The sequence below is a fragment of the Lagenorhynchus albirostris genome, chromosome 3 (genome assembly GCF_949774975.1).
Source record: "Lagenorhynchus albirostris chromosome 3, mLagAlb1.1, whole genome shotgun sequence".
NCBI classification, from domain to species: Eukaryota; Metazoa; Chordata; class Mammalia; order Artiodactyla; family Delphinidae; genus Lagenorhynchus; species Lagenorhynchus albirostris.
The window spans coordinates 109814299-110023607 of NC_083097.1; the positions used below are offsets into that span (position 1 = coordinate 109814299).

Consider the following 209309-nt stretch of genomic DNA (forward strand, 5'->3'; position numbering starts at 1 on the left):
CTAGCTAATGCAACAAGACAAGAAAAGGAAATAAAAAGAATACAGATTAGGAAGAAAGAAAGAAAACCTTGTTGATGACATGAGAGCCTAAGTATAAAATCCAAAAGGATCAACAGAAACTCCTGAAACTTATAAGTGATTATAGCAGGGTTGCAGGATATAAGTTTCATACACAAAAGTCAATCACTTTCCTATATACCAGCAATGAACAAGTGGAATTTGAAATACTGTTTACAGTAGTACCCCCAAAATGAAATACTTAGGTATAAATCTAACAAAATACATATGAGATCTATATGAGGAAAACTACAAAATTCTGATGAGAGAAATCAAAGAACTAAGTAAACAGAGAGATAATCCATGTTCATGGATAGGAAGAATCAATACTGTCAACATGTCAGTTCTTCCCAACTTGGTCTATGGATTCAAGCAATCCCAATCAATATTCCAACAAGTTATTTTGAAGATATTAACAAGATTATAAAATTTATATGGAGAGGCAAAAGATCCAGAATATTGAGGAAGAACAAAGTTGGTGGACTGACACTACCCAACATCAGGACTTATTATAAGGCTACAATAATCAGAACAGTGTGGTATTAGTAAAAGAATAGACAAATAGATCAATGGAATAGAACAGAGAGCCCATAAATAGACCCATATAAATATAGTCAACTGATCTTTGGCAGAGAAGTAAAGGGAATACAATGGAACAAAGATAATCTTTTCAACAAAAAACGCAGGAACTGGACACCCGCTGGCAAAAAATAAATAAATAGGGCTTCCCTGGTGGCATAGGGGTTAAGAATCTGCCTGCCAACGCAGGGGACATGGGTTCAATCCCTGGTCTGGGAAGATCCCACATGCCATGGCGGAGCAACTAAGCCTGTGCACCACAACTACTGAGCCTGTGCTCTAGAGCCCATGAGCCACAACTACTGAGCCCACGTGCCACAACTACTGAAGCCCAGGCGCCTAGGGCCCATGCGCCTAGGGCCTGTGCTCCACAACAAGAGTAGCCCCCGCTCTCCGCAACTAGAGAAAGCCCGCACGCAGCAACGAAGACCCAACACAACCAAAAATAAATAAAATTTTTAAAAATAAAATTTTATATATATATATATATATATATATATGAATCACAGACCTGAATGTAAAACACAAACCTATAAAACTTCTAGAAGATAGCATAGGAGAAAATGTAGATGACTTTGGGTTTGGTGATGACTTTTTACATGCAACACCAGAGGCATGCAGAGGCATGATCCATGAAAGAAATAATTGATAAACTGGATTTCATTAAAATAAAAAATTTCTTCTTTGCAAAAAATACTCTCAAGAGAATGAAGACAAGCCAGAGACTGGGAGAAAATATCTGTAAAAGACATCAGATAAAGGACTGTTATCCGATATATACTTAAAACTCAACAATAAGCAAATGAACAGCCCAATTTTTTTTTTTTTTTTTTTTGCGGTACGCGGGCCTCTCACTGTTGTGGCCTCTCCCATTGCGGAGCACAGGCTCCGGATGCGCAGACTCAGCAGCCATGGCTCACGGGCCCAGCCGCTCCGCGGCATGTGGCATCTTCCCGGACCGGGGCACGAACCCGTGTCCCCTGCATCGGCAGGCGGACTCTCAACCACTGCGCCACCAGGGAAGCCCGAACAGCCCAATTTTAAAAAGAGGTCAATGACCTTAACAGACACCTCACCCAAGAAAATACACAGGGCTTCCCTGGCGGCGCAGTGGTTGAGAGTCCGCCTGCCGATGCAGGGGACACGGGTTCGTGCCCCGGTCCGGGAAGATGCCACATGCCGCGGAGCGGCTGGGCCCGTGAGCCATGGCTGCTGAGTCTGCGCATCCGGAGCCTGTGCTCCGCAATGGGAGAGGCCACAACAGTGAGAGGCCCGCGTACCGCAAAAAAAAAAAAAAAAAAGAAAATACACAGACGGCAAGTAAGCGTATGAAAAGCTACTCCACACCATTTATCATCAGGAAAATGTAAATTAAAACAACAGTGAGATACCATTACATACCCATTTTGTCAAAATCCAAAATACTGACAACACCAAATTCTCACGAAGATGTGAAGCAACAGGAACTCTCATTCACTGCTGGTGGGAATGCAAAATGGTACAGTCACTTTGGAAGACACCTTGACAGTTTCCTACAAAATTAAACATACTCTTACCATATGATCCAGTGTTTGCATCCTTTGGTACTTATGCAAATTGAAAACTTACGTCCACACAAAAATTTGCACATGGATGTCTATAGCAGTTTTACTCATAACTGCCAAAACTTGATGCAACCAAGATATCCTTCTGTAGATAAGTGGATAAATAAACTTGGTACACCCAGACAACAGATTATTCCATGCTAAAAAGAAATGAGCTGTCAAGCCATGAAAAGACATGGAAGAAACATAAATGCATATTATTAAGTGGAAAAAAAGCCAATCTAAAAAGGTTACATAATGTATGATTCCAACTATATGATTCTGGAAAAGGCACAACTATGGAAAAAGTAGAAAGATCAGTGGTAGCCACAGGTTAGGAGTGAAGATAGGGTGAATAATAGGTGGAGCACAGAGGATTTTTTAGTGCAATGACACTACTCTCTCCCTCCCTCCCTCTCTCTCCCTCTCTCTCTCTCTCTCTCTCTCTCTCTCTATATATATATATATACACACACACACACACACACACATATATATATATATGGCAATGGATATATGACATTACACATTTGTTGAAACCCATAGAATGTACAACACAAAGAATGAACCCTAAGGTAAACTATGGACTCTGGGTGATACTGATGTGTTCCTGTAGGCTCATCAATTGCACCACTCTGTTGGGGGATGTTGATTATGTATATGTGGGGTTAGGGAGTATATGGAAACTCTCTGTACTTTCTACTCAATTTTGCTATGAATCTAAAAAAAAATCTATTTTTTTAAAAACGGAATGGCTTTACAATAATTTTTTAAATAAAATAATAACAGAGGTTTAAAATTTTTTTTTTAATCAGAATGGCCATCATCAAAAAGTCTACAAATAATAAATGCTGGGGAGGGTGTGGAGAAAAGGGAACCCTCCTGCACTGCTGGTGGGAATGTAAATTGATACAGCCGCTATGGAAAACTAAAAATAGAGTTAACATATGATCCAGCAATCCCAATCCTGGGCATATATCCAGAAAAGACGAAAGCTAATTTGAAAAGATACATGCACCCCAATGTTCATAGCAGCACTACTTACAATAGCTACGACATGGAAGCAACTGAACTGTCCATGGACAGATGAATGGATAAAGAAGATGTGGTGTATATATACAATGGAATACTACTCAGCCATAAAAAAGGATGAAATAATGCCATTTGCAGAACATGGATGGACCTAGAGATTATCATACTAAGTGAAGTAAGTCAGAGAAAGACAAATATTATGACATCACTTAAATGTGGAATCTAAAAAACAGTACAAATTAACTTATTTACAAAACAGGAACAGACTCACAGACATAGAAAAACAACTTATGGTTACCAAAGGGAAAGGAGGGAGAGGGATAAATTAGGAGTATGGAATTAACAGATACACACTACCATATATAAACTAGATAAACAACAAGGATTTACTGTAGAGCACAGGGAACTATATTCAATATCTTTAAATAACTTATAAGGAAAAGAATTTCTTTTTAAGATTACATATACTGGGCTTCCCTGGTGGCGCAGTGGTTGAGAGTCCGCCTGCCGATGCAGGGGACATGGGTTCGTGCCCAGGTCCGGGAAGATCCCACATGCCGCGGAGCAGCTGGGCCTGTGAGCCATGGCTGCTGAGCCTGCGCGTCCGGAGCCTGTGCTCCGCGGCAGGAGAGGCCACAGCAGTGAGAGGCCCGCATAACGCAAAAAAAAAAAAAAAAAAAAGATTACATATACAACCAAATCACTTTGCTGTACATCTGAAACTAACACAATATGGTAAATCAGCTATATTTCAATAAAAAAGTTTTTTAAAGAAAGGAAATTTCCCAGAACTTAGTGACATGTTTGTTTGAAAGAGCCCACTGTGTCTGGCATCATAGATGAAAACAAAGCTACACCAAGAAACATCACTAAAATTTGGGGCATGGGAACCAAGAAATTTTCCTACAGATTTCCAGAGAGTTAGAAAAGATCTGGATACAAAATGCCTTTGGACTTCTGAAGATAGGAGATACTGGAAGATAGGCAATAGCACAGGTATTCAAAATTCTGAAGGAAAATTATTTCCTGCCTGAAATTCTGTGTTTATTTGGATGTGTTCCCCACAAGAAAGAGGAAGACCTGGGATGCAAGGAATAGGAGAGCCACATAGGAAAGAGGAGAAAGGAATTCCCATGGCAGGATGACAGGAGTCCTCAGCACGACAGCTGTGCAGAAGTTGTCAGATGGCAGCTGTCCATGTCCGAGCAGGTCAACAGGCTCCAGGGGAGATTTTCTTGGGAAGATGAAATTGTGAAAATAACTGATTTACCCAAATCTGTTAAAAGGACATTTATGTAAGTGGCTGAGAATTTAGGATTAAATCACAGAGGAACATAGAAAAATTAAGCAAATGGAAAAAATAAGACAATTATTAGGAAAAAAATTTTGAGGGAAAATTAATCTTAGTTAACTATATGTTTCAGCTGAGAATATATTAGCGTAATTATGTAAACAGTAAACAAAGCTTTTGGCCAACGCAAATTATGATCTACGCATATTGGTAGAATGAGAAAAAAGGAAAGATGCAGTGGAAGAAGGACAGCAAGGAGGAGAAGAATTAAATATTCATCGTAAACCACAGATACTGCCTACATTTGAAAATCGAGAAATCCAGAAACATGGAGGAGGTAAATACCAAAAGAAGCAGTTAAGGTCGTGGTTCCTCTGGAGAAGAGGCCAAGGGGGTAGAGGTGGGGAGCTGCCTGTCAACAACTGAAGGCTCTGAGATTTTATCCCACTTGCATGCTAACCAGTCAGCTTGCCACAGTTTCACGGAGGCTGGCAGAAGACACAAGACTCCTGCATCAGAGACAAAGAACAGATTGTTAGACACAGCACTAGTAGTATTATCTTTTATTTGGTTCCCTGAACCCCAGTTCTCACAGAGTGGTGCCAAGAGAGCCAGATGGTACCTGTACACACAGTGTAAGTACAGGAGAAGAAGCCTGAGCTGAGACAGCCTGAATTGCTAATAATGGACAGTAAGTCTGCCTGCCTTTTTTCTTCAGAGGAAGATGCTGTCTCTTCCAAGGTTGCTTGCTATGCAAACATGTCGAAAAAGACTGTAGGGAACAAAGTAGGGAAGTCAGTGCCTCACTCACAAGACGTGAAGACCAATGGAGGAATTCTCAAAAGTGATGTTTTTCTTAATAAACCTCCTCGAATTATTTGATTTTTTAAAAATTACATGCACGTATAACTTCCATAAAAATGAAAATTTACTTAGGAATTTTACATTATTAAAACAACTTGCCTGACACTCCTACTGATTGGGTATCTCTTCTTTGCAACGGAGAGCCAAAGTCGGAAAAATATTGGAAAAGGAAGTTTTCCAAAACTTCGCGCAGGGCGGGCTGGCCCCAATGAAGGGCGGTCCCAACCCCAGCTGTCCAATCTGTGCTGAGACCCAGGCGGTGAGGCCCGCGAGCCCGCCCTTCCCTGGCCTCGCATCGGGGAAGGCTCCTATACGCCCCGAGCGCCCGGTTCTGCACCTGCAAGACCCGGATGGGGCGGCCCAACGCCTTGGCTGGTGGAGAGATGCAAGCCACGTGTGTCAAGTGCCCGGAGCAGCACTTTTGTACTTGTGTTGATTGCAATGATCCGGGATGTGAACCAAGCCTCGATGAAAAAAAAAAAAAAAAAAAGGCATCATGGTCCAGCTGACTAGCCAGCGGGGGCTCGTTCGGGGCTGAGGGCCAGAGCGGGTGTCCAGAGCACAGCGCAGGAAGAGGGGTGGGCAGCTCTGCCGTGTCGCCGCAGGATCCCCGGCCCCGGGGGACGAACGCGACATCCCCTCGCTTGTGCGCACACGCGCCCTGGCCCTGCCGGGCGCTCGGACCGCTCGCTCCCGCCCTTGCAGCTCCCTCGCCCGGCCTCTGACCCACACAGACCCAGGCCCGGGGACGGGCGTGGGCGCTTCTCCGAGAAGCGGGTCTGCACTCCTACCCCTCCCTCCCTCCCTCCCCGGCCGAAGCCTTCGGCCACAGAGTGAGCCTGGCCCGCGCGGATCCCGTTTATCAGCCCCATCTCCCATTACATAAGGCGGCGCCTATCTCCAGGGCATCGCCACAACCTCGGGCCTTCTCCCACGCGCGGGGGCGCACCTGCCCACCGCTCCCCGCTTGGTTTTGCTGGTCCTAGAGGTGGAGGGGGGCGTTCCACTCATCTTGACGCAGCCCACGGTGGTTCCCCACTCCTTCCACCAACACAGGGACCCCCACGGGAGATGCTACTGACCCTATTCTGCAGATAAGGAAACTGAGGTCACAGAAGCAGGCGGCGGCGCTCCGGGCACTGGGGAGCCACGAGGGGCAGGGCCCGGCTTCCAAGCGTTAGGGCCTGCAATTGTGCTGGGAAACTTGGGGCTGGGAGAGAAGACAGGGTGGGAATCACGTTACCAGTGAGAGGAGAGGGTGGGCAAGAACGGCAGGCTTCTAAGCAGGGGCGACAGCCCCAGCGTCCCTTGGAGGACCCTTGTGAGGAGGCTGAGCCCCATTGTCATTGGACAGAGAGGTAGCCTGAGCAGACAGAGAGGGCCGAGAGGGGGAGGCACTGGCTTAGGGGAGGAAGTGGGTGAGGGAGACTTGACATCAGCACTCAAGAGGCAAATGCTGTGGCCCCAGTTGCACGGGTTTCTGGAGGACTTCTGGAAAAGCGGGGAAATGGCTACATGCCAGTGTCCCTGCAGGGGGCGGGCTGCCCACAGGGGACCCTGGAGTGGGGGCAGGCCCAGGAGTCACACTCCACAGCCTTCAATCTGCAAGGGAAACTTGAGGCCTCGGAGGGCAGAGGTGGTCGCCCCAGGTCTCAAGTGGCAGTGGGAACAGTTAGTCTCCAGGGCTAAGGCTGGGTCCACCTCTTGCCGGCCCCACCCACTGAGGGTCTCCCAGCAGGATGGACCCACACTGAAGGCTGGGTGGGGCACCCAGTGTCCAGGCTGCGCATGCTGAGAGTTATCAGCAAAACAACTTCTCAAAGGAAAGATCCCAGGAGGATCCCTGAGTCTGATTGGATCTTTCAATAGAGACCTGGGAATCTGCGGGGCCAACAGGGAATCAGGTGGGCCAAAAGAAGTGAACTTCACTCTTCTCCTTTTATCCTGTTTGAATTTTGTACCCAGAGCAAGTATTGTTTTGGTAATGTAACACACCAGTTCACTGAAAAAAATAAAACCCCCAGATTCCCACATCTGATAGACTGTGGTCACAGCACTGTCTGCCCAGCATTTCTGGTGACCTAAAGGGATCTGAGGACAGGAGCTGGGTGGGCACCTAGGGTGGACCATGGGCAAAAGTGCTGGGTTTCCAGCTGGCACGGTTGACACCAGGCTGCCCTCAGGGCCCGCTCACCTACCCCACCAGGAAGCTCCTCCAGATCTTGGAAACGGCCCCAGAACCCTCTCAGTAATAAGTCTATAAGAAATCAAATTCTTTCCTTTATGTGACGCTGGATTTTCCACAAAGTAAAATCAAGATGAGTAAAGATGTGGTTTGTAGATAGTGTCCGACAAAGCGGAGACCAGGGTGTGAGGCATCACCACTTGGGCCTATAAAAGCTGCCACAAGAGGCCAAGGCCACAAGATACTCAGCTTAGGCCAGCCTATGCGTCTGCTTCTCACTCTTCCTGTGGCTCTAGGCTCCATGGCGCTCTGGTTGACTGTGGTCATTGCTCTCACCTGCTTTGGTGGCCTCGCCTCCCTGGGCCCTGTGCCTCCCTCTACAGCCCTCAAGGAGCTCATTGAAGAGCTGGTCAATATCACCCAGAACCAGAAGGTGAGTGCCTGCTGGCCAGGCCCTGGCTACGGCAAGCTTTGCACAAGGCTTGTCCCTTACTGGCTGTGTTACTCAGTTTTTCTCTCTCAGCTCCAAGACCCTGTACAACGGGTCTCCCCTGCTGTGCAGAGCAGGAACTGAAGCTCAGGAACACTGAAGGTCCCAGGCCTGCCCCTGCTATATGGGGATGCCTGTGGGGCCTGATCCCTGTAGAGACTTGGCCTGGGCTGGCTGGGCAGGTCTGGGACCCTGCCAGCACTCAGCTCACTGTCCTCTGCTCCCTCAGGCACCTCTGTGCAATGGCAGCATGGTGTGGAGTGTCAACCTGACAGCCAACATGGTGAGGACCCCTGGGCACTGGGGGGAGGTGGCTGAGGCTGCAGCCCTCTGCTTGTCTTTTCTGAGCCTTGCTCACACGGCTGGCGGTTCCAGGCAGGCTTCAAGAGCCAATCTCTACCCCTCATCATCTGGGCTCCCCACCACCCAGACCCACCTCCACCAGGCCTCCCAGCCCCCTCCCTCCTGCAGACTCACTGAATGTGCTGCCTGACCCCCCGGCGTTTTCGTCCCCACAGTACTGTTCAGCCCTGGAAGCCCTGATCAACGTCTCCAACTGCAGTGTCATCCAAAGGACCCAGAGGATGCTGAGCGCACTCTGTCTTCACAAGCCCTCAGCTGGGGTAAGGCCCCCCTGCCCACCCCGACCCTGCACCCACTTCTGCCAGGCCTGGGCTCACCCTGGGAGCTTCAGGGGAAGCTGGCTGAGCATCTGAGGCATGTGTCCACAAAGGGGTGGGGCCACTGTGGAAGCAGGGACGTGCCTTTGGGATTTCCAAGTCGTGGCCTGAGGGTTCCTGACTCCTACCTGAGTTTCAGTTCCACATCTGTAAAATGTGGGTAATAACAGTACTCACCTCATGGGGGGTTTTGTGGGGATTGAACCAGCCGGTCCCTGGAAAGCCCCTGGTAGATGCTGATCGTCCTGGTTCTGGCGTTCCACTAACATGCTGGCCTCTTTGCCCTGCAGCAGGTTTCCAGAGAGCACATCCGAGACACCAAAATTGAAGTGGCCCACTTCTTAAAAGACCTGCTCAAACATTCAAGGATCATTTTTCACTATGGAAAATTCAGCTGAAGCATGAAGAGCTAGCATTATTATTTGCAGAGGCAGACCCTGACCATCTAAGTTGCAGATTTATTTTTCTTTCAAATGTCAGAAATTTCTTGGGGAGACTGGAGGAGGGTTAGGGAGGGGGGTAAGGTTTCCTTAGCTTAGACCTGAGCCTGTGCTGCCTGCCTTGAGCCCAGCCAGTCCCACCTGCCCTGTGCCTTGGTGCCCGGGGCTCAGGCTGGTGGGCCTCCTCCATCTGGGGCTCCGAGCTGGGTGGACAAGGATGGACATTGCCCCACTTGACCTCCCCCTCCTCAGAACAAACTAGCGTTACAACGGGTGCCACCCTCGTCAGACAGCCAGTGGAAGAGCCACCTGCTTTACACCGGGGCAACTGAGGCAGACAGCAGCCCAGGCACATTTCTTCTTGGCCTTATTTATTATTGTGTGTTATTTAAACAAGTGTTTTTGTCTGTACTGGGGATAGGGAGGGACTGTTACTGCCAGAACTTGGAGCCAAGGGCCTGGAAGCTTGGGGCTCCAGCACTAAAGCAGCGAGCATTAGGAATCCCTGGCAATAAGTATTGTGTGCAAACTTCTGCTACCTCACTGGGGTCCTGGGGCCGAGGCAGGGGACAGGTCAGAGGGCCAGAGTAGCCACTCTTGTCTGACGGCCAGCAGTCAGCCCTCAGCCGAGTAATTTATTGTTTTTCCTTGTATTTAAAGTTAAGTATTAAAATATGTTATCAAAGAGTTAATAATATATAGGAGAGCAGCCTACAACACTGCATATGGTATGGATTGTGGGGAGGGGTCATTGGATAAGTTGTTTCATTGACTTTGTCAAGCTGGAAGCCAGAAATAAAGATGGTAACAAGAGACCTGATGGTGTTTGCCTTTTATGTTGGCCTTTGGGGACGCGGGCCTGTGTTCTGAAGACTCTGAGGAGTGTTTGGGAGGCAGGGCAGTCGGAGGGGGGCCTAGGATGGAGTGGAGGGGGAGTGAAGTACAAGACCTGGGCTGAAAAAAAGCAAGTCAGTGCCTGGGGAGAGGGGACCTGGCCAGGAGGAGTTCCCCACCGCCACCTGCAGGGAGGTGGAAGAAGCATGGGCCAGGGTGTCGGGGATCAAGGGAGGTGTCTGGAGCAGGTAGAGACCTCAGAAGTGGTCTCATGAACACAGCCCTGGAGGAGTGGCCAGCCTGTGTCTGGCACCACCCACACACCTGCTGGTGTCACCCATACGAAGCTCAGGAAAGAGAAGGTGGCTTGCCCAAGGTCCCACAGCTGGTATGGAGCAAAGCCAGGATTTGAACCCCAAACTCACTCCAACTCCAAAGCTCACACACTTAACCACCTTGCCTCCCTCTGTCCAAATGCCATCTGGCCTGAATGCACGACCTTTGTAATACTGTCACCAGCCTGTGTGGGCACCTCCCCTGACAGGGAGCTCACTACTCGCTCTCTAGGTACAGCCCATTCAATGTCTGGACACCTCTCATCACAAGAGAGTGCACACTCGCCACCTCTGTGAACAAAGACGCACCAATGACTTGCGGCCCCTGGACCGTGGAGTGACTGGGGTGGAGAGCCAAGGTCACAGGGCCCTGATCAGACTGTTCCTTTCCAAGCAGGTGTTTTTGCTTCTCCTTCAGTCAAGGCCAGCACGTGGAGGGCAGAAAGCAGCAAGTCTCAGCAAGCCACAGCTAACGGGCACACCCATCAGCCACGGTTTACACTGTGAATATTCGGGTGGCGGGTCAGCAGAGACCAGCCTCAAATGCTGAGTGGGAGGCAGGCACCCTCCCTGGGGGAGCCCAGAGCCCTGTGGGAACACCTATAGCAATGCTCACAAGTCAGTGGAGGCAGCCACTCAGGAGCAGTGAGAGCTCATGCCGTGTGTGATTCAGGCAGCAGAGGTCATGGCAGGACCTGTCCAGGGTGCAGATGACTGCAGCAGACTGCTCCAGGGACCACTCTCAAATGGAGTGAACCCCTCATTTCCAGCCAGGCAGATGTGAGGGAAGAAGCCACAGTCAACTGTGCAGGGATCTGGGGATGCTCAGCCCAGGGAGGGAAGACCTGGGAGGAGGCACAGGAGCTGAGTGTCCCATGCGCTGTCCAGCGTGGGAAGTGATGGTCTCAGAACCTGTTAAGTCCCACTACATTTGCTGAGGACTGCCTGAGGCCTGCCCTGCACCAGCTGCCTGGGCTAGTGGTGACCAAGACACCACATACACTCAAAGTTTAGCAGCAGAAAGAAGTCTTTAAACAGTGGGGGTCTGGAAAAGGGTGCTCTACCCTGGGAGGGTGGGTAGCTCAAATGTCAGGGGTGAGGGTAGGAGTGAGATCTCCGCTATCCTCCTCCATCCAGAGATTCGACGATTTTAAGGTCAGAAGAATATTTATGGAAGATTGATTTTTCTTCTTCTTTAACACAAAACTTAGCTTTCCATTCTCTGGTAACATCACCTTTGACCCATGTTCTCTCTGCCCAAGCAGGGCATTGGCCTGTCTGTCCAAAAGGAAGATGGAAAGGCTTCCGGTGAAATTCCCTGTGAATTTCTCAAGAACAAAGACTGGAATTGAGGTTGGCCTGGGCGAGGACCCCTTAGGATTGCCCAAGCCATAGTCAGGAGGGCCCTGCTGCTGGGGGCACAGTGCCGACAGTGCCACCTGGACCCCACCACTAGGGGTCTGCAGCGCACCACATCCTCAGCCACCCGCAGCTCCTTGCCTGCGCCTCCGCCTCACCCGAGACTGTCCCCAGAGAGGAGCCTGTGGTCACGAGGGCGTGTGCAGTGAGCCAGGGGGGCTGGGGGCCTTCCAGGGATGGCAGACCTCACAGAGCCACAGAACCAAGCCGCTGTTGCTGGCAGTGGGAAAGGGGGCCAGTCAGGAATGAGAGATAAGGAAGAGAGAGGAAAAAAAAGGTATGTGTCAGCTCTTGTGGCTGGGAACATCACCACCTGGGGACTGACCCTCCGAGTATATGCTGGAAGTCTTCTCTAGCCATGTGGTCTCACTTCTTTCATGCACAAGGCAAACCCCAAACAGGGCCCAGGGAGAAGGGGCGTCAGGAAGAGACAGAAGGCTTGGTGAGTGGGAGGGAGATGCTGGTCATGGGGCCCAGGGTGGGGAGCCCCTTGGCACACCGGGAACCCCAGGCCTAGGAGGTTTCACCGGAAGAGGGGCTGGGGCTCAAGTGAGAAGTGAGACACACACTCAGGTTTCCAGTGAACTTGGCGCCAAACACCTCTGTTTGCCACTCAGATGAGGTGTCAGAAAACACTCCGAGTCACCTCAGGGGTTTCTCTGAGGCTGGTCGTCTGAACTGCTCAGGACCCAGGAGGACAAGGGCCTGCATCTTGCTTCCTTGTGACCGAGCAGCTTGAAGGCTGGGGTTTATCGAATGCATCAGCTTATCACTTTTTCATTACGATCAACGGGGCAGTGCCTTCTGCTTATGATCTTAATTTACCTGGTCAGTTTGAACAAACTCAAATCCTGCTCCTCCCTTGAGCTGACTCCCCTCTAAGGGAGTCTTAAAAGACCCAGACGAGTCTAGGCTGACCATGTCCAGATGGGGCAGCCTGGCCTGGGACACACAGGCCAGGCACCCAGCCTTTCCAGAGGTCCAAGCCGGTGTCAGAACTGGTGGCTGTATCACCCCTCCCACACACGTTGCCCACTCCTACCCTGAAAAATAAAAGTCACAAAGCCTCATTATCTTCACTCATTTCTCAGCTCCACCCAAAAGCAACAGAGCACAGGGTTTGCAACAAACTTTCCCAGATCAACTGATTTCTCAGCAGCAAGGGAGGGCCCCATGACGAAGCCATTTGAAATCCCAGAAGCGGTTTTCTACTTACGACCTCACTTTCTGTTGCGCTCTCTCCCTTCCCCTCCTGCGTGCCTTCTCTTGTGGAAAGTGATTCTCTCAAAGCGTCGTTCAGAAACACCCCCAGCCCACGTGCTGCCTGGGCAGATGCCGCTGTGTGGTCGCCAGTGACGCAGACGCCACAAGTAAATATAGCAACTCTCATCAGCTCCGCTCTCTGCATCACTTGGACAAGCGTGGGGCCCAAAGGCTCTTCCTGAAACCCACGAAGGTGGGAAGGGCCGAGCTGGCTGTGGCAACCCCTATAGACCCAAGCTGATGGCCTCTGGCGGACCAGAGGGGCCTAGGCCAGAAGGAGTCACCTCACTAGAAAAGCAGTTTCTCATTCATTGTCTTCTTTTTCTTCTAATCCCTGTCTTCCCACATTTTCTATGAATAATGAGCATACATTCATTTCCCACTGGGGGACAAAGACAAATTTAATTAAAAAAAATAAAGCAACAGAACATGGAATTGACGCCTGGTCCGTGAGGTAGGAGGGAGCTGATCAAGACTGGGGTTGGGAAGGGCCAGCAGCGCACCTGGGAGGCACGAGCCCAGGACCCCTCATCTCAGGTCTAACTGCTCCCTGGGATCAGCTGTCTCAGGAGAGGAGGTGGGCCTTTGTAGGGGCCTGGGACACAGGAGGTCCTGTACTATTCCTCTCATGGGTTGGACCTCCTTGGGCCAATCAGATCCTGTGTTTCTGAAGAGAGAAGAAGACGTTCCATTCTTGGGGGTCTTTACCTTGCCTGACCTGCCTGGAGGTGGGGATAGGGGGATCAGAGGGGGAGGAGATGGGAGAGGGTGGGCCGCCAGCCCAGCTCTGAAGCTGAAGAGACATGGATGGCCTGTGGGTAGATGGACAGCTCCTGCAGACTCCTCAGCCAGCTTCCCTCTCTTCCAGGAGAAGAAGCTACTTTACCATCTGCTTGGCAAAGCCCGAGTCCACAGTCGTGCCTGTCTCAGCTCCCTCCTTCCCTTGTCCCCTCGTCTCCGTGTCGGCGGTCCTCCCTGCATCTATGCCCAGAATCCTATTCTCCCTGCCTTCTACAGGGGCTCGGGGCAAGGACTTCAGGGTCCAAACCACCCTGGCTTCAAGTCCCAGCTGTCCCCTTGACTTCCCCTGTTGTGACTCAGGCAGAGTCTCAGCTGCCCCTCTGTGAAATGGAGCTCCATGCATTCATGCAACAAGGATCTCCTGAGGCCTTCATTAGGTGCCAGACACTGTTCTGGGTGTTGGGGACACATGGTGAAAAAAACAAGATTACTTCTAGTGGGGGGACAGGATGCACAAACAAGAGAATGCAGGGTGTGCAGGGGGCGGTGAGCGCTGCAGAGGGCAACGGAGCAGTCAGGGGCAGGTAGAGGCTGCTGCCATGTTGTGATAGGAGGTCAGAGAAGTCCGCCTGGTGAGATAGGATAGAACCAAGACCTGGATGAAATGGGAGGAGCAGGGAGAAAGCTGTTCACACAACAGAGGGAAACGTCCAGGAAGAGGGGACAGCGAGTGTCAAAGTCTTAGCAATAGCAAGCACTCGCGTGGCTGAGCAGAGGACGGGCAGGACTGGGCTTTGCTCCAGCTCTAGGTGTGATGGAGCGACACTGGCTGCTGTGTGAAGAGCAGACTGTGCAGACAAGGGTGGGGCGGAATGACTAGTCAGGAGGGTCCTGTGGAAACCCAGGTGGGAAATGACAGTGGACGTGGCAGTGGAGGGTGGGATGTGGTCAAATTCAGGAGATATCTGGGTCATCTACATAATATACACTTATTTGTATACATTATTTACATCAACATTATATATGATATATAATCATTGTAAATATATGTATATTATATAATACATACATATAAATACTAAACATATATTTAATTTTTCTACCCATATAAGTCTTAGTAACTCCCAGGTATCCACTGCCCAACTTCAACAGTTAGCAACTCATCTCTGCCCCATCTGCCCTGCTTCCGAGCAGGGCTGCAGTCTGAAGGCAGAGGCTTTGGCGGCACATTGGGTGTGGGGCACGGGAGGTTTGCACCATGGTGTGAGCACCCTGAAGGATGGAGTTGCCATTTACAGAGCTGAGGAAGCCTGTGCTCAAGAATGTCCCATTTAAAAAATAACTATTGATCGTGTGTGGTCCCCCACCGCTCGCAACTAGCACCCCAACATAGCTGGCCTTCCGAAATGCATCTACACCACTGTTTCCATTTCGTGAGCCTACTGCGCTCCGGAAGCCACCTCAGTGACGTCGCCGATTTTCTCCCATCGCTAAATCCAGCAGAAGCCCTTCTGCCCCTATCTCGCCTGACCCTGAGGAACATGTGACGCTGCTGACCACTTACTTGTCCTCGGAGGCTCATGCCTGGGCTCCCTCTCAGGCTCTTGGCTGCCTGCCTCCTCTCCTTCCTTCTGTGTTTCCAGTGCCGCAGTCATTTCCTGTTCCCTCTCTTCCCTCGCCCTCCCATCCAGGACCACACTGTTCCCTTGGCTTCCCCTCGTCTTCTGTCTACAACACAGACCCTCCTCAGCTCAGAGCTGCAGGCGCCTCAGTTCATGCTCCACCCCCACCAACCTCCTTCCCTCCTCAAAGGCCATCTCTGTGAATGGCAGTTCCCCAAGCCACAAACCTGGGGTCCTCTTCCTCACCCCCATATTCAGCCAATTCTAAGTGCTATTAATAATAATGATGATGATGATGATGATGATAACAATGATAATGGTGAAAATGATAGTTGGCATTTATGGGCTTCCTACATGGCAGGCACACCAAACACTTTATATGTATTACCTCCAATCATCTTCCCACACCCCTATTATTAGCCTAATTTGACACAGAAGCCTGGACACGGTCACCCTTTTCCCAGTCACCAAGAAAGTAAGTGGCAGAGCTGGGATTCAGAACCGCCAGGTCCCACTGACTCCAGGTCCCTCTACTGCTGCTAAGTAACACTAGACCCACAGCACTGACCGCCTTACCTTCCACACCAGCTCCCTCCTTCACAGGACGGCCGCAGTGTTCTAACTGGTTCCCTTCCCAGGCCCACTGGCTTTCTTTGGTTCCTCGGGGAGCTCCCCCCTTTAGGCCTCCCACTGCTGCCCCCCTGCCCTAGCACTGACCCCCCCGCCAGTCCCCGACCTATTCCAATCTCTGCTAAGTATCACTCCCTTGGAGGAGTATTACTTTTTTCATGAAGAAGCCCACGAGGAGTCAGAAAGGGCTCTGCTGGGTGTTGTCTGGCTCAGCTGACAGAAGAGAAGCAGGGCTCAGGGAGTCTCTGACTGACCCAGCCAGGGCCCAGCAGTCTTCAACTTCCCTCTGCGCTTTAGTGCCGCCCCACCTGGCCCGTGACTCCCGCAGGCTGGGAGAGGCTCCTTCACCTCTGTCCTCATGTGGCTGGGTGCTGGCTGCCGTCCCTGACACGCAGGCCCCCACCTTCCTGGCCTCTGAACACCCAGCCACCTGCACAGCTGCCATGGTGTCGCCCTGCAGGAAGGGTGGGGACCTTCTGGTCACTCCTGACAGTCTGGAGAGTTTATCCTTTTTTCCCTGGCCTCATCCAACCATTGAAACAAAGCAAAAAAGAAGCTGTATTCTGCTTCTGAGCTATGGATCCCAAATTATATTCCTTTTCTGACTCACATCTTTGCCCCAGAACCCCAAGCCCAGGCTTTGGTCCTCAGCAAAGGCTCAAAAAACAACTGTTCAACACGTAGATAGCTTTTCTACTGCCTCCCACGCACGCTGGGATTCTGCTGACCTCTCCTCCTCTCCAGCTCCACCTCAAACCTCAAGGCTTTGAGAGGTGTGCTCTGCACCGCAGACTCTTGTCCCATGTGCCTGCGCTTGCAAGGCTACTCCCGTTTTAACTTGAACATTTCCTTAAAAAAGGACTATGCACCATTTTACTCCAAGTAATAGTTAATAGGGATTTGAAGTCTCTAGTTATCCTGGAAGGAAGGCTGCCCTTTCTTATTAATTCCCCCCCATTTGCGTAGCGAAGAAAAAACTTACCCTAGCAAAAAACACAAATAATCCAATTTTAAAATGGGCAAAGAACTTGTACAGACATTTTTCCAAAGACGATATACAAATGGCCAACAAATTCATGAAAAAGAACTCAACATCACTAATCATCAGGGAAATGGAAATCAAAACCACAATGAGATATCACCTCACACCTGTTAGAATAACTATCATCAAAAAGACAAGAATGTTGGCAAGGATGTGGAGAAAAGGGAACCCTCATGCACTGTTGGTGGGAATGTAAATTGGTGCAGCCACTGTGGAAAACAGTTATGGAGCTTCCTCAAAAAATTAAAAGATAGAACTACCATACAAACCAGCAATTTCACTTCCGGGAATATACCCAAAGGAAACAAAATCACTAACTCAAAGAGATATCTGCACTCCCATGTTCATAGCAGCATTATTTACAACAGCCAAGATATGGAAACATCCTAAGTGTCCATCATGGATAAATGGATAAAAAACTTGTGGTATATGTGCAATGGAATATTATTCAGCCATAAAAAAGGAAGTCCTGCCATTTGTGACAACGTAGAACCTGAAGTGAAAACTCAGACAGACAAATACTGTATAATCTCACATATGAATCTAAAACAACAAAACTCATAGAAAAAGGGATCAGATTTGCAGTTACCAAAGGTGGGAGGTGGAAGGAGGGGGAACTGGATGAAGGCAGTCAAAAGGTACAAACTTCCAGTTGTAAATAAGAACTGGGGATGTAACATACAGCATGGTGACTGTAGCTAACACTGCATTGTGGTGTATTTAAAAGTTGTTGAGAGAGTAAATCCTAAGAGTTCTCATCACAAGGAAGAACATTGTTTTCTTTTCTTTTTTTTGTATCTATATGAGATGATGGATGTTAACTGAACTTATGGTAATCATTTCACGATATATAAGATAAATCATTATGCTGTACACCTTAAACATACAGTGCTGTATGTCAGTTATATCTCAATAAAACTGGGGGATAAAAGAAATAGCTATTAAAAAAAAAACAATTAACTTACCCAGAGAGGTCTGATCTTTGTCCTGGCTCTTGGGAGGTAACCTCCAAACCCCTTGAACAAAGAATTTGACAGGTCTTTGTCACCAGTTCCTGAGAGGTAGCACCTAAATCCTTGGGATTTTCCAAGTTATAGAAGTATCTTTGCTATTTGTGGCAGGGCCTAATAGTTTATGCTAATGAGGCCACTCAAGGTGGACTGGTCACACCATTAAGCTGTTGTGATATCAGCCCGGCCTCCACGGAGGGGGCTGGAGGATAAGGTCAATCAAGTGGCCAAGGATTCAGTCAGTTATGCCTACTGAATGACACCCCAGTAAAACTGGACACCAAAGCTCCGATGAGCTGTCCTGGTTGGCATGCTCTGTGTGTAGTCACACATCAAGGTGCTGCGGAAGCGCTATGCTGTGACTCCAGGGAGAGAAGACAGAGGAGGCTTCATGCCTGGGACCCTCCCAGACCTCACCCTCTGTGTCTCTTCTTTTGGCTGGGTCTGATTTGTATCCTTTTGCTGTAATAACACTATAACCTTAGGTACAGTGTTTCCCTGAGTTCCGCGAGTCATTCTAGCACATTATTGAACCTGAGAGGATAGTGGGAACTCAAACTGGTAGCCAGTTGGCCAGAAGTGAAGGTGGACTGGGGACTCCCAAATTTTCAGCCAGTGTATGAAATGAGGGCAGTCTTGTGGAGGCTGTGCCCTTAACCTGGGAGGTTTGGCCCAACTCCACCCAGTTGGTATCAGAAGTCACTGCACTGAGTCCGGCAAATCCCCTGCACAGTCCCAATGGAAGGATCCTAAATATGGTCCAAGGACCTTTTTTTTTTTTTTTTTTTGGCGGTACGCGGGCCTCTCACTGTTGTGGCCTCTCCCGTTGCAGAGCACAGGCTCCAGACGCGCAGGCTCAGCAGCCACGGCTCACGGGCCCAGCCGCTCCGCGGCATGCGGGATCTTCCCGGACCGGGGCACGAACCCACGTCCCCTGCATCGGCAGGTGGATTCTCAACCACTGCGCCACCAGGGAAGCCCACAAGGACCTATTTGATACAACTATCCAGATCCTTTCTTTCACGGAGTACAAATCACTGCAACAAGAGCCAAAACGCAGGAATGACCTTAGCAGTCATCTTTTCTGTGTGACCTTCCAGAGGAAATCAGTAGGGAGAGGAAGGTCAGAAACCAAGAGAAGGGAAGTGGAGAGGAACGAGAAGGAGAGGCTCAGGGAGGAATAAGCAGTCGCGTTCTGGGGCGCAGGCATCTGAGTGAACAATGGGGGCGTGCAGCGCGTCACCAGGTCCATAGAGATTAGACTGAAGCACCAGGGCAAGTGGTGGCACCTTGATCAGGACAACTGATTGGTAAATCTGTGAAATTATGGCTCTTTTTCCCTAATTAGCTAAGGTTGTATTTAAATTCCATTTTCAAAGTGGTCATTCCTTTTTTTTTTAATTACTTTTATCTTTTATTTATTTATTTTGCCACACGGCACGTGGGATCATAGTTCCCTGACCAGGGATCGAACCCTCGCCCCCTGCGGTGGAAGTGCTGAGTCTTAACCACTGAAAACTCAGGATAGGCATACTTTGCCTAGAGCCTCCTTATTGTTAAAGACCTATGGACCTGATGTGACCCTAACTAAGCCCCACCTCATATTACAAGTCCTTGGCCAAAATCCTAAATTTGGAAGAACGGCATGCCTGAGTGCTAGGACAGGAGAGAATCTGTGCCTATTACTTTCCTTCTACCCAGAGAAAGAACCCCAGATCAGCTTTTCCACAAAAGGAGAGTTTCCCAGATGCCACCCATACTTGGAAGAAGCCAGGTTGAAATACTAATCAAGTCAAACTTTCTTGATATTACTCTATCTTTCCCCAGGAGGGCTGCACTGAAACAAATTCGGACACCTGTGGCCTCCTCCTTCTATGCAAAGCAAAAAGCCAGCAGCAACCCCAAGCTGATAAGACTAACCTAAAGAGCAAATTATGGTGTAATTTCCTATGCTGATACTTTGTAGTTAATTTAAAAAAAAAAGGTTTCATTTTCCTACTGGTCTGATTTCACAGGAACATTTTACCTGTTTTTGTGAGGCATTTTTTCTCCTGGAAGAGAGGCGCTGATTGGTCCCACATGACTGACAACCTGGTGTAATGAAAATTTCCAATGTAAACTTATTTTCCCTCAGTTTCAGCAATTTTAAATCTATATATAGAGATATCTTTGTCAGAATTGCATTGTTAGCTTCTCCTGGTAAACTGATTGTCTCACATTGTCAGTGCAAATAGAGATCTATTAATGGGTCTCACCTCCCAACTGATCCCAATGCTAGTCTGCTTACTGGCATGTACCAGCAACTTCGTCCATGGACACAAGTGCGATGTTACCTTACAAGAGATCATCAAAACGCTGAACATCCTCACAGCAAGAAAGGTAAGCTATCTGGTACCATCTCTCCAGATGTTCTGGTGATGCTGTGCATATTTCTTAGACTGTGAAAAGAACATAACAGCTTCTAGAGAGTTGGTAGTTGGTGGTTGGTGATAGGATGGGGAGCAGTGTGGAGACTTTTCTCCTGGCACTTTTTTCACCCAAGGGACCACAGGAAGTTTCCTCAGTTTGAGGGAGTCAGAGCTGCTCAGCAAGGCTTACCCTGTGCAGTTGGAGGTAACTGTGTCTCTTGCTCTCTCGTTCCTGCCTGGGCCAAGAACTTGTGCATGGAGCTGCCTGTAGAAGACGTCTTCGCCACCACAAAGGTAAGAGCTGTCCCGGGTCTGCTTTGGCAGATAGGTGACTTGGTGAGGAGAGCCATCCACAAGTGTTCGAACAAGAAATTTTTTTTTAACATAAAGGGAACAGGCCCAAATTAACTATAATGGGTGAAACGTTTTCAAAGATTGAGAATTCTGATCTTTACTCGCAAATACATTTTGGTGTTTCTGGTTTCACTTGATTTAGAAGATGTATAATAGAAAGCTTGGGTTTTGTAGTCATAATTCAGATCCCAGTCCAGGAAAAGCTCTTTAGGATTTTACCCAACCCAGGTCGAGTACCTGGAATATAGGAGGCACTCAATAAATGCTGTTGAAGGAGAGAATTTTTCTGGCCCATATATTTCTGAAAAACCAAATACTCTCACAAAAACAGATATTGAGATTACACGTTGAGAGAGCTTTCATTTTGTCTAAGAGACTTCCTATGGCAACAGGAAAGGTATCGCCAGAGCCCCTCCTCTTCCGCAGCCTGGTCACCTAACAGCCCACCGGCTCCGGGCATGGCTGTCCAGAGACCCTCATCTTGCTCTGTCCTGCCAACTCCCCTCTGGCCTGTCCAGAACCGTCCTGCTGGACAGGGGCCGACATATCCCTGCCTCCGGCTGCTCCTACCAGAGCATCTCACCTTTCCTCCTCCTGCTGCATCTCACCCCCACCCCCCGATCTGCAGTGGGAGGAGATAGATTTGACAGCTGATAGTGCATTTTTCTCTGACAAACACATGACTACAGCCATATCAATAGCTTTCTGCACATCAGTTCCTGTTTTCATGGAAACACACGACTGAGAATGAAAAACCCAAAGCTTCAATTTACCAGTGGTCTCCTAACCACCTGCTTTCCACATGTACTAGACTTGGCCAGGAGTGAAGCCCTATGGGTTGGGCAGGGCCACACCCCAGCACCCAGGCCACAGGGCAGGCCTGTCCTGCTCGTGAGCAAAGCTGGTCTTCGGGCCTTTATCTGGACTATCTCACTTCATTAAAGATTATTCCAGGAGTCTGATATACAATGATATATAATACTGTAATTATATAATAGTATATAATATAAACGTATAATACATAATATTATATAATACATATTATATAATTTTATCCTTCAGAATCTCATCCCATATCAGACTGTATCTGTCCATCAGCAGGTTGGAAGGACTTGGAGATTTTATATATATATATAAATTTATATATATTATATATATATAATGTATTGATACTTTATATATCTCATATATTAATATTGTATATATATAGAAATAAAATAGCCAGGAGTCCACTGAGCTGTGCTCTGGGCTCTCCAGAGGCTGGCTGCACTGCTGGGAGGGTGCTGCCAAAGCCAAGGGCAGGGCCCCAGCAGAAGTGCCGAGGGTTTGGAAGTGAGACAGTCTGTGGCTTTAGCCCCAGTTCTGCCATTAACTAACTATGTGGCCTTTGGTAAGTCTCCGCACCTCTTTGTGCCTCAGTTTCTACATGTGAAGATTTGAAAGCAATTTTGAAAGTTGGCTGGAATCCAACTCTTGAGTTAGTGGAAAATGGTATTGTATGATATAACTCCTGATTAAAGGCAAAAACTGATTGTAGAGAAGCAATCATTCTAAGAAAGAGGCCAGCTTTAGGAAATGATCAAACCCTCCATGACTGCGAGCCCAGTGCGACCCCACTCTGGGCTGCTCTAGAAGACCCAGCCAGCCCTCACCCCCGCCAAGGTGCAGGCCAGTCCCCGCTGCCTTCCTTCACTCTTACCTATCTCATGCCTTCTCCCGAACTGCTTCTATTCCTCCTGGATTAACAAGCTTGTTTTTCCATTCTTCTCTTTTCCTCAAAGACTCAGCACTGCTTACTTATCTATTAAGATACTTCAGAACAAAGAAAGGTTGTTATTTTCAAAACCCACAAAGATGCTATGTGGGAGGAAAAGTTACTTCTTTGTGTTCTCAAGAAGAACATCTTTCCAAAGTCCAGCATATTCATTTTAGTGCTTTTGGGGATCAAGAGTTCCATTATGCCCAAATTGGGTGGCATCCTGCTCTTGGCAAATGCTGGAAGAATGTGCTGATCTAAATCCTGGGTTCCACATGCAATGCCTCCCGAGTGTCTCTGAAGTTAGGTGGTCTGAGGAAGAGAAAGGTGGAAAGCAAGCAAGCTGGCTGGCCTAGGAAGGACTTCTTGGGTGGACCATTAGTTGGAGGTATTTCCTACTACCAAAGGGAGCAAAAGTCCATAATTTTTCAGAGAGCTCTATGCCAACCCTCAAATCTTTTTTTAAAAGTGAAAGTAGAGGATTCTTTTCATACATCACATTCGCTGACTAAATTTGGGCATAAGTGGAGATAATGAATACAATACATATAGGATGGATCTGTATGTCCTTAAATGAAGCTAGTCAAGACCCATTAGAACTCTAGCAGAATCCCTGCACCGAAGTCTCCCAAATGGTGTGCCACCACTTCTGTATTTCTATGAGGGGTGGGCTTCTTTCTGGCAGGAGACCAGGCCTCCCTTTTGAGCCTCTTACCTGAGCAGTTCTGAACTGCAGAGTCCGCATGGCTCCTCAAGGTATGCCCTAAGCAAGACACACTCAGGCAGCGAAAGCTGGACAAGCAGTCGAAAAAGTGGGCGGTCAGAGTGTCATCCTGTTGCCGCAATGCCAATGGAACTAAAACATTAAGGACTTTAACTAAAACTAGTTAAAGACCCTTAGAATTCCTTCTTTTAAAAGTTTTCCATTTGATTCAAACTCTTTTCTATACTTATCCTAATCACCTTTAGAAAGTCTTTTGAAAAATATCTTTATTTAGTTATTTTTAAAGATTTTTTCATGTGGACCATTTTTAAAGTCTTTATTGAATTTGTTACAATATGGCTTCTGTTTTATGTTTTGGTTCTTTGGCTGCAAGGCATGTGGGATCTTAGCTCCCCGACCACGGATCGAACCCGCACACCTTGCACTGGAAGGCGAAGTCTTAACCGCTGGACCACCAGGGAAGTCCCTGAAAAATATCTTTAGAGGGTGTTTTCCTACCTTAAATGGCTACATACTCAAAACTGAGACAGTATAATTTCTAAGCTCCTAGCCAACGTTTTAGAAAAGGCTCATCAGATTTTGATGGACAAATAAGCAAAGGATCTCTTCTCTTTTTGGCATTCTTGAACCTCATTGTTCTCTCTCCAGCAACATAGGCGTCTGCCTCCATCTGCATACTCAGCTAGTGTCTGCCTTCTCCTTGGCCTCGCCACCTCTGCTCACCCACAAAGCCCCCCAGAGGTATGGTGATTTATGGGAGGTTTCTTGACTCCCAGAGCCCAGAGATACTGGTGCTGCTCTTAAATTTCCAGCCAGAGTATACGCCCTTTGGAAGGACATGTACTTCATTAAGTACATACATGTCCTTCCAAAGGCCCTGCCCATGGGCCGTCAAGCTCCACAGCGGAAAGGGGAAGCTTTCGTAGTCTAGGATTCTGGCGCTTCGGTCTGGGTCAAGATCTTCCTGGAAAAACCCTAAAATATGAACTGCACTCCTAGAATTTAGCCTAAAGAAATAAGAGATGAACACAAAGATTTATACAGATGGCTTGCTGCCACTTTATTTACAGAAGCAAAAAACTGCAGTGATAGGGGATTGACCAACTATGGCACAAATATGCCCTAGGTTCCTACACAGCTCTCAATCACATGTTCTTAAATATTACTGAATGATGTAAGAAATTGCTAGTACTATATGTTAAGTGTAAAAAGGTTATAAAAGAGTATCAATAGTTGGTCCCTATTGCAAAAAAAAAAGTATTAAAAAATCTGGAGAGATAGTTAGCAAAATCTTAACAGTAGTTCTCTCTGGCTAATGGGATAATGAGTGAATTCACTTTTGTTGAATGTATATTACTCTTTTTTTTTTTTTTTTTTTGCGGTACACGGGCCTCTCACTGTTGTGGCCTCTCCCGTTGCGGAGCACAGGCTCGAACAGGCTCGAACCCGTGTCCCCCTGCATCGGCAAGCGGACTCTCAACCACTGAGCCACCAGGGAAGCCCCCTGTATATTACTTTTATAGTAAAAAGTTTGGTAATCAGAAAAAATACGGAAGAACCTAGAAAGCTGCTTGGACAGTGCTTTTCACATAAATCCCCTGGAGATCCTGTTAACGCACATTGTGACTCAGTGGGTCCAGAGGGAGGTCTGAGATTCTGCATTTCTAACAAGTTCCCAGGTGACGCCCACGCTGCTGCTTCATGGGCCACATTTTGAGTGGCAAGGAACAAGAGCAGGTCCTGGCAGAGGCTGGAGACAGGTTTATCTGAGCTGGATTGGGCTCAAGCTAAGACACCCTCCAGGCTCCGGGCCTTTGTTCTTCAGTGGAGAGAGAGAGGATACACCAGGCCTGACCAGGCCGAGACACATTCCCTCTCCCAGGTTCTCAAAAAGAGCTGGTTCCGCACTTGTACAAGCCCTCTTCTGAGGCTCAAAGGTCCCCAGGAAGAGCCATGTGGCCAGACTCACACCAGGGCTGCCAGCATTCCAAGGAGGTTCTGACCCTGCACATTCGAGGCCAGAAGCCCCTAACAGAAACTCTGTCCAAGGCCCAGCACCCTTTCTCAGAAGCTTCCCCTCATCTCCCCAGGCCACACTCCTGGGGCACCTAGCTCTGATCCTGGCACTCACGTCTAGCTGTGTGGGGACATGTATCTCCTCACACTGCTACTTCCCATGGGGAGGGTTAAATGGAGAGTGCTGGCCAAAGTGGCACTGTCCAGGTCAAAGGATGGGCATTCATTTATTCAACAAACATGTGGGATTTCCAGGGAACCTGGATTCAAAAACTATAAATTACAGGAATAAGACAGAGCAGACTCTGATTACGAGCTGATGTACATACAACTGCATCCACAGAAAGAAGAGCTTGCATGGGATAAAGAAACAGACATGGGTTGTAGACAGATGGCCCCGCATGCAAATCCCCACTCTCCCATTTACTTAGTTGAGTGACTTGATTCAGGTACCCCTTCAGCAAAACCCTTCAAGGGAAAAGAAATTGGGAGGTTTCAGGAAAAGGCTGCTGCATTTGCAAGTAACTGGAAGAGGTTGTTTGCTGTGACGAGCAGCGTCCATTCACATGGCAGGAATACTTGAATACCTGATCCACAGTTGAGCAAATTCACCTTCTCCACTTGTCCTTCTGGAAAGAAGAAATCAGAAGGAAACATCTCTCTCCAATGTTCAAAATCAAGCTAGCAGTGGCTATCTGTGGAATTTCTCTTTCTAGAACACAACTGAGAAGGAAACTTTCTGCAGGGCCGGGACTGTGCTTCGGCATATCTACAGATACCACAAGTGCTTCAACAAACCCCTGAGTGGACTTCACAGGAACCTCAGCAGCATGGCAAACATGGTAAGCTGCATTATGCCAACAGCTTGCCTTCCAATGGATGGCAGCCTTACTTCTAAGATATTTCTCCTTATGAATAGTAGTACCCTTGGTTAATCAACCCATTCATTCATTCGACAAATATTTGTTGAGGCTCTGTGAGTGTTGCTTACAGGTACTGTTCTAGGCACTGGGGATACAGTTCTTGCTCTTACAGAATGTTGTAATGGGTGAGTGAGAAAAGCAAACAAACATATGATTCCAGTAGTGATAAGTGCCATGAAGAAAAATACAGGAATAAAGAACATACAGGGGTCCTGAGGGAGAGGGCTGATTTAGTAGTTGGTGACATCATCTGAGCAGATATTTGAACTAAGTGACAGAGCCGGCCATGTTACTGATTTGGAAGGAACATTCCAGGCAGAGGGAACAGCTGTGCAAAGGCCCTAAGGTAGAAATGAGCTTCATGTGTTCAAAGATTAATAGGAGGGCCTGGATCAGAGTGAGGGAGGAAGATTTTAATAGGAGATCACACAGGGCCTATGGATTCTGCCCCAAGCATGGTGGGAAACTCCCACAGGGTTTTAAGCAAGGCAGAGACCACGATCTGATTTATGTAATTTTTAAAATGATCATTCTGGCTACTGTGCAGTAAATAGACTGAGTAGGGGTAAGCATAGAAGCAAGATGGCCTGTTGAGAGGCTACCACAGTATTCCAGCCTGCAGACGATGGTGGGTGTGACAGGGTGGAAGCAGCAGACATTGTTAGATTTGGGATATTAACCAAAAATAGAGCCAGAAGGGCTTGCTGACACATCTGTTGTGGGGGTGAGGGAGAGAGTAAAACGTGGCCTCCTGATTCCTAGCCTGGGCCCCTTGGGGAATGGTTGGTGCTGTTATCAGATATGGAAGACTGGGGGTGATCAGGGCTGGTGGCTGAGCTTAAGGTCAGGAGTTGAATTTTATACATAGTAAGTCTGAGGTACCTACTTAATAGTCAAGTGAAGATGTTGATAAGATTGTTGAAAAAGTCTGAAGCTTAAGGGAGATGTCAGAACTTGTGACACTAAGTGAAGAGTTCTTAGAAAGATGTTGTTTAAAGCCACAGGCCTGGACTTCTCTGGTGGCGCAGTGGTTGGGAATCCGCCTGCCAATGCAAGGGACATGGGTTTGAGCCCTCTGGTCTGGGAAGATCCCACATGCCACAGAGCAACTAAGCCTGTGTGCCACAACTACTGAGCCTGCGCTCTAGAGCCTGCGAGCCACAACTACTAAAACCCACACGCCTAGAGCCCGCGAGCCACAACTACTAAAACCCACACGCCTAGAGCCCGCGAGCCACAACTACTAAAACCCACACGTCTAGAGCCCGTGCTCCGCAATGAGAGAAGACACGGCAATGAGAAGCCCGCGCACCGCGAGGAAGAGTAGCCCCTGCTCACCGCAACTAGAGAAAGCCCACGTGTAGCAATGAAGAGCCAACGCAGCCAAAAAAAAAAAAAAAAAAAAAAAAAAGCAGGGCCGCTTTAAAAAAAAAAAGTCACATAAAGAAAGAACAAAATCCAAGGACTGAGCCCAGAGGCATTCTAACATATAGAGGTCAGGAAGAGGTGGGTCCAGCAAAAGAGACTGAGAAGTAGCCAGTGAAGTAGGAGAAGTCAAAGAATGTGTGGCACCCCAGAAGGCAAGTGAAGAAACTCTTTTAAGAAGAAGGGAGTGATCAACTGTGTCAAATGTACTAACAGATCAAGAACGATGAACACTGAGAATGGCCACTGGATTTGTCATGAGGGAGGTTACCGGTGATGCTGATATAAATGGAGATTCGGGAATGAAAGCCTGACTAGAGTGGATTCCATAGAGAATGGGGCTGGGGAGGAGTGAAAAGAAAGGGGCACTGAGTATAAAAGCTCCTTCGAGGTGCTTTTCTATAACGTCGCAGAGAAATAGAACAATAGCTGAAGGGCAGGTATGGCGTGAAGGAAGTTCTTTTAAGGTGAGGTCTATATGGAGCATGTCAGTATACCAGTGGGAATGATCCAGTAAGAGGGGAGAACTGATGGTAGGAAAGAGGCAGAGCCAAGAGTGGATGTTATCTAATGCCAAGTAGAGGAATTGGGGACATTCATCCCCTCCCTGCTGCCTTATTTACAAGGTAATAAAACAGGGAGATGACACTACACTCGTCTTTTTTTTTTTTTTTTTTTTTTTTTTTGCGGTACGCGGGCCTCTCACTGCTGTGGCCTCTCCTGTTGTGGAGCACAGGCTCCGGACGCGCAGGCTCAGCGGCCATGGCTCACGGGCCCAGCCGCTCCGCGGCATGTGGGATCTTCCCGGACCGGGGCACGAACCCGTGTCCCCTGCATCGGCAGGCGGACTCTCAACCACTGCGCCACCAGGGAAGCCCTCATTGTCTCTTTTGAGCCTCTTAATTATCTTAGGAAGTAGGCGCTATTGTTCCCCTTTTACAAAGGAGGAAACTGAAGCTTTTATAAACGGAGTAGTTTGTCCTAAGCAATGCAATTAATAATTTGGTAGAGCTGAGATTCAAATTGAAGCAGTGGCCCGGTGGTAGGTACCAGGAATCCTTTCCACCTGAAGGGCTGCCAAGCTATGATGTTTCTGGTTAATGGGCAGGGGGACTGAATCTCTCTCTCAGCAGTCCAGATGGCACAGGCTCAAGATGGCAGCAGGCAGGTCTGAGCCTCCACCTTCATGTTATGCGTCCCTGAGCAGAACCTAGCTGTGACACACCTCTCCAGGGATGGCCACACCCTGAAGGCAGACAGTGATGGTACAGTGGCCATTTCTAGGAGTGTAGGTAGCATGCACCAAAAACAGGCAAACCCTGTTGGCCTAGTGGCAGAGTCAAGCCAGACTGGAGGCCCTGGTTTGATCACTGCTCAGGCGGCAAGTGGCAGCATAGGCTTGACCCAGGTAGACAGGCATGAGCAAGACTCAAATACTTAGCGATGAAAACTAATGAAATGTTTCTTTTGTAGACCTGTTCTGTGAATGAAGCCAAGAAGAGTACGTTGAAAGACTTCTTGGAAAGGCTAAAGATGATTATGAAGGAGAAATACTCAAAGTGTTGAAGCTGAATATTTTAATTTATGAGTTTTTAATAGCCTTATTTTAAAAATATTTATATATTTATAACTCATCATAAAATAAAGTATATGCAGAATCTGACAGCATGATGTCATTTTAATGGCATAGACTATATTTACTTGCCAACTTTTGGGGAAACCAATTTAATTTACTGAGAGACTAAAATTGGTGTGGGAATTAAAAAGGAAAGACCACTTCCCTCTCAAGGAGTTCCCTCTCTCATTGGGGACATAATGCATGAAATGATTAAAGAATACAAGGCCACACAAGATGTAAATGATAATTAAAAGAGCTTGCAGAGTGGGTCCATAAGTCTCACTGACTATCAAATAATTCTGAATTTAAAAAGTGTCAACTGGATGCTTAGAACATTCTTTTCCCATTGGCACAAGGGTTGCTATATTGAGTCCACGGTGGGGAAATAATTCTAGCACACTACCTGGCACCGCAGTGAACAATATTTAATGTCCTAATAATGTAAATTCTTTTGATTCTCAAGCTTCGAACCAACCAATAGACAAAGCATGGAAGACTTAATTATGGTTACAGAACAGACTAAATGCTATCAAACTGACAACAGAAAAGGAATAGCTCAAAATGATTGAGAGGTAAAAGCAAAAGGAAAGATAGAGAGGTGGGGCACCAACACTGTCTAAGGTTGATGGAACAAGAGACTTAAGTATTTATTCAAACTTGGAAACGTAACAGAAGATCTAAAAATAACTTACTATAAAAAATTTGGAAGGGGCAGTATAAATAAGGTAAACTCTCACTTTTCAATGAGGAAATCAATACAAAATATCTACAGTTGATTAAAAAAATAGTTGGCAAGGTGGTCATGAATTGATGAATGTTGTAGCTGGGGATGGGTACATGACGGTTGATTACACTACTCTGCTTTTACACGTGTTTGAAAGTTTTTATAATAAGAAGTGAAAAAAACAATAAAGTAAAACCAATAGTAAGTAAATCAAGAAATCTTTGGAATTATAATGGTAACCACCAGAATAACTAAAAACAAAAAAGGGAGGGTGGACTGTTGGGAATGGGACTTGGAATAAGAAACAGTGAAAGCAGGGCAGGAGATTTTTGGCTTTCTATTTACAGTCTGTGAGTGTGACCATGTGCATAAGTGATAAAAAGTTTTTAAAAGTTAAAGTACTAAAATTAAAAAGACAGACAATAACAAACGTTGGTGAAGATGTGGAAAAACTAGAACTGTTATACATTGCTGGTATGATTGGAAAATGGTAGCCATTTTGGAAAACAGTGGGGTAGTTCCTCAAAAGATTAAACATAGTTCCTATATGATCCAGTAATTCTAATCCTAGGTATCTAAACCAAGAGAACTGAAAACATATGTCCACACAAAAACCTCTACACAAATGTTCATAGCAGCATTATTCATTTATAGCAAAAAAGTAGAGACAACCCAGATGTCAATCAACTGATGAATGGATAAACAAAACGTGCTATAGCCATACAATGAAATATTATTTGGCAATAATAAGAAAAGTACTGACACATGCTACAGTATGGATGAACCTTGGGAACACTATGCTAAATCAAGGAAGCCAGACACAAAGGTCACATACGGTATGACTCTATTTATATGAAATGCCCAGAAGAGGCAAATCCATAGAGGCAAAACGTAGAATATTGGTTGCTAGGGGCTGCGGCGATGAAGGAAGAGGGAGTGACTGCTAATAGACATAGGGTTTCTTTGGGGAGCAAGGAAAATGTTTTGATATGAGATAGTCAATAATGGTTGTAAAACTCTGTGAAAATACTAAAATCCACTGAATTATATACTTAAAAGGATGAATTTTATAGTATGGACGTATCTCAGTAAAGCTGTTATTTTAAAAAATTAAAGGAGAAAAACAAGTGTCAAGTCATTGAAATTTGCCTTTTAAAGACATGTTCTCTGCAAGAATATGGATCTAGTAACAGTGAATGAGCATTCTCTTTTCATTCTTGCTCACACACATATGACAAAAATTAATACTAGTACTAAAATTATACCAAAACATGCAACATCTTTTTAACCCTTTCAAAATAAGGGAACAAATCAAAAGCTTAAAGTCTCACCCTGACCACAGCCAGTTTCACCCTGCCCACATAAAATACCAGCATGCCAAGGGCAACAAGTAACTAAGAGAGTCATGGAGCCTTCTAAGGCCACAATGAAAATTTTAATTTCCTTTCTTCTTTGATTGAGACTCATTTGCATTCAATGGCTAATGTGAGCTGTAGTCTGCCACAGGATATGACTTGTGGGTTATAGTCTGTGTATGAGGCCAGAAGGGTAAAAGGAAAGGCAATCGGAAGAAAGATTTAGAACAGGCCACAGAAGGGACATATGCAGGCTCCAGGCAGGTCTGCCACGGACAGAAATACCCAACAGTAAGCCCTGGAGTTTACCAAGGGAGTAAGAGAACATGAATCAAGGAGGACATACATAAGAAGAATGAGCGAAGAAACTTCAGGATTAAGTGAAAGTTGAGATGCTTGTCGCTTAAGCACATTCACTTAGGAAACTTAGTTACAGCCCATACTTACTTCATAGGATGTGCCTTTTATCTGTGCATGGAATGTGTGACACTGAGAGCAAAGGCTGATCCCCTCCCTCCCTGCTATCAGCTACTTCCACCTTTTACCTATGAATATATTCTATCTCTAACTGGTATTTGTAGGTAATAAATACTTATTGAATAAACAAATGAAAGAAAAAAACATTTTGCTCAAATCTATGGCTGAATGTCTTTCATTGAAACATTCCTGGGCAAGTTAGAAATGCCGGTCTCTGATAAAAATGCCCCAGGGGCTCTCTTGTTGCTATTAGCCAGTGCCCTGTCCAGGTTTCCCACCCTCCTCTGCATGTCATCTTGATCGGCTTCTCCCAAATCATCTGAGAACGGGGAATTTCAGGGCAGAGTGCAAGGTACAGCTTTCTCATGGGCTGGCCTCCCAGCATACAAGGTGAGCCTCGCAGTTCCTACCACTTTCCAATGAGGGCAAGGCAAGCACTTTCTCTAGTCTCGGAGCCGATTTCCTGTTTCAAGTCATCAGTTCAATTGGAGCTCCATTCCCAGGTGGAGTACTAAAACCTCCTAGTTAGCTGTCTTTGCCCCAAGCACTCAGACGATCTCTCCTCAGCTCTCTAGTGTTTCTCTTCTAATCCATCCTTCGTGTCAACTTCTTCCTAGTTCAACGTTCGGTCTCTAACACCGTGTCAGCTGCTAGGGAGGAATGCTGTGCCTGGTAGCTCACCATGCACTCTCCTTCACTACAGCCCTCAACATGCTGCACTGTCATTCTCCACTTACATGGTCATGAGCTTTGCAAGGACCTTCTACTCAGCACAGCATGGGTCCACAGTAAATACAGAAGATACCTGGTGACTGAGTGGCATAACTCATGATGGAGTAGAAATCAAGGCAAACATAATATTTCTGTAATGACTCTGGTAGGTTGGGTTAGGCAATATCCTCTTGTGAAGATTGGTATCAACTCTGAGAAATATTTTATTCAGTTGTAAAGTCCCAGTTAAATTCCTTTGTAAAACTGGAGAAATAAAGTCTTTGATTAAAAACTAAAATTTCCCCAGTCCTCTCAAAAGGGGTAGGGGAGGGGAGCAGGTGTAGAAGAATGTCTGATCTGTCATATTCTTTAGTCAGAGCCATAAACGTGTTTGGGTAAGACAAAGTGATGTTCTGATAACGTTGATAAAAGTAACTTGAAGACTGGGTCACAGGAAGCCCAAGATAAATGCTGAGAGGAAACAGGTTCTTTTTGAAGTAGCCTCTTCATAATCATTTTCCCACACATTTGTTCAACTTCCGAAGGAGGACTGAATACTTGATTTGCTTTGCAAATGAAAAAGCTTAAGAATGAGACATTCAGATAATGTTATAACATGTGCTTAGAAGGCTCCTCCAAGCTTGCTTTAAGTTTAGGCTGCAGCTTCAGAATCATGTGAACAGTTCCTGCAGTCACATACTAACTGTGTTACCTTAGGCTGGTACTTGGGGTTTTTGTGTTTTTCTGTACTTGGTTTTAAAAAGAGATTCTTGAGGGTCTTCATAAGAAGGTGGGATGGACAACGACCTCAGCAGCATCCTGACAACACAGGCAGTAATAGGTTCCCTGAGGGTGCACCTTAGTGGTGTCGCTTGGTGATAGTATCACAGCTCCAGAACTCAACTGGGGAGGAGGGGCCGCGGGTGGGAAGGTGCACTATTGCTTATCTTGCTTACACTATGGCAGGCCTCTAATTTTATTTCCATATTCTACAAACATGTGTAGAAGTTTTACACTAGCTAGCACTTGGGAAGAGGAAGAGAGCAAGACCTGAAATGGCCAGAGGAGTCTCCTCTCTACACAAAAAGCACACTGAAATCCTTTGAAACTTGCTAACAAATCAAAACTTCTCAATGTCCTCTGTGAACTTCTTGAGGCTGCCTAGCACAGTGCCTGGTAATCAATAAATGTTTGTCCAAAGAACACACGATTAACAATAATCCAAGCAATGTTATTGTTTTGGAGATATTTTAAGCTCATTAAAAGTTTTTGAAAGATATCATGATATCATTACCAATAAGAAACGTCTCCTTTTACCTTTATTTTCCATACAGACTTCTTTAAGTTTCTGTTCTCAAACACCTAATGACAAGGATAACAAAACTTGGATTAAAATATTTTTGGTGAAAATAAATTTTATCAATGAGAAGGGGCATTTTAAAAAACATCTCTCCCAGGTTTCTGTATCATGATGATTTCTGTTTAAAGACCCACAACATTAAGAGTTTCTGGTGTGAAATTACACAGGTCTCTCTTAACCTCATGAAACTGAGAGCCAAGCACAAAGAACCTGCCTATTAAGATCAGGATGGACATAAACACAAAAATAGCTCAGTAAAGAAGCAGACCACTATTACAGGCATTAGGTAAAGGTTTTTATTTCTTATTTAACCATGCTGTATGTATACATACAATATCAATATATACAACTTGAACAAATACAATATATACATAAAATACAATGAAAGTTGGCTTTTGAAATTAATACGACAAACTTATCATATGATTTGTAATTCTGGCCAGTATACAGTATTGTAGTAATGCTATTTAAGTTATTAATGATTTAAATTAGACTACAGTATAAGTTCAAAGGCACTAGGAAGATCTATGTTTTCTTCTAGCATTTTAGATCAAAGAATAACTAAAAAGGAAAACAAATGCATACATTAAGAAACTGGGCAGACACTGGCATACTTAAATGTAAACTCTACCCGTTCTTTAATTCACAGCCCTGTAGGAAAGGGAGGGACTTTCCTTAAGATAAGAGTTAAGGGAAAAAATATTTTTAAAAGACTAGAAAGAAACAAAACAACCGAAACCTATAATCGTAATTTTAAAAACATGTTACAGTTGAAGTAGCACCACCCTCTCCCCCAAAGTAACCTTAAATTTCTTGCAGCAAAAAAAAGTCCCCTTTTCCCAGAAAGTAGATGCCACAGCATGGCAAATGGATTCCACTTGTGGGACGAACACATAGATGTAGACCCGCCACCTTGACTACTCTTATACTTCACAAGAATCTAGACAAAAATGGGGAATACTATTATATTTTAATATCCTTATTACTACATGTAATTGCAAGGTTTACTAAAGAACATACCACAAACAACATTCTACCAAGGCTCCTTTTAATAAATATTACTTTTTTAAATTAAAGAGAAAAATAGCCATTCAATAACCTACTTATATGTGACACTCATTTTAAATCTGCTTCCTATATCAAATAATGAGCAAGTTTGTTCATCTATAGCCGTTCATGAAATTAACACCAAAGTTGCAAAATATTTCATTTATGGACAATGACACAAAGTAACTGTGAAGAAACCATAGAACTACTATGATTAGAGCTAAGTGAAGAGCTCTAAAGTCAGGTTCCCATGTTTTCACATGGATACTCAGGCCTGGCTCCAATATCTAATCTTGGTATTATATAAGATGACTATTTAATGCCCATCTGGTATAATCAGTTCTAATATAAATGCTTTAAAAAAAAACTGCTAAAGTAGCCTGTTTTTAAAATTTCTCAACGTTTTGAGTTTTTATAGATTTCGTTTTGTTACTGCTATGGCGTGGAAAAGAAAAAAAACCTAACGTACTGGCTTAAATTTTCTATAATGTTTTAAAGCTTAATTCTAAAGTTATTCCTTTTCTATTAACTGGATGGTTAAAGGGTAGACACGTGCATTCTTTAAAAAGAAGAAGTAGTCATATTTTTTTCCTACTGGTAAAATTAAGATTTCTCTAGAGTTATTATTAACAGAGTTAAACATGCATCTACAATTGCCAAGATATTCTGCTTACACAAAGCTTTTACAAGACATAAATTCACCTCAAGTCTTCACGGTACCTAAACAATGCCCCACAAAGTTATAAATGTCTAACTATCTTACACGTTACAAAGAAAATGCTGCCAGTTAACTGCAATTCTTATTACCTAGAAAATATTCACCATACACAGGATATTTAGTACATCACCTTTGGAATGTACTTTAAATTTATGGACACATTTTTACCACCACCTCACAAATAACGCTACATTCGCTCACTCCCATTCTATACACATCTTTGTAATTATAAACCAATATTTAACCAAACTTACTAAAATAATGTTAACTTAATAAATACTCATTTATGAAGTCTTAAAACTTGTAGCCAATGCGTTTCAGGGCTGATTGCATAATTTTAAAACTCATAAAAGAGATATATATATATATATATATATAGTGGTTTTGGAGTAGCATAACTTTAAAAAAATAAAAATTTTGTAAGCAGTCAACAAAAGAACAAACAATTCTATGACTTTTTTTTTTTACTATAAAATAAAAATGATTTTTATTTTAGAGGTATGGTCTAACTGGATTTGTCAATGGAAGAAATTCAGGGAAGAATATTTTCTTTATAAAATAAGAAGAAAGACAAAACAAAGTGTTTTAAAGGCAAAGAATTAAAAGATATTTTTCTTGCTTTGTCTGTATTTTCTAGAAAACGGAGATCTTTCTCAGTTGGGAGAAACAGAGCAATTTTCATCAAAATTTAGAACTCAGACACAGGAAAGCATCAGTTAATCACGTTTCAAAGTGAATTTAAAAAAATAATAGCCATAGAGGCAAATGTTAGTGACCAGTATTTAGCTTCTTAATTTTCTGCAGCTGTGACTCCTTTGTATTCAGGTACAGATTCAATGTTTCAAGAAACATGAAACCAAAACAAACAAACAAAAAATTTGACTTGAAGTCAAAGTGGCAAAAAGAAATCATGAGAGGTCCAGATGAAACATATCTTCAACTTTTGTTTTTTAAACATGTATACTTCTAAAGATTGACTATAGAATTATAAAATTTTCTATAGATCAATAAGATCACCCATCTCATATTTTAAATGCAATGAATGTTAGTATAAAAATTAGAACATATTATAAAAGGCCAGGTGGGTGTTAGGATAGAATCATTTCTTAGATTTGCAGCCCATACATTCATATATAACAGGAAAACATAGGACAATTAGACCTGCAACTTTCTATGTGCAAAACAGGACTTATATTTTTTTTTCTATTTTGAATATCCGGTTATCTAAATATACAGTAGTTGAGTAAATCACTAGCAGATTTATGTATACATTTAAACTGCAACTCTCTATAGTATAAGCTGCTCTCTCAACTTCCCTGCACAGTATAAGTTGAAAACTAATATGACAATTTGAACAATTACCAATTGTACAATTTTAATGTTATATTAACTTAATATATATAGACTAAAAGTTATTAGGCAAATTATTAGTTCCAGTCTTACTGCATGATCTACAGCTTCCATTATTTGAAATAACACAAAAGTCTTCAGTGTTTTAATTAAAGGTTTTGTCCAGGCATGAGGATATCACTAATTTTTATTCCGACTTTAAGTCTGTAACATTTACTGAAGTAAAGAGTCAATTACAGTTTCAGGCTTTGCAGAACGCTTTCTGTTTGGAGAAGAGAAAAAGAAAACATGAATGCTTTCCTAAAAGATTGAAATGCAAACACTTTACATAATTGTAGTAGATAATACCAGGCAGCCATAGACTCTAGAAACAGGCCAAGGTTTGACATGCTTGACCATGAGATCAATTAATGTCTGCCTTCTCAGGCTAGGGAAAGGTCACCCAGAGTGAGCACAATAGCAAGGCCCTCCACTTCACCACCCACAGTGATGAAGGAGTGAGTGAACAATAAACTGGACTAGACAATGTGGACAGGCCAAGCGGTCTGCATGCTTGCCAGATTTGAACCCCCTTATTATCTCTTCTGGGGTATGCTAAAGATGCCAGCTTATTCAGTGAAAATCAGAGTCACAAATCATCTGAAGCAACAACTCACAAATGACTGTGTAGGAAATGATGGAAATGTTCCATTAATCTATCATGTTTATTGCAGTTTTGCTTATTAGCACACTGAAACATGTACTTCTAATGAGGAATATCACATTGAACATTGTCAAGCAATGTAATGTAGTATCAATAAACCACTTATCATGTATATTTGTCTATAATTATGGCCATTTACTGTTTTCATAATATAGCAGGCTAATTCTGGCACACAGAGATGCTGGATTTGGCTCGTCGAATGTTAGCTCACATTTGTTTTTTTTTTTTTTTAGATTAAACTGAAAAAGTATATATTTTAAAATAAGCATTCTGAAAACTGTATCCAAATACCTTATGAAATTATTTGCTTGTTTGTTTTAGGTCCACATAGCTTTTTTTTTTAATTTTTTTTTATTTTTTTACATCTTTATTGGGGTATAATTGCTTTACAATGGTGTGTTGGTCCACATAGCTTTTAAAAAGTGACTAAAGATGGAGATCTCACGTAAATAATCCTGATTTCTGGCTTCTCCTTTGAAACAAGAAGATCCAGAAACCATGGGCCCTCTTTCCCCAAACTAACTAGAAGCAGGGTAATAGGCCACTCACTCCAGACAGAACACGCTCCATTTTGCCCCAGCCCACACCACTGCCTATTTTTCTCCACTGAGGGCAACTGTCTTACCATTTATCATCATACTTGAACTGTCACTTTTCTTACTAACTGCAGAGTTAAGAGGAAAATACCTCCATTAAAAGTGGAAAAGTCAAAGACATAGAGGAATTGGTGTTTCTTTGAATTGATTTGCTTCATTCATTAATATTACATGCATGGCTTCTGTTGGCATATGAAATGCTTTTAATGTCTGACATCTAAATGTTGAAGAATATAAAAATTTGTACACTTTTAATATGCTACTGATTCCTCCTCCCCAAATTTATAAAACTTAGGTTATGTCTATGAGATTACGTTGCACAAAAATATTAAAACTTAGACTTCACCCTACACGTAACTCAAAAGTCTAGGTACTCAAAGTAGGGAAAAATGTAAGCTTATTATTTCCTGTCATTTCAGGAGCCCCAAAGTCTGTTAGTCAGTTTAAATAAGCTGAATAGTACTTAATGTAGGGAAGGGAGAGAAGAAATAAGCTCCAGCCCAGGACTTTCACATCTTCATTTCTCTGGGCTATGTTACAATACATATAAACTACTCAATAGTCAAAGGACAGGGAAAGACAGAGAAGTTTTATTTAACTGGTGACTGAGGAAATCAAGGTTCTTGGGGCAGTATTCATGACAGAAAAATGAATCAGCTGAATACAATACCTTGGGAGTCTAACGAGGCAAATTAATTAGCATCTCACTAGAATAATTAGTGTAAGGATTAAGGAATTAAAATAGTAATGACTTATTATACATTTGGAAAGAACAAAGTAAATTAACAATAAATTCTACTACTCAGGAGGGCTAAAGAAGTTGGAAGACCTTAATTCTTTAGCCAGATTTTATTTACTCAAATTGTAACTACATAGGACTTCAATATTTAGTTAAATATATCAGACAAAATACTTATCATGTTAACTAAATTTCCTTTAAATGTACTTAATTTGAAAATCTCACTGCCTTTGGCTCATGGGACTCAAAGACAGTTCTTACCTTCTCCCTGTTTTTGGCCTTGCTTTCCCCTTTGAAGTCCGTGGCCTCTCTAATTTCATCAAGGACTGCCGTAGGCTCTCCTCAGTATAGGCAAGATACACATGGGAAAGGTCCACCTCAAAGGGCTATATGTAAAGGAAATAAACACAAGACATTCTTACAGAAGAATTTAAACCAGATTTGGGGGAAGATTTAAAATACTAAATAAACTCTTAGGAAGAAAAGCCAAAAACAAAACCAAATAAATATCTAAAGATATCTTTTTCTAATGCCATTTATCTCAAATGTATTCACTAAGTGTTGGTGAAGAAGCCCTGACACACTATAAATTCCTTAGTAGTAAAGAAAAACTGCTGCTGTTTTCCCTAAAGCTGCTACTTCCTCTTGTTGACCTAAGACTAGGACCAGCTTTGAAAAGGACAGACTTATTCTAGTCTCTAACCAAATCCCCAAGGCCCAGAGAGATGGTGAAAAGAGTCTCCAAAGAGAACTACATGCCACTCTTGTCACAGAAATGCCTGCCATCACGACTGAAGGTGAACTGTCCTAATAATCACCCCATCCTAGAGCCTCTATTCTCAAAATAGTAGCCTATTTTTCAGCTGAGCTGATTAACAGATATCATGATGATAATACAATTTAGTGACCCATATTCCTACAAAGAACCAACTGTAGTTTTTTTTGTTTTGTTTTTTTAAAAAAGCACTCTTACGTCTTTCTCCTTTTTATCAGGAACTGGAGTCTGCTTTCTCATGTTATTTCCTGTGTAGGCAACACATTTCTCAAAAAAGGAAAAAAGAAGGGGAGGAGAATTATCTTAATTAGCAATTAATACTATGAATGAGGCAAATTACTATGAGATATACTGATGGCACACTCATAAAACATGATTTGAATGCTGGAATAGAAAGGGACCCCAGAGGTCATTCAGTCCTATACACCAACCTACACCATCTCTACTATGTATAACACACAGAATATTCTGTGTGTTATAACATAATTATTAAAACATCTTATCCACTTCAGTGGCTTCTCACTTGATTCATCCTCTGGACCACCTTTCTCCGCATTGTAGCCAGTACAACTCCAGTCTACAGGAAGTATTCCATAGTATTTCATGAAAGAATGAAGGTTAATACTCACTAGTTGCCATTCCCCTATGTCTTCATTCCAATGGACATAATTTTCAATCATTTCCTTTTAAAAGAGTCAGAGATGATCTATTTTTAATAGTTAATAACATTTAAAATACTGAAAAATATTCATGGAACTAAAATCTTAATATAGTAAGTGAAAAAAGTCTCAAAACATTATATACTGCATGATGCCCCTTTTATATATTTTAAAATATATACTTTCAAGGAATATATGTAGATTCAATTAAACTGTATAAAAATAAAAAGCAAGGAAATAAAAAACATGGCATTCAGGATGGTGGTAAATTGAGCTTGAAGAGGTCAAGGGATAGAAGAGGCAAGAGGGAAACCACTTGGTTAGAAACAGGTCACTACCATGGTCCTAGCTTTTGTTTTGGGTGACAAGTTCACTACAAAATAACTAACTAAACAAAAGTAGGCCATCCAAGGACCATCAAGGACAGTATATTGTGAGCCAAATAGTAATTCTGTGCAGCTGAGGTCCAAAGGAAAAAAAAATACTAAGGCTTATATTCAAACAAATTTCTTAAAGCTGTATATAGATTCAAAATAAATTTTTAAAAATCAATGTTAGAAATTAAAGATGATACAAATAGATGGAGAGATATACCATGTTCTCGCACTGGAAGAATCAACATTGGGAAAATGACTATACTACCCAAAGCAATCTACAGATTCAATGCAATCCCTATCAAACTACCACTGGCATTTTTCACAGAACTAGAACAAAAAATTTCACAATTTGTGTGGAAACACAAAAGACCCCGAATAGCCAAAGCAATCTTGAGAAAGAAAAATGGAGCTGGAGGAATCAGGCTCCCTGACTTCAGACTATACTACAAAGCTACAGTAATCAAGACAGTATGCTACTGGCACAAAAACAGAAATATAGATCAATGGAACAGGATAGAAAGCCCAGAGAGAAACCCACGCACATATGGTCACCTTATCTTTGATAAAGGAGGCAAGAATAAACAGTGGAAAAAAGACAGCCTCTTCAATAAGTGGTGCTGGGAAAACTGGACAGCTACATGTAAAAGAATGAAATTAGAACACTCCCTAACACTGTACACACAAAAAAAACTCAAAATGGATTAAAGATCTAAATGTACGGCCAGACACCATCAAACTCTTAAGAGGAAAACATAGGCAGAACACTCTATGACATAAATCACAGCAAGATCCTTTTTGTGACCCACCTCCTAGAGAAATGGAAATAAAAACAAAAATAAACAAACGGGACCTAATGAAACTTAGAAGCTTTTGCACAGCAAAGGAAACCATAAACAAGATGACAAGACAACCCTCAGAATGGGGGAAAATATTTGTAAATGAAGCAACTGACAAAGGATTAATCTCCAAAATTTACAAGCAGCTCATGCAGCTCAATATCAAAAAAACAACCCAATCCAAAAATGGGCAGAAGACCTAAATAGACATTTCTCCAAAGAAGATATACAGATTGCCAACAAACACATGAAAGGATGCTCAACATCATTAATCATTAGAGAAATGCAAATCAAAACTACAATGAAATAGCATCTCACACTGGTCAGAATGCCCATCATCAAAAAAATCTACAAACAATAAATGCTGGAGAGGGTGTGGAGAAAAGGGAAACCTGTTGCACTGTTGGTGGGAATGTAAATTGATACAGCCACTATGGAGAACAGTATGGAGGTTCCTTAAAAAACTACAAATAGAACTACCATACAACCCAGCAATCCCACTACTGGGCATATACCCTGAGAAAACCATAATTCAAAAAGAGTCATGTAACAAAATGTTCACTGCAGCTCTATTTACAATAGCCAGGACATGGAAGCAACCTAAGTGTCCATCAACAGATGAATAAAGAAGATGTGGCACATATATACAATGGAATATTACTCAGCCATAAAAAGAAATGAAATTGAGTTATTTGTAGTGAGGTGGGTGGACCTAGAGTCTGTCATACAGAGTGAAGTAAGTCAGAAAGAGAAAAACAAATACCATATACTAACACATATATATGGAATCTAAAAAAAAAAAAAGGCCAGAAAAACCTAGAGGCAAGATGGGAATACAGATGCAGACCTACTACAGAATAGACTTGAGGATATGGGGAGGGGGAAGGGTAAGCTGTGACAAAGTGAGAGAGTGGCATGGACATATATACACTACCAAACGTAAAATAGATAGCTAGTGGGAAGCAGCCACATAGCAGTGGAAGATCAGCTTGGTGCTTTGTGACCACCTAGAGGGGTGGGATAGGGAGGATGGGAGGGAGGAGATGCAAGAGGGAAGAAATATGGGGACATATGTATATGTATAACTGATTCACTTTGTTATAAAGCAGAAACTAACACACCATTGTAAAGCAGTTATACTCTAATAAAGATGTTAAAATTCACTAAAATATACTGGAAAGACAGAAATGTGGGGAAAAGAATAATAGAGGCTAAGATTTTTAAATTATACTAGTATTTAGAGTTAGCATACATCTAGAGATGGATGGTAGTGATCACTGCACAACACTGTGAATGTACTTAATGTCAATGAACTGTACTCTTAAAAATAGTTCACTGCAGCACTATTTACAATAGCCAGGACATGGAAGCAACTTAAATGTCCATCAAGAGATGAATGGTTAAAGAAGATGTGGCACATATATACAGTGCAATATTACTCAGCCATAAAAAGGAACGAAATTGAGTTATTTGTAGTGAGGTCGATGGACCTAGACTCTGTCATACAGAGTGAAGTAAGTCAGAAAGAGAAAAACAAATACCATATGCTAACACACATACATGGAATCTAAAAACATGGTACTGATGAACCTAGAGGCAGGACAGGAATAAAGATGCAGACGTAAAGAACGGACTTGAGGACACAGTGGGGGAAGGGGAAGCTGGGAAGAAGTAAGAGAGTGGCATGGACATATATACACTACCAAATGTAAAATAGATAGCTAGTGGGAAGCTGCTGCGTAGCACAGGGAGATCAGCTCAATACTCTGTGACCACCTAGAGGGATGGGATAGGGAGGGTAGGAGGGAGATGCAAGAGGGAGGTGATACGGGGATATATGTGTACTTATAGCTGATACACTTTGTTGTACAGCAGAAACTAACACACCATTGTAAAGCAATTATACTCCAGTAAAGATGTAAAAAAAAAAATAGTTAAAATGGTAAATTTTATGTATGTTTTACCATTCCCCTGCCCACACACACACACACAGAATTAGCATCCATAAACAAGGAGAAAAGGTTCGCACAGGAGTTTTGTTTATTCTAATTATAGGATAAAGAATGTTTAAAGAATAAACAGGACCTATGCCTTTACATGAATTACATGAATTTGGCCTTCCTCCCAGGACTAAGAAATTCTTATTCAGATACTTAGTTACTCAAACAGAGAATTATGTATTAAGAACAGTTAACAGCTGAAGTGAAATGTGATGGCCATTAGTTCAAGAAAATTTTATCATCAGCAACTGAAATGTAAATATTTACCATTAATTAAATTAGAAATTATATTTCTTTAGTCCTTAACCCCAGCCAAGTGACCTAATACCTAAGACAGAGAAATTCCCACTTACCTGATAATCCTGAGGTATAAAATTATCAATAATAAGCATCTGAAGTCGAAGCTCCCGGCTAAGTTGTCGAATGTTCTCCAAAAGGCCTTCAATTTCCCTCTGATGTTCCTGTTGGAGATCGGCCATCTAACGGAAAATCAATGAAAATACTAAGGACAAACAAGATTTTAAATACAAAACAATTCCATCTGACATAGGGCAGTGGTCTAGGAAACCTTGTAAGAGCTTACCCAGTTCTTTCACAAAAACAATGGACAGAGTAACACTATCTATCATTGTCTATTCCATGTTATTAGTTAAGGTTGGAAATAAACAATTTAGCTTAACAGCTGAAATTAAAAATTGCAAGTAAAGGCAAAAATTTTACTTCTTTAAAATTGTAAGCACATATTATGATTCCTTTAGGATTCTTAATCATACTTAATCAAAGAAATTCTTTTCTAAAAAATTCAAACTACAATAATAGGTAACTTCTAAAAGACCAACCTCTGACTTCGCAGCCATCAGCATAGTCCAAACTTTCTTTAATTTCTTGGTCTTTCCTTGAGCTTCTTCTTGCAAACTGGTATACTTTTCTTCAATATCCAAGCGTTCTTGCTATGACATAAAGTGATAAACTTCAGAATAATTTTATTCATTAAATCACAAGTTTAATTATTTAACAAATGACATAAATGTTTAGCAACTATTTCTTTCAAAGCAATCCACAGATATGCTTTAAAATTTTATTAAGGGATTTCCCTGGTGGCACAGTGGTTAAGAATCCACCTGCCAATGCAGGGGACATGGGTTTGATCCCTGGTCTGGGAAGATCCCACATGCTGAGGAGGAACTAAGCCCATGCACCACAACTACTGAGCCTGCGTTCTAGAGCCCACAAGCCACAACTACTGAGTCCACGTGCCACAACTACTGAAGCCCACACGCCTAGAACCCATGCTCCACAACAAGAGAAGCCACCGCAATGTGAAGCCTGTGCACCTGGGACTTCCCTGGTGGCGCAGTGGTTAAGAATCCACCTGCAAATGCAGGGGACATGGGTTTGAGCCCTGATCCGGGAAGATCCCACCTGCCACAGAGCAACTAAGCCCGCATGCCACAACTACTGAGCCTGTGTGCCTAGAGCCTGTGCTCCGCAACAAGAGAAGCCACTGCAATGAGAAGCCTGTGCACTGCAACAAAGAGTATCCCCTGCTCTCCACAACTAGAGAAAGCCCACCCGCAGCAACAAAGACCCAACACAGCTAAAAATAAATAAATAAATTTATTTTTTTAAATTTTATTAAGATTATAGATATTCAGCTTTTCACTAGAAAAGTTAAATACCTTAGGTGAAGCATCAATCAGAAACAAAAATTTAAATTACCTCCTTTTCCTCAAGTTCTCTGCGAAGTTGCTCTGCTCTTTTCCTCCTTTCTTCCAATTCCATGTTGGATTCTTCAAGAAGTTTCTCTTGTTCCTCAGCTTTTGCCAACAAATCAACACCACCAACAATTACCTTCTTCTCCAGTGCAGATAATTTCTCTAGCAAAGACTGATGCTCTTGTCTGTTAATTAAAATGAGAACACTCTGTATCCATCAATTATCTACTATTCTACTCAATTTCCCCAAATTTAACAAGGATTTGGATGTAAAATTTCAAAATAGGAATATAATTATATAACATCTCTATCAAATACACAATTGTGTAGTATTGCTTTTAATTACTATTCAATTTTCTTGCTTATACATCCTATGAGAAAAACCAGGAAATTTAAATCACAAATCCAACTCAATTCAGTAATACTCACTGGGCCTTAAGAAGATCTTTTTCCCGTTTCTCTAGCTCAGCTCTAGCCTTGTTTCTTTCTTCTTCTTCCATGTCAAGCTTTGTTTCAAGTGCTTTTCTCTCCTCATCAATTTTTGCTTGCATTTCAACCATTTTATCTGGGGAAACTTTCTTTTTACCTATTTGAGTCATTTAATTCCAACAGTCACTTCAGAGTGAATGCTTCAGACACATAAATTATCTTCAATATAAAAGATACATTCCTCATGAAAAGAAAATCAAATGTCAACATTTTAAGGAAATCAACTGAATAATATATTTTATTTCTATTTATTATGTCCCTAGAAGATCTTTTTAACTAACTGCTAAATTCAAACTGTTGTCCAACTGTGCAGTGAAAACTAAGAACAGAAGTAAGTGAAAAAGAAGCATAAGAGATTAGCAGGGAAAAAAAAGAGAAAGATAAACAGGAAAACTAAATAAATAAAAAAAGCAAAGATATTTGTATGTCCCCAAATAACACATATCGTCAAAAAAGCAATATGATTATTTAGTTACTTTTTTCTGATAACCAGGTACAAAATCAAGTGGCTTCTCAAAACACCTCCCCACAAAATTTATTAAAATAAATGAATAAATAAAAGCCACAAAGGGACTTCCCTGGTGGCACAGTGGTTAAGAATCCACCTGCCAATGCAGGGGACACGCATTCGAGCTCTGGTCTGGGAAGATCCCACATGCCGTGGAGCAACTAAGCTTGTGTGCCACAACTACTGAGCCTGCGCTCTAGAACCCGCGAGCCACAACTACTGAGTCCGCATGCCACGATTACTGAAGCCCGCGCATCTAGAGCCGGTGCTCTGCAACAAGAGAAGCCACCACAATGAGAAGCCCTCGCACCGCAATGAAGAGTAGCCCCTGCTCTCCGCAACTAGAGAAAGCCCACGTGCAGCAACGAAGACCCAACACAACCAAAAATAGACAGAATTGATTCTTAAAAAAAAAAAAAGCCCGCACACCACAAAGAATAGCCCCCGCTCGCCACAACTAGAGAAAGCCCGCGCACAGCAACGAAGACACAATGCAGCCAAAAATAAATAAATAAATAAATTTATTTTTTTTAAAAAGCCCCATATAGGTATAAAAGGTACAGATAAAAATATCAGGCAGAATTTTTAAGTAGTTTTTAACATATATTTTCAGAGGTTTTCTAAAATTGTGTTTGATAAAATTACTTGAAAGTATTTTACTTCATAGTATACTTTTAAAGGAAGTAACTCTATACTAATTATGTAACAGCTACATATGAATTAAACAGGCATTTTACAGTTGCTGTCACAATATATCATCATACCTTAAATGAACTAAAATAGCTTGTTATGATGTCAAACTCAGGATCCTAAATCGCCCTAAGTCAGATTAAACATTCCTAGTGTCAAATATAAGTAGAAATACTACAAAATAATGCAGCTAAGAAATACAGCTTCAAAATGATTATTTTGATTATAATGTCTAGTAGAGTGTTTTATGTACATATAATAGACGTTCAATAAATTTTATTGAATTTCAAAATCATGAAATTAAAATGAAAAACTAAGATAGAGAAAAGAAAAACTAGCTTATTAAACTGGTTATGAAACTGAATCAAAGATATCATTTCTGGTAATACAATTTCTTTGAAACATACTTTCATTCAGAAAAACAATCAAATTTTTCGTAGAATTGGTCTGAGGCTCTCCTGAAAGCTTTCTGTCACTCTTAACTTCCTTCCCAGAGGACCACAGAAGAGTGTAAAGAAGAAGAGTTTTTTATAAACCGTTAATGTCTCCACCAAAAGCTAACCCCTCATGCTAACAAGGAAAGACAACTGAAAAATAAAGATGATGGAGATATATATCTGAATAAACTCTTTCAGGAACCATGAGACGATGAATCATTCACAGGCTTTAATTCTTTGGGTTAAAATCATATAAAACCCCCAAAGGTTTAAAATACGTTACCCTTCACTTCTACAGAAATACAAGAAAGTCCAAAGCAAACTAAAGCCACAAAACAAATAAGTTAAATAGAAGAGTAAACAAAAGCACTGATCCAAATTCACGCTTCGGTGTGGTGTGATTCACTGCAATCCCAAAGTCAGGCCATAGACCTGACTCTGTTGGATTCTTTGGCACAATCACCTATACTGAACATTCTGAATTACACTCTTAAGAAATAATTTTAAAAAGTAATCTAACTCCTATTCCCAATGAATTCCTAGAAAGGATTTCCCATCAGTAATACTATTTCTTAGAAATTTGAGGGGGGAAAGTATAAGTTCAGGTATAAAGTAAGTGTATGCACTAAAAAATTATAACTTCCTTTCCACTCCAAAATTGTAAATATTTAAAGAAAAAATGGCAAATATGTTAAGATTAAAAAATGTATGTGTGAAAACCATAGGAGTATAGAGTAAATGGTCTGATTGACACATGTACATTAATTTTTTAGGTTCCTAGGGTTGCAACTGTTTTGTTAGTTAAAAACATACAGTTTCCTATTGCCAACAAACACATGAAAGAATGCTCAACATCATCAAAGAAATGCAAATCAAAACTACAATGAGATATCATCTCACACTGGTCAGAATGCCCATCATCAAAAAATCTAGAAACAATAAATGCTGGAGAGGGCGTGGAGAAAAGGGAACACTCCTGCACTGCTGGTGGGAATGTGAATTGGTACAGCCACTATGGAGAACAGTATGGAGGTTCCTTAAAAAAATAAAAATAGAACTACCACATGACCCAGCAATCCCACTACTGGGCATATACCCTGAGAAAACCATAATTCAAAAAGAGTCATGTACTAAAATGTTCATTGCAGCTCTACTTACAATAGCCAGGAGATGGAAACAACCTAAGTGTCCATCATTGGATGAATGGATAAAGAAGATGTGGCACATATATGCAATGGAATATTACTCAGCCATAAAAAGAAGTGAACTTGAGTTATTTGTAGTAAGGTGGATGGACCTAGAGTCTGTCATACAGAGTGAAGTCAGAAAGAGAAAGACAAATACCGTATGCTAACACATATATGTGGAATATAAGAAAAAAAAAAACGTCATGAAGAACCTAGGGGTAAGACAGGAATAAAAACACAGACCTACTAGAGAATGGACTTGAGGATATGGGGAGGGGGAAGGGTAAGCTGTGACAGATTGAGAGAGTGGCATGGACATATATACACTACCAAACGTAAAACAAATAGCTAGTGGGAAGCAGCCGCATAGCACAGGGAGATTAGCTCGATGCTTTGTGATGACCTGGATGGGTGGGACAGGGAGGGTGGGAGGGAGGGAGACGCAAGAGGGAGGAGATACGGGAACGTATGTATATGTATAATTGATTCACCTTGTTATAAAGCAGAAACTAACACACCATTGTAAAGCAATTATACTCCAATAAAGATGTAAAAAACAACAACAAAATAAAAACATACAGTTTCCAGACTCATTAAGAAGCAGTAAAATTAAAAAAAATTTTATAGGTAGAAATACAAAAGCACATGCATATTGATGAATTACTACTGTGCCTGAATTGCATTAGTTATTCAAAACCATTCAGGTAATATTTTCAAACTGATGTTTTAGCAGCAAAAAACTTATTGTGCTCTCATACCATTTTCATAAAGATGACCATGCATATATATAGCTAGGTTCAGTTTCAAAACTCTGATATTCAAGTAACATATTATTTTAGCCAGAATCAGTCCGATAAATCATATTTCTCCCCAAATAATATTTTAAGCTAAATGTGAATAGGTACCAACTCTCCTCACCAGGCACTTAAAAACATGGTATCACGAAAAGTTACTTTTACACTGGTTTTTTTTAAGATTTTTAAAAAATATTAATGAACCAAACCAACCAACCAACCAAAAAAAAACCTTTCTTTTTCTAAAAGTGTAAATTTTCAGCACAAAATTTCAGGTAAAAAAATCTAAAAAGAATTTTAATGTCATAGAGTATTTAATTGAGCCAAACCAGAGTGGTAATATTTTAACTTCTCCTCTACCATGTGCTCTAACCAAAACTGTGAAGGTGAACTTTGGCAAGGTAAAGTTAAAGAGAAGAATTTCAGGAAGTGTTAACTGAATTAATTTCATTTTCATTATACGAGCGCCCATGAGCATACATAACCAGACGTTTGATTCCTCACTTTAAAAAAAAAGTAAAAGGTTAAGTGAAAGGTTAATGGTGAAATTATGGTCATTATTTTCTGGTAAGAAGGCAGGGATGAGTATGATACCATGTTGATGGATTTCCATCAAAACTTAGCATTAGGTATGGTAGACTTAAAGGGACCTGTAACAGAATATCTTTTTTAAAGTAATGAGCTATGAGTTTGCAGAGGGTAAGTCAGATAATAAGGGCCTTGGAGTGCTATTTCTCAAGCAGTAGAACTGTGTAATAAAAATTAAAGATGAAGAAGAGCATGCCAGCACTTCTGAGCCCAGGAGATTTGAGTGGAAGCAGGAAGACCAGAATGGACTCTTGTACAGGGGTTGAGGTATTATCCTTGAGAACTGGCTGGGCTCATGAAGAAGAAGCAACATTCCTGGGAGGCACCTTGTATGAAAAATTGATAGTAAATGGGAAGAGACTGGCAAGAAAAGGGAAGATTCAGAGCAAATGTTGTGAGCTCTGGTGAAGGAAAGGGCAGTGATGCCATGAATGCTGATTGGAGAGTTGGAAAGGGAGCTGCTCTGAGTTAGGGCAGGAGGGACTGCTTTGACACAGTGATGTCAGGTGTGTCATGTCACTCACCTCTATATTCATACAGATTTTACTTTCTATGTATGAATGAAGGGATACTCATTCCCACTCAGAACACTCTTTTTTTAAAAAAAAATTTTTTTTTTAAAAAGGAGAAAAATCTTGAATATGAAATCACTTATATTTGTATTTCTAAAATTTGGCTTAATGGGTCTTTAAGAATTTAGAAAAATGATTACACCATGCGGTTTTGTTGTCTATTTTGTTAATTAGTTCTAGAATATCCAATGTGTTTGTCACTATCAATCTAATTATTTCTGAACTGTTCCCTTAAGAAGATTATTTGGAAACAAAAATGTTCCTAGAGGGCAGACAGCAGAAGCAAGAAGAACTACAATCCTGCAGCCTGTGGAAAAAACCCCACATTCACAGAAAGATAGACAAGATGAAAAAGCAGAAGGCTATGTACCAGATGAAGGAACAAGATAAAGCCCCAGAAAAACAACTAAATGAAGTGGAGATAGGCAACCTTACTGAAAAAGAACTCAAAATAATGATAGTGAAGATGATCCAGGACTTTGGAAAAAGAATGGAGGCAAAGATCAAGAAGATGCAAGAAATGTTTAACAAAGACCTAGAAGAATTAAAGAACAAACAAACAGAGATGAACAATACAATAACTGAAATGAAAAATATACTAGAAGGAATAAATAGCAGAATAACTGAGGCAGAAGAATGGATAAGTGACCTGGAAGACAGAATGGTGGAATTCACTGCTGCAGAACAGAATAAAGAAAAAAGAATGAAAAGAAATGAAGACAGCCTAAGAGACCTCTGGGACTACATTAAACACAGCAACATTCGCATTATAGGGGTCCTAGAAGGACAAGAGAGAAAGAAAGGACCAGAGAAAATATTTGAAGAGATTATAGTCGAAAACTTCCCTAACATGGGAAAGGAAATAGCCACCCAAGTCCCGGAAGCACAGAGAGTCCCATACAGGCGAAACACGCCGAGACACATAGTAATCAAATTGACAAAAATTAAAGACAAAGAAAAATTATTGAAAGCAGCAAGGGAAAAATGACAAATAACAAACAAGGGAACTCCCATAAGATTAACAGCTGATTTCTCAGCAGAAACTCTACAAGCCAGAAGGGAGTGGCATGATATACTTAAAGTGATGAAAGGGAAGAACCTACAACCAAGATTACTCTACCCAGCAAGAATCTCATTCAGATTCAACAGAGAAATCAAAAGCTTTACAGACAAGCAAAAGCTAAGAGAATTCAGCACCACCAAACCAGCTCCACAACAATGCTAAAGGAACTTCTCTAAGTGGGAAACACAACAGAACAAAAGGACCTACAAAAACAAACCCACAACAATTAAGAAAATGGTCATAGGAACATACATATCGATAATTACCTTAAACGTGAATGGATTAAATGCTCCAACCAAAAGACACAGGCTCGCTGAATGGATACAAAAACAAGACCCATATATATGCTGTCTACAAGAGACCCACTTCAGACCTAGGGACACATACAGACCGAAAGTGAGGGGATGGAAAAAGATATTCCATGCAAATGGAAATCAAAAGAAAGCTGGAGTAGCAACACTCATATCAGATAAAATAGACTTTAAAATAAAGAATGTTACAAGAGACAAGGAAGGACACTACATAGTGATCAAGGGATCAATCCAAGAAGATATAACAATTATAAACATATATACTCCCAACATAGGAGCACCTCAATACATAAGACAAGTGCTAACAGCTATAAAAGAGGAAATCGACAGTAACACAATAATAGTGGGGTACTTTAGCACCTCACTTACACCAATGGACAGATCAGCCAAACAGAAAATTACTAAGGAAACACAAGGTTTAAATGACACAACAGACCAGATAGATTTAATTGATATTTATAGGACTTTCCATCCAAAAACAGATTACACTTTCTTCTCAAGTGCACATGGAACATTTCCAGGACAGATCACATCTTGGGTCACAAATCAAGCCTCTGTAAATTTAAGAAAATTGAAATCATATCAAGCATCTTTTCAGACCACAACGCTATGACATTAGAAATCAATTACAGGGAAAAAAACCATAAAAAGCACAAACACATGGAGGCTAAAACAATACGCTACTATATAACCAAGAGATCACTGAAGAAATCAAAAAGGAAACCAAAAAATACCGAGACAAATGACAACGAAAACACAACGATGCAAAACCTATGGGATGCAGCAAAAGCAGTTCTAAGAGGGAAGTTTATAGCAACACAAGCCTACCTCAAGAGACAAGAAAAATCTCAAACAATCTAACCTTACACCTAAAGGAACTAGAGAAAGAAGAACAAACAAAACCCAAAGTTAGTAGAAGGAAAGAAATCATAAAGATCAATAAAACTAAAAGCTAGTTCTTTGAGAAGATAAACAAAATTGATAAACCATTAGCCAGACTCATCAAGAAAAAAAGAGAGAGGATTCAAATCAATAAAACTAGAAATGAAAATGGAGAAGTTACAATGGACACCGCAGAATTACAAAGCATCCTAAGAGACTACTACAAGCAACTCTATGCCAATAAAATGGACAACCTGGAAGAAACGGACAAATTCTTAGAAAGGTATAACCTTCCAAGGCTGAACCAGGAATAAATAGAAAATATGAACAGACCAATCACAAGTAATGAAATTGAAACTGTGATTAAAAATCTTCCAACAAACAAAAGTCCAGGACCAGAAGTCTTCACAGGTGAATTCTATCAAACATTTAGAGAACAGCTAACACCCATCCTTCTCAAACTCTTCCAAACAATTGCAGAGGAAGGAACACTCCCAAATGCATTCTAGGCCACCATCACCCTGATAACCAAAACCAAAGATACTACAAAAAAAGAAAGTTATAGACCAATATCACTCTTGAATATAGGTGCAAAAATCCTCAACAAAATACTAGCAAACAGAATCCTACAACACATTAAAAGGATCATACACCATGGTCAAGTGGGATTTATACCAGGGATGCAAGGATTCTTCAATATATGCAAATCAATCAATGTGATACAACATATTAACAAACTGAAGAATAAAAACCATATGATCATCTCAATAGATGCAGAAAAAGAAAATTCAACACCCATTTATGATAAAAACTCTCCAGAAAGTGGGCATAGAGGGAACCTACCTAAACATAATAAAGGCCATATACGACAAACCCACAGCAAATATCATTCTCAATGGTGAAAACCTGAAAGCTTTTCCTCTAACATCAGGAACAAGACAAGGATGTCCACTCTCACCACTATTATTCAACATAGTTTTGGAAGTCCTAGTCACGGCAATCAGAGAAGAAAAAGAAATAAAAGGAATACAAATTGGAAAAGAAGAAGTAAAACTGTCACTGTTTGCAGATGATATGATACTATACATAGAGAATCCTAAAGATGCCACCAGAAAACTACTAGAGCTAATCAACGAATTTGGTAAAGTTGCAGGATACAAAATTAATGCACAGAGATCTCTTGCATTCCTATATACTAATGATGAAAAATCTGAAAGAGAAATTAAGGAAACACTCCCATTTACCATTGCAACAAAAAGAATAAAATACCTAGGAATAAACCTACCTAGGGAGACAAAAGACCTGTAGGCAGAAAACTATAAGACACTGATGAAAGAAATTAAAGATGATACCAACAGATGGAGAGATATACCATGTTCTTGGATTGGAAGAATCAATATTGTGAAAATGACTATACTACCCAAAGCAATCTACAGATTCAATGCAATCCCTATCAAATTACCAATGGCATTTTTTACTGAACTAGAACAAAACATCTTAAAATTTGTATAGAGACACAAAAGACCCCGAATAGCCAAAGCAGTCTTGAGGGAAAAAAATGAACCTGCAGGAATCATACTCCCTGACTTCATACTATACTACAAAGCTACAGTAATCAAGACAATATGGTACTGGCAGAAAAACAGAGATACAGATCAATGGAACAGGATATAAAGCCCAGAGATAAACCCACACACCTATGGTCAACTAATCTATGACAAAGCAGGTAAGGATATACAATGGAAAAAAGACAGTCTCTTCCAATAAGTGGTGCTGGGAAAACTGGACAGCTACATGTAAAAGGATGAAATTAGAACACTCCCTAACACCATACATAAAAATAAACCCAAAATGGATTAGAAACCTAAATGTAAGACTAGACACTATAAAACTCTTAGAGGAAAACATAGTTAGAACACTCTTTGACATAAATCACAGCAATATCTTTTTTGATCCACCTCTTAGAGTAATGGAAATAAAAACAAAAATAAACAAATGGGACCTACTGAAACTTAAAAGCTTTTGCACAGCAAAGGAAACTACAAACAAGACTAAAAGACAACCCTCAGAATGGGAGAAAATATTTGCAAATGAATCAACAGACAAAGGATTAATCTCCAAAATATATAAACAGCTCATGCAGTTCAATATTAAAAAAACAAACAACCCAATCCAAAAATGGGCAGAAGACCTAAATAGACATTTCTTCAAAGAAGACATACAGATGGCTAAGAAGCACATGAAAAGCTGCTCAACATCACTAATTATTAGAAAAATGCAAGTTAAAGCTACAATGAGGTATCATCTCACACCAGTTAGAATGGGCATCATCAGAAAATCTACAAACAACAAATGCTTGAGAGGGCGTGGAGAAAAGGGAGCCCTCTTGCACTGTTGGTGGGAATGTAAATTGATACAGCCACTATGGAGAACAATATGGAGGTTCATTAAAAAACTAAAAATAGAATTACCATATGACGCAGCAATCCCATTACTGGGCATATACCCAGAGAAAACCATAATTCAAAGAGACACGTGCACCCCAATGTTCACTGCAGCACTGTTTACAATAGCCAGGTCATGGAAGCAACCTAAATGCCCATCGACTGAAGAATGGATAAAGAAGTTGTGGTACATATATACAATGGAATATTACTCAGCCATAAAACGGAACGAAATTGGGTCATTTGTTGAGATGTGGATGAATCTAGAGACTGTCATACAGAGTGAAGTAAGTCATAAAAAGAAAAACAAATATTGTATATTAACACATATATGTGGAACCTAGAAAAATGGTATAGATGAACTGGTTTGCAGGGCAGAAATTGAGACACAGATGTAGAGAACAAACATATGGACACCAAGCGGGGAAAGTGGCGGGGGGTCGGGGGGTGGGGGTAGGGGATGGGATGAATTGGGAGATTGGGATTGACATGTATACACTAATATGTATAAAATGGATAACTAATAAGAACCTGCTGTATAAAAAAATAAATAAAATAAAATTGAAAAAAAAATGTTCCTAATACCTTCCTCAATAAAAACTGAAATAAATTTTAAAAAAAAGAATTTAGTAAAAAAGGAAGTTTTTTTTTTTTTAGGAAGTTTTTTTTAAAAAATGCTAAAGTTGAAATATATTTTAAAATACAAAGACAGATACTTACCTTGTAAAAAAAATCATTAAATAAAAAAAATGTAATGTGGTTAAACAACAAAGTTCTTTATAGTTTAAATAATTGTACCACATGGAGTGCAAATCAATCACACCAACCTGCTTGATCTTTCAATAAGAAGTAGTAAGCAAACCGTAGACAGGAAGCATATGCACAGAGATGAGGAGGAAAAAAAGAAAAAACATTATTTCTTTTGTAGAACAAAGAAAAATGTATAACAGCATTTATTTATAGTATAAGTATAGGAATAAATCATTATAAAAACTGAAATAGAGCAGTTGTATGCAAAAAGAAAAGTATATTCAACATAATCAGAGATAATAATTTAAGCAAGATAATAAGATTTAGTGTAAGATTACAATTCAAATCAATCTTAAGAGCTCACACTGACTCCCAAACTCCTGCAAACATAACAGTTCAGCAACAAATGGTGGACATGGAATTGGGAACCTGCTAAGACCTGGGAAGTAATCTAAAAGGGCAAACAGAAAATTAAGCCAATTTTAAATATTAATAAGTTAAAAGTAGCAAAAGTCACATTGTTCATTTTCGAAATTTCCCAATTCAATGACCTTCTAATAGAAGGATACATTACAGGTGTGCCCCCCTTTAAGAAAATCCAACACAAAAACTTCAACCAACTAGAGTTTAGAGTAAACTGTAGTGATTATGTGATAAACAAAAGCATTTAATAAAGAATTTTTAAAGACAGCAAGTTCTCCCAATACAATTGATTTCCCAACTTGATTTATAAGCAATTTTTTCAGAAAAAAACATTTATTGCATAAAGTGAAGTACACCTGTATAATAACAAACTTGCATTCAACCTATTAGTAGACTGTTAAGGGTAATTATAATAATGATTCTATAGAAGTAAATGATCAACTGATAGTTCAAACAAAGAACACCTTAAAAAAAAAAAAGGCCATTCATATTTTTAAAAGGGAAGGTACACACAGCAACCACATGCTGGGACAACCATCTCTCCACTTCACCAACACACCCACAGTGTAACAAAAGAATTCAATGTTATATGCCAGGTATATAAAGAGTAACTAAAACTGCTTGAACTGAACAAGGTACAACTCATTTCATAATATACTTTGATGTAACTACTTTCTAAGGATTAAAGTAAAATTTTAAAACAGAAAATTAAATTGTAATGCCTCCCACTCAGATATTTTCTATATTTTGCAGTTTGTAATACAAAATGAGACTTCTACATGGTTTCTAAAGCAATTTCATGTATTTTATAGGTTAGCCTATGAAATTAATTGTCTTCGTAAAATGTAAGAATTGCAATAGAGAAAATAATTCCTAATATTCTTGGAAGTCTTCCTCTAGCAAGCTAAAAGCATAAGAATAACCGAATGTTTCTGTTATTAGTTTGGGAAAGGTAGGTATACAGATAATGTTTTAAAAAGCAGTAAGCTGCAAACTAGTACCAGGAAGCATCAATTCTCTTTCCTTCTGAAAACTAAAATATAAATAAAATTAATAATACTTTTCAACTTAATTTATTAAATTACAGTGTAAGAAAAGGTCTTTAGGTTTGAAATAAGTCTAGATAGATAGATCCTGCATAACAATTTCGTGTGGATCTGAATTCTCTAATCATACCTTAGAAAGTTTCTTAAAATCAATCAGGTAATTCAGAAATAAGGATAAATGGCCATTTGAAATAAAATACCATTCAATTTATCTTTACTTGCTTCAAACTTTACATTTTTCTTTATTAGGGAGTTTTCAATCTTAAGCTACCCCTAAGAACAGGACACCAAGGAGTAAAATCTTTTTAACTATAAGACATGTTATAAACGGCACTGGTGTACTTCCAAATATAAGGTGTACCTTAAGAAATTCAGGATTTTGTTATTACAGGTCCCTTACCTGACTAGGATGTATCATGAAACATAAAAAGGAACCAAGAGTTATTCTCTTATACAGCTTACTAGCTCTCTTTACATTATCTCAACTGCAAAAGCATGACTCTCTTCCATTGTCTCAAACATAAGCGTAAGCATATGTTTTAACAATTATGGTTAACTAGAAGCAATGAAGAGGGGAGCTAAAGTCATCACATGCTTTGTTTTACTGAGAAGTCCAACATGTATTCTTTGAGTAATGACAGGGAGCGGTGCAGCATTTCTCAAATGAAGCCCATGGGTTATGGAAAAGCCAAAGCTCTGTTAGAGAATTTAAGAGCTACCACTCACTAGGCAAGAACTTATCCAGAGGTTTCTCTATGACAGAACATGTGGAGTCTGAACTACTGCTGCTGCTACTGCCTGGAAGACAAAGAAATGAGCCCAACGGGAACCAAAGAAAGAGGAAACAAGAAAATGAACACATACACAGAGAAAAATTCAATTCCAAAGAAAGAATTTTAAAGGACAATCAAGCTTTGTATTAAAGAACCAAAACCTACTTTCCCTTAAAACCAGTCTTGGTACTCTATGCAGTATTCTCTAATTACAAAGCCATACAGGGGAATTAGAAACTCTATTCCTTTAAGTATCCACTGTGGGCAAACCCCACTATTCACTTAAAATATAGTAATTCAGAGGGTTGGAATGAAGAGAATAAAAATAAACAAATCATTTGGTGACATTTAAGTCTATTTAAACCATTTAGGTTGATAAGCTAAAGGAACTGAGTTTTAAATTTTAAAGTCACGAACAATTAAAATTACAGGAATGATAAATTACCCTTTAATACAGACAGTTTGGTTTGTCTTCAATTGCACTCTTTCACCTCCAAAACATCAAACTATCAGATGTGATTATATATGTTTAAGGTTTCACAGCAAAACTTTGAAAGGCTTACTGAAATTTTTAAAATTTCTAAGCCTGGAAGGAAGATATGTTACTATTAAATATTTTAACATATTAAACAGTGGCATTTTTTTCTATTTAAAACTTTATCTTTAACAAATCTATCATCTGCTTTAGCTTTGAATACTTTACTCTGAAAAAATAGGTGTGAACACAAAACCACTTCTCTAAATCAGGGGTCTGCAAACATTTTCTGTAAAGGGACAGATGATAAGTGCTTTAGGCTTTGTAGGCCAGACAGACGCATGTGAAGGCAGCTGTAGACCATATGTAAACAAATGAACATGGCTGTTTCATAAACTTTTATTTACAAAAACAGGTGGTGGGCTGAATTTGGCCAGCAGACTACTTGCCAACTCTTGCTCTAAATTATATTTTTCCTGTCTTTTGAAGGACTCTTTATGGCTTTTAAATTAGGGACACCTGATCAAACAGCGATGGGTTTATTTTCAGCAAGAACATTTTAATAAGACAAGCAAAATATGCACCAGCTTGAAAACAATGATCCACATTAATGGAAGAGAGTTCTGAAATAAATATTCAGGGTTAAAGGATTTGAAATGTAGGCCATTATAATATGTCTCTCTCTTTTGCATGTCATCTATATCTTTATCACAATGAACACAGTCTCAATTCATACTTGGCAACAAGTGCCCAGTGTAACAGGTGAGAATGAGGGTACATTTTATAAAGAGAATACATTTTACATTCTATTAAAAATACAATCCTTCTACAAATTTATTACTTAAAAATTCAATGATTAAAGCATAATCATGTTTGAAAAAACAATTCCACATTATCCTAATTTCCTAAAAATTTAGATTCCTAACATAAATAAAAGTCCTCACATTAAATTAAAATCCCATGTGAAATTTTAAAATGGTATATCCACTATCACAGATTTTTATAATTCTAAATTGTAAAAAAAAACAAAACCAGAACATATTATATGCTGATTCATCTAGAAATAGGAGATCAGTATAGGAGGAAAAAATAATGCAAAGTTAACCAGGTATATGGCATACTTCCTCTGTTCTAATTGCTACCACAATTAAAAATGGCAAAATAAAAGTCATGCACTCGACAGCCTTAGGAATGTTAAACCATCATTAGGCAGCAATCTCATTTAATTTCCAGAACACTAAAATGAACTTACCCCTTCTTTTTTTCCTTTTCTCTCCATCTTCTCCAACCTCACCCTCTTCATCATCCTCCTCCTCTGACCCACTGATATCAGAGCCTGATATTTCTTCCCCTTAAATAGAAATTTAATACAATGATGTTTATTCTGTGCCAGGTCACTGGCTATTTAGGAAATGCCTATATAAACTTGCTTCATTAAGTATTTGTGCCCTAAACAAACCTTATTTTAATATTCCTAGACAGTATATCAGATATGCTAACCTCAGAAACAGATACAATGTACACAGAGGCTTTCTTTTTAAAGTTCCTAAAGAGAAGTTAGATTCTGATCCGTTTAAAATTTCAAATTATTAGTTTAAGTACAGTTCTAAATGTTACATGTTAGAGTTATTATTTCAGTCTTTAAAAAATATGATCACTTTTGGGGAGCATTTTCTTAGTTTTCTGTTTAAGATTTTAAATTCATTCAACCTGTTTATTTTTTTAAGGGCCATAAAACTGTCATCGAACACAATGATCCCACTTTTAGGACTATATCACATGAAGTAATTCAAAAGAAGAAGGGCTTATTTGTACACAAATATGTTAACTTAAAAAATCAAAAAAAGGGATTAAGCTAATATTAATGCAAATCAGTGCTATAATACCTTCAAAGTAGTTATTTAAAATTACTACTGTCCATATATGAAATATCTAAGAAAATAAAAGTAACTGGGGGAGGAGTAAAATATACACTAATCATAATATAATATTTGAACCTACAAATAAAAGATGGAAAGAAATCACAGCGTCTCGGGAGAAGAAATTCATTAAACATATTTTGTTCTTTAGGCCTAGAAACAATGACACCCTGGTAGCAATGAGCACACCTAATGCCTAAATCTTGGTTTCTAAATACCATTCTCCAATGAAAGGAGCCAGGGAGAAATAAATGATTTTAAGGCCAGGGTAGGGAAAATAAAAAAATGAGCTCTAAGCATCTGTGGTGCCAGAAAGTGAGGAAGTGCTCAAAAAACAAGTAAACAAACTGATGGGAGCATGTTGACAGGATATATGAACTACCCTGAAGGAACTCCTAATGGCCAAAGCTGGAACAATCTGAACAATAAAATAAATAATATTATTGTATTATAAACCCACAGACTAAAATAATTATCCATGAGTCCATATTGACATAAAAAATACTCAAATAAATAAACAAGTGGGGGAGAAGAGACTGCTTTTCCTTACAGTAGAATTCCAGACACGCCAAACACTAAACATTAGAAGGAACAATGGGAAGAGAATGTCACCATTGAGCAAATGCACAAACTACTGTTGGATGCTAACATTAGTGGAAGAAAGTATGATGAAAAACAGGACCTTTGTATAGTCTCAAAGTATTTGGTTGGCCAAAAGGTTCATTTGGCGGGTTTGCAAAGCAGAAACAGAGACACAGATGTAGAGAACAAACGTATGGACACCAAGCGGGGGGTGGGTGGCAGTGGGATGAACTGGGAGACTGGGATAGACATATATACACTAATATGTATAAAATAGATAACTAATAAACTGCTGTATAAAAAATAAAATTTAAAAAGTAAAAATATAAAACATAATTTAACAAAAGGTTCATTCGGTTTTTTCCATAAGATGGCTCTAGTAGCACTTAGTTGTCTTTAACTTCATTCGAAACAATTTTGTTAGATTGTATGTGACAGCTGTCACATCAACGTGTATTTAAAAAAAAGACTTATCAAAGCTGGTGAATTTTTGTGTACCCATTTTAATATTGAAGATGGAAGAAAAAAAGGAACATTTTTGGCATGTTATGCTTTATCATTTCAAGAAAGGTAAAAACGCAACCGAAATGCAAAAAAAGATTTGTGCAGTGTATGGAGAAGGTGCTGTGACTGATCAAATGTGTCAAAAGTGATTTGTGAAGGGTCGTGCTGGAGATTTCTAACTGGATGATGCTCCACAGTCTGGTAAACCAGTTGAAGTTGACAGCAATCAAATCGAGACAGTAACTGAGAACAATCAACGTTATACCACGCAGGAGATAGCCGACATACTCAAAACATGCAAATCAAGCGCTGAAAATCATTTGCCCCAGCTTGGTTATGTTAATCGCTTTGATGTTTGGGTTCCACATAAGTTAAGCAGAAAAAAAAAACACAACTTCTTGACAGTATATCCTAATGCGATTCTCTACACAAATGTAATGAAAACATTCCATTTTTAAAACAAATCGTGATGGGCAATGAAAAGCGGATACTGTACAATAATGTGGAATGGAAGAGATCGTGGGGCAAGCTAAATGAACCACCACCAACCACACCAAAGGCCGGTCTTCATCCAAAGAAGGTGATGTTGTGCATATGGTGGGACTGGAAGGGAGTCCTCTATTATGAGCTCCTTCCGGAAAATCAAACGATTAATTCCAACATGTACTGCTCCCAGTTACCAACCGAAAGCAGCACTCAATGAAAAGCATCCAGAATTAGTCAACAGAAAATGCATAATCTTCCATCAGGATAACGCAAGACGGCATGTTTCTTTGATGACCAGGCAAAAACTGTTACACCTTGTCTGGGAAGTTCTGATTCATCTGCCATATTCACCTGACATTACACCTTCAGATTTCCATTTATTTTGGTCTTTACAAACAAAATTCTCTTAATGGAAGAAATTTCAATTCCCTGGAAGACTATGAAAGGCACCTGGAACAGTTCTTTGCTCAAAAAGATAAAAAGTTTTGGTAAGATGGAATTATGAAGTTGCCTGAAAATGGCAGAAGGTACTGGAACAAAAGGATGAATATGTTGTTCAATAAAGTTCTTGGTGAAGACGAAAAATGTGTCTTTTATTTTTACTTAAAAACCGAAGGCACTTTTTGGCCAACCCAATATCTCTCCACAAGGTACATATTAATTACAAAGGAAATAATAAAATAGTAGATTTATAGTGGAGAAAATTTGCAGAGTAATTATGAGAAAACTATAAGTAAATACAAATTGAGGAACATTCTACAAATACATGACCAGTACTCTTCAAAAGCATCAAGATCGTGTACAACAAATAAAGACTGAGGAATTGGAGACTGGTGGAAACTAAACAGACATAACTAAATGCAATGTGTGATCCACAACTGGATCTTGGACTAGAGGAAAAGGGCATTAGAGAGAAAACTGTCAAAAGTCTAGTAAGGTCTGTGGATTAGTTAATAAGTTTGTACCACTGTGAATTTCCTGGTGTCAATAATTGTACCATGGTTATGTAAGATGCTAACATTAGGGGAAGCTGGCTAATAGGTATATAAGAACTCTCCTTGCTATTGTGAGTTTTCTATAAGCCTAAAATTATTTCAAAATAAAAAGTTAAAAAATTATGCTTTTAATGTTTCTGCCTATTTTTAACTGTTTTTCTGATTAACTCTATTAACTGGATTATAAAAACAATATGTCCTAAGAGCATAAATAAAATGAAATTTATTAAAAATAAAGTCAGCATTACCATATTATCCAGCAATTCTACCTCTGGGTATATACCCAAAAGAACAAAAGAATTGAAAGCAAGGACTCAAACAGGAATTTGTACACCACATTCATAGTAGCATTATTCACAACAGTCAAAAGATAGAAGCAACCCAAGTGTCCATCAACAGATGAAGGTATAAACAAAACATGGTATATACACACAATGGAATATTATTCAGTCTTAAAAAGGAAGGAAATTCTGACACATGCAACAATATGGATGAACACTGAGGACATTATGTTAAGTAAAATAAGCCAGACACAAAAGGAGACATATTATATGATTCTACTGACATGGGGTACCTAGAATAGTCAAATTCATAGAAATAGAAAGAACAGTGGGTTACCAGGAACTGAGGGAGAGAGAGGGATGGGGAGCTAGTGTTTAATGGGTACAGAGGTTCATTTTGGGATGATTAAAAAGTCCTGGAGATGGATGGTGGTGATGGTTGCAGAATAATGTGAATGTACTTAATGCCACAGAACTGTACACAAAAATAGTTAAAATGGTAATTTTTATGTTATGTATATTTTACCACAATAAAAAAATGTAAAAAAAAGGGTCAGCAAAATAAAGATATGAACTCAATATTAAGAAATCTAAGAAATTTTACATCTTTAAAACATACTGACTATAAATACCACCTAGTGGTCACATTTAAAATACCAAATTCCATTATCTAAGAGGCAGCTCAATTACTGCTTTTCCTCAATAATCTTACTCAAATTTACTGAATCAGCACCTTCTCCAAATATTTGTGATGTTGGCATCTCTGGATTTCATATCTGATCTAACCAGTTTCCCCACAGACTGAAAAGAGGCAATTTCAAAGTCCTTATTCACCTGGTATGCAAAGGAGCCCTATGCCAGTTAGTTCTTAGCACGAAGATTCAGGGAGTCACTGACTGCCTAATGATGGTTGGTAAATTTCTCGCCCTAATGAATAAGGTCTTCAAATTTTCTAACCTTCTGACATTATATCTTGTTAGAAAAGAATTTCCAAAATAGAATCTCATGTTCAAATTTAAACATGAAAGCATATTTTCAAGGCCATGCAATGAATTTTTACTTAAGAGTAAACTAGGTTTACCCATGACTCTCTGATTGCTTTGTTTACTTCAAATAATAGTGACTGAGACCTATCACAAAGAACTCTGGTCATTTTCGCTAAATACATGTATGGTAGAACTTGCTCTTATATAGAGACAAATAAAAATTCATTATTTAATAAGTGGACATATGAAATCTTTACAAAAGATCATGGGGACTGAGATGGAGGTTTAAATTAAATGAATTTTTTTAAAAAAATCAATACACAAATATTATATAATTCTACTTGAGCTTAATATGGAAATGTTAAAGTATGTAAGTATCAATTTACCTTGCAGAAATATTCCCTTAAATATCAATGTTAGAGGTTCAGAGAATTTTTAATAGGTGGCTTTTTATTAGAACACTTACTGGCTAAACAACACGTTTTTAGCCAACATTAAGATTAATATTTTGAGAAAATGTTACCTTCTTCAAGCTTTTTTTTCAGTTCTTCTATTTCTTTCTGAAACTGACGAAGCAAAGCATCCTTTGGATCTTCATTAATTCTAGCTTTATTTTTAATATTCTTAGCACGATTAGCATACCGCAATGTACTGATGGTTTCATCATAATTGTAATCTGCTGGTCCAATATTTGCACACTGTTGAATTAGGAATACAAAACGTTTTACACTTGACACAAATTAATACTACCATTATGAACATATCAAAAAGAATTTTGGAATATATTTCCATTCCAGTCTTCCTGAAAAAGAGGGCACCACCACATAGGTTTCCAAACAATACAATTATAGACTCGCACACATGGTGTGCTAGAAAAAATAACCCCAAATTTTAAAAAGTAAAATAATCAATAGTTTTTTAAATGTTATGAATATTAACTACTGGCATAAGCAGGAATCTTAAATTTTCCTGATGATAACTATACGACCAATTAAGTCTTACCATCATGGTTTTTGAATTTCCTCCTAAGGAATCCTGAAGAAGACGAGTCAATTTAGAGTTACGATAAGGCACATGAGTGCTTTTTCCATCAACCAAGGCAGAAATAACATTACCAAGGGTAGAAAGTGAAAGATTGATTTTTGTAGCTTCTTTCAGGCGCTGCCCAGTAGCTCCAGTTTTTGCTTGTCTTTCTGAACCCTTACAATAAACAGAGACAGAAGTAAAGCTAAAATAAAAAATACAGAATATTCTTCCCAAAGTTAAAAAAAGTATTTTAACGGTAAAAAATCTAATATATCTGGAATTCACTTCAAAATAATACTGGAAGGGAAGAAGTGGCTGAGGGTAGAGATGAAATAGGACTGGCCATGAACTGATAATTGCTGAAGTTGGGTGATGGGTACATGGGAAATCATTATACTATTCTATCTATGTTGTACAGGTTTGAAATAGTCCATAATTAGTAGTAAGTTAAGGGGACTTCCCTAGTGGTCCAGTGGCTAAGACTCCGCACTCCCAATGCAGGGAGCCTGGGTTCAATCCCTGGTCAGGGAACTAGATCCCACATGCCGCAACTAAGAGTTCATGTGCCGCAACTAAAGATTCCGCATGCCACAACAAAGATCGAAGATCCCACATGCCACAATTAAGACCCGGCGCAGACAAATAAATAAATAAATATTAAAAAAATAATAATAAGTTAAACACATACACAAGTAAAACTTAAAAATTATATAATCACTCCTTTTCACTTGAATTATTATTTATTTATAAAATAAAAAGAAATCACAAGAGTTATTCTTAAGTAGCATCCTGTTACTTACAGCAAGATCTACAAGATGGAGCTTCCCCATCCTGACATGCATGTTACCATCAACGCCTTTTTCACTGCATTCTATAGTAATTGTAAAGATGGCATGGGAACGGGAACTATGTTCATTCATATTAGTTGCACCAACAGAACCTTGAATAAAGGGAGGAAATTATTTAAAACTGTAACAACAGGGAATGCCTTTAAAAATAATTAAATATCCAGAATACTGAATTTCATCAGAGCCAAAAGCCAGAGAACATGGCTAAAACATAAAAACTTAGGTATATTTAGCCATTATTAGAAATTTCTGACAATTCATGTTGATAACAAAAAACTGTATTTTTTTCACATGAAAGAGGGAATTTGAGAACAAAATACTTAATTTCAAGTATTGCTGGCTTAAAAAATTAACTAATTTACATAAAAAATACATGTTAAATAATTCAAAAAATTAACTGCTGTTTCAGCTGTCTCTAAAAAGTATTATTGATATGTTCTGGAATCAACCACAGGAATACTTGCATATATACATTAGATGATACAAAGATATTCAGGGAAGAACTGTTTACAACAGCGAGAGATCAGAAACAACCAATATGACAGTGGTTAATCAATTATAGAATAGTCACACTATGAATTACTAAGCAGTCTTTTTTTAAAAAAATAAGGTAGATCTGAATGACATGGAAAGATACCCATAACATATGAAAAAAAGAAAGGAATATAGAGCATAATCCCATTTCTGTAAAACAAAAGCATCCATTCAAAATATGCTAAGAATTTGAGTGTGTATAAATATTTTACATGAATATATTGTGCAAACAAAGAAAAAGATCTGTTTTGTTTTTCACAATAGGCATGTATTGGGTGTTTTTTTCTTAAATTCCAAAGTATTTTAAAAGCAATATGTTAATTTCACCCAATGCCAAAATTATTTTCCTACTATATTCATGTAGAGCTTCTCCATGTAAGCTGTGATTTTACAATTTAAACATTAAAAGGGTACTCTTTATTAGCAAATGGCTATAAGTCAGATAACTAGAAAGTAAATTGCACTGGTAAAGAAAAGTAAAGCCCAATGAAAGAAGGTAAATGGAAAATCAGTGAGGGAAAATGCAAGGATCTGTGATTCCATACTATACTTTTCTGTTTTCTTTTAAATCAAGTTATGAATTTTTAAAATCAATTTTTCTCCAAAAATATAAAAAACTAATAAATCTGACACCACTTCAAATCATCTAATCAGATGTAACACACTATACATATTTCCACAGAGTAGTAGGTCTTATTTTACCTTGTTTTTTTTCCCACTTAACATTATCTCCTACATATCTCCTACATATATTTCCATGTAAAAACCAACTTGAAATTTTTACTAAAATTGAGTTATTATCTTACTGGGAGATATTTGGGGTTGTTGCCTATTTCAGTTCTTCATAAGGGACACTAATATGAGCATCTTTGAGTAGATACCTTTCTTTCTCTTTAGAATTATATCCATGGGAAATATTTTCCGAACTGGAACTACCTTATGAAAGGATAGGAATAGTTTTATAGCTATGTGATTATCAAAACAAGCTATAGCAGTGTTTTTCAGTTTGGAGTGGGAGAGAAAGTGTAATTTGAAAAAGTCATATTAAATATTTTAATACCCATTGTTTTTGCAATATAAGTAAAGCATGCTATTTATGATTGTGATTTTTCTATATTTCCGGTTATGAAAACAAAGCAATGCAACAGATGTTACGTCAAAAGTGACCTACACTGAACTTTACAATCCCTAGGAGAGAACAGCTTGCAGCAATCAAGTAGACTAAATGATCCAACCTAACACACTGCATAATGGAAATAAAACATTTCCATAGCTGTAATTTTTGTCAAAATATTTATTTTGGAATAAAAAATTAAATTTTTATGTTTTTCAGGGAGGTACAGAAAAACTTATCCCAATCCTTCTCTTCCCCACCCCCCTCGTCCTTGGCAACCACAAGTCTGTTCTCTGTACCTATGAATCTGTTTCCATTTCATAAATGTGTCCATTTGTGTTGTATTTTAGATTCCACATATAAGTGATATTATATGGTATTTGTCTTTTTCTTTCCGACTTAATATGATAATCTCTAGGTCCATCCTTGTTGCCACAAATGGTATTATTTCATTCTTTTTTATGTCTGAGTAATATTCCATTGTGTAATATTCCTTCTTTATCCATTCATCTGTCGATGGACATTTAGGTTGTTTCTATGTCTTGGCTATTGTGAATAGTGCTACTATGAACATAGGGGTGCATGTATCTTTTCAAATTATAGTTTTGTCTGGATATATGTCCAGGAGTGGGATTGCTGGATCATCTGGCAACTCTTATTTTTAGGTTTCTGAGGAACCTCCATACTGTGCTCCATAGTGGCTGCACCAATTTACATTCCCACCAGCAGTGCAGGAGGGCCCCCCCTGCAGCTAAACCTTTAATTCTTGAACTCAGTCTATTTATTAATGAAGACTATTTTCCTCTCTGCTATCTTAGGTGTTCAAATCTCTTTACCTTCCTTTCATTTTATTTCTCTCATTAGAATTTTTTCATTTTTCCTTAGACAAATCTCACATACCAAGTTAAATTAATTCTTAGGTAGTTAATGGAAGGTTTTGGTCACTATTGTGAATGGAATCTTATGTTAAAAATTTCTTAAGTTAAATAAGCAATACATGAACATATTCCTGATATAAAAAATTCAAAAATACAAACATACAAAAAACATAAAGTGAAAGCTCCCTATATCCCTTTCCCCCAATCTTATTTCCCCTTCACTAAAGGTAACCACTATTAAATGTCCTTTCATTTTGTATTTCACATACATACATGTGAACACACACACAAAATACCCAAATATGTATTTTGATAATTTGGCTTTTTTTACACATGAGATGATGCATTACATAGTGTGCTAGTTAGCTTTCTTTTTCCCTTAATATATATCTGGAAAGTCTTTTGGGTCTCTACATGTAGATTTAACTCACTGTTTTATTTTTTTTTTTTTACAGCTCCATTATAGTCCATAATATTTTTGCACCATAATTTATATAACCAATTTTTTATTGACAGTTATTTAGGTTGTGTCAAACTTTTTGCTATTACAAGTAATGCTGTAATAAGGTATTTTTTTGTTTACACCAAAAAATATTTTTCTAGAATATATATCTACAAATAGAAACAGTGGATCAAAGGAATGCATCCTTAAAAATTTCAACAGATACAGTTATCCTGCCCTTCAAAAAGGCTGATATTCCCATCACCATTGCTCATTTCCTTAGAGCCTCACCAACCTGGATATCCTTTCAGCCAAACTGATGGGTAAAACATCTCCCATTGTTGTTTTAATATGCATTTTCCTGATTACTTGTGAAGTCAAACATCCTTTCATATACTTACTGCCGTGTATAGTTCTTCTATGAATAACATAGTCATAAACATCTTTTGCTCATTTTCCTGTTAAAATTTTGGTATTTTTCTATTATTTGGTTTATAAGAATACAATTGAATTAAAAAACTTTTTGCTTTGTTTCCTTGAGTTTGCTAGATTTTTAGTCTAGTCACAAAAATCTAAAAAACAAAAAAAGGTTATTTCCTATGTTCTCTTCTTTTACCTCTAATCTCTAATTGCTGTTAGTAACATCATTAGTACTAGGCCTGGGGCATCAGCAATATTGCTGAAACTTTTTATTCTTTAGAAAAAACTTGAAACAATTACTAAAAAGAATGCCACTTTATTTAATTTTGTTTGCTTTTCTTGTCAACAAAAGGGAGGCATTATACTGCCTGGTTAATGCTGACTAATGGTGTAGATTCAAATGCTCACTCTGCTACTTAAGTAGTATATGACCTGGACAATTTACTTTAAGTCTCAGTTTCCTCATTCATAACATAGGAATTTAATACCTTCATAGCCCATTTTGAGGATTAAAAGAGATCATTCTTATAAAGCATTTGAACAAGCACTTGCCACACAGTAAGTACTCAATAAATGTTACCAATATTATTATTACTAACAAGAGAGAGCGATATGAGTCTCAAAGATATAGCACTATTGCTAAGTAACAAAATTTTGGTCAGCATGGAAAGCAGTCTGTGATATCTTTCATTCATATATGCTTTCCACATAGTAAATAGTCAAAGAGGAAGGGTTTTCAAGAAACCTAAAAATCCAATCTTTACGGCGCAAAATGCCATACCAGGTTTGCTTCTAAAAGAGCCTACTCCACACATAAATGTTTAATCACAATTAAGCACTATACTTACGATTTTTGTGGCCCAGTGTCATAATTCTATCCATATCATCAGCATTATTTACCACATAAGCTGATAAATCCTTGATATAAACTCCCACATCAGGTCTTTCTTTAACCTAAAAAAAAAATCATACAGACTTTACACATATATCCATAATTCTTCCACAGTTATTTATTGAATATCTACTACATGTTGGACACTGTGCTAGAGAGTGAGGATACAGTGATGAACAAGGTAGACAGTTTCTACACTAGTGGGGGTAACAATCTACAGGGAGAACATACAAATGAATAATTACACACACAAATTATTTTATTTTATTTTATTTTATTTCAATTGTGATAATGCCATGAAGAAAAAAAAATACAGGAAAGTATAAGAATACAATATAGGGACTTCCCTGGTGGCGAAGTGGTTAAGAATCCACCTGCCAATGCAGGGGACACTGGTTCGTGCCCTGGTTCAGGAAGATCCCACATGCCACAGAGCAACTAAGCCTGTGTGCTACAACTACTGAGCCTGCACTCTAGAGCCCGCGAGCCACAACTACTGAGCCTGTGTGCCACAACTACTGGAGCACCTAGAGCTCATGCTCCACAACGAGAAGCCACTGCAATGAGAAGCCCGCGCACCGCAACAAAGAGTAGCCCCCCCTCGCCGCAACTAGAGAAAGCCTGTGAGCAGCAGTGAAGGCCCGATGCAGTCAAAAATAAATATTTATGAATAAAAAAAAAGAATGCATTATAGACAGACTTAAGCTAGTGATGCAGGGACAGGATAAGTTCCCCAAGATGATGTTTAAGCTAAGACTTGAAGAAATAGGAGGTAGACAATCTGTGTTAGAACAACAGGAAAACACTATGTGCAAGAATCCTGAAATGAGATAAAAACTAGGTTTTTTTGTTTTGTTTAGTTTTGTTTTGCGGTACATGGGCCTTCACTGCTGTGGCCTCTCCCGCCGTGGAGCACAGGCTCCGGACGCACAAGCTCAGCAGCCGTGGCTCACGGGCCCAGCCGCTCCGTGGCATGTGGGATCTTCCCGGACCGGGGCACGAACCCGTGTCCCCTGCATCGGCAGGCGGACTCTCAACCACTGCGCCACCAGGGAAGCCCGGTTTTGATTTTTTTTTAGTATTCAGTAAGAGTTTATTGTGCACAAAAGAACAGTTTGTGAACTGGGAATCTTCAAACTCAAAACCAATGTGAAGCTCAGAGGTATGACATAACAGGATGACTTAGGAAGTGAAAACCAGGAAGTTGTCTAAACGAAGACAGAGGTTGCCTCCTCTTAATCAGTCACTTGGAAGTAAGGCCAGCCTGGCTTGGGAGCTCTATGAACATGACCCGGGGAGGCAAGTAGTGCAGGGGCTGCGTTCCAGGAGATGTGAGCTCTGGTCCCAACAACAGCTCTCAACCTAAAAACTAGGTATTTTTAAAAATAAAAACCAACGAAACAAACAAAAGCCAGGGAAAGAGTAGGTGGCAGGGGGGGAAATAGGTGGGATATCTGGCTACAGAGGTAGCCAGATAAGATTAAGAGGCAGAGATAAGATTAAGAATAGTAATTGGTCTTTTTTTTTTTATTATTGAACTGCAGTTGATATACAATATGTTGGTTTCTGGTGCACAGCAAGGTGACTCAGTTATATATATATGTATATGTATATACATATATATACACACACACATATACATATTCTTTTCCATTATGGTTTATTACAGGATATTGAATATAGTCCCCTGTGCTATACAGTAGGACCTTGTTGTTTATCCATTCTATATATAATAGTTTGCATCTGCTAATCCCAGACCCCCAATCCATCCCTCCCCTATCCCCCTCTGCCTTGGCAACCACAAGTCTGTTCTCTATGTCTGTGAGTCTGTTTCATAAATAAGTTCATTTGAGTCATATTTTAGATTCCACATATAAGTGACATTGTGTGATATTTGTCTTTCTGACTTACTTCATTTAGAATGATAATCTCTAGGTTGATCCACATTGCTGCAAATGGCATTATTTCATTCCTTTTTATGGCTGAATAGTATTCCATTGTGTGTGTGTGTGTGTGTGTGTGTGTGTGTGTGTGTGTATATATACACCACATCTTCTTTATCCATTCATCTGTTGATGGACATTTAGGTTGCTTCTGTGTCTTGGCTATTGTAAGTAGTGCTGCTATGAACACTGGGGTGCATGTATCTTTTCAAATTGTAGTTTTGTTTGGATATATACCCAGAAATGGGATTGCTAGATCATATAGTAACTCTATTTTAAGTTTTCTGAGGAATCTCCATACTGTTTTCCACAGTGGCTGCACCAATTTACAGTTCCACCAACAGTATAAGAGGGTTCCCTTTTCTCCACAGCCTCTCCAGAATTTGTTATTTGTAGACCTTTTGATGATGGCCATTCTGACCAGTGTGAGGTGGTACCTCATTGTAATTTTGATTTGCACTCCTCTAATTATTGGTCTTTATCTTAACAGCAATTTGAAGCCACTGGAGTATTTCACACAGCTGAATGAAATAATCAGATCTATGGTATCCATGTAAAAATATTACCTTTCCATGAGTAACTTTATGAGAACTTTTACCCAACTTGAAGGCTGTATTTGGGATATATTTATTTAAAATACAGACAGTATTTTAATACTATCTGTAAAATACAAATAGAAATACAAAATTCACTTTTCAAGGCCCTAGAAGTCACATCCAACAAATCAACAGAATAAAGTGAAACTGAGGCAGAGGCCTGTGGCTGCCAGTGGCGCGAGCCATTCCAAAGGTCGTAAGACTGCACAAAGATGATAAACAAAAGTTTATATCAGAAACAAAAGTCACAAAGGCAAATACTCTAAATTCTAGCTGTTGATCTTAAATCTAGTTAGAGGTTTTAGGTTTCTTTAGTCTCTTTTTTTTTTTTTTTTTTTTTGCAGTACGCCGGCCCCTCACTGTTGTGGCCTCTCCCACTGCAGAACACAGGCTCCAGACACGCAGGCTCAGCGGCCATGGCTCATGGGCCCAGCCGCTCCACGGCATGTGGGATCTTCCTAGACCAGGGCACAAACCTGTGTCCCCTGCATCAGCAGGCAGACTCTCAACCACTGCGCCACCAGGGAAGCCCTCTTTAGTCTCTTTTATGATATATTTATACATTAGGAAAAATTACCTTTTTTCTGTCATGAGATATACATTAAGCCCTAATTTTACTAGTAGTAAAGAAATCTGTTGGTCTCTATAAACCAGTGGGTTTCAAACTGTGCTCTGACAAGCACTAGAGGGTCCATGGTGGCAATGAGGGGGCCATTGTGTGAGTTTGGGGGCTCTCAGACCTAGACACAAGTTCTAAAGAGAGCTTTACTTTCATGTATTTTATAGATTGGGCTTCCACATAAGGTTTGGTTTGATTCAACTGTTTAATGGCTTTAAATCTTTAAAATGTCTGAATATTACTGGTTTATATCAACGCTTCTCAGAAAAATCTATGGTAAAGAATTATACATATATTTCTAATGTGGAAAGTGATATCTCTGAAAAATACAAAAATCATACACTTGGATACCATGACAATGTCAAATTACTATAAAAGTTTTTAAGCATGTACTTTCATTTACTATTCCCATCTCATTGCAGACTGAAAACAAACATTCTTCAAACCGGCATCAGTCTGCAAAGTCTACGGTCATTCCAATCACAAGATATTAATTCCATATTCAATTATTAATTATAGATAAACTAATTAGACATGAAGAAACTGAATATGATTCTGAAATAAAGCAGGACCCTGAGACAAGATGGCAGATAGAAGGACATGAGCTCACCCTGTATCAAGAAAACACCAAAATCACAACTAACTGGTAAGCAACCATCGGAAAAAAAAACACTACAACCTACCAAAAAAGATATCCTACATCCAAAGACAAAGGAGAAGCCACAAGAAGACATTAGAAGGGGCTCAATCGCAATAAAATCAAATCCCGTATCTGCTGGGTAGGTGACCCACAAACTGGAAAATAATTATATCGCAGATGTTCTCCCACAGGGGTGAAAGTTCTGAGCCTCACTTCAGGCTTCCTATCCTGGGGGTCTGGCATCGAGAGGAGAAGCTCCCAGAGCATCTGGCTTTGAAGGCCAGTGGGGTTTGATTGCAGGAATTCCACAGGACTGGGGGAAAGAGGAACTCTACTCTTGGAGGGCACACACAAGGTCTCATGTGCACCAGTGCCAAGGGAAAAAAGCAGTGACCTCATAGGAGCCTGGGCCAGACCTACCTGCTGGTCTTGGAGAGTCTCCTGGGGAGGCAGGAGTTGGCTATGAATCACTGTGGGGACAAAGACACTGGTGGCAGTAGTTCTAGGGAGTACTCACTGGCATGAGTCCTCCTGGAGGCTGCCATTTTTTCACCAAGACCTGGCGTCACCCAACAGCCTGTAGGCTCCAGTGGTGGGATTCCTCAGGCCAAACAACCAACAGGGCGGTAACACAGCCCCACCCATCAGAAGACAGCCTGCCTAAAGTTTTCCTGAGCCCACAGCTGCCTGCTAAACAGCCCCCTTGACACCGCCCTGCCCACCTGAGGGACAATACCCAGCTCAACTCACCAGTGGGCAGGAACCAGTTCCCCCCACCAGGAAGCCTGCACAAGCCTCTTAGACCAGTCTCATCCACCAGGGGGCAGACAGCAGAAGCAACAAGAACTACAGCCTTGCAGCTGGTGGAATGGAAACCACGATCACAGAAAGGTAGACAAAATGAGATGGCTGATGACTACGTCCCAGACGAAGGAAGAAGATAAAACCCCAGAAGAACAACTAAGTGAAATGGAGATAGGCAATCTACACGAAAAAGAATTCAGAGTAATGATAGTAAAGATGATCCAAGATCTCAGAAAAAGAATGGAGGCACAGACTGAGAAGATACAGGAAATGTTTAACAAAGAGCTAGAAGATCTAAAGAACAAACAAACAGAGATGAACAACACAATAACTGAAATGAAAAATACGCAAGATGGAATCAATAGCAGAGTAAATGAGGCAGAAAAATGGATACGTAAGCTGGAAGACAGAATGCTGGAAATCACTGCTGTGGAACAGAATTTTTAAAAAAGAATGAAAAATGAGAACAGTCTCAGACACCTCTGGGACGACGTTAAACACACTGACATTCACATTATAGAGATCTCAGAAGTAGAAGCATGAGAGAAAGGACCTAAGAAAATATTTGAAGAGATAATAGCTGAAAACTTCCCCAACATGGTAAAGGAAACAGTCACCCAAGTCCAGGAAGTGCAGAGGGTCCCAGGCCAGGTAAACCCAAGGAGGAACATACCAAAACATGTAGTAATCAAATTGACAAAAATTAAAGACAAAGAGAAAAATATTAAAAGCAACAAAGGAAAAGCAACAAATAACTTAAAAGGGAATCCACATAAGGTTATCAGCTGATTTTTCAGCAGAGACTCTGCAGGCCAGAAGGGAGTGGCATGATATATTTAAAGTGAAATCAGTGCTTTGTGACCACCTAGAGGGGTGGGATAGAGAGGGTGGAAGGGAGACGCAAGAGGGAGGGGATATGGGGATATATGTATATGCATAGCTGATTCAAAGCAGAAACTAACACACCACTGTAAAGCAATTATACTCCAATAAAGATGTTAAAACAAACAAACAAACAAACAAAAATAAAGTGATGAAAGGGAAGAACCTACAACCAAGAATACTCTATCCAGCAAGGCTCTCATTTAGATTTGATGGAGAAATCTAAAGCTTGCCAGACAAGCAAAACCTAAGAGAATTCAGCACCACCAAACCAGCTTTGCAACAAATGCTAAAGGAACTTCTCTAGGCAGGAAAAAAAAGGACGTAAATACACACAATAAAATTATGAATAGAAAAGCTCACCAGTAAAGGCAAATATATGTTAAAGGTAGGAAATCATCCACACACAAATACAATATCAAAACCAGCAATCAAGAGGAGAGTACAAATGCAGGATTCTGGAAATGCATTTGAAATTAAAAGACCAGCAACTTAAATCAATCTTGTTTACATATAGAATACTATATCAAAACTTCATGGTAACGGCAAATCAAAAATCTGCAATAGATACACACACAAAAAAGCAAAAAGAATTCAAACACAACTCTAAAGTTAGTCATCAAATCACAAAGGAAGAGAACAAAAGAGGAAGGGGAGAAATAAGACCTACAAAAACAAATCCAAAACAATTAACAAAATGGCAATAAGAACATACTTATCAATAATTACCTTAAATGTAAATGGATTAAATGCTCCAACCAAAAGACACAGACTGCTGAATGGATACAAAAACAAGACCTGTATAGATGCTGTCTACAAGGGACCCGCTTGAGATCTAGGGACACATACAGACTGAAAGTGAGGGGATGGAAAAACGTCTTCCATGCAAATGAAAATCAAAAGAAAGCTGGAGTAGCAATACTCGTTTCAGACAAAACAGATTTTAAAATAAAGACTGTTACAAGAGACAAAGAAGGACACTACATAATGATCAAGGAATCAATCCAAGAAAAAGATAACAATTCTAAATATATGCACCCAACACAGGAGCACTTCAATATATAAGGCAAATGTTAAGACCCACAAAAGGAGAAACTGACAGTAACAGTAATTGTGAGGGACGTGAACACTCCACTTTCAACAATGGACAGATCATCCAGACAGAAAATCAATAAGGAAAAACAGGCCTTAAATGACACATTAGAACAGATGGACTTAATTTATATTTATAGAGCATTCCATTCAAAAGCAGCAGAATACCCATTCTTCTCAAGTGCACATGGAACATCCTCCAGGATTGACCACCTGCTGGGCCACCAAGACTTGGTAAGTTTAAGAAAATTAAAATCATATGAGGACTTCCCTGGTGGTGTGGTGGTTAAGAATCTGCCTGCCAATGCAGGGGACACAGGTTTGAGCCCTGGTCCACAAAGATCCCACATGCCGCGGAGCAACTAAGTCCATGCGCCACAACTGATCCTGAGCTCTAGACCGCAAGAGCCACAACTACTGTGCCCACGTGCCGCAACTACTGAAGCCCATGTGCCTAGAACCTGTGCTCCGCAACAAGAGAAGCCACCGCGGTGAGAAGCCCGCTGACCACAACGAAGAGTAGTCCCCGCTCGCCACAACTAGAGAAAGGCCGCACACAGCAACAAAGACCAACACAGCCAAAAATAAATAAATAAATTTATTTTAAAAAGTCATATCAAGCATCTTTTCCAACCACAATGCTCTGAGATTAGAAATCAATTATAAGGAAAAAAAACTATAAAGAACACAAACACGTAGAGGCTAAACAATATGCTACTAAACAACCAATGGATAACTGAAGAAATCAAAGAGAAAATTTAAAAATACCTAGAGACAAATGAAAATGAAAGCACAACTATCCAAAACCTATGGGATGCAGCAAAAGCAGTTCTCAGAGGGAAGTTTATAGCAATATAATCTTACCTCAGGAAACAAGAAAAATCTCAAATAAACCTAACCTTACACCTAAAGCAATTAGAGAAAGAACAAACAAAACCAAATAGAAGGAAAGAAATCATAAAGATCAGAGCAGAAATAAATGAAATAGAGATAAAACAATAGAAAAGATCAATCAAATTAAAAGCTGGTTCTTTGAAAAGATAAACAAAATTGATAAACCTTTAGCCAGACTCATCAAGAAAAAAAAGGAGAGGTCTCAAATCAATAAAATTGAAATGAAAAAGGAGAAGTTACAATGGACACCAAAGAAATACAAAGAAATACAGAGGACCATAAAAGACTACTACAAGCAACTATACGCCAATAAATTGGACAACCTGGAAGAAATGCACAAATTCTTAGAAAGGTACAACCTTCCAAAACTGAACCAGGAAGAAAAAGAAAATACAAAGAGACCAAACCCATGCACCTATGGTCACCTAATCTATGACAAAGGAAGCAAGAATATACAATGGAGAAAAGACAGTCTCTTCAATAAGTGGTGCTGGGAAAACTGGACAGCTACATGTAAATGAATGAAATTAGAACACTCCCTAACACCATACACAAAAATAAACTCAAGTGGATTAAAAGCCTAAATGTAAGGCCGAATACAATAAAACTCTTAGAGGAAAACATAAGCAGAACACTCTGACATAAATTGCAGAAAGATCTTTTTCAATCTACCTTCTAGAGTAATGAAAAGAAAAATAAACAAATGGGACCAAATTAAAACTTAAAAGCTTTTGCACAGCAAAGGAAACCATAAACAAAATGAAAAGACAACTTACAAAACGGGAGAAAATATTTGCAAACAAAGCGACCGGCAAGGGATCACTCTCCAAAATATACAAACAGCTCATGCAGGTCTATATCAAAAAACAAACAACCCAATCAAAAAATGGGTAGAAGATCTAAATAGACATTTCTCCAAAGAAGACATACAGGATGGCTAAAAAGCACCAAGTATTAGATAAACAAAACACTAATTATTAGAGAAATGCAAATCAAAACTACACAGTATCACCTCACACCAGTCAGAATGGCCATCATCAAAAATTCTACAACCAATTAATGCTGGAGAGGGTGTGGAGAAAAGGGAACTCTCCTACACTGTTGGTGGGAATGTAAATTGGTACAGCCACTATGGAGAACAGTATGAAGCTTCCTTAAAAAACTAAAACATAACTACCATATGATCCACCAATCCCACTCCTGGGTATATATCCAGAGAAAACCATAATTTGAAAAGATATACGCACCCCAATGTTCATTGGAGCACTATTTACAATAGCCAGGACATGGAAGCAACCTAAATGTCCATCGACAGAAGAATGGATAAAGAAGATGTGGTTGGGGCTTCCCTGGTGGCGCAGTGGTTGAGAATCTGCCTGCCAATGCAGGGGACACGGGTTTGAGCCCTGGTCTGGGAAGATCCCACATGCCGCAGAGCAACTAGGCCCGTGAGCCACAACTACTGAGCCTGTGTATCTGGAGCCTGTGCTCCGCAACAAGAGAGGCCATGATAGTAAGAGGCCCGCGCACCGCGATGAAGAGTGGCCCCCGCTTGCCGCAACTAGAGAAAGCCCTCGCACAGAAACGAAGACCCAACACAGCCAAAAATAAATAAATTAATAAAAAAAAGAGGTGGTACATTTATACAATGGAATATTATTCAGCCATTAAAAAGAATGAAATAATGCCATTAGCAGCAACACGGATGAACCTAGAGATTATCATACTAAGTGAAGTCAGTCAGAGAAAGACAAATATCATATATCACTTCTAGGCAGAATCCGTAAAATATGATACAAATGAACTTATTTACAAAATAGAAACAGTCTCACAGACTTAGAAATCAAATTTATGGCTACCAAAGGGTAAAGGTTGGGGGGAAGAATAAATTGGGAGTTTGGGATTGACATATATACATTAATATATTTAAAATAGATAACCAACCAGGACCTACTGTATAGCACAGGGAACTCTACTCAATACTCTGTAATAAGCTAAATGGGAAAAGGATTTGAAAAAGATTAGAATTATATGCATATGTATAATTTAATCACTTTGCTGTACACCTGAAACTAACACAACATTGTAAATCGACTATACTCCAATAAAAATAAAATAAAAAAAGGCAGGACCTTGCGGGACCCTCCCAAGTAAAAAAAAGCCCCTCCATATCCCCCATTTCTTGTTTGTAGAAAAAGGATTTAGTCTCCCAGGCTTTTCCTGAATTCCAAAGAGCAGAGTCAAGCAGTTACAAAGGAAGTGAAGGAATGCAGAAACAAAAGAAAACCAGTCAAAAAACTGCTTTTTATAGCTGAAACAATAGTTCAGGTATAAAACAGAGTCCTAGTTCCTCCTCAAGGAATATATAAAACAATCTCATGTGTATCTTGGAGTTGTTCTGTAGAAACCAAGACCCCCATCCAGGTTGAGGATGATGACTACAGGCAGACCACAAGCACTAGACCTCAGACTGGACTAAACCAGGAGGTTGATGATTAAGATTCCCAAAATATCACCGTTACCTCACCACCAACCAATCAGAAGTCATGCACCCTGCAACACTCACCGCAAACGTTGCCTTTAAAAACCCATCCCTGAAAAAAAGCCATTAGGGAGTTTGAGCCTTCTGAACATGAGCTTGCTTGGTGCCCTGCAATAAAACAGTGTACTTTCCTTCAACACAACCCAGTGTCAGTAAATTTGCCTTGCTGTGTGGCATGCAAGCAGACCCAAGTTTGGTTCAGTAACAATTTTGGTGACCATGAAGGGACAGTCATCCTGAGTGGCATCTCACCCATGGTACATCAGCCCTGGGCTGACACTGGCACTCAGATTTTGTCCAGCAGGTGCCTGAGTACTTTTGTCTCAGGGACAGCCCCAAGTGCTTGCCACTAACTAGGCAGCACTGGCCCATGGTGTTTTCGATTCACTGGTAAAGGAAACAAGGCTCTGGTCCTTGTGTAAGACGTCTCTGGTAAGTGGTGTAACCTCGTGTGTGACAACACCAGGGCATTCTTCCCTACTGGGTTGCCTTGATTGGAATTTTACTTTTTTGTGGGGGAAGGTGTATGACATGGTCATCTTGTTTTGAGCAGAGTACCACTTTAATTGGACTTTCCCTTCTGGATCAAGGAGTCCCTTGGCCATCCAGCACCGCCTGAGCAGTAATTGAGAAACTCCCTGTTAGACCAAGGCTCATCTGCACCCTTGTCTGGAATGGTAGGTAGGAAACTTTCCATTCTCATTCTAGGAAACTGTGACCCTGAGAAGACTCTGGATACTGATCTGCCAGTCTATCTGTTTCTGGTAATAGCAGCCGTGTGAAAGAATAATGGGTAATGAGAGCTCTGTTCTATCTTGTAGTCCCCTAGGGTGGATTTTGCAAAACTGGAAGAACTGCAGCTATGCTCCCATGAAAAGAAAGAGAATGATATTTTACTGTAACACCACATGGCCCCAATATTCCTTAGGCTCTGATGAACAATGGCCCCTCAGTGGTCTTTAGACTATAATACCTACATTCAACTAGAACTGTTTTTTTTTGTTGTTGTTGTTGTTTTTTTTTTAGAACTGTTTTTTAAAAGGGAAAGAAAATGGGATAAAATTCCTTATGCATAGGCTTTTATGATATTGTATCAAAGTGAGCCTTCTGGAATTAGTTTGACTTTTATCTCGGGTGTCTTAGTACACGAGTTTGAATCCTGTTTTCTCTCTGGTTTTGACCCTCATTAGGGGATCCTGGCCCTGGTTTGGGAGGAGATCCCACCAGGAGGAAAAAAAGGAAATTAAAGGATTAATCGTTCTCAGAGATACCCCTGATATTGACTCTCATTAGAGGGCCTTGGTCTTTACCTTTGTTAGAGAGTCCTGGTAACTTAAATGTGGTCTAGACACTCCTAAAAACTAATAGCTTAAATTCAGTCATGAGTCTGGGTCAGCGCCAGCAAGTTCACCTAGAAATGAGGCACATGAATGTGAGTGAGTGGTATGTATTACTGTCTATTATTGTTATTTGTTTATGAAAGTTAAAAAAAATTGGATGGTAATGCTAGCAAAGAATTTTTATCAAAAACACAGAAATTTAATTTGTATAACAAACAGTTTATAACGCCAAAACAATGAATCTCAATGGCAGCAGTTACTCCCCTGCCCAGAAGGTTTTAGAAGTTTGTGGGGGACATTTCTGGTTCACTTGAGGACGCTATTAGTATTCATAGGCAGGGGCCTGGGATACTAAACACCTTGAAATGAAATGGGTCACAGTCAATGAACTGTCCCATGCAACTCTGAAAGTCCTACCAGATATTAACATGGGTGAAAAAATAATTTATAATTACCTGAATCTAAACCCTAACTCTATTGTACATATGAAGACTAAGTGCTTTCCCATGGTAATAATAATAATATAGGAATGCAGGAAAACTGAGGAAAGAACTACTTTATTTTCCTCAGAACTCTACCAAGAGCTAGTTACTATTTTAAAAGACCATGTCATTGACAGTAACACCAATCAAGATGTTTAGATCACCAATACAACATACTTATAATAGTCTGCATTTGTAGCTGCTACAATCATAACGATTATATATGCTTCTGACTACTTCATTATGTCATTGAGTATGATCACATCTAAGCATTTATATATTGAAATACATGTACTTTATTTTTTAATTAATTTTATTCTTTTATATTATAATAGGGCAGTATATTGATAATTTTTAAATTATGTGTGTAGATAGATTTCATCATCTATGAAATTTATTTCAGATAGTCAAAGGGGCATTACAAGATATATGTTATAAAAAAGGGGCATTGGGTCTAATGTGGTTGAGAACCATTGACAAGACTGTTCCTGAGAATAGATCTGACTATAATTACTGTTACAAAAATGGAAAATCTGTCCAAATGATTTTTATTCTAATAATCTATGCAATAAAATAATAAACTTTTAAAAGGTAAAAAGCACAGAATTAAAGTATCCATCAAAACCAAAGATGACAACTAGCAAAAATGAAACTTATCTCTATATTTGCTGTCTACACATTATCATTATAGATTAAGTCTTCATTAAGGTCCAACAAACACAAATAATACCTAAGCCTGTAATATACTGCTCCAAAAGCTCAGCTTATATAGTAAACTTAAAAAGAAAAAAAGCTAAAATGTATTGAATACTTTATTACATGTCAATCAATGATTTTAAAACTTTGTATTAATTTGTTAATGTTGGCAATAATCCTATAAAGTAGATACTTTTATGATTTCCATTTTAATGTGGCAAAGCTAAGGCTCATAGAGGGTAAGTAACTTGCTTAAGAACTCAGAGCCAGAATTCAAGCTAAGATGGTAAATCCTCAGAAATCACCCTTTAATCCTTAATCCACCTACCTGCGACATGAGCAAGTCAGGAAACCCCTCTAGGTTTCATTTTTTTACAATAACAAAACTGAACTGCTAAAAGATTAAATGAAATAAAGTATGTGCTACTACCACAATTTACTGTACTGAATGCCTACTGCCACATTATAAAAGCTTAGTAATAGTAGCTGCTGTTGTTCTAAGTGTATTCTACACCATTCTACAATGGTGACTACTCTTACCATTATTCTCTAATTATTTTACTGACAATGCAATTTCTATCAAAATTCCAATGTTAATATTTTAAAGGCTAACCATTTGTCTCATACACTAAACCTAGTGTCTCATACACTATATTAATATATTTGGCAATAGTTACTAATCATTTACCACATGACTCAGCAACCCTGCTTCAGGAATTTATCCTCAGATATACTTGCACATGTATGACATGCTGTATGTACAAGGCTATTTAGCACAGAATTGTGTGTAACAGCAAAAGATCTTAAACAACCCAAGTGTTCATCAACAGAGGGCTGGCTAAATAAATTAAAATTATGTGCATACAAAGGATATTATGAACCTTTAAAAAAAAAAAGGAATGAGGAAGCTTTCTCTGTACTGATGTGGAAAAATTGCCACAATCCATTGTTCAATGAAAAAAGCAAAGTGCAATGAGGGGAAAATAGTCTTTTCAATAAATGGTGCTGAGACAACTGGATATTCCATAGGCAAAAGTGAAGTTGGTCCTCTACCTCACATGGTACATAAAAAATTAACTCAAAATGAATCAAAGACATAAATATAAGAGCTAAAACTATAAAACTCTTAGAAGAAAACACAGGCATACATCTTCATGACCTTGGATGAAGCAATGATTTCCTAGATACTACACCAAAAAGCACAAGCAACAAAACTTAATATAGATAAACCAGACATGATGAAAATTTTAAATTTTTATGCTCCAAAGGACACCATCAAGATAGTGAAAAGACAATCCCACAGATGGGAGAATATTTTTGTAAATCCATATATCTGTTAACAAACTTGTATCTAGAATATATAAAGAATTATTACAACTCAATAACAAAAAGACAAAGACCCAATTAAAAATGAGCAATGGATCCAAACTGAAATTTATCCAAAGAAGATACACAAATGACGTGAAAAGATATTCATCATCATTAGCCATCAGGGAAATGAAAATCAAGCCCACAAATGAGATACCACTTTATACCCTCTAAAATGGCTATAAAAAAGACAGATAATAATAAGTGTTGATGAGGATGTAGAGAAACTGGACTCCTCTTACATTGCTGATAGGAATGTAAAATGGTACAGCCACTGTGGGAAACAGTCTGGCAGTTCCTAAAAATACAGTTACCACATTATCTAACAATTACATTCACTGATATATAACCAAGAGAACTGAAAAAATATACAGTTCAAAGATATTGCAGGTTCAGTTCCAGACCACCATAATAAACTTAGTACCATGAATTTTTTGGTTACTCATTGCATATAAAAGTTACGTTTACACTATACTGTAGTCTATTAAGTGTGCAACAGCATTATGTTTAAAAAAATGTATGTACCTTAATTTCAAAATACTTCATTGCTAAAAAATGCTAACATCACCTGAGTCTTCAGTGAGTCATAATTTTTTTGCTGGTGGAGAGTTTAAAATATTGCAAGAATTACCAAAATGTGGCACAGAGACATGAAGTAAGTAAATGCTGCTGGAAAAATGAAGCTGAACAGATCTGTTTGATGCAGGTTGCCACAAACCTTCATTTTGTAAAAAACACAGTATCTGCAAAGCATAATAAAGTGAAGCACCATAAAACGAGGTATGCGTGTATTCATATAAAAACATGTACAGCTGTTAAAACAAAACAAAAACATGAAATACTGATTCATGCTACAACATGGGTGAATCTTGAAAACATTATACTAAGTGAAAGAAGCCAGACATAAAAGACCACAATTGTATGATTCCATTTAAATGAAATGGCCAGAATAGGCAAGTCCATAGAGACAAAAAGTAAATTATGGGTTACCAGGAGGGAGAGGGGGAATGGTGAGTGGCTCCTAATGGCCATGGAGTTTCTTTCTGGAGTAATGAAAATGTTCTAGAATTAGATAGTGGTGATGGTTGCATAACTTTCTGAATATACTAAGAATCACTAAATTGTACACTTTAAAAGGATGAATATTATGCTATGTAAATTATATCTCAATTAAAAAATAATGAATGTGAATCAGCTATACTTGTCAGTTAAAACCATAATGTACCAATTCACAAATTTTGTGATTATCTGACATTTATGCATATAATCTCACAGTTCCCTTTTCTAAGATGCTGGATGAAAGTAGTCTTTAGTGCTAATCTATTACCCAGAAGTATACAAACTAGAGTTTCTCAATCAGAAAGTGTGGTTTTTCCTTCAGGTAAAAGAAAGACTGAAAACACAAGTATTCATGACTACATTCATGATTAGTCTTAATACCTATATTTTTGACACTTTAAAAACTTCTGACTTAAAATAAATTCTGGAGTACTCTCGGGCATTCATACCAGAGAATGAAAATTTACATTTGCAAAAAAATCTGTGTTAATATTCATAGTGGCCTTACTCATAATAGCCCAAAACTGTATACAGCCCAAATGTCCTTCAACAGGTGAATGGTTAAATACGCCATGCAATATTACTCAGTAATAAAAATGAATGAACAATCGATACATGCAACAACTTGGATGAATCTCTAGGGAGTTATGCCAAGTGAAAAAAGACAATTCCAAAAGGTTACATATTGTATGTTTATATTTACATAACATTTTGAAATGACAAAACTGTAGAAATGGAAAGTAGATCAGGGGTTGTCAGGGGTTAGGGATGGGGACAGAGGGGAGTGGTCACAGGAGAGGTGGATGTGGTTATAAAAGGGCAACATAAGGCATATCTGAGATGTTTAGTACCTTGCTGTGGTAGTGGATATACCAATCTCCACATGATAAAACAGTATACAACACAAATGACTACAAGAAAAACTGGGGGCATTTGAATGAGATCTGTGGATTGCATCAAGGTCAATATCATGGTTGTGATATTGCATTATAGCTTTGTAAAATGTTACCACTGGGGAAAACTGTGTGAAGGGTAATCTCTCTGTATTATTTCTTACAACTGCATATGAATTTACACTTATCTCAATAAAAAATTTAATTAAAAAAATGATGCGGGGCTTCCCTGGTGGCGCAGTGGTTGAGAGTCCGCCTGCCGATGCAGGGGACGTGGGTTTGTGCCCCGGCCCGGGAAGATCCCACATGCTGCGGAGCAGCTGGGCCCATGAACCATGGCCGCTGAGCCTGTGCGTCCGGAGCCTGTGCTCCGCAACGGGAGAGGCCTGCGTACCAAAAAAAAAAAAAAAAAATGGTGCATATCAATGTATACAGTGTCCTACTTTTGGAGTAAAAATAAAATTGTATTTGTTTGTATTTACATAAAGAACACTGAAAGGATACTGAAAGTGGTTATCTTAGGGTGGGGAGAAATGAGGTAGGAACAAGACTTTCCAATGCATAAATGTTTAAAATACTTTTATTTTTGTACTATGTTATATTACACGGTCAAAAAATAAGTAAAATATTTAAAGTAACTTTGTTCAAAAAAGAGCTTAATTTACTACACATTCTAATGCTTTGGAAAATGCTCCAATTTCAATTATCCATACCTCTAACCTCTGTGTCTGATCCTTGCCCAAAAGGTCACGCACTTCTTCATTATATATTTCCAAATAAGACACTCGAACCAAAAATCTGTAATAAAACATCATTTAAAAAAAAAACAGTGAAATATTAGAACAGTTTTTTAAATGTGTTTATAAAATTTATACGTCTTTCTTATGCTTGTACTTCTCAATATTAGAAAATATTAAGAATTCTCTTTTACCTTGTATCACCCTCTGCTTTTGCAATATGACCAAATATGTGAGCAAATGAATTTGGAATGATTCCTCTAAGTTCAGGAACAGCTCGAACACCTTCCATGGTAAAAGTTTTACCTGTTCCAGTTTGTCCATATGCAAAAATAGTCCCTGAAAATGATGAAGAGAATCAATCACTTCACAGAGTCATGCTACAGACCAATAGCTCTTAAAATTAATTCCTTTGACACCGTGATGCAATTTCTAGCCTGGATTTAAAGTTTATTCTTGTACAAATTTCACCTTTATTATCAGCAATTACAAGATGTACTGTATGCCACATGAGCATAGCACTGTTAAAGAACTAGAGTCAATGAAATAAATACAAAATCTGATACTTTAGCTAATCATAAGAAATTTCTTAAAATGTGTATATTAATTACTTAATGTGGACGTTAAATTGGAGAAGGTAGTATAATTACAGCAAGAGAACACAGGTTCTAGAATAGAAAGACCTCAACGTGAATCCACACATCTGCCATTTTTCAGAGACTTGACCTTAGAAAGTATATACCCAGAGATTATCTCCTCAATGGCAAAATGGGGATAAGAATGAATACTCTAGGGAGGGAGGGAGGGAGACGCAAGAGGGAAGAGATACGGGAACATATGTATATGTATAACTGATTCATTTTGTTATAAAGCAGAAACTAACACACCATTGTAAAGCAATTATACCCCAATAAAGATGTTTTAAAAAAAAAAAGAATGAATACTCTACATTGATAGTAAGAACCAAATGAAACAATTTACTTCAAGTGACCAACATGACGCCTGGCAAATGGTAGTTTTTTTCTTCTTATTCCTAAAATAAGTACATTATTTCGAAATAAAATGTTTTAAGTAACAGTTGTAAGGAATAGGGGGAATTAACAAAAAAAGGTGACAATACAATTATTATAAGTGATTACAGATACAACTTAAAATTTTCTACATAGCCAAATTCATTCACTCAACAAATACTACACACCTGTGTCTGGCATTGTGCTAGGCACCGGGGACACAATGACAAACAAGACAAACACAATCTTTAATCTTATGATATGTCATCTTGGGGAGGACATACTAGCCAAATAATTATAAGCAGGATGAGTGCTGGGAAATGAGAAACACAGAGTTCTAGATGAGAGTAAGGGACATAATCTGGGCAGGAGAACTGATGAAGGAGGAAAGGGGAAGAGGTCAGGGAAGGCTTTCCAGAAGAGGTAAGGTTTAAGATACGATCTGATATATAAGCAAGAGTTAGATAGGAACAGAGTGGACAGCCAGAGGCAAAAAAGAGAATGGAGATTTTGAAGAAATGTAATGAGACCAGAATGGAAGAAACAGAGATGGAAAAGGACAGTGGATGCAGATACAGCTAAAGAAATTAACAGGGGCCTAATCACGCAGGACGATGAAGAACATCTTAAGGCTTTTAGAGCTTATGCTAAAAACAAAGTGAAGCCATAGAATGATTTTTCAGAGGAGTGACATCATAGTCACTTTGGCTACACTGTATACGAAGAATTGGAAGAAAGCAAGAGGAGACGTGAAGAAATAAGTTAGAGGGCTGAAGTAGTTAGCCAGATGAGAGATGGTGCTGACAATAAATAGAAAGGGATGAGAAAGGTAGAAGGATTTCAGAGATATTTAACAGTAGGATGTCAGAGCTATTTAACAGTTAGAATCAAGAGGACCTGGAAAATAGTCATAAGGGGACCAGGGAAAAGGAAGAATTGACGGTGACTTTCAATTTCTGGCTTGACCAAAGGGATGTATGGCTACGCCATGTACTGAGATGGTTAACAACACTAGAAGAAATAACAGTTTGAAAGGGAAGATCGTGAATTTAGTTTGGGGGTACTGAGCTTTAAGTCTACGATACACCCAAATGGATGTGTCAAGCAAGCAGGAGGATGGATGAGATTCATTTGCCACTGAAGCCATGGAGGTGGATGAGATTTCCTCAGGAGACAGTATAGTATGAGAAGATAGCCTAGAAAGTGACAGCATAAATGAAAAACGTTTCTCAACTACTACCACTCTATTCAGTTAACAACAACTTGTCGTCATTTTTGGACTTTCTATGAAAATAAATTAATCACAACAGAAACCATTTTTATACATGGGAATAATTAAAAAGTCTTAATTTTTTTCTAACTCACTAAATATTTCAAACTCTTGTGTTAAGAATATAACTTACTGCATTCCAAGGAGCTGAAAATATCATGAACTCATATACTGCATTTTAGAAAAGACACCACAGCTACCACTTACTGATCATTTGCTAGGTGCTATGTCATGTACTTTACATGCATTCCTATTTAATTTTCACCCCAATCCTAAGAGCTAGGCAATGTTTATATTCCCACAGTTTAGTTGAGGAAACAAAGGTTGAGTTACTTGCTCAATGACATAATACGTGGTAGAAGCAAGATCTGAACACACTCCAGTTGGCTCCATAGACCATGTTTTTTACCAGTATGTAATGACCAAAAAGAAATTTGAGCTCAAAATTAATACCTAATGCAATTTCTATGAATGCATTAAACATATGAATATTACTAATTTAAAAAGGATATTAAGTAACTAGAGAAAGAAGAACAAACAAAACCCAAAGTTAGTAGAAGGAAAAAATCATAAAGATCAAAGCATAAATAAATGAAACAGAGAGAAACAAAATAGAAAAGATCAATCAAACTAAAAGCTGGTTCCTCTGAAAAGATAAACAAAATTGATAAACCTGTAGCCAGACTCAACAAGAAAAAAAGGGAGAGGGCTCAAATCAATAAAATTAGAAATGAAAAAAGAGAAGTTACAATGGACACCACAGAAATACAAAGGATTATAAGAGACTACTATAAGCAACTATATGTCAATAAATGGTCAATCTAGAAGAAATGGATAAACATATAACCTTCCAAGACTGAACCAGGAAGAAACAGAAAATATGAACAGACCAATCACAAGTACTGAAATCAAAACTGATTTTAAAACTGCCAACAAACAAAAGTCCAGGACCCGATGGCTTCACAGGTGAATTCTACCATACATTTAGAGAAAAGTTAACACCTATCCTTCTGAAACTCTTCCCAAAAATCGCAGAGGAAGGAACACTCCCAAACTCATTCTATGAGGCCACCATCACCCTGACACCAAAACCAAACAAAGATACCACAAAAAAAAGAAATAGGCCAATATCACTGATGAACATAGATGCAAAAATCCTCGACAAAATACTAGTAAACTGAATCCAACGATACATTAAAAGGATCATAAGCCACGATCAAGTGGGATTTATCCCCGGGATGCAAGGATTCTTCAACATCCACAAATCAATCCACAAATCAAAATTAATGTGTGTGATACACACATTAATAAACTGAAGAATAAAAACCATATGATCAGCCGCCGATTCCGGAGCTGAGGTCGCCACTGCAGCCACCGATTCTGCCGCCGCCGCCGCCACCACTGCAGCCACCGCTGGAGTAATGGGCTTGGGAAGGAAGCGGTCACCACGCCCGGAGCTCCGCTAGTGTCTTTGTCCCCTGCAGTCCTCCCACAGGAATGACCACGGATAAAAGTGAGCTGGTACAGAAAGGCAAACTCGCCGAGCAGGCAGAGCGCTACGATGACATGGCTGCGGCCGTGAAGGCAGTCATGGAGCAGGGGCACGAGCTCTCAAATGAGGAGAGGAAACTGCTGTCTGTTGTTTACAAGAACATGGTCGGTGCCCACCGTTCTTCCTGGCGTGTCATCTCCAGCATCAAACAGAAAACAGAGAGGAACGAGAAGAAGCAGCAGATGTGCAAAGAATACCGTGAGAAGATCAAGGCAGAGCTGCAGGACATCTGCAACAATGTTCTGGAGCTGTTGGACAAGTACCTTATTCCCAATGCTACACAACCAGAAAGTAAGGTGTTCTACTTGAAAAGGAAAGGCAATTATTTTAGATATCTTTCTGAGGTGGCATCTAGAGACAATAAACAAACCACTGTGTCAAACTCCCAGCAGGCTTACCAGGAAGCATTTGAAATTAGTAAGAAAGAAATGCAGCCTACACACCCAATTCAACTGGGCCTGGCACTTAAGTTCTCCATCTTTTACTACGAGATTCTACACTCTCCTGAAAAGGCTTGCAGCCTGGCAAAAACAGCATTTGATTAAGCGATTGCTGAATTGGACACACTGAATGAAGAGTCTTACAAAGACAGCATCCTGATCATGCAGTTGCTTAGGGACAATCTCACTCTGTGGACGTCGGAAAACCAGGGAGACGAAGGAGATGCTGGGGAGGGAGAGAACTAATGTCTGTCATGCCCTGTGATCTCTTCAGTGTCATTCTGTACCCTCCACGTATATCCTTTTGTGCAATTAAAAAACAAAAAGAATCATACGTCAACTTTCAGTTTTTCACAGCCTCAGTCTAGCAAAAATGGTCCATGGGATAAGCAGCTGGTATTTGTATCTAAAACTCAGATTGGTCACATAAATGCCACGGCATTCTGAAGTTTTGATTTGGATTAACATTGACAGGAATACTGTGTGTTTAATTTTTTAAAAAAACAATACTGTGATTATGGGGTTTTGTAATTTAGCAGCACTCTTACTGGTAGAAAACAAAATAGACATGAATTATGTGTAACTTTTTGGAAAGTTTAATTCAATTCAAAACAGTCACTGAAATACAGTTCCATTGTAAAGTTGTACAGAAAGTTATAGAGATTATATTGTGACACTGGGACTTGGAGTGAGAAACCTCTAGTTTGGCATTCGAGTTTCATGGTAATTCACAGTGATTCTGCCTGTTCTGTTCAGGGCTTGTAGACACTTGACCCATTGGGGCTGCTGCCACTCAAAAGTTCATGACTGTGGATGGCCACAGTGTCTTCCTCTGAGGAAAGTTGAAGCCAGAAATTAACATTCTTGGTGGCAGATAACTGGGTTATGACACCATGCAAAGGTCCAGTGCTCATAGACCACACGCGACTCCAACCCCTTTCCTACAGCAGCATGTTACTGACTGGCAGCTTGCGCTTCCGTAGTGGAATCTGTTTTCCCTGTAACCACGAGCTCAAGAAGGAAAAAAAAAGCCATGTATCTTACTACTGGCCTTATCTGTTTCCTGGGTAACACCTCTAAGAATAATGTTCTGCAGAGACTGCCTTTCACTTGAGGAGTAAGTACTCAGTCTTTGGGTTCTTCCTAGCTCGGGGCTTTAAAATTTTGAAATCTAAACATTCTTTCCCACTGTCCTTTTTGACTATTGATTTTGGTTTTCTCTTCTCTCTCTAAATTTGTCCTTCTTCTTCCTTACATTTTCTTCTTTGTGCATTCTCTTTGCCTTTTGTTCACGGTTTAGTACTAGATGAGCGGGACAGGGGGCCTGGAGGGGGTGAGGGATGTTGGTGAGTACTTCAGTGAGCCAGCCTTGCTACAGAGAGTTGAAAAGAGCTTCCTGCATCTCAGCTCTGTCTTCTTCCAGTTCTCAGAACGGTGGTTGCTCTTCAGTCACACCAAGATCTGACTCAAAAACGTATTTTTAAATATCCATGGTTTCTCCTTATATTGCAGCCAGACCTGATAATGCTTGTTAGCACCTGTCACCAGCTCTCCCAAGTGTATCCATCCCATCAAGCTCACAGACACGTTTCAACAAGACCCTATAATGCAGGGAAGTTGCATGAACACTGTGATGGGGAGAGTTGGGAATAGCCAGGCCTAGCAGTCTCACAGTATCCCCCTCCCTCCCCTGAACATTTCCCATAGCCATAGTGTCCATCTGTTTGTCCATCTGCTGAAATGAGAAACATTCATGCACTGATTTCAAACAAACCAAAAGGGAAAAAAAGAAAAAATCCCTCTTCTTTCTAGCTGAACAAAAATGTGCAGTTAATACTTGGCACTTGAAAACACAGTAGTGAATGTAGAACGAGCCTGTCTGTATATCTGGTAACTCTCTCTCGCTTTTTCCTCACCAGTATTCTGCCTCATGTTTGCTTCTGTGATGGTTATATTGCCTAGCAAGCACACCTGTAGGTGTGAAAATAGTATAGCAAAAAAGAAAAAACCCTGGTTATTGATGTACTCGATCTGTGTATGTCTTTTAAACAGTTCTAGTTTCCACCTTACACGAATAAACAGGAAAACTGTAAAAACTCAAAAGTGAAAAAAAAAATTTTATCAGTTAAAAAAAAACATATGATCATCTCAACAGATGCAGAGAAAGCTTTTGACAAAATTCAAAACCCATTTATGATAAAAACTCTCCAGAAGTCGGCACAGAGATAACTTACCTCAACATAATAAAGGCCATGTATAACAAACCCACAGCTAACATCATTCTCGACAGTGAAAAGCTAAAAGAACTTCCTCTAAAATCAGGAACAAGACAAGGATGCCCACTCTGACCACTTTTTTCAACACAGTTTTGGAAGTCTTAGCCACGGCAATCACAGAAGAAAAATAAATAAAAGGAATCCAAATTGGAAAAGAAGTAAAACTGTCACTGTTTGCAGATGACATGATACTATACATAAAAAATCCTAAAGATGCTACCAGAAAACTACTAGAGCTCATCAATGAATTCAGTAAAGTTGCAGGATACAAAATTAATATGCGGAAATCTTGCATTTCTACACACTAACAATGAAAGATCAGAAAGAGAAATTAAGGAAACAATCCCATTTACCATCACATCAAAAAGAATAAAATACCTAGGAATAAACCTACCTAAGGAGCCAACAGACCTGTACTCAGAAAACTATAGATACTGATGAAAGAAATCAAAGATGACACAAACAGATGGAGAGATATACCATGTTCTTGAATTGGAAGAATCAATATTGTCAAAATGACTATACTACCCAAAGCAATCAACAGATTCATTGCAATCCCTATCAAATTACCAATGGCATTTTTCACAGAACTAGAACAAAGTATTTTTTTAATTTGTATAGAAACACAAAAGACCCCGAATAGACAAAGCAATCCTGAGAAAAATAAATGAGCTGGAGGAATTGGGCTCCTTGACTTCAGACTATACTACAAAGCTACAGTCATCAAAACAGTATGGTACTGGCACAGAAACAGAAATACAGATCAATGGAACAGGATAGAAAGCCCAGAGATAAACCCATGCACCTATGATCAATTAATCTATGACAAAGGAGGCAAGACTATACAATGGAGAAAAGACAGTCTCTTCAAAAAGTGGTGCTGGGAAAACTGGACAACTACATGTAAAAGAATGAAATTAGAACATTCTTCAACACCATACACAAAAATAAACTCAAAATGGATTAAAGACCTAAATGTAAAGCTGAGTACTATAAAACTCTTAGAGGAAAACATAGGCAGAACACTCTGAAATAAATTGCAGCAAGATTTTTTTGGATCCACCTCCCAATGAAAATAAAAACAAAACTAAACAAATGGGACCTAATGAAACTTAAAAACTTTTGCGCAGCAAAGGAAACCATAAACAAAATGAAAAGACAACTTACAGAATGGGAGAAAATATTTGCAAATGAAGCGACCAACAAGGGATTACTCTCCAAAATATACAAACAGCTCATGCAGTTCTGTATCAAAAAAATAAACAACCCAACCAAAAAATGGGCAGAAGACCTAAATAGACAGTTCTCCAAAGACATACAGATGGCCAAATAGCACATGAAAAGGTGCTCAATATTGCTAGTTTTTAGAGAACTGCATATCAAAACTACAATGAAGTATCACCCCACACCGGTCAGAATGGCTATCATCAGAAAGTCTACAAACAGTAGATGCTGGAGAGGGTGTGCAGAAAAGGGAACCCTCCTACACTGTTGGTGGTAATGTAAATTGGTACAGGCACTATGGAAAACAGTATGGAGATTCCTTAAAAAACTAAACATAGGAACTTCCCTGGCAGTCCAGTGGCTAGGACTTCACCTTCCAATGCAGGGGGTGCAGGTTCAATCCCTGGTCAGGAAGCTGGGATCCCACATGCCTCATGGCCAAAAAACCAAAACATAAAACAGAAGCAATATTGTAACAAATTCAATAAAGACGTTAAAAAGGGTCCACATCAAAAAAAAAAAAAAAAAACCTAAAAATAGAACTACCATACAATCCAGTGATCCCATTCCTGGGCATATATCCAGAGAAAACCATCATTCGAAAAGATATATGCACCCCAATGTTAACTGCAGCACCATTTACAATAGTCAAGACATGGAAGCAATCTAAATCTCCATCAACAGAGGAATGGATAAAAAAGATGGGGTACATATATACAATGGAATATTACTCAGCCATAAAAAAGAATGAAACAATGCCATTTGCAGCAACATAGATGGACCTAGAGATTATCATACTAAGTGAAGTCAGAGAAAGACAAATATCATATGATATCACTTCTATGTGGAATCTAAAAAAAAATTATACAAATGAACTTATTTACAAAACAGGAACAGACTCACAGACTTCAGAAACAAACTTATGGTTACCAAAGGGGAAACATGGTGAGGAGGGATAAATTAGGAGTTTGGGATTAACATATACATATACTATATATATAAAATAGATAATCAACAAGGACATACTGTATAGCACAGGGAGCTCTACGCAATATTCTGTAATAATCTATATGGGAAAAGAATTTGAAACAGAATGGATATATGTATATGTATAAGTGAATCACTTTGCTGTACATACACCTGAAACTAACACAACATTGTAAATCAACTATACTCCAATATAAAGTAAAAATTAAATTTTTTTTTAATGAAAAGGTTACTAATTTACTATATTAGAGCTGAGAAAGGAGGACCAGGAATCCCCTAAAATTAAAGAATCTCATCTTATTTTCAGAGATGAAGAGTCCAAATTTCTAGTTTTTAAATGCCAAACTTAACAAAATCTAATGCTATCATTTTGTTCAATATGAACTTCTTTTAAAATGTTAGTTTTTAAAAACTAAAAATGACCTGAGATTTTACCCAGTCTCCTCGTTTCCAAATTATATATTTAAAATGGCAGAAGGTCCACCAAAAAACCTACATGTGGATGTTTATAGCAGCTTTATTCATAAGTGCCAAAACTTGGAAGCAACCAAGATGTCCTTCAGTAGGCAGGTTAACAGATAAACAGTTCATAAGGACAATGGAATATTATTCACTGATAAAAAGAGATGAGTTAACAAACCACGAAAAGGCAGGGAGGAAACCTAAGTGCATGTTACTAAGTGAAAGTTATCTATCTGAAAAGGCAACATACTATATAGAGTGAAACAATTTTGTATGATACTACAATGGTGGATACATGTCATTATATATTTGTCCAAACCCACAGAATGTACAAAACCTAGAGTGAACCCTAATGTAAACTATGGGCTCTGGATGATAATGATGTGTCAATACAGGGTCATCAATTTTAACAAATGTAACCATTATGGTGCAGGATGTTGACAGTGGAGGAGGTTGTGCATTCTGGGGACTAGGGATATATGGGAACTCTCTGTACTTTGCTCAATTTTACTGTGAACATAAAATTGCGCTAAAAATAGTTTATTAATTAAATAAAACTTTTTCAAATGGTAGAAGGATTATGTACTTGTAATTTACAGTCCAAACAGTTACAGCTAAACTACATTTGAATAATGCACAGTAAACTGCATTATATATTACAGAATTCTATGGGACTTCCCTGGTGGTCCAGTGGTTAAGATTCCATGCTCCCAATGCAGGGGGCACGGGTTTGATCCCTGGTCAGGGAACTAATATCCCATGTGCAGCACAGCACAGCCAAATAAATAAATAAACAAATATGGAATAGAACAAACAATCCAGAAATAAGCCCACAAATTTGTGGTCAGTTGAATTTTGACAAAAGCACCTAGTTAATTCAATAGGGAAAGAACAGTCTTCTCAACAAATGGTGCTGGAACAACTGGATATCCATAGGCAACGAGGGAAAAAGAGGGGGCAGAGGGTAGAAAAAAAGAAAAAAACTCAGACCCTCACCTCACACCATATATAACAATTAACTCAAAATGGACCAGAGACTTAAATGTAAGACCTAAAATGTTTACAACTTCTAGATAAAAACATAAGAGAAAATCTTTGTGGTCTTGGATTTGGAAAAAATTTCTGAGCTATGTCACCAAAAGCATGTGATAAAAGAAAACTTGATAGCTGAACTTAATCAAAATACAAAACTTTTCCCTTCAAAAAAAACACCACTAAGAAAATGAAAAGACAAGCCACAGACTGGGAAAAATATTTTCTGATCACAGATATGAATCCAGAATATATAAAGAGCATGACTCAATAATAAGAACACAGGCAACCAATTTTTAAAATGGGTAAGATATTTTAAGAGATATTTTACCAAGAAGACATACAAATGTCCAATAAGTACACAAACAGATGTTCAATGTTGTTAATCATTAGGGAAATACAAGTTAAAACAATGAGATACCACTACAGACCCTGTAGAATAGCTATAATTAAAAAGAACGAGAGTCTAAATGTTGGTGAAGATGTGAAGAAACTGGAACTCTCATACCATACTGCTGGGAAAAAAGTAGTACAATCTGTGGAAAACAGATTTCCACTGTGGAAAACGGTTTTGCAGTTTCTTCAAAAGATAAACATACATTAACCATAAGACCCAGCAATTTCACTCCTACGTATCTATCGAAGAGAAACTTTGAAACGTATCTGCACAATGACTTATAAAAGAATGTTCCTGGGACTTCCCTGGTGGTCCAGTGCTTAAGAATCAGTCTTGCAATGCAGGGGATGCTGGTTCAATCCCTGGTTGGGGAACTAAGATCCCTCATGCTGTGGGGCAACTAAGCCCAATGCACCACAACTACTGAGCCCACGTGCCACAATCAGAGAGCCCACGCACCACAACTAATGAGCCCACGTGCTCTGGAGCCCACATGCCACAACTAGAGAGAAGTCCATGCACCACAAAGAGCCTGTGTGCCGCAACTAAGACCTGACAGAGCCAAAAAATAAATACATATTTTAAAGAAAAGAATGTTCCTAACAGCATTATTCTTAATAGCCAAAAAACTGCAATCATTCAAATTCTCATCAAAGATCATAAAAAGTGGTATATTCATACCATGGAATACAACTCAACAATAAAAAGGAACTACTGATACATGCAACAACATGGATGACCCTCAAAAATATTACACTAAGTCAAAGAAATCAGATAAAGACAAAATAGTGTCCGATCTGATTTATATGAAATTTTGAGGAAAGGCAAAACTGTAGACAGAAAGCAGGTCCATGGTTGCCTGGGGGTGAGACTGTAAATGGACATAAAAGAACTTGTGGGGGTGATAAAACTGATGGTTTCACAACTGTATGTATTTACTAAAACTTAAACTGTACAATTCGATTGCACAATTACAGTGGGTGAATTCACTGGGTATTATTAATAGCTTGATAAAAGTTGTTTAAAAGTAAACTACAGGGGAGAGGAGTCAAGATGGCGGTGTGGGAAGACACAGAGTTAGCACCTCCCCACAACTAATGAGCCTGCTGGCCGCTGGTGGAGGACTCTGACACCCAAGGAGACAGGAGGAACCCCAAAGTGAACCGGTAGGACGTACGGGGACCAAAGCGGGGAGAAGTGGAGGCAAGACAACATCAGCACCTCTGAGGCCATGGAGATCAGGAGAGGCAAGTGGGAGGCGCCCTCCAGGAGGAGCATAAAAGGAGCAGAAGGTGACTGCCCCGCCCACTTGGGCATGGGGAGTCTGCTGAGCTCCCAGGCCAGTCCCCTCCAATCCAAAGCCCCCTCCAGGCTGCATAGGTCCTGGTGGCATAGGAGGGAGGCCAGGGAGATCAGGAGAGGCAGGTGGGAGGGGCCCTCCCAGAACACAGACTGAGAAGCAGGAGAGGAGAGGAGGGTGTTTGCCCCACCGACTCGAGCCCAGGAAGCCTGCTAGGCTCCCAGGTAAGGTCCCCTGCCCTCTAAGACCAGGATGGGGGGCACTCCTAGCCCCCTCCTGTTCCTTGAGCCTAAGCCCAACCCCCACAGCCCTTGGGGCCTTTTCCAGCCCCATAGGTCCTGAGCACTGGCCCTGCCCACCACCCAAACCTCACCCTTGATAGGCCCCACTCTCCACGGAGTTACCTTCCGGTTGTTGATTCATCTATATTTTTATTTTTATATTCTTTCTAACATATCTGTTAGTTTCCTAGTCTAATTTTATGTTTTACTTTGTTATTTTTCTCTTTAAAAAAATTTTTTTTAGCCACCCACGTGGTTTGCAGGATCTTGATTTGCAAGCCTGGGGTCAGGGGGAAGCTCCTGTGGTAGGAGCTCCAAGTCCGAACCACTAGACTAACAGAGAACCTCAGACCCCAGGAAATGTTCATCAGAGTGAGGTCTCACAGAGTTCCTCATCTCAGCACCAAGACACAGCTCTACCCAATAGCCTACAAACTACAGTGTGGGAAGCCTCAGGCCAAACAACCTGTAAAACAGGAACACAATCCCCTCTTTAAAAAAAAAAAAAAGAGATGGCAAAAAATATGTCATAGATGAAGGAGCAAGGTAAAAACCTACAAGACCAAATAAATGAAGAGGAAATAGGCAATCTACCTGAAAAAGAATTCAGAGTAATGATAGTAAAGATGATCCAGAATGTCAGAAATAGAATGGAGACACAGATTGAGAAAATACAAGAAATGTTTAACAAAGATCTAGAAGAATTAAAGAACAAACAGAGATGAACAACACAATAACTGAAATGAAAAATACACTAGAAGGAATCAATAACAGAATAACGGAGGCAGAAGAACGAATAAGTGAGGTGGAAGACAAAATGATGGAAATAACTGCCAAAGAGCAGAATAAAGAAAAAAGAATGAAAAGAATTGAGGACAGTCTCAGAGACCTCTGGGACAACACAAACACACCAACATTCAAATTATATGGGTCCCAGAAGAAGAAGAGAAAAAGAAACGGTCTGAGAAAATACTTGAAGAGATTATAGTGGAAAACTTCCCTAACATGGGAAAGGAAATAGTCACCCAAGTCCAGGAAGCACAGAAAGTCCCATACAGGATAAACCCTAGGAGAAACACACCAAGACACATATTAATCAAACTAATAAAAATTAAATTCAAAGAAAAAATATTAAAAACAGCGAGGAAAAAACAAAAAATAACATAAAAAGGAATCCCCATAAGGTTATCGGCTGATTTTTCAGCAGAAACTCTGTAGGCCAGAAGGGAGTGGCAGGATATACTTAAAGTGATGAAAGAGAAAAACCTACAACCAAGATGACTCTACCCAGCAAGGATCTCATTCAGATTTGATGGAGAAATCAAAAGCTTTTCAGACAAACAAAAGCTAAGACAATTCAGCACCACCAAACCAACTTTACAACAAATGCTAAAAAAGATTCTCTAAGTGGGAAACACAAGAGAAGAAAAAAACCAACAAAAACAAACCCAAAACGATTAAGAAAATGGTAATAGGAACATATATATCAATAGTAATCTTGAATGTAAATGGATTAAATGCCCCAACCAAAAGACACACACTGGCTGAATGGATACAACAACAAGTCCCATATATACGCTGTCTACAAGAGACCCACTTCAGACCTAGGGACACAAACAGACTGAAAGTGAAGGGATGGAAAAAGATATTCCATGCAAATGGAAATCAAAAGAAAGCTAGAGTAGCAATACTCAGATAAAATAGACTTTAAAATAAAAACTGTTACAAGAGATAAGGAGGGACGCTACATAATGATCAAAGGATCAATCCAAAAAGAAGATATAACAATTATAAATGTTTATGCATCCAACATAGGAGCACCTCAATACAAAAGGCAAATGCTAACAACCATGAAAGGAGAAATCGACAGTAACCCAGTAATAGTGGGGAACTTTAACACCTTACTTACACCAATGGACAGATCATCCAAACAGAAAATAAATAAGGAAACACAAGCTTTAAATGACACAATAGACCAGATAGATTTAAGTGATATTTACAGAACATTCCATCCAAAAAAAACAGAATACACATTTTTCTCTAGTGCACATGGAACATTCTCCAGGACAGATCACATCTTGGGTCACAAATCAAGCCTTGGAAAATTTAAGAAAATTGAAATCGTATCAAGCATCTTTTCTGATCACAACGCTATGAGACTGGAAATCAATTACAAGAAAAAAACTGTAAGAAAAACAAATATATGCAGGCTAAACAGTGCACTACTAAATAACCGAGAGATCACTGAAGAAATCAAAGAAGAAATAAAAAAATACATAGAAACAAATGACAACCCAAAACCTACGGGACGCAGCAAAAGCAGTTCTAAGAGGGAAGTTTACAGCAATTCAATCTCATCTCAAGAAACAAGAAAAATCTCAAATAAACAATCTAACCCTACACTTCAATCAACTAGAGAAAGAAGAACAAAGAAAACCCAAAGTCAGTAGGAAGAAAGAAATCATAAAGATCAGAGCAGAAATAAATGAAACAGAAATAAAGAAAACAATAGCAAAGATCAATAAAACGAAAAGATTCTTTGAGAAGATAAACAAAATTGATAAACCCTTAGCCAGACTCGTCAAGAAAAAAAGGGAGAGAATGCAAGTCAATAAAATTAGAAATGAAAAAGGAGAAATCACAACTGACACTGCAGAAATACAAAGGATTATAAGAGACTACTACAAACAACTACATGCCAATAAAATGCACAACCACGAAGAAATGAACAAATTCTTGGAAAGGTACAATTTTCCAAGACTGAACCAGGAAGAATTAGAAAATATAAACAGACATATCACAAGTAATGAAATTGAAACTGTAATTAAAAATCTTCCAACAGACAAAAGTCCAGGACCAGATGGCTTCACAGGCGAATTCTATCAAACATTTAGAGAAGAGCTAACACCAATCCTTCTCAAACTCTTCCAAAAAATTGCAGAGGGAGGAACACTCCCAAATTCGTTCTACAAAGCCACCATCACTCTAATACCAAAATCAGAAAAAGATATCACAAAAACAGAAAATTATAGACCAATATCACTGATAAACATAGATACAAAAATCCTGAACAAAATACTAGCAAACATAATCCAACAGCACATTAAAAGGATCATACACCATGATCAAGTGGGATTTATCCCAGGGATGCGAGGATTCTTCAATATATGCAAATCAACCAATGTGATACACCACGTTAACAAATTAAGGAATAAAAACCATATGGTCATCTCAATAGATGCAGAAAAAGCTTCTGACGAAATTCAACACCGATTTATGATAAAAACTCTCCAGAAAATGGGCATACAGGGAACCTACCTCAACATAATAAAGGCCATATATGACAAACCCACAGCAAGCATCATACTCAATGGTGAAAAACTGAAAGCATTTCCACTAGGATCAGGAAGAAAACAAGGATGTCCACTCTTGCCACTCTTATCCAACACAGTTTTGGAAGTCCTAGCCACAGCAATCAGAGAAGAAAAAGAAATAAAAGGAATATAAATTGGAAAAGAAGTAAAACTCTCACTATTTGCCGATGACATGATACTATACATAGAAAATCCTAAAGATGCCACCAGAAAACTACTAGAACTAATCAATGAATTTGGTAACGTTGTAGGATACAAAATTAATGCACAGAAATCTCTGGCATTCCTATACACCAACAGCGAAAAATCAAAAAGAGAAATTAAGGAAACACTCCCATTTATCACTCCAACAAAAAGAATAAAATACCTAGGAATAAACCCACATAAGGAGGTGAAAGACTTGTACTCAGAAAACTATAAAACACTGATGAAGGAAATCAAAGATGACATAAACAGATGCAGGAATATACCATGTTCTTCGATTGGAAGAATCAATATTGTGAAAATGACTATACTATCCAAAGCAATCTACAGATTCAATGAAATCCCTATCAAACTACCAATGTCATTCTTCACAGAATTAGAACAAAAAATCTTACAATTTGTATGGAAACACAAAAGACCCCAAATAGCCAAAGCAATCTTGAGAAAGAAAAACGGAGCTGGAGGAATCAGACTCCCTGACTTCAAACTATATGATAAAGGTACAGTAATCAAGACAGTATGGTACTGGCAGGAAAACAGAAATATAGATCAATGTTACAGGATAGAATGCCCAGACATAAACCCACACATATATGGTCACCTAATTTACGACAAAGGTGGCAAGAACCTACAAGGGAGAAAAGACAGCCGCTTCAATAAGTTGTGCTGGGAAAATTGGACAGCTACATGTAAAAGAATGAAATTAGAAAAACTTCTACTGGAGAGGGGGAAGATGGCGGAAGAGTAAGATGCAGAGATCACCTTCCTCCCCACAGATACACCAGAAATACATCTACACGTGGAACAAATACAGAACACCTACTGAACACCAGCAGAAGACCTCAGACCTCCCAAAAGGCAAGAAACTCCCCCACGTACCTGGGTAGGGCAAAAGACAAAAGAATAAACAGAGACAAAAGAATAGGGATGGGACCTGCACCAGTGGGAGGGAGCTGTGAAGGAGGAAAGGTATCCACACACTAGGAAGCCCCTTCACAGGCGGAGACTGCGGGTGGCGGACGGGGGAAGCTTCAGAGACGGGGAAGAGAGCACAGCAACAGGGGTGCAGAGGGCAAAGCAGAGAGATTCCCGCACAGAGGATCGATGCCGACGGGCACTCACCAGCCCGAGAGGCTTGTCTGCTCACCTGCTGGGGTGGGCGGGTTTGGGAGATGAGGTTCGGGCTTCGGTTGAAGTGCAGGGAGAGGACTGGGGTTGGCGGCGTGAACACAGCATGCAGGGGGTTAGTGCATCATGGCTAGCCGGGAGGGAGTCTGGGGAAAAGTCTGGACCTGCCGAAGAGGGAAGAGACTTTTTCTTCCCTCTTTGTTTCCTGGTGCACGAGGAGAGGGGATTAAGAATGCTGCTTAAAGGAGCTTCCAGGGCGCAAGCCGCGGCTAACAGCCCGGACCCCCGAGACAGGCATGAGACGCTACGGCTGCTGCTGCCGCCACCAAGAAGCCTGTGTGCGAGCACAGGTCACTATCCACACCTCCCCTCCCGGAAGCCTGTGCAGCCCACCACTGCCACGGTCCCGGGATCCAGGGACAACTTCCCCGGGAGAACGCAAGGCGTGCCTCAGGCTGGTGAAACGTCCCGCCGGCCTCTGCCACCTCAGGCTTGCTCCGCATCCACACCCTTCCCTTCCCACCCCCCCCCACCACCAGCCTGAGTGAGCCAGAGCCCCCAGTCAGCTGCTCCTTTACCCCGTCCCGTCCCATGTGAGCGAAGAACAGACGCCCTCCGGGGACCTACAAGCAGAGGCGGGGCCAAATCCAAAGCTGAGCCATGGTAGCTGTGAGAACAAAGAAAGGAAAATCTCTCCTAGCAGCCTCAGGAGCAGCGGATTAAATCTCCACAATCAACTTGATGTACCCTGCATCTGTGGAACACATGAATACACAATGAATCATCCCAAATTGAGGAGGTGGACTTTGAGAGCAAGATTTATTATGTTTTCCCTCTTTTCCTCCTTTTTGTGAGTGTGTATGTGTCTGCTTCTGTGTGAGATTTTGTCACAAGCTTTGCTTTCACCATTTGTCCTAGGGTTCTATCCGTCCGTTTTTTTGTTTTTTTTTTATTTAAAAAAATTTTTTTAATAATTATTTTTTATTTTAATAACTTTATTTCATTTTATCTTACTTTATTTTATTTTCTTTTAACCTCTTTCTTTCTTTCTTTCTACTTTTTCTCCCTTTTATTCTGAGCCGTGTGGATGAAAGGCTCTTGGTGCTTCAGCCAGGAGTCAGTGCTGTGCCTCTGACTGGGGAGAGCCAAATTCAGGACACTGGTACACAAGAGACCTCCCAGCTCCACATAATATCAAATGGCGAAAATCTCCCAGAGATCTCCATCTCAACACCAGCACCCAGCTTCACTCAACGACCAGCAAGTTACAGTGCTGGACACCCTATGCCAAACAACTAGCAAGACAGGAACACAACACCACCCATTAGCAGAGAGGCTACCTAAGATCATAATAAGCCTACAGACACCCCAAAACACACCACCAGACGTTGACCTGCCCACAAGAAAAGATCCAGCCTCATCCACCAGAACACAGGCACTAGTCCCCTCCACCAGGAAGCCTACACAACCCACTGAACCAACTTTTGCCACTGGGGACAGACACCAAAAACAACAGGAACTACGAACCTGCAGCCTGTAAAACGGAGACCCCAAACACAGTAAGATAAGCAAAATGAGAAGACAGAAAAACACACAGCAGATGAAGGGGCAAGATAAAAACCCACCAGACCTAACAAATGAAGAGGAAATAGGCAGTCTACCTGAAAAAGAATTCAGAAAAATGATAGTAAAGATGATCCAAAATCTTCGAAAGAGAATAGACAAAATGCAAGAAACATTTAACAAGGACCTAGAAGAACTAAGATGAAACAAGCAACGATGAACAACACAATAAATGAAATTTAAAATACTCTAGATGGGATCAATAGCAGAATAACTGAGGCAGAAGAACGGATAAGTGACCTGGAAGATAAAATAGTGGAAATAACTACTGCAGAGCAGAATAAAGAAAAAAGAATGAAAAGAACTGAGGACAGTCTCACAGACCTCTGGGACAACATTAAACGCACCAACATTCGAATTATAGGGGTTCCAGAAGAAGAACAGAAAAAGAAAGGGACTGAGAAAATATCTGAAGAGCTTATAGTTGAAAACTTCCCTAATATAGGAAAGGAAATAGTCAAGTCCAGGAAGCACATAGAGTCCCATACAGGATAAATCCAAGGAGAAACACGCCAAGCCACATATTAATCAAACTGTCAAAAAATAAATACAAAGAAAATACATTAAAAGCAGCAAGGGAAAAACAACAAATAATACAAAAGGGAATACCCATAAGGTTAACAGCTGATCTTTCAGCAGAAACTCTGCAAGCCAGAAGGGACTGGCAGGACATATTTAAAGTGATGAAGGAGAAAAACCTACAACCAAGATTACTCTACCCAGCAAGGATCTCATTCAGATTTGATGAAGAAATTAAAACCTTTACAGACAAGCAAAAGCTGAGAGAGTTCAGCACCACCAAACCAGCTTTACAACAAATGCTAAAGGAACTTCTCTAAGCAAGAAACACAAGAGAAGGAAACAACCTACAATAACAAACCCAAAACAATTAAGAAAATGGGAATAGGAACATACATATCGATAATTACCTTAAATGTAAATGGATTAAATGCTCCCACCAAAAGACACAGACTGGCTGAATGGATACAAAAACAAGACCCATATATATGCTGTCTACAAGAGACCCACTTCAGACCTAGAGACACATAGAGACTGAAAGTAAGGGGATGGAAAAAGATATTCCATGAAAATGGAAACCAAAAGAAAGCTGGAGTAGCAATTCTCCTATCAGACAAAATAGACGTTTTATTTTATTTTATTTTTGCAGTACGCGGGTCCCTCACTTTGTGGCCTCTCCCGTGGCGGAGCACAAGCTCCAGAGGCACAGGCCCAAGGGCCATGGCCCATGAGCGCAGCCGCTCCGCGGCATGTGGGATCCTCCCAGACCGGGGCACGAACCCGTGTCCCCTGCATCGGCAGGCGGACTCTCAACCACTGTGCCAGCAGGAAAGTCCCGACTATTCGTGCCCCGGTCCGGGAGGCTCCCACATGCCATGGAGCGGCTGCGCCCATGGGCCATGGCCACTGGGCCTGCGCCTCCGGATCCTGTGCTCCGCAACGGGAGAGGCCACAACTGTGAGGAGCCCGCATACCGCAAAAAACAAATAAATAAAAAAATAAAGAAATAAAATAAAATAAAGACGATTAGAAGAGACAAAGAAGAACACTACATAATGATCAAGGGATCGATCCAAGAAGAAGATATAACAATTGTAAATATTTATGCACCCAACATAGGAGCACCTCAATACATAAGGAAAATGCTAACAGCCATAAAAGGGGAAATCGACAGTAACACATTCATAGTAGGGGACTTTAACACCCCATTTTCACCAATGGACAGATCATCCAAAATGAAAATAAATAAGGAAACACAAGCTTTAAATGATACATTAAACAAGACGGACATAATTGATATTTATAGGACATTCCATCCAAAAACAACAGAATACACATTTTTCTCAAGTGCTCATGGAATATTCTCCAGGATAGATCATATCTTGGGTCACAAATCAAGCCTTGGTAAATTTAAGAAAATTGAAATGGTAACAAGTATCTTTTCCGACAACAATGCTATGAGGTTAGACAACAATTACAGGAAAAGATCTGTCAAAAATACAAACACATGGAGGCTAAACAATACACTACTTAATAACGAAGTGATCACTGAAGAAATCAAAGAGAAAATTTAAAAATATCTAGAAACAAATGACAATGAACACACGACGACCCAAAACCTATGGGATGCAGCAAAAGCAGTTCTAAGAGGGAAATTTATAGCAATACAATCCTACCTTAAGAAACAGGAAACATCTCGAATAAACAACCTAACCTTGCACCTAAAGCAATTAGAGAAAGAAGAACAAAAAAACCCCCAAAGTTAGCAGAAGGCAAGAAATCATAAAGATCATATCAGAAATAAATGAAAAAGAACTGAAGGAAACGATAGCAAAGATCAATAAAACTAAAAGCTGGTTCTTTGAGAAGATAAACAAAATTGATAAACCATTAGCCAGGCTCATCAAGAAAAAAAGGGAGAAGACTCAAATCAATAGAATTAGAAATGAAAAAGGAGAAGTAACAACTGACACTGCAGAAATACAAAAGATCATGAGAGATTACTACAAGCAACTCTATGCCAATAAAATGGACAACCTGGAAGAAATGGACAAATCCTTAGAAATGCACAACCTGCCAAGACTGAATCAGGAAGAAATAGAAAATATGAACAGACCAATCACAAGCACTGAAATTGAAACTGTGATTTAAAATCTTCCAACAGGGCTTCCCTGCTGGCGCAGTGGTTGAGAGTCTGCCTGCTGATGCAGGGGACATGTGTTCGTGCCCCGGTCCAGGAAGATCCCACATATCGCAGAGCAGCTGGGCCCGTGAGACATGGCCGCTGAGCCTGCGCGGCTGGAGCCTGTGCTCCTCAACGGGAGAGGCCACACAGTGAGGCCCACGTACCGTAAAAAAAAAAAAAAAAAATCTTCCAACAAACAAAAGCCCAACCAGATGGCTTCACAGGCCAATTCTATCAAACATTTAGAGAAGAGCTAACACCTATCCTTCTCAAACTCTTCCAAAATATAGCAGAGGGAGGAACACTCCCAAACTCTTTCTATGAGGCCACCATCACCCTGATACCAAAACCAGACAAGGATGTCACAAAGAAAGAAAACTACAGGCCTATATCACTGATGAACATAGATGCAAAAATCCTCAAAAAAATACTAGCAAACAGAATCCAACAGCACATTAAAAGGATCATACACCATGATCAAGTGGGGTTTATTCCAGGAATGCAAGGATTCTTCAATATACGCAAATCAATCAACATGATACACCATATTAACAAATTAACAAAAGGAGAAAAACCGTATGATCATCTCAATAGATGCACAGAAAACTTTCAACAAAATTCAACACCCATTTATAATAAAAACCCTGCAGTAAGCAGGCATACAGGGAACTTTCCTCAACATAATAAAGGCCATATATGACAAACCCACAGCCAACATCATCCTCAATGGTGAAAAACTGAAAGAATTTCCACTAAGCTCAGGAACAAGACAAGGTTGCCCACTCTCACCAATCTCATGCAACACAGTTTTGGAAGTTTTAGCCACAGCAATCAGAGAAGAAAAGGAAATAAAAGAAATCCAAATCGGAAAAGAAGGAGGAAAGCTGTCACTGTTTGCAGATGACGTGATACTATACACAGAGAATCCTAAAGATGCTACCAGAAAACTACTAGAGGTAATCAATGAATTTGTAAAGTAGCAGGATACAAAATTAATGCACAGAAATCTCTGGCATTCCTATACACTAATGATGAAAAATCTGAAAGTGAAATCAAGAAAACACTCCCATTTACCATCGCAACAAAAAGAATAAAATATCTAGGAATAAACCTACCTAAGGAGACAAAAGACCTGTATAAGACACTGATGAAAGAAATTAAAGTTGATACAAATAGATGGAGAGATACACCATGTTCTTGGAATGGAAGAATCAACATTGTAAAAATGACTATACTACCCAAAGCAATCTACAGATTCAATGCAATCCCTATCAAACTACCACTGGCATTTTTCACAGAACTAGAACAAAAAATTTCACAATTTGTGTGGAAACACAAAAGACCCCGAATAGACAAAGCAATCTTGAGAATGAAAAACGCAGCTGGAGGAATCAGGCTCCCTGACTTCAGACTATACTACAAAGCTACAGTAATCAAGACAGTATGGTACTGGCACAAAAACAGAATTATAGATCAATGGAACAGGATAGAAAGCCCAGAGATAAACCCATGCACATATGGTCACCTTATCTTTGATAAAGGCAGCAGGAATGTACAGTGGAGAAAGGACAGCGTCTTCAATAAGTGGTGCTGGGAAAACTGGACAGGTACATGTAAAAGTATGAGATTAGAACACTCCCTAACACCATACACAAAAATAAGCTCAATATGGATTAAAGACCTAAATGTAAGGCCAGAAACTATCAAACTCTTAGAGGAAAACGTAGGCAGACCACTTTATGATATAAATCACAGCAAGATCCTTTTTGACCCACCTCCTAGAGAAATGGAAATAAAAACAAAAATACACAAATGGGACCTAATGAAACTTAAAAGCTTTTGCACAGCAAAGGAAACCATAAACAAGACCAAAAGACAACCCTCAGAATGGGAGAAAATATTTGCAAATGAAGCAAATGATAAAGGATTAATCTCCAAAATTTACAAGCAGCTCATGCAGCTCAATAACATAAAAACAAACAACCCAATCAATAGACATTTCTCCAAAGAAGATATACAGATTGCCAACAAACACATGAAAGGATGCTCAACATCATTAATCATTAGAGAAATGCAAATCAAAACTACAATGAGATATCATCTCACACTGGTCAGAATGCCCATCATCAAAAAATCTACAAACAATAAATGCTGGAGAGGGTGTGGAGAAAAGGGAAACCTCTTGCACTGTTGGTGGGAATGTAAATTGATGCAGCCACTATGGAGAACAGTATGGAGGTTCCTTAAAAAACTACAAATAGAACTACCATACAACCCAGCAATCCCACTACTGGGCATATACCCTGAGAAAATCATAATTCAAAAAGAGTCATGTAACAAAATGTTCACTGCAGCTCTCTTTACAATAGCCAGGACATGGAAGCAACCTAAGTGTCCATCAACAGATGAATAAAGAAGATGTGGCATATATATATACAATGGAATATTACTCAGCCATAAAAAGAAACGAACTTGAGTTATTTGTAGTGAGGTGGATGGACCTAGAGTGTGTCATACAGAGTGAAGTAAGCCAGAAAGAGAAAGACAAATACCGTATGCTAACACATATATATGGAATCTAAGGAAAAAAAAAAGTCATGAAGAACCTAGGGGTAAGACGGGAATAAAGACACAGACCTACTAGAGAATGGACTTGAGGATATGGGGAGGGAGAAGGGTAAGCTGTGACAAAGTGAGAGAGTGGCATGGACACATATACACTACCAAATGTAAAATAAATAGCTAGTGGGAAGCAGTCACATAGCACAGGGAGATCAGCTCAGTGCTTTGTGACCGCCTAGAGGGGTGGGATGGGGAGGGTGGCAGGGAGGGAGACATAAGAGGGAAGAGACATGGGAACATATGTGTATGTATAACTGATTCACTTTGTTATGAAGCAGAAACAAACACACCATTGTAAAGCAATTATACTCCACTATAGATGTAAAAAAAAAATTAAACTTCTAGATTTCTCAATCAAAAAAAGTAAAAAAACTAAAAAATAAAAGAATGAAATTAGAACACTACCTAACATCATACACAAAAATAAACTCCAAATGGATTAAAGACCTAAATGTAAGAACAGACACTATAGAACTTTTAGAGGAAAACATAGGAAAACCACTCTTTGACATAAACCACAGCAAGATCTTTTTGGACCCACTTCCTAGAGTAACAAATAAAAACAAAAATAAACTAATGGAACTTAATTAAACTTAAAAGCTTTTGCACAGCAAAGGAAACCATAAACAAGACAGAAAGACAACCCTCAGAATGGGAGAAAATATTTGCAAATGAAACGACAAATGATTAATCTCCAAAATATACCAACTGCTCATGGAGCTCAATATCAAGAAAACAAACAATCCAGTTAAAAAATGGGCAGAAGACCCAATAGACATTTCAACAAGGAAGACATACAGATGGCCAAGAGGCACATCAAAAGATGCTCAACATCACTAATTATTAGAGAAATGCAAATCAAATCTACAATGAGGTATCACCTCACGCCGGTCAGAATGGCATTATCAAAAAAGGTAGAAACAATAAATGCTGGAAAGGGTGTGGTGAAAAGGGAACCCTCCTACACTGTTGGTGGGAATGTAAATTGATAAAACCACTATGGAAAACAGTATGGAGGTTCCTCAAAAAACTAAAAATAGAACTACCATATGACCCAGCAATCCCACTACTGGGCATATACCCTGAGAGAATCATAATTCAAGAAGATACATGGACCACAATGTTCAGTGCAGCACTATTTACAATATCCAGGACATGGAATCAACCTAAATGTCCATCGACCAATGAATGGAAAAAGACGATGTGGCACATATATACAATGGAATATTGCTCAGCTATAAAAAGAAACGAAACTGAGTTATTTGTAGTGAGGTGGATGGACCTAGAGTCTGTCATACAGAGTGAAGTAAGTTAGAAAAACAAATACAGTATGCTAATGCATATATATGGAATCTAAAAAAAAAAATGGTAGTGATGAACCTAGTTGCAGGGCAGGAATAAAGAGGTAGACATAGAGAATGGACTTGATGACATGGGGTGGGAGGGTGAAGCTGGGGCGAAGTGAGAGTGGCATCGACGTATATACACTACCGAATGTAAAACAGTTGGCTGGTGCGAAGTAGCAGCACAGCACACGGAGATCAGCTCTGTGCTTGGCAATGACCTAGAGGGGTGAGGCAGGGAGGATGGGAGGGAGGCTCAAGAGGCAAGGGGGCTTCCCTAGTGGCGCAGTGGTTGAGAGTCCACCTGCCGATGCAGGGGACACAGGTTCATGCCCTGGTCCGGGAAGATCCCACATGCCGCGGAGCGGCTCGGCCCGTGAGCCATGGCCGCTGAGCCTGCGCGTCCGGAGCCTGTGCTCCGCAATGGGAGAGGTCACAACAGTGAGAGGCCCGCGTACTGGAAAAAAAAAAAAGAGGGAGGGGATCCGGGGACATGTGTATGTATATGGCAGATTCCCTTTCTTGTGCAACAGAAGCTAACACGGTATTGTGAAGCAATTATGCTCCAATAAAGATCTACTTTAAAAAAAAGTAAACTATATAAAGTACTCACCATTGTAGCCTTCAAGAACAGAATCAATAATAGGTCTGGCAGTTAAGTTATAAACATCTAGTTGTTTACTCTCTGGTCCAAAAACAGTATCAAAAGTAAACGTCTTTGGAGGTTCATTGGAAGAATCAGTCTTATGTACAGTGATAGTTCCCCTCATCTCATCCACACTGACAGCCTGCTTGTAGCACATTGATTTCTCTCTGTCATTGAGGGGCCGGCACCTAACCACCACCTTCACATTATCGCAGCTTTCTGGCTTCTCTGATTTATTGATCTGGTGGAGAAAATATTTACAAACAATGAAAAGAACATTTACTTTTACCTTCAACAGATTAAATTTAAATTTTGAAAAAGGCTACTTTGGCATCCTAGTGCCTTGCATACGTTAAGCACTTCATAAATAGTTGTTAAATGCAATTAAAGATCTTACAGATATATAGAAAAAGCTTATTTAAAAAGATATGAAAATAGTTTCTTTTACAATACAAATGAGGGGAGAGGAAACCTTATTTACATTTACAGTTAATGCTATTCAGGCAGAAAATGAGAGAGTATATTAGAGACTTGTCTTTCTGCACAAAGCCCCTGACTTGCTCTGAGTTTCCTGCCTGTAGGAAAACATGTGTGAATATGGTTAATAACTTTAATCAAGAATCTAGTAATAGGTCCTCTGCTCCCCCTGAGACTTTTAGTTTTATTGATATTTTCTACAATGCATTAGTAAAAAAATTTTTTATCAAATAATATATCCAGGGCTTCCCAGGTGGCACAGTGGTTAAGAATCTGCCTGCCAACGCAGGGGACACGGGTTCGAGCCCTGGTCCGGGAAGATCCTACATGCCAGGGAGCAACTAAGCCCGTGTGCTACAACTGAGCCTGTGCTCTAGAGCCTGAGAGCCACAACTACTAAAGCCCTCGAGCCTAGAGCCTGTGCTCCACAACAAGAGAAGCCACTGCAATGAGAAGCCTGCTCAACCCAACGAAGACCCAATGCAGCCAAAAAGTAAAAATAAATTAATTAAAAAAATAATAATATATCCTCATATAGTCTACTTTTTCTATAGAAGACAAGTGAAAGACAGAAAAGAAAGCCCAATGGCAGAAAAATGTTTTAGCTTGACTCTAACCTTATGAACATTTGTATATGTAAAGTTTCAAATTTTGAAATTCTGTGATTAAGAATCTATATTAAAATACAATTATTAAAGTGAAGAAGTTCAACAGTTTGGTTGAACAGATATTAAATTCCTACTGTTTCAGATACTCTTCTAAGCATTAGAGAAACAAACGTGAGCCACTGTCATTGACAAGGAACAGATTATATCAATTCAACACACTTCTTTCCATCTCTACTTTCAGCACCTTATTCTAGGTCACCATTATCTCGCCCCGAATTATAAGAGACTCCTACCTGTACTACTGTATCTAATTAGGTTCCCCTATAGTCTGTTCTCTACTTGGCAGTCAGTTTCAACACAAATCTAATTATGTCACTCTCCTACTTAAAACTCTTCAATGGTTTCCCACAGATCCTGGGATGAAGATAGAAATCCTTCAGGGGGGGTGTGTAAGATCTGGTTTTATTTCACAAGCTTGGCTTTCTTAGCCACAGCCACACTGGCTTTCTTTTAGGCCTTTTCTTGTCACCATGATCCCTCTCACCACACTCCTTCCCAGGTGCTGTTCCTTATGCCTAGAACAGCCCCCACCCTCCTCTTCACTTACCCTGCAGACCTCAGCTCAATAGCCCCTTCACCTGGGAAGACTTCCCTGATTAGGTCAAATCCTTGTATAGGCCCTGATAGCACCCTTCAATCTCCTTCTCCATCGGTTACAATTTTACTTTTTTTTTTTTTTTGGCTCCTTATTTGATTAATGTCTGTGTCTCTATTTAACCCATAAGTTCCAAACTGGTAGTCAGTCAAGGGGCTGAATTCAGCCCACAAATGTCTTTTGCTTGGCTTATATTATTTAAAAATCTTTTGAATTAGTTGCTAAAAATTAAAACTTGAGCAATTTCACAAAAATAACAATTTCTAGATTCTCTTGGAAAAAACAGATGATCTGACATCTGTAGGTCAGCATTCCTACATGGCAACACTTAATTCATCAGAATCTATTTTTATCTATTGTATGCCACCCATCCACTTCATTCATTAATGTTAAGTGTCTTTGTCCCTGTATGTATGTATGGTTTTCACCTCCGCCCTAGAAGGCAAGGGTCTCTCTTCTCAAGTTCAAGAACCTGGCTGGTTTTGCTCAATATTGTATCTCCAGTGCCTAGCATGGGGTTGGTGCCCAATAACTGTTGAATGAATTGATAAATAGAAAGCAACAAGTAACAAATATTAAGCACTTAATGCTAAAAGTCAAGCACTGTCCTTCAAGTCTCCTGCGCATTCTTATCTCATCCTGATAACCCCAGAAGGAAAAGTTTAATTACACAGGAACGAAGGGCCCAGAAAGATTAAATAATTATCCAAGGCTTTGCAACCAGTAAATAACCAGCCACTGCTCAAGTGTTCTTCATCACCCTATAATGGACTTACTACGCCTCCTTATTAGGTGCACGATAACAATCTGTGATAACCTACAAGACAAACATACCACCAGCCACCACTCACCCCCCTCACGTAAATAGCCGGCCGCAGCTCAAGTGTTCTCCATGACCCTATATTGGACTTACGACGGCCCCTTATTAAATGCAAGTTAACAGTCTGTGAAACCCTACAAGACAAACATACCGCCACCCACCACTCACTCCCCTCACACACAAAGACACCTACGGGTTACATTCTGCACTGTAAGCTAGAGCGCTACGAGAGGAATGACAGCTCGAGTCAGCAGCCTGCGGTAGAGGCAGGCTGCCCGTGCTTTGCTGCCTTCCAGAGCTTGGCTCCTCGGCGTAGAGACCCCACGGGGTGCGAGGCATCAAAACCCGACCCTCCGCGGTTGCTCCTAGAGGCCCTACCCAGCGGACAGGGCTGGGAGCGAGAGCGCATCCTCTGGCACAGTGCCTTTATGTCAAGCAGCCCAGGCCTTGCGGGATGCAGCAGCAATGAAGACCGTAAGGCCTGCCGCGGGCCCCTCCCAGGGTCGGCTGGACCCCCCCAGTCCAGGGCCCACCCGCCTGGCTCCCCAACCGCTTCGCCCGCCCCGCACTGCCCTGCCCTGCCCTGCCCTGCCCCGCCCCACCCCGGCCTCCCGCCTGCTCTGCGCCTCCATGGTAACGGCCGCGCCACCCGGCCAGGCCGCAGGGATGAGGAGAAACCCCCGCGGCTGAGTGACCCTACTCACCGGCATCGTTGCTTCCTCCCGTGCTCGGCGGACGTCCCCACCCGGGGTGCAGTCCAATGACGCCGGGTTCGCAGGAGAGGCGGGTCAGAGATTATCGAAACACCGCCTGGGCGCTCCCGAGACTGCGGCTCCTCTGGCGAGAGCGCGCTGTGCGCAGGCGCACTCCGAGCTCGCCCCGCCCCATCCCCTTGCCCGAGGCGTCTTCGGTCTCTTGCATTGCGCCTGCGCCGAGACTTTCGGAGTCCGTCTCCTAGGACGCCGGACTGAGGCTGCGCGTGCGCAATGCCGCCATTCCACTTTGTTGGAAATCTGGCCTGATTCTGGGCTGGAAGATCTGCCTACCACCGCGGCGGGGGGAGGAGGAGGCAATCCTAGACGGCAACGCCCATCTTCTAGCACTTGCAATACTCCGAATATTAAAAACAACGATAGCAATTGTACATTGTGTCCCCTTTGAAGAGCCAAAAACTTTACATACATTATTGCGCTTCATTGCCGACTTGTTTATCACCTGTCTCACCATTAGGTGAGGTCTTGAGGGACTTTGTCGGTATTCTCACAGTTACCTCCAGAGCCTAGAATACGACCTGGCACAGAGTAAGTTTTCAATAAATATTCGTGAAAGAAAGAATGATCTATCCTCTTTCTTGTCCGAACCTGTCTCTGAACACCACTCTGCTTGGATGTGTAATAGACATTTCAAGTTTATCGTGTCCAAATTGAAACGTTGATTCCCGCTTTCCGTCCCCTGGTAGTACCCACATCACCCCTGTCAAACATAAAATAAATAAGTAATTTAAAAGGCTAATCGCAATAAATGTAAGCTGAATTCTGACAATTTATCAGGTCAAAACCACAGTCTTTTTCTCTCATACTCAATACCCAATCTTTCTATAGAACTAGTTGTCTCTATCTTCAGAATAGAACCAGAATCCGACCACTTCTACCACCACCATCTCTCACCTGTGTTACTAAACAGCTCAGAACTGGTTTCCTTGCAGTTCATCCTTGCCATCCTAGTCTACTTTCAACACAGAAGCCAGAGGGCTGGTGTTAAAACATGAATCAAATACTGTCTTTTCTCCGTTCAAAACCTGCCAATGATTTCTCATCTCACAGAATAAAAGTCACAGGCCCTCTCCCAGTTTCCTGCAATGTTCTCTCTTACTCATTATTGCAAGCTATCCCCCTTGCACCAGCTCCACCTGGCCTCCTGGATTCATCTGACATTATAGGCACGGTTTCCTGTTAGAATACAAGGGCTTTTATGCTTGCAGTAGGAGCTAATAAAGATACTTAGTGTCAGCATACTGTTTTAAGTGCTTTAATTCCTTTTTAAATTATTAATTCAATTTACATTATAACCTTTTGAAATAGGTACTATTAGTCATTTTAATAGAAAACAGGAGTAACTATTTCACAGATTCAAAAAACTGAAGCATAGAGCCATTAAGTAACTTGTCCAAGGTCATAGCTACCGGCAATGACAAAGCCCAGATCCAAATCCAGGCCCTGGAAAGCTCCCCCTGTAGATATCTGCTTGACTCCCTCACCTCCTTCAGAATATCTTTGTTCACACATCACCTTCTCCGTGAACCCTACCAATGATCCTTCTATTTAAAATTCCAACCTTCAGCCCCAGTCTTCTTATCTCCCCTCCCTACTTTATATTTCTTCGTAGTACTTATCACTCTCTGATATACTGTAAATATGATATCAGCTTTATTGATATAATCACACATCATACAATTCACCAATTTAAATTGTACAATTCAATGATTTTTACTATATACAGAGTTGTGCAACCATAACCACAATCAATTTTAAACATTTTCATCCCCCCAAAAAGAAACACTACACTCATAGCCATCATTCCTCCTTCCCCCCTGCAACATCCCAGCCCTAGGCAACCACCAATCTACTTTCTGTATCTATAGATTTGCCTATTTTGGACATTTCATATAAATGGAATTATATAATATGTGACCTTCTGTGAAATGACGTCTATCACTTAGAATAATGTTTTCAAGATTCATCCCTTTTGTAACACATATCAGTAATCCTTTACGTTTCATGGTTAAATAATGTTCCATTGTATGCATATACCACATTTTTATCTATTTGTCAATTGATGGACATTTGGGTTGTTTCCACTTTCTGGTACTATGGATAATGCTGCTACAAGTTTTTGTGTGAACGTTTCATTTCCCTTGAGTATATACTACAAGTGGAATTGATGGATCATTTGGTAACTCTAAATAACATTCTGAGGAACTGCCAAGTTGTTTTCCACAGTGACTGTACCACCAGCAATGTATGAGGTTTATAATTTCTCCACATCCTCACCAACACTTGCTTTTGTCTTACCTTTCTTATTACAGCCATCCTACTGGTATAAAATAGCACCTCATTGTGGTTTCTATTTGTACTTCCTTGATGACTAGTGATGTTGGACATCACTTCATGTGCTATTGACCATTTGAATATCTTCTTCAGAGAAATGTCTAGTCAATTCTTTGCCTTTTTCATCTGTCTTTTCATTATTAAGTTGTTCAGAATTCTTTATATATTCTAAATACAAGTCTCTTTTCAGATATATGATATACACATGCTCTCCATTATGTGTATTGTCTTTTTAATTTCTGGATGCTGTTCTGTGTACTCTTACATTTAGATCTATGATCTATTTTGAGTTATTTTTGTATATGATATGGTATAGAGATCCAGCTTCATTTTTCCACATGTGAGTGAATATTCATCTGTCCCATCACCATTTGCTGAAAAGACTGTTTTCCCCCCCACTGAATTATTGTGGCAACCTTGTCAAATATCAATTGGTCATAAATATGAGGGTTGTTTTCCAGACTCTCAATTCAATTCCATTGGTCTATATGTCTATCCAGTACTATACTGTCTTTTTTTTTTTTAGGATTGGGTATTTTATTTTTAATTTTATTTTATCTATTTATTTATTTGGCTGTGCTGGATCTTAGTTGCAGCATGCCGGATCTTTTAGTTGTGGCATGCAAACTCCTAGTTGCAGCATGTGAACTCTTAGTTGCGGTACGTGGGATCTAGTTCCCTGACCAGGGATCAAACCCAGGCTCCCTGCATTGGGAGCCCAGAGACTTAGCCACTGGACCACCAGGGAAGTCCCTATACTGTCTTTATTACTATAGGCTTGTAGTAAGTTTTGAAATCAGATACTGTGAAGCCTCCATCTTATTCTGCTTTTTCAAGATAGTTTTGGCCATTTTGAATTCCTTGCATGTTCATAGAAATGTTAGAAACACCTTGCCAATTTCTGCAAAAAAGACAGCTGGAAACTTAACAGGGATTATGTTCAATTTATAGATCAATTCAGGAAGTATTGCCATTTTAACAATTTAAATCTTCCAATTCATAAACACGGAATGTCTCCCCATGTATTATATTTAGGTCTTCTTTAATTTCTTTCCGTGATGTCTGTAGTTTTCAACATAGAAGTATGCCCCCAAGGGTAACCACTACCTTGACTCTAACATTATAGTTCCCTCCTTTATAGTTTGTATAAATGGAATCATACAGTATGAATTCTTTCTATCTGTCTCCCTACACTCAATATTGTTTGTGAGATTCTTCCTTATCGGGTATAGCAGTTCATTCTTTTTCAATGTGGTGTAGTATCCCATTGTGTGAATATACCACAATTTGTTTATCCGTGTTTATCCCATTCAACTGTTGATGGACATTTGGGTTGTATCCAGTTTGGGGCTATTACAAATAGTGTTGCTGTGAACATCATGTAGGTGTCTTCTGGTGCACACACATGCATTTCTGTTGGACATTTACTTAGGAGTGGATTTGCTGGGATTTCCATATATTCTACTCGCGTTTATTGTCTCTTTCCTGACTAGAATATAAGTTCCACGTCTAGTTCTATCCACTGTTATGTCCCAGCGCCTAACGCATTGCAGGGCTTCAATAAATTACCTTCTCCAGGGTGGCGTGGTCACCAGCTGCTTCATCCCAGGCTAGGGACTCCGCTCGGGACTCTGCGCCTGTGGCGCGGGCTTTGGGTGGAGAAAGAGGCGCTCAGTGGAGGGACGTGGGGGTGGAGTAAGAGCCCGCCCCGCCCCGTCCCGTGGCAGCCCCAGCTGCAAGTCCCGGGCGCTGGGTTAGAAAAAGCCGGGCTAAGCCGGGACCCAGACCCGGGATCTGGCGTTGCCATGGCTTCCGGCGGGCGGCCAGCGCCGGAGACGTCCGCCTCGGAGATAAGATCCGTCCGGCGTCCAGGTGAGAGTCCGGACGAAAGTCTGGGCGAAACAGTCCTTCGCTGTCTTCTCCCGCCGCCTCCGCGGAACGTCTCTCTCCCCGCGGCGATACGGAGAAGTTTCCCGGAGGCTTGCCTGCGCGGAGCGGTCAGTCTCCCGGAGCCGTCGTGGACCAGACCCACGCGGGGGGCAATGCGGCCTCGGTCAGCTGCGCGCCCCGCCCCCGGCGCCGCTCTGGGGCCACCGCCCCCGCCGCCCCTGGTTCCCAGCCGGCCCGTGCTGGTGCCGAGCGACTGGGGAGGCGTTCTGGACGAGCGCCAGCTGGATGCCCACCTGACCCAGGCCCAGGGCCGCGAGGCGCGCCTGTGGCTGGGGGGCCGAATCCAGGTACCGGTTCCCGCGGGGGCCCCTCCCGAGAGCACGTTCATCCTCCTCACGCGCGCACGGGACGCGTCCGGGTTCCACCTGCACCCGCCATCAGGTGAGCCGCACCCTGGAGCACGCACCTTCCCCAGGTGCATCCCCCGCACGAGGCAAGAGTCGAGATTCGCCAGCTTGTCACTGAGACGGTGCTTCTCTAGTAGGTGTTTTGGAGGAGGGCTTGTTTGAGTTGGGGAACCCTGCTGAAGACCAAAAAACGGGCACAGGAAGGAGAGGGTCTGAATGGGGGAGGCGCTGGGTAAGAGAGGCCCTTTATCCGACAGCGATTTAAGGTGAAGAGGCTTCTTACAGCCCCTCTGGTCACCGTAAGCAGACCGTTCAGCCACTGATGGACCGAGACTGGCCACCAGCGACCGTCCCTCCTCTGCCCCACCTCCTTCTTCCAGCAGGTGGAGATTTGCGAAGCTTTCCAGGAAGTCGTGTTGGGGCTCCTGAGAGTTGAGAACATCTTTGACTTCTCCCAGACCACTTTTAACCTGGCTCTCACTATCTTCAGCCGCCTCATAGTTTCAGTAAAGGTAGGGAAGTCTATGAGGCATGGTGACAGATGTTGGGGGCGCAAACTGACCTCTATTTCCCATTGCTGCCTAAGAGATGAGCCATCCCAGGTGCTCAGACTGAGCCTCATCAATTCAGTAAATGGCTCCAAGTGGTAGAACTGGAATTGGAACATCCTACCATCTGCCTGTCTGACTCTGTGTTGTGTGGCCGTCAGGGGTCGGTCGACTTGGGGAGCGTGAGAGGACCTAGCTGGGAAAGGACTCCCTTTGTGATGAGGTGGGGTGTGCTCGTCTGGACCAGTACAATGCAGCCTGAGGTCAGGATGGGACCGTGTGCTCCCTGAGATGGTGCCATATTTCCCACCTCCAGTCAGTCCTCTAACAAAGGACTATTGACTAGTCATCTGTGGTTCTGAAACCAGGAGGTTTTTACAGGTCACATCTAAAAATGGGGGTCACTTCCTTGTGGATAAATACAATCAGTCTTTTAAAAAAAGTTAAAAAGGCAAAACTTCATTTCTTAAAAAAAAAACCCACAGACGCTTTACAGTTAGTTTCTGGTATTCATATTCTGCTCATATGTGTTTCTTCCGTACTGCAGATAAAAAAGTGTTTACTCCATTGTGTTACAATTACTTCCTTGAGACTTGCTGCAAAAGTTAATGAAGAAGAGGAGGTATGCATCCCTGGAAGCTCATTCAGGGCTGCTTTTGAGGTATAGGGGTGTGTAACGCTGGAAACACTCAAGTTTCCTGAAAGGTCTGTGACCTTGGGAATGGGCATTTTGGAAAAGTCATACCTTCCAGGATTTCTTCTGTCCCTTCCTTAGGCTTGTCAGACTTTGGGGCCCCACAAATGGGTAATTAGAATAGCAGAATTGTTCTGGCCCAGCAAACCCAGAGGTCTGACTTCCTAGCAGATATAATCTTGCCTCATTGGTTGATGCCACATGTCACCTCCCATTAAGCAGAAGAAAAAGGCCTCCCAAACCATATGGCCTAATGACCACCCCCAGAAACTACATCTAAGAAAGCTGCTTGAGACTTAAGGACTTGGCTGTGTCAAAGAAACTGGTGTTCAGGGACTCTGGGACCCTTCTCGAAGAGGGGCAGGAGGGCCATGTGCAGTGGGTGGAAGAGAAGCCCCCATAAGTGCTTCAGGCTTGCTTGAACTTCTCAGTTTCACTGTGGCTTCTGTTCAGAAGATCCTCTCCCAATATCCTTCCCAGACCTCCCTTCCTTCCTCCTTCCCCCCAACCTCTCCCCCTTTGGGGGATAGTGGAACCACTGCCATTTCTACAAGGTCTCCCTTGGCTGATCTCAGGGTCCATGGGGGCAGAAAAAGTCACTTGTGTGTCCAGTTCCAAACCTTCAATAAAATTTATTTTAACCCTGTTTATGATTATATAATAATAGATGCTTTTGTCCAACTAAAAATCAAGTAAATAAACTTTAAAAGAAATATTTCTAGAGGTTATAGTAGTAATACTACTATACAGTTATATAGTAATACTTTAACTAAAAAAGTAGGACCAAGTCTTCAGTGCACTTGGTACTTGCATGTTTACTCATAGACAAGCCTTATTAGTTTCTCTGGGGAAAAGTCATAGTTTTTCCAGAACTGAACTGCCTTCAGTAAGGGCGGAAAGGAATGTGTTTGCAGCTATGGTGCTGCCAAAACCATGGGAGGTTTTATCAATGAGTCTGTCTGACGCAGACCAGGAAGCTCAAAGGTATACTCCTCTCTATGACAAGGAATCATGGTAGGGATTGGGAACAGGGAATGGGTAGAGCCCACAGCTGGAAAGCTTTGAGTGCGTTGTTACAGCTGAATGGGGGAGACAGCACAGCCCCAGCCTCCAAAGCACCTTCAGGTATGAGCTGGAGTGCAGTTGGGGATCAAGACCTGTTGGCAGCAGGTGACCATGTGACATTCACTACATATTGTCACAATACCTGGGGACTTGACAGATAGCCAAGATCTGGTTTGGTTTTCCTTTCAGAAGCATTTTCTGTGGTGGGTCAGTGGAAGACAACTCTACTAGGGTCATGGATGCCCAGTCCCCAGGGATAAGAAAACAAAAGCTACCATGACATGGTGTAGGGCTTTGGCCTCTTTATTTTCTTTTTACAGTTAATTCCACGCATAAAAGACTTCATAAAGCACTATGGCTCTGGCTATTCCCCGAATGAGCTGCTGAGGATGGAGCTGGCTATTTTGGACAAACTTCACTGGGATCTCTACAGTGGGACACCGCTGGACTTCTTGACCATAGTGAGTACGAGTCTACCCTGGACTCACTGTGCCTTTAGAACAGCTGTTCACAACATAGGATGGCAAAGCACACGTCCTTGCATATGCAGCACAGTGAGGTGACCCACAAGGCTCACAACATACGGAAGAGTGAAATGTTGTCTTAAATCCAACACAGTTCCACCAGACTCCCACTTCTAAAGGACATTAAATTAACTTTACAAAGATATTTAGATGGCACTATTGTGGTGAGTTTCTCTTTTAAATACACACTGCAAAAATATTTAACTTTCCGTTCTATGAATACTGTACATAAAAATCTGTCTGCTTTTGCTACACTTTACACACATTCACTTAGCTGTCTTTGTTCACCTACACACAGTCCTTATTGAGGCTTTAGACCATATTGATCTGGCACTTAAAAATGTCGTATTCGTTTGTATTCGTTTTAGTTAGAGAATGATGGTCACCCTTTAGAATATGATTCTGTTAGTAAGGCAAAATTATGCAATGTGGAAATGTCATGGGGTTTTGGTCTGTTATGAAGCATGAAGATTAAATCACTAAGGGCTGTATCAGTATGAAAACTGGCCACTGTTGCCAAGCTGCAGAGTTTCCTCTCATGTCAAGCAGATACAAGTAACTTTTCTGCTACCTGAATCTTGAATCGTATGCTTCTATTTTTCAGAATTGAAACACTGTCATCTGGGTACTTTAGGCTCTTAATGAGCATGTCACAAAGCAGACTGTCTTTTTCTCTCCAGGGTTGAAGCTGAGCTTGGCCACAGAGGGGGTATTAAGCCCCAAGCCCGTTTGGGGGGCCATGAATGGGAATGAAAAGGGTTGGGCAACATTTGATATTCCCTGATGAAAATTTAAATTGTTTGCACTTTTGGTCATTGATATATGAAAAGTATGGGGTTTTCTGTTCTAACATTAAAAACCACGGTCTCCAGTTCCACGCCCTGGTGGTCCTGGGCTGGCCCCACGTGAAGGAGCTGCTGCCTCAGAGGAATCCTTCCCTCCACGTCGCATCCCTGACCAGGCAGCTGCAGCACTGTATGGCGGGCCACCAGCTGCTGCAGTTCAAGGGCTCCACACTGGCCTTGGTCATCATCACCTTAGAGTTGGAGAGGCTCATGCCCGACTGCTGTACTCCTATATCTGATCTGCTAAAGAAAGCACAGGTAGACATCAACTTTGCCCCAGACCAGGCTCTCAGTTTTGCCCCTTCAGCTGATGCACTCTGCCCCCAAAAGGGTACCTGTGGCCCTTCTTGGCCCTTGTGGGCTCCAGAAGATGCTCTGGCCATGATGACTCTGAAGAGTCTTCCTAAGGGCTAGGCTTTTCACACGTGGCGTATCCTCTGGACTTGAGTATTAGATACACATTCCCTTCACCAGAGTGGGTTTCTCTGACAGTGAGTGAAGCTTTATCTCAGTAGCAGCCCTTGTAGTCAAGAGGATGTGGGGACATGTCTAGCTCAGGAGGAAGCAAACCTGAGCTTAGTATTGAGGAGTGTAAATTTCTGACCCCTCACCCTCTATATGGTACCAGGCACCAGGATACCCTGAGTAGGCACTGGGAGGTCAGAATCACTCAGGATGGACAGGGTAAGATGGAATGCAGTTAGAATAATGACAGTTTTTGCTGAGGTTGAAGATGGGTGTTCCTGAGATGGTGGGGTTAATGTTCTTAAGTTGGGTGGTTGGACCTTCCTGAAATTGCTCCATGCTAATATTTCAGCACTGAATTGCTCATTCTTTAGAATGTAAAATGATTCTGCCTCAAGGATGACCACTCTGTCTTAATTACAGGTCGGTATTAGGCAATGGAACCACTGCAAAGAACTTGTAAAGCAACAGCTGACAAGTTTTTAGTCATCCTCCCGCACAGACAACTTTCTGGTTCACCTGCCAGCCTCTGTGCCCCTACCCCGGTGCCCTTTAGAGCATAATGGCAATCCCGCCTTGCTTGGACTCCTCTATATTGTAGGCTTTATGGATCCTATAACAAGAAAGGAAGAAGGCCCTGAAAGAGCAACTGAGAAAACATTCCTGTCTTCAGAAAAAATTAAGGGGGCAAAAAAGATAGGTCAGGGTCCCTAAAGGGAAGGGTAATCTGACAAACTGAACCCCTGCCTCCCTCTGAACCCTGGGCCCGAGACCAGGGAGAAGGAGTAAATGCTCATACTGCAGCTTGCTTTTTCTTCCTTCTCCAGCAAGGGCTGTATCAGCCCCTAAGACAGCTGGACTGTGAGGCCAGAGGTAGGCCTTGCTCAGGGCCGAAGGGCTGGGCTGGTGCTGACAGACAAGTTCTTGCTGCTCCACCTGCCAGAGCTGGCCAGGTCCTTCCAGCTTCCCAGGCTTGTACCAAGAACATGTGCAGCTTTCAACTCCCAAGTACTCTGCCCACCCCTGCAGAAATGGGATAGTCTCTCCAGGTAGATTTACCTTGACTTGGCCAGGATTTAAGTCTTTTCTTCATAAGGACTCGATTTATAAAGTATGCTTTATTTAACGTACAGCATCTTGATCAAGCTTTAGGCAAATTTCTCCTTTGTTACTCTTAAGCAAAGTAGTTTATTAGCTTAACTAGAGGGATTCTTGTGTTAAAGCAGAACACTTCAAGGTGGCCCTTGTGATGGGGAGAGACAGCTCCCAGAGCTTCTGGTTGAGGTGAGCAGGTGCTGAGGCTGAGGCTGCCTCCACCACTGCCAGGAGGAGGGAGAGATCACTAGAGTGGCTGAGGGAGGTGACACTATAGAGCCATTCTCTAGGCAGTGGAGTCCAGCTGGCAGCGATGCCCACTGGGGCTGTGTAAGGACTGTTGGGGATATGAATGACTGAACCACACATTTAGAGGTAATTTGTGAAGTTCTTCCCCTGTGAACAGTTTTTTGTAAACGTGCTAAGCCACGCGGAGCGTGATCTGCTACCAGCTGCAAAATAGCCGAGGACTACATATAGTATAATAGTGTCTGTACTGTAGTCAGCACAAATCTCTACCTTTTGTTGAAACAAATTTGCTTGTTGGAACTTTTGTTAAAATACACCTTAATTCCTTTCAACCCTGTCTGAGTCTTATTTTATATGTATTAGATACCTTGCATTTAGAGTTGATAGAGTCAAATACACTTGAAATACATCTCTCAAGCCCTGTCAGTAACTGTCCTCTAGTCCAACACAGAGGGACATGCTGAGGGGCAGCCTGCTGCTCATGGCCACAGCTCCCTCTGCCTCCTTCCTTCCATTGGGAGTGGGCACTGTCGCTGGTGGGGCAGGGGCTCATCCTGAGAGCCCACACCAGCTCACGCTGTCTCTGACTTCAGGAAACTGCTGAGAGGTATCTGGACCCCCTTAACCAAGTAAGCTGCATCCCCAGAGCTAAACCAACTCTCAGTCTCTTGGAAAAAGGAGAAGGTGGACCTGTGAGCCACAGTATGGGGGTAAGGGACAGCCTTGCTGCTTCATCTTTCTGTAAATAATATTCCCCTTCTTTGGGGAAGCAAACTTCTGTATTGCCAAAATACCACTTGTGAGATTTTTTGTTTTAAAAGTTTTATGCTGTTCAAGCTTGTCTTGGAATCCTAGGTCCCATCCTACTCTCCTTTAACATTTTTTTCCTGCAGTTAGGAACTCATATCCCACCTCAGATTAGAGACTGGGGATCACTGTGGTGGGAGAAATAAAGACACATCCATCTTCCACTTGTCCCCATCTGCAGAGGGCAGGAATTGGTAAAGGACTGTGGCTGCAGAAAACAGAGATGGGAGAGAGCTCAGAGGCAGGTGGGCTAAGAGAGGAGCACATGGATGAGCATCATAGACCTGTCCTAAATTTGTCCAAATATTACCTCGCCCAACTGGGTGAGCCAAGGTCCTTCCATCAGTGTGGCCCTATTCCCCCTGGCTTCCTAGAGAGTCTCTGTCCTTCAAAGCTTGATGAAGACTTTGCCTCCCTGCTACCTGCCTCCCTGTGGGGAGAGTAGTGCTATACCTTCACTAGGGATGCCTGCATGCCAGTCTCCCTGCTGGGCTGTCAGCTTCCCCACCTTAGTCCCCCATCTCCTCATTTTGGTCTTCCCTGAGATTAACCTACTGTCCAACAGAGAAAGCACGTCAACAATGGGCCCAGGAGATTGCCATCACTTCCTTCAACCACCAGTCTGCCCTTAACCAAGTATTTGCCTACTTACCAGGGCATCCCATCTCTGCAAAACCATCTCAGGTCCACCAACCTACACTGTCAAGCTGCACAGGAATTAAGGGTCCAGGATACCAATATTGAAACCTCAATTCCTCCAGTTACGAGCTGTGTGACCTTGGGTAATTACTTAACCTCTCTGTGCCTTGCCTATAAAATGGGCAAAATGGTACCTAACCATAGGATTATTGTGAAGATTAGAGGAATTAATACATGTAATGCACTTTAGACCAATGACTAGCACACAATAAGAACTCAAATGTTAGTCGTCGTATGTCAAGCCTCCTCAACAAGGAGGTAAACTTTTCAAGCGCAGGGTCTTCCTTCTCTCATGTCCTGCTGGATAAAGTCACCTGATAAAGATTCATTAACCACAGGCTGCGTCTTCTCTCTCCTATCTTTCCTCCATCCCACACCTATTCAAGAGCCTTTCACAGATGCCCATGGCAGGATTCACTATTAAAACACTACTCCTATAGAAGCTGATCAACCCCACAAAGTTCATGGAAAAGACAAGCTGTATTTTACCACAGGTGTAGCAGATTAATAGGCTAGGAAACATTAAATCAGAAAAGCCACTGCCCAAAGAAGACACCACAAAAACTCAAAATAAATGCAAAATTTAATGGAAAAAAATGAGTACAAAGTGAATGGAAAGGAACAAAAATTGTCAATGAATGAAGGAGTAAATGAATTAACAAATGAAGCAGTTTTAGAAAAGCATGTTAACGTAAGAGACTAGCAAGCCACACTTCCCTTGGGCCTCTTATCCAGTAATACGAGCCCCACTTAACAAGGAACCCACACAAAGACATACACACAAACATACATGGAGTTAGTCTGCACAAGTGCAGACCACCTAGACTCAGGTTACCCATAACTTGGGTGACCATACCTCCCAGTTTGCCTGAGACAGTCATGGCTTATGCCTGTTGACTTGGCATAATTATTAATAGCATTTCCTTTCACTCTCAAAAGTCTCAGTTTGGGCAATAAATTATATGGTGATTCTACCCAAAACCAACTTGGTTCATGAAAGACATGATAGTAAATGCCAGCGTGATCCCACTGACTGTCCTAAATGCCAACAGATGATACTGAGACAGAAAAGGAGGGGTAATCAGATCCTGCAGACAGGGGGCACATTCCGTGATGGGGAGCTTGTTAAATAATGGCAAGTTCTAAGCCCACCTTGGGCACCAAGAATTAATTTGGTCTCAGCTAAAAATGACAAAATTCCAAACATAAACAGCATGGGAGAAAAGTGCAGTAAGGCTTGCTGAAGTCAATGGGTCCTGTGGAGGCAGCTCAGACCCCAGAAAATGTAACAATGACAGGTCTCCCCGAGATTCTGGGAAGGCGTGGGCCCGCAGGCAGATAACCAGCTATAATTCTGGCCTCCCAAGTATGCCCTGGGTGCAGCCCGCAGGCGGCAGTGGATGGGTGGCAGAATCTGCCCACTCCAAGAGTCCCCAGATTAGCCCATGAATCAGGAGTCCTTATTTCTTATATAACCAGTGAACCTGCTGGGTCACTGAGCCTCGTCTTCAGAAATACATTAGCTATACATTAGCTGACAGCGGCTATCTTAAAGGTCATACTTCCACCCAACTAAATACACTTTCAGACATATAATTACCCTAAAGTTAAGCCACTCACAGTCCACATCTGCCTTAGATATGCTGATTTACCTTTTTGGATACCCACACTGAAGCATCAGTTATAGCCAGAGGTGGATTTACTCTGAAGCTAATGAAGCTTAATTCCCAGTGCCCTTTCCAAGGCCCTGTACCTAATTTTATACTCACATCCTTCTTTTTATTTTTTAAAAAAAAAAAAAAGGTTTCTCAAGTAGTTCAAGCTTCAAGCCCCTCAAAAACCTGTATCCACCCCTGGTCATGGCATAACTTTGGAGAATCTTCACTTTGAGCATCAATAAAACCTGCTCTGCTCCTGGCGAGGAGAAAAAGACCACCTTTTCCTGGTCACGCCTCAGTGGATACACACAGCTCACCCTCCACCCCTCTCTGAATGTAACACAATCTCAGAAGGGCAGGAGGGAGCCAGGACCTTGTCCTGGAAATCAGTAAAGCAGGCCAAGGCAGAAAGAGAGAAACAATGATGGGAGAGAAGATGAAGGACGTAAAAAACAAAACGCCAATCCAACAATATATTAGCGCAGCTTCCTATGTCTTCCAACTAGGGAGTGCACTAGACTGTAAGCTCCTTGAGGACAGAGCTGTGCTTTACTCTGGGTAGCCAGTGCCCAGCACAGTGCTTCATCAACATTAAATGAACTCCTTCCTCTCATCTATTCATTTCTTGTGCACCATATTATCAGCCTATATTTTCAACCCTGATATTCTCAATGGCTTGCAAATCAACAGGAACATAGAAGCATGCTTGTACTTTCTTAGAATGTTCTCTTTAAGAATGCCGGTGAAGGGGAAAAGCTCCTCTCCTGGTATTTTTTTCTTAAATTGTTCACATGCATCAGACACTTTCACCTCTTTCCCTGTGACTCAGCCAAGAAAAAGGAAACAATGATCTGGAGAAAAACCTGTTCCCGCTGAACACTCTTGCATTTGGAATATGCAGAATTGGTTTGGGGGTCTTAGTTAAACAGAGTCAAACACTTAACACGCACACGTGGGGTTGGTCCCCGTTTACAGGTAGCACCTCTGGGGCACAGAGACAATGGCTGTGGGCTGCTGTTCCATTTACATTCACAGTAAGAACACTGGATGTGGTCTTGTTCATGATCCACTTTCATCCATAAAGAAATTCCAAACACTGTCATTACAGGATGTTTATTACCCACCTCTCCCTATATTTTATAGGGATACTTTATACATAAGAAAGGTTTAGAGATATTTTTAGTTTTTAAAAATCAGGGAATCTGTTACTTATGAAAATAATGGGAGAGGGTATTATTTGTCTTTATGCTCGTGCCAAAATAAAAATTTAGAAGTGCTTTAAAAGTTATTATTGAAATTAAGCTCTAGGTTAGAAAAATTAAAATGAAGGGGAACCAGGCGAATTTGCAGCATGTATACCACACCACGTGGCCACACCTAGGGCACTGCATGAGTTGCCATCTTGACGCTGAACAATTAGGCCGAGCATCGCCGGCTGGGGCCTTCGCTAGAGCGGCACAAGACTGCTCCGTCAAGGAATAGTGACACTGTAAATGGAAGACCAGCCACTGGCTCTGAAAAAAATAAACCTCATCAGTTTTGGATTCCAGCATTCATGGCTTTAACGAGTTTGCATAGAGAGGGTGGCCCGCCAGGCCCAGGCAGCCTGGGGGATGGCGGGGTGGGGGGGGTGGGGGGGAAAAAGCAAGGCTGTAAACACTGGAGTCTGTACCAGCTCCCAGTCCGTCCTCACACCATGTTATGGGAGAAGGGTCACAAGGTGTAACTCAAGCAACTTAACACATGAAAGTCTAAAGTCCACTCTTGACATGTAAGTCTGTGCGTGCGTTAACTGAAAAATAAAAATAAAACAAACAGAACAAAAACAGACACATTAAAAGGTACACAGACGACCAAATCAAACAGAAGCAAAAGACAGCAAGATGAACACTGGGAAAGGACAGTCAGTTTGGCATTTGTAACAAGCAAAGCAGAGAATTCGCTTCAGTTTATGGCATCCCAGGCTGAGGGTCGGATAGGGAAGTAATTTTGCAAAGATCAATTAAAATTTGAAGAATAAGTACAGTCAGTCAAAGCCATTCAACTAAATGGTCACAAAAAAATGTCCCCCCAAATGCACTCCTGACTCATCCCATTCCCCTGACCAGGGTGGGGGGAAGGGGTGCTCCCAGCCACCCCACCTACCCCACTCCTGGCCTCCACAAGGCCAGCATTGGAGGAGAGCGCTCTCTCCCAGAGGCCAAACTGACTGAAGCTTTCTGGAATGTCCAGCAAACAGAAAAGGCCTGTTTTCCAGGCCCAGGTCACATGAAAAAAGCAGGGAGACCTGACACCAGTGATGAGCCCCACCCTGAGCTGTGCTGGTGCCCTTGCAGCCAGCCTGCACCCCACCCCATTGGCCCTCATCCCCTGACCTGGCCACGGGTCCTTGATCTTCTGTTTTTGAGGGGTTTCGCCATAGCTTATTTCCTAGGGGACTCTGCCTGCCTTTTTTTAAACGAGATGGCCTGGGATAAGCTGGCAGGGAGCACGGAAAAGTCAATTCAGGAGCCAGCATGTGGTTCATAGAATGGCATACCCACTCCCAGGAAAAACAAGATTTCTGAGCCATTAGCTTGAAATCCACACAGGTTCCAATTCACAGAGCCCTCACACTCACCGAGCTCACCAAGACCTGGACATGGGACCAGGGCTGGAAGCAAATGCAAAGCAGAAGGGAAGTTTACATGGCTGAGGGGAGTGTGGGGCTGGGGTCCTCCCTGGGGACGAGCAGGGGCTTATCTGTCGCAGCCGTGCCAGCAGCTGGGGTGGAACCACCAGTCAGCAGGATGCGGGAAACTACAGGGTCTATTCCAAAGCAGAAGACAGGCCTCAGGAATGAGAACTAGCATCCAGTTCCTAAACGCCTGGCTTTGTCCCCCTGGTCTCCCCCAGAAGCTCCTTAAGTTTATTTTCCTTAGATGTGTCTGTGCCTCTGTGCGTGTGTGCCTTGGGGACTGTGTGTGTTAGTAGATATGTGTCTGAGTCTATGTATGTGATGGGGCAGGAGAGAGTAAGACAGTGTACATGTGTCATGCGTGTGTGTGTGTTAAGGAGCACAATATTGGGGGGCAGGTGGAAGGCTAAGGCCACAAGCAGCATCCCAGGGCCACAGCTAGCCATGCGCTGCATGCCCCTAACCACAAGGCTCCACTGCCACCACGGAAGGAAATGCCTGGACACACACATTCCCAAACACTCCAGGAGGAAATGGAATTCCAAGGAGAACAAGAATGAGGACCAAGATGGGTACACCTGGCAAGAGAAGGAAGGTACCTGACACAGACCAGGGGCAGGGAGAAGCAGGGACAGATGAGATCCCCACAGTGTGATGCTGTGTGGGACACTGAATGAAGTGGGGCGGGAGAGGGAGACTCCCCGGGAGCCAGGGCATCTGGACTCCAGATGTGAGTGTGGAAACAGGCTATGAAAAACACCAAGGAGAAGGGACTTAGAGTGGCCCCCACCTGGCCAAAATTGACTGCACTCCTGGAAAAGCCTCCGCCCCATCCCCTATAATTCTCTCTCCTCTGAGTACTCTTGGAGGAACAACTCCAGCCTCTACTTGAGGGGCAGCCTCCTCTCCAGTAGGACTCACAGGGCCCCTACAGGGAGCTGCTGTCCTTCCTTTAGCAGGTCAAGATCATAGTGTCCAGGGGGTCAGTGCTGGCTGGGCTCAAGTCTCCACTGTCCTCAGTCACCACCTGCCTGCCAATATGGGGCCCACGTCCACAGCTTCAGGACTGAGGGGGAGGCACCATGGCTGTCCAAGCAGAAACCACAGGAGCTTTTGGAATCTGCCCAGAAATGCTAACATTCCCAGGCCCTGACCGTCTCCTGGCCTGAAAGACTTTCCCTGAGACCCTATACCCTCTCGGGGGCCACTCCCTGCCTGTGTGGCCCAGCCTTCTCCACCCAGCTCTTGAGGGGGCTGCAGGAGAGAGAGAGAAAGACACAGAGAGAGAGAGAGAAATGGGGTGTGGGGTAGAAGAGGGAGAGAGGGGCCACTCATGCACGAATACAAGAGTGGGCATGAATGCTTGATATCTTGAGATATGAAGATCACTAGTGAAAGAAGAAAGGTGAGCAAGAATGAGGTGGGAGAGCAAGTGAAAGGAGAGAGCAAAATGGTGAGCCAGCGAGAGTGAGCAAGAGTGAGAGGGAGCGAGCCAGCGCAGGGCAGGGAGCCCGCCACCTACTTCTTCTTGTCCTTGTCCTTCCTCAGAGGCTGCTGCGAGGTGGCGTGCAGGGCCTGAGACTGCAGGGCCTCCACCGCCGCCTTCCTGCGGTTGAAGGCGTTGGTCTCCTCCTCCAGTTCCCGGCGCTTCTCCTCCACCTTGCGCTTCTCTTCCTGGTGGACCCGCTTGAGGTGTTCAAACTTCTCGTGGAGCTGGGAGCAGAAGGCGGGGAGGCCAGGCTTCATGTGGGCCCAGAAGGAGCCCAGGCCCTCCCTGGCCTGGCCTCACCACAACCCTCAAGCCCCGCACACACCTCTCTCTCCTTCTCCTTCAACTCCAGCTCCGTCTCCTTCACTTTGTTGACGAACATCTGCCTCATCTCCTCCTCCTTCCTCTGCAGCTCGCTCAGGAATTCTTTCCTCTTGGCCTCATATGTCTCCTGTAAGCTGTGGAGACCCAGAGAAAAGAGGCCAACGCAGGGATTATGGCGGAACGGAGTGGGCAGAGCCAGAGAAGCGAAATCACGTGGGCATGGGGGATCGGGGGCAGAGGATGCTGGGGTCCCAGCAGCCTCTCTCCCCAGCTCACAAGCCCCCAGAACAGATGCCGACGTGGCAAGTCTGGCTGTGGCTGGGGAGATAGGCTGTCACCTGAAAGGCTGGCTGTCACCATCGCTGTCCTGGAAGCCCATCTCCTCCAACTTGCAGCGCCGGTAGAGCTCGTAGTGCCGACTGTGGGTCTGCTCGCGGAGGTCCTCCATGTTCACCCGGATCAGCATTTCCCGGAGCTTCACGAAGTCGCAGTGATTTTCGTTCTCCACTGAAAGGAGAGGGCACGTGGGCATCAGGCAGGCTCCCAGCCACCAGCACAGGAAGGACGGGGCACAGGACAGCGGTTAGGGTGTTAGAGGTAGACTCCAGAAAGAGGACAGGCAGCAGATGGTCACGGTGAGGACACAGGACAGGGGACTGAGTCCGGGTCCCCAGCCGGGGCTGTGCTCTCACCACCACACTCACCCTGCACCACGCCCCAAGGGTACTGCCGCGCTCGCACCAGCTTGTTCCCCACCTTCACCTCCTCGGTGCTGCCCACCACGGCAAAGGGCAGGTGTGCCTGGAAAGGGCCCAAGTGTGCATGAGCACTGAGGTGACACAGGCTAATGAACAGACCCACCCTCACTGCCCCTGGGCCCCAGGGAGGGGTTGCCCAGACCTGAACAAGGCCTGGCCAGATGCTCACTTGACGGCTTTCCTTTGGAGAAGTATCCTGGAACCTCCACACAAGGGAGTGGGCTGAACCCGCAACCCCTTTCCTCTTGTTCTAGGGTGTTCTTTCAGCCCTTGGGCTCCCCAGGGGCCACTAGAAGCTCTCTCAAACGACCTGTGGGCCTGGCTCTCTTCCAAGTTCCCAAGCCCTGGCATCCTGCCTGCTTGCTCCTGCAGGTTTCAGGTCCTAGCCCTGAGTTCGTACCTTGGGAAACTTAAACCTGGGGAAGCCCCGGTACCAGCCCAATACCCAATTCTTCCCATCTCCTGTCCAGAAGATGCAGGACTGGCCAGCTCCCAGATGCCCACCCATCTTTCCTGGAGAGCTAAGGTTGAAACCCAGGGAAAAGAGAGTGGCCTGGGGCTGGCTCCAAGCCCTCTGGCCCCAGAGCCCCAAGGCCCTTGCCCAACACTCACATTCATGACCGCATTAATCTCTGCAACAGCTTCATCATCCGTGGGAAACTGGTAGATCTGGACCCCATTGCTGACCAGCTCACCCATGATCTTGATCTTGAACTTGTGGAGCTCACTCTTGGAAATGGTGTCCGCTTTGGCGATGATGGGAATAATGTTCACCTGCCAGGATTGAGGAGAGGGGTCAGCAGGTGAGTTGCTCCTTGACTGTGGAGAGCCCTGCTCAGGCCACACCCCTGGGCAGGCGGGCAGGAAGCCAGAGAGATGGAGCTGCTCCTAAGGGGTGTCCTGGCCTGAACCCAGCCAGCTGGGGCCGTTCTGACGGGTTGTAACAATTGGCTGCAGTGTTTCTTACAGCCCTGGCTGCCCCAAACCTCCATCCAGCCCCAAATTACTCCCTTGGGCATGCCCAGCTTTGACCCAGAGTGCTCTGAAGGTCTTAACCGGTGTGGGGCCTGACAGGACCAGCAGTAGGGGGCTGAGCACCCCCAAAGCAGGTTAGATGACCCATTAGCAGAAGCCACAGGAAGACCTCAAAATCTCCCAGGCCAAGGTTATCCCATTGTTCACAGTGAAAATTAACTCCTGAGAGAGGGGAGCAGTCACATGAGAGCTGACAGGTGACTCTGGGGCTGCACACCCTCCAGGACCCCATGCCATTCCTGTCATTCCCATGAAGCTGCCCTTTTAATACCCACTCCTCATTCTCACTCTAATTCTAGGGCTTAACTCTCCTGTCTCTACTGTGCTCAGGAGGACCCCAAGGGAAAGCCACGGCAGGAAGGACAGGGGAAGTGAAGGCAGCAGAGGAACTAGGAATTGAGAGAGAGAAAATGAGCAGAGAATTGGGATGCTCTGGGGAGGTGGGGTCAGAGGGGCAGAGGGACGGGGGCGAGGTGGGGAGGTAACTCTAGGGGGATGGGGAGGATGCCAGGAGCTAGCAGGCTGAGAATAAGAATCAACTCAGCTGGAAGGAATGGGCTCAGGGCCAGACGCAGGGGACAGAGATCTAGAGAAAGAGCCCAGAGCAATGGGGGCTGGCTGGAGCCATAGGGACAGATGCAAGAGAAGATACAGAGAGGACCAAGCCCAGGGGGCTGTCCACCAGCCCCCAACCACACCCCCCCTCTGTGGAAGATGGGGAGCCCACAGAATCAGCTGGAGGGGGGCCAGACCTTGCTGTCTAGTTTCTTCATGGTCACCAGATCCAGGGACTTGAGGGAGTGCCCCGTGGGCGTGATGAAGTAGAGGCAGACGTGGATCCTCGTGTCATGGTAGTCGAAGAGCGAACGGCGGATCTTCAGCTCCTCCTGCAGGTAGTTTTCAAACTGCGCATCGATGTAGTCAACTATGGGCCTGTAACTACAGACGGCTCCGTCACTGGAAGGCAGGCAGCAGAGCCGTGGTGCAAGGCCTGGAGCCCAGCCAGGCTGCCCACCAGCCTTCTCTCTGTGGGAACGAACAGCTTCTACCTGGGGATCCCTGTCTGGGTACAGGTGGCTGACCCCTTCTCCTGGTCCCCCAAGGGGTCCTCAGGACCTTAGATATTCTCCTAACGGCCCTCCCCTGGCCCCCATGGAGTGCGGGCTTGGTTACTTGTCTGGGGCAGCGAGGAGTGCAGAGCACTCGGGCAGAGTGTTAGAACCACGGCCAACATGGAGCGACGGGGAAGAGACCAGGCGGGCCGCCCTTCCTGTCACTTGCCTCTCATCCTTATTGATCTGATCCCCGAAGCCCACGGCATCCACGATGGTCAGCTTGAGCTGCACGTTGCTCTCTTGGAGGTCGTAGGTCTGGGGCCGCAGGCGCACACACTCCTCATGGTGACTGGCTTCCTCGGTCTCAAAGGTCGTGTTGAAGAGCGTGTTCATCAGTGTGGACTTGCCAATGCCAGTCTCCCCTGGGGGGCAAGGAGTGGGCAGAGGGGATGTCAAAGGCTGGAACTGGGGCTGTCCCTGGCTGTTGGGTAAGCCAGGTGGGGCTCAGGCACCCTCGGCCTCTGTACAAGAGAGAGGGGCAGGTCTCCCACTCCATCCCCCACTGTCCCCAACCCCATGAACCACCCCTTCTCAGTGGCCTCAGAAATAATATGTGGAAGGAAGACCCAAAAGGCTGACTTGGATATAAGACATGGCTACATGGGGTGTGTAGGTGTTTCCTCAGAGCGTGGGGAAGAGACAAAGCCAGGCAGTTGTGAGATACCACTAGACACTGGCCCCTGCTGGCCTCAATGGGACCCGGTCACCTGCTCTACACACCATCCCTCCTGGGCCCAGGAAGGTCATGGGGCCAGCAGGGTCAGGGTCTGAAGCCACCAGTGGCTCAGCTCACCTGCTGTGGGTGGCCCCAACTTCATGAAGCTTTAATGGGAGGGGGGAGGTTCAGGAAAGGCTGCTTTCCAAGGGGCACCCACAGCCTGGCAGATGCCAGGGCTTGGGCACCTGTAGAGGGTCTGGCAGAGCTTTTTGTCCCCTCTGGGAGCCCCAGGCCCTGAGGCACATGGAACCTTCCAGAGCCTCCCTGTTGGGGGCTGTATTTGTTTAGATGTGTACTGGAGCTCTTACTACATAACACTGTAATGCAGGGACAGTCTGGTTTACCATACTGTCCTTGACACACAGTAGGAACAACAATAGCTGTTTTTTAAACAAACAAACAAACAAATGGATCCCAACCACTGTGATAAACACTCAAAGCACTTCCAAGCTTTTTACTCTTTCCAAGTTTACTCTTCATGGCAACACTGAATCAGGTCCTGGCTCCACCTCTATCTTTGACCCTGGCAGAGACACCCACCAAAGCCTCGTCCTGACCCCCCAAAGTGTCACTCTGCCTGGGAGGTCCCCCTGCAGCTCAACAGGTGGTCAGGGCAGCAGCACCCCATCTCCCAGAAGACCCGCGTCCGTCCTCTGTCTGAGGCTGCCCCCTGGCCAGGCATGACACTCACCCACACAGAGGATGTTGAAGCTGAAGCCCTGAGTGACCGACTTGCTGACCAGCTGGTCGGGGAGGCTGTCGAAACCCACATGGCCACCCAGGGAGAGGCTCCGGGGCTCTGGCTCTGCGTTCTGCCAAGAGAGAGGAGAGAGGCGGTGAGCCCACTAGGGAAGAGGGGCCAAGCAGCGGGGAGGCTGAACCTGAGTCACACCACCCCCGCTGCGCCGCCAACCTCATCTCAATTCTCAGCACGTCTCAGGACGCATCGTGAGTGCATCGGAGCTCCAGTTCCAGGCCAAGTTCCCACAGAGGGAGCCCCAGGGCCTCAGGACCCATGACTATCTGGGAAAAGGCCCTTTCACCTGTGGCTTTGCTCCTCCTGGGCTGGCGAGGAATGTCTATGCCTGAGGTGTCTCCTGGCAGGTGGCCCCAAGACCTATGGCTGCTACCTGAGGGCTCACCTGCCCTCCTGCCCAGGAGGAGGCCCCAGATGGTCCCTGGATCTTAAACGAAGATTTCAAAAGGCCAAGATTAGAGGGTGTGTATGTTCCTATGGCCCCTTCCTACTGAAGCAGGACCCAAGCAGAGGCAGGTCTGGCCTGACCCCCTCACACTAGCACTATCGGGGGGCCTCTCCCATCAGGCTGGGCTCATAGTCCTCCACGGGCACCCCTTGCTCCTCACACACCCAAGCATGGAATGCACACGTGGGCCCTGCTGAAGGGGCCGGCGCTCACTGGGTCTCAGGACCAGTCTCTGGGGCATTGTGACTCTGAGGCCTCAGTGGTACTCTGTAGGGACTCCCAGGCTCTGGCTCCTGCCATCCTCCCGGCCCCACCCCAGTCCTAGTTGCTTAGACAGAGGATTCTGGACGAGAATGTGGAGGCCTGCCCAGAGAGGCGGGCAGCAGGTCCTGAGCGAGCAGGGGCCAGCGAGCTGGCCAGAGCACTATAAAAAGAACCCACCGGGACCCAAAGCAGAGCGTCAAGGTCAGGCTCCAATTTGTGTGGATTCTTTGCTTCCCTGGGAATGGGGGTGGAATGCTTCCCTGGGAATGGGGACGGAAGCTTCCCAGGCTCATCCTCCCCAGGTTTGGGTCCTCTCGAGGGCAGGCCCCAGACAGCTCCACGTAGGGCAGAAGCATGCCTCCTCTGTTCCCAAGCCCCTCTGCCCTGACTGCCAGCTCGACAGAGCAAGGACAGGACAGGACAGAACAGGGGGTCTGAGTCTCATCCTGCCATCCAGCTCACAGCTCCTGAGGGGGGGGAAACAGGCCCAACTGAAGACAGTCCCAGAAGCACTGATTAGGACAGTGGCAGCCCTTGTGTGGGTACAGGCACAGTGAGCAGAGAGGGCTGAGGACCAGAGAGTAGGGCCCTGGATCCCTGCCCTCCAGCACAGGGATCTCCTGAGCACCTGCGCTCCCCCGACCTCTCTGCAGCCGCAGCCTGTTGCCTCAGCCTGAACCCTCTGACCATTCTTTCCTCCCAACCAGAGCCCCTTGGCACTTAAACCCAACCCTCTCTTCTTCATTAATTATGCCTACCTGCCCCTTCCCCCAGGCCCCTCCCCCAGCTCAGTCATGGCATCGCTGCATCAAAGACTCCCAAGTGTGTGTGTGGGCAGCCTAGACCCCACGTGGCCCCTCCAGGCAGCTGTACTATCCCCTTGAACAAGTCAGAGTTACCCCTAAGCGGTTCCCTCCAATGACCCTCTTTCAACAGAGCCTCTGCTCTTATAGCTGACCCTTTCTCCCTGCCCCCATCCCCAGGGGAATGAGTCACAACCTTCCCAATCAAGCCCAGGTCCCCCCAGGGCTGCAAACATAACAACAAAGAGGCCCAAAGGCAGCTTCCTCTCACTGGTAGCCACATCAAAACCAGTAAATGGAGCATAGGAAGTGCTGGGTCTGGTTCAAACCCCCTAGCGTGGCATTCCGGGCCCTTTACCATCTGAGACCTTTTTCACAGGCTTGGTTCCTGCCCAGCTGGTTATCTCTGGATATACTTTTCAAACTTGACACCTTCCCCAGGCTCCAGAGCTCACTCTACCTTTCCCTGGCACCTGCTTTGACTTGGCCCCCAAGTACGCACATTCCAGACCCCTCACTTGGCTGTGACCCCATTTCCTTGCACTATCAGTTGTCCTTTTTATATGCATCATGATTCTCCAACTGTTCCATGAGCCCCTTGAAGTGGGCTGCAGGCTGGGGGAGGTCAGCTTTCCCACTTCCCACCCTCCCACCACTATGTCCAATGTGCTAGACAACACTACCACTTATAAATTACTGAACACTGTCTTTACTGCCACAGCATCAGGGGTATCTGCCCACCTTACACAGAGCTTCATTATTCGGTCTCTGTTCCACCTGCTCGTGGCAGCTTGAGGATCAAATGGAGGACAGAACAGTTAGTCTAGGGCTTTCTTTTCAGGCGAGACTGAAAATCTCCAAAATTTAAGGCGTGCTGTGCTTGCAGAGAAGGCTATGTGTTTATTCATCCTCTTTTTCCAAGGGTGACACAATCAGGATGCAATCCAACATCCTGTAGTCTGCCGCCAAAACCCACCCAGTCAGCTGTCTGGAAGCCACGCACGCGCACACACACACTCGGCTTCAGAGTCCTTACACAGAATCAGAGGCCATCCTATTCCTGATTTTCCCCAACTCTCTTACAGTCCCAGGCTCCAAAGGCTAAGAGCAGCACTCAGGGGTCTCACACAAGCCCACCCACCCACGCCCAGTGAGCCCTGCCTGCCTTCACTCACACAGCTGGGCTCTCTCTGGAGAAGTGTGTACATACAGGGAGGTCTTCGTGCCCAAGTTGTTGCCCAGGCTACACTCTGTCACTCCAAGGGCCACAGACCTGGGGCAATCGATCCTGCTCAGGAGCCTCGGGGGCCACGGGAGTGTCAATCTCCAGAGCACGCGTGCACGCACACACATCCACACACAGAAGAATGGCCGCTGGTCCTCGCGGGGACAGAGTGTTATTCCCTGGTCTCAGGAGACTGATCTGACCTCCCAGCTCCATTGAGGTGTGACTCTTACTAATGCCAACCTCCCCGATCCTATATTTGGCAACAACAACATGTGATCCAAGGTGCGACACTCCCTCCAAGGTGCCCGCCCAGGTGTCTCCATTGACCTGTGTTGGGTCTCAGCCTAGGAGGAGCCAGCAGCCTACAAAGCACCACTGGCATATCTCAGCTACCACAACTCAGGAAGGAACTTCAGGTCTCTCACTGGTTACTTGCCATTTGTCAGGTAAGACGTCAGCTCCAGTTCCAGGGCTGGGTCCTAATAGTCCTGAGCCAATCAGCATGATCGCACGATTGGTCAGGCACAGGCAAGCGACCCAGATTGAGCCTTTATGACCATCTTGTAGCCATTAGGGGAGCCAGCCTAAGACGGAAGCCCACTCAAAGAGGATGGCTGAGCCAAGAAAATCACCGAGGAGAGAGAGCCAGTGTCTGCCCTGCCTCTGAGCTTCTCCCTTTACCCCGGCCACATCTCCCCTTTACTGTTTAAGCTAGCTGAATGGGGCTATCTAGTACCTGCAGCTGAAAGCATCTTGACTGCTACAGCCCCCAAAGTGAAACTCTGAATGCAGAGGAACAGGGAGAAAGCAAGGAGAGTAAGGACAGGGAAGGAAAAAGTGGTGTTACAACCACAGGAAGGCATGGATGTCAAATGATGACACCAACACCTCACCAAGGTCCACCTGTGCAGACTAAACCAAGTGATTTACACAGTCTCCTACGCAGCCCTTTCCCACGCTGTGTGGCAGAGACCATTATTATGCCCATTTTACAGGTAAGGAAACTGAGGTGCACAGAAGCTAAAGAACTAATCAGGGTAGAGTAGGGATTTGAGAGCAGCCAAGCCCGTGCCCCAAACCACTCAGCTGCACTGCACCCCCTACTCTTACTATGCTCCCAACTCATTCATTCAGCCCCTCAACACAGGCTTGCTGGACACATCTACTGTGTGCCAGGCACTGGGACAGCCACTAATGAAAAGATGAAGACACCAGATCCTTAACCTCAGGGGCTCAGTCTAATTCAGTCTAAACTCAAACGGCTGTGACAGCCAGGCAGGCAACATAAATGGATGAAGGGGGAGCAGGATAGTAACAATAACAACCACCACACCTAACGGTTATCAAGGGCTTACCAGGTGTGACTCTAATCACCTCATTTAGTCCACACATCAGCCCTATGAGGTAGGCTGTATATTATCCCCACTGTACAGAAATAGACAATTGAGGCACCAAGAGACTAAGTAACTTTCCCAAGAGGACACTGCTCAGGAGGGTGAAGCCAGGATCTAAATGGAGATGGTGTGACCGTAAAACCCACACTTCCAGCCACATCACTCTGCCGCCTATTGGATGAAAGACCCGGCGACTTGGCTGAGTGTGGGGTCCCTCAGGGAGAGGCAGGAAGAGTGGGGAACTGAAGAGGCTGTGCTCGGTCCATGAATGGCTATGGTTTTGTGACTCCAGCCAACTGTGGGAATGCAGACCTAGCATTACTAAATCTTCCTATTTTTTAAAAAGAATCCAGAAATCCAGATTTTTTTGCGAAACCCACTAGTTTTCAAAGGTTGGCAACAACTACCAATGGAGAACACCATGAGGGTCCAACTCAACGTGTCTGGGGGTTGGACATGACCCATGGTCTGACAGTCTGCAACCCCGGGTCTGGCAGAATGGTGACCTGGAAGGACAAAACACCCAGTCTGCACTCTTGGGCATGGAGCCCCACAGGAGACTGCTCTGCGGGAGGAGACTTCAGGCTGGACAACTTAACTCGGACCCTGGTGAGAGGTAGACCCAGCTGCTTCTGGCCCTTTCCACATACCCAGCTCCCAGGGGTGCCAGCTCAGGGGGCTCAAAGTGTCCTCAAATCTCCAGGATAGAGAGTTGGCAGCTCTGAACTCTACACACACAATGGGAAACTCCGCAGGGCCCCTCTCTAATCACTAACAAGCTTTTGGCTCCTAAGCCAGGCTCTGGGCTTCTATGTCATCATTTCTTTGGCACATCAAAGACAACAACCAAAATAATAACTGCTCAGGCTGACTGCGTTCCTCCATGCCCAGTCGTCCAGAACAAAGTAGAGAATGGCATTTTGTTATGCAGCCCAGTGGATAAATAGGACATCCTTTTCCTGACCAGGAAATGCTGTCTGAGCCTTCTGGAGCTGCCCCAAACACCAGACAAAAGGAGCTGCCCCTTTTACCAAGAAGAGAGGTGGGACCTGGGGGGAAACCATGTCTCGCACTTGCCCACAAAAACAGGATTTTATCCAAAAGAAAGTGGAAATCTGCTGAATGTCTAAACCAGTAGAGCCAAGGAAGCTATGGGTGAAAGAAGCCCCTGAGATCAAACCTCCCAAATGAGGTTGGCTGTTGGGGTGGGAGTAGAGATGGCACCCCATCATTAGTGTACTTGGCTCCTGAATCCTAGGCAAAGAGCAGCCCCTACCCCAGGTAGGACAGAGTAGGACTCCACAGAGTCCTCTCCAAGTGCCTTGGACTTCAGATGCTTTTCTCCCCCCAGGCTCCCATGCCTAGTACCCACTGTCCTGAGCACCCAGCAGGCAGACAGGAAGCCTTTTCCCCAGGAGAGCTCCAGCTCTGGGGGGGCCCTATAAAGTCCTTGTGCAGTGGACCCAGGAGTCATTGCGCCACTGGGAGCCTTCTCCGCCTGTGCTCCTGGCACAAAGCACCCTACCCCTGGCTCTAGCTACTCTCAGCAGCCTGGGCCTTAAATAGCCAGAGCAGAGGCCCCTGGCCAGAACCCATGGTCATAGCACAACTGTCCTTGAGTCCGAGAGGAATCCTAGGAATTTTCCCAGGAAAGGCTTAGGCTCTGGTCCCAGGATTCCACAGCCAGCCTCTAAGCCCAGGTCAAAGGTTACGGGAAATAACTACAGGGATGTACATAGGAGGGTGGGGGTGGGAATGCTGCTATCCTGGGCCAGGAGGGAAGAACAGAGGCAGAATATACCTGTCCCCAATCAAGAGGACACCTGAGAACCAAAGTGTCTCTCTCTCCTAAGGTGGCAACAAACCTGGGGAGAAGACACAAGCCAGGATCAGCCTTCATGGTGGCAGCACGGTGGCAGATGAGGTAATAATGGCAAAGATGGCAGTTGGGCCCCAGGAGGAGATCACCAGTCACTCTCTCAAGGCCAGTCATCCTCTCCCCCATCCTGGGAAGCGAAGGGACTTTGGGAGCAAAAGTACCCCCAGGAGGGCTACCCTGGTGGCGCAGTGGTTGAGAGTCTGCCTGCCGATGCAGGGGACACGGGTTCGTGCCCCAGTCCGGGAAGATCCCACATGCCGCGGAGCGGCTGGGCCCGTGAGCCATGGCCGCTGAGCCTGTGCGTCCGGAGCCTATGCTCCGCAGCGGGAGAGGCCACAGCAGTGAGAGGCCCGCGTACCTTAAAAAAAAAAAAAAAAGTACCCCCAGGAGACCGAGGCCACCCCATGCCCTGACCTCAATACTCCAGTTTCTCTGCTTCCCCGTCTCACTAAGAGGCACTTTCCTCCCTCTTTCTGCACACAGACAGCAGGACTGCCACTCAGTAATTTGGGATGGTTTATTTCACACTTCTCATGTCAAAATCAGGTTTCCAAGAAGCCAAGAGCACAGTTACTGGTCTCTGGGCCCACCCACCTCGCCCCAGGCCTAGGACACAGGGATGTCATGTCATCCCTCCCGTGGGAGGGAACGGTCCATCCCACCACAGAGCAGATAGGGAAGGCACTCTGGGCCACAGAAGGTACTGGAACCCCAGGTGTTCATACTTTCCCACTTGGCTCAGGGGCTCCAGAAGCAGCCCCCTACTTCCCCACAGCAGGGAAAGCCACAGCGGTATGGACACCGCAGGATGGAGGCAATCTATTTTCCACAGTGAATGAGACCCCACCTTTGGAAAGAGGAATGTAGGCAGCAAAGGTGACTATGCCCCCCTCCTACCCCAGAATGGATGCCAGTGCTGGGAAGGGGCAGAGAAATACATGGGCACCAACATGGGCCAGCAGAGGCTCGGGGAAGCACTGCTGTACTTCTCTGTTGCTTGCACCATTCACCCCAGCACCAGGCAGAGTGTCAGACTCGTACCCAGGCCCCACAGCCAGGTCTGGGGAGTGGACTTAGGTCCATGGCCCACAGTCCCTCCTGAACCCCGGCCCTCAGGTGGTCCAAGCCCAGAAGGCCACTCAGAGAGTGGCCAGCACCTATGATCTGAAATAGGCTCTTATTCCTTCCTCCCCTGGTCTGTCCCTCTGATGTGGCTTCCAAGATAAGGCTCAAGAACCATCTAGAAGCCATGTGTTCCGAGGAGGAGAATATCTAATTTGCCCCAATACCACCCAGGGCAACTGGTGTTACAGCCTAGATGCCCCTCACCCTGTCCTCCACCACCTCTTCCCAACCATGGTTCCTCACGTGAGCCCTGAGGATGCAGATGGCTCTAGCAAAGAACACCTCTATCACGAGGGCATGTTGACCTTGGGAGGCATCCTTTCCCCTGGCAGATGTGTCTCCCTCCTGCCTGCATAGCACCATATCTAGTTGTCTGGCAAAGCTTGTGCCTTGGGGGCCATGACTGGGGATTCTGAGACCCAACCTAGCAGCACAGAGGCAGGAAGACTGGAGAGGCTGCAGGGGACACATAGAGACCAGACAGTTCTCAGGCCCTTTGCTCTGTCATCCTGCAGTGGCTTCCTTCTGGTAGCTGGACCGGAGCCACAGGAACGTTCGTGCTAGTTACTGCCCCAAATATGTACCTCCACCTAGCCCATCTTAGGGCTCAAAACTCAGAGGGCTCCACCCTCTCTGTCATCTCAAGGGGTACTGGGGGCTGAGGTTGGGTCTGAGGCCCAAACTTGCCAATGACCAGAGTCTGCATCTCACCCAACCGTGGGCTGCTGGCATCAACAAGATGATGGACACAAAGCATCCAGTGCCCTCCCTGCCATCCAAAGCTTTTGACAAATATCTGGCCCTGTGCTCCAAGCCTCCACCAGTTCTCCTGCATCGTTGGCATTGCGGTCAGTCTCCTTCATGCCACCTTCTCTGTTCCTACTCTGCTCAGTCCCTTTTCATGTGCTCCCTTGGATCACCAATGCCTCCCCATCAGTCTCCCTGCTCTGACCCATTCCAGTCCAGATCCCAGGCAGACCTTTCTAAAGTGAGCACCCAGAGCATGGTATGATGCCCATGAGGGGGACAGGGCAGGGCAGACCCACCTCCCAAGGGGAGGGGGTGGAGCTGCAGCTTTGCAGGTTGGCGCTCGCTTAAGACCCCTCCATACCACCAGGCACTGAGAGCTGCACAGATGTACCTTGCTCAGCTCCTACTTCTCCTTCAGAACAGCTCAACAAGGAGGTTACTGGTCATTTTTACAGGACAGGGAGACACCACTCTGTGACAGGCCCACTGGGCTGCCTCCCACATTCCTTCCCACCAGCTCTTGCCTCAGGGACGGAGTAGGCACTCCCTGGATAGCCTGCTTCTTGGGGAAGTGTCAAGATTACAGGGGTGACAACGGAAGTGACAGATGGTGCTGGGGATAAAGCGGAGATGGGGGTGGGGGGGAGCGATGGGCTGGGAGGAGTGCCAGGCGCGAGGCTGCCATGCTGCACGCTTCTTCCCTCTCCCCCTCAGATCTCCACTTTCCCTGGGCCCTCAGTCCTCCCTCGCTATAGAGTTCGAACTCTGCCCCATGAGATTCTGACAGGAAAAACACAGGAGATGGCCCCTGGGGCAGACAAAGAGTAAGGCCCAGAATCTGGGACCAATTAAGGAGGAGGGGCAGAGCAAGAATGGACAGGAGTCTGGCTGCCCAAGGAGGGCAAGAGGCAACAGACTCCCCAGAGGGCTGTCCCAGACATGCACATCCTAGGAGATTTCGACCGTAACCCCATGGCTGATCTAGGATTGAGCAAGGCCCAGCCAAAATGTAAAGGTTGCTGAGCCTGCAGTCTTTATATCATGCTACATGGAGAATAGGAACACAGCACACACTGACCTCAAAGTACCATTCCACATGCTCATCTAAGCTCCAGGCTGGGACAGTTCCCAGGCCCTCCTGGGCTGGTCTGACCACTGAGCTAGCCTGAGGGGCAGCGTCAACCTGCCACAGCTCAACCAGATTATAGCCTCATGGCCACTTAACACCCAGTTCAACCTTGCAGCAAGTGAGACACCTAACATATCTCCAAACATGCCATAGATTGCAATTATCTTCCACAAACTCTTTGAAGAATATCAGTATGGTTATTGCCACTTTATAGCAAGATAAAGGAAGAAATGATTTTCCCAGGATGACAAGGCAGGAGAGGAGAATGGAGTCCAAACTCCTAAATTCAGGCCAAACCCAACCCAAGGTCTCCACCCAAATTCAACCGTGTCCATGTCCTCCCAGGAGGCTGACAACTCAGAGCGTGAAGGGTGTGGAAGGTGTCCATCCATCCAGCTTAACCTGGCACAGTAACCAAGGCCCCTGAGCTCAGGCTGTACATCCTCATTTGAGTCAATCCTCTCTCTGTGCCTCGGCCCACCATGTCAATAATACCTGAAATCCTTGCAGATATGGTTTAAGAGCAAACACAGGAATCTGAGGGGAAGAGCCTTTCCAGCCCAATGCCTGCCACTGCAGCTAGGCCTCTCAGCTCAGCCTCTGAGGATAATCTCTGGACGATGGGAGCCCCTAGGGAGGGTACCGTGTAATGGAGCAAGCTCATTCTCTGCTGCCTTCTTACACACAGGGCCAGTCTTCACATCCACATGGGCACTAAGTAACATGTATTATTTATTGTGTCTTTACCATGTGCCAGACAGTGCTCTAAGCACCTCGCCTGGATACTCTCATTAAATCCTTCCAATAACCCTATGAGGGAGGTAGTATTTTTATTCCATTATACAGATGAGAACACTGAGGGGTTAAACAACTTGCCCAGGGTCACAAGGCCAACAAGCAGTAATCTAGGATTCACATCAGGCAGTCTGTTTCTAGTTACTCTACATACTGCTCCCACCTGCAAGACCAACTGTTAGAGTAACCTCTGGCCACAGACAGACAAGACCCAGACATAACTTTCTGGTCAGCTGGGCACAGAAAATGCACACAGGCACGCGGGCAGAGATGTACAAACACACACAGCTCTCTTGGCCTCCAGTTAACCAGCAGGTCTGTTGGGATGCATGCACAGCCCTCCTGGGGTACATAAATTCCCATTTACAGCGCAGGGGTAGGGTGAATCTCTGATTTGCCCAACCTCTGAATCTGCTCCTCCTGTATTTAAACTTACTGAACTGACTCGCAGGCCCCTCTCCAATGAGAATAAAACACCCAAGTCTAAAAATTATGAAACCAAGAGTTCCTGCTTTAATTACGCATATTTCCAAAGTAGACCAACATTTTTAGATTAAAGAGAAAATTTACATATATAAGTTCAGATGACAATATTTATAGCATTAATTACATAAGTCCAGAATCCCTTATTTAGCCCCAGAACCAATTCCTTATCAGTCACATATTTAGCATTTCCCCACTACCCCCAACATCCCTGGGCCCTCCCTCCCCCTTACCACCAACCAGGGCCTCACATGCTGGCAAGAGGACACAGCTTCCTTCACTGTCACAGCCCAACCTCCCAGACACACCCAAATCCAGCCTTAGACATCAGGGGACATGCAGACACAATCCCCAAAAGGCCCCTCTCCCCCGCGTGAATTATGAAAGCCTTTGGGAAGTTGGCTATTGGCTGGCTCAGGCCCAGAGAGACCTGTACAGGGACCACCAGAGACGTTAGCCCTGCAGAAGGCATACCTGGACTGGGGCCCAAACATCCACTGGGCTGAATCTGGAATCCCTCCAGTTTCTGGGGAATGGCTGCTTCAGACCCGACCACTGAGGCCAGAGCTGCCTGGAATCGCACCAAGGATCCGGGAGCTTGGGTGGGGGGGTGGGGGGTGGAGCGGGAAGGAGAAGAAGGCCGTGGTCTTCAGGACCCAGGTCTGCAACTGCCCTGGGTTCATTTGAGGGACTCCCTAGGATCCCTAGGGCTTCATCCTCACCGGCTGTACCCATCCAACAGCACCTGCGCGGCTAGGAATCTCCCCAGCCGTGCAGAAACACTAGGGAGAAGTGGGTCCGGAGTATCCTGGATCCTCCCCTCTGGCCCCCGGGGCCCCAGTCTGTCCTCAGACCTGGCCAGGACCAGGCGGGTATTTATCTGCTCCTCTCCGCGAAAGAGGTCTGCTCTTCTTCGCCCAAGGGGGTCGACCCCGCCAGCCTCCCGGCAAGGCGCCCCCCGTCCGAGGCCCTGGGACCCGGGACTAGCGCTGCGAAGAGCCCGCTCCGGTGTCCCCCGTCGCGCCCGGCGTCGAGGCCCGGCCGCGCGGCGCTGACAGTCCGGCTCGCGACCCCAACCAGCTGCAAGGCGGCCCCCTCCCCGCGTCCAGCGCCTCCCGCGCGCGCCGCGGCCCAACAGGGCCCTCACCGAGAAGCGTTCCAGGTCAGTGGCCGCCATGGCGAGCTCCGCACCGGGCGGGCGAGCCGGGGCGAGCACCCGGGCCGCGATGGGGACAAGCCGGCTGCGGGACGCGCTCCGCCCGGGCGGCTGCGGCTGAATGGATCCAATATGGCCACTTCCTGGAAACTCCCCTTGGCGGCGGCGGCGGCGGCGGCGGCGGCGGGAGAAGCCGCGGAGCCGCCCCCGCCCCCGCCCGCGGGACCGGCCTCTCCGCCCGGCCCGGCCACGAGCGCAGCCGGAGCCCCTCCGCTAGGATGACCGGGGGTCTCCGCTGCGAGGCGGGAGGTGCCGGCTGCGGGGACTGCTGGGACTTGTAGTCCCCGAGTTGGGGGACCGGGAGGGCAGTGCCCTAGGGGCCGGGGCCGGTGCCTGCCGGCTTGCCCCGTGTCCTTGGGACGCTGGGGCCAAGCCCAGGAGGGAGTGTCCCGCTCCCGCGCGCTAGGAAGTCCGCTCCGTGCGGAGGAGATTGGAGTGCTGCGTGCGCCCTTGGGGTCTCCCCCACCAAGCCGCCTCCACCCGGTCGGAGCTTGTAAATGCACTGGGATCACCCGCCAGAATGTCGACGGACTGCATGCGGCCGGTCGGGTCCAGGAGAGGCTGCCTCAGCCTCGGGTGACCGTACCCCGGCCCCCACCTGATGCTCTGGTCCGAGCCAGGGCGGCACCCAGGGCGGGACCCGCGCGTCCGGCCGGGCGACGTTCCCGGGCCAGGGACCAGCCTTTGGCTTCTTGCGCAACAAATGCTCAGGATGCGAAGTTCAGGCTCGGGATTCGTGCAGTAGATGCCGAGCTCGACAGTCAAGACATCAGATTGCAAGTGACCGTCACCCTGCCTGCCCCCAAGGGTTTGGGGCGATGTCTTAATGGAGTCTGGGCACTGTGCATAGAAGACTACGGCTCCCAATGCATGCACATTCTCTCTGCTAATCTCACTACTCAAAACGTGCACAAAACTTAGGAAACGAATACCTCTGCCCAAGCCAAAGGCCTCAGGGGGCTCTAGTCCTTTTCACTGACTATATCAAATCCAGCCCCAAATCCTCTGAAACCCTCTTTTTCTTTCCCCTCCTTCTGCCTTTCTCTCTGAAACAACCCAGCCTATCCCTCTGACTCAGGAAATTGTCCTGGCTGAAGTTGCCCATAGACCATATCTGGACTTGGCACACCTAGCTTTTCACCTTGAAGTGTCTTTCCCCTCCCTTCTCTCCAGGGCAAACACTCACTAAGGTGAACTGACATCCCACTGGTCCTTTCTCACTCAGTGTGTTCATTTTGTTCCTCCCTATCGTGGTGTTTCACACGTTGTACTGTAGTTATCTACAAGAAATGGGCGAAGATGTGGTTAACGGAGCTGAGCCTACGGCAGACCGCCTGGGTTAGAACCCTGCCTCCATCCCTTGCTAGCTTTTTAACCTTAGGCAATTTACTTACCTGTGCCTCCCTTTCCTCATCCCAAAATTGAGAATAATTATAGTACCTCTGCCACAGGATTAAACATAATAAAATAAGCAAAAGTCTTTAAACTATACTTGAAATAAAATGCTTAATAAAATCTCCCTCTCTAGACTACAAAGGCCCCAATGTCAGAACCCAGAGAGAGGGAGAGAGAGTGTATGTGTGTGGTCAATCAATGTTGAGTTGATTGTCCTAGACCAGATCTGCTGTTTCCTTTTTCTTTCCCGTAACTGGCAAGAAATCTGTCCCAACTACCATTTTCTGCATCACAACTCTCTTGGATCTGCCCTAAGTTATCTTTAAAATTGTCTTTTCCCCCCTAGTTGGACATATTTCAAAATGATCTACTTCTAGCAGCCCCAGCTGCTGGCTGTGAGAAGGAAAGCCCAGATTACAGCAGACTTCCTTCGCTTTGGATTTGTTCACTCTACTAGGAAAATTTACATCTACTCCTGAAACCCCAAATTTCTTTTTCTTTCTTCCTCTTCTCCATCTCCATCTCCTTCCTGTTCCTCTTCTTCTCCTTCCTCCTCCTTCTTCTCCTCCCCCCTTCTTCTCCTCTTCTTCTCCCTCTCCCTCTCCTTCTTCTTCCTCTTCTCCGCCTCTCTGCCCCCATCTTCTCCAATGCTGCTGCTGGTCAGAATTACTGAAGTAGGGAGAGTTACCTGTGGGGACACAAAGGTGAATACAACAATCATTTCTCACAGGAGGCGAAGTGAGAAATCTCATGGCAGCATTTCCTAGTGTTCCTTATACACCTAGGAGGACTTCATAGCTGTTACACACACACACAGTGGTCCCATAGTTAGATAACTGTATTATGGAAGACTTAGTTCCATACAGGAAAAGGTTTCTGTAGAAGTTCTCAGAGCTTTTGTTAAGGTAATATGCATTGTCACTGTCTGAGAGGTAAAGGGAATATGCAGCCTTCCTCAAACTTAGTTGACCGCTCCCCTGCCCGCACCCCACATACACACCTAGCATCACACTGAAACTGAACTGGACAGGCCTCACTGTTGCTTGTCTTTTACTTTTGTTTATAGTTTCTTTTGTCATGCAAAAGTTCAAAATGTTGATGTTGTAAAGTTTACCTGTTATTTCCTTTATGGTTTTCACCATAAAATCTCCTTTTAAAAAATCCTTCCCTGTCTCAGATTCATAAAGATATTCTCTTTGTATCTTCTTATAAAACATTAAAAAATGTTTTTCACATTTAGGCCCATTAGTGATCTGTTTATGTGCATGCCAAACCAATTGTTTCGTCATCACTGATATACAATGCGAATAGTATCAGAGGCTAAATTTCTATGCGTGTGTGTGTGTGTGTGTGTGTGTGTGTGTGTGTGTGTGTGTGTGTGTGTGTAGGCCTGTGGCTCAGTTAGGATAAGATTTAGTTGCTTCTACAAGATAGAAGCTTCTTTCTTTCGCACATTATCCAGATAGGCAGTCTCGGTGATGTGACATTGTGTCCACACCTCCTATGTTGCTTTGCTTTGAAAAGCCCTGACCTCATGGTCCCATGTGGTGAAATCAGCATTCCAGACAGCAGGAGGGAATGAAGGTAATAAAGAGAAAATGAGCAAACACTCTCAGATGGTTCCAGAAACTGCCACATGGCACGTCTGTTTATATCCTATTGGCCACAGCTGAGAAATGGGGTCTTTATTTTGGCCACCATGTGAAAAGCTAAAAATTCCGTAAAATGTTAGAAGAGTAGACATTGGGAGATAGTAGCAATCTCTGCTATAGTCTGTTTTTGAACGATTTATTATGTTCAGTAAGATGCCTGAATTTTTTTTCTAATGCTTTAATTTTTTAATTTATTTACTAGAAAATTAAAATATTAAAAAATGACAAGCAAGGAAATAATCAGCTATATACACCTTTCAGAATCAACCACAGAAATGACCATTACGTTACATCATTCCAGAAAGCTCTCTATGCATATTTACAGACAGGAGAAAATATCATAGAGATATTTTGTAAGAATTGGACAATAATACAGGTGCCATTTTAATTAAAAGTATTAAATTTAATTTTACTTGAATTTAAAAGTTGAAGTGAAACTGAAGGAATAGTTGAACTTCAAGTAATGCTTCTTGACCACAAGAGATATTACTTCCTAAAAGATACCTCCGAGGGTAAACAAAACTTGTGAAAAACATGAAGAAGTTGGAGTCAATTCTTTAAAATTATGCATTTTAATTGCATGTTTGGGTATGTGTGTGTGCATTAGCTCTCACGATTCTTTCCATCTTTCCACCTCCCTTGACCCTGCCTCCTCACTTTTGTTACTTATTATTGTTACATTGTCCAAATTTATGATAATCATATTCTGGGGGAGTTCCCTGGTGGTTCAGCAGTTAAGACTCCACACTCCCAGTCAGTGCAGGGGGCCAAGGTTCCATCCCTGGTCAGGGGCCTAGATCCCGCATGCCGCAACTAAAGGTCCCGCATGCCGCAATGAAGGTCCTGCACACTGCAACTAAGACTCGGCTCAGCCAAATAAATAAATAAACATTAAAAGAAAATAATCAGGGACTTCCCTGGTGGCGCAGTGGTTGAGAATGCATCTGCCAGTTCAGGGGACACGGGTTCAATCCCTGGTCTGGGAGGATCCCACGTGCTGCGAAGTAACTAATCCCATGTGCCACAACTACAGAGCCTGTGTTCTAGAGCCGGCGCCACAACTACTGAAGCCTGCGTGCCTAGAGCCCGTGCTCCACAACAAGAGAAGCCACCGCAATGAGAGATCCGCACGCTGCAGCAGGGAGTGGCCCCCCGCTCACCACAACTAGAGAGGGCCCATGTGCAGCAAGGAAGACCCAACACAGCCAAAAATAAATAAAATAAATTTAAAAGAAAAAGAAAATAATCATATTCTGTCCTAGTTTCTTGGTATACATTCCAGGCTTACTAAATTCGATGCTCATCTCTGGTCCTTCTATCAAGGATTCTCCATTTGCAAGGTCTTTATTTCAATTCTTCTCTTAATGGGCTGAATTTCATTGTTAAGCTGTTTTCTCAAGAAGCGTTTTGGATGTTTAAGCACGTCTGTCTGTTGCGTTTACACTGGAACCATATCTTGGCTGGATAAAATATACTTGGGTCTCACCTTCTTTCCCATAGAATGTGGTAGGTTTTCCTCCTTTTTCTTCTGGGAAGAAGTCTGAGGCCAGCCTAAATTTTCCCCATTGTGGGTGGCCTTTTTTTCCTACTTGTATGTCTAAAGAAGTCACTCTTCATCTTTTTTTTTTTTTTTCAGTTCAATAACTTAACTAAAACATAGCTTAGTAATTAGCATTCTGAACAAAGCTGTTCTGGAACATAATGTCTTTCAACCCGCAGTTTTAGTTTTGCTTCTTCTGCATTAAACATCTTTTTTAGCTCTATTTTTGGTTTCTCTTCTTCAGGGATATCAATTAATCCTTATATTGGATCATCTTTGTCTGTATTCCATTTCTATTAATTCTGTTTCTTAAACTCTTTACCTTGTTTAGCTGCCCCAATTCAGTAATTTGAGCTTCAGTGGGGTCAGTTCTCTTTCTTGTTGGTTCTTATGTGTTTATTTGTTCTACAATGATGTTGTTTTTGTCCTCCGTTTGTTTCCTCTCCATCCATTCTCTTGTTTCATCATCCCATCTTTGAGCCTCCAATTTAATAAATTCATGTTCTTATTAAGTTGCTTTATATATGAAGCAGTTGTAAGAAATTTCCTTTTGTGGGGGAGGGGAGGAGCCCTTGTCTTTTGCCCACCGTTTTCCCTCTATTTATCATTTATAATTTGCTGCCGTGTGTTTGCATCCATTTCTTTTCATCTTGGTTTGCTGGCTCTGTCCAGAACTCCTTTATGCTGCTATAACATGATGGCTGGTGACGGGTGCTTACTGACCATCTACCCAGGTTTGAGACCAGTCTGTTTCTCCCTCTGACCTAAGCTGGGGATTTAGAGCTGGCACCCTTTTTGGTAGTCTGAATGGGAGGAGGGGAAAGAGGAGCACTCGGCCAAAGCAGGGTGCAGTCTTTGCTGGAACAGCTGTGCATGCTCCTGTCCTGAGGTTCTGATTAATACCCAGCACAAGGCTCATGTCACCTGATTGGGGATGGAGAGGGGGACACCATACACCTTTTCCAAGGAAGGAGGATAACTCAGGCTTTGGATCAATTTCTCAAGTTGGAGTGTTATTCTGGAGACTTTATTTCCATTGGCTGAGTCAGCTCCATGGATCACGCTCTCAGCTTCCCTCATTTCTCCCCAGCACACTTTGTAATACTGCTCATTCAGAAAAGGAAGAATATAAGCGCATGACTCATATCTGTTTCTTTTCAGATTCAGGAGCACTGGGGAGGATGTTCAAGATTTTGTCAATCTCTGAGCGTTGAGGACAGGCTAGAGAGCAGAGATGTGCTGTGCCACTCCTTGCCACTCCAAAATCTTCTGTATTTTTCTTTGGATGCCAAATTTGAGGTTTACTGTATGGGTGCTGATAGTAAATTTCCCCTGTGATTTTTATCTACTTTATTTTATTTTGTAAGGAATTGCAAAAGAAAAATCCTGTAGGGAGGGCTTCCCTGGTGGCGCAGTGGTTGAGAGTCCGTCTGCCGATGCAGGAGACACCGGTTCGTGCCCCAGTCCGGGAAGATCCCACATGCCGCGGAGCGGCTGGGCCCGTGAGCCATGGCCGCTGAGCCTGCACGTCCGGAGCCTGTGCTCTGCAACGGGAGAGGCCACAACGGTGAGAGGCCCGCGTACCGCAAAAAAAAAAAAAAAAGAAAAATCCTGTAGGGAGGATTTCATTCACTGTTTGCATCTAGAAGTGCCCCTACACGTTTTTAAAGCAGCATTGGCCATCTCTGGCTTTCACATCTGACTCGTGATCAAGGTCTGTGAAATACTCCAAAGCAAGAGCATCCAAGGAGCCTCCTGGGTCTTAGGCACTGAGTTCACAAGTCCCAAGTTGTCCCACTCAGGCAGGCAAACTCTCCCATTTTGCAAAACGTGACTCTTAAAAGCCAGATTTAGGAATTATAGTCAAATGGCAGTACTGCCAGGTTGAAGCCTAGACCAGGAGTCCCGGCCTGATGGAAAAGCTCTCCCAGAGAGAAGGAACCATGTTCCAATTTCTTCCAGAAAACCGGTCAGAGTTCGCACCAAGGCTGGATGCAGGAGCTGTGTGGCACAGGGAGAACCACCAGCAGAAAGCAGCCCTTCCCTGGCCTCATGGGTTTCCGGCTGTCCTCTGCCTCGAGTTCCACAGTGGAGACTGCATGCTGCAGACGGGACAGGAAGCAGGTCAAAACTTAGGCCTCCCGGCCTTCCACCAGAGCATGTGGCATGGATGTCTCATACACAAAGTACTAGGAATGCCTTCGATAGCCCTGAAGGTGGGAATCTCTGCCTTTTAAAACAGAAGAGCCTCCGTAGCACATGAGTCCCTGGGTCCCCCGAGAGAGCCCCAAGACCATGGCTCCCAGGAACACATCATGGGAGGTTTTGTAGAGCTTGAAGCTTATAGAATTTGTAAGGCTTTCTTTGAGAAAAAGAATACACAATTATAAATACAAGATTGGGTATGGAAGTAATTATTTATTTAGAATGAGAAAAGAACAGGACTTGTAAGATACCCATGCAAGTGAGAGGCCTGGAATCTTAAGCTTCATGTGTTTCAGGAGGTCCAGGGTGTCCTTAGTAAATGGGCCACAGAGACACCCATGGGTGCCTAGTCCCTGAGTCTACAGGGACTTCTGAAGCAACCCCCATGGCCCAGAGCTGCCCAATGCAGAGGAAACCCCACTCCAAACCTGGCCTGGAGGGCCCAAAGAAAGGGGTTGATACCAACTTTACAAGGGACTCCATGTGACTTGTCAGAAGATCCTGCCCATGGCTCTGCCCCCAGCCCACCCCCTCCCCCCAATAGGCACAGGTCGCCCTACGGTGGTAGGATTTCAGCTCCTCCAAGGTGGTTGTGATCAAAAAGAATTCTCTGGGGAAAAAATGTGTGGACTGTCCAGTAACTAGAGAGCTACAATCTATACAAATGGAAGACTTAAGATACTCACAGATGGAGAGGCCAGGTGATGTGCAGCTGGTGGCCAGACCATTTCAGCATGTTCTCCATCCCTGCAGCCATGAACAGGTTGGATACAAGCAGGTGAGAGGCAGCTCCACATGGTGACAAGCTAGGCAGAGATGAGGAAGTTAAAATGTTTTCCTGTTTTGGAAAAATACGACTTTCAAAGACCACGTGGGAAGTGGAGAGAGAAAGAATGCTTCACTCTGGCCAAGGTGCCAAAGGAAGCCTTCAGGAAAGGAGACAGTTAACCCAGGAGAAGCAAATGGCAGGGCATGCCTTAAAGTGGGAGAGGTCTGCAGAGCAATAGTTTTCAAACTGGGCCCAGAAGGACCATGAGGAAAGGGGGGAAGAGAAGGGCTCTAGCCCCTCCCCTAAATGGCTCCATTCTATCTGGTTTATATTTTGGGTTTTCGGTTCAACAAAGGATCCTTCTGCAGCTAAAAATAAGTCTGAAAACCACAACTCTGGGGGGAGTTTATTCAGAAAGACAAAATGGGTCTAGGAAAGGCTGCTGGCGGTGGGATCCAAGGAAACAATTGAGTATGAGTTAAGATAGCCGAGAAGTAGAGTTTTACCTGGAACCAAGGGATTGGCCAGGGAGATTGGAAAAATGAATCCAAAGGAGCTGAGAGAAATTACTATACCTTGAATTAGGAGTAGAAAGAAGAGTAAATTAGCGATAAAGAAAACACACACAGAAGGATGGGGCCAGCTGACTGAGGAATGAAAACAGAGAGGACAAAGTACTTGATTAATGCATAGAACCTAATCCAGATGAACCGATGACCGAGAGGCCAAGGCCCCATCACTCAGCTGTTTGGTTCCAACTGCTGTTTTACTAGGTATTCATACCCTGCTTGCAGGGTGGGGCAGGTTGGGGTGCGGGGAGGGGACAAGACAGAAGATTTTAAGAAAGCAGGCAAAGGTTTAAGGGGATACTCCTCCAATCCATGCCATTGCTCTCGTCTTTTGTCAGGAAGAAAATCTTTCCCAGATGGCCCCCTAAAAACCCCCCCTGGGGTCTCACTGACCCCAGAAATGAGTCACATAGCCACACAGAGGTTTGGGGATTGCCAAAGGTTGGCTCACACTAATGTAATATGTGTTGGCTGTATCGTTGAGAATTTAAATCTGCTGTAGAAGGCAAGAAAAACAACAACAACAAAAACCATGCAAAATTCGTAAGATCTGTTAAGTACAGATAGTAAGTTGGTAACTTGTGAGACATGCTAGACATAGAATAAATGAAACATGGAGGTTGAACATAGATAAGAAGGATACAAGAACACAAGAGTGTTATTTGTAGATAGAAAGGGATGGAAAAAGCAAGTTATAAGGTAAGGATCATGTTAATTCCAGATTGACAGCTGTCATCCCCAAATGAGCCCCCTTGGTGACGCCCATTATGATCCCATTCTGGCTCCCCGTGTGCTCTTCCCCGGCTGCCCAGAGGGTCATCCGCGTGCTATGGTTGTAGCCAGGGGTACTTGCCTGTGTTTCTCTGGTAGAGCATGTGTTGGCTCCAGGCACCTTTGTTCAATCTCAACTCTGGTTCTCATAACCACACTGTCAGTGGGGAAGGATGCTGGGGGAGAGAGAGAGAAGATGTGAACACTGTGGAACACAGGATTCAGACAGTGTGCTCCTTCCACTCCGCATACACCGTACCCTAAGTGAATTCACCTACCCCACTTCTTTCCCCTTGTTTATTACTGCAAGCTTTAAATTGCTTCCTTAAGCTGGGTAATTTGACCATCTTAAATTGGTCTATGAGCCCTTCTGTTCATGACCTCTGGACAGCTTGCCCAACAGAGCACTTGGAAGCTATATGGAGTCAAGATAATTTCCCACGTGACAAACAATAATGATTCATCCCCTAGTGCTGGGTGCATTGCTAGCTAAACAAAATTGTAGTCCTGTTAGAAAGAAGGGGAGAATGGCTAAAGTCAGATGTCTGAAGTCACAAGAGTTCACTTAGTCTGGCCTCTTCTGACTCCAGGTCAGATACACTGAGTTCATTTGAGGTAGAGTCCATTTTTCTGATAAACTGCAGATACGGGGCCTTTATAATTTATTGTCATCTATGAAATCCTCTTGGAGGGAAGGACTGGTTCACCTCTCAGGGTCCTGCTGGTCCAGGCTATTACGATTTTATAAGTTCCTAGACTGGCTAAATACGGAGGTCATTTCATCATTCACACAATAAAGATTCCCTGAGCACTTCCTGTGCACCATGGGCATGAGGATAATCAGGCACAATTACTGTCTCCCAGAGTTCAGAGTTCAATAGGAAAGCAAACATAAAAAGTGTTTATGAAAATAATATACAGCCGAACTTGTCCACCCCTTTAAGAACCTGCCCTCAGCAAAGCAAAACGTGCTGGGAGTCCAATAAAAGGCACAAGCACAAGCATCGTGAAGCCCAAAGCCTGTGCCACCTCGTGCCAGCAACACGCTCCAGTTTCTCACTGCCAACCTCCGCCTTGTTCCCATTTATATTTGTCTCACTCACCTGGCTTGCCCATCGTGATGTGCGCGTTAGGTTTCTGTTGTCCTCCAGGACCCTGTGTCCTGGCTAACGCCATTGTTCCTGCTCTCCTTGGCTTGGCGATCCTACTGAAGGCCTGCTAGTGGACACCTGATGGCTCAGTCTGGCTCCTGCCCTCCCAGCATGCTCTCTGCCTGGGCAGATACTGCACCCTCAACCCAGGCTTCCTAGTGGGACTCTCGGTACCCCATGCCAGGGATCCAGAGGAGGAGGCGAGGACGGAGAGGGAAGGAGAAGTTTTCCGGGGATGGCATTCAGACACACGAATTTGCTCTGGTCACGGCAGCTACTAACACAAAGAATGAGCCCACCCTAGACAAGCACACTCTCTAGGAATGAAGCTAGGGCCTTGGGGAGCTACATTAGCTCTTCCAGGCCTCCTCTGAGAGGATGACAGCAAAAAAAACATCTGCTTTCTCGGCATGCTCCTGCACTGCTTGGAATTGTACAAGAGGAAAAAAGTATCGCAAGCCTTGCTGTCTGACAGCACTAGCTCCTGAGGGTTCCATGCTCAGCAGACCTCCCAGAGTTGCTTAGAAATCCTGTGCTTGTACCTAGTCACCACCCTGGCCCATTCCCCATGGCAGCCACTCCAAATAGCAGTCACTCTTCCCCACTCCATCCCCCTTCACACTCAGCTGACACTGTGACCTTTTCTTTACAAAGCAAATCCATTTATTCAGTCAACAAACATTAACTAAAGGTCTACAGTGTGCTAGAGCCATGGGGACTAATCAGGTGTGGTTCCTGCCCTCTCAGGACAGTGGAGTAAGAGAAACACAGGGGCAGACGACAGGCTACACCGCAAGGGAGGCTGCTGGCCAGTTCCAAGGCCCTACCGCAGCCCCAGCCTCCAGTGCTCACCCAACCCAACACACGTGTCTGCCAATCATGCCTGGACCACCTTCCCTCTGGGATCCAAGAAAGTAGGGCCCCAACTCTTTCGTGGGGCATTCCCTTTTATAGTGCCAGCTATTCCTTCCGTTTCTCACATCTTAAATCTCTCCTCCCTCCCTTCTCCTACCCTCTTTTGCGGCCAACACCCAGAAGTCTCATCTAAAAAAGCCTGTCTTGGGGCTTCCCTGGTGGCGCAGTGGTTAAGAATCCGCCTGCCAATGCAGGGGACATGGGTTCGAGCCCTGGTCTGGGAAGATCCCACATGCCGCGGAGCAACTAAGCCCCAAGTGCCACAACTACTGAGCCTGCGCTCTAGAGTCCGTGATCCACAACTACTGAAGCCCGCGTGCCTAGAGCCTGTGCTCCGCAACAAGAGAAGCCACCACAGTGAGAAGCCTGCGCACCACAATGAAGAATAGCCCCGCTCACCGCAACTAGAGAAAGCTCACGTGCAGCAATGAAGACCCAATGTGGCCAAATATAAAAACAAATAAATAAATTTATAAAAAAATAAAATAAAAAAGCCTGTCTTGACCCCCCTCCCACCTCATGCCCCCTGCTTACCCTCTCCTTCCCTTTCCTGACCAACATCTTGAAGGAACAGTCTACTTTTCAACTCACTCATGTGTCTTTTGTCTCCTGTCAGCCTGTTTTTCGTCTCCACATCTCCAAGGAAATTGTTCTTGTAGAGGCCACCACTGACCTCCTAATGGCCAAACCCAGTGGCTTCCTTTCCATTCTGATCTTACTCTTCCCCCACTGCACTGGGCTCCTGTTACTTTCTCTGTGATATTGTATATTCTCATGGAGAAAAAGAGCCAAATATATCAGAAGTACATAAAAAGGAAAGAGCGGGAGGCCCCTGTCCCAGCCTCCCACTCCACTCCCTGGGTTGATGCATGGCTTTCCAAATATTTGCCCAGGTATAAACAAAAGTAGAATTCAAGCACATTTAGAGTTTGGATTTTAAAAAAGACAAACAACAACAAAAAAAACCCCATGAGAAACTGTTATGTCTCATTCTATAAGCTCCATCCCAGCACTGATTTCCCACAGTGGGCCTGGCTCTAGCCCCCCAGACTTGTGAGAAGTTTTCTTTTTACCCCTTGGCACTTCACAAGAGCCAAGCTCCTGGGTATCTCCACTGCATCTGGACTTTGGATCCATCAGGCCTGTGGCTTGAGTCTCTGGGTTTATGTTCTATTTTTGGTCCATGGAAAAGTTTATCTTGTTTCAGTGCAGTTCCAACTTCTGAATTTTCTCCTCCTGCACCTTATCTATCATTGCGTTGGGCTTCAAAGCATGAACTCTCAGTGCAAGTTCTCTTGCTTAATGGGTGATGATCCTGTCACTGCTATGCTCATCAACCTGCAATGGCTCCCACCTCCCTCAGAGTAAAAGCCTAAGTCCTTATCATGACCTGCCAGGTTGTCTGTGATATAAGCCCCCCACTATTTTTCTGACCTCTTCTCTTGCTCTCTGTGCGCCAATCACACTAGCCTCCTCCTCATCCCTAGAGCACACCTAGCCCATCCCTTTCCCTACCTGGTATGCTCCTCCCCCAGATACCTATGTGGCTTGCTTCCTCATCCTTTGAGTCTTTTCTCAGTGATGCCTTCCCTGGCCACCTCATGTGAAATCTCAGCTCTTCCTACATTTCATCTCTCTCTTCCCTGCTTTGTTTCCTCTCCTCTCTCTTTTGCCACCTCCTAATATACCATGTATTTCATTTGTCTTATTTGTCCTCTGTATTCCCCATATACTGTGAGCTCCATGAGGACAGGGATTTTTGACTGTTTTGCTCACTAATGAATCCCCAGTGCCTGGAACAGTCCCTGGACACTTAGTAGTTCCTCAATAAATGTTGGTTGAATGAATAAAGTGGCTGGGTTCATTTAACAAATATCACGCATGCACTTTGCTCCTGGTCAGTACAAACATCTCTTCTTCGTTCGTGTTCCAAAGGGATGGCCACACTACAATTTAGCCATTTCCCTATGTCCTTATTTCTTGAAACCCTTTCCTCCCTTGGCTTTCCTGCCTCTCCCCCTGCCTCTCTGTCCATTCTTTCCTCTTCCCCTCCACGGATTGCTCTTTACCTGCCCCTTCAGGACTGAGATTCCCCGGGGTTCCACCCACTCGTTCCTGCTCTTCTACACCTTTTCCCTAGCTGGGCTCACCCACACCCTCACGTCATCCATCATCTAGAAGCTCATGACTCACTCCTGTGTCTCCAGCCCAGACATCCTCTTGAGCTCCAGATCCTCATTCGCAGCTACCTTCCAAGTGACACACAAACACCTCTTAACTTAAAACCTCAACTTGTCCAAACTCAGCTTGTACCTTCCCCTTCTTTAATCTTCCTGTCGCAACAAACAGTGACACTGTTTTCCTCTTCTCACAAGACAGAAACTGTGGAATGATCTTTGAATACTCATATTCCTTCATCTCTGTTTGTAGGGTCACCAAATCCTAATTGTGCCTTAGAAACATCTCCTCAACCAGGCCCTCCTCTCCACCCTTCTGTCACTGCCCTAGTCCAGAGCTTTTCACCTCCTGTGGGTTCTAGCAGTGGCTTCCTCATTGGTCTCCCTGACCCGGCTCTCTCCAGCTCATCACCCACATTGCCACCAGACAGCTTGCTAGGAGCCACGCTGGCCACACATGGACTCCTGTCTGCCCACAGAGAACTTCTCTGAAACAGGATTACAACCCTGAACAAGGCAGATGAGCTCCTGCCTTCAAGGGGCTCAGAGTCTGAAGACAGGCACTGAACAAGCAATGAATGTAGATAGGGATGTGTGGTGATGGGGAAAGTACAGACTGTGAGGGGAACAAATAAGAGGGCACCTGATCTAGCAAAGGCTCCAAGGAGACCATGTCGAGGAAGGGGTCGAGATGGAAGATGAACAGGAGTTAACCAGGCACAAAGTCTGTGTGGGCTGTGAGGTGGGGAAGGAGAATATCCCAAGACTGTGAAAGAGAATTTAGAGAAAGAGAGACCCATTCCAGGAACTGAGAGGAGCTAAAGCTCAGAAGAAGAGTGCTGAGGGACAATGCCGAGCTCCCGGTCCATGTTTACCATCTCTTTCCAATTTACAATAATTGTAAGGAAAATTTTTATGTATCTTTCTTTCTGCTACATTACAGAAAAGAAGAGTAGAAGATATCTGCAAAGAAAGGATTTCTCCTTGAGGAGGAGGTGGCAGGAGGAGGAGACCACACACAAGAAAAATGTCAGAATGGTATTAGACATCTCATTAGCAACATTGGTTGCTTAGAAGAAAATGGAACAATAGTTCTCAGGGAGAACTATTTTCAACCCAGAATTGTATAACAAGCGAAGCTGTCAATTCAATGAAAGGGAGAATAAAGAAGTGTTCAGATGTTGTAAAAGGTATAATGCTTACCTCGTGTTGAGCGTGAGAGAAAGGAGATATAAGATCCATGAGGTTAAGTAAAATTTCTCAGTCTTCAATTTGATTTAGAAGTTTTAGTATGAATTTATGATGTATTTTTTCTCTTTAAAAAATGTATTTCCAGGGTTTCCCTGGTGGCGCAGTGGTTGAGGGTCCGCCTGCCGATGCAGGGGACACGGGTTCGTGCCCTGGTCCAGGAGGATCCCACATGCCACGGAGCAGCTAGGCCTGTGAGCCATGGCCACTGAACCTGTGCGTCCGGAGCCTGTGCTCCGCAACGGAAGAGGCCACAACAGTGAGGGGCCTGTGTACTGCAAAAAAAAAAAAAATGTATTTCCAGCACTGTCTACTGAAAAGAGCTAAAAAAAAGGACCAATCCAGTAACAATGAGAAATTGTTAACTCCAGGTCTAGGATAGGAAATATACAAGATGAAACTGAAACATCTTATTTCAGACATCAAGGAAGAATGAAGTCAAGAGGGTTAGGAGCCAACTGAACAAAGTTTCCACTGGCAAATAAGAGACAATGTGAGCATTGTTAACTATAATAACTGGAACGAATTGAAACTCATCAAATACATTTAAATTCATGAGTAAAAATTGTAAAGCTCACAGGTTGTCTTTGGAAGATGCTAGGGACCCATTATTTTGACAAATGGTAAAGAAAGGGAATTTATTCAACCCTTCCCATAGAAACCTCAGGGTAACTAAATAGTAAATGAGGGGAAATTTCTCTCTAATATAGAAACCTTCCAGCTAGTAAATGAAGGAGTGACAAAATATCACCATGTTGTAATCCCCAATAAAATAATGGATCTAGGCAAGGATCATCAATGGCTGCTCACTCACGTTATAAAAGAGAGAAAGGCAGACATGACGTGCCTCCTTTTGGAAGCACAGGCTACCACCCATGAAGGTGCATCTACAATAATCAAGCTTGAATCTGCTCAAGACTCTAGATTTTACTACTAATCCACAGGAAGTACAGGAGGTAAAGGACTCTGTCGAATGTCACAACAGGAATGCAAGGAGCAAAATCCAGATTGTGGGAAACTTTACAAGAAAAACAAAAAAAGTTCTTTTTCAACAAATAAATTGTAAGGAAAAAAGAGACAGGGGAACCGTAGATTAAACAAGACTCAAGAGACAGACATATCAAACAACTGTAATTGGATTCAATTCAAACCAGCAAACATTTATATACATCAGGGAAATTTGAACACTGACTGATTATTTGATAACGCTAAGAAATTATAGCTAATTTTTAGGTGTGTTAATGGTATAGTGATTATGGTTTTTTAAAGAGCCCTTACCTGGGAATTCCCTGGCAGTCCAGTGGTTAGGACTCCGCACTCTCACTGCTGAGGGCCCGGGTTTGATCCCTGGTCAGGGAACTAGGATCCCACAAGCCACGCGACATGCCTGGGGAAAAAAAAAAAGAGCCCTTACCTTTCAAGATATATACTTAAATATTTACTGGTGATATGATATCTGGAATTTGCTTCAAAATAATCTGGGGGTGGTAGGAAGTAACTAGGAATAGAGGTGAAATAAGATTGACCATCAGTTGACAATTACTGGAGCTGGTTGATGGGTATATGAGGGTTCATTATTTTATTTTCTCTCCTTTTATACGTGTTTAAAGTTTTGCACAACAAAAAGGTAAGAAAAAATTACTGCTTAAGCATCTTTTCTTAGGAAGTTACTTGATAGCATGCTTCAGCAGGTACCAAGAGAAAGAGAAAGATACGACATTCAGAAACAGTGCACCCAAGCCAGGACAGCAGTCAAGGAGAGTCCCAGGATAAGGGTTGACAGCTGTGCAGCAAGCCTGGTGCCACCAGCCAGACTGATCAGAGGGCTCTCAGAGAGAGGTTGGTGGGAGCGATCCAATAGGATAGAGAGTACGACTGATGCCCTGGGAAACCCACAGAATGCAAAAAAAAAAAAAAAGAAAAGAAGAAGAAGAAAGGCAGTTATACTCCCAGGAAAACAAACAAACAAACAAAAATAGACAAAAAGGCAGGATTCAAATATGAAGCAAAATAAAACATAGCACAGAGGTGAGTTGCAGTGAATGGGTTTTCATGGTTATTATAAAATGAAAAGTGTTTTGCCTTTTAGAATCAACTTAGAAAGCATTTATGGAAGATTTCACTATGGTTAAATGGAATATAAATGTCATCAAAGTGCAAATGTATAAGTCAAGGTATAGGCAAGGAATGGCTGGGCAATGGAAGGCAGATGGTAAGATGGGAGCGCTAATGTTCCCATCTTACAAAGTGGTAAGTTAGGGGTAAATCTGCCCTAGATTGATAAAGAAAGAAATTAGGGCTTAAGTATATTTTTTGAGGTTTCAGAACAGACCTGAGAAGGAACTAGGAATAATCTGGGGATGGAGAAGGGAGACAAAAAGTAATAGAAGTCAATTAAACCCTTATTTATTATATTAAGACATTCAAGATTGATAAATCAGGAGACTTCAGTACAAGCATAATACTTGGGATGTGGATGTAACCACCAGAAGTACCAAAACCCAGAGCTAGCCGAAAGAGTTTCTGTACGGAGAGGGCCTGGGGATGGGGAATGCCATGTCAGGGTACAAGTGCTTCCCATTATAAGCTCCTCTGTGCATGTGTTGCGTTGATTAGAAGCTATATCGTAGAGGGTCTTGCAAGCCATTTAAAATAGTTTAGCGTTTTACAAAGACAGCCAAGTGATGTGATTAGATCTGTCTTCTAAATGGCTTGCCCTGGCTACAGATAGAGAATGGAATGGAGATGAGGCCGACTGGGAGCCAAGGACATTGAGCGCAAGGGGACGAGAGGACCATTGCCAACATCTAGGCTGGAGATGATGGCAGCCTGGCATAGGAATGGAGAGAGCTGGATGGATTGAAGAAGTACTAAAGAGGGAGAGGAAGAATCACGCTGCATGCCCAGCGGGGTGGTTGATGGTCCCTTTTATGGGGGAGGGACAGGAGGGTTAGGGAAGAAGATAACCAGTTCAGCTTAGACACACTGGTTTGAGTTATTGGGGTTGTGTGAGGCCCTTAATAGTCTGGCCCCAATCACCTTCTCCAGTCTGTGTCTGCACTCATTCACCTCCATTCTCACCACCACCGCCCCCATTCTCTGGCCACCCTGAGCTTCCTACTATTTCACAAACATACTCTATGCCTTTGCTTATGCTGATGCCTCTTCTGAGAATGCCTACCTCTCCCTTCTCAGCCTGCAGAGTTCCTGGTCATTAGCTCAAATATCTTGTCTTCTCAGGAAGCTTTTAGCTTCTCCCAAGGAGAAGTGCTCCCTCCCCTGGGTGCCCCAGGAGGCTAGGAGATCTCTGTCTGGCCCTAAGCACATCCTCCCATAGATCTCCGTTTATATGTCTATCTTCCCCACCAGGCTACAGCTTATAGTATAGAGGAACTGTCACTTATTATCTTTATATTTTTACCTCTTAAATTAGAAGTATGAAGATATTTCGTCTTGTTTGCCAACACTCTTAGCTTTGTGATAACGACATGGAATGCCACACTGCAGATGACTCCAAAGGGATGCAGGCACTGCAAGGTGGTGGCGGGTTCTGGGAAAGTGAAAGTCTCTCATGGGTGGAGGAGACAGAAACCAGGAGTTCAGTGAATGAACTAACAAGAAACACACTTCCCCAGCAGAGTGAAATTACCCTGCTGGTCTACCATCTTGCCACATAAAATACCTCACAGAATGAGGAGCCTTCCTCTGGGTCAGGATACCTTTATACTGTCAAGGAATTTTTGCTCCCAAAATTTGATGTACACATCAGGACTCTCCAACACACAGCTACAGCCATGGGTTTTAGTTGAGACGTGCCTAGGCCAGATCTTGTCATAGCAGCCTTGGGTTATCTGAGACCTAGGGACCTGAGGAATGCTACTTCAGGATGGAATCTTCCATTCCAGTAATATTTGGATAAATCTCCCATGTCCTCCTATCCTTCTGTATTAGTTTTCTGGAGCTGCCATAACAAATTATCACAAACTGGGTAGCTTAAAGCTGCAGAAATGTGTTCTCTCACAGCTCTGGAGACCAGAAGTCTACAAATCAAGGTGTCGGGAATTCTCCAGTGGTCTGGGCCAGTGGTTAGGACTCCGCGCTTTCACTGCTGAGGGCACAGGTTCAGTCTCTGGTCGGGGAACTAAGATCCCACAAGCTGCATGGCATGGCCAAATAAAATAAATAAAATCAAGGTGTCGTTAGTCTGTAGCCCCCCCCCCCAGGCTCTAGGGGAGCCTGGACTCGACAATCCTTCCTGGACTCTTCCAGCTTCTGGGGGCTGCAGGCATTCCTTGGCTTCCTGCATCACTCCAACCTCTGCTTTGGTCTTCACATAGGCTTCTCCTCTTCTGTGACTTCTGTCTCTTATAAGGACACTTGTCACTGGATTTAACACCTACCTGGATAATTCAGGATGTTCTCATCTTGGGATCCTTAATTTAATTACCTCTGCAAAGACACTTTTTCCAAATACAGTCACATTCACGGGTTCTGGGATGTAGACATATCTTTGCAGAGGGGGCGGTCCACTATTCAACCCACTACATCTTCTGAATGGAAAATAACAAAGAGGACATAGAATTTGTTAACTTTGAGATGTAAACAATTTGTCTTCATGGAGACATACACAATGTTCTTTAAAAATTTAGACTGAATAGTGAAAAACTACCACAGAGAAGCAGCAGCAAAAAAGCCCAATCCTAAACAACAACATGAACATGACTGTTTTTGTCTTCGCTGTCGCAGCCACACAGAAGGCTCTGTGCAGACTGTGGTCTTATTGTCTCTGCCCTGGAAACTTTCTAAGGCCCAGTATGTTGAGCTCCGAGGACATTAGGACATTGTGACATTTTGCCAAAAATTTTCCACTTAAAAAGGAAAGGATTATTTTATCCAGGAAATTCTATCATCTCTGCCAAAGAAGAGAAGATGGAAGAGGAAGAAGAGAGGAAGGAACACGGCGCCATGTATGAAGAGCCAAGTTGCAGACTCCATCCTTTTTCCACTGAGAGAGAAACCCTCAATAGTTTGAGTTTCAGAGACTGGATGGGAAGGCAGAAGCTTTCCTCTGGCTGGGCGCCCCAAGCTCCTCTGTATTTTTGTTCCTTTCTTTTGCTCCAGCCATTCTATGTGGAATTGAAGTCCTGCAGGGTCAGCATAGATGTTTCTGTTGCTTACTATGCTGTGCTCACCTCCGTTCGATCAACATCTGAGAAGGTAACCGGAAGTTTACATTTAGAAAAGTCCAGGAAGGCAGACCTCTCCATGGCCTCACTCCTAGCTCCTGAAATTATGGGGCTATTGAACCCCGGTAACCTGTTGTAACATATCCAGGCTGTTTACTGACACCATTTTTGAGAAGGAACAAAGTGATGAGAGTCACCACCACCTGACAAATCGTTACTGTTTTGTCATTATCAGTAGTTATTGAACATATTGAATAACTACTGAATAGTTACTGTAGACAGTGCCCTCTAGCCCATTCTGAAAAAGAAAAATCAAAGCAATGAAAGTCACTATAAGTGACAAACTGTGGCCATTTTATCATTATCAATATTAATTGAACATAGAGGTATATCCTAACTGATGAGGACACAGCATCTTGCTCCTGGGAGCTTGAGCCATTGTGGGAATAGGTAGATGAAAAGAGACCTATATCACCCTTGTTTTCAGTTAGCGCTGCTAGTATTTTATTGACGCTTAATCAAATAAGTAAAACCAGTACTGCTAATGACTTCTTCCCCAGACCACACAGCCTCAGAGGCACAGTTCATCATCCGTTCTTGCTCGTTGTTCAGTGTCACTAATTATTACTCTGAGGGCTGTTAATAAAACTGTTCAATATTTACTTAGCTGATAGTCTCAAAATGGCAAGCAAGCAGATCTTCTGAGGACCCGGAACTAGCCCTTTACTGCCTGCTCACATCACCTCTTGCTGTTCCCTCTGTTACACAGACCTCAGCTAGACTCCTCCCCTCAACACATTCCCTCTAGAAGGGAGGGTCTCCATCAACATATAACTCTCAGTCTTTTCGTATAACTTACTTCAAATTATTGTATTTTGAGCTCTCTGTTAATGAGCTCTTAGAAACGTTGAATAGGAAGTTGGATAAGTTGATATCTAAGGATTCTTTCTCCCTTTACCCACATTGCCACATGGAAGGCAAGATAAACACGGTATGCTAGTACAACAAGAGTTTAGGGAAGAGTTGAGCTATTTCCACCTGTCCATCTCTAAAGCCAGATGCTGTCGGTAGATTTCACATATCCAAACATTTGGTGCTGTCATCTCCAAGCCCATCTGAATGGGTAACCATAATAGAATGGAAGGCTGGCCTCTGGGTTGCTGATTTCTCCAGCCTGACCCAAGCGGGGACTCTACTTTACAATTAAGGAAATGTATAAAACAACATTTTGCAGGCCTCTCAAACTAAGCCGTCCTAATGTAGACATTGACCCAGATGAAAGCCCCAAAAGGTCTCTCCGGGGGTTTAAAAATGTATATAATTTTTTGGGGCTTCCCTGGTGACGCAGTGGTTGAGAGTCTGCCTGCCGATGCAGGGGACACGGGTTAATGCCCTGGTCCGGGAGGATCCCACATGCCGCGGAGCGGCTGGGCCTGCGAGCCATGGCCGCTGAGCCTGCGCGTCCGGAGCCTGTGCTCTGCAATGGGAGAGGCCACAACAGTGAGAGGCCCGCGTACTGCAAAAAATTAAAATAAAATAAAATAAAAATATATATGTATATAATTTTTTAAGTCAAAACTTGTCTATGAGAATAAAACAGGCCAAGAAGGGATGACTAAAGGCAGCAAAGGGCATCCTCTTGTGCTACACCTGACCAGGACACAGCTCTCCAAGTCTTCACGGATCAAGTCTCCTGTTCCCTATCAAGCAACCAAGCAACAGTCTGAGGAGTCAGATAAGCCTGAAAAATGAATCACAGATATGAAAACTCAGTTTATAACAGAGGCAAAGGATCTGACATTTGTCACCAAGATTTAGACATAAAGCAAGTCCCTTTGACCTCAGAGAGAACTGGCTTAACAAGTCACAGGGGTGAGAAAAAAGAGGCCCTCTTGCTTCCCCTGGGCTGGTAAGCAAGAACAAAACATGATTTGTTCCTGAAGTCAGGACTGCAAAAGCTTGATATCCGGACAAAGTCCCTTTACAGCCATTCTGGGTAGCCCATCCCCCTCTGTCCCCAGCACCCCTTCCTGGTGGGGACCCAGACACTCCTCTTCCTTACAGACATTGGTGAGCCTGCAGGGGGCAGAAGAGACAGGCTGTGGTGGACTAAGCCTAATGGAAGGGGCCTATTCACACCACCATGACAGGGACAAGACAGTTGGAAACATAAAGCCTCCACTACGGCTCTCTGTGGGGCTCAGGCATGGGGTTCAGAGCAGATTGCAGGGTGGAACAGGCAATGCAATATAACATAATATAACAATGTAACATAACATAATATAATACAGTTATGAAGGCTATTAATTTTATATATTTTTTTAAATGTGCCTTTAAAAATGCAAAGGGCCATCTTCCCCCACCTCCTCCAAATTTGTTACTGAGATAGGAAAAAAAAGTCCTTGTTGCTTTCTCCCATGTTCAAAACACATTACAGAATTTTACCCTTGCTATAAATATACATTTTATGTTTGATTTTCCTAATGTTTACTGGCAAACTTCTGGGTCACTGGAAGAATTGATTCGATGGCCTCACTGGCAGCAGGGCACCAAAATTTAAAAGCAGCCTGGGGAACTGGATGTCATTGGCATCCTCATCCTAATGTCTCCTCAAACTATAAACTAATCATTTAAAATATTAAAGCAGAGTACGTTCAGATGCACAAGCATAAAGGTTTAAGCTAGATTTTTATTTGACGACTTCTTCCCTACTTTATTTATTAAACATACAGGACATCAATTTTAAGCACTGGTGATCCAATTTTGCACAGTGCATGAGCATGAGCTTTGGAATCAGACAGGCTGGGGTTCGAGTTTGGGCTCAGCCAATTATTAACTGTGACCTTGGGCACATTTCTTTGTATAGCTCAGAGCCTGAAGCCTGTTAAGCATTGTCAGTAAACTTTGCTTGTACCAGCAATTCAGTACAAGCAAAGTATTTAATCTCTTGCCTATTCTTAGTGATCATAGTCAGAGTGAGTTCAAACAAAAATCAATAATGATCTTTAACAGGGGAATCTTCTCCCTCTTCCCCTTGGAAAGAGGGGATAGTAACAAAATTCCAAGTTGATTGAGGCTCCACTACCTATGAGATCATGGAAATGATTTTTCCAAGGGACCCAACAATTTGTCCTGAAAAAGCTAAGAAAATAAAATATAAAAAGTAGCTATTGACATGAAAATGGCAACGAAGGAAATGTGACTTTAAAAATGAAAACAGGCAATATAATGCAAGTTCTCCTCCTGAAACTTCTTTGTCACCCATCCCTGTCTTTCTGCCCTAGCTGGATGACCCTCACCATCTCTCACAGGGACCCTGTCATCACCTCTCCAGAGCCCCCTCCTCCACCCATTCACCACATCAGCACTGGTTACAACAGGCTAAGGGAGCATCGGTTATGGAACAATTAGTGGTCTAATCCTATCTGTGTAGAACGGTATATATGGCTGTTTATATATCTATGGATGTAAATAGAAAACCTCAGAGAATAAACCAACAAATATTAAGAGTGGTTCTCTCTAACATGTGATCTGTTCTTTCCATATTTTGGAAACTACTGGGAATTGGGAAAACATCATTATTAATGTTATAATCAGGAAATAATTAAAGCTACTTTTTAAAAAGAAAAAAGAAGAAAGGTTTCCATGGCATTCTACTGCAAACAGGATAAAGTCCAAACTAGCATATAAGGTCTTCCATCCATGACCCCAGATTACTTTTCAAACATTATCTTCTTCTGTGTCTCTGACACATACCCTAAATAGAAAACACACTAGACACTCTTTACCCTGAATTCAGCCTTCACTGTCCAACTTCCAAGCCCTCCCCTATCTTGTTCTCACAGCCTGTCTCTTGAAGATTTTCCCAGGTGCCTCTCTTAGAATCTACCTGCTAGAAAGCACATAGAGCATTCATTTCATTTGAACACGTAACACAATTAGTTGTGTTTTTCTCTCCACTAAGCAGTAAGCTGTTCAAAGGAAGGTTGTGTCTTCTTCCCAGAAGACTTGGCTCACTGCCTTGCACCCAAAGATAGCCAATAGATGTTCATTGAAATAAATTACAGAAGAGTGAAGAGGACGATACACCTGGGGCAGTTGCAGAAGACTTCGCAGGGGTGGGATTTGAGCTGGGTTTAAAGAAGGGGTAATATTTAAAGAGAAATGATAGCTGATTACATTTAGAATTCTATGGTAAAAACACAAGGACTTTTCCCAAGGACATTGTTGTCATTCTGTTGTAGACTGCTTGATGCTACAGGGTAAACTGATGCTAAAAATTATTTAAAAGGGAGATGTACCTTCGTATTTTTCACTTATATTCTTAAGCTAAAAGGATACAATATTTGCAATTAAAAACTAGTTGTCTAAAAGTGAAAGTGTCATCAGAAAACAAAATTAAAGGACAAACGACAAAGTGGGAAAATATTTACAACATATATAATAAAGGGTTAAAAACTACATATCAATAAGAAAATATGGGTAAATGGGGAAAAGGGCAAGGGACAAAAGAACAAAGACAATAAATACGAGGGGGAAAGTTTAACTTCATTAGTAATAAAATAAATGGAAATTAGAAAGATACAAATTTTTTGACTTTCAAAATGACAAACGAAAAGATACTGCTTAGTGTCAGTGAGGGAAAGACAAGGGAATTTCATGGGGCTGTAACTTTTCTGGAAAAAAACTTAGCAAAAAGTTTCCAAGAGTTTTAAAAATAATTAATTCCCTTTGACCTAGTAATTCTACTTGTAGGATTCTATCCTAAGGAATGAATCAGAAATGTGCACAAAGTTTTATATATAAGCAACACCATCTGTAAGAATTAAAAACCAGAAACAATGGAGACTATTAAATGTAAGAAAACAGTTAAAGTGTATTACTTTGGAGAAATGTCTATTTAGGTCTTCTGCCCATTTTTGGATTGGGTAGAAGACCTAAATAGACATTTCTCCAAAGAAGATATACAGATTGCCAACAAACACATGAAAGAATGCTTAACATCATTAATCATTAGAGAAATGCAAATCAAAACTACAATGAGATATCATCTCACACCGTTCAGAATGGCCATCATCAAAAAATCTACAAACAATAAATGCTGGAGAGGGTGTGGAGAAAAGGGAACACTTTTGCACTGTTGGTGGGAATGTAAATTGATACAGCCACTATGGAGAACAGTATGGAGGTTCCTTAAAAAACTACAAATAGAACTACCATACGACCCAGCAATCCCACTACTGGGCATATACCCTGAGAAAACCATAATTCAAAAAGAGCCATGTACCAAAATGTTCATTGCAGCTCTATTTACAATAGCCAGGACATGGAAGCAACCTAAGTGTCCATCAACAGATGAATGGATAAAGCAGATGTGGCACATATATACAATGGAATATTACTCAGCCATAAAAAGAAATGAAATTGAGTTATTTGTAGTGAGGTGGATGGACCTAGAGTCTGTCATACAGAGTGAAGTAAGTCAGAAAGAGAAAAACAAATGCCGTATGCTAACACATATATATGGAATCTAAGAAAAAAAAAAAGGTCATGAAGAACCTAGGGGTAAGACGGGAATAAAGACACAGACCTACTAGAGCATGGACTTGAGGATATAGGGAGGGGGAAGGGTAAGCTGTGACAAAGTGAGAGAGTGGCATGGACACATATACACTACCAAATGTAAAATAGATAGCTAGTGGGAAGCAGCCGCATAGCACAGGGAGATCAGCTCAGTGCTTTGTGACCACCTAGAGGGGTGGGATAGGGAGGGTGGGAGGGAGGGAGACGCAAGAGGGAAGAGATATGGGAACATATGTATATGTATAACTGAGTCACTTTGTTATAAAGCAGAAACTAACACACCATTTTAAAGCAATTATACTCCAATAAAGATGTTAAAAAAAATAAAGTGTATTACTATATATACGTGATCCTGTCATTTAAAAAATCGTATATTTTTTAAAGAATAGTTACTGTCATTGGGGCAAATGCTCACAATATAGTATAAAACGAGGTTACAAAGAAGATTAAATTGAATGCATTCTGGAAACAGAACTGAATACAGAAATTGGGCTTCCCTGCTGGCGCAGTGGTTAAGAATCCGCCTGCCAATGCAGGGCACAAGGGTTCGAGACCTGGTCCAGGAAGATCCCACATGCTGCAGAGCACCTAAGCCCGTGCGCCACAACTACTGAGCCTGCACTCTAGAGCCCGCGAGCCACAACTACTGAAGCCTGCGCACCTAGAGCCTGTGCTCTGCAACAAGAGAAGCCACCGCAATGAGAAGCCCGCGCACCACAACGAAGAGTAGCCCCCGCTCACTGCAGCTAGAGAAAACCCATGAGTAGCAATGAAGACCCAACGCAGCCAAAAAAAAAAAAAAGACAGAAATTACCTCTAAGAAATGGGATTGGGGAGAGGGGGACCTTTCACATGTTCTCTCTCTCTTTTTGTTTTTTTAATATAAATTTATTTATTTATTTTTATTTTTGGCTGCTTTGGGTCTTTGTTGCTGCGTGCAGGCTTTTCTCTAGTTGTGGCGAGCGGGGGCTACTCTTCATTGCGGTGCACGGGCTTCTCGTTGGGTGGCTTCTCTTGTTGCAGAGCACGGGCTCTAAGCACGCAGGCTTCAGTAGTTGTGGCACTTGGGCTCAGTAGTTGTGGCTCGCAGGCTCTAGAGCGCAGGCTCAGTAGTTGTGACACACGGGCTTAGTTGCTCCGCGGCATGTGGGATCTTCCCCGAGCAGGTCTCAAACCCGTGTCCCCTGCATTGGCAGGCAGATTCTTAACCACTGCGTCACCAGTGAAGACCGTTCTCTCTTTTTTGTTTTTTTTTTTTTTCAATGAGTAAGAATAATAGTAGTAGCTATACTACCAACAATAATTTGAACGTTTACCGTGGGCCAAGCATTGTTCTAAGTGCTTTATGTTTACTTTCTCACAGAATCCTCACAACAACTTGTTGAAGTAAGTGTAATATTGTCATTCTCCCCCTTCACAGGTAAGAAAATTGAGGCACGGAGAGGTCAAGCAAGTAGCTCAATGTAGAGCTAAGACTCAAGGGTGGCATTTTGGGTGGGATGAATTGGGAGACTGGGATTGACATATATACTCTACTGATACTATGCATAAACTAGATAACTAATGAGAACCTACTGTATAGCACAGGGAACCCTACTCAGTGCTCTGTGGTAACCTAAATGGGAAGGAAATCCAGAAAAGAGGGGATATATGTGTACGTATAGCTGATTCACTTTGCTGTGCAGTAGAAACTAACACAACATTGTGAAGCAACTATACGCCAATAAAAATTAATTTAAAAAGAAAGTGCAAGAAAGCAAGATTCCAGAGTCCCTCTCTTCAAGTACTACGGTGCCTCTGATTATATATTTGTAGTACTGTGTTTGTAAATTAAGAACTTGATCCCACCTTTGCCCTGGCTGGTCCCTCTGCTGAAAAAGCTTCTCCTACGTAGCTACTTAAGTCCCTGATCTCTTCAAGTCCTTGCTTAATTGTGGCCTTCACAGTGAGTCCTACTCCTGAAACACAGGGTTCAAACTTGCAACCTGCCCCTCTATTTTACTCTGCCTTATTTTTTCCATAGTATTTCTCTAGCATATTATACAATTTTCAGATTACCATATCACTTCTCTTTGTCCCTCCTCACCTTCCCCCCAGCCCACTATGGGAGCTCCATTAGGTCAGGGGTTTTTATCTGTCTTGCTAATCGATGTATCACAGTCTGAAAAAGTACTGGCAGAAACTAGGTGAGCAACAAATACTTGTGGAGTAAGTGAACTTTTAAAAACATAACATGATTCCAATTTTACTTTCGTATTGTAAAGCATAAACATGTATATGCATGTGTATGGGGGAGGGAGAAGAAAAATAGTCAAAATGTTAATGGTGATATCAAGTGATATCTTTCCTTCTTTATGTTTTCCTGTGGTTTTATTCCCCAAACTCAATTGGAAAATGTATTATTTTATCATAAGAAAATTCTAAACCTCGGGTGACATGCATTGCCACGCACAGCAAATTGTCTTTACTGCAAGTTGCATGAAGCCGTTTTCCTATGTGAAACGCAATCAACAATTCAAGAGGTATTGATGATCTTTAAATAAATTATTGCTTTTAAGCAATCGCCCGGTATTTTGTGGTGGTTAAATATTTCTAAAAGGAATAAAAATCCTTGCCTCGCCTGTCGACCGCGGCATCCCTGGGGAACACACCCACCTAGCAACCCGGAGCGGAGCCTGGCACTACGCCTTTAATTCCCGTGTTGGGAGGGGGGGTGGAGAATTTCCGCTCCCCCACTCCTACCGCGTCCCTGGTGACAGCTGTCACCGGTAAGGCGAGCACCGCGCACGGGGGATGGCGCCCAGCGCCCATTGGACAGAATATAAAGCCTGAAACCTACCCCCGAAGACTGGGAGCCCGGCGGGGCGGCGGCGGGGGACGCGCGCCGCGGCCCCCAGCTCCTTTATCCAGGAGACTCCTGGGCCCCGCGGCGCGGGCATGACCGAGGTTCAGCTTCAGGGACACGCCCGTTACGCCTCGTTGAAAACGATCAGGTGAGCCTGGCCGAGGCGGACGTGACTCCTGGAACCCCGGCTCCAGTGCATCCCAGCTGGCGCCGCGACGTCCACCTGCCCAGCAACCGGGAACAGCTGGTCGGTGGGAGGGGGAGGCCCCGGTTCCCCTGCAGGACCGGACTGACCATGGCGCTGGCCGCGGCCGCGGCCGCTGCGGCCGCCGGGGTGAGCCAGGCGGCAGTGCTGGGCTTTCTGCAGGAGAACGGCGGAAAGGTGCGCAACTCTGAGCTGCTGAGCCGCTTCAAGCCGCTGCTGGATGCCGGCGACCCACGCGGCCGCGCCGCCCGCAGGGACCGTTTCAAGCAGTTTGTCAACGACGTGGCCGTGGTGAAGGAGCTCGACGGCGTCAAATTTGTGGTGTTGAGGAAGAAGCCGCGGCCCCGGGAGGGACCAGAGTCCCTTCCCTCCTGCTTCCTGAGCACCCCGGTGGCATCAGCCCCGCCGTCGAAGATCACCTCCGTCTCACAGGGGGAAACCGCTGCTTCGGGGGCTCCATCCTTGGCCTCGGCGCAGAAGGCGGTGGAACCACCTGAGGACCCGGCTCCGCCATCAGAGCCACAGGACACCCCCGGGGCTCCGGCCTCTGAGCCCACTCAGCTGACTAAGGGGCTGCTGTTAGTCCCAGCCCGGCAGTCAGGGATGCCCTCGGACCCCCAGATTACAGCCTTTGAGCTGGCCCAGCCCTCCGAGGGACTCTCTGCAGACGTGGCCCCACCGTCCATGGCACCGTCGGAGGCAGCTTTGCCCCATGCAGAACCGCCAGACCCGGAACCTGCGCCTGGGCTGACAAAAGGGCCGCCACCACCCCCTCCGCGCGCGCTGCCTCAAAAGCCCTGCATGCTGCCCGTGCGCTGCGTCCCGGGCCCCGCGGCGCTCCGGATCCGGGCGGAGGAGCAGGGCCTGCGTCGGCAGCTGTCGGAGGAGCCCAGCCCACGTAGCTCCCCGCTGCTGCTGCGGCGGCTCTCAGTTGAGGAGTCCGGCCTGGGCCTCAGCCCGGGCCCCGGCCGCTCCCCGCACCTGAGGCGCCTGTCGCGCGCCGGCCCTCGCCTGCTGAGCCCGGACACCGAGGAGGTGCCCGCCGCACCGCCGCCGTCCGCCGTACCCCTGGAGCCGGCCGAACACGAGTGGCTAGTGCGGGCTGCCGGGGGCCGTTGGACCCACCAGCTGCACGGGCTGCTGCTACGCGACCTCGGCCTGGCGGCCAAACGCGACTTCATGTCTGGTTTCACGGCCCTGCATTGGGCCGCCAAGAGTGGCGACCTCGAGATGGTGCAGCAGCTGGTGGAGATCGCGCGGCGTGGAGGCGCGCGGGTCGACGTGAACGCGCGCTCACACGGCGGCTACACGCCGCTGCACCTGGCGGCTCTGCATGGCCACGAGGATGCAGCGGTGCTGCTGGTGGTCCGCCTGGGTGCTCAGGTGCACGTGCGTGACCACAGTGGGCGGCGCGCTTACCAGTACCTGCCATCCGGCGCCTCGTACGCGCTTCGCCGCCTACTTGGCGACCCCATCCTGCGAACCTCTACCGAGCCCGATGCGACCGGTGGTGGTAGTGGCAGTTTTGCGGCCCGGCGCCCGGTGCAGGTGGCCGCCACCATCCTCAGTTCCACCACCAGCGCGTTTCTGGGCGTCCTGGCCGACGACCTGATGCTCCAGGATCTGGCTCGAGGCATGAGGAAGTCAGGCTCCTTAAGCAAATTCTTGGGTGCCTCGCCCATGGCTCCTCGTAAAAAGACAAAAACCCGCAGTAGTCTGCAGGTCTTTTCAGAAATCTCCCGTCGACCCATTCCGGGGCCCTTGGCTGGTCTAGCGCCCAGCCTACCCCCAGCAACCTGACGGTTCCTGAGGCTACGGCTGAGTTGCTCTAATCGGGCCTGCCTCTCACAGTCTAAGCCTGCCCAAGACAGCAGTCCAAAACCTTCGGCTCCATCTTGTTTCCAACTTTGTCCACTGCAGCCTGTTTCACCCAAGTGGGCCTACGCCTCCAGCTTCTGTCTGAAGCTTGATCTTTCTCCAGAGATGGGATTCAAGATCTCAGTGAGAGCCTCCTACGAAGAACTACAGAAGTCAGGATTGAACTTTGGAGGAAATTTGAAATTTAGGATCAAAGGTTAAGGGGCAGCAGCTGGTCTGGCCCCGAATGATTTAACCCGATGCCTCTGCATCTAGGTACTCCCAAGCCAGGATTAGAGCTCTGTGTGATGATGGGTTGTCAGCTTTAAGATATGTAGTGCTTTTGTAATTTGATGCTTTTATCCTGTTTTTAAACTGAAATGAGGTAAAACAACTTTCATAAACAAACCTTTTCAAAGTATATTTTTCCAAAACTCTCAGACATTTTCAATCTTTTGCTAAATATTTTGGAATTCTATTAAAAAAAAAAGATGATCAAGATCTAAAGGAAATTAGTCCCAACCAACAAAACCCTTGAATGGTTATCTACCTCATTTTAGGCAATCAAGATTCCAGAGAGTCTTGAATACAGAATGTGACCATTGTGAATGTAATTAATTTCAGTTGTACTGAGAATGCTAAATATTAGAAAACAAGTACATCTTGGGAGTAAAAGTGATTTAACAACAAGAGAAAAGAAAAGAGACACTTTGGCAAATACTTTTAATTTGTGGTTGTCTTTATGGTGAAATATAAATGTGTGTCTTTGGCACTGGTGGCTGGCTACTTTGATATGGCATGAATATTTAATTTTTTAAAGTGTGATTTATTTGTGAATTGCACCATTGTGCCATGTTTCTGAATCTGTGGCTTTCAAATCCGGCTGAGCCTTTCAGTGCAGAAAGTGAACATTCAAAGAAAAAAATGTCATAGCATAACACTAGAAAAATCACTGGTTAAATAGTAACAGATACAATTAAGGAGCAACTATTTTATATGAAAGTTCTGTACAAGCAAAAGGTACGTGATATCCATTTTAAAAAGCCACCTGAAAGCAAACAACTTATTCCAAAATAGCAAATGCAGAATCTCTTTGCTCAGTGACCTTAGAGAGGGGAGGCTTGATTCATCTGTATCTTTGCTCCTATTTGTAATTGAGAAGGGTTTAAGTATTGCCAAGATTTCTCAGGTTCAACACAGTGTAATTAAAATGGCTCTTTTCCCATTTTAAAGATGTGGAATCTATTTGCTCAACCAACCTTTTTATATCATATTGTAATAATGCTCTGCTTTTGCAAATTGGGTTTGCATGTCATTAGTTATGCCAAATAGTTTTTGGGGCACAGGGTACTGGAGTTCCCCTCCCATATGTGTATCAGTGAGGCCTCTGAAATTATTTAAGGCAGTCTTTCATGGAATGTTTTGATTTAAGCAATGAAATAAAGTCTCCCATTTTGTTCCTGCTTGTGTGATGATGCACTTCCCTTAACCATTCTACAGCACTTGCTACTGTATTTTGCTTTTCTTTTCACTTCTTTTCTCCTCATCCTTCTGCCTCTTTCAAGCATTCTACTATTGAAAGAATTTGGATTTCTCTGCAAAAAAAAAGGAGTCAACCAAACATGGGTATGGTAGTCAAAAACTGTAGGTAAATGTAGGCCCGGATCTGACCTCTCCCACCTTCCTTGCTTGGAACTCTAGCTAAGCTGCATAAATTATTTCAAAATGAAAATTAAAGTCTTCTGCCTCTGCAAAAAAAAAAAAAAAAAAAGACAGGAGGCAATAATTAAAGCAATCTCAGTAGCTGAAGGTCTAGGACAGGATAAAATATTAGAGATTTTTCATGGTAAAAGAGAGGCTTGACTGAGATGGATAACAAAGGTCACACACACACAGGTATGACCAGCTTTGAGAAAGACAAAATGTAAACCAGCAAAGTAGTAATAACTAATGTTTATGGCACACTTAAATCAGAGGAGGGTTCTTGAACCGCCAGAAGAATCTTTGTGTTTCAGAAGGGTGTGCTGCAAGCCTGCCCAGTGAAGTAAAAACATTTGGCAAGAGTTTAGGATCAATAAGCCTAAAATTCAGGTGTTAGAAACCACTGCTTTTTCCTCGCAGGCTAAAACTTTCTGAAACTGTAAGTCAGTAGGAAATTACAGTTGATATGCATATGGAAAGTTCTCAAGAACAATATCTGACTAACAGGAGGTACACCTGGGGAAGGATATTTCCAACAACTGACAAAACAATAGTTGTTCATTGGTTAAGGTAATTTACCTGGTTAAAATTATCACAGGGAAGAGAATCACTCCTCTTAATGGGGGAAGAGTTAATCGCTGATGTAGATGTGTATGAGTCATGTCCAATTTTTATTGTTTGGCTGCACCGGGTCTTTGTTGCTGTGCGTGGGCTTTCTCTAGTTGCAGTGAGCGGAGGCTACTTTTTCATTGCGGTGCGCGGGCTTCTCATTGCAGCGGCTTCTCTTGTTGAGGAGCATGGGCTCCAGGCGTGCAGGCTTCCGTAGTTGTGGCGCACGGGCTTAGCTGCTCCGGGGCATGCGGGATCTTCCCTGAACAGGGCTCGAACCCGTGTCCCCTGCATTGGCCGGCAGATTCTTAACCACTGCGCTGCCACGGAAGCCCCCACAGCAAGCTTTTTAATACAATTGTACATTTCCTCTAAGGAGGATAGAAGCTGTTCTTTTTTTAAAAAAAAAAAAGTATTTTGGCTGCACTGGGTCTTAGTTGCAGCACGTGGGATCTTTAGTTGTGGCATGCGGACTCTCAGTTGCAGCCTGCATGTGGGATCTAGCTCCCCAACCAGGGATCGAACCTGGGCCCCCTGCACTCAGAGCATGGAGTCTTACCCACTGGACCACCAGGGAAGTCCCTGGAGGCTGTTCTTGAACATGTGTTACTTACCTAATGGAGACCAGGGTATGGGTAACATACATATGACCTGTGTTTACTAAGTGCCAGGCACAGTTGTAAACACTTTGCAGGTATTAACTACCACCTTACAAGGTATGCACTGTTAGTATCTTGATTTTTAAAGTGAGGAAACTGAAGCTTAGAGAAACTGTAAGTAATTTGTACAGGCCTCACAGCTAGTAACTCTCACAGTCAGGATGGCATCCTGTTGCTCTTTTCCATTACAGTGTCCTGTTGCAGAAAAGCAAGGTGGTCTCATCTCAGCTCTTTATTCATTTAGTGACCTTAGGCAAGTCACCCAAGTCTCCAAGCTCCATCTCCCTCTCTGTGGAACTGGCAGTACATATCCTACAGGCTGTGGGGAGGAAGGAACACAGGGAATGAGTAGGTAAAGTCGTCTGTGAACTGCAACACCATCCTGAAATATTACCAGGAGTGCCGAGTTGGTCCCAAAGGGATATCTGGCTGCATTTCAAAACCAAATATCTCTGATTCGTGACGTTGTTCTACATGATCACCATTCTTTTGCCATGTTAGTATTTGTATATACAAACAACAACATTGACTCTACTAGGAAAAATGTTTCCCCACAAAAGGGAAATATCGCTTTATTTAAAATATCACAATGCCTTTCTTAATACACATTCCTCTAGCATCCCCGCCCCCGCAACTTCCAGTCTTAAACAAGCAGTCATTCAGCTTTCTGGACTGAAAGCACCCCTCCACACACGGTTTTAAAGCTGGGCCTTCTCAGGACCCATATTTCCTCCCTTTTCTTTGCCTTTTCCTGGAAGAAATTATTTGACCTTTTAAAATGGTTTAATAAATAGACTCTGTCGCTCTCCAGATAGTTTTATGCCTTGAACCTCTGTGGCTGGCGTCACCTTTCCAGAACTGCCACACCTCTGGACTTGAACCTGTGGAGCAGAGGTGGCCTCAGATATTACTGTGGGAAAGAGGAAATAAGGAAGAGATAGAGAGGGAGGAGGAGGAGAGAGAGAGAGAGAGAGATGTCTGGAGCTCTCCTCAAGAAGGGGAGGAAAAAGTCCTCCTAGTGAGAAGTCAGTGCTGACTTAAGTTTCAAAGACAACAGGTAAACACCCATCATGACTGTCTGTCTAAACTGTAGCTAGGCTGTGACAGTAACGCTACGGGGTCGTTGGGAGGATTGCTTTACAGCATTTCACCTCTTCTCTCTGCTGTCCTCAACCACATTTGACCTAAATGTCCTCATAAGCTTCTGAATTACACGTGACTGAACAGCAAGGTAATTTGTTCCCGTGAGGATTCCTGAGGTTCACGCCAGCCGCTCGCCGAGGTACTTGGTGTGAGGAGCAGGCTGCTCCAGCCAGACTGCGCGTCGGTTTGGGTACCACGGAACCTTGCTTTCCTACTGTTTCCAATTTACAGTCAGAAGGTAAAAAGTGCACTAATTACATCCGTATTAGGAACGGCTGGGGGGCGGGATGAGGCGAGTAGGAGAGGAGGAAGGCCCCGGGGCTGCCAGTTGCCAGGCAACAGCCGCGCTCTGCTCAATCGGGGCGGGGCGCTGCAGGCCTCAGGGCTGGGGGCGGGACCAGCAGGCGGCGGCGGGCGCAGGCGGCCTGGGGAGGTGCGGACAGAAACCCCAACAGAGGCCCAAGAAACCCTCTTTTCCACCGTGGGGAACCACGTAAGGCTCTTTTTGATACTGATCCTCGAGATCAACACCCCCAGCCTCCCCCTCCCCACTCCTCATTAGCCAACGACTTTCGAACGAAGGCCTAGTGGCAAAGGAAAGGGAGCCAACCTTCCCATAACTGGCGGGCCAGGATTTCTTTCCGACAGACACAAAGGCTTAGCCCCAGCCTTCAGGTCCAACAGGGACACTGCTCAGGACAAGGCAACGTCCCTGTGGCTAGCCCAGAGGGCCTGGTAGCTGGGGAGACTGCGGGTGGTAAAGCGTGGCTAGAAGCTTTCATCATGAGGAAAACAGTGCCCTCTGCTGGCAGTGTCCAGGAGGGTGGAATTCACCGGACTTCTGGTACTGGCCCCCACCCCACCCCTAGTCTTAGTCTGTGGTGCCAATATAGAACACCTATGCTGAGCTCATTCTTGCCCTCTGAAGGAATAACGGGGTGTGGAAGGGAGATAAACTGGGGCAGGAAGGAGACGGAGGCAAAATGGAAGGACAGGCGCAGGAGTTGTGGCCCTACTTTTGTGGGCTCGCTCGATCTGGTAGAGACAAGCACAGAAGCCTCATATTTCCCCATGGCAAAAACCAGCAAAGAACCAAAGTGCAGTTTAACCAGACAATGGCAGACGCTGCTTCTCATGCCCATGCCGGGCTGGGAGTGTTTTGTCTGAAATACACAATTTCCACTGGCCTAATGGACGACGTTAAGTGTGTTTCTAAGTATATCACAATGGGAGAATGCAGTGGGGACTGTACAGGGCAAAAGCCAGAAATAAGTAGATTCCATCCAGAACGCGTCTCTAAGCGAGCTGCCCTGCTAGGCAGAGGATCTTAGAGCGGAGGCCCCGCCCACGGCGTTCAAAGGAGAAAAGCAAAGCATAATGTTAGAATCAGCAGGAGCCCCATATGTTTTTTATAAAAAGGCACAATGTGAGCATTGTTCTGTGCTCAATAGCGCGACTGTTATAACTAATGCTTTTGGTATGAATACGACCATTTAACATTCCCAACCAGTTGCACTTAGTGACAATATGCATCAGAAAACGAGCCCAGAAGCAGAGATTTCTCACTTTGAGGTCTGTTGGCTTTAGATACACATACACATGCCTATTAATGTGCCCAGCTTCCAAAAATACACTGAACATTTACATGAACAATGTTCTTGTTCCTGGCCTTAGCAGCTACAAATACTAAGATTTTCAATGTATATTTGAGAACTGAACATTGATTCTATGTACACAAGACTGACACACAGAGGGGAGTGTGTGTCCTGTTTCATACCACTCTAGCCCTTAACTCCCAACCTTAGCCCATCCCCAAACTGCCATCTCCAGAACACAAGAAAAGCTGCCTCTGCAACTCCTCAGCACCACCCCCACAATAATAGGTCTCCAGGTCCCCCATGACTCACCTTCAGCTCCCATCCCCCCAACTGCCCTCCTTAAGCCTGGGTGACCTAGTGGGGACTCCAAAGGAAAGGCGGATAAATTCAGTTTATCCAATTATCCAACATAATTGGAAGAGGAAGAAAGTTCTTTCTGGGTCTTGGAATGAATGTCCCCAAATGTCCAAGTGTACTTGACATTCATCAGGGTTTTTAGGCAGCAAAGCATCTGAATCCATTTTCCATTTGGGGAAGTTCCCTATCCCTTGTCTTGAAGGGAGGCAGTCCCCCACTTCCACTATACTACTCATGTCGGGGGCTTGGGTAAAAACCAGCAAAAGAGACCTGGCCTCAGCCAATCAGGCCTAGCTTTCATGGTAATAATGCAATCACCAGAATATTTAGGGACTACTGGTGACAGCATCTGCTTGGCCCCTCCAGTTTTCAAGCCTGTTTCTTCAGTCTTCCTAGGGATCCCCAGGGCTGAGTGATGTCCTCCAACAAATCTCTCTTCTGCTCTAGTCTGGCAGGTGTCTGTAGTGTGCAAACAAGATCCCTCCTCCAAGCCAGGCTCCAGCTGATACCGCACACTTCTCACATCAATTTTTTATTGAGAGGGAAAAAAAATGGCCATTTTGCATCTTAAGTTGAAGTGCTCCTCTGACTTGTCTCCTCTCCCTCCAACCAACCCTGACCGAAAAGGGGGAATACTGCAGACTTTAAAATTCATAAGTTAATTACCAAATAATCCACAAGACTTGGGTAAGGCCACATGAGAACACTTGGAAAAAGTACCCCAGGAAGGCCGGGCCTGGGTCTTCCCCACCCCAAGGGAAAAGCACCGAATAAACCAGCGTCATCCCAATCAATCACGTGGGTGAGAGGCAGGGGCAATGCTCCTCACCCCCAGCCCCCTGTAACTAGATGAGGGGAGGGGGGAAGGGCGGTTTATCCGGAGGACGGGTGCCTGGGGGCCAGGCCGGCCTGGGAGTCGCAGGACGACGGCCAAGGTCGGTCCTGACTGTGTCCAGTTGGTCCTGAAGGAGGCGGACCCGCTCGTCCAGGCTGCGCTGCTGGGCCAGGACAGCGGCCTTGCCGACCAACAGGGCGCGATAGGCGCGCAGTTCGTCGGCGGGAAGTGCGCGCGCCAGCACCTCGCGCAGGGCCCGCTCGCGCCGTGCCACATGCTGCTTCAACTCCTTGGCGTCTTCCTGCTGCCGCTGCAGGAGCCCCAGTCGCTGCAGCAGAGAGGCCTGGAGCCGCGGGGCGAGGGCGCCGTGAGCGGGGCGAGGGTGCCGCCGCTCCCGGGAGGCTTCCAGCCGGAGCCCGAAGGCCCCTCACCGCCCCGCCCTCCCCCAGCCCAAACCCGTTACCTGCTCGTCAGGGTCGCCGTCTGCGCCCGCCCGGGCCAGGGCGCGGTGCACGCGGTCCAGGCGACTGCCCAGCAGCAGCAGGAGGCCAAGCACGCGCTCTATGTCGGCCATGAACCGGCTGAACCGCTCGAGCTCGTGGGGTGCACAGGCCTGGCCGACCGCGGCCTCCAGGGCAGCCCCGCGCCTGGCCCAAGCCTGGGCCGCTCCCTGCAGCTGCTCCTGCTCGGCCTGAAGCTCCCTTAGCGTCTTTTGAAGGAGGTCCGCCAGCTCCACCTGCAGGGAGGGCGCGGGCACCTCAGTCTGGAGGCAGGGCCCTGACTTAGCCCAGCCTCTAATAGCCCCTCCACACTCACTTTCTTGGCTTGGATGCTGTTATTTGGCTCGGGGAGACCCGGGCCGCATGGCTCGTCAGGCACAGCGTAGGTGGTAAGGTTTTCAGGCCTTGTCTCCTTCTGAGAAGCTGGCAGGCGCTGGGTGGAGTTAAGTAGGTAAGAGCTGGGGACAAAACCAGAGTTCCTTGGGTCGTCCTGCCCCAGGCTGCATGGGCTTAGAATCCCCTGAGTCCCTGGTACCCCTCACTCACCTTGACGCAGAAGTACCAGCTGCTTCCTCTCCAGCCTCTCCACAGGCTGGCCTCATTGCAGCCCAGACCTCGGCTAAAGGAATCAGCCCATCCAGCAGGCCCAGGGATGGCTCCGGGCTGGGATAGGAGGTGAGAGTGTCACTCAGAGAGGGATCCAATCTGGCCAGCTCCTGAACCAGCTCCTCGAGGCGTGGACTGGGCCATGTTGACCTGGAACCAGTCTGGCCAGTGCCCCAAGCCAGGGCAGTGTGGTCAGAAGGCCCCGGGGTATCATTGCCTGGAGGTCTCAGGGCATCACATGGGAGAGGTTTGAGGGGGTCAGTCTCTGCAGCTGTGGGGGGATCAGTGGTCAGCAGTCCAGTGGGGTCAAAGGTTGCAATGTCACCATTTGCAGTCCCAGGGGGACTACAGCTTGTAGGTCTGGAGACACTCACAGAACCGTTTACCCCCTGCCAACAGTCATCCGCCCCTGCAGTCTCTGGATGCTCATGGAGGGGCTGCTCTGAGGGGATTATAGCCTGGTCAGCCCTCTGACCCAAGCCAGCTCCATACTGCCGGTCAGAGGCATGGACACTGGAAGTGGAAGAGACACTAAATCAGAAAAAGCTCTGGCCAAAGATAAATGGTGGCCTCCAAGGGCCATCCACCTCCCCCACCTCACCCCCCTGGCTCCCAGCCACCAGCCAGGAGAGGGTTCCCTGCCCCTCCAGCATTTTGTAGATGTGTGTAGGAAGGGGGTATCTCACTCTGCTTGAAAGCCTGAGGAAATTCACCTGTTTGGGAGCCCCAGGGGAGCATGGGAGTCTGCAGGTGATCTCATTCTGACCAGCGGGGCTTCTTCCAGGAAAACTTCATCATCAGGAAGGGATGGGAGCCGGGCAGACACAATGCAGTTCTCTGAGGCCCTATGCTCCCAGTCGGAGGGACTGCTCTGGGGGCCCTCTGCAGAACACACCACTGCAACTTCCTTCTGAGTCAGGAACCTGGAAGCAGGGACCCCACACTGACCAGAGGGACCAGGAAGGAAGATTCTGGTTCTGCACCAGACAGACAGTAGGGTGTTGGGGGTGGGATTAGGGGATGTGGTTTGCAAAAGACAGAAGGCTCAAACTGAGGGTGAGTGGGAGGCCCTCTTCTTTCTTGAGCAAGAGATATGAAAGCTGCCTCCCCCAGCTTTCAGTCCCCAGAGTGGTCCATGTCTCTCACCTGGAAAGTTTGGTCTGAAACAATGGTCTGGGGGTTTCTGCTCCTTGGGGAACAGCCTGGAAAGGCAAGCAGTTGGATGAAATGTTGCTCAAGTTTTCAATCTTCTGGATGCCCCCAAGCCAAGCTTGCAGCCCCTATCTTCCATACCTGGGCAATGGGCATGACCCCTCCTGGACTTCCCCAGGGGGACAAGACTTCCCCCGAAGCGCTCTGACTCCGACCAGCAGGCCTATAGGCATTGCTGAGCCTCAAGGACCGGGGTTTCGGGTCCTCTATGCTTCGGGGCTGGGTCGCAAGCAGCCATCTGATCTGGTGACCTTCGAACTCTGCCAGCGTCCGCTGCTGCCATTCCCGGGGCTCTGGCCTGGCGAGGCCAGAGCTGGAGCAGGCCTCCCCCGAGCATTCCCCCGTCAACCCACCGCCCCGACCCACGCGATCCAGCTTTCCCGGCTCTGAGAAGCACCATTGCCGCTGCTGGTTGGCGAGGCGTCCCCTGCCGGCGGTTACCGGCGCGGGAGCCCCGGGGCGCGCCGGCTCCGCTTCCCCGCCGGGTTGGCTGAGCAAGGCAGAGCGCGGGTGCGCGGCGGAGGGCCGCGCGGGGGCCGCGGGCCGCAGACGGGCGGGCAGGCTCATGCGGAGCTCCTTGCGCTGGAAGGACGTCTCCCGGAGCACTCGCCGCTGCGCGCCCTGCAGCCGCTGGCGGTAGGCGGCCCGCGACGCGGGCGGACTGGGCGGCTCGGCTGCCCGCGCCGCGGCCTCCGCCTCGGCCGCCAGCGCGTACAGCAGCGGGGTGGTCTGGCGGCTGAGCGGCCCCGGGGTCCCCCGGATCTCGGGGGGACGAGGCCCACTGCGTGCGGCGGCCGCCGGCCGGGGCTGCGGGGAGGTGCGAAGCCCGGCGGTGGGGGCCGGGCCGCCCCACACCACGCGCACGTAGTCCCAGTCCAGGTAGGGAAGTTGGTGGGTCCCCGGCGACGGTGTGCGCGGCTCAGGACCGCCAGAGGCGGCGGAGAAAGAGCTGTAGGCCGAGTCGGCGCGCGCGGACAGCCGCCGCAGGTCCAGGCTGCGAGTGGACGAGGCCGGCGAGGCGCAGTCGCCTCCAGGACCCAGAGCCTCCATGGCTGCGCGGACGCGGGCAGAGGCTGGCCAGCTCTATGGGGCCTGGAAAAGCATAGATGGGGTGGTGGGTGAGGCGCTCCGGGTTAGGGTTAGGACAACCTCCTGGCACCTCCAACACGGACATGCTTACACATCCCCTCCCTATCTCACGACCCTTATTAGCGCTGGCAACCCCCCACCTCCCTAGTCTGGAATGGCAAGGGCAGTAGGACCAGGGGAACAGCTCTGGAGATTGAGGGCCTTAGCTCAGGGGAAGGAACTAGCGACTAGCGCGTCCCCCGCTGGGGCTCTTCTGGCCCGCAGCCCCGGCTTCTACCCTGGCACCTCCTGGAGCTCTGAGAATGTACCCGTGCTCCTGCCCTCCCCAGCCCTGTCCCACCCTGGCTGCTTCCTGGCTGCTTTGTTAGCTTCTCCATGTGATCTTTCCCTGATAAACAATGGTCAAGAACGATCTGAGATCACAGGGGAGACAAGAAAGGAGGGGGAAAGACCCAGGTCAGGTGGCAGGGGCAGCTTCACAGCCTTCCTCCCTCCCTCTGGGCCAGTTATGTTCCAGGTGCTTTGAATAAATATTTGTCTTGAACGGCACAACTGCTGTCTGCATTTTACAGATGAGGACACTGAAGTTCTGAAGGGGGAATGATTTGCCCAGAGGCACACAGCTGGTAAGAGGCAGCTGAGCCCTGCCTGGAATCTGGGCCTGCCTCCAAGCTTACTGCAGCCAGAATCAATTTCCTAGAAGCAAACCCTGCTGAAAGCCAGTTCACCCCCAGCCCCCTCCAACAAAGCCCAGCCTCCACTATGGGAAACAATCGCCCCCATCCCTTCAAAATACTGGCAGATTCCAGGATAATATGGCCCCTGCTTGGGAGACTCTCTGCCTTTTGTCTAGGAATGACAGGCTCACCCCCTCTTTTTCCTGCCACTCTTGCTCCTCCTATAGGGCGCAGCTTAGAGGTCTCCTGACCCTTTGGGATCCCTACAGTGTCCTGAGCTTCCTGCGTCACAGCACTCATCGCCCTGCATTGTGATTGTTGGCTTGCTTTGATTCCCTCTCCCCATTCCCACCCCTGAGCTTCCTGAGGACAGGCCCTGCACTTACTCATCTCTGCACCCTCGGTGCCTGGCATGTAGTCGATGTTAAGTATTTGTTGAATGACAAGGAAAGGAGCAGCCTTTCAGGGAGTAGATGGGGGTGGCTTTGCTGGAGAAGGTTGAGGGCTTCTTCTACCCACTTTTCTCTTCCTATTAGTCTTTTTGAGAAAGGGGACAGAATGGGTGAGGCAGTTGCCACCCATGGACACTGACCAGGTTACTCAGGTTATTAGGAACCAGAAGAGCAGGCAAGCACAGCTTGGAACAGGAATGGCCAGAAATCAATACTTCCCCAGTGGCAGGAGGGGGAGCAAGGGGAGGAGCTAGGTAGGTGTGCCTGGGTCAGGGGTGAAAGCAGCTTTGAGTCTTGGGAACTGAAGGCTCCCTATGGGCTATAGGGACTTTGGGGGTGGGGTGGGGGGCGGGCTTGCCTTTCCTGAGCTGCTTGGCTGGGATTGCAGAGGAGGGTGGCCCACAGTGGGGTGGAAACTGAAAAACAGACTTATGTGAGCCTCTAGACACTTTTTGGAGCTCAGGATCACCCTCTACCCCATTCCCTGAGACCCCAGATGCTACAGATTGCTGGGTAGGGCAGGTAGGGAGGTTAGTGGAGGGAGGATATGATGTTTCCTAAACGGGCAAAGCGGTACCTCCAACATTCCCAGGAGAGGATCTCAGCTGACCTGGTACCAGAACATCTTGACATCACCCACCTGGAGGCATCTTTGAGCCCATTAAGGCCAGCCCTGCAGGTTGGTCTTCACTCAGGCTTGGGGACCATTTCTGCAAAGTAGTTTATACTCTCTGAACTTCAGAAAGACAAGAAGCTACTCTGAGTAGCAGCCCCTGCGAGGACAGTCACCTTCTCTTGGTAACTCCCCCTAGCCACCCAGACAATAGCTCTCTCTCTTCCTATCCTTCTGAGCCCAGCTTGGGAGCACTGTTTACCCTGGCTCATGCCACCCATTCTTGACTTTCGTTGCATCTATAGGCATGGGTAACTGTTCTAATACAAAGATGTTTCCTCAAAAAAGGCCTTGACAATTCTATCTTATTTGTGAGTTACTGACTGATAAAGGATTCTGAGTTCACCAAATAAAAACAGCTCCGATGGATAACTAAAACGTGTGTACATTTTCTTATTGACCTTAACTTGTCTCGAGGATGCTTTTGCAGTGCTAACCCAAGCACCTGATACCCATGCAGGATGCTCACACTGTGCCCTTTGTAGAACCTGTTATGCCAGGAGGGTCCAGCTCCTTTAGTGTGTTTTGGGGCCTCAGCCCAAAGAGCAAAGAGTTTTCACACTTGTCTGGCTGCAGGGAGCCTCTTGCAGTTCAGCCAGTCCTTGTGGCTGGGAGTAGCCACACCCCAGGAGCCCTAGCATCAGCATTAGTGTCAACTGTGGGCTGGGCTGCAGAGCCAGTGCCTGCATTGAATGTAAGTCCAGAGGCTAGAACTCAAAGAACCTTTTGCCAAGCCTCGTCAGAGTAGGGGGAGCAGTGTGAAATCCCTGCTAGAAAACCACCAGATTGGGGTCATGCGGTATTGGGGTCATTTGTGATAAACTTATCACCTGAATCAAAGAGCAAGCGAGGAAAAGGAGACAAGGATGACTTCCGTGTTCAGAGCTAGGGGCTGGGGAGGTGGAGGTGCCGGTCCCAGGAATGAGGAAGCTGAGACGGGGACTAGCCAAGGGATCCAGTGCTCAGTCTGGGGCCTGTGGGCTTTGTAGTGTTTGTGGCAAGTCTGGCAAGCAGGTGGTAAGTTGAGATGTGTGTCTGGACCTCAGGAGAGAGGTTGGACCAGGCAAGAAAGCAGACCCAGGTTTTTAATTAGAGGTTCTTGGGGAAATCCATGAAGACAGCTTCCAGTGGGTAAAGTCACACAAAGGCAACGGAAACAGATCCAGGTAAGGTGACCAGAAAGGCAGACAACCTCAAATGATCAACAATGATCAGGAATTAAATCATATCTTTCCCAAAGGCCACCTCACGTCTGACCTCTCTTATGGAGAGGTTGTCCAGGCCACCCCACCTGGATGGTCCGGCAGGGAGACTGCCTCGCTGCCTGCACGGCAGTCTCCCTGCCGGACTGAGTATCTAGGTCCTGGGCCGTGTCTTGAATTCCACCACTCCAGACCAGGTCTAGAAGGGCAGGCATTTTGGTAAGTTCCGTGGCTCTCCCAGTTCCCTCCGGCACCCCATTCTCCCGGCCTGTCAGCACCACAGCTCACGTCGCGAAGCGTCTGCTCTCAGCTCGCTCCCGCCCACATGTAGAGTCTTCGTAGACTCTAGCTCTGTGCCACGGTCAGGAAACGCGGGATGCTGGCGGCACTTGGGGAGAGGAAGCCGCGGTCGAGATCGTACCACATACCTGGGGCTTCAAGCTGAGTCGAGGCGCTCCAGGGAGGAAAGAGGCGCAGGCCTGGCGGCCACAGGGGGCGACAGAGTCACGCAGTGCGGCTGGAGAGCGAGGCCTCGGGGACGCTGGGAGAGCGGATGGCCCCTGGCTGGCGCATTTCTCGGCCTTTCCTGTTGGTTGGGTTCACCGTCGGGGAAGGAGGGCTCAGAACACGCGGAGAGAACCGCGCGATCGTGGACCGGAGAGGCCAGGATACCCCAGTGGCTGCGCGGTCGAAAGGCGGGAGCCGGAGGTTGCAGGGTGAGACCCCACTGCGTGCTCGGGTCCCCCGGGCGCGCTCCCCAGCAGCTCCCGCTGTTGCCGGCTCTGCCCCCCCCACCCCTCTGCGAAGGGGCCAAGCGCGCAGGGCCCTGACTCGCGCAGACCAGACTCCGCGCGGAGCCCAACCCCTCCAGACCCAACGACGCGCGGGCTGCTCCGCGGCGCCCCGGCTACCCCACCCGCTCCTAGCGGTGGGGCTCGCTCTGCCGCCCCCGGGAAGGGCGTTTCCGCCGCCCACTCCCGGCCGTCCGGCCCCGCGGCCTCACCGAGTACCTGAGCTCCAACGCGAGACGCGCTGCTGGGCGCCCGCGGCCGCGCGGTGACATCAGAGTCCCGGCCTCGGGCTCCCGACCCCACCTCCAGGCTCCGGCTGCCGCGGGGGAGGCGCCACGTCCGGCTCCCGGGGGCGGGAGCGCGGAACGGCGGCGCTGCCCCGGGAGCCGCCCGCCCCTTCGTAGTGTCCGCTTGCCGGCCTAGACCTGGGTCCAGGGGTTGGACGCGCGTTCCCCCGCCGGGCACAGACCTCTTGCTCCAGCTGAAGAAGATGGAAAGTAGGGGAAGGGTCACCAAGGCGCTCGCCCGCCCGCCTCCGCCCAGCGCGTTCTTACCGCCGGTAGCGCGCGAGCCCGAGCCCCGAGGGTCCAGGCCACCCGTTCTGTGGGAAAGCCCAGGCCGGGTGCCCACACGGGCACCCCATTCCTTTCAGAAAGTTTGGCCAAGTAAGCAGACCCGCCACTGTCCTTGTCCCTCTGAGTACAGTTCGGATGCTAATGCACCATCCCTTGACCAGCTGTCCCTCCAGATACTCCATTTCCAGAACTCTTCCAGCTCTTTGATTCCCAGCGTGGGCTCTTCTTCTCCCATGTTTGCCCGTTTTCTTTTCATTTCTCCCACTACCCCACACAGTCTGGGCCCTTACGGCCAGCCACCTGAAAGGGGAGGGAGAGGAAGGGAAGGAGAGGGGAGGCTCTGCTGACGTCTGTGTTCACTCCCGCTACCCTCAGTGGGTCCTTTAGGTGCTGAACTATGCATATCCCCTGTGGCCTCGATAGGGTTTACGCCAGCCATAGAGTCTGGCTCTTGAGGTTTTCACCTTTGGGGATCTCCAGGCTCCAAAGAATGCTCTGAATTCATCTGTCATTGTGCATTCCTCACTGCTCTGTCCTCAGCCTTCCTTGCCCCCGCTTCCCAAACCTTTATCCTATGGATACTGGCTCTGCAAAGAAATGCTCCCTTCCCTTGGGCTTCCCTGGTGGCGCAGTGGTTGAGAGTCCGCCTGCCGATGCAGGGGACACGGGTTCGTGCCCCGGTCCGGGAGGATCCCACATGCCACGGAGCCCCAGCTATTGCTGTGGTTGCCCTCACTCTCCCACAGAATCATCATGCCTGGAGGCAGGGACCATATCCCTCTATCTTGGCATCCTCGGCTGACAAGATTTGTTGTGGTAATAACCAGGACCCAGAAACCCAGACCGGGGGTCAAGGCTGCCACTTTCTGGGGGCACTAAGAGCCTGGGGAACTCTGAATGCTTGGATCTTCTAGGGGATGGAGGCAGCAGGCACCTGAGCCTGGCTTCTGATTGGCACCCTCCTGGCTCTGGTTCTTCTTCAAACAGCATCCTGACCCAGGCATCAGCTTCAGCTGGAGCTGGAGCTCTGGACTCTCAAGACAATGGCTCAGAACTTCTTGGCTTTGAACACCTGCCCTTTTAAGATCCCGATCCGCATGGTTGGTCTCAGAGCAGTATTACAGTAGAGGGAACACAATCCAGCAACCAAAAGCCAATTCAAAATTGTTCAAGATTTTAATTTATATTTTTAAAAAGTATATTTCTTGACAACCATGAAGTGGACACAGTGTCCACAGCAATTCTTGTTAACCCGCTCCTCTTCCCGTCCCCTTATTTCTGTTGCACACGCCGCAGAAACTCTCTGCCGAACTCCTCCAAAACTGAAATCCCGCCCACCCACTTCTCTGCTTGCCTCTTCTTCTCGTCTGAGAAAGAGAAACAGCCCCTGACATCTGGATGTTGGCCTGGGACTATCAGCTAGGCCTTGGTGTTGTAGAAGTTGATCTGACATTCACACCCAAGGCCTTGGAGTTCTCCTGTTGCACATAAACAATTTCACAGGACATCAACAAGGCCATCTGTAACCATGATGGGTCAAGACAAAAACAAGACCATTCTGTAATCATATCCAAACACAGACAAACCATGAACGTTGTCCAAGTCCCAAAAATGACCAAATGTCTTTCTATCCTGGATAATACGCCAGTGCTGTTTCCTTGCCAACTGCAGCTTTAACTTTGCTTTAGTTATTCCTTTTTCTAGATAAGATTTAAGATATCCAATCATAGAATTACTCTTGCTTCCCAACAGCATCCAAGACTGAGAAAAGTCCTGCTTCTTTAATTCTCTCCAAAATCACTAATACAAGCCCAAGTCCTGTAAGTCCTCTCTAAGGCCCTCTTACCAAGATGCTCCATGGTTCCCCATCCTGTGTGTTCCCCTCACTGTAACAAGTAATACACTCCATTTTTTTCAACTATTGGTGTGTTCCTCAGGGTCTTTGACTGGAGGGCATTTCATTATTGCAAAAGCCCGAAGAACCTTAGAGGGGAGGAAGGGGACAAAACTGCTGCCAAGTCGGAGTCTCCTTTAGTGGTGGCAGTAGTTGGGGAGCAGGGGCCATGGAGAAGATGGACACATGCACATATTAATCATGTTTTTCTACTACCTAAAAAGACATGCCTGTGCCCCTCAGTATCTCAGTACTTTCCCAGGCCTGGGAGAGTTCAGCTGACAATATACGGGTCAGAGAACCACCACCCAACCTAGCCCTTCCTCAATTTCACAAGCAAGATAATTGTAAACGGGAAAGCCACTAAGTTTTGGGGTAGTTTGTTAAACAGTAATAGATAACTGTAACAGGGTATGTAAATTTTCAAATTTGGTTAATCTCAAATTTCTTACAACGAGTTTGTACCAATTTGTATTCCCATTAATATATATGAGAGTGCCCATTTTCCTACATCCTCACTAACACAGTACATTATCAGACTTTTGACCTCTGAAATATGAAAGGTGAAAATAATATGTTTTAATTTACATTTCTTTTTTATATATAAAATTGCATATCATTTTGTACATTTAAAAGCCATTTGTATTAACTTCTGTCATCTGTCAACTTTCTTTGCCCATTTTTCTATCAAATTATTGGTCTTTTTTATTGACTTGTAAGATCTCTTTATATATTAAGGCAATTAACTTTTTTTTAATATGTGGCAAATATTTTCCCAAGTTTGTGTCTTTTGACTTTGTTTGTGGTAGCAGTGAATTTATAACCTGTGGTTGAGGCAAAAGATGTTTCTTTCTTGTAGACAGTAACTACATAGCTGTCTTGATAATTCAGAGACTGTCATGTATAGGTTAAAATACACTAAAGGCCAGAAACCATTCAACGAATCATGTTGTCTATTTTTGGAGATCCAACAAAGCACGAATCATTGTTTTTACACAAGTGTCTACTTAAATTGTAAGTGTTCCCTTAGAGCAAGTTTGTTTTCTTTTTAATTATGCAATGAATTCACCACACTTGTTCCTATAAATAGGAAGGCAACCACAAGAAAAAGTATAGGGAGAATGGAGCACCCCCTCTTCTATGGGGGCATCTGGCAGGAAGGCCTCTGGGTGAGCCTGGGTAGGGACTGGATGTCCCAGGGATGGAACCAAAGTTCCCTTTGAGATCAGCAGTTCCCGGGAAGGAATGCTGGGCAGTCACATTCCTACTGAGTACACATACCTTTTCCCTACAGACACTGGGTGACTCCTCAGCCTCTGTTAGATCTGGCCATAAGAACTCAGCTTTTCTTCTCTAGCCTTGCCTCGAGCTCCAGGCCTGGGACCATTCCATCCTCCTGGTCCTCCCTCATTCAGATGTTACCGACACATCCCTGGCCAAGAGACATTCAAGGAGATAGCTGGATGCAGGCCTCTCTCCTCTTCTACCTACTCCAGTGGACTCAAGACACATAAGTGGTAACCAAGTGAGCTTTTCCACTTTGCTTTGCTGGCCTCCCAGGACCCAAATGAACAATGTCTCTTATGCTTCATTTTGGTCCCCAAGAATAGAAAGAAACTCAAGACTATGAACAAGACCCCCAATAGCATCCCCAGGGAGGGCAACAGTTGGCTCAAGCCTGGGAATGGCCAGACTGCCCCTTCTGTGTTCAGGCACTATAAAAGGGATGAGATGGTCTCCAAAGGCTCCTCTCCTAAAACTGCCTTCTGTTTGAGCTAAATCCACCAGGTCTCTGCTCACCAAGGAGTCATCTGATCAGCATTTGCAACGGGAGGCCACTCTAACTCTAGAACTCTGGGCCTCAGGCTGCACACAGAAGCATTAGTGCAGGACTGGGTCACAGCATGCCACATGTACGTGGGATGGATTTTGGTCATTGGCTATGGAAGCAGATAATGCATGTTCTTAACATTCACTGAGAAAATCTTGCTGATTTTAACTGTTGTGTCTGGTCAGTTACTCACATGGAAGAGACTTTGTTCTAAAACCTGAGGGTGCGTATGTCTGTCATCCATCATGGTTCATGAGTTTTGGGGACCCTGCCAGGAGTGACTGTGACAACACACACACACATACACACACACACAGTCTAGTTGACAGCTTTTTGTGCTTCAAGGGAAGCATTAGAGAAGTTTAAAAAAGGAGGACAGGGAGCTGTTCTCCAGTTCACTGTATCCCAGGTATAAGAAAACCAGCAGTGAGAAAGCGAGCATGAGTCCACAGCCTGGCAGACCTAAGTGTGAATGCCAGTATGACCCTGGAGATATCCCAACCTTCCTGAACCTTCATTTCCTCATCTGTAAAATGGATACTACTATATGTTTGACAGGTAAAGATTAAATGAGATTTCATCAGATATACTCAGCAGTGGGCTCACAGGAGACCATCAATAAGTGGTGTTAGGGGGCTTCCCTGGTGGCACGGTGGTTGAGAATCTGCCTGCTAATGCAGGGGACACGGGTTCGAGCCCCGGTCTGGGAGGATCCCACATGCTGCGGAGCAACTGGGCCCGTGAGCCACAACTACTGAGCCTGTGCGTCTGAAGCCTGTGCTCCGCAACAAGAGGCCGCGACGGTGAGAGGCCCGCGCACCGCGATGAAGAGTGGCCCCCGCTTGCCACAACTAGAGAAAGCCCTCGCACAGAAACAAAGACCCAACACGGCAAAAATAAATTTAAAAAAAAAAAAAAGGTGTTAGTTATAATTCCTCACTTCAGCTTCTCTTGTAGGGAAGACAATCTTGACTAAATCCCAGCCTCAATTTTATCTCTAGGGATTGGTTTATACACCAGAGGTCTCCAATGAGTGTTGGTCCTCTCCTAAGCTTTGCTTACTGCTCCCCCAGACAGGGCCGTGGTGGGCATCTGAACTCTTCCTTCCTGGGGGAACACACATTGTGTAGGTCTTGGGGAGACAGAGCCCCTCCTCCCACTTGAAAGCCAGCTTACCACAGTGCAAGCCTTCCGACCTGGCTTGACCAATGTGATGCTCCTGCCAGGGACTGGGACTCTCATGTGAGTGACATAGTGATGTAGGGACAGGTGAGAAACCATCAGGAGTTGGGGGTGTGTATAGTGGTGGTCCTAACCTGTCTCCTGATCTTGCTATCCAGCCTCCTTTGGTTCCTGTCTATTTTCATAGGCTGGTCCTCCTGCCTTTTAGTCAGTTCTGTGGGCCACCAGACCTCCTTCCAATGCATCCCTTTTTTGAGTTTAAGAGCTTGTTGCTGCTGCCTGAACCTAAGAAGTTTCTGATATAGAGCCAAGACACCTTTTTAGTACTTTTTTTTTTTTTTTTTTTTTTTTGCAGTACACGGGCCTCTCACTGCTGCGGCCTTTCCGATTGCGGAGCACAGGCTCCAGACGCGCAGGCTCGGTGGCCATGGCTCACGGGCCCAGCCGCTCCGCAGCATGTGGGATCCTCCCGGACCGGGGCACGAACCCGTGTCCCCTGCATCGGCAGGCGGACTCCCAACCACTGCGCCAGCAGGGAAACCCCAAGACACCTTTTAATACTGGGATGCCAGTGTTAGACTGGAGGAAAATCTGGGCAGACTTGGGTGTTCAGAGGTACTCCTTCCTTGGAAGAAGCAGCCGCTAGGTAAGAGGGCAAGAGAGACCTCCCATAGCTGCTCTGGGGCTAAGGGGATGCAGTCCCTGCCCTTTGATGTGTCTGGAGATCCTCTAACAAGGCTTACACAAGCTCAAAACTAGCAACTCAGGAAACAGGATAAAGCAGCGCAGGAGAAATACAAGGCAGACAAGTTCCCTGTTCAAAGTCATACATTTGCTATGAAAATGAAAACAAGATTTCCCTTGATAAACATAAAATCAAAGACAAGAAAATTTGGAGATCGGTTGCTTTTTCCTATTCCTACACTAAAGAGAGTTGACCTGGATTCTACCTGTTTTTTTTAATTTTTATTTTTTAAACACCAGCATGAACCAAAAGACTAAGCTGATGTCAGGCCAAGGTGGGCCTGGCTGGAGACCCTGAAGCATAGGCTCCCGTCCCATAGCCACCCCCCATAGAGGGTTCGGCACATGCTGAAGCTTCTTCTTTTCTTCCCTTTCCTACTAGCAAACGTCCGTGGGAAGGACCCATCGTGACGCTGAGTTATACAACCCTTGAGCCAAGTGCCGCCTCCTCGGTGAAACATCCTTGTTATCCCTAGGCAGAGTTCATTGTTCCCTGCTGCACCTAACATTATATTGTAGAATATATACTCATTTACTTGTGTGTCTGCCCCATAAAGCAGATTGTGAAGTCTTGAAGGAAATGACCATGCCTGGCAGTACCAGGCTCAGAACTACTATCAGTGATTGTTGAATGAATGCAAGCGGGAGACCTGACCCCACGTGAACATCTGAGTCACTCCTCTAGTCTGTGAATTCACAGCTGGTAGCAATATCCTAAGGATGGCCTTGGTCCCCAGGACTCAGTGATTAGAGTGTGTGTGCACGCTTTAAAGTTTACCTTTCTTTTTTTCACTTTCTCCTGTTGGTGGTTTTAACTAAATGATGTCACTTACCATATTAGAAGGGGCTACTTTCTTTTCAGAGTAGACTGCTTCAGTCACTAACTTGAGCACAGCAAACAGAGGTCTGGGAGCTGCTGCGACGGATGGAAGCAAGGATTTCTAAGAGTTCATTTGGGTTTTCAAATCCTTTGCACTGGTTCTTAGAAGTAGATTAATAATCTTTACTAGTGATGGCAATAAGTCCTAGTTCACAGTCTGTGAACAGAGGTTCTTTTGGAAAATGTAGTAAGTGCCTGAAAAGAATTAAAAATGAAGCCAAACTGCAACCCTCTGGTCTTCCTGGAGCAGTGAGGGCTTTATCTAAATTAGATTCACCTTAGCATGCTAAACAGCTTACAATTCAACAATAAAAAGACAATCCAGTTTTTTTAATGGGTAAAGGATTTGAAAAGACATCTCCCCCAAGAAGATATACAAATGGCCAATAAGCACATGAAAAGATACTCAACATCAAATACAAATCAAAACCACAAGGTACCACTTCACATCCACTAGAATGGCTATAATCAAAAAGACAGACATTAAGTGTTGGCAAGGATGTAGAGAAATTGGCATCTTCATGCGCTGCTGCTGGGAATGTAAAATGGTGCAGCTGCTTTGGAAACATTTTGTCAGTTCATCAAACAATTAAATATAGTTACCATATGAGCCAGAAAGTCCACCCTTAGGTATATAACCAAGAGAATTGAAAACATATGTTTCATGCAAAAAACGTGTACATGAATGTTTATAGCACCATTATTCATAATAGCCAGAAAGTGGTAACAACCCAAATGGCCATCAACAGATGAATGGATAAACAAAATGTTGCATATCCATACTATGGCATATTCTTTAGCCATAAAAAGAAATTAAGTACTGATACATGCTACAACAAGCATGGACCTTGAAAACATTATGCTAAGGGGAAGCAAAAAGACAGACAAAAAGACCATGTATTGGGACTTCCCTGGTGGTTCAGTGGCTAAGACTCCGTGCTCCCAATGCAGGGGGCCTGGGTTCTATCCCTGGTCAGGGAACTAGATCCCACATGCCGCAACTAAGAGTTCACATGCTGCAACTAGAGATCTCACGTGCCACAACTAAGACCTGGGGCAACCAAATTAAAAAAACACAAAATGTCTAGAAGAGGCAAATCTATAGAGACAGAAAACAGATTGGTGGCTGCTAGAGGAGGAGTGGGTGTGGGGAGAGTGTATTAATTGGTATGAAGTTCTGTTTGGGGACCATGAAAATATTCTGGAATTATTATAGATATTGGTGATAGGTGCGCCACCTTGTGAGTATACTAAAAATCACTAAAGTGTATGCTTTGAAGTGATGAATTTTAGGGTATGTGAATTTTTCTCTCTGTATGTGTATGTACTATGGCTGCACAATGTACACATAGAGTTAACAGTTGTTGCTGACATTGGCCCATTCTTGCTCAAGATATTCATATATAAGCAAGAAATGGTCTTTACTAAGGGCTGTAACCTCTCTGACATTTTAAGTGTGTGTCACTAAATGCAGAAAGAAAGCTCGTGTCTTCTTTTTTTTTTTTTTTTTTTGCGGTACGCGGGCCTCTCACTGCTGTGGCTTCTTCCGCTGCGGAGCACAGGCTCCGGACGCGCAGGCTCAGCGGCCATGGCTCACGGGCCCAGCCGCTCCGCGGCATGTGGGATCTTCCCAGACCGGGGCACGAACCCGTGTCCCCTGAATCGGCAGGCAGACTCCCAACCACTGCACCACCAGGGAAGTCCAGCTCGTGTATTCTTGCACTAATTTACCCACTAGCCCAGAGCACCATCTGCTCACAGACCTAAAACCATCTTGCATGCCAGGAGATCTCAGGTTTATCTGTGGGCCACAAGTCTCAATATTCACATGCATGGATGTCACATGACTGAAATTACTATTGAGGATGAATTAAAGTCTACTAGTTTGTTTGTTTTTTTTAAGTCTTTAGCAGCAATACGAAAGGAGTCCTATCAAAAGTATATAGCCTAGGGACTTCCATGGTGGTCCAGTGGGTAAGACTCCATGCTCCCAATGCAGGGGGCCCAGGTTCAATCCCTGGTCTGGGAACTAGATCCCACATACCTCAAATAAGAGTTTGCATGCTACAGCTAAGAAGTCCACGTGTCGAAGCTAAAGATCCCGCATGCTGCAACTAAGACCCAGGGCAGCCAAAATAAATAAATATATTTTTTCAAAAAGTATATAGCCTAGTACTACCTGTTATCAAATTTTGATCTGACTTGAAAATATAATCAGAATACCTAAATTACTGTCAGGACCTATTAAGTGAAGGCATATTCCAATCTGACACCATATGTGTATCTACATGGTAATTCTCAGCTTCACACGTGTGGTTTCTTCTAAGAAAAAGAATGTCAGCAGAACTAGGTCCAGGGTCTTTCTGGTGGACAGAGTTTATCAGTTCCTCTGACTTGGATGGGGCAGATAATCAGCCCCTGAGAACTATACTCCAAAGGTAGCTACAAAAAATTAATGCAAGCTTCTGTACATATCAGTCTGTGCCTCTCTCCTCAAGTTGTTGTCACTGTTCTCATCAGTGAGAGCTGTGACTTATCTTTTACCAACAATGATTCTACCAGGCTTGGGCAGTTCCATAGTGGGAAAGAAGTACATTCGAGTATCATTATTCGAAAGACAGCTAGGAGGAGTAACTGTACCAGATTAAGTGATAAATATATAGTCGTCCCTTGGTATCGAGGGGATTGGTTCCAGGACCCCCTGCGGATACCAGACTCCATGATGTTCAAGTCCCTTATATAAAGCAGTGTAGTACAGTCAGCCCTCCCTATCCACAGTTTGCACGTCCTGAGGTGGGTCGAATCCAGGTGCAGAACGCCATCCGTACTGAGGGTTGACTGAATAATGTGTGTACTTTGTGTCAGGAACTCTACCTTGGGGTGGGGGCAATATCAGGGTGGAGTTTAGAGTGAAATCACATGAGGAAGAGGCTGTTGTGCGGTCCAAGAGAAATAGAATGAGCCACAAATGTAGTCTTAAGTTATCTAATAGCCACATTAAAAAGTAAAAGAGAAACAGGTGAAATAAATGTTAATATATATTAAATATATATACATGTTTAATATATCCAAATATATTCAACATGTAACTAATATAACAAAATTAGGTGTTTTACATTTTTTCATACTAAGTCTTTGAGATCTGGTGTGTATTTTACCTTCACAGCTCACCTCAGTTTTGATAAGCCACATTTTAAATGCTCAATAGCCACACGTAGCAAGTGACTACTGTATTGGACAGCACAGGTTCGGAGCATCTTAGTTATGGTGGTATTAATAAAAGCAGCACTTAGTGAGAGTCTGTTTGCATGACATTGTTCTAAGCTCTTTAGATGTATTAACTTAGTTAATCCACAAGACAACCCTATGAAATAGGTACTGTTTTTCCCCCATTTTACAGGTGAGGAAACTGGGTTCACAGAGGTTAACTCACTTGCCTGAAGTTACAGCCAGGGTGGTTCCAGAACTCATGCTCTGTTCCCTGGGGCGTGCCTACTGTCCTCTCTGGAATATGATCTGATGAGTAGTAATAAACCAAGTACTGCTCTCTTGGGGATTCTTTTTACCTCATCTGACTATAGTTTTGATGGAGAAGGAGCTGGATAAGATGAAGCCATGAATTCCAGGAAGTGCTCAGTGTCTGACATCAACTCAGAAAATCCCCGAGATTCCTTAATCTCCACAACCCTGCTTTAGCCCTTTACAAATATTTCACAAACTGGTAATGGTCAAGGGTATGAACACAATGAAAACTTACGATCCTGATTACTTTCTTCTCCAATCATGCAATGATTTGCAAGGTTTGAAGTACAAATTTTCCTGGCAAATGATGCAATGGAAGCTAGGCACATTCACCTTTATTTCGACTTTAATAAACTCTTAAGCTTGCATTTCCCTTTTCTACAGGTACAATTGAACTCAGTTTTCCTACATTTAGACAAAACTTCAGATTATTTATTGGCAGGTAGTTAATACTAGTCCTGCTAGTCAATAGTATCTAATGAAGTACTTTTTTACATTAAATATGGTATGCATCCCAAATATTGGATGTTCTCCTGTTTTAGACATACTTCCACTTTCCTTAACCAAAACTGACTAGACCAGGATTAGATGGTGAAGTTTATGGAAGCCATCAAATAGAGACATGTGGAAAGTTCTTTTCAGGTCACAAAGGGATTACAGTTTGCAATAGACTTTTTCTTACCCACTTTCTCTAAGCAGAGGTTTGAACAAGGACTTTACATGCTGCTTAAAGATGTACCCATTTTTGATTTGGAGAGCTGAGCACATGCACTGGTCTCTAGTCCCTCCCACTAACATTAGAAGTGATTATCAAATATACCCATAGGGCAAAGAACAGGTAAGGAGAGCACAGCAGGTGTGTGAACAAAGTTTTGGAATTAAAATTGTCTGGAAGAATGAGCAGAGCTAATTAAAAAAGAAACCTAAACCTGCAGGGGGTGGGGATGTCATTGAGAAGCTAGGTGAGTCACAGCAGAGAATGCTGGGAAGCTCAGGAAATGAAGATGCCATGTGCTATGGAAGGCAGCTGTGCCAGCAACAACTAAGTGGGTATTGCCCGAGTATGTAGATGGAACAGTTGGACCCAGTGTGTACTCCCCCACCCCAAGCAGCTAGGGGATCACCCGCCACCCAGCAGGAGACTAGGGGTTGACTTTGTGGAAGAGTTAATCAAACATGTTCCATACAGAAGAGTTGAAGCAAAGAGGCATGGTGGAGGTTGGGGGAAGAGATGCAATATTGGGATAAAAAGGGATTAGGTAAAATCTTACAGCCCTTTGCACTGCTGGGCTCTAAGAACACCAGCAGCTAAGTGTACATCTTTGCCCCATCCTCCTCCCACAAGAAGGCTGGATAATTCTTTTGTGGAAAAACTTAAAGAAACAGAGGAGCCTCAAACTAAAGAGCCCATTAATTAACACATCCTACCCTCTCATACAGAGCTTCCAACAGCTTTCTAAAGCCTTACACGTATAAATGAACAAAAAACATTTGAGAAAAGCCTCCAACATTAAAGGCAAAGACTGAAACAAACAGAAACAAAACAAAACTCAAGAAATAATGCAAGAACAAACAGAACAAAGAAAAACTATAATTAAGAGGCAGCTCATGTGGATGGGAATATGAAGCCAGGGAATGGGATAAGTTTTATCCTCTCATTTCACCATAAGAACCTAAGTGTCTTCTCTTAGTAGAAGGTTGCCATCCTACAACCTTAGAGAAATAGGCCAAGTAACCAACAGAGAAGCCACAAAAATAAATTTCAAGTTTCTTCACGTCTCTGCATCCCCATCTCCACTGCCATACTCCAAGGCAGCATAATCTCTTCCCTGGACCATGACAATAGCCCCCTAAAACCCAGAAGTTCTCTCTGCTTCAGACTCATCTCTGCCAAACAACACTACATAGAACACTGAGATGATATTTAAATAAATGAATCTAACCATTTCAGGCCCCGAATTAAACACTCTCAAGGGCTTCCTATTGAACCTAGCATAAAAATCCAACCCCCTTGTGCTGGCCAACAAGGTCTTGTATCATCTGGTCTGTCTACTTTTTCAGCCTCATCTCCTCCCACTCCACTTGCCCTTCAACCCATTCTTTCTCCTTTCCCACTTGCAATCACATGCAGTTCTTCCTGTTCTTTGAACACAAGTTTCTTCTCACATCCATTTGCTCTGCTAGAAGTTCCTGTATATGGCTACTTGTGTTGTTTGTTTTCGTCTGTCTCTTCCCCACTGTAATAGACGCTCCATGAGATCAAGTGCCACGACTATTTTGTTTACCACTCTCATATCAGCATCTAGAAGGGTCCCTTACATGTAGTATATGCCCAATAAATATTGAATAAATAAAATTGTAGTTTAAAAGTCTCCAAGTTTCTGATGAATATAGATACAAAAATCTTCAACAAAACATTAGCAAACCAAATCCAACAATACGTTAAAAGGATCATACATCATGATCAAGTGGGATCTATCCAGGGATGCAAGGATTTTTCAGTACCTGCCAATCAATGTGATACACCACATTAACAAATTGAATAAAAACCATATGATTGATTCTATACATAGAGAATCTGAAAGATGCTACCAGAAAACTTCTAGAGCTAATCAATGAATTTGGTAAAGTAGCAGGGTACAAAATTAATACACAGGAATCTCTTGCATTCATATACACTAATGATGAAAAATCTGAGAAAGAAATTAAGGAAACACTCCCATTTTCCACTGCAACAAAAAGAATAAAATACTTAGGAATAAACCTACCTAAGGAGACAAAAGACCTGTATGCAGAAAACTATAAGACACTGATGAAAGAAATTAAAGATGATACAAACAGATGGAGAGATATACCATGTTTTTGGATTAGAAGAATCAACCTGTGAAAATGACTATACTACCCAACGCAATCTATAGATTCAATGCAATCCCTATCAAACTACCAATGGCATTTTTCACAGAACTAGAGCAAAAAATTTCACAATTTGTATGGAAACACAAAAGACCCTGAATAGCCAAAGCAATCTTGAGAACAAAAAATGGAGCTGGAGGAATCAGGCTCCCTGACTTCAGACTATACTACAAAGCTACAGTAATCAAGAAAGTATGCTACTGGCATAAAAACAGAAATATAGATCAATGGAACAGGATAGAAAGCCCAGAGATAAACCCACGTACATATGGTCACCTTATCTTTGATAAAGGATGAAAGAATATACAATGGAGAAAAGACATCCTCTTCAATAAGTGGTGCTGGGAAAACTGGTCAGCTACATGTAAAAGAATGAAATTAGAATACTCCCTAACAACATACACAAAAATAAACTCAAAATGGATTAAAGACCTAAATGTAAGGCCAGACACTCTCAAATTCTTAGAGGAAAACACAGGCAGAACACTCTATGACATAAATCGTAACAAGATCCTTTTTGACCCATCTCCTAGAGAAATGGAAATAAAAATAAACAAATGGGACCTAATGAAACTTAAACACTTTTGCACAGCAAAGGAACCCATAAACAAGACAAAAAGACAACCCTCAGAATGGAGAAAGTATTTGCAAATGAAGCAACTGACAAAGGATTAAATCTCCAAAATTTACAAGCAGTTCATGCAGCTCAATATCAAAAAAACAAACAACTCAATCCAAAAATGGGCAGGAGACCTAAATAGACATTTCTCCAAAGAAGATATACAGATTGCCAACAAACACATGAAAGGATGGCTCAACATCACTAATCATTAGAGAAATGCAAATCAAAACTACAATGAGGTATCACCTCACACCTTTCAGAATGGCCATCATCAAAAACTCACAAACAAAGAATGCTGGAGAGGGTGTGGAGAAAAGGGAACCCTCTTGCACTGCTGGTGGGAATGTAAATTGATACAGCCACTATGGAGAACAGTATGGAGGTTCCTTAAAAAAATAAAAATTGAACTACCGTACGACCCAGCAATCCTACTACTGGGTATGTACCCTGAGAAAACCATAATTCAAAAAGAGTCATGTGCCACAATGTTCATTGCAGCTCTATTTACAATAGTCAGGACATGGAAGCAACCTAAGTCCATCTACAGATGAATGGATAAAGATGTGGCACATATATACAATGGAATATTACTCAGCCATAAAAAGAAACGAAATTGAGTTATTTGTAGTGAGGTCGATGGACCTAGACTCTGTCATACAGAGTGAAGTAAGTCAGAAAGAGAAAAACAAATACCATATGCTAACACATAT

General features: G+C 43.8%; 7 protein-coding genes and 1 pseudogene across 17 annotated transcripts; 5 read left to right on the forward strand and 3 right to left on the reverse strand.

The window, feature by feature from the left end:
- The first annotated feature begins 7853 nt into the window (after nucleotides 1-7853).
- IL13 (interleukin 13) lies at nucleotides 7854-9159 on the forward strand. The gene is made up of 4 exons (XM_060146238.1): nucleotides 7854-8024; nucleotides 8311-8364; nucleotides 8600-8704; nucleotides 9052-9159. Exons 1-4 carry the CDS (start codon nucleotides 7854-7856, stop codon nucleotides 9157-9159), a joined length of 438 nt encoding a protein of 145 aa, XP_060002221.1.
- An 11182-nt stretch (nucleotides 9160-20341) lies between these two features.
- Nucleotides 20342-29269, forward strand: IL4 (interleukin 4). The gene is made up of 4 exons (XM_060146239.1): nucleotides 20342-20476; nucleotides 20752-20799; nucleotides 26072-26197; nucleotides 29177-29269. The coding sequence occupies exons 1-4, from the start codon at nucleotides 20342-20344 to the stop codon at nucleotides 29267-29269; spliced, it is 402 nt and encodes a 133-aa protein (XP_060002222.1).
- Nucleotides 29270-34268: 4999 nt separating this feature from the next.
- Nucleotides 34269-116666, reverse strand: KIF3A (kinesin family member 3A). 3 transcript variants are annotated; one of them, XM_060143568.1, is made up of 19 exons: nucleotides 116529-116666; nucleotides 113232-113505; nucleotides 87584-87728; nucleotides 87366-87450; nucleotides 70759-70864; nucleotides 66475-66614; nucleotides 65651-65848; nucleotides 65172-65346; nucleotides 60148-60246; nucleotides 58374-58445; nucleotides 56256-56264; nucleotides 45893-46049; nucleotides 45468-45648; nucleotides 44588-44698; nucleotides 44102-44227; nucleotides 40506-40559; nucleotides 40075-40143; nucleotides 39363-39487; nucleotides 34269-37325 (listed from the first exon to the last, which is right to left on the reverse strand). In XM_060143568.1, the coding sequence occupies exons 1-19, from the start codon at nucleotides 116532-116534 to the stop codon at nucleotides 37277-37279; spliced, it is 2181 nt and encodes a 726-aa protein (XP_059999551.1). In that variant the 5' UTR covers nucleotides 116535-116666; the 3' UTR covers nucleotides 34269-37276. The 3 variants fall into 3 exon arrangements, with proteins under 3 accessions (XP_059999551.1, XP_059999549.1, XP_059999550.1); XM_060143566.1 differs by lacking the exons at nucleotides 56256-56264; nucleotides 58374-58445; XM_060143567.1 differs by lacking the exons at nucleotides 40075-40143; nucleotides 56256-56264; nucleotides 58374-58445.
- Nucleotides 91167-92892, forward strand: LOC132518236 (14-3-3 protein beta/alpha-like; annotated as a pseudogene).
- Nucleotides 116667-120736: 4070 nt separating the features above from the next.
- Nucleotides 120737-124745, forward strand: CCNI2 (cyclin I family member 2). The gene is made up of 5 exons (XM_060146344.1): nucleotides 120737-121168; nucleotides 121612-121740; nucleotides 122324-122398; nucleotides 123856-123996; nucleotides 124740-124745. Exons 1-5 carry the CDS (start codon nucleotides 120737-120739, stop codon nucleotides 124743-124745), a joined length of 783 nt encoding a protein of 260 aa, XP_060002327.1.
- SEPTIN8 (septin 8) lies at nucleotides 123823-150426 on the reverse strand. 6 transcript variants are annotated; one of them, XM_060143574.1, is made up of 11 exons: nucleotides 150196-150426; nucleotides 149523-149645; nucleotides 138685-138805; nucleotides 137442-137637; nucleotides 136913-137099; nucleotides 135738-135899; nucleotides 135072-135168; nucleotides 134706-134874; nucleotides 134369-134501; nucleotides 134077-134267; nucleotides 123823-125147 (listed from the first exon to the last, which is right to left on the reverse strand). In XM_060143574.1, exons 1-11 carry the CDS (start codon nucleotides 150223-150225, stop codon nucleotides 124982-124984), a joined length of 1575 nt encoding a protein of 524 aa, XP_059999557.1. In that variant the 5' UTR covers nucleotides 150226-150426; the 3' UTR covers nucleotides 123823-124981. The 6 variants fall into 6 exon arrangements, with proteins under 6 accessions (XP_059999557.1, XP_059999552.1, XP_059999556.1 ...); XM_060143569.1 differs by having other exon boundaries at nucleotides 136913-137093; nucleotides 150196-150359; XM_060143571.1 differs by lacking the exon at nucleotides 123823-125147 and adding an exon at nucleotides 128785-131391 and having other exon boundaries at nucleotides 136913-137093; nucleotides 150196-150357.
- Nucleotides 150427-178520: 28094 nt separating this feature from the next.
- On the forward strand, nucleotides 178521-181771 carry SOWAHA (sosondowah ankyrin repeat domain family member A). Its single transcript, XM_060146240.1, has one exon. It carries the CDS (start codon nucleotides 178566-178568, stop codon nucleotides 180273-180275), a length of 1710 nt encoding a protein of 569 aa, XP_060002223.1. The 5' UTR covers nucleotides 178521-178565; the 3' UTR covers nucleotides 180276-181771.
- Nucleotides 181772-186915: 5144 nt separating this feature from the next.
- SHROOM1 (shroom family member 1) lies at nucleotides 186916-194998 on the reverse strand. Of its 4 annotated transcripts, none has more exons than XM_060146242.1 (9): nucleotides 194656-194998; nucleotides 194074-194231; nucleotides 189634-190644; nucleotides 189487-189542; nucleotides 189054-189263; nucleotides 188281-188853; nucleotides 188051-188192; nucleotides 187698-187970; nucleotides 186916-187577 (listed from the first exon to the last, which is right to left on the reverse strand). In XM_060146242.1, exons 3-9 carry the CDS (start codon nucleotides 190600-190602, stop codon nucleotides 187245-187247), a joined length of 2556 nt encoding a protein of 851 aa, XP_060002225.1. In that variant the 5' UTR covers nucleotides 190603-190644; nucleotides 194074-194231; nucleotides 194656-194998; the 3' UTR covers nucleotides 186916-187244. The 4 variants fall into 4 exon arrangements, with proteins under 4 accessions (XP_060002225.1, XP_060002224.1, XP_060002227.1 ...); XM_060146241.1 differs by having other exon boundaries at nucleotides 189054-189317; XM_060146244.1 differs by lacking the exon at nucleotides 189054-189263 and having other exon boundaries at nucleotides 188281-188397.
- Nucleotides 194999-209309: the final 14311 nt, after the last annotated feature.

Bases quoted from the DNA above. Each gene is read 5' to 3' on its own strand.
- IL13 (XM_060146238.1), top strand. From the start codon at position 7,854: ATGCGTCTGCTTCTCACTCTTCCTGTGGCTCTAGGCTCCATGGCGCTC. The intron at 8,365-8,599 runs GTGAGGACCCCT...TCGTCCCCACAG, and splicing joins TCAACCTGACAGCCAACATG to TACTGTTCAGCCCTGGAAGC. The intron at 8,705-9,051 runs GTAAGGCCCCCC...TTTGCCCTGCAG, and splicing joins TTCACAAGCCCTCAGCTGGG to CAGGTTTCCAGAGAGCACAT.
- IL4 (XM_060146239.1), top strand. From the start codon at position 20,342: ATGGGTCTCACCTCCCAACTGATCCCAATGCTAGTCTGCTTACTGGCA. The intron at 20,477-20,751 runs GTAAGCTATCTG...GCCTGGGCCAAG, and splicing joins ACATCCTCACAGCAAGAAAG to AACTTGTGCATGGAGCTGCC. The intron at 26,198-29,176 runs GTAAGCTGCATT...TTTCTTTTGTAG, and splicing joins TCAGCAGCATGGCAAACATG to ACCTGTTCTGTGAATGAAGC.
- KIF3A (XM_060143568.1), bottom strand. The intron at 44,699-45,467 runs GTAATTTAAATT...TTTATGTCATAG, and splicing joins GAGAACTTGAGGAAAAGGAG to CAAGAACGCTTGGATATTGA. The intron at 37,326-39,362 runs GTAAGAACTGTC...TTCTCCAAACAG, and splicing joins AGGCCAAAAACAGGGAGAAG to AAAGCGTTCTGCAAAGCCTG.
- CCNI2 (XM_060146344.1), top strand. From the start codon at position 120,737: ATGGCTTCCGGCGGGCGGCCAGCGCCGGAGACGTCCGCCTCGGAGATA. The intron at 121,169-121,611 runs GTACCGGTTCCC...TTCTTCCAGCAG, and splicing joins GGCTGGGGGGCCGAATCCAG to GTGGAGATTTGCGAAGCTTT. The intron at 121,741-122,323 runs GTAGGGAAGTCT...TCCGTACTGCAG, and splicing joins GCCTCATAGTTTCAGTAAAG to ATAAAAAAGTGTTTACTCCA.
- SEPTIN8 (XM_060143574.1), bottom strand. From the start codon at position 150,225: ATGGCGGCCACTGACCTGGAACGCTTCTCG. The intron at 137,638-138,684 runs GTGAGTGTCATG...CTTGCCCCCCAG, and splicing joins CTTCAACATCCTCTGTGTGG to GGGAGACTGGCATTGGCAAG. The intron at 134,502-134,705 runs GTGACAGCCTAT...GGGTCTCCACAG, and splicing joins GGTGACAGCCAGCCTTTCAG to CTTACAGGAGACATATGAGG.
- SOWAHA (XM_060146240.1), top strand. From the start codon at position 178,566: ATGGCGCTGGCCGCGGCCGCGGCCGCTGCGGCCGCCGGGGTGAGCCAG.
- SHROOM1 (XM_060146241.1), bottom strand. From the start codon at position 190,602: ATGGAGGCTCTGGGTCCTGGAGGCGACTGCGCCTCGCCGGCCTCGTCC. The intron at 188,854-189,053 runs GTGAATTTCCTC...TTCCACTTCCAG, and splicing joins CCCCTGGGGCTCCCAAACAG to TGTCCATGCCTCTGACCGGC. The intron at 188,193-188,280 runs GTGAGTGAGGGG...TTTTGTCCCCAG, and splicing joins GCTGGTACTTCTGCGTCAAG to CTCTTACCTACTTAACTCCA.